Consider the following 288358-nt stretch of genomic DNA (forward strand, 5'->3'; position numbering starts at 1 on the left):
CATTTTTAAAATGATTTAAAAAACTAGTAACTTACTTTGTTTAACACTGATTTATTTAAATTGTTTTTTAAAGAGTGAAATAGAAAGAAGAAAATCTATTCATTTAGAGACATTTAGAAACACTCCAGTGCTTATTATCAACACCTCTCATGCAAAATATTTAAAACCTGATGATACAACTTTACAGTAATTGAAGTGTAGAAGATCTAGAGTCACAACAAATCAATACTACTATATAATATCATTGTGATACATTATCTTAACCTTAAATGGTTTATATTACCTGGTTATTTTTAGGTCATTCCTTATGAGGAGTTTTTATAACCATTTAGGGAGAAATAACAATAGAATTACATTTAAATATACGCGTTGTCTAAAATGGGAAGTAATGTTTTTAAAAAAATAGACATTAACTACTACTAGTATAAACTTAAATTTTCTACTTATTAATTTTTTTGTAGTTAATTATATAGATGATTACTTTATCTTCCGGGTTTCAGGATAACACTCTTAGCTAGACCAATATTTTACATCTTACAGTCGAAAATTCTCTCCAGTTATTTATTTGTAATTTTCTAGAAAATTAACTTTAAGAGTTTGTTAAGTTAATAAAGGCTGGTGATTTTCATTTACAAACAAACCTTTTGGTGTAAACCACTCTACTACTTTCTAGGGTATAGTGCATCTCTAGACTCTGAGGACTTTCAGATTTATCATAATGAATTTCTTTGCTATTTATTTTCTTTGATGATGGCTTCAGTTCCAATTATCCTGGATATGCTAAGTAATTTATCACTTGCTACCTGATTTGCAGTTTCCCTTGTCATTGCACTTGATATCCATAATTTTGTTAAATAAAAAATATTTTAAGGAGGCAAATAAAAATAAATTCTTTCTTTTGGATAACACTATATTTAGGCCTGTGTCAGGGAAAAATTGCATTGGATGGAGTTAAGAAGCAAGGAAAACTTCATTCAAAACTATTACAATGAGAGAGAGAACCTAAACCCACTGAAACAAAAGGGGGGAAGTTTTAAGCACTGAAGTGGGCTAGTAGACAAGGAATGGAGGACATTGAGAGGGTAAGGGGTGGCTGGTCAATGTGGTTAGGGCATCTGCATTTGCGGACTGGTACTTAGTGATGTCAAGCTTCTACCTTCCCATAGAGACTGGGAGACAGGGTCTTTATCCTCCTTGATAATTACACTTCAAAGGATGACTACCAGGTCTTTGAAAAAGGCATTTCTAGACTGTAAAACTGTCAAGACATTGGGAGAAGATTTATATCTTCAATGGGCAGAGAAAGAATCTTCTATTATAAGTTCTCTAAAGAAATTGCTGTAAGCAAAGGTAGCTTTAGGGTCTAGAGTCAATAAGAAGCCTGACCAAAGTTTAGTCAAGCTGAGGAAACTTTAAAGCCATAATGATCATTTGACAAATATACAGATTTTTAAAATACAGCCAGATTGTTTAACAACTGTGCAATGTAGCATTTATGGTACATATTTGTACATATACATTTTAAACACTATGTTATTGGGAGTGTAAAAGAGAATCAATGTGCTGCTGGAGAAACTGTCACCCTAGAGATCAGGAAAAATGTCACAGAGAAAGAGAAGGTGACACTTTCTATGATGCAAATTGCTTCAACATCAAGAAAGAACCTCTAGAGGTTTCTAGCTCTTCCTTGATTGATGGCTACATGGAACATTTCATTGCAGGAAATCCAATATAATGTGACTATTAGATTAACATATAATGACAAATGAGCTTGGTCTAATTTTGGGAAGTTTTATAAGAATTATTTTAAGTAGTATAATGATTTGCAGATTACTAATTACCATACATTTTATTTTAGACTGTCTGAAAGGATACTTTTATTAAATGCTTTAAATTATTCTATTATAAAAGAAAGTATATTTTTATTTGTAAATTTCCAGAGATTATGTATTTTAATTCTGTCTCAAATGTACTTAATACAAATTTTCAACAATTTACATGTAAAAATATATTACAATATAGGAGTGAGACATGTTGTAAAATAAAATGTCTTTACATTTTAATCAAATAAAACCAATGCAAATGTTTGTATTTTATATTTATCCTAATCTTTAAGGAAATGTTGTAGTAGGATTCACTTTTAATTTTCCAAGTTTAAGGTAATTATTTTAATTTTGAGTAAGGAAAGGCTATTCCTTTAGCCTAATGTTATTGCAAATGGAGTTAAAATTATCCTATATTAAAATAAGAAAGAAATGGCAAAAGTGGATGGAAGTTTTAAATTTTGTGTTTATTTTTAGAGCCAAGTGAATTTTCCATTGATATTTTAGAATATCTTTAGAATATTATTATATTTTTATTATTTATTATACAAAGTATATTTACTTTGTTTCTTTTATCTTTGAGGATTTTTTTGCCTTATGATGTGCTTGATTGGTATGTAGTATTTGTAAGATATAGGCAAGGAATGTTATAGAATAATTGTGAATATTACCTCTTTAAATATTATTGCATATTTAAATTCTCCTAGGCTATTTTTGTGGTTGGAGAAACTGAGCCTCAGATAACTAACATGTATATAATCACAAGACGGTTAGTGTGTGGGGCTATCCTTGTAAGAAATGTATTTTTCTCAAGCTTGGTAGAAAATAGAAATATCTCTCCCAAAACACTAACACACGGGAGAAAATGAGGCTAAAACAATGGACAAATTAAAATCTAAGAAATCAGAAATAATGTCCTGAAGCTATCAGGTTCAGACCAGAGGGTTATATAGAAACTACATAATGATTTCTCAAATCCCCAAGCAAAAACTCAAGTTACAACAAACACATAAATAAATACATAAATAAATTAGTAAACAAACAGCAGGAAGGTCAATAATGTGAGAATGAAAGTTTTTCTGGGTCATTATCAAGAACTTTTCCTATTTGTAATTTTCATTTATGTATTAGGCAAATAGTGGTTCTTGAAAAGACTCTTCAGGCTTACAAGGTCATGACTTAATCTTGGCATGCTCCATAAATTGTGACACTTGGCGATAGTGCCAAGGAGAATCAAGTACTTTACTCATCATGTAAAATGCTTCCCAGATGTTGAATTTCAGGATGTCATCTGGAGTGCAAAATGAATAGCATGTGCTAGTGGGTCACACAGCATGTAGAAGAAAAGATTTATGTATTTGGAAGTGGCTGACAGAGATATAAAGGCAAATGGTGTGGTTTCCATGAACCTGAATGTTCTGTATCGTACACTTCTTAAAATGCCTAGTTCTTTCAATTTACACTGTGAAACTCTTGCCACAAACTTGTTTAACGGCATAATTCATTGTAGCCATTTGAAAGCAGAAATGTTTTGTAGTATGTAACAAATACCCAATGTTTTATCAGGAATACATTGTTTATATATTTCATCTTATATTTGTTTACTCATTCATACTAAATCAATTTGAAAATTTACTCATTTATTAAGAAATATTTAAAATTTGTGGCTAGTGCTTGGTAGAATGATGAAGATAGGTAAAATTTCTGTTCTCAAGCCATTTATATTGCAGTGAAGAGGATATAAAACAAAATAAAAAGTAAGTGTACAGAATATCAGGTTAAAAGTTACGAATAAAAATAAAGCAAAGTAATGGTGTTGAGAATAATGTGATTGTGGGAAATATTTTAGAAATAGTTGACAGAGAAGACCTCTGCTATAAATTTCACTCAGGAATCTAACATTAGGTGAAATAGGGAGTCATGTGGTAAGTGTAAATAAGTGTAAAATTACCAGTAATTAAGGTCTTTGAAAACTATGAAAGAAAACTTACTTTAATAAATGTTTAGGAAATGTTTTTCAGAGTATATGAACCCAGTTTTAATGGGTAAAATCATTTTAGAAATATATATGGCTACCAACAAAGCCTTTTAGGAAGATGGACATACAAATACAGGTGATGAGATAAAGGAATGAATAGCAATATTAATTAGAACATCCATATAAAACATAACATTGCATCCACATTCACCCCTAGAAAATGAAGTGAAAAGTCAACAATAGGTTAACAACAGTTAAGTAGGTGGACCCAGCTATAACTTTTGAGACATAATCAGAAGAAGTCTTATACATCCTTATTGCCTGTCTTAGTACATCCATGCTGTTATAACAAAATACTATAAACTAAGTAGCTGTGATCCCTAGTCTTGATAAGCAACTCAGTAAAGTCTCAGGATACAAAACTTCAGTAAAGTCTCAGGATACAAAAAAGACAAAGGAAGTGAGAGATCTCTACAAGGAGAACTACAAAGAGAAAACACCCAAAGAAGAAATTGGACATGACACAAACAATGGAAAAACATCTCATGCTGATGATTTGGAAGAATCAATATCATTAAAATGACTATACTGCCCAAAGCAATCTGCAGAGTCAGTGCAATTCCTGCCAAATTACCAATGTCATTTTTCACAGAATTAGAAAATAAAATTTTAAAGTTCAGACGGAACCATTAAAAAATGGCCAAATAGCCAAAGCATTCCTAAGAAAAAAAAAAAAAATCTGGAGGCATCATTTTTTCTGACCTCAAATTATACTACAATTCTATAGTAACTAAAATAGCATGGCAGTGGTACAAATATAGAAACATAGATGAGTGGAAAGAATAGAGAACGCAGAAATAAAGCCACATACCTACAACCATGTGATCTGGGATGATGTCAACAAAAGTAAACCATAAGAAAAAGACAGCATTGTCAACAAATGGTGCTGGGAAAACTGGCCAGTGATATGCAGAAGAACGAAACTGGACCCCTATCTTTCACCATATGCAAAAATTAACTCAAGATGGATTAAAGACCTAAACATAAAATCTGAAACTATAAAAATTCCAGAAGACAACCTGGGAAACCTCTTCTGGACATCAGCCTAGGCGCAGAATTCATGACAAAGGTCCCACAAGCAAGCACAAGAAAAACAACAATAAACAAATGATACATAATTAAACTAAAAAGTTTTTGCACAGAAAAAGAAATAATCAACAGAGTAAACAGACAAACTACAGAATGGGACAAAATATTTGCAAATTGGCCTCTGATATACACCCTGAATCCACAATGAATTCAAACAATTCAACAAGAGAAAAACAAACAACCTCATTAAAAACTGGGCAGAAGATATGAACAGATATTTCTCAAGAGAAAAAAATGTAAGCAGCCAACAAACACATGAAAAAAATGCTCCACATCAGTAATTATCAAAGAAATAAATTGAAACCATACTGTGATATCATCTTACACCAATCAGAATAGCTATTATTAAAAAGTCAAATAAAAATAACAGATGTTGTCACAGATGCGGAGAAAAGGAAACACTCATACACTGTTAATGGAATGTAAATTAGTTCGACATCTATGGAAAATAGCGTCCATCCAGCAATCTCACTACTGGGTATCCATCCAAAGGAAAAAAAAGCATTATATAAAAAGACATAGCACTCAGCACTATTCACAATAGAAAAGACATAGAAATAATCTACGGGTCCACCAACAGCTGACTGCATGAAGAAAATCAGGTATATATACTACTTGAATACTAAGCAGTTGTAAAAAGAAATGAATGCAATTATGTCCTTTGCAGCAACATGGACAGAGCTGTAGGCCATTATCCCAAGTGAACTAACTCAGAAGCAGATCAGATAACACATATTCTCACTGTTACACAATTGGTACATAGAGTCATAATAATGAAGATAAAAGACACTAGGAACTCCAAAAAGGGGCATAGTGGGAGGGAAGTGAGTGTTGAAGAATTTCCTATTGGGTACAATGTTCAATATTTGCGTGATGGGTCCACTAGAAGCCCAATACCCACATTATGCATGTAATGCCCTAGCACACGTACCTCCTGAACCTAATTCAAAAAAAAATAAGAAAAATAAATAAGAGAAATTTATTTCTCACAGTTCTGGAGGCTGGAAAGTCCAAGATTAATGTGTCAGCAGATTTGGTGTTTAGTGAGGACCTGCTTTCTTATAGACTGTGCCTTTTAACTGTGTCCTCACATGGTGGAAGGGGTGACCTAGCTCTCTGGGGTCTCTTTTACAGGGGCACTTATCTCATTCTTGAAGAGAAAGCCCTCATGACCTAATCACCTCCCAAAGGCTCCACCTTCTAATTACCTTGGTGATTAGGTTTCAACATACGAATTTTGGGTGGACACAGACATTGAGACCATAGCATCATTTTAAAATTCATTATAATTTTAGAGGTGAGAAATCAAAGGCATGGATGCATAGGCAACTTTGTCAAGTTCAAATAACTAGTGAGTGATGTAAGAAAGCCTGGGTACTGGCCAGGTGCGGTGGCTCACGCCTGTAATCCCAGCACTTTGGGAGGCTGAGGTGGGCGGATCACGAGGTCAGGAGATTGAGACCATCCTGGCTAACACGGTGAAACCCTGTCTCTACTAAAAATACAAAAACAAAATTAGCCGGTCGTGGTTGCAGGTGCCTGTAGTCCCAGCTGGGAGGCTGAGGCGGGAGAATGGGGTGAAACCGGGAGGTGGAGCTTCCGGTGAGCCGAGATCGCGCCACTGCACTCCAGCCTGGGCGGGCGACAGAGCCAGACTCCTTCTCAAATAAACAAAAAACAAAAAAACAACAAAAAAAAGAGAGAAAGCCTGGGTACCTCTGGATGTCCAAAGATATCCACATGTTATCACCCACAAATTTTAAAATGCAGTTTGAAAAAAATGCTTTTCTGATAAAATATATCTCAATTCCAATAGGATGTTTGCTATAATGATTTTTTTTTAATTGTGGGCATGAGCAGATTTAAATTATATATAACATTATTTTAAAGAACATATCCTAAATAACAAAACTGGATTAAATACCATTGTCAGTCATTTCAGTAAACGGTTAAACCAAACTGGATTTGTGCAGGAGCCTATTGAAGTGAGAAGGAATGAAAGCCAGTAAAAGTTGTAATTACGTATAAAATTATTTGATGGACGTTTTTAGAAATCAGTTATATAAAACCATCCTTGACATTTAATTTCTGGTTCTCTTCATGAGGGACAAGTAACCTAAAAACCCTCTTGAGGTGCTGGCAACCCATTATTCAACTTAAAGTAAATATTTTGATTAAAAGCAGGCTGGCCTATTTTTTCTATATGTTATAATCTGTATTGAAATGAATTTCAGTGGATGAAATTGAAACAATCTAAGAAAAAAGTCAAGTCTGAAAGAAATCTAGAATTTTTACCAGTTTTATATTTCTCCTGAGAAAGATTCTTTTAAAGAATTTTAGTAGACATGGGAATACTATAGGCTTTTATGTTTAAACTATAGGTTTATTTTTCTTATAAATAATTAGAATATAAAATGCATAACCGTTTTTAATTAGTTATATGAAATAAAGAAATAGCAAATACAGGAACTGTCAAACAGGGAGACTTGGATTCTCTTAGATGCTTATGGGTCATTTTAAAAAATTATACTTCTGTTCTATTTGTATCTCTTTAGCCCCAATCTGTACAACTGCAGAAGCAATCCCTGATTCTTATTTTGTCATCCAAATAGCAAATACATTTTTCTCCACAAATTCACATATGTTCCACATTTATCATCCTCACTAAATACTTATCTGGGTGCTAGTCTTTTTCATACATTACTGATAAAATTTTTTCTCTGTCTTCAAATTATATGAATAAATTGTCAAATGAGCAGTTACATATGATTAGAATAAACAAAGACAATATTTTGGTAATGAATTAGGCAATAACTATGATGTGCAATAATAATAGTACATACTTGACAACTACTTATTCATCTTAGACCCTTAAAATGAATTTTTCAAATGCTAATGTAACTACTAAGTTCTAATTTCTAAACTATTAGGAATATTTTATATTTTTCTTTTTACTATTGATATATATGTTTGATTTATGTCATCATGTTTAATTAATTTATAAACTCATATTTTAGTAATTTACTTTTCTAAGAGGTGAAACTGCCTCCTTCCTTTTTAATAAACTTCACTATAGATTTTTCAGACGTTAACTGCACATCCAGGGACATTTCTATAATCACATTTTGTATGCACATATAGAAACTCACAGTTTGTAAAAAATTATGAATAATATGTGTACCACCACCAATTACAAGTATATCTATATTCCACATTGTTCCTAATTTGGTAAAGATCATGTGGTTATGATAATATTTTGATATTATACTTCATCAAAATTCTATCAACAAAAAAACTAACGATTGGATTTAACCTGAACTTAACTGAATTCATAATATCAGTCACAATGATGTCAAGTGTTTTAATTTATACAGAATGAACTTCCTAAGTTTTACTTAGGAAATTTGATGGACAAAGCAAATCATTACAAAATTTAATTTCTTTATTTTATATTCTCTTGAAATATCAAATGAGGCTTATATAAAAAGGACATCATTTAATTGAATGTGAAATTCCATTTCTGCTAATGGGACTGATATATTAGCAATCATTACTTCACTATTCATACATGTAAAAGAAAACTTGAAAGCAAAAATGAGCTAAATAAAATTAGAATGATCATTTGATCTAAATGAAAAGTCAGGCTTTAAAGAACAATATGTAAATATATCTTCTGCAGTTTCACAAGCTAAATTGTCAACTTCAGGTCATAAAAATCACTGCTATTTTGAAAGAGGATGCTGACATGGTCAGCGGTTACCAGTTCCTCATACTGAAATGGTAAATGTCAATAAACACTTTGTAAAAATTACACATTTATCTTCAAATTCCTTGAGAAACAGAATTCATTAGACATGAATTTTAGCTCAATGTGATGGGAAATTACTATTGTATAACACAAAAACAATTACCATAAAATAGTGTGTCTACAATAGTGTCTCTAAACAGTCTCTATAGTAAGTGACAAATCCATCACATCAAGGGTAATTAGCCTACTCTCTTTAAGTTCTATACTAGTACTGTTCATACTTAGTCTTATTGCAGGCACATATCTTGCATGTAATTCCCTCCCTATTTCCCACTGTACCTGCCTATTAGCACTCTGGAGGCTTCATGTATCTTAAAGACCGCAGCTCTCAAGGTATCCCAATTGTCTAGCATACTACTGTTCCAAAGGGTTATAGGTATATTTCTCCTATTAGCACCCAAGACTGGAAGAATTAGCAGTCTCTAGCTTCTCCCATCCAAACATACCTTAAATATTTGAGTGCCTGTGTGTTATCTATTGTATTAGTCCATTTTCACACTGCTGATAAAGACATACTTGAGACTGGGCAATTTACAAAAGAAAAAGGTTTAATTGGGCTCACAGTCCCACATGGCTGAGGAGGCCTCACAATTATGGCAGAAGGCAAGGAGAGGCAAGTCACATATTATGTGGATGGTGGCAGGCAAAGAGAGAGCTTGTGCAGAGAAACTCCCGTTTTTAAAACCATCAGATCTCTACCCATTCACTGTCATGAGAACAGCACGGGAAAGAACTGCCCCCATGATTCAATTATCTCCCACCGGGTCCCTCCCACAACACAGGGGAATTATGGGAGCTACGAGATGAGATTTGGGTTGGGATACAGAGCCAAACCATATCATTTATAGAAGATATGTCTATCCTTTTCAGCATCAGAAAAAGTGGAGTTATGAATGATTATCGTTCACATTAAATTATTTATTAAAGGGAGAACTATGTTGACAACAAACATACATCATACATTATCAGAAAAGATGTTAGAGAAACTATAAGTATAGAATGACCATCTACAAAATTCTGCCTGGTTTATTTTATACAATCAGTCATTATTAACCTTTATTTAAAAAAAAAAAATCTAGAGTCGTGTATGGTGGGCACTCACCTGTATTCCCAGCCACTTGGGAGGCTGCAGTGAGAGGATCCCTTGAGCCCAGGTGTTTGAGGCTGCAATGAGCTACGATCGCAGCACTGCATTCTAGCCTGGGCAACAGAGCTTGACCCTTTCTCTTAAAAGAAAAAAAAAATCTAGTAAAAAACTATGACAAACTAATACCAAAAAATAAACTTAACCACAATTATGAAGCCCATTAAAATTGTTTGGTTTGGTCCAAAATATTTGCATCTGCAGAACAGAACAGCATGTAACAAATCCTTAGAAGGGGTCTATATTATTTAAAACAAACCAACAAACAAAAGAACTTTAAAGCAGGGCATGGTGGCTCACGCCTGTAATCCCAGTACTTTGGGAGGCTGAGGTGGGCGGATCACCTGAGGTCAGGAGTTCAAGACCAGCCTAGCCAACAAGGTGAAACCTCATCTCTACTAAAAAATAGAAAAATTAGCCAGGCATGGTGGAAGGTGCCTGTAATCCCAGCTACTTAGGACACTGAGGCAGGGAGAATCACTTGAATCCAGGGGGAGGAGGTTGCAGCAGTGATATGAGATTGTGCCACTCCACTCCAGCCTAGGTGACAGAGCAAGACTCCGTCTCAAAAAAAAAAAAAAAAAAAAAAAAAAAAAACCACTTTGAAAATGACCAAGGATATTTCCTAGATAATTTAATCAGATTTTAATGCAAATCTTCTGTCATTTTTAGCAATTTAGCAGCTGCAGGGAATTTTGTAGGCAAAAGACATTTGTTGCTTGAATTGAGGGCACAGCAAAGGCCCAGGTCTGTGTACCTATTATGATGGTGTTAAATTTGTGAACTTCTTATTAATAATAAAGAAACCTGAATTCATGGCCTATCTGTTGACCTCTTAGCATCAATTATACCATTGGTTATAACCAAATAATACTTACTGCTTGAATAAATATAAGAGTAATATAAATACCCAGTAGATTTTGATTCATATTTGGTCCTTAAATATCGGTTTGTGAGTTACTATTGATGTTCACCTCAGAAGAAAAATTCATAACACTCTTTTTAGCATTATATTCTTAAATTGTTTTTCTATTTATTCTTGGTCTTCTAAATAGAATGTACTTTATTTTAGAAAGAGAATCTCTCTTTTGTCAATGATGGTTTTCCAGAACCTAAAATTAATGAGAGAAATAGTTTTGAAAGAATGAAATTGCCCGCCTTTCTGGCTCATTTAGAGCCTTCAAAACGAGTATGGGTTATATCATAATAAATAGTTTAATTTAAAAATAAATTTATTAGTGCACAAATATTCAAACATAAATGGCTATAAGGAAATTTTTTGACTCATTATTTCATAAAATAGAAGGTTTTAACCCCACTATCAGTGACAAAGGTGAAGTTGAATATTTGCCTGATGCTTTGTATTTTGAAAGGTATTTTTTACCTGAGTTAGCATAATCATTGTAGAAAGTTTAGAAAATATGCCTAACTGAAAAGAAAAAAATTAAAATTACCTGTGATCTCACTTTCAAAATTGATCACTGTTAATATTTCAGATAACATGTAGGATGTTCTTATGTGCAATATCCCATATTTAAAAAACACTAGTCTATAAGATTTTTTAGTAATAATAAATTATGATATGTCCATATCATTTTAAAAATAGGGGCAGATTATTCAGTTTGTAAAGATGAGAGGGGGAAACAGTAAATATTTCTGTTGGTTAAGTCATTTTAACACATTCACAGCCTTTTAAAGTTTGTCTTACTTCAAACATCTTATGTAACATACACTTGGCAGTAAAAGGAAAGGATCCAACTGAGCCAGAAAGGCAAAAGCCGATTTCATTCTACTAATAAGTTTCATATTTGGATAATTGCTGATGTTGTTTCACTTTATTGACAGAACCTGGTCATATCTGATATAAATTTTGATATAAATATATGTTTCTTAATTTTCTATTTATGTATTTAAAACTACTATCTGCATAGGTTTCTTTCATAGATGCTGGAGACAAGAGACTATCAGCCACATGTGATATGAAGTATATTATAATGTGGTGAAACACATTACAGACAGTGCTACAAGTAGTGAATTCTCCCTGAAACTAGAAGGACAATAACTCGGTAATTATTCTGACTCTGTTAACCAAATTTACTAGAAAGACTAATACATGTTCAAAACTGGGTCATGCTGACAGCACATACATGCAAACTCTTGCCTAGCTTTCGATTAACTGACTCATGAAGACACCGAAAAGCCAATCTCTTGCAATGGCAATGACTCCTAAAAAGATGAAGAAAACCATGTGAAAAGTGCTGCGGAAAGCTTCTGCAACTGAAGACTTACCCTAAACATTCTTTCATTTATTATTTAACAGAACTTGTAAGGACTGGAGGGGAAGTAGGGAATTTTGTTTTATCTAAAGAATTTGTTTGCATCTATGCAGGACAAAAAGGATTCTTAGGTTTGAGAAACAGCCTATCTTTACCCCACTTCATGAGGAATCTTTGAAATTTAAGGAAGTGTTTTCTCTTTTCTGTTTTCTAACCCTAGTTTTCATACATGATTTCAGAATCTATAACTCTCAGCATAATAACTACCAAATAAAAAAGGAAAAGCAGTATAGTCTCACATCCTGAGGTATGTAGTGGCCCCAAAGAACATCACTCCAGGCAGAGCTGGGGGTTATTTGAGCCCAAGAGAAATGTATTACGGTGATTTAATCTTTTTTCTAATTTACTTTATAAAAACAGAACCTGTATTCAGTGGCTTCACAGGTCACACTACATCCCAAAGATCAAGTGCATTGGAAATGGTTTAGAGTATAGTCTTCTCATGTTCATCAATTAATCGTTATTTTAGAGAAAATATCTTTAACATACTAATGATGTGTGGGGTGAAGAATACTCTAAACGTATACCTGATACAGAATATTGAAATTGATAGAATTTCTTATTTCAGAAAAATGAAACATAAATATAGAAGTAATGTCAAAAACACACTCTAGAATTTTTGGGGGAAATGTTATGATACAAAATAAATAAACAATGTCTCATCCTGATCTCTTGAAAATAGAGAGCCTGAGGTAAAGTTTAGATGTCGATGTTTTATTGGAGGAGTGGAATTTCAGCTAAGCAAAAAATGAGAAAATACATGAAGCAGAAAATCAGGGTGTTTTAAGGGACTGTACATACCTTCACAAGTAATCACAGCTGAGTGCCTCATTGTAGGGAAAGTCTTCAAATACGCTGTAGGGATACAAAAATATCTCAGATCAGGTGAAAATATTTCAGATCAGGCAATTGACTGGAAGATCGATGCTCACTTATCTGATGCCTCTTTCTCATCTGTTTTTACTTGGTCAATGTTTGCACCAGAAAATATCAACTCTTTAACAATTATTGATTTTGTTAACCACCCCTCATGGGCAGCTGCTGTGAAAAGCAGATGTTCCATGAGTCCGTTCCCATTGGGCTTAAACCTACTGAATCTTCTTCAGCCCCTACATCACATGACAAATACAATGGATAAGTGATCAGTACGCTTTAAAAATACAGGGCATGTAATAAATACTTTAGAATTTGTGAGTCATAAGTTTTCTTGCCATTAAAAAATAGATAATATAAAACTAACAGGTGTCACTACATTCAAATTAGACAGTATATAAAAATGCAGATTGTAAGCTGAATATAGGCCATGGATTTACCAAATCCTTCAATAGAGGATATGCCACGGTCTGCCCGTCTCTTGGAGACCAAAGTAATCAGTATTGTTAGAAGATAAGACACCATTGTCGGGCCGCTCCTAAGTGTGGGTTCCCTGAAGGGCCACAGTTCTCTCCTTTTCTGTTCTCTCCTTCTCGTCGCCCACAGCGTGGCTAGGGGCAGGGCATGTTTCAGCCCTGTTCATGTTACAGCTCTCTAAGTTCCACCATTCGGCAGATCCTGTGTTCTTGTTCTACATCCGGGAAGAATGAGGTAAACGGAAAACGGGAGGGTGAGCAAGGCAAAGAGGTGCTTTATTGAGCAACAGTACAGCTTTCAGGAGACCTGAAGTGGATAGCTCCTTTCCGCAGGCAGGTTCTCCCAACGTCTCTGCAGCCCTCAGCAGAGAGAATACCCAGAGTGTGTAGCTCCTACCTACAGTCAGGTCATCCCAATAAGTGTCCAGTTCTCAGCAGAGAGGAGACCCAGAGTGGGTAGCTCCCATTGGCAGGCAGGTCATCCTTTCTTCTGTGCAGACCTCAGCACCCCCTCGACCTCCCTCACATGCTCGTTGGCACCCAAATTCCAGAGAGGGATGAGGTGGCAGGGGGCTGGCATGTCAGCACCGCCATGAGTGCACACACACCCGAAGGGGTCGTGATAGCGCCCAGGCTCGGCCCCAGCTTTGCACCAAAATCAGAGCAGACACCAGGAACAGGGAGAGGCCAGGCAGCGGGAGCAGGCACTCCCATGCCTGCAGGGTCCGGGGGGTTTCCTGAGCCCTGAGAGCACAGGGATGCCCAGGTCCACAACTATGGCTGGGCACCCCACCAACTCAGAAGAGGGCAGGGCCCCTACCTGTTCTGGCTCCCAAGGGCTTCGTGTAGCGCTCAGCCCCAGCCAGGCCTCCCCTGCTGCATCTGGCGTCTTTGTGGCAGCCACTCAAGATGGGCTGCTGCTGCCATCACTATCAATTTAATAAATAAATAAAATAAATATTTCAAAAAGGCCTCCTGTCTTCTGTATGCTATTGCGTAAGAGGGACAGGCACACATCTTACATATATGATGTAGTTGTGAGAAAATTTTCAAGTAGAGAAGTGATGGTTTCCATAGTTTTTTGAAGTCTCATTATTCCAAAGCAGAGGCAATGCATAGATATTTTGTAAATATGATTATTCCAGCAGAAAATAGTATTCCTTGGCCAAGAGATAGCAAGCCCTGTTCCCACACTGTGTCACATATAGTTAGGTGACCCCAGTGAGTCACAATGTGTTTCCTGGATCAAAAGTATGAGTGTCACATGGGAACTTAGAAGAAATAAAAATTATAAGGCAACTCCCCAGATCTACTGAATCACAAACTCTGGTGGTGAGGTCAGCAATCTGCGTTTAACAAGCACTCAATATGATTCTAATTAAGGTTTGAGAAACAGTGGGTTGGCCTAAGAGGAGTGGGAGGTAAGACTCCGTTTTTCTAAGAAGTAATTAGGAGATATGTGGGCCCAGGAAAAGCTACGTGTGTGAGTAGTTTTGAGTGTCTGGCCAGGTCCCCCTGAGCCAGCTCTCTGCTCAGTTACTAAAATGGGGAAGAAATAAGACTGAAGTGCCACCAGATGCTGTGAAATAAAGCAGAATGACAATGATCCTTTATGCTAGGGTTTTAGAATTTTTTTTTGGTATAGATACCACCAGGTAAAACAGTTAAATTATTTCGATATATTTTTCAGATTGCATTTCCAAATTATTTGTGATTCATGTTTTAAAGATATTTAAAGTATGAAGCTATTACTTCTGGTTACATCTTTTCTTCTTTTAAACAATTTGTAACCATATTGCATGGAAACAGCTTTATTTTGATTTCAATTCTGTTTTGGATACAGCAATATAGTCCTAACACTCTTTAATACAAAGACATACAAGTTATTTTAAAAATCCTAATTAATTTACATTTTGTGCCAATATCTTGACAAGTGGCTTAAGGAAAATGTTTCTTCTCTCCTATCTCCTTTCTCTTTTTGTTTCCTTCCACTTTGAAGTGTCTTTCCTATCTTTAGTCCTTTCTTTCTCTTTCTTTCATCTCTAGGGTTACAAACAAAAATCTACTTATTCTTAATGCAAAAAAGACAACATATTGTAAAAAAATTTAATATGATGAACATGAATTTTTTAAGAAACAGAACATTACCAGTATCTGTAGAATCCCCAGCAGGCCCCCTTCCAGTCACTACCCCATACTATATATTTATATGAGTGTATAATTTTTTCTATTTTTCACTTGTATAATTGAAATCAAGCAATATGGTCTGCATCACTTTTAATTCTTTGTCACACAACTAAAGCTATGAAACCATAACAAGAAATGTAGAAGGCATTTGCAGATGATTTTTAAATTTATCATCATCAGTAAGTAATATATTAGCACATTAGAAATTAGTATTGATTTGGACCAAGTATATCAAAGTACTTGAACTATTGGAACCGATATTCCCTAAAATAAAATAGTTCTCTTGTTTTATGCAAGAACCTGCATTTTGCTTTTGTTTTGGGTTTCTTTGTTAATTCGACTCAATTTAATTTTAATAATTTAACCAATTATAATAATCAATTACATTTAATTATGTAGATTTAATTAATGGAAATCAAAATATTGATGAAACTAATAATTAAATCTTTTAAAACTCTTTTCTATCTCATATAGAATATTTCAAATGATGTTTATAATTTTACTCATATATATTCTTATAATACCGTAATTTTGCCTTTTTTATTTGCCTAAAGAATTGTACTACATAAATTATTCTATTTCTTAGATTTTCACTCAGCACTGTATTTTTATATCTAGTTTTTGATGTTTAATTGTGATATAGCATTATATTTTTCTAATCTATTGGAAAGTTTTATAAGGTTAGATGTGTTTATTTACTATTGAATGTTTGTAAATCCTTCTTACAAAAGAACTTGGTAATCCATATTAGTTATTTATTATGGGAAGGTATTAAAATATTGGCTCCAATTATAAAATGGTAAGACCATGCAAATTTTCTATTACTCTTGAGTCACTTCTGGTAATTTTTTAGTTTTGTTTTACTTCTTCATTATTGGTATATAATAGCTGTATAAATTGAAAGCCTTTCCACTTAGAATGTTCCCTTTCACCACTTTTATTCAACATAGTACTGGAAGTCCCAGCCTGAGCAATTAGGCAAGATGGAGAAATAAATGGAATACAACTTGAAAAGGAAGATGTCAAACTATTCTTTTTTGCAGATGGCATGATCTTATATTTAGGAAAACTTAAAGAATCCACTAAAAAACTCTTAGAACCTATAAACAAATTCAGTAAACTTACAGGATATAAAACCAACATACAAAAATCAATAGCGTTTCCATACACAAACAGCAATCAATATGACAAAAATAAAGTAATCCTATTTACAATAGCTACAAAACAATAAAATACCTATAAATAAATTTAGCAAAAGAAGTAAAAGAACTCTACAAGAAAAACTATAAAACAATGATACAAGAAATTGAAGAAGACAGAAAAAAATGGAAGGATATCCCATGCTCATGAATTGGAAGAAATGATATTGTTAAAATGTCTATATTACCAAATACTACAGATCCAATGTATACTATAGATTAAATGCAATGCAATCCTTATAAAAATACCAATCTGATTCTTCACAGAAATGTTTGTTTTATTTCTGTTAAAATACATCTATTTATAATATATATATGATATATTTAATTTCTGTTACATTCATATTTGATGACCTCTATTTCATTCCTAATATTGTTTTTATTTCAGTGTTATTTTTCCCTGATAAATCTTGTAATGTTTTATATTTCTTCTATTTTAAGTCTTTTTAAGAAAATTAATTTGAGATATTAAATATTGTCTGTAGGATACTTGTTTTCTACTTTATTGTTTTCTTCTCTTATCTTATTATTTTATTTCTTCTGCTTTCTTTGGCTTTATTTAGCTCTATTTTTATTCCAACTTATATTTTAGAATATTCTTTTCAAATATAAACATGTAAGCAACAGTGTTCTGGCAAAAAAAATAATAAAATGTATGAATTGTAGCATTTAACTGTAACTGTGGTGTCACAGTGATAATGGTGGAATGGATGCTTCCACCATTCAAGCTACCAATGTGATGTCAGGAAGGTCATAAAATTTCTAAAAATTTAACAATGGACACTCTCAAGTAAAAATGAGCCATTTCCAGTATAAGCCTTCATTTAGGCTATGTGTTATTCTGTGAAGACTGTCTTGGTTGTATTCCACAAAATTATAAATGTAGCATTTTGTTTTTATATAGTAGTAGTTGATATTTTCAACATTTATTTCAATTTATGATGCAATATTTTTGTAGAATTTTTTAATTTTCAAGTATACAAGCTTGTCTAGCTACCTATTCTGATGTCAACTTACTCAAACTTTTAATTATGAAATATGACCATTATGATATCTAATTGTGGAGATTGAAACTTGCTTCACGGCATAGCATTAGATTACATTTAATTTTTGTAAACGAACTTAGAAGAGTGCATATTCTCCAATTTGGAAATGCAATATTCAATGTACACTCTTAAGATTAATTTTGATAATTGGTTTCAAATACTCTAAATGAACTGTTATCTAACTTACCAATTACTCAAAGGAGAGTCTCCATATATCAATTTCACCATATATGCATATAGATGCACACATATATACATGTATTTTTTTTTCATGTCACATATCTAGGACTATACAATTTTTTAAAAAGCATAGCTTCCTGGTGAATTCAAATTTTAATCACTATGCCTTTACCCTTTCTGTTTCTAATAATGGTGTTTGGCCTTACAGTCTGTTTTGGCTGATATTTATAAAAGTCAGCTATTTTTATTTTGATTTATTTTATTTGCTTCCTTTTTCCTGCCATATTTTTGTTGGAATATAAATTATATTTTTAATCTCTAATATTTAATTTATAAATAATAGTGTTATGGCTGTTCTCTGCTATTTTTCATAGTAATCTAATTGATTTCTGTATTTTATTACTCCATTCTAAAACATCCATTATCTCAGGTTAAATATTCAGTCATCTTACGTCAACTTTTCTATTCATTTAATCCATTCTTTATTATGTATATTAACAATTATCTTCACATAATAAAATATTTATTGATTCATAAATGGCTTTAAGTTTTAGGATTTTCACCCTATCCTTATGATGATTTAATACTAAATATCATTTATAACCACAAAAAGTAAACTAGCATTTCATCTTTTGTTTCTGAAGACAATTCTACAGCTCTTTAAAAATACCCAAATTGAAATGAAGTAGTTGAACAGACAAAATAGAATTAATATTTTATTTAGCCTGTAAAAGTTTAATATTCTTTATCAAAATCCCCATATTAGTCAGATTTTCCAACATTTAGAGTTAAAGAATGAGAATGCTCCAATAGATGAAGATTTGGGATGGTGTAGCTGCCATTTTTCTCTGCCAAGGAAGATTTATATCATCACATTTCTCCTGAGTGCAGATGGTATCTGGTAATTCAATTTAGATTCAGTGAGTAGAAAAAAAAGAGAAATATATATATACAAATAATTCTCTAATGTGTTATGCATTAGTAAAATGGTATTCATTTGTGTGTAAATTTGCTTAATTGTATTAATAAATGTAAGAAATGATTCATAAACAAGTCAATCATATCTGAGGCAGAAAACATGAAACACCATTTTTATATTCAGATTTTTTTGAAAAACAGATGTTTAATTCATAGTAATTAATTTATAATAATCACATGCCATTAACAGAAGAATATTTGTTAACCTGAAGAATATAATTACAATGACTTGTTAGTGATTCTCTAACAAATCAATATAGATTATGTGTCTGATCTCTAATTTTACTGATATAAAGTTTAAAATAAAAAGGGGATTAATAACAAGGTAAATTTCTCACAGTAAATAATCAGAAAGATCATTTTTTAAAATAATGTGCTTTGCCATATTCAGAGCTTTAATTCATTCAATGTATTTCTGCTCATAATATGCTACATTTCTAAAAAGGGGCCTTAATCAGATCAATTATTTGATCCATATCACACCGAGCTACTGATTTAAGTGACCTTTGCTATTAATTTTATTATTTATTAAATCAAATTCCTTCTTAAAAATTATAGAAACAGAAATGTTTTATAATATATTTTTCTCTAATTGCCACTTTTAAGAAAACAAACGATGATAGTTGGCATAGGCTTAAATGATGAAATATCCCCCAAATTTAGAAAATACAACTTATCTTTATGATTGATAAACACAACACAAGGTTCATGATCTATAATGAAGCTACCATATGGAGATTTCCAAATGATTTGTTTGATAATAGCTTAAAATGCCATAGTTATATTTCTCCTTCTAATAATATATTTAAAATACATAAAAATGTTTAAAGCAATAGTCATAACATTATGCATATGATAATAATATATACAGGAAATTAGGAAAAATTAAAACTATATTGGAACAAAATTTCTATTTTTTAGCAGCATTAAGTTAATGTTATTCTGAGGAATATTGTGATAAATTAATGTAGACATTATTATCCCAGGAGTAACCACGAAAATAATAAATTTTTTAAAAGAAGTTCAACATCAAAGGCATTAAAGTGATGCACTAGAAAATAATAAACCCCTTTAATAAAAATTACAACAAACGAGAATAAATCTAAAAATACATGACATATAGAAAATAAGTAGCAAACTGTTAGATTCAAATACAATTATATCAACAATAATATTAAATATTGTGGATTAAACATCGTTTAAATAGGAGAGATTGTTAGACTGTATTTAAAAAGAAAAGATTTAGTCTGGGCACGGTGGCTCCTGCCTGTAATCCCAGCACTTTGGGAGGCTGAGGCATGCTGATCACAAGGTCAGGAGATCAAGACCATCCTGGCTAACACAGTGAAACCCCGTCTCTACTAAAAATACAAAAAATTAGCTGGGCGAGGTGGCAGGCGCCTGTAGTCCCGGCTGCTGGGGAGGCTGAGGCAGGAGAATGGCGTGAACACCAGGGGACGGAACCTGCAGTGAGCCGAGATCGCGCCACTGCACTCCAGCGTGGGCGACAGCGACACTCCGTCTCAAAAAAAAAAAAAAAAAAAAAAAAAAAAAAAATTCGCTGGGCGTGGTGTCAGGTGCCTGTAGTCCCAGCTACTTGGGAGGCTGAGGCAGGAGAATCGCTTGAACCTGGGAAGCGGAGGTTGCCGTGAGCTGAGATCGTGCCACTGCACTCCAATCTGAGTGACAGAGCAAGACTCCGTCTCAAAAAAAGAAAAGAAAAGAAAAGATTCAACAATACTCTACCTACAAAAGAAAGATAGAATTAGCCCTTGAATAACACGGGGCCTACGGGTACAAAGTCCCTGTACAGTTGAAAATATACATATAACTTTTGACTCCCCCAAAACCTAACTACTAATTGACTAATGTTGACCAAAGTCTTACAGATAACATAGTCACTTAACTCATATTTGGCATATTATAGGTATCATGTACTTCATTCTTACAATAAAGTAAGTTAGACAAAACAAAATGTTAAGAAAATTATTAGAAAATATACCTATTATTCATTAAGTGAAACTAAGAAGAGTGGGAGGAAGAGGAAAGGCTGGTCTTGCTGTTGTAGGGTTGGAAAAAGCAGAAGAAAATCAACCTGTAAGTGGACCTGCATAGTTCACATCCTTTTTGTTCAAGGATCAACTGTACTTTAAAGGTAAGACACAACTATGTTAAATGTGGAAGAATGTGAAGAGATATACAATTTTAAGATTAAACTTTTATATTGAGTTGCCATGCATCTATGTACATATATATACATGTGTTTAGTAATAGGACAGAGTTAACAATAATTTATCCTATATTTCAAAATAACTAAATGGTTAGAAATGAAATGTTCCTAACACAAATAAATAATCAGCACTTGAGTTAATGGATACCGCAATTATTCTGATTTGATCATTGAACATTGTACGCTTGTATCAAAATATCACAAGTACCTCATAAATATGAACTACTATTGTGTATACACAATAATTAAAAATTTAAAAATTCATAGGCTATAATGTCAGAAAAAATAAACTTTTAGACAAAAAATGTTAAGAGAGACAATTAAGGATATTGTATAATGATAAAGGGTCAATATGTGAGGAAGGTATAATAATTATAAATGCACATGCATATACAAGATATCACCAAAGCACATGAAGAAAAAGCTGACAGAATTAGAGACAGACATAGACTTTCAGCAACAATTGGTGAAGTTCATCGCTCTTCAAAATGGAAAGAACAACTAGAAAGAAAATTGGCAACAACATAGGTGATGTGAACAACATTATCAAGCAAACTATATTAGCTCACATCTATAGAACACCTCACAAAACACCAGCAGAATGCACATTTGTTTCACTGAAATTTTTTACAGAAAAATCATCCACAAATCTATAAAAGAAATCTTAATATTCATACAAATTTAAATCATATAGAATATGTTTTCTAACCACAATGAACTTAAATGAGAAATCAAAAACAGAAGAAAATATAAACAATTTGAAATATCTGAAAATCAAATGAACCACGCCTAAATAACAACTGGGTCAGACATGAATTACAAGAGAACTTAGAAAATATTTTGAGCTAAATAAATATAAAAATACAACATATCAAAATTTATTACATGCCACAACAGTAGTGTATAAAAGGAAATCTATTAATGCTAATGTTTACATTAGAAAATAAATGAAGCAAAAAGATGGACAACTATACCGAGCCAGAAAGAGCTTCTCCCACTGACAGACCAGACTATCAAGAAGACAGGCACACTCTAAGCAGATCTTCAGAAGGAATGCATTGAGATTGGATAGAGGGAGGCTGCAGACCCTAGGAGGGAGTGGGAGAAAGTCGGGAATTCTGCATGGGGTGGGTGAAAACAGAACTAATTCCTGGCTCTGTGGAGTTCTTGGGGAAGGGGTGAGATAAATAGGTGTGGAGTGTCCCAATCTGACCATGTACTTCTGGAATCCTAGCTGCAGGAGACCCCATGATCCCTAGAGACATTTGAGCTGGTAGGGGCAACTGCTTGTAGAATTGGCAGGGACAGGACTCCAACCTGTGCAAAGCCCAGAAGGGTTGGCATTTGAATGGCTGCAGTGAGGCACATTCAGAGAAACTCAAAGCCCAATGCTCACCATGCTCCTCTAGGTGACTCTGGCCTTTGTTGATTGTCAGACCTCAACAAAACAGGCCTTTCTTGGCGGTGGGATGGAGCCAGTCTGATCTGATTGTCCTCGTGTCTGCCAGCCTCTCCCAAGGTCTCTGCCTGGCTGAACTCACATATAGCACAGCCTCAGTTGTCCAACGGGGGCACTTTCCGGTGTCTACTCCCATAGTTCCTTTGCCAGTAGACCTTGCCTAACCATCAGAAAGCTTCTGCAGACAGGCAACTACTGGCATGCACCCACCCACAGCCTCCTGCCTCTGCTTTGCCAGTGTGCACTCATCCACAGTCCTCCCCAACTGATTTGATGAGTATGTGTGCAAACCTTGTAGCCCTGACACCAGCAGTGTGCATGTTAGTATGGAACACAATGCCCTGCTGCCCCAGTGAAGCACTTTTGCTGGTATCCCCCAAGAATGTTGTTGCCAGAAGACTAGGAACACATCAGTCCCTCTAGCACAGCAGGTGCTCCACATCGAGGAGCCAGAGAACAAAACCGTGCCAGGGTTAGAGCACACAGCCCTGGAGTGCTGAGCTAAGCCGTGGCCCCTTGAAATCATTCAGAAATGATGCCATTTGAATGAATCCAACTTATAGCACAGTTAAGTCTTCAAGGTTATCAAAGAATATGAGGCAAAAAGCCTCATTCAAAGGAAAACATCTTCAAAGATTAAGGGAATATCAGCTCACATAGATGAGAAAGAATCAGTGCAAGAACTCTGGAAACTCAAAAAATCAGAGTGCCTTTTTACCTCTAAATGACCACACAAGCTTCCCAGAAATGCTTCTTAACCTGACTGAAATGGCTGGAATGACAGACATAGAAGTAAGAATTTGGATGGCCATAAAGATCATCAAGATTCAGGATAAAGTTGAAACCCAATCCAAGGAATCTAAGGAAACCAGTAAAATGATACAATAGCTGAAAGACAAAATAGTCAATTTAAGAAAAAAAAAACTGATCAAATAGAGCTGAAAAACTCACTACAAGGATTTCATAATTCATTGAGGAGTATTACCAGAAGAATAGACCAAGTTAAGAAAAGAATCTCAAAGCTCAGACACCGGTTATTTGAATCAACTCAGCCAGACGAAAATAAAGAAAAAAGAATAAAAACAAATGAACAAAAGCTCAGAGAAATATGGGATTATGTAAAAAGACAAAAGCTACCACTCATTGGTGTCCCTGAAAGAGGAGAGAGAGCAAGGAATTTGGAAAAAATATTTGGGAATATTGTCCATGAAAATTTCCCCAACCTTGCTAGAGAGGTTGACATTCAAATTCAGGCAATTCAGAGAACTCCTGTGAGAGAGTAGAAAAGACAACCATCCCCAAAACACATAATCATCAGATTCATCAAGGTCCATGTGAACCAAAAAATATTAAAGCAGCTACAGAAAAGGGTTAGGTCACTTACAAAGGGAACCCCATCAGACTAACAGCAGACCTTTCAGCAGAAACTCTGCCACCCAGAAGAGATTAGGAACCTATATTTAGCATTTGTAAAGAAAAAAATCCAACCAAGGATTTCAGATCCTGCCAAACTAAGCTTCGAAAGTGAAGGGGAAATAAAATCCTTTTCAGATTTGCAAATGCCAAAGGAATTCATTACCATCAGACCAGCCTTGCAAGACGTCCTTAAGAAACCCATTATATCAACCACACTCTCAAACTACATCGCAATAAAATAGAAATTTATACCAAGAATCTCTTTCGAAACGATATAATTACATGCAAATTAAACAACCTGCTCCTGAATGACTTTGGGGAAAATTTAAATTAAGGCAGAAATAAAAAAAAATTATTTGAAACAAATGAAAACAAAGATACAACACACCAAAATCTTTGGGACACAGCTAAAGCTGTGTTAACTTGAAAGGTTATAGTGCAAAGCACCCATATGAAAAAGTTAGAGAGATCTGAAATTGACAACCTAAAATCACACCTAGAGAGACAAAAATAACCAGTAGCGTATTAAAAAGCTAATCCACCATGATAAAGTAGGCTTTATTCCTGGAATGCTAGGTTGTTTCAATATATACAAATTAATAAATGAAATTTATTACATAAATAGAAATAAAAATAAAAACTACATGATTATCTCAAAAGATACAAAAAAGGCTTTTGATAAAATTCAAAAACACTTAATATTAAATACCCTAAAAAAACTTGGCATTAAAGGAACATATCTCAAAATAATAAGAGCTATCTATGACAAATCCACAGTCAACCCCATACAGAATGGGCAAAAACTGGAAACTCTCCCCCTTGAGAACTGGAACCAGACAAGGATGTCCACTCTAACCACTCCTATTCAATATAGTACCAGAAATTCTAAACACAGCAATCAGGCAAAAGCAATAAATAAAAGATATCCAAATAGGAAAAGAAGAATTCAAACTCTCTTTGCTGATGGTATGATCTAATACAAAATGCTAAAGAATCTACCAAAAAGGTCCTAGAATTGATAATCAATGTAAGTAAAGTTTCAGGATACAAAATCGATGTGTAAAAATCAGTAGCATTTCCATACACCAACAACATCTAGGCTAAGATTGAAATCAAGAACACAATTCCACTTTCAATGGCCTCGAAGAAAATGAAATACCTAGGAATACAGCTAACCAAGGAGGTGAAAGATCTCTACAAGGAGAACTGCGAAACGCTGCTGAAAGAAATCAGAGGTAACACAAATAAATAGAAAAAACATTCCATGCTCATGGATTGGAAGAATCAATATCATAAAAATGGCCACACTGCCTAAAGCAATTTGCTTTGCTATTCCTATCAAACTACCAATGTCATTATACATGGAATTAGAAAAAAAAGATTCTAAAATTCATATGGCAATAGAAAAGAGCCCAAATAACCAAAACAATGCTAAGCCAAAAGAACAAAGCCAGAAGCATCACATTACTCGACCTCACACCATACTATAAAGCCACAGTAACCAAAATAGCTTTATGTTGGTACAAAAATAGACACACAAACGAATGGAACAGAATGGAAAAATCAGAAATAAAGCCACACACCTATAATCTTCTGATCTTCAACGAGGCTAACAAAAACAAGCAATGGGGAAAGGACTCCCTTCTCAATAAATGAGGCTGGGATAACTGGAATTCAATCATACACATGTTATGAAGGAGTTTAAAGTGTTACTGAAAATATGTAATAATTTAAATGAATTAAATTGTTCTCTATTTTTAAAGAGCTAAATCAGGTGATTTTAGTAAATGTGAATTTCCAGTTTGAAGACATTGCTTTAAACACAAACATTTGCATCTGTTTCTTCTGAGAGTTAGAAGGGGAAATAATAGCAAAAGTATTTCAAGCAAAGAAAAAACAGCCTAATGGTAACTGTCAATTGGCCATAATAAGTACAATCCTAAAGTGGCAGTACGGACAGCCGAGCAGCAAAGTGACGTGCACTGTGGAACTTTTGCAGGGTTCAGCAATTGGCAACATGAGGTAGGTTAGGAGAAAGGGTGAAAATTGGAAGATTGCTTGAAAGTTGGATTTTCTACTTCAAACAATCAGAAGAGGCTGTCTCTCATCATCTTAGAAAATTGAAATGTATTACCCATTGAGGTAGAAAAAGTATCTGGACCACAATGTTTCTGGCCAAAGTTCTACCACAATTGAGAGGAAGAATACCACACCAAAATAGGAAGTGGGGGCAGCTAAAGAGTGAAAGATTTATATCTTCAGAAACCTGATTATTCCCTCAAAAATGACCTGATACATTGACTCTGGGTATTTTCCAGTAAGATGGTCTAGCTAGGTCACCACATGTGCAATCCACAAACAGCGTGCATGTGTACAAATTCTCAAATAAGATTTAATGACTCCGTCTTAAACATGAGTCAAGATCACAGATACGAAAGGAATATTCTAATATTAAACAGACACTTAAAGAAAGCAACTTGGAAAAAACAGACTATGAAGGGAGGTAACTAAAAATAAAATAAAAACAGAAAAAAGCAAAAACTTTCATCACAATTTCAGAGATAAAAGAAATGCTATCACGTCTGTGAAACAAGATTATGGTACTACATAAATACTTAGAGAACAAAAGAATTTTTTAAATTAAATATATGAGCAGAGAAATGAAATTTAGTAGAAAGACTGAAAGATACTGTTGTGACACTCTAAGAACAAAAGTGAAACTTAAAATTGCAAACCAAACCAGAACTTTTGTAGACCATATATATGTATATAATATAGACAAATTATACATGATAAATAAATGTATATTGATATATGCTTATATATAACTATATATAAAATTTGTCTGTTAAAGGGTAAAGAAAAGCAAAATAACACTACACTTAATTTTAACAACCAGTGATTCACGAATAAGGCTGCTCTAAACCGAACGTGGCTGTGCTGAAGGAATGCCAGAGGAAGGCTTTTATACAGAGAACACGGAAGTAAAGTAATGACAATTTTTGACTCACTAAAGTCAAATATATTAACATTATTATCAATACAAAAATAGACCAATAAAGCCTTATTTGGTCTATCCTGCTGCAACATTCATAATTAAATAGCTATAATTAATTGATGGCTTTTGATTGGTTAGCCTTAAATATTAGTTTTCTTTAATATGGGTATGTAGGAGAGATAGCTCAAGTTAAATTATGTTTACAAACCAAGCAAGATTAATATAATATCACTAATGAGGCCTTAATAGCAGGAATAATATAATATCACTAATGAGGCCTTAATGGGTTTGTCTACTCAGGGATTCTCCAGTCTGGTCTCCATTTTAATTTACTCTAACTACATATATATACATACACACACACACACACGTATATACATGTTATATGTATATGTTTATGTATACATATGCATTGTATACATAAACATATATATGTATATATAGATATATGTTATACATCATAATTTTAATATAGATTAATAAAATATCTCTGATGTATATTATATAAAATATAATAATGTAATGCATAAAATATATGCATTGATAATAATGTTAATATATATTTTAATATATTATTGAATATATAGTTAATATATTGTAAATTTAATTTTATAATGTAATACTTAAAAAGAACACAGTTATAATCGAGAGTAGACAATTATTGAACAAATAATTTAAATTTCTAAGTTGCAAGACCCCATTGAGAGACAAAAAATGGATGAAAATAGATCAATTCTGGGGCAAATAAGCCTGAAATTTAAAATTATTTGGGAAAAAAAGAGAATATCCTAGGTGAATTCAAAGAGGAAAGGCTAATATAGTAATGATAAAAAGTTAAATTGACACTGGATTTCTCAACAGCATCTCTGGAAGCTGAGAGAGAATGATGCAATGACTTTAACTTCTGAAGCAAATTTGATTTCCAAACTTAAATTATATCCCACGCTAACAATTATTTGAAAGTTAAGTGTAGATTTCAGATGTACAAGGTCTCAGAAATCTTAACTCCTATGGACTTTTCTTTAGGAAACTACAGTAGAGCATACAACAAAACAAAGGAGATACCAAGAAAGGAAATGATATGCAATTCTGAAAAAAAGGTGATCCAACACCAAAGTAGGGAATGGGTAGAAGCCATGTGACACTGTCAAGATCCTCCTTCAGTACAGAATTATGTGTTACTCGCAGTGCTGGGAGGGCCACCTGCAACAGCCCTGAGCTGCCAGCCTTCTGAGAGTGCCTTAGCTGAAGGGAGCAGCTGGCCACTCACCCTACCTTGGGATAGCTGTGTACTTTTGTATATAATCCCTATATTTCTAAATGTCGTGCTTATACTCTCATTACTCCTTGGTTTTTCTGTTTTTGTCATTAAAACAGAGCTAGGGTTGGCTACTGTGTTTTTTGTAATAGATAAATTTGTAGATTATTTGATTCTTCAAAATGTATGTATGTTCAAAAAGCAAGCTTACAATGTAATGCATTATCATGATCAAATTGGAGTAACTGGGATATATATCACCTCAAGCATTTATAATTTCTTTTCATTAGAAACATTCCCATTTCATTCTTTTAGTTATTTTGAAACCTACAATAAACTATTATTAACTATAATCACCCTATTGTGCCAGAATGCTGGGTTGTATTGATTCTATCTAACTTTATTTTTTACCCGTTAACCAATACCTCCTCATCTTCTCCTCCCCACAACCCTTACAGCCTCTGGAAACCATTATTCTATTCTTTATTCAAGATTTTAACCTTCTTAGCTTTTACATATAGGTGAGAACATGCAATATTATAAAATTAAAATAAAAAAATTAAGTAACATATCAAATAAGTATAAAAAAAGGTGACCTAAATGAAATAAGTCATGAGGTAAAAGGCATTTTCATCCCTTTTGCATTACTAAAAAGGGTGGCTATTCTAACCATCACTAAGAGTAAAGACATTTCCTGATATAAAGATGTCTCCAGAGTTTAAGAAGTAGAAAAAAATTTATTGCTTTATACCTTCTTTACATATTTAGTTTTCATAATCATTAATCTGATATATCAGAAATGAGTTGCCTAAAAAAATTATAGTTTTGTTGAAACAGCAGCATAGCATACTATTTGTAGCATCTGTACAATGTGATAACAATTTTATTATTCCTTTACTCTTCTTGATGATACAAAAAACTTGGTGAGTATATGCTCCTCTAGAAAATCAAACACATATAACTATACAACTATGATAATATTTTCAGAGACTAAAATTTTTATTATAGGTGAAGAAAAACTCCTTAAATTATAAAGCTAGGTAACTGACAATGTTTTACAAACTAAAAAAAATACCTTTGAAGAACTTATTTAGTTTAATAATAAATTTACAATCCACTATTTAAGTATTAGAATTGTTGAAGTATTTAAATATTTACTACTGGGAAGTCACTTACTTACTTTCATTTTTGAAGGATAAAATTCATTACAAATATAATATACAGCCTGCATTTTCCAAATTCTATTTTGTTTTAAAAACGTAAAAAGAAGCCAACTGATCAGATAAAGACCTTACAGATATTTCCAAGATGAACTACCACAATGCTTTGATTTCTTCTGCTTTTAATGGCAAGTTGAGTTAACTTGAGCAAGGTCTTTTGTGTGCACGGGTTAAGGGCACGTTCCTAAAAAAAGTCTATAAGAAGTATCAAAAAGTATCAAATCCATGTTGTATAAGAGTGTGTGTGTGTGTATCTGTGTGTGTGTGTGTGTGTGTGTGTGTGTGTGTGTGTGTGTGTGTGTTTGTGTGCTTGGACCCAAATATGAAATGCAAATTTTGTGATAACTCTTTTTGTACCATCTGTCCCTGACCCACTGTACTTCCTAAGTTCTTATGTGGCTTATGCCCATACCTAATGCTATGTATCCTGAAAGATTTGTATACTGCCTGATGATATGTTCCACTTTTAATTATTTTATATGCAGTATCAATGAATTGGCCCATATTCTATTCAAACTCTGAATTTATAAAAGTGAGAAAAACACACCTCTATTAGCGGGCAACTTTCATTGTAGTACTGTTTGGATTTTATTCTTTATTTTAAGAAGCCAATGGATATCCCCGTTTTTAAATATTGCCTATCATAAATATGTTCTGTAAAATACAATAACATATCTAAAATTTCAGGAGTCTAATGGCATATAGATAGATAGATAGATAGATAGATAGATAGATAGATAGATAGACAGATATAGATATATACATCTAGCAACAGATTAATTACTGGGAGTTTTCTTCACTACAGAAGTAGCCCACTCATTCTCAAGATAAAGATGTTGAACAGAAGATGAGTACAACAGCTGATATAATTTTCATATTGTATAGCACACATTTATTTAATGTGTTTTTCCCTGAAGCTTTGTACTCATTTTTTTTGCATGTATCTTGATCCAAACAATTTATAAAAACCAATTAGTTGGGATTTTTATATATTGCCTGATTTAGAGCCATTAACCCATTTTAGTGTCTCAGGTTCACAATTTCTAAGACAAGGGTAAAAATAATCACACACTGAGTGATATTTAATGGCTAATAAAAGTACCATTTGAAAAGAGAATTAGTAGTATAACCTTTAAGCTCAGGCTCTCCTAGGTGTAATATATAGCCTTAGGAGAAATAGTTTTTAATTAATTGTGTAATTTCAAGTTTTGTCTTTTCATCACTGTGTTCCCTTTTCAGAGAGTCAGCTATGTAATTACAGACTCAGATGAACACAGATACTTGTGACAAGTAACTATAACCAATAAACTCCAGAAAACTGCTTTTATATCTTTTACTGATTTTTCTGTGTTTTGTCTTTCTCATTCTCCAAGAAAAGTGAGAATAATTTATTTGTCCTATCAAAGTATTTTATGTCATTATTATTTCAGACTATCATGACTAATAGGCTACAGGTTGAGAATTATGTTTGAATAAAGCTTGAAATGACATTATAATTTTAATTAAATAATATATTTGATAAAAATATGACTTAAAATGTGTTCCCTTGAAATGAGCATTTTTCATAAAAGAATACAAGAGCAACTCACATGTGTTTAAAATTCTATTAAAAGAGGAACAAACTTTTTTATTTGGTTATAATAAACATGCTAGATAATGTATTAATATGTTGTGATTTTAACTTTCCTTACTAATACTTTTAAATAATCTAAATATTTGCATCAAAAGCATACAACTGTGGACAATTGTATCAAAACAATATAGAAAAGTAGAGCTGAGCACTTTCAAATTATAAATAAAATTTTCTTACAAATGGAAACACATTTGAATAAAGATTATTATGACCATTGATCTCTCTATTAGTCAACATAATAAACCAAGGCCAATCACTGTTTACTGTTCATTCAGACCAGGTTACATATATGGCAAAGTTACTTGCCTATCTGAATATTAGGTACAAAGTTACAGTTAGACAGGAAGAATAACTTCTAGTGTTTTATTATACAGTAAGTGACAATAGCTGACAATAATGCTTTGTATGTTTCAGGATAACTAGAAGAGATTATCTTGAATTCTATCATCACAAGGAAATGGTAAATGTTTAATGTTAAGGATGAGTTAATCACACTGATTTAATCATTATACAATGTATACATTACTGAAACATGATACTTTAACTCATAAATATGTACAAATATGTGTCAATTATAAGTAAAATGAAACAACAAAACCCAAAACTGTCTCAGTTTGTTTAAAAGCAAAACAAAAAACCCACAAGATGAATATTATGAATATTACATATATTACAAATGATACAACCATTATTTTCAAGGGTAATACTTCTTCTCAGATTCTATTTATATGCTGATTATTTTCTCTAATTCCAGATTCATGTATCATTGTGTTTTAATTATGTTTTATAAATGTGTATTTTGTAGTTTATTTTTGTCTACATCATGAAAGTTCTTTTCAAAAGTCACCATCAAACAATTCAGAAAAAAGACTTGTTTTAACTGTAATGTTGGAAAAATTAGCTGATTTTATCTAGTGAATAGGCTGTTATGACTTTGAAGGAAAGAAATAGATACTAATAATACTTTAATAATAATAATAATGAAACGTGACAGACTCATTTAATAGCTGAAAACACTATACGCTATTTCTAATGAGCAAGTTGATTAGATATGATTGAAATAGATTTTACACTTACTAACAAAAAAATTATACTACTTAGAATACATTTTGGAATTTGGGGTCTTTGAATTGCTATTTGATTCTATAATCTCACCATACAGAATATTCTTGATTTATATTTTACATTTATTTTTAAAGTTCATAAGGTCAATAGGGTATACAGTGTTATAACAATAAAATATTTATCTTTATCTTATTTAAAGTTGCATATTCTTGTTTTTCTTAATGTTTTCTCCCTCCAGTCTTACTTTCTGCCAGAACTTCTGTTTCACTAACACTGACACTCATTTTATTGCATGAAAAAATGAAGCAAACATGCTATTAGCCATTCTTGGAAAATGTTACAAAAAAATTATCCAAAAATGTTACTCAAAGATGATTAAGAGGTTCTTAGTTTGATTTGGAAAGATGTAATCACCTTGTATTAAACTCTTACTGTATCTTAATACTTAATAATTGAAATTAATAATTTATATAAGCTACGATGCTACTCAATAAGCCTTTTTGATAAGCATCTGGGGCCAAGCTACATTTTGTAGCATCTTTCAGTGTTGTTGAATTTTGCAAATGAAAATATTTTAAGACAAATTGCTCTAAACTTCCAATGCCAGCCGAAACCATAGTGACCATTCTGCCAAAACTAAAACACCAGACAACATATGCGAAACAGTAGCTTTCAAGACATTCGCCACAGGTAGGTAAATATTTTCTTTCAGCTTGCTTGACTAAAAGAAGAAATCTACAGCTGAAATCTTTGAGCTTCCCATGGTCTTTCCAACTCCATCTATATCATTTCCCCTCAGAAGTATAAGAACCAGTCCACTGAATGTTCCTCATTAACCTAATTAATGGTACCTCACTTGTGTTTAATTCACCCTGCTTTGATGTAAGTAGCTGCTTCCTAGTCTTTCTGTAACACCTCAATTCCCGAGTTGGAAACTCCCTAATATTTACATCGCATGAGCATTTCCTTTTCGATTTTTTAGTATTATACTTTTCAGGATTTTCTTGGTCAAGAATAAATGCAGACAGTATATATTTTACCACTTTTTTCTCTATAATTACAAGTGGAATTTAAATTCTAGAAAATTAGTCTCGTAGGGAAAAATATGTTTATTTGTGTGTAACTAACCTTGTTGATTTACCCAGAAAGTATGACTTCCATGTGTCTCTTCCACATCATCAAAGTTCTATAATGCCAACTATTGTACCATCTCTTTATCAGTGTGCAAAGATCCACTCACAGAGGATTTTTCACTGAGTGAATTTGTTCATTTCTTGGGGGAGAATAGAACAAGTTGATGTTCTCCCATGGGACCTAATAAAACCTTATGAACCTCTCTGCGCTGAAACACTGCACTATTCCAAACCATCTTGGCAATGCTGATGATTTGTAAAAAGCCAGACCAGCTCTAATTCTTAATGAGAATTGTGAGAAAAATACGAATTAAAAGCTTGACTATATGCCACAGTTCAATTTAACATTCATTTCCTGAGTTTCTTAATTCTGGTAAGATTGTGCAGTTAACATAATACTTAACTTTGGATTCACATAATTTCTATTTTACCTTTAAATTTAAAATATCATGCTTCAGTTAAGTAGGACTCTAAAGTTACAAACTATTTCTTGATACATATCTAAAAATTGAAGATAAATCCACAATGGAAAGTTTTCCATAGCTTGAATATTTTTATATATTTCCAACTGAATTTTAAGTGTATCTTTCTTATATATAAAGATTATTTTATTACAATATTTTGCTTTATTTAGTTTTCTCTATTTCTTATACCTTGGATATGTATTAGACATAAACAGAGATATGCTTTTAGACATAAATTGATATTTTACATTTCTGATATTGATAGGGTCTTTTTAATCATTCTTGCTAGTATTTGTTACTGATTAGCTTCACATCTTTAGATATATTACTTTATGTTTTTATTTCTTTATCTCTAAAATAGAAATAATGATAGTATCTAACCACAAGATAGTCTACAAGATTCCTGCTTATCTTGCATATTCACTTTACTTTCCAATAAAACTTTCCTTCTCCTAATTTTGTTAAATATTCCACCTTCTCTAATTAACTACATGATTTCCTGAGAATTAAAAATAATGCTTTCAGGATAAGGTACTCTCTCAATCTGCATGACCTTGCACAATTATACCATCGGTTATAACCAAATAATACTCATTGCTTCAATCAATGTAATGGTAATATAAATATCCAGTAGATTTTGATTCATATACAGCCCTTAAGTATTGGTTGATGAGTTGCTATTGATGTTCATAGAAATTCAGAAGACAAATTCACAACACTCTTTTTAGCATGATATTCCTAAATAGTTTTTCTATGTATTCTTTGTCTTCTAAATAGAATGTACTTTATGGCAACGGACAAAGAGGAAGAGAGCTTGTGCAGGGGAACTCCTCTTTTTAAAACCATCAGATCTTGTGAAAATTATTCACTATGACGAGAACAACACAGGAAAGTCCTGCCCCCATGATTCATTTACCTCCCACCGGGTTCCTCCCACAACATACGGCAATTCAGGATGAGATTCGGGTGGAGTCACAGCCAAACCATATCATTCTGCCCCAACCCCTCCCAAATCACATGTACTTACATTTCAAAATCAATCATGCCTTCACAACAGTCCCTCAAAGTCTTAACTCATTTCAGAGTTAACTCAAAAGTCCACAGTCCAATGTGTAATCTGAGACAAGGCAAGTCCTTTTCACCTATGAGCCTGTAAAATCAAAAGCAGGTTAGTTACTTCCTAGATAAAGTTGGGGTAGAGGCATTGGGTAAATACAGCCATTCCAAATGGGAGAAATTAGCCAAAACAAATGGGCTACAGGCCCCATGCCAGTTCAAAATCCAGAAGGGCAGTCAAATCTTGAATTTGCAAAATGATCTCCTTTGACTCCACGTCTCACATCCAGGTCACGCTGATGCAAGAGGTGGGTTCCCATGGTCTTGGACAGCTCCGCCCCTGTGGCTTTGCAGGGTACAGCCTCCCTCCTAGCTCCTAGCTGCTTTTACAGGCTAGCATTGAGTGTCTGTGGCTTTTCTTGGTGCTTGGTGCAAGCTGTCCGTGGATCTACCATTCTGGGGTCTAGAGGACAGTGGCCCTCTTCTCACAGTTTCCACTAGATGGTGCCCCAGTAGGGACTCTGTGTGGGGGACTCTGACCCCACATTTCCTTTCTGCACTGCCCTAGCAGAGGTTGTCCATAAGAGCCTTGCCACTGCAGCAAACTTCTGCTTGGATGCCACTGCATCCAGACATTTTCATACATCCTCTGAAATCTAGGCAGAAGTTCCCAAACGTCAATTCTTGACTTCTGTGCACTCATAGGCTCAACACCACGTGGAAGCTGCCAAGGCTTTGGGCTTGCACCCTCTGAAGCCATGGCCTGAGCTCTACATTGGCCCCTTTCAGCCATGGTTGGAGCAACTGGGACCCAGGGCACCAAGTCCCTAGGCTGCACGTAGCACCGGGACTCTGGGCTCATCCTACAAAACCACTTTTTCCTCCTAGGTCTTTGGTCTGTGATGGGAGGGGCCACTGTGAAAACCTCTGAGATACCCTGAAGACATTTTCCCCATTGTTTTGGGGATTAACATTCAGCTCCTTGTCACTTATGCAAATTTCTGCAGCTGGCTTGAATTTCTCCTCAGAAAATGGGATTTTATTTTCTATCACATTTTCAGGCTGCAAGTTTTCTGAACTTTTATGCTCTGCTTCCTTTATAAAACTGAATGCCTTTAGCAGCACCCAAGTCACATCTTGAATGCTTTGCTGCTTAGCAATTTCTTCCACCAGATCCCATAAATCATCTCTCTCAAGTTCAAAGTTCCGCAAATCTCTAGGGCAGGGGCAAAATGCCACCAGTTTCTTTGCTAAAACATAACAAGAGTCACCTTTGCTCTAGTTCCCAACAAGTTCCCCATTTTCATCTGAGACCACCTTGGCCTGGACTTTATTGTACATGTCACTATCAGCATTTTGGGCAAAGCCATTCAGCAAGTCTCTAGGAGGTTCCAAACTTCCCACATTTTCCAATCTTCTTCTGAGCTCTCCAAACTGTTCCAACCCCTGCCTGTTGCCCAGTTTCAAAATCGCTTCCACATTTTTGGGTATCTTTTCTGCAGCACGACACTCTTGGGACCAATTTAGTGTATTGGTCACGCTGCTGATAGACGCATGCCCAGGACTGGGCAATTTACAAAAGAAAGAGATTTAACTGGACTTACAATTCCACATTGCTGTTGAAGCCTCACAATCATGGCAGAAGGCAGGGAGGAGCAAGTCACGTCATACCTGGATGGCAGCAGGCAAAAAGAGAGAAAGTTTGTGCAGGGGAACTCCTCTTTTTAAAAGCATCAGATCTCATGATACTTATTCACTATCATAAGTACAGCACAGGCAACACTTGCCCCCATGATTCAATTACCTCCCACCAGGTCCCTCCCACAACACATGGGATTTCAAGATGAGATTTGGGTGGGGACACAGTGAAACGATAACAAATGTGGTCAGCAAAAGTATCTTGTCTTGAAATTCAAGAATAAAGAAAAGTGTGCATGTGTTTGTGATATATGAAAATCATTAAAATAGTGAAATTAACCTGTCAATTGTAATATCCTGGAACTTGTGATTCACCAATAGAGTAAACAACAATTGTACATGCTCTAAATTTATCATCAATATCAAAGCTTTATTCTCTTCTAGTGGGCTTATGTAAGAAAATAATGTTTCTAAGCAAGTCATTAACAAATATAAAGCAAATCTATTGATGCATCTGAGTTGAATGAAGTGATTCTTCTTATTTATTTATTTGAGATGGAGTTTCACCCTTGTTGCCCAGGCTGGAGTGCAATGGTGTGATCTCGGCTCACCGCAACCTCTGCGGTTCAAGCAATTCTCCGAGGTTCAAGCAATTCTCCTGTCTCAGCCTGCAGAGTAGCTGGGATTACAGGCATGTGCCCCCAGGCCTGGCTAATTTTTTTTGCATTTTACTAGAGAGGGGGTTTCTCTGTGTTGGTCAGGCTGGTCTGGAACTCCCGACCTCAGGTGATCTGCCCACCTCGGCATCCCAAAATGCTGGGATTACAGGCATGAGCCACCATGCCCGGCCTGAAGTGATTATTTTTAAGGAAGGTGATAGGATAGTTAAAAACCACACAACTTTTTCATGTTCTCCACCCACCAGCCACTCTGCAATTATCGGTAGGTAGCAAAGCCCTGAACTTGGTCTTACATCTTATTTTACGTATAGCAACAGACTAAATTGTAATCATAATATCTGCCTCAGGAATCTGCTCCAATTTTGATACAATTGTATATTTTGTAGTATGGAGTAACTATCAGCTGAGCTTTGATTCTGTGATCTGGCTCCCTTTCAACTTGTGATCTTTGGAGGTGGAATAGATTATATATTTTCCAATTGCAAGAGGATTAATGAGATCTTCTTTTAAATCATTAATGTAAGGAAAGCTTGGAAAATAATGTGAGCCAAAATTTGGATTATTGTAAGAATCTATACTCTTTTTTGTTTTAGTTGCATCTTCCACAGCTCCTCTAAGCAAAAGCACCACATTGCATATTATTTCCTGTTGAGCAGGAAAGAAATATAGCATATGGTCATGCTAATGGGAATTGGGAGTAAAAGTTTTGTCCAGGTTTGGACCAGAGCTTATAACAGCAACAACAAAAATAAGAATAACAAGTATCAGGTTGAATTATGAGTTCTCTAATGGTGCCATATATATATATATGGTTTTGATTTGTTCATTTCTTTGAGCAAAGATAAGCAGTATTGTAAGAAATAAAATCAAGAAACCCAGCCATGAATATGGACTTAAGTGTTTTCCCTTTACTGTCATCCAACTCTTCAATGAGGCTTTGAAATTTAAAACCACACTTATTTTAATAGCCATTTGTATATATTTCCATTTATAATCCAATCATATTTTAAGTAAATAAACTTCCTTTATATTTCTTACTTCTTGTTCCCAAATGCATCTCTTCTACCACTAGAGTTATACTGACATAAATCATAAGTTACAGGAAGAGTTTATATTCTTACTATAGAACTAGAACAATCAGCTGTGCCTCTAGGTTGCTTGAGGCAGATGTCATTCCAACTGACTTGAAAAGGATAATGACCTTCTGGGACCTCAACATTAATTGTACAACCTGAATGAAATATGCCTCTTTGGAAAATTCTATACTTGTCCAATATTGGATAGTAACCTTCTTGTAAGAAAGTTAATGCCCAGATCCCCAAATGACTTGGCCTCCTCACTTCTGTGCAGCAGTGAAGTGCAAAACGGTAGCAGATAAAATGCTACCTTTGTTGTTTATAAAATACCCTAAAGTTTGAAAACCAGTTTTTCCTCAGCCCCAAAGGAATTTTATAAATGATAAAAAAGTGAGTTAAAATATTCAGTATCTAGTGAAGAGAGTTTATTTAAAAAAACATTAAAATTGTATATTTAAAATGGTTAAAATTATAGTAATAAGACTCAAGTTTCTCCTTTGCAAAACTCAAGTAGGAATTATTTTCATTGAAATTTATTATTTTAGTTTTAATGGAAATGTAGGATGGAAACCTTCTTCCAAAATTTTTAATATTATGTTATTAAACATATTAGTGAGAATAGTTGCTGTAATATTTTTCCTCTTAGAGTATTTTGATAGAAAAAGTTTTCTCCATTTCATACAGAGTATGCTGGATTATATGAAATAGTTACAAATTATTTATTATCCTTATGTTAAAAACCACACGTTAAATTCTTCCCATCCCACTGATTTAACTCACAATATTCCTTGCACATAAAATATTTTTTCATCTGATATGTGTCTTTTAAAATAATTGCTGTTATCAAATTCTAAACTTTTTACAAAGAACCCTTTGATTCTTCATCTTATACCAAAATAATCTCTTTTTTTCTCTGAAAGTATATCTATAGGCCAGGTGCAGTGGCTCATGCCTATAACTCCAGCGCTTCGGAAGCCCAAGGTGGGCAGATCACTTGAGGCTAAGAGTTTGAGACCAGCCCAGCTAACATGGTGAACCCCTTCTCTACCAAAAATACAAAAATTAGTCAGGCATGGTGGCTCATGCTTGTAATCCCAAATGCTCAGGAGGCTGAGGCAGCAGAATCGCTTGAACCCAGGCCTGGGAAGTTGCAGTGAGCTGAGATCGCACCACTGCACTCCAGTCTGGGCAACAGAGCAAGACTCTGTCTCCTAATAAATAAATAAATAAAATGAAAGCGTATTTATAATTTTGTACATATTTCTGCACTTAATACATTTTAATTTACATGATTTATACCACTGATGAAAATATAATTTCTGTGAAGACAGCATGATATTCCTGTTTCTATTTTCTAAATAATCTAACAGAATAAAATAGAGGAGTGTATAGGAAAGAATTTTATATTTCATTCATATTCTTCCTTCTTATTGTGAGTAATTAAAGAAACTAATCTCTTTGAATTTTTTCTCTTATTAATAAATCGATAATTTTAATGCGTGTCTCAAAGCATGTTTTTACTTATTAAATACAATAGCATTTCTGACACATAAAATTCAGTATTTAATTGTCTATTCCTTTCCCATAGAAATATATCCCTGATCTATATACTAAATAAATGGGTAATAATATTATTGTCCATATATAATATATCACTGTTCTTGATCAGGTACAAAGGTTGTTATGGAGAAAATATTTGAAATTTCAAGAATTTATCGAAAATTTGGAAGAGCAAGATGATTTTTATAAATTGAAGATTATAATATAAGGATGGCAGTTGTTTTCCACTTTCCCTTAAAATAAAATGAAGATAATGAGTTGATTAATTTTTTGGTAGTGTTACTAAAAATGTAAATGAAGTTGAGATTTCAAAATGAATTATGCATTAACAAAACTTTTGCAATTTAGCATTGGTTTTCCATTTTTTTAAATATCCACCCCTCCCACAATCAATGGGTTTTGTCAATCAAATTTTCTTCCACTCTCCTATTTAATACGTGATGTATAATTAAAGCCCATTAATTAGGCTTATTTCCTGGGAATCCCACTTTTAAGGAGACAGAACAAAAACTCTAGCTTGTTCTTTCTTGCATAAGAATTCAGAAAATGATGTTCAGTATACCTACAAACTCCCCACTATCTTTTCTAGGTTCTTTTCTTTGCATAATATTCCCTTGATTTGGAAAACCACAGTTTATTATTTCAAGCAATTTTTTTTTTACTTAAGTTAACCTCATTCCATGTTTGTTACTTGAAATAAAAAAACTTAAAGTAAGTAACAATGTAACTTTAAGGTATACTTTACAAAACACTTAGCAGTTTCTATTCAGATTTCCTGCAGATATTTCTAGGCTTGTTTAATAAATAGACTCAGTCCTTCCAGTTTAAAAACTAGCCTTCTCAAAAAATGTGTCACTCCCTCATGATAGAATTATATATTTTTAAAACTCCACTTATCACTGAAAAGTGTTTTTTAAGCATAGTTTTAATGTACTGCCATCACTGAAATACCTCGCATTCATTCTTCAGCACACTAGGTTGTGTGAGAATTCTGAAACAACTGGCCCAAAGTTGTCAGATTCAAAATTAAATATCAAGTGGCCAGTTGTTATACATATTATTAATGACTCTAACCTTCTGCAAAGCTGCCTGTTGTTCTAGACAAATACATAATTAAGGCATCACATCGTCTTTAAACTGCTATGTCCATTGCACAAATAAAATCATCTGTTTTGGGAGAGGTTGATTGAATGAATAAACTAATGAAAAGAGTGGTGAGTTGCATGCAGGTAGGTATTATACTAAATATACATGTGATTTTTTTCATTAAAGTACATAACATTTAATAGATATTTATTACAATTAATATTTCTGTAAACATCTAATATTTGATTCAGTTCAAAAACAACTCTATTTTCAATAATACTGTATATTATACATTGTTCAATTACTGATACATTTAATATGTTTTTAAAATACAAGATTTAAAAGAAAGATAAGTATATGATTAGTGATCATTTAAGTACTTTCTATTTTTTTATTTTTCTATATAGAGTTAGGCTGTCGACTGTATATAATTTCTTTTTTACTCAGACTAGACATGTGGGTTTCAACCATAAATTCTTGTTAAGAAAATAACAACTCAATAAAAACATGTCAGAAATTTCATGAAAATTGTTTATGAAGTTATAACACTTCAAGGGAACTTTTATGAGTATTAAAATTCTGTATATAATTTAAAAAACATTTCCAAAACAACATTTGTTGATCTCATGTAGTTGTATTGAGGTAAAAAAATCAAAGGAGTAACCAGATATTAGTGACTGTACTGCCTTCTCACTGTTACAGATTTGTATTCTCTATATAAGTCAAGACATTTCAATAAAGAGTATAAAAATTAGATGATCCTATGTTGTAAGTTGCTTACTTTTCTGTGATAGGCAATATTATTCCCAAGGTAAAATCATTTGTGTGATTTATGGTGACTTTCAACTTTATTAAAGTGTTCTTTATAAAAAAAACAGCCTGAAAAAAGAGGACAAATGAAAGAAAATTTAAATATAGAAGGAAAGGTTCAGTAAAGAGGGATGTCAGTTTATAGGTAAGCGGACTTTAGTTTCTAATAACTAAATCTGTCTCCAATGGTTTTTATTTAATCTAAAGACAGTTATTAGTTAAAGCTGTAAAATTATTCAATAAGCTGATTTAAAATTTAAAGAGAAGTATATTATTCTGCTGTGCCACATTTATCAAATCAATGCAACAATTTAAAAGAACAATATATATTTTATTTTTATATTTATAAATCCATTTGTTACTTAGCACTAAATATAATTTTTATGACTAGTCAACTTAATATTATCCTTGAAAGCGATCATATATAATATATTTTTAGTTTCAGAGACCAAATAATTTGTCACTGTGGACTAATGCACGTAACCTCAGTAGAAGACTCCCATTTCAAATGGCACATTTCAAATATTATCTGCTTTGTGTTGTAGATTTCTGAATAAAATCTGTTTTGAGAAATAATTATTTGCTAAAAATGTTTGAACAACTCATAGATGATAGGTTGATGATAGATAGATAGACAGATCTATCATATAGATTTATGGATTTATTATATTTTGAATTTAATCATTGTACTTTGATAGTAAACATATGTGCATATTTTGGGGAAGAAAATTTAATAAGCTTGATTTCAAAATAAATTGAATTTCAATGTAACTTGAAATAATCTTATGCAAATAGCTCATATCATTGCATTGTCTCACAAGGATCTACACACACATACACACATACTCATGTATACAGTCATGCATTACTTAACGAGGGGGATATATTCTAAGAAATGTGTCATTAGGCAATTTTATCATTGTGTGAACATCATAGAGTGCACTTACACAAACCTAGATAGTATCACCTACTACACACCTAGGTTACATTTTACAGTCTATTCCTTCTCAGCCACAAATTTATACAGCATGTCCCTATATTAAATACTGTAGCCTGTTATAACTCATTGGTAAGTATTTGTGTATCTAAGCATAGAAAAGATTCAATAAAAATACAGTCTTATAATCTTATGGGACTACTATTTTATAGGCAGTCCATCATTGACCAAAATGCTGTTATGTGGTGCATGACTGTATATAAACATACACTCTGTGCACATAGATATGTATACATCTATAAAACTAGGTTTTCTGAGAATACGCTAGCTTCATATTTCATGTTTCTTTATTAGTCGATTATTACATATCACTATTTTTCTGAGTAAATAGTAGGCCATGTTCTTTAAAGTTTGCCTTACATTAGCTCTGATGAGACTTAGGCTCATGACATGGAAAGAAATCTAGAAGATTTAAAGCAAATAAATAGTACACACTGAGTGATGGAACCCACAATTCCACATTCTGGAATTTTTTTTGATAACTTTTACTGTATATTTTGTTTCTGTTTTGGGATATTTTAATTTCCTTATTTATTCATTTTGTTAGTTAAATGATTATAAAATTAGCATATGTTATATGATAGACAGTTAAAACATATTTTATTTTAGAAAAAAAATGGCATGTAAAATACAAGCACACATACGTCTTGTGTAAAGTACTTTCTCAAGTTTTAGTTTATCTTTTATATTTCTGATATCTCAAATTCCATTAGAAGAATTATTCTTCTCCTCCACCTCTTTCTCCTTATCCTTTCTCTTCTCTCTTCCTTTTCCATTGCAACTCCTCCTCCTCTTCTTCTTTTGCTTGTTCACAAACATGTTGAAAATTCATGTTACATCAATAAAAAGGTCCTTATAAAACTAACTCCAGGATATAAATTTTATAGAGAATATCTCATTTAATCTTAACAACACATATGATTTTAACATTATTATTGTCCCATTATTTGGATTAAAGAAAAACAGCTTTGGAAAATAAATTTGTCAACTATTAAACTGATAGTATACAGCAGAGGCAGGATTGTAGGATAGGTAAATCTGACTTTAGAGACTATGTGTCTTATAGTGACACATAGAAACTGTTTCCACTGTTAATTCTATGGTAGGAAAAAAACCGATGCTATTACCTGCATATGAACATGATATATAGCTAATATAAAATTCAATTTATGGCCGTGAACATTTTCTAAATCTTATCTGTATATCACTAAATAGATTTCTCATGGAATTAATCAATGTCATGAAGAGTATGACTTCTTGAAAATCATTGCCTCACGATTTGATCACGATGACCAGATAGTAAAGTCCAAGGCAAGAAATTTTCTGATGATTATGTCCTGTGACAGCTATAAATGTCTTAAGCTACAAATTGGATTGATACATTAAGATCTATTTTCCCTTCTGGTATATTTATAATTTTTAATCAGTCCCGTAAAACACACAAAAATTATGTGGTAAACTATCTTGAAAAAAAATTCTATAACTTCTTATTAAGCCAATAGATATATATTTAGTAAATATTATGATTGTGTATGAATCTTTTCTCCCTGTTTGTCTTAAATAGTGTTTAAAACCATTGATTTTTTTCTTTCACACTGTACACCATCCATGCTAATAACCATTCTATTTGGGGAAACATTAAAATTTGGCAGATCCAAAAATTTTATGTCTATGTCCATTGTGGCAATTATTAAATTATTCTGCAAAGCCCTGATAATTTTACAATACATTTAAATAACTGATTTTCTGCCACTGGGCATAAATATCAATCAGGCAACAATTGGATCTTCTATGAAGCACACTCTTATGATGTGTAACTATCTTTGGTGCTTGCTCTTTATACTCCCAGAATACACATACCATGTAAGCCTACAGAAGATACTTAAAGTCAGGCATATTGGAGCTATGAACTAAAGTTTAATTAAGCTCATGTTTCCCTTCTTTCAATAATTATTGTCCTACATAGTCTATTGTTCAATGTCTGAAATCCTTTGCCTCATATAGTACTTTAAGTTTTATAATTTTTACAACAGAAATTGCCTCAATACTGGTTACTCCATCACAGTTAAACTTGTAGTATATTATATTTTTATGGAATTCAGCTAGAATATTTAGTATCCTCATATCATTAGATTATATTAAACAAGTACCTATATTTACATGGATATAAACATGCAACTAAATTAATATTGATTCATTGGTATGATTATCACCATGAGCCTGAGGGATGGCCAGGCCATATTGTACTTTGCATTCATTACAAATGGCAGCCCTTACACTATCATACACCTTGTGACAATGTCTTTGGCAAGTGGACAGGATGTCGGATTTTGTGTGTGTTTGTATACTACCATTAAGCTGTTGTGCCTGTGCCAGACAATTTGTATATTAACTTTTACGGGAATAATTCCACTGGCATGTTGAAGAAATCACTTGTTTTTATTTGGTATCCATCTTAGGAAGTTGCATTAGTATGTTTATAAGTAGTTACTGCTTTCTACTTCCAATTGGCTGATACAATAAGGCTTTATTGTAACCTTTTCCAAAGGTGTTCTCTGATACATTTTTCAACAAATCGTATTAACAAGGGAATTACATAAATTTTAATTTTGTCTGGAAGCTTACCCAGAGAAGTTTGTTAATGTTGGGTGACATGTAAATATCTAAATTTATTTATATCTACTTCAATTCCACAATTAGCAAATAAAGCTTTAAATATTATCTGTAGCAAAGTACATTTTCTGAAATAAAAATTTTTGTGATTTTACAAGTGTGAATCAAAAAAATGTGCAGAGTTAAGGTTTAGCTGGCTTAAATTTAACTCTCTGATGTTACTAGAGCTTTGGAAAGAAACGTAACAACTCCCCTTTTTAGAACATTTCAAATCAGATCCAGGAGATATTCTTTCTCTTTCACAAACTAGATAATGGCTTCAGGTTTTTTTGATATTATGGACTACTAGCCTCGAGTGTGAATAAGTTTTCCTTCTCCCTTTCCCCTATTTTTCTTAATTTTTCCCTAGTTATACCATCTGTTCTTTTATTTCAATATAATTCTTCTATTAGCTTTTAGTTCTACCACTTTAGACTACAACATGTACCCTTAATATTTTACGACTTCATGAAAAACCTTGGAGCACTATAATTGTCCTGTCCACAAATATTGATGGTAAAATATCTTTGAAACACAATGTGGATAAAAATATAGAAAGTTCTTTCCTTCTCAAAGGGGGTGATAAACTGTTTGCCTTGGAGGGCAAATGTAATCTGGAGTCATTTTATTAAGGCAGTGTTTAAAAACAAACACAAATTGAATGGGTTTAGCCCTAAGACAGAGCAAGCAATTTCCTATTTGTGACACCAATTCTTATTACTTTATTACACTCAGACTGATCATATATTCATATAACCTGCAGGCAGGCATCTGATTTTGTGACACCTTGCTTAAAATTAGTTCAGGAGCAAAAATAGATGCACTAAATCAAATTTGTGCTATCATTTCCTTTTCTTACATCCATAATAATCTTTTCTTATTTTTCACACTCTTTACACCCAGAGAGAGAAGTATTTCTGCTTCTCTTTCTCCTTTTCCTCCATGTCCTCATTTTCCTTCTCTTTTCTTTCTCCTTCTTTTCCTTTCCTTGAGCAAACATTTTCAAGATACTAGTTGAGACACTTGATCTATAACAGTGAAAGGGGGTTGCTTATACTGAAACATCATTGCTAGTGTGGTTCTTCTTGAGCCTACTAAACAATAAAAGCCATAATAATTACCCAAAATATTTATAGTTTATAAAGAAAATGCAAAGCTCATTTTAGATTCATATTAACATGGATTTAATAAATCCAAGCTGATTTTGTAGCATAATGTATTATTATCAAATGAACAATTGTATAAATTTTGAGAAAACTTTACTATTAAATAAGTATACCTATCACATTTATTTTTTGAAGGAAAGATATGTCCATTCACTTTTCTTTAAAAATTTTCTCATTTACAATCCACTAATAGCTAGAAGTCATGATTGGGTTATTTGATCCTTTTAGATAATCAATTTGCTCCATTAGACTTTTTTTCCTCACCTGATTTCACAACAAATCTTGGCACATAATAATAAATTGTAAGATTTTTCAGTTTAGGCATTATGGAAGAGAAAGTTTAAATAACATATTTGCCAGTGTATATAAAACTTGGCTACAGGCTCACGCTTGTAATTCCAGCACTTTGGGAGGCCAAGGCAGGTGGATCACTTGAGATCAGGAGTTCAAAACCAGCCTGGCAAAAATGGTGAAACCTTGACTTTACTAAAAATACCAAAAAAATTACCTGAACTTGGTGTTGGGGACCTGTAGTCCCCGATACTCGAGAGGCTGAGGCAGGAGAATCACTTGAACCCAAGAGGCAGAGATAGCAACCCCGCACTCCAGCAGGGGCAAGAGAGGGATACTCTGTTTCAAAACAACAACAACAACAAACAAACAAAAAAAAAACACTTGGTTAATATTATGATCATCAGTTACCTTCCATCTGAAATCAATATTATTTTATCTACTATTTTTCATCTGTCTCTTAATCTAAAATAGTATTTCTCCTTTTTTGTATGACCAAATGGTGTATATTAAGGAGATGCCAGAAATTTTAACACTTTGGGCTTGTAAAGTTTTGAACTACAGAAAGAAATTGGTTAGGTAAGATTAACTCAATTAAATTAACAAAATGCAGAAAGATTATATTGATAGAACAAAATAATAACTTTTAAAATATGTAAACAGCTTAAAGTATTTAAAATTTATTTTATATTAAAATTTAAAATTTATAATATTTAAAATTTACTGTCAATAATGTGTGTTGTTTTGGGATTTTTAAACTGCATCACATTTTATTTGGCATCCAAGATTTTTGCATTATTTAGCTATCATAGTCAAATATTTAAGAAGGTGTTATTTATAAAAAGGGAGTATCGTGAGAATCATCATCTATCATAATTAAGATAACAAACAGAAGTTGTACCTAATAGAAAGTGTATGTGAAAAAAAATTAACAAATTCAGACATAATGACTCTTTCTCAACATTGTCCTCTCAAACGTGGGTTAAGTGATGTCATTTCAAGATTCTCAAAAAGATTATGTAATCAATCATTATATGAATCACTAGAGATGTGTAAAATCTGCCAAAAAAAGGGAGAAAAATAGCAAAATTCCAAAGTTTACAAGCTTAAAAAATCTTTTGTTAATAATGTTCTGAAAAATCCCACTAATCTATTCAGTCTTTCCTTCTTTATACACTGCCAAAAACAGTTCAACCCATCACTGTATAGCCAAAACAGCAGCAGTGATTCCAAAAGAGTGATTCTTCACTCAATTTGAAATCCCATATAATCTATGATTAATTAGTTTTAGTATGAAAGTATATAAAACATAAAAGTGAAATTTAATATTTTGCTTAAAAAATGGCAATGAAATAACCTCCTAAATCAAGAAATAGTGCATTGCTCTCTGTGACCTAAGGGATACCATTTTCTATGCAAACCTTTCCTACTAGAATTTTGTGATAGCTATTTTCTCTGTATCTTTATTGTTTTCATAACTATATTTTTTTTCTTCCCTGGACAATATAATTTGCTCTTGCCTCTTGTGGTAGGCAAAATAATGGTCTCCCAAAGATGCCCATGTCCTAATCCCTGGAATCTGAAAATATGTGATCTTATATGGCAAGAAGGCTTTTCAAATGTCATTTAGTTAATGACCTGAAAATGGAAAGATTATCCTGGATTATCTAGCTGTACCAAGTTTAATCACACGGTTCTTTAAAATTAGAGGGATGTGAATATAGAAAAGTGACACAGAGGGAAGCAAAGTTTTGCCTTGAATATGGAAAAAAAAGAAACAGCAGTCAAGGAATGTCTGCAGTATCTTATAATTGAAAAAGTCAAGAAAAGAGATTTTATTCCTAGCCAGATTATAACACAGCCTTACAAATATCTTAATTTTAGTCCAAAGAAACCAGTGTTAAAGTAACCCTACAGAACAAAAAAAATAATAACTTTGTGAGTTTTTTTAACCACTAAATTTATGGCAATTTACTACAGCAGCAATAGAAAATTAATATATCTCTTGTATTAATTTATATAAATGAATCAAACTAAATTGAGTTTAATCTTGCTATTTTGCTCAAAATTAGTGTTTTCTTTAAAAATGTATTCATCTCAAATCTTACTGTTGTCACTCCTTCATTATCATTGTTGCTGTGTAATATTACATTATAAAATGTATGGCAATTTATTATCCATCATTTAATAAACACAATGAAATTTTAGTTGTTTCCTACCTGACAAAATTAGTCAAAATCCCATTACTGGGTATATACCCAAATGACTATAAATCATGCTGCTATAAAGACACATGCACACGTATGTTTATTGCGGCATTATTCACAATAGCAAAGACTTGGAACCAACCCAAATGTCCAACAATGATAGACTAGATTAAGAAAATGTGGCACATATACACCATGGAATACTATGCAGCCATAAAAAATGATGAGTTCATGTCCTTTGTAGGGACATGGATGAAATTGGAAATCATCATTCTCAGTAAACTATCACAAGAACAAAAAACCAAACACCGCATATTCTCACTCATAGGTGGGAATTGAACAATGAGATCACATGGACACAGGAAGGGGAATATCACACTCTGGGGACTGTTGTGGGGTGGGGGGAGGGGGGAGGGATAGCATTGGGAGATATACCTGATGCTAGATGACGAGTTAGTGGGTGCAGCGCACCAGCACGGCACATGTATACACATGTAACTAACCTGCACAATGTGCACATGTACCCTAAAACTTAAAGTATAATAAAAAAAAAAGAAAAAAAATTTGTAATGAATATTTTTGTGTATTTATCCAATGGGTTTTCTAAGATAAATATTTAGTTGTGCTGTGTCATAGGATATGTCTACCTTAAGATTTAGATAAATATTTAAATTTTTTTCTAATGAGGTTGTACCACACTCTCCAACCAGCAGAGTATGAAAGACCTTAATGAGTCTACATCTATTTAGTTTTAGCCAATACAATAAGTACATGATTGGGTAGCATTGTAGTTTTAATTTGTAATTTCTTGATCATCAATAAGAGTTAAGACTTTTTTATGTTTATTAACCACTTGGAGATAATATTTACGAATTATGAATTCTAAACCATTCTTTGATCTTTTTTTCAATTGGGTTATTTGTTGTTTTTTTCTTATTGACTTTATTTCCTTTGTGTCTTTCCAGCACTAGACCTTGGTGGTTATATGTATTGAATATATTTTCTTCCACTTGATGATTTGTATTTTTGTTCATTTTCCAGTGTCTTTTAATGAAGACAAATTCTTAATTTCAATGTAGTCAATTTATAAGTTTTAAGTTATATTTTTGTTTACTTAAAAATATTTCTCTAAATATACCATGAAGATATTCTTATATATTACCATTTAAAAATCATATTTCTTTGCTATCACATTTAATTTTTAATATTCCTAGAAATTACTTTTATAAGACTTGAGTAAGGGGGAAAATCATGTTTTCATAGAAGAATACACAGTTGTTTTGGCATTACTTTAAGAGAATATTGTATCCAAATCGTTCTACAGTGGAACATATCTTACAATAAAATGGTTATAAAATTAATTATTTTTATAAGACACTTCAATGTTTCTGGACTTCCTTGTTTCTGATGAACAATGGGCAATTAATCATATCATTTTTCCCTGTATGTGATGTTTGTTTTCTCACTGGTTCATTTTAAGATTTTCTTTCTCTGTGGCTTTTAGCATTTTGTCTATGATGTGGTTAGCATTTTTGTTGTGTTTAGTTTGAAGCTCCTTGGATCTCTAAGTCAATATTTTCGACAAAATTTGACAAGTTTTCAGTTGTTATTTCTTCAGATATTTTGTTTCTCTTTCTGTTTCTCTTTCTGGCGCTACAACTATAGACATGAACTTCTTGGCAAGGTATGTCAGTATATTTATGTACTGTTTATCTTTCTGTTACTTAGATTGATCTATTTTCATGGTCACTGGTTATTTTTTCTGTCATCTTCACTCCTTCATTGAGTCTTTCTTTTAATTTATTTGACATTTTAGCTCTAAAATTCCATCTTTTGTCCTTTCCTTGTCCTATCAGAATTCCGTTCTCTGTTCACTCATTACTGCCATTTTTCTTTAAACTTTGGACATATCCACTCATTCTTTGAATATTGCTTAATAAGCTTCTGTGAAATCTCTTTTTCTAAATCCAAAATTTGACATTACCTTGAATGTTTTTATTCATCATCTCTTTTTCTTTATTATAAGTTATCACTTTCCCATTTCTTTGCATTCATGAAAAATTATAAATAACATACTACTAGCACATATGGATTCTTATAATTATTATCTTACTTTTGTCTGCTAAATAGTAACCTTGTTTGGACTTGAAATGCTAGCTTTATTTTCCAAGCATTAGGCATCAGCTAAAGTGTCTGCTCAATTTTTGTGCCTTCAAGATGCTGTTTTTAGGCTGGACTCTTAGAGATCTCTGAGAAACAGGTTCACTTGGACTGGTCACCGACTTGTCTGAGTCCAGTAAGACAGAACACTCATGCATCTATAAGTAATATGAAATGTGTTTATTACATGCAAATAGGTGGGAAGAAAAAACAGAAGTCTAGGATTCATGTGAACCAGTCCCACAAGGCTCAGAAAAGCTGTCAGGAATGGATGGAATCTCATTTGCATGTCTCCCACTTCCACTGCAGCTGAGGGACCCTGGTAAGCAGCCTGAGCTCGGTTTTATACCCCTGGATTGTCCAAACTTTTAGGATGAAGTGGGGAAGGACATCCTGTTTTGGAGAGAGGGAGAGTGGGCAGGTTGAAACAGAGTCCAGGCTTTCCAGCCAGTCCCTCCCTATTTTAGGATATTACATTCCCAACATATTTTACAGTTATTCTTGAGAGCTACAAGTAAAAAATGGGGGGAGAACTGGGTTAGTCCAAGGCCACCTGGAGAATTGTCCTCCAGTATCCACTGTCTCTGCTTAATTTGTCTCTCAACATAAAAGAGACAGAGATTACCAGTTGACCCTCCTTATCTGTGGGTTTTGCATCATGGATTCAAACAACCATATATCAAAAACATCAAAAAAATCCATTTGTATTGAATATATACTGACTTCTTTTGTCCTTATTCCCTAAACAATACAGCAGATCAACCATTTACATAGCATTTATATTTTATTAGGTATTATAAGAGAACTAGAGATTATTTAAAGTCTACAAGAGAATGTGTAGAGGTTATATGTAAATATTGCACCATTTTATATTAGGGACTTAAGCATCCATGGGTTTTGGTATCCACAGGAGTCCTGGAAACAATCCCCCACAGATATAGAGAGATGACTGTACTCAAAATTTGAGGCAAAATCTTCCTGGCATTTCCTTGTTTCTGGGGATTTCTACTAATTTACAGCTGCTCCATAGATTTGGTTTCCATCCTCTGAATCTCCAAGTCATTAAGCTTCAGCTTTTTGCTGTCCAAGTTGAATATGGTTGAGGAATGCCATCAATTAATAAGAAAACAAGTACACAGAACTCACCTGAAAGAGCTTTATTTTATGAGAATAGATACTTTTGGTCTCTATGTTCTTTTAAATGGATATCTCTAATGCATATGTGTAGTTTATGTTAGTGACCATTCAGAAATTTAAGTTTGTGCTGAAATTATAGATCACACACTTTGTGTGATTCTTTCACTTCCAGAGTATCCCGTCTTAAATTATTTAATCTTGAACTTCTTTTCTACCATATTGAGCTGGTAAGCCTGCAATGCATCAGTGTGATTTTTCACATTGAAAACATTTTTTTCTCTGCTGTAGCAAAGTATATTGGAGGATATCTTCAGGAAACAAAATGCTAACATTCTTACCCCTTACTGTTGAAACTTTTCAAAAGTAAACTCTCCTCTGACTTCGGCTTGTTTTGTGTACTTACTCCTTCTTTTGAATCCTTTTTGAAATATTCATGCATTTTTTTCTACATGTTGTAATTTTTATCCCAAGAAAATTTTACATGACCATTTTACTCTCCCATCATTACCACAAGTAATGAATATTCATGTATTTTTTAAGAAAATATATACCGAGCAGCCACTTTATGCTCAGAACTATTTTAGGAACTTGAGATATATATCAGTGAATGAAATAGCCAAAAAGTATTGCCCTAATAAAGCTAAATTAAATTTGTGATAGAAACAGCATAATGCATAAACATAATATATAGTCACATTATATGTATTTGAATAGTGTACTTGATTCCTGAGGAAAATAATTCATAGCAAGTAAAGATGTAAAATATGGCGGTTAAAAGGGTATTAGTTTTAAATATTCTAATCATGGTAGGGATTATTGACAAGATAACATATCAGCAAATAATTGAGAAAGTTCAAATAATTAGCAGTATAAACCTGAAGAGCAAGGAATGTAAACAAAGGGAAGAATCAGTGCAAAGATCATCAAACAGTGTTATGCCTAGAAAGTTAGAAAGAAATCAAGGAGGCAAGTGTAACTGGATAAGGATGAGCAAGTTAGAGTGTAATTAGTAATTACATTGGGAAGACAATTAAAACTAAGTAAAATAGATCCTTAAAATTTATCAAAGTCTTTTAAAAAAGACTTTGGCTTTACTCTAGAGAAAATAATGATAATTGTTAAGAATTGACTGTGGAAACAAACAATGTGTCCAAGTTGAACAATTAAAACATTATTCCATGAATAAAAGAACAAGATCTTATTAGACTGGACTTTGACAGTAGCAGTAGAGATATGCAAAAGTAGCCATACTTGAATGTGCATTTATAATGGCACAAGATCATGTCCCAACTGAAATGTTTTTGCAGATGTATTTTTAGGTTTTGTGTGTTCTAACAGAAAGACAGGAAAGAAGGGTGATATGGTTAGGCTTTGTGTTCCCACCCAAATCTCATCTTGAATTATAATCCCTATAACCCCCATAATCCCTACCTGTCAAGGGAGAGACAAGGTGGAGGTAACTAAATCATGGGGGTGGTTCTCCCCATGCTGTTCTCAGGATAATGAGTGAGTTCTCATGAGATCTGATAGTTTTATAAAGGGCTTTTACCCTCTTTGCTTGGCATTTCTCCTTCCTGTTGCCTTGGTTAGAAGGTCACTTGCTTCACCTTTGCCTTCTGCCATGATTGTAAGTTTTCTGAGGCCTCCTCAGCCATGCTGAACTGTGAGTCAGTGAAATCTCTTTCCTTTACAAATAACCCAGTCTCAAGCAGTCCTTTACAGAAGTACAAAAATGGACTAATACAGTAAATTGGTACTTCAGAGGGTCGGGTGTTGCTAAAAAGATACCCAAAAATGTGGAAGCAACTTTGGAACTAGACAACAGGCAGAGGTTGGAACAGTTTGGAGGGCTCAGAAGATAGGCAGACGTGGGAAAGTTTGGAACTTCCTGGAGACTTGTTGAATGGCTTTGACCAAAATGCTGATAGTAATATGGACAATGAAGTCCAGGCTAAGGTGATCTCAGGTGGAGATGAGGAATGTGTTGGGAACTGAAATAAAGGTGACTCTTTCTATGCTTTAGCAAAGAAACTGGTATTTTCGCCTCTGTCTTAGAGATCTGTGGAAATTTGAACTTGAGAGAGATGATTTAGGGTACCTGGCAGGAGAAATTTCTGAACAGCAAAGTGTTCAAGAGGTAACTTGGGTGCTCTTAAAAGCATTCAGTTTTATGCATTCACAAAGAGATGGTTTGGCATTGGAGCTTATGTTTAAAAAAGAAACAGAGCATAAAAGTTCAAAAAAATCTGCAGCCTGACAAGTGATAGGAAAGAGAAACCCATTTTCTGAGGAGAAATTCAAGCTGGCTGCAGAAATTTACATAAGTAACAAGGAGCTACATGTTAATTGTCAAGACAGTGGGGAAAATTGCTCCAAGGTATGTCAGAGATCTTGGCGACAGCCTCTCCCATCACAGGCCTAGAGACCTTGGAGGAAAAAATGGTTTCCTGAACTGGGCCCAGGGCCTTGCTGCTTTGTGCAGCCTCAGAATATGGTGCCCTGCATTCGAGCCATGGCTAAAAGTGGCCAATGCACAGCTCAGGCCATTGATTCAGAGAGTGCAAGCTTCAAGCCTTGGCTGCTCACACATGCTGATGGACCTGCAGGTGAACAGGAGTCAAGAATTGAGGTATGGGAACAACTGCCTAGATTTCAGATGATGTGTAGACACATCTAGATGTCCAGGCAGATGTTTGTTGCAGGGGTAGAGCCTTCATGGAGAACACCTGCTAGAGCAGTGCAAAAGGGAAATTTGGATTCAGGGCCCCCACACAGATTCCCCACTGTGGTAATGCCTAGTGGAGTTGTGAGAAGAGGGTCAACATCCTCAAGACTCCAGAATGGTAAATCCACTGACAGCTTGAACTGTACTGGAAAAGCCACAGACACTCAATGCCAGCTCATGAAAGCAGCCAGGAGTGGGGCTGTACCTTGCAAAGCCATAGGGGCACAGCTGTCCTAGGGCATCTGAGCCCACCTCTTGCATCGGGAAGACCAGGATGTGAGACAGGAAGTGAAAGAAGATCATTTTGGAGCTTAAGATTTGATTATCCTGCTAGACTTCACACTTGCATTTGTTTTGGCCAATTTCTCCCACTGGGAACAGTGTATTTACCCAATGCCTGCAACCTCATTATAACTAGGAAGTAACTAAATTGCTTTTGATTGTACAGGCTCATAGGTAGAAGGGACTTGCCTTGTCTCAGATGAGACTTTGGACTGTGGACTTTTGGGTTAGTGTTGGAATGAGTTAAGACTTTGGGTGACTGTTAGGAAGGCATAATTGGTTTTGAAATGTGAAAGGGACGTGAGATTTGAGAGGGTCTAGGGGCAGAATGATATGGTTAGGCTTTCTGTCCCCACCCGAATTGTAATCCCCATAATCCCCATAATCCCTGCATGTCAAGGGAGAGAACAGGTGGAGGTAATTGAATCATGGGGCAGTTTCACTCATGCTGTTCTCATGATAGTGAGTAATTTCTAATGAGATTTTATGGTTTTATAAGGCGCTCTTCCCCGCTTCACTTGGCACTTCTCTTTTCTGCTGCCTTATTATGAAGATGACTTTCTTCCTCTTTGCCTTCTGCCATGATTGTAAGTTTCCTGAGGCCTCTCAGCCATGCTGAACTGTGAGTCAATGAGAGCTCTTTCCTTTATGAATTACCCAGTCTCATGTAGTGCTTTATAGTACTTTGAAAATGGAATAATACAGAGGTGGAAAAAGAGAAAGGAGAGATGTGAGAGGGAGATATCAACATGTTCTATAGATGTCTATAGAAAAATTCTTGCTATCCTCTATTCAATCAGGACTACAGGTTCTTATGCAAGAGCTCATCCATATTTATCACAGCTCTTATTAAAATCTAACATTTAATTTTTTATTTTCCTAAATTATTTAATGGCCTATATCAGCTGGTGTCATCTTGAAGGTATTGTAGACATTCAATAATGAATTGTTGATTAAGTGATTTATTGAATAAATAACAGTTCAACTGAATAGCTCATTAAATAATACTAATAACGACATGGTGGAGCATGCCTGTAGTCCCTGCTAATCAGGAGGATGAGGTGGGAGTACCGCTTGAGCCCTGGAGGTGGAGGTTGCAGAGAGCTGAGATTGCGCCAGTGCACTCCAGCCTGGGAGAGAGATGAGACTCCATCTCAAAAAATGAATGCATAAATACTGAGAAAATTGATCTCAAGTAAAAATAATGTTTACTAAAAACTGATTTGAAAATAACAACCCAAAAATATTTGCATGATCCTCTCTAATGATACACTGAAGTTTGGGAAAAGATCAAGTGAGGTAAGGATGGAGAAGTCATTGCATTTTTAAATGCCCACACCCAAGGAATATTACTAGGATACAACAATGAGTCAGCTCCCATGAAATTACAGCCATAAATCACACTAATGTTATGAAGATGAATTCTAGTCAAAAGGATTTGGGCCATTTGAAAACTTCTTAATCGAAATAGTTGCAGAAAATGCAATTGAATTTTGTATAAAAAATAAAAGTCTCCTTTTATTTTTTATACAATAAAAGGACTCCTCAGTGACTCTTCATTACAAGGATAAAACTCGTGATTTTTTAATGGTTCAGAACAACAGGATCAAGATAAGGAAAATAGATTATGAATGTTATGGTGGGAGTGCAGGCTTAGTTGGGTTCAATTCCCAGCTTTTCCACTTACTAGCAACATGACCAAAGACAATTTAATGTTGTGTATTTATATCTTTATGCTTAAAGTGGTGAAAATAATAGCACACACCTTATAGATTTAGTTTTTAAGTGAAATGAGTTAGATATTTTGGAAAACACATGCCAAGTGTTAAACCCTGCATGTGTTTAATATCTCACAACACTGACCCAAAATCACTATTGAGATACAGGGATTTAAAGACTCTTCTTTTTTTTTCTTTCTTCTTTTTTTTGTTTTATAAAATAACTGGGATTTTAGCAAATAGATTATCTTGAGAGAATCTCTACTTTTATATTTTACAATTACAATGTGACTCTGAATTTGCAAAAATAAAATTTTGCCTTGGAAAACATGTTAATAAGGAAGGAAGTTGGCAGGATAAAATTATAGTATAGTCTTTTTAAAATTTCTTTTGAGACTATGTGACAAATATGCTGTCATACATCTTGATATGTAGTAAGCTGCTGTATGGTCAATTTGGGTTACAACACAGAGCTCTGTTGAACTTACCATAGAAGAGTAAGGTTTTTGAACTGTTAGGGCCATTATTTTTTAAAACATATTATTTCAACTTTTGCTCTTAGACTTTTCACACCAAATTTCTACTTTGTTGAAGTTTAAAAGCTGTTTTTTGACATTTAAAAGGCAGATGCACTCCTGAGGGATTCACTGGTAAAAGCCATTAGTGAATTTGCTGATATAAAACTTGCATGATAGCATAAATCTTTTATAGAGTGTCTTTGGAAAATATATGTGTGTGTGTGTGTGTGTGTGTGCGTGTTTGAGAGAGAGAGAAACACAGAGAAAGAAGGAGAGAGAGAAAGAAAGAGAGAGGTTAGATGGTAATGGTAAATTACATTACATGAGTCTTCAGCATAAGCCTTCCACATAACACTTTTTGACGTTTAATAAAACAGAATCACAAAAACTGTGTCCTCAGAGGCCTTGTTGTGCTATCATATGAATGAATATCCATGCCATAGGTTTTGAGAAGCAATATATAAATGAGTTTGGGGAAATTTTATTTATAAAACTGATAAAGTGATTTTACTTTTCTTTTCTGGAAACTTTGGCTACCTATCAACTGTGGAGCCATAAGAATAACACTTCACATGAGTTCTATATATATCACAACTATAAAAGATTAAGGTAAAGGTATTATATCCCTATCTATATTTCCACTTTATTTTGATCATTTGATGTTTAGAAATAAAGCAGAGGGGAAGAGAAGTACACTGTTTGCAATAATAATTATAACTTCTCTAGTTAAATGTATAATGTAGTATTTTTAGCAGAAAAGATCTCTTTGCAGCTAATTTTGAAACTTTAAAAAGTCAAAATTAGACTTCTGACTTTGGGAAAAGTTGATGTAGATCTATTTTTCTGGCTTCTACTATTACCTCCCCACCCACTTCTTCCACAAAGTACACCTAAATATCCTGAACATAATTTAACAAATATAACCATGAAATGATTATGAATAGGTATTACAGAATGGAAACATGAAATAATTGAAATAAAAACCTTGCTAGATGAGTTCAATAGTACAATGGAGATGATGGCAGAGAACAGAATTAGTGAACTGGAAGACTTATCAATAGTGTTTGCTCGATCTTAACAACACAGAGAAATCGACTTTAAAAATACACGGAGTCTAAATGTTATGTAAAAGGGTAACAAAAGATTTAGCGTCCATATCATTGCGGTCCCAGAAGGAGAGGCAAAAATGAAAGGGCAGGACAAACATTTAAAGAAATAATATCTGAAAATACCCAAACTTGTTAAGACATGAACCCACATACTTAAGAAGCTGAGCAAACCCCAAAGATGATTAAAAACAAACAAATGAAACCTTTAACAAGACAGACAAGAATTATACTTATAAAAACTATAGAAAAAAAACATACGCTCACTTTCATCCCCTTTTCCAAATACATAATAATTTATATAGTTCTACTGGATAATTCAATATAGTTCTGTGCTTTGGCAAGGCAAAAATACTACAGTTTTTACTGTTTAAACAATATTTAAAAACTTAAAGAGTCAATTCATTGACGCCAGAGTTTAACATCCAGACACTAGTTTTATACAAATTATGTTGCTCTTCATAAGAGGAAAATCATGTGAATTAAGAGTCTGCCATAATTACCTAGGTTATACCTTCTAGTCCTTTTTTTTACTTATGGTGTTAATTTTATGTGCCATTCATGGTAGACTTTTCAGATCATCCAAAATCTAGGAAAAGTTTTTTCCAGACTCAAATTATTTACTTCAGCTAAAGAGAGGCATAGCATTACAGTAGTCAGAATTGAAATAGCATACACATAAGGTGTATAATAGTCAGAATAGTAGAATCTATCCATCCATCTCTACAATCTATATCTATATCTTCTATCTATAGATATAAATTATATCAATTTTTAAGTTACACATACACACAGAGCATATAATAATGCAAGCAGATTAGTCAAAGCAGGAAGATACCTATATGGCCATTTAGGTGGTGAGCAGGTAGGTAAATTAATTTTTTGACGGATATAGATAAGCAGAAAATTAGATCAACTCTTTTGAAGGCTAAAATAGAATGTTGTGAGTGAGTAAAAACACTCAAATCTGTTAGTTCTATCAAGTTAAAATTGAAAAGTTGATTGAATCCTTGCATTAAAATGACCTATGTTTGATTTTTCTCTTTTGGAGATACAGCCTTTGATAAATGAAAGTGTAAGACATCAATAGTGTTAAGAAGTAGGACAAAGGGTTCTGTGAACACTCAAAAGTACAAGATTGAGTCATGCCAGCAAATGTCATTTGGTCAGATAGCTCTTGCTTTCTTCACAAGATAAAGACTTTCAGTTAGTCCTGAAACCAAACTGTACACATTCGGGTCACACTGAGTGATTGCAGTACCACCAAGAGAAAACAAGCTGAGATTCATTGCAATCATATTGTGTGGCAGGGGCTGCCACAGGTCTTTTGGGACAGTTACGTCTCAGTTGGAAATTTTCTAAGAGCCTTAGCCAGGAAGAAAAAATCAAATTTTCCCTGAGTAAAGGTGAGAATTGCAGTCACTTATTTGAATTCTTTTTTTTTTTTCTTGAGGCAGTGTCTCACTCTGTCGCCCAGGCTGGAGTACAGTGGCTCGATCTCTGCTCACTGCAAGCTCCACCTCCCGGGTTCACGCCATTCTCCTGCCTCAGCCTCCCGAGTAGCTGGGACTACAGGCACCCGCCACCATGCCCCAGTAATTTTTTTGTATTTTTAGTAGAGATGAGGTTTCACCGTGTTAGCCAGGATGGTCTCGATCTCCTGACCTCGTGATCCGCCCACCTCGGCCTCCCAAAGTGTTGGGATTACAGGCGTGAGCCACCGCACCCGGCCACTTATTTGAATTCTTAGCCACTCTAATAAGTCTAACCAGATTATTTTTTCTCTCTCAGATGATTGAAGCCAGACAATCTGCATGGGAATAATGTGGGTGCTGATTTAAAAGGTCCATTAATGGACCCCACCAAAATCTCACTGTATCCAAATTTCTCCCTTCTAAATAAATTTATCTACTTGTAAATAAATATTGTGAGTAATATGTGTACGATCCCTTAAAGAATCACTGAACTAAACTATAAAAGTTATTGAGAAACCTCCTATGTTTACATTAACAGATAAATGAAATGTATGACTGAAGATCTTGGAAATAATCTAAGATACTTTGAGTTACTTTGCTCATCATGACATTCCTCAGATTCCTCACTATAATTCAAATAAGCTTTCAAAGGTTCTTTTTATATGGTGTTACTTGTGCTGTATCTGGAGTTCTTGCAATCTCTATCAGATCTTCTTGGTCCAGGAATGGGTGCCTGACCCAAAGAGAGTGGACTATATTTGTCCAATGGCCTAAGAACTGGCCCTAAGATCTTATAGTCCTTTAGAAATATTGCATGCTAGATGTCTAAGTTGTGAAAGTGGATCCTCATTCAAGGCATTCAAACTCAAGATATGGAATGCCAATTAGTAGGAAATGTCAGAGCAAAAGAAGAACACACAGAGAAAAAATGGTGCAACACTGGAATCATGTAACTCAGACATCTATGCATAAATCTCTTCAATCACTGGGGCAGCTGTTGAGTCATAAAGAATTTTGTTATATTCCCATTAACTTTGAGAATATTGACATAACTGCTAATATAGATGCTTGCATTTTTGATACCAGCTTTCATCCAGATTATATTTTGTCCCTTTAAAGTTGAGTCTAAATTACACTGGTAAGCATATAAGGAAGACATGGGAAAAATTTCTTTTAATGTAAACAATAACAATTTTTACATAAATAATTCATATTGTTAAGGGTACATTTTAATTGCTAATGCAGATAATTATTTACTGTTTATTATGATATTGTAATGTATGCTAAAGAAATGAGAAGTTATATTTAATAACTTTTCAGTCATTCTCTACTCTAATTGTCTTTATGTGAATATGTATTTTGTGGAATGTGTACCATCCATGGGAAACACCTGCAGTACTTGGAATTTCTCATGAGTTTTGGTGAGTGACAGTCCAAAGTTCATGAGATTAACACCAATATGTTGGAAATTTAATAATCAGAGAATACCAGAATCTTCACCTGACTACCTGGCCCTGGAAGCAGTACGCATAATCATCTTTTTTTTGCATCAGGTATTTGCAACCACCTTACTCTGTATTGATTTATTTGGCAGAATTATTAATCATTTCATCATCCTACAGAACATCGGACTGGCAAAAACTTAAGTATAGAAAAAAAATCAGGTACTACGTATAATATGACTTAATAGGATCTATGAATGATACAGTGCAAGAAATAAATCTCAAAGGAAAATAGGAACCTGTTTATTTAACAAAACTACTGAAGTTCTGGTAGTCTATGACTTTAGTTCTCTCCCTTTTAGAATGAAATTCACATTGCTTCCTTTTTGCATGCTACACTAAATAAAGGGGGCACTCATTTGTGGATTTATTGAAATTTTATAAAGCATGTGTCTAACGTGTATACCTCAGACACATTTACCAGGTGACACAGGATAGATGAAACTCTTGCAACTGTCCAAGCTATTATCCAAGAATTTCTGTCAATTGGACTTTATGAACTAGAGAAATCATTTGTTCTGTCTGCATTTGTGAAATATAATGTTATATGCAATCTGTTCCAAACCACGAAAGAAAATCACTATAAACATCAGTAGGATTTTGAAATAAATCCTTGCTTTTTGGTAAGTAGTTTGTGAGAAACAACTCTTGACTTGCTAATCGGCTCTAATATACCCTGAATGTCTGGATATGAGCATAATAGTCAATCCAAAGTGCCCATTAAAAACTCTAAAATACCTCTTCAACTTTGTTATATCTGCTGTGCCCAGAGTAACTTATTCCATTAATAAATGTAGGTATCACTAATGTGACTTGGCTTGAGGAGGTTCTGAATGCATTGTAATTTACATAAGAAAGTTTCAACTTCTCGGCATGCCATCACTTGGCTGCATTGCCAGCTCTCCCACATTCACACTCATGACATCATCAGAATTCCCCAATGACCTGTTGACTGACAAGAAATACATTTGATCCTGTTAAATACTGGTGCTACAAAGTATGGTAGTTATTAACTGGAAATAGACAGTTGTGATGGTAATTCTTATATTTCAACTAATTTATTTTTCCTCCCTCTCCCTTTAAAATATGCATCATTTTAAGTTTTCCAAAGCAGATGCCGTTACAGAATTAGAAATTTTCAAGATTTATTAGGGGAAATTCTGAAAAGAATGAAGTGGGAGACAGCAACAGTAGGCAGGGAGAGCATTCACATTGTAATACAGGTCTGACAGCTGTGAAAGTGAGAGGAGAAAATGTCTAGGAAGAACTTCAGAGTGCAGATCAGCCAAAACTGTGTGGTTTCTTGAGACAAGTTTTCCTGTAGGAGGAGTTCCCTGTTAAGCAGAAATGGTCTGAACCTAGTACTCCCACCATGTTCAGGATGTGAACCATGTTCATGTGTGAATGTGTTGCAGGAACCAAAGCAGTTAGGTTTGTCAGTCAACTCTCCTCACTGCAGTAGGTTCCACTGAAGGAGATCTGCGCTGCACACTTCCATAAGCACCATACGTAAGCTCGTTTCAGAAGGGTGAAGTTGGTTACTAATGCGAGCCAACGTGGCTTGCCTGCTTTAAACTTCAGTGTTTTTAAGCACATTATCCAAGATCTTCTCTTCACAAGTATCAGTACATCACTATTTTCTTATCTGAGTTGTGGCCATAGAGTAGGTACTTGCCAAGGCTGTAACTAATTTTCTTTGTAACACTATTAACTCTCACCATTAGATAACCTCTGCGATTTTCAGCATTTTGTGTTCTTTTTGGACAAAATTAAGAGATCTTCAAATGCTGCCATGATGACATTCTGACTTTCATATTCTGCCCTGAGCTGATAGTTGGCTACCCTGTTATGTTTACTTTCTAGGTTTCTATAATTTACAGTAGTAAACTTACTCCACAATACTTCATTGTCCCTCATATCTCTCAATTGTTAGAACTATTGCATAAGTCAGTGAATCCTAATTTAGCTGGAGCTTATCCCTATTAATTACAAGTAGGAGTCTCCACAGTTGTGAAGATGCATCATGCGGAGTTATCAATACTCCAAATTTCTACCTGCAATTATTTACTACTTTATCAGTTGTTTTGTTGATAAGTTATCTAATTCCAGAATATTTTACAGAATCCTTGTCTACGTTTTTAGATTGCCTCTGATACAAAATAGACCATCCCTTTTTGTTTAGCTTCCCACAGAAACAGGACCTGAGACAAAAATTCAATTGCAAGTGGGTTATTTGGGAAGTGATGCCAGGAAATACTGGTAGGAGTGGAAAAGTGAAAGAAGAGAGATGTGTGCATTATCAAGCTAGTTACCCATATGGGCAACTAGAGCTTGATATTCCTAGAGAGTTAGGGGGCAGTGTAGAATAAGGGCTTTCTAGTTATTCCACCACAGAAGTGAGGAAGCTGTGGTATTATTTACCAACTCTCTGTCTATAATTGTTCATTTGTAGGCACTACCATTGTCTATACCACTTCAGCATTTTTGCCACTCATGTGCTTAAAAAAAATGGTTCTGTGACCAGAAAAACTACTTCAGGAAAAACATTACAAGAGTTCCTATCATAAAGCTTCTGGTGTGCAAAAGTGAACGCTGATGAAAATGTGCTGAGTACCAATAGAATTGTCAACAGATTATGATAAAACCAATTTTAAAGTAATGTCTGTAATACAGAAAAGAGAGCCAAAATAGCAAAAACTGAAATGCATGTATGCTTCATCTATTCCAAGCCTTGGAAACATTATCCTAAATAAAATAAGCCAGACACAAAGGATAAATATCATACGATTCTGTTTACATGAAATACCTAGAATAGGCAAATTCATAGAAGCAGAATGTAGATTTGAAGGTAACCAGAGGAAGGAATTGGGAGTAATTGCTTAAGGGGTAGAAAGTTTCTATTTTAGATTATTAAAAAAGCTGAAATAGATAGTGGTGATGGAAACACAATATTGTGGACTTATTTAATGGCACTAAATGATACACATAGAAAGGCTAAGCTAGCATTTTTTAACGTTGTATATAAGAAAAAGTCAATATAAAGTTCATGACCAGCCTGGCCAATATGGTGAAACCCTGTCTCTACTAAAAATACAAAAATTAGCTGAGCATGGTGGTGGGAGCCTGTAGTCCCAGATACTCAGGAGGCTGAGGCAGGAGAATCACTTGAACCCAGGATGCAGAGGTTGCAGTGAGCCAAGATCGCGCCACTGCACTCCAGCCTGGCTGACAGAGCGAGACTCTGTCTCAAAATAAATAATTAATTAAAATAAATAAATAAATAAAAATAAAATAAAATAAAAATTTAAAAAAGAAAAAATGATAAAGGTCATCAGTACAATTCAAAGGACAGGAAAACACAAATGGCAAAGATATTTATAAAAACGTCAAAGTTGTTAGCACCCAGGACATTTCAATTTCTTAAAAAAATAAGATATGTAAAAATAAGTATAACCTTACTTGGTAAAATTTAATTAACATAAAATTTAAGAATATTTCATGTACTTAAAATATTAACATTTAAAAAGTCATAGAGTACATGTTGTGAATGAGGAAAAACAATTGGGATTTTCAATATTTTGGGTGGTTATAAAATAATAGTGTGACATTTTATAAAAAGAAATAGACATCTCTAATAAAGGAAAACCTCAAATCTCATTTCCAAGTTTATATACAAGAAACTTATGCAAAGAGATATGCAAGGAGAAACTTGGAACCATGCTCTTTGCAAATTTGTTTTTGATAGTGCAGACTGAAAACAACCTAAATATACGATAATATGGGACTGAATATTTTATTTTTGGTTCATTCAAACCATGGAATTGTTTAAATATGTTGAAGTGCATACGCTTTGTGAATAAACCTCAGGAATATTATTAAGTAAAAATAGCTAGAATGATGAAAATCATATTACAGTTCTGGGAAAAATTAAATATTTTGAAAAATCTTGTATATAATTGATAAATAGGGTTATATATGTCAAATTTTTTAAAAAGTGACCAAAAATTAATTCTGACTTCAAAATAGAAATACAAAGATTCAAAGGGGCTCCTTTATACTGCAAATGTTCATTTTTAAAATAAAGAATTTAAAACAAATAGGATTACATATTAACATTCATTTAATGATGATGTTGGTTAATGCATGTTCATTATACTTTAAAGTTACTTTTTTCTGAGTGCTTGTCTTATAAAATAGATCATTACATTATTTATAGCCTGTACTTTTAATCAGAATTAGTAACCCCCCTTTTCAATGAGTTTATTATGACTTCAATTGCATTGCCTGTACATAATTTTAACTTTTCTGTTTCATTATCTTTTAATTAATAACTAACATATGGGGTTGTAAAATTACCATCTCAAAGTCTTTCAACATAATTTAAACAGATTTTTTACCTCAAACCCTATATATTTGTTTTTACTTTCATCTTATGTATCTTATTAGTTTGTTAACATTTTTTCCACATTTCTTCTGTTAATGAAACTGTCTTTTATTTACCTGTGATAGGCAAAGAAGACGTGCATGTCTTCATGTCTTCTTGAGATTTGTGCCATTTGTAGGGCTCAGAAATTGTCACTGCTTCTGACAGCATGATGAGAGAGACATATGCTATATAATCTGTGCCTAACATGGGTATGTTTCTAATACTTGTGGTACTTTTTCTTTTCTTTTCTTTTCTTTCCTTTCTTTTCTTCTTTTATTTTTCCCTTTTCCTCTTTTTCTTTTATTTTTCTCTTCTTTCTTTTCTTTTAGTTTTTTTTTTTTTTTTTTTTTTTTTTTTGGTAGACATGGGGTTTCACCATGCTGCCCAGGCTGGTCTTAAACTCCTGAGCTCAAGGGATCCACCCGCCTCGGCCTCCCAAAGTGCTAGGATTACAGGTGTGAGCTACTGTGCCCAGCGTTGCCTGTGATACTTTTAAAATTTGTTTCAGTTAACAAGGAATACATTCTGATTTAACTTACAATATTGTTTACGATTAATGTTTAAGGATTTTTATCTCAACTATGAATAAGTAAAAGTGTCCACTTCTGTAGTTGACCCTTAAGCTGGTATTCATCTTTATCATCTCTTTCCCACACCATTCACTGTAGATTTTGCTTATTCTCACACAGCCATTTATGTAAATTAATTCACCTACAAGGTTGGATAATACAGCCCTTTGCCCTTGTTTCCAATGGTCTCTTCAATGGCCCCATAACTTTTAACATTCAAATAGAAGTGTCAAGAGACACCCCAGAGAATAACAGGTTTCAAACATACTCCTCCCTATGTACATTGTTATCATGAGTGCGAACTCCCCATAATTACCAGGCCTGACTCCTCCCATTGGTAAATAACTCTTTTTTATCCCTCCTTGAGCAGCAGCCTGAGGAGTCCATGTGGCAGTTATTGCTTCACCACATTCTGCCCCCACTGGAAGTACCACTGACTTCCCCATGAATCAGGCTTTCCAATTCACCAGAGTATAAAACTGTGAAAATATAAAACATAGTTGCAATACTGCTAAGAAAAGCCATTTGTACTTTCTTCCACCCCTTCACTTTAGACTTACGTATTTAACTCTGTGGGACACAACACCATGTAGTGGCCACTGATTTAATGCAGAATGCTGCCTCTGAGGTGATGCCTTAGCTGAGCAATCCATAGGCCATTCCAATATTCTATCAGAACAGCTCCTTCCAGTCATAGAGTATTTAATACTTTAAGTGATCTTCCACTCACTAAGCAACTAATTGGCTGTGAAAAAATATTACTCTGAGGCAATACATGTAGGGTCCCATGTTATGAATTATTCATTAGATTAGTAGGGGTTGTGTTAGAAAAATGCAAAACTCTCAGATATAGATACTGGCAAGGAACATATTAGGGAAATAAACTCATATCCAGATTATGCATAATTTCTGATAAGAATAAATAACTCATCCCTCCAGGGTAGAAGGTATTGATTGTAATCAATGTACCAGTGAGTGACGGGCATATCATCTTGAGATCTGTGCCATTTATAGGGTTGAGAATTGGTCACAGCTCCTGACAGGATGATGAGAGGAATATGCTATGTGATCTGTGCCTAACATCCCTCAACATTAGCATTACTGCACTCTTCACGAGCCTGGAAGATAAGTCTAAAGTGGCAGAGGATAGAAACTAGTTGACATCATTGGCTATGTTCCTAACAAGTGTTGAGTACCTCCTCTGACGCAGGTACTTTCTGGGATCCATTGATGTGAGACACAAAGTTTCACACATTTTGTGCTCACTTCCATGTGTCCATCCACAAGCCTCTTCCCCAGACTTCAATATATCTGATTTTCTAATGCTCTTTTCACGACTCTTATCAACAAGCCAAGCCATTTAATCCTTTACAGCAGTCTGCATATCTGGGCCAGATTTCTTGGGTCACTTTACACCTTTACACTCTTATCAAGTGGACAACAAAGAGTAATGCTTGTTAAATTACTTGCTGAGAGGATTCACTTCATTAATGTATTTCAGAACCACATCCTCTGACTTGTGCAATATTACAATTGCAGTCTATTTTCATCTCATTCCAACATATCAAGTTGACCCATACGTAAACTAGGACCAATTATATTTCCTCTTCTATGAGATGATTTTAAGAAACTTTCCCTCACCCATAAGGTTATAGACATGAGCTGAGAGAAATGGTCAATGCAAAAATAGGCAACGCATGCAGGGTCCCACGTTATGAATTATTCATTAGGTTACTAAGGGTTGTGTTAGAAAAGTGCAATGTGCATTCTTAACCCTGATAGCAAATTGTCATTTTAGTTATTTGATAGATAGCTACTGCGCCTGATATGTTTAGCCAATTTAATAATGCTAAGGGGTAATTCCAGTCACATCATCACTTAATTTCTATAGGTACTGAATTGCTGTTAGTATCATGTAGTTAATAGAATTCTAAGATAACCTCCCCGATTCTTGTCTCCAACCCTGTACACACTCTGTACATCTTCTCCCCTTGATTGTAGGAATTTTCTGTGAAAATGATGGAATTTCATTTCTGTGAAAAGGCAACATTATATGGAAAGGTGAAAAGATTTTGCATACGCAATTAAAGTCCCAAATCAGTTTATTTTTAGTGAATTGTAAGGAAGACTATTCTGGGTGGGTAAGAATCAGTTTGGTGCAAGACATTAAAAGAGGGGCTGAGATCATTGCTGATCTGAGAATGGTTATCCTGCTGGCTTTAAAGAGAAGTTTCTATATTGTGAGGAGGATAGATGGATAGGAATTGAAAATGTCCTTCAGGCATTGTGAACAACCTCCATGGATGGCCAGTTAAGAAAATGGAGACCTCAGTTCTACAATCGAAAGAACTAAATTATACCAACAGCCTAATGAGCTCACAAGAGGGCTATGAACTCCACATAACAATGCAGCCTGGCTAACACCTTAATTTCTACTTTGTGAGACCCTGACCAGAGAATCTAATGGTAGTTTGTCTGGACTTCTGACCTACAGAAATTGAAGCAATAAATAGGCATTGCTTTATCCTGAAAATTTGGAGAAAGTGTGTCTTGCAGCATGTAAAACTAATATAGATCATTGGCACACTAGAAGCTTCTTTTCTAATATCACGGAGTCTGTTCACTACTGAAGCAGATATTGCCCAGGGGATGAAGTTTTCACTTAAAAAATTCTCATTATCACATCTTCTCACTGTCACATTGCTTTTGCCCAATTCTCTGTCATCTTCCTTCCTTCCTTTTGTTCTATATTACTCTTACACTTTACTTTGTATTTCATTTTCCCTTGTTTGAGATAAACTTTTTGATTTATCTTTCAGCTCACTAGTTGTATTGTTTCTCAATTCATATATCTGAAGCTACTTACCAGATACCAGAGATTACACGGATGTGAGACTTTTATTTAAAGTGAATCACGTGGTGTAGCAATAGAAAGAGAATGAAGGCAAGCATTGGAGATCCAATTGGTAACTGCAGCGTAAGCCTTCACTTGGGCCAGTCTTACAAGCTGCGCTGTATTGAGACTAGCTTGAATGATCAAGATTTATGTAAAGAATCTTGGATTTGAGAGAACACATCTAAAAAGCTCTCTGGTTCACTCCGTGGTCAAACAGGCTTATTAAACTGAATAGGGTAATTACAAAGCAACAGTAAAGAGACTAACTAGGTGTCACAAGAAAAATTTCAGACATTGAAAAGTATACCATAAATGCCACTGCCCTTATCTTAGCCAAGAATAAAACCAACAAACCAAAAATCAAAGAAAGGTATCTAGGCATCCCCAGAGAAAGAGACAGAGCTTTTGTCAGCCAGCCTGAAATTAGTTCTGCTTCTATATTAATCCTCCCACCTAACAGATTACTCTGCTCAGTCTTCTACTAAACTCATCTCATAGTTGTATTTTGCACTACTTACTATTGATATTTTTAACTGCAAATTTTTTGTCAAAACTTTCCAAATTATTTCCCTTTTGGTATATCTTCTCTATTATCTTGAACACATTAGTAACAGTAATTTAAAATTCTTTCAATTCTCAACAATCCAATTTCCTGCAGATGTGCTTTAATTAACTATTGTTGCTCTTCAGTTTTGGACAGTAGAATATATCTTTTAGCATGGCTCATAATTTTTTATTGCATAATTGGCAGTGAAGATGAAAAATTGTATAGAATTGGGAAAGCAATGTTTCCAAAAAAGACACTCTATGTTTTAAAGAAGATAGCAGCCTATCTTCCCAATTTTGTACAAAGTGGGCATTTGGGTTTGTAAGATCTGTTATTATTTTATTCTCATTATTTTTCCTTTTGCTTTATTTTTTCTTTACATTTGTAATCGTACATCTTTCAAACTCTTGGTCAGCAAACTACTGTAGGTCAATTTTTTTTTCCTCCTGCTTCTGATGCCTTTGTTACTTTTATACAAATGTTAGGCACTGAGTTTAGAAACATGACAGGAAATTTTGAGGGACTTAATGATGTTAATTTACTCTAGTAACAAACTTTTGCTTTAAGAAAATTGTTGTTGTAAAGGTGTTGTATCCACCTGAATCTGTGATTAATCTCACTGTGAAGACTGGATATTTCAAGTATACCTTTTACAAGATTACTCCTGCTGAGGCCCAAATGAAAGCCAAAAATGCTAGTTAGGTCTCTTGTTTCTTAGTGGAGATTGAAGTCCAACTTTTTCACCCTTGCCAGCCTCATGTGAATACCGAGAGCTATGCTGTCTATTTCAGCAACTCTCATGCTATTGTCAAATAGTCACATATTTGTTGGGGAAAAAAGACAAAAAAAAATGTGACCACTTCTTTAAGCTTATTTCTTTGCTTTTACCTTCATCATAAACCCTTGCTGCTTCATTTGATTACCAATCTCTTTAAACAAATTTAAAATTATTTTGTATACATATTCTATTTACCTTGAATGAGTGCTGGTGTAAAACAAACTATACTTTCATTTATAATTCATTTCATTTAAAAAAATGAATAGACTATTAATGACCTTCAAGAAAACGTTATCTATTATACATGTACTTAAAAGCCCAAAAAACAGAAAAAAAAAGAAAATGAGCAGAAAAACATTTGAAAATATAGTGGCCAAAAATTTCCAAAATATGTTGTAAAATATAAACTTACAAATTAAATGAATACACAGAAAACTCCTAAAGCCCTCCAAATGACTGAACACAAAACATGAAAAAGGCATTTTAGGAGCAGTCAAATTTTTTAAATGACATTTTACATAGAAGATAAAAACAAAAATTATGTTTGACTTCTCATTAGAAACAGTGGAGGTTGGAAGAAAATGAAATAATATATTTTTTTTAACTCTGTAAAGTAATAAAATACATTACCCACTCAGAATTTCATGTCAACATAAAATCCCTTTAGATAATCAATATAAAATGATGTCAATTTTATTAATTAAATTTGAGATAATTTACTAACTGTAAACCTATACTATTGGACATAATAAAGGAAAATTATCATGCTGAAGGGAATCGACATAAACGAAAACTTGAATTGACCGGAGAAAAAGAACATATTAAGTAGTAATGTGTCAGTATATATAAAAGATATACAGATAGAAAGATAGGTAGATAGATAGATAGATAGATAGATGCATAGATACATAGATAGACAGATAGGTGATAGATAGATAGATAATCTTTCTGTTAGTTCAAAATCAAGACATAAATTAAAAACATACATCATTGACTTCTGGTTCCAAAATGGTAGCAGAGAAGCAGGTTGGCTTCACTCCCTCCCACAGAAAACCAAAGGCAAATATACATCACAGACACTGTCACCAGTAATATATCAGAAGCCAAATATGGTTCCTGGGGCTACAGAGAAGTTAAAAACCAACCAACCAAACTAACAAACAAAGAAAACAAAACAAAACTCTGAGCAGATGGTAAGAGAGAACGAAACTTCCAGATCTGCAATGATGCTTCCCTGACTCTTCTTTACACAAAGTGTGCAAAAATTTTCCATCAGTTTATGGTTTCTACATGAATAAAACAAACAAAAATACTAATAGGCAAAAATATTTGAAGGTATAAAACACACTGGTAAAATTAAGTACATGGACAAACCCAGAATAGTCTAATACCATAATTATGATGTGCAATCCATTTATAACTGTAGTATGAAGTGCAAAAGACAAATCTATTACAAATAATAATATTTAATATTAACCTATTCAGAGATAGACAATATAAAATATGTAAATTGAGGCAAAATAAAGTCAAAATGTGAGGGGAATGAAGATAATGTTTAGAGGGTATTTTTATTGTTTTTGTATTCTTATCTGTGTTATCTCAGAAAAGATGTCATCTCTTTAGAAACTTTAAAAACATATTTATAGCTTTGTGGGTACAAGTGTTTTTTGGTTACATAGATGAATTGTATAGTGATGAAGTCTGAGATTTTAGTGCACCCTGAGAAGTGCACATTGTACACAATATATAGTTTTTTAATCCCTTACCCCACTTCACCCTCTCCCTTCTGAGTTTCCAAAGTTCATTATATCACTCTGTGTGCCTTTGTATACCCATAGCTTAGCCCCCATTATAAGTGAGAACATACAATATTTGATTTTCCATTACTCAATTACTTCACTTAGAAAATGGTCCCCAGCTACATCCCAGTTGCTACAAAAGAAATTATTTTGTTATTTTCCATGGTTGAGTAGTATGCCACAGTGTATATATACCATATTTCCTTTATCCACTTATTGGCCAATAGGCACTTAGGTTGGTTTCATGTCTTTACAATTATGAATTTTGTCAAAAATTACATGTGCATGTGCAGATGTCTTTTTCATATAACTTTCCCTTTTGGTAGATACCCAGTAGTGAGATTGCTGGACCAAATGATAGATCTACTTTTAGTTCTTTAGGACATCTCAGTACTGTTTTCCATAGAGGTTGTACTAATTTACTTTCTCACCAGCAGTGTATAAGTGTTTCCTTTTCACCACTTCCATGCCAACATCTATTGTTTTTTGACTTTTTAATAATGGCCATTCTTGCAAAGGTAAGGTAGTATCTTACTGCAGTTTTAATTTGCATTTCCCAGATGATTACTGATTTTGAGCACTCTTTCATATGTTTGGTGGCCATTTGTATTTCTTTTTTGGAGAAATGTCTATTCATGGCATTTGCCTACTTTTTGATGGAATTACTTGTTTTTGTTCTTGCTAATTGTTTGAGTTGCTTGTAGTTTCTGGATATTAGTCCTTTGTCAGATGCATAGTTTCCAAATATTTTCTCTCATTCTGTGGGGTGTCTGTGTACTCTGATGATTATTTCTTTTGCTGAACAGAAGCTTATTAGTTTAATTAGGTCTCATTTATTTATTTTTGATACATTCGCTTTTGGGGTTTTAGTCATAAATTTTTTACCTTGGCCAATTCCCAGGAGAACTTTTTCTAGGTTTTCTTCTAGAATTGTTATGATTTCAGGTCTTAGATTTAAGTCTCTGATCCATCTTGAGTTGATTTTTGTATAACGTGAGAGATAAAGATATAGTTTCATTTTTCTACATGTCACTATCTGATTTCCCCAGCACAATTTATTAAATAGGGTGTCCTTTCTCTAATTTATGTTTCTGTATATTTGTCAAAAATCAGTTGGATGCATTTGGCATTGTTTCTGGGTTCTCTATTCTGTTCCACTGGTAGATATGTCTACTTTTATACCAGTATCATGCTTTTTTGGTTACTATAGCCTTTGAGTATAATTTGATGTTGGATAATGTGATGTCTTCAGATTTTTTTTTCCTTAGGATGGCTTTGAATATTCAGAATTGTTTTTGGTTCCATACAAATTTTAGAAATATTTTTTCTAATTCTGTGAAAAATGATGTTGGTATTTTGATAGGAATTGCATTGAATCTGTGAATTGCTTTGAGAAATATGATCATTTTTGAGATATTGATTCTTCCAATCCATAAGCCTGGGATGTGCTTTCATTTTTTCATGTCATCTATGATTTCCTTCCTCTGCAGTGTTTTGCAGGTATCCTTGTAGAGACCTTTTACCTCTTTAAGTATATTCCAAAGTATTTCATTTTTTTTTTTTTTTTTTTTTTTTTTTTTGCAGATATTGTAAAAGAGATTCTGTTCTTGTTTGATTCTCAGCTTGGTCATTGTTGGTGAATAGCAGAACTAGTAATAATATTGGTGAACAGTGATATTTCGTCTTCCTCTTTTTCAATTTAAATGCCCTTTGTTTCTTTCTCTTACTTGATTGATACGGCTAAGACTTCCAGTACTAGGTTGAACAAAAGTGATGAAAGTGGGCATCCTTGAATTGTTCCTGTTTTAAGGGGGAATGCATTCAACTTTTCCTCGTTCGGTACAATGTTGGTTGTGGGTTTGTCATATATAGCTTATATTATTATTATTGTTATTATTATTATTATTATTGAGACGGAGTCTCGCTTTGTCGCCCAGGCTGGAGTGCAGTGGCGTGATCTCCGGTCACTGAAAGCTCCGCTTCCCGTGTTCAGGCCATTCTCCTGCCTCAGCCTGCGGAGTAGCTGGGACTACAGGCGCCCACTACCACTCCCGGCTAATTTTTTGTATTTTTAGTAGAGACGGAGTTTCACTGTGTTAGCCAGGATGGTCTCGGTCTTCTGACCTCATGATCCGCCCACCTCGGCCTCCCAAAGTGCTGGGATTACAGGTGTGAGCCACCGCGCCCGGCCTAGCTTATATTATTTTGAGGTATGTCCCTTGTATGCCTAATTTGTTGAGGGTTTTTATCACAAAGGGATGCTGAATTTAATTAAATGCTTTTTCTACATCTATTGATATGATCATATAGATTTTGTTTTAAATTCAGTTTATGTCATGTATCATATTTATTGACTTGTGTGTATAAAGCCTTCTCTGTATCCCAGAGACAAAACCCAATTGAACATGATGTATTATCTGTTTGATCCGCTGTTGGATTCTGTTAGCCAGAGTTTTGTTGAGGATTTTTGCGTCTATATTCATCAAAGATATTGGTCTGCAGCTTTTTCTTGTTGTTGTTATATCCTTTCCTGATTTTGGTATCAGGGTCATACCTGGCTTCATAGAATGAGTTAGGGAGGACTTCCTTTCTCAATCTTCTGGAATAGTTTCAGTTGAATTGGTACCAATTCTTCTTTCAGTGTGTGCTGAAATTCAGCTGTGAATTTATCCGGCCCTGGGCTTTTTGTGATGTTGGCATTTTTTATTTTTTTTACTACTGATTCAATTTCACTGCTTGTTATTGGTCTGTTCATGGTTTCTATTTCTTCCTGATTTAATCTAGGAGGGTTGTATGTTTCCCGAAATTTATTTATTTCCTCTAAGTTTTCCAGTTTGTCTGCAAAGAGATGCTCATAGTAGTCCCAAATTATCTTTTGTATTTCTGTGGTGCCAGTTGTAAGGTCTTCATTTTCATTTCTAAGTGAGTTTATTTGAATCTTCTCTCTTATTTTCTTGATAGATCTAGCTAATTATCTATCAATTTTTGTTTATCTTTTCAAAAAATCAACTTTTTGTTTTATTTTTCTTTTGTATTTTTTGTTAACTTTTCAATTTCATTTCATTCTGCTTTGATCTTTGTTATTTCTTTTCTTATGCTAGCTTTGAGTTTTGTTTGATCTTTTTTCTTTAGTTGTTTGAGGTGTGATGTTAATTTGTCAATTTGTAATCTTTCAGTTTTTGATGCAGGCATTTAGCACTATAAGCTCTCTTCTTAGTACTGCTTCTGCTGTATCCCAGAAGTTTTGATAATTTTTGTCACTATTATCATTTATTTCAAGATAATTTTAAATTTCTATCTTGATTTAATTGCTTACCCCAAAATCATTCAGGAACAGAGTGTTTAATTTATTTGTGTTTGAAGTTTTGATAGTTTCTTTTGCAGTTGATTTCTAGTTTTATTCCACTGTGGTCTGAGAAGATACTTGATATGATTTCAATTATTAAAAATTCATTAAGGTGCATTTCATGACCTATCATATGGTCTATCTTAGAGAATGTTCCACGTGCTGATGAGAAAAATGTATATTCTGCAGTACTTGGGTGGAATATTCTGTTTATATCTGTTAGGCTCATTTGTTCTATAGTGTAGTTTACATCCATTGTTTCTTCATTGACTTTCTGTCTTGAGAATCTGTCTAAAGCCATCAGGTAGTGGTGAAATTCCCCACTATTATTGTGTTCCTGTCTATATCATTTCATAGGTCGAGTGGTATTTGTTTTATCAATCTGAAAGATCCAGTGTTAGGTGCATATACATTTAGGATTATAGTATAGTCTTGTTTGATTGATCATTTTATTGTGATATAAAGACCTTTTTCTTTAAAAAAAAACTTGCTGTTTTAAAGTCTGTTTTAGCTCATTTAAGAATAGCTACTTCTACATGCTCTTGATTTCCATTTGCATGAAATAGCTTTTTTTCACCCTATTACCTTGAGTTAATATGAATCCTTACATTTTAGGTGAGTCTCATGAGGACAGAAGATATTTGGTTTGTGATGTTTTTTATCCATTCTGCCATTCTGTATCTTCTAAATGGAGCATTCAAGCCACTTGTGTTCAATGTTAATATTGAAATATGAGGCCCTGTTTCAATCATCATGTTAATTGTTACCTAGACACTTTGCTTGCTTCATTGTGTTATTGTTTTATAAGCACTGTTTTATGCTTTCAAGAGGTTCTCTGCTGGTGCATACCATCCTTTGTTTCAAGATTTAGAACTCCTTTTAGTATTTCTTATAAGGCTGGTCTTGTAGTAACAAACTCCCTCAGCATTTGTTTGTCCAAAACTAAGTATATTTCTCTATCATTTATGAAAGTTAATTTTGCTGGATGAAAATTTTTGGCTAATAGTTATACTGTTTAAGGAGGCTACACATAATCCCTTCTGGCTTGTAAAGTTTCTTCTGAGAAGTCTGGTGTTAGTCTGATAGATTTGTCCTTTATAGATTACCTGATACTTTTGTCCCACAGCTCTTAGAATTATTTCCTTCATGTTGACTTTAGATAGCCTGATGACTACAGGGCTTGGTGATGTTCTTTTTGCAATAAATCTCCCAGGAGTTCTTTCTGCTTCTTGTATGTGGGTATCTAAATCTCTAGCAAGGCCAGGGACGTTTCATCCATTATTCTCTTAGATAAGTTTTCCAAATTTTTGCTTTCTCTTTTTCCTCAGGAAATCCAATTATTCTTAGGTTTGGCCATTTTACATAATCCCATATTTCTTGGAGACATTTTTTTTCATTTCTTTTGATTTTATTTTCTTTATTTTTGTCTGATTGGGTTATTTTAAAAGCCTTGTCTTTGAGTTCTGAAATTCTTTGTTCTACTTGGTCTAGACTATTGTTAAAACTTTCCACTACATTTTTAAATTCCATAAATGTGTCTTTCAATTCCAGAAGTTCTAATTGATTTTTCTTTAAAATAGCCAGCTCTTTAGAAAATTTTATTCATATCTTGAATCATTTTTATATATCTTTAAGTTTATTTTTATCTTTCTCTGGTATCTCCTTGAGTAGGTTAATAATTATCCTTTTGAATTCATTATCTTGTATTTCAAATATTTTATTTTCATTTGGATCTATTGTTGGAGAGCTATTGTGATATTTTGGAGATGTTATAGAATCCTGTTTTGTCATATTGCCAGAGTTATTTTCCTGTTTTTTTTTCTCATTTGAGTAGACTATTCTAATTATTCTTGAATTTATTTTTTTATTTAACTGTGTTTTATTTTTAAACTTCTTTTCTTTCTTCCTTAAGGATGTGACTAATATTTATAGATTATTGTAACCTATATCAACTCTTGGTGCTTTCAGGGGTGAAGCATCTGCATGGATTCCTTTGTTATATAGAGTCTTTGTATGATGGCTTTCTCAAGTGCTGGTTGTAGTAGCATTGTGTTTGGTGTGTGAACAAGTTCACTCTCTTCTATGGGGTTGGAATGGAAGAGATCTCTTGAAGCATATATCATTCCCCTATGGTGTGTACTTTTTTATATGTATTTTTTTCCGTATTTTATTTTACTGTGTTGAATAGTTCAGGATTCAGGTCTGAAGGGAAAGTGTCCCTGGGTAGAAGCTAGTGTGGCTAAAATAGGTGGGTAAATGCAATACCTCATGTTGTGTAGAGGTCCCAGCCTTGACAGAAGTTGCTAGAGGAACACTCAATGAAATGCACTGAGGTCTTGTTAGGGGGAAGGGTAGGAGCCACCTAGCTCCTATGCCAGGCCAGCATGAAAGTGATTCACCTCCCAGACACACTCCTAACCAAGTGTCCTGGCTATTCAGATCAAACAGGCACCTCCTTTCATCTGCAAGAATGTTGATATTCAAAGTAGAGAGGAATTGTGACTCTACCCCTCTGAAAAGTTGAACCTGGAGGGCACTCCTCCTGTGGGGATGTAGTCACCCTGAAATGTTCCAGAAAGGCTGCCTATAATTGCACCCACACCAAGCTCCCATGGGAGAAGCCCAAGCTGTGCCTGCAGTGATGGAAAAGGGGGAAAAGTACTTCCCTCCCCCAAGACCCTTCATGAGCCCTAGGGCTGCCTGATGATTGGGGAAGAACTGCAGACTCTCTCTACTGAGCCCAGCATAGCACTTGTGACTCTTCTGAAGGAAACTTCCCACCAGAAGAAAGTCCTTGAACTCAAGGCCTGCCGTCCAGATCTTTGTCTCATGGGGCAGTCCTTTGATGCAGTGCACTCCCCCTTCCTCTAGGAGTAAGAGTGCCTGAGAGTCAGATTACTGTGAATGCTGCCGCTCCTCTGACTCCCACTGGCAACTACCAGTGGAACTGCCACACTCCAGGCTGGTGCTAGGGAATGCCTGCAAGAGATCCAGTGATGTGACCTGTCCTCAAGACTCCCAGCAGCAGATGCCAGTTCTGATGTGGGTGGCAGGAGAGTGATGTAGATTTTGAGAAATTCCTTGGTAGTAAACAACCTTATTGTGTTGGCTTTGTCAAATGTTGGTTTTAGTAGTAGTAAACTGGTCTTGTGGATAGACTGAGGACCTCCTTGTTAGCCAGGATGCTACAGGCAATAGTGATGGCTGAGGTCACAAACAAGTTTTCTCCTTCTTGGGTGCAGTGTTATTCTACCTGGAGATGCTATAACGGACTGTGTCTGTTGGCCTCCAGCCAGGAAGTAGCACTAGCAAAAAAAGTGCCAGCTGTGGTAGTAGTGGTGGGATTAGTGCTTGCCTTATGCTACCTAGGGAGGTACTTTCCTTTCTCAGACAATTGGGTGTGGCCATACAGCTTCCAAAATATTCTCTCCATTGTCTTAAGCTACTAGGGCAAGTGGAGGGGCAAAATCAAGTGGGGGCTGTGTCAGGTAGGTCCACACTCTGTCTCTCCACATGTGGGGCAAGCAGCAGCACATGTGAGGTTTGGGGAGTGGTTTTTTGCCCACTGAGGTAATGTTACATGGAGGAACACAGCTGCCTCTGCCACACAGAAGAGTTTGCAAAGGAAGTGGGTAGTAACAGACAGCAGGAAGACCCACCCGACTTCCACACACTTGGCAAGGCTGGTCCCACACATGCAGTGTCTCATAAGCTGTAGCTCAGTATATTCCAGGCAGTCTGGGCTCAGAACTCAAATCTGCCCCAGGCCATAAGACTTCCTGATGGAGACAACAATGTGGCTTTCCTCTCAGTCTGCCCACAAAACCAGGGTGCCTAGCTCTTACACTTGTGGCTACAGCAGACTTCCCACTTGACCGTGGTTCTGGACAAGATAATTTTTCCCCACTTGAACTATATTACATATTTCAGTTGGAAGCTTCACTCATCCTGAAACCACTGCCTGAGTTAGCTGGCAGACTTCTATGAGTTTCCCTGTAATGCAAAATCAGAAACAGCTTCCCTAGGTTCGTGCTAGATACTGGGGATGATGGCAAGGCTCTTCCCAGTGCCGCTCCTTTTATAAGCCCACTGCTCTGTAAATCTCTTCCTGCACTGGGTATGGTTAGACCTCTTGTGACCTGGATTGCCATATTATCCAGTGGAGTGTATATTCTAGGGGCAATTTCTCCCTTTCTCACACTCTGGGGACTTAAAAGTTTCTGCCTGGCTCATAGTGTAGGCAGAAGCCTGATGCTTTTTTCTAAGGGTCTGTGGTTTCCTGTTAAGTTTCTGCATTGCTTCTTGGAAAAGAGCTTGCAATATGGACCTTTACACATTATTTTGTCTTTCCAAGTAGGAGATGCATGCTAACACTTCCAGTCTTCATCTTAGATGGCATCTGTTTAAAATAATATGTTATATCTAAAATTATTTTCTACAAGCCTCATGATAACCACAATTCAATAACCCATAATAGATTCATTAAAAATAAAAGCAATAAATTAAAACATACTACCAAGGAAATTTGTTTAACCACAAAGGAAGACAGGAAGAAAAAAATAAGTAAGGGAAGAGTTACAAAACATTCAGAAAACACACAATAAAATATTAGTAGTAAGTTCTTACTTATCAATATTAACACAGAATGTTAGTAAACTCAATTCTCTAATTAAAAGTCATAGAATTCTGAGTGGATAAAGAAACAACACCCAATTATATGCTGCCTACAAGAAAACTACTTCTCCTACGAAGACATATACATACTAAAAGTAAAAGGGTGAAAAATAATATACCATGCAAGTAGAAACCAAAAAAGAGGAAGGATAGCTTTACTGATATCAGATAAAATAGAATACAAGTCAAAGACTATTCAAAGAGACAAAGAATGTCACTATATAATAATAAAAAGGTCGATTCAGCAAGAGAATATAACAATTATAAATATTTATCCATCTACCACAGGAGCACCCATGTATATAAAGCCAACAGTAATAGATCTAAAATGAGAGATACATATCAATACAGTTATAGTAGGGGACTTCAACACAGCACTGTCATTAATAGACAGATAATCCAGACAGTTAATTAATTAAGAAACATTGGATTTAAACTACACAGTAGACCAAATAGGTCTAATGAATGTTTATAGGACATTTCATACGGCTGCTGTGGAATGCATATTATTCCAATTACCAAAGGGAACATTGTCTAGAATAGACCACATTTTAGACCACAAGAGATGTCTCAACAAATTTTCAAAAAACTGAAAATGATATTCAGTACCTTTTCTGATCACAAGGGAATAAAACTAGATATCAATAAAAAAATGAAAACTCAGAAGATATACAAAACACAATAAAATTAAACAATGTAATTCTGAAAGACCAGTGGGTCAATGAAGAAATTAAAAAGGAAACTAAAAAATTTCTAGAAACAGATGAAAATGGAACTACAACACACTAATATCTGGTACAGAGCAAAATCAATATTAAAAGGAAAAAAATTAGGAAGAGTTCAAATAAAATTCCAAACAACATAATCAAGAAACTAGAAAACCAAAAACAAATCAATTACAAGATTTGCATAAGGAAAGAAATAATAAAATCAAAGTATAAGTAAATGAAATTGAGACTAAAGTAGTTATAGACTATTAACAAACAAAAAGTTGGGTTTTGAAAAGATAAATAAAAATCCATAAAGTGTCATCTAAACTAAGGAAAAAAGAAAGTGGACTCAACTAAACATAATCAGAGACAAAACAGAAGACATAACAAATGAGACCACAGAAATACAAAGAATCATTAGAGACTATTGTGAGCAACTATCTCTAACAAATTGGAAAACCTAGAAGAAATGGATAAATTTCTGGACTCACACAGCCTACCAAGATTGAACCACGAAGAAATAGAAAACCTTAACAAACCAAAAAACAAGTAATGAGATCAGAGCTCTAATAAGACTCCCATCTAAGAAAAGCCTAGGAACTGGTGGCTTCACTGCTGAATTCTACCAAACACTTAAAGAACTAATACTAATCCCACTAGAGTTATTCCAAAAAATTGAAGTCGAGATAATACTTCCAAAATCGTTGTATGAGGCCACCATTACACTGATACAAAAATAAGAGGACACAACCAAAAAAAAGAAAGAAAACTACCAGCCAGCCAGTATCAGTGATGAACATAGATACAAAAATCCTCAACAAAATGCTAGCAAACTGAATTCAACACCACATTTAAAAGGTCATGAACAAGTGGGATCTATCCAGGGATGCCAGACTTATTCAGCGTATGCAAATCAATAAACACGATACATCACATCAGCAGAATCAAAAACAAAAGCTATATAATCAATTCAAAAAATGCTGAAAATGTATGAAATAAAATTTAATATTACTTTATAATAAAAACAACAAATTGGTTATAGAAGAGCATAGCTCAGGATAAAAAAGGCAATATATGACAAACCCATTGTTAACTTCATAAGGAAAGCGGAAAACATGAAATGCTTTTCTCTAAGATCTGTAACAAGGCAAGGATATCCACTTTCCCCACTTTTATTCAACATAATGCTGAGAGTCTTGGCTCGAGCAATTAGGCAATAGAACAAAGAAATAAAGGACATCCAAACTGGAAAGGAAATAGTCAAATCAGCCTACTTCTCAGATGAGATGACATAATCACATACTTAGAAAACCTGACCACTCCACCAAAAAGCTGTTAGAGCCAGTAAGCAAATTCAGTAAAGCTTCAGAAAACAAGATCGACATACAAAAATCAGTAGCATTTCTATATGCCAAAGGTGAACAATCTGAAAGAGAAATCAATAAATCATCCATGCATAATATTACAAAGAATATAAAATACCTAGGAATCATTTTAACCTAAGAAGCGAAGGATCTCTAGAAGGAAAACTATAAAACACTGATAAATTGAAGGGGACACACCAAAAAATGGAAATATATTCCAGGCTCAAGGACTGGAATAATTAATATTGTTTAAATGACAATGTTACCCAAAGCAATTTACAGACACAATGCAACCCCTATCAAAACACGAATGGCATTCCTCTTATGAATGGAAAAATCTCCTAAAATTTATACAGAACTACGAAAGATCTTAAATAGCAAAAGCAATCCTGAACAAAAGGAACACAGTTGGAAGCATCACACTAGCTGACATCAAACTATACTACAATGTTATTGTAAACAAATCAACATGATACTGACATAAAAAAATTCCATATAGACCAATGGAATAGAATACAAAACCCAAATATAAATTCACACATCTAGAGCCAATTCTTTTTCAACAAAACACTAAGTATATTCAATAAGGGAAAGATAGTACCTCCAAAAAAATGGTGCTGAGAAAGCTGGATATTTATATGCCAAAGAATGAAACTAGGCCCCTATTTCTCACCAAATGCAAAAATCAAATAAAAGTACATTAAAGACTAAAATATAATGCCTGAAACTATAAAACTACTAAAATAAAACATTGTAGATCTGCTTCAGGACATTGGTCTGAGCAAATATTTTTTTGTGAAAAACTTTAAAAGCACTAGTAACCAAAGCAAAAATAAACAAGTGGAATTGCATAAAGATAAAAGCTTCTGCATAGCAAAGAAAACAACATAGTGAAAATACAACCAACAAAATGAAACAAAATATTTACAAAGTATCTGTCTGACCAGAGATTAATAACCAGAATATATAAAGCCCTCAAACAACTCAATAGCAAAAAATAAGCCAGTCATAGAATGACACATATTGCATGCTCTTACTCATACATAGGAGCTAAATTTAAAAAATAAACTTATGGAATCGATTCAGGGAAAATGGCAGACAAGAAGCAGGACTAACTTGCAGCATCCACTGGGATGGACAAACCAGTGTGTGGAAACCCATATCTTGAACAAATTTTGCTCCAAGAACTACTGCAGAAACATACCAGGAAAGTCAAGAGAATCCACAGACCCTCAGAAGGAGGTGGGTTGCTGTCGGTTCTGTGGTTCTGTGGGACAGGTGAGGAACTGTGAGTCTGCTTGCTTTCTCAGCTGGGGAAAGTTCTCAACCCTGCTCACCAGCTTCCTGGAAGTAAACTCGGTGCTGTTTTGGGAACACAGTGGGAGTGAGACCAGCCTACTGGGCTGTGGGCTGCATGGGAGCTAGGTGAGGACTGTGAGGACTGTGGCTGCCAGCTTTTCCCCACTTCCCTGGGGACCTGTGTGGTGCAGCAGAGACAGCCATAATCCCGCTGGGAATATAACTCCCTTGGTCTGGGAACCACACCCCATCCCCCACGGCAGCCACAGCAAGCCCCATGGAAGGAGAGTCTTGAACACAGACATGCCTAACCCTGACCCCACCTGATGGTCTTTCTCTACCCATCCTGGTAGCAGAAGAAAAAAAAAAAACAATCTCTTGGGCGCTCTATGACCCTGCCCACCACCTGATTCCCCCAATCTACCATAGCGGATGTGCTCTTGAAAGCACAGCCTCCTGCTTCAAAATGCAAAAAACACAAAACTAGTGCACTTAACAAAAATGCAACAAAAGACCCTCACAGAATCCACTTCACTCCTCTGCTACCTCCACCAGAGCAGGTGCTGGTATCCACAGCTGAGAGACCTGAAGACAGGTCACTTCACAGAACTCTTTGCAGACATTCCCCAGTACCAAACCCGAGTGTGGTAACTCTGCTGAGCAGCTAGATCCAGAAGGGAAATAACAACCACTGTAGTTGAGCCCTCAGGAAGGCCCATCCTTAGGGGAAAGAGGAGAGTACCATATCAAAGGAGCACCCTGTGGGTCAAAAGAATTTGAACAGCAGCCCTTGAGTCCCAGAACATCTCTCTGACATAGTCTACCCAAATAAGAGTGAACCAGAAAAACAATTCTGGTAATATGACAAAACAAAATTCTTCAACACCCCCTAAAAGATCATACTAGCTCACCAGCAATGAATTCAAACCAAGAAGAAATGTCTGAATTGCCAGAGAAAATAATTCAGAAGGTCAGCTATTAAGCTAATCAAGGAGGCACCATAGAAAAGTGGAGTCCAATGTTAAGAAATCAATAAAAAAGATACAAAATATGAATGGAAAATTCTGCAGTAAAATAGATAGCATAAATAGAAAACCATCACAACTACCAGAAATGAAGGACACACTTAGAGAATTGCAGAATGTACTGGAAACTCTCAGCAATAGAAGAGAACAAGTAGAAGAAAGCATTTCAGAGCTTGAAGACAAGGATCTTTAATTAACTCAATCCTACAAAGATTAAAAAAAAAACAAAGACTCAAAGAAGTTTTGGATAAGGTCAAACAACCAAACCTAAGAATAATTGGTATTCCTAAGAAAGAAAAAATCTGTAAGTTTGGAAAATATATTTGAGGGAATAATTGAGGAAAACTTCCTTAACCTTGCCAGAGATCTAGACATCCAAATACAAGAAGGTAAAAGAACACCAGGTCAATTCATCACAAAAAAGGTCATCACCAAAGCACATAGTCATCAAGTTATCTAAAGTTAAGAAAAATTTTGAAAATCTTAAGAGTTGTGAGGCAAAAACCTCAGGTAAACTATAAAGGAAAATCTATCAGATTAACAGCAGATTACCTGGCAGAAACCCTACAAGCTAGAAAGGATTGGAGTCCTATGTTAACCTTCTTAAACAGAACAATTACCAGCCAAGAATTTTGTATCCAGCAAAACTAACCATTATAAATTAAGAAAAGATACAGTTTTTTTTCAGACAAACAAATGTTGAGCAAATTTGCCACTACCAAACCAGAACTACAAGAACTTCTAAAAGGAGCTCTAAATCTTGAAACAATTTCTCAAAATACATCTAAATAGAACTCATTAAATTAAAAATCTCACAGGACTTATAAAAAACACAATGATAAAAACCTAAGGTTTTCAGACAACAAATAGCATAATGAATAGAATAGTACCTCACATCTCAATACTAATGTTGAATGTAAATGGCTAAAATGCTCCACTTAAAAGATACAGAACAGCAGAATGGATAAGAATTCACCAACCAAATATCTGCTATCTTCAAGAGACTCACCTCACACATAAGGACTCACATAAACTTAAGGTGAAGGGGTGAAAAAGATATTCAATGTAAATGGAAACCAAAAAACAAACAGGAGTAGCTTTCTTATGTCAGACAAAGACAGACTTTAAAACAGCAGCAGTCAAAAAAGACAAAGAGGAACTGTGATGATAAAAGGACTAGTTCAACAGAAAGATATCACAATACTAAATATATATGCATCTAACACTGGAGCTTCCATATTTTTAAAACAACTACTACTAGACCTAAGAAATAACACAGACAGCAACACTATAATAGTGGGGCTCTTCAATATTTCACTGACAGTATTAGACAGGTCACCAAGACAGAAAGTCAACAAATGAATGGTGGACATAAACTATGCCCTAGAACAAATGTACTTAATAGTTATTTACAGAACATTCTACTCAACAACTGCAGAGTACATGTTCTTTTTTTTTTTTTTTTTCCAAGTCTCACTGTATTGCCCAGGCTGGAGTGCAATGATGCAATGACATGATCTGAGCTCACTGCAACCTCCACCTCCTGGGTTCTAGTGATTCTGCTGGCTCTGCCACCCAAGTAGCTAGGATTACAGGTGTGTGCCAGCACGACCATCTACTTTTTGTACTTTTAGTAGAGATGGGGTTTCATGATGTTGGCCAGGCTGGTCTTGAACTCCTGATCTCAGGTGATCAGCCCACCTCAGCCTCCCAAAGTGCTGGGATTATAGGCGTGAGCCGCAAACACCTGGCTTGACATTCTTTTCATCAGCATATTGAATATTCTCCAAGAAAGATCATATGATAGGCCACAAAAGAGTCTCAACTAATTTAAGAAAATTGAATTTATAACAACTACTCTCTCAGACTACAGTGGAATAAAATTGGAAATCAAATTCAAAAACAACTCTTAAAATCATACAAATACATGAAAATTAAATAACTTGCTTCTTATTGATTTTTGGGTGAACAATAAATTCAAGGTGGAAATTAAAAGTTATTTGAACTGAAAGATGATAGTGATACAACCTATCAAAACCTCTGGGATACAGCAAATGTGGTGCTAAGCGAAAAGTTTATAGCATTAAATACCTACATCAAAAAGTCTGACAGAGCAAAAATAGACAATCTAAGGTCACATCTCAAGGATCTAGAGAAACAAGAACAAACCAAAACGAAACCCAACAGAAGAAAAGAAATAACCAAGATCAGAGCAGAAATATATAAAATTAAAACAAAAAAATACAAAAGATAAATGAAATGAAAAGTTAGTTTTTTGAAAAGATAAATAAAATTGGTAGACCATTAGCAAGATTAACCAAGAAGAGAGAAGATCCAAATAAACTCAATTAGAAATAAAACAGGAGATATTATAAGTGATACCACAGAAATACAAAAGAGCATTCAAGCCTACCATAAACACCTTTATGTGCATAAACTAGAAAACCTAGAGGAGATAGATAAATTCCTGGAAATATACAACCCTTCTAGATTAAACCAGAGAAAAACAAGAGAAAAACCAGAGAAAAACAAAACAAGAAAAATACAGACCAATATCTCTGATGAACATAGATGTAAAAATTTTAACAAAATACTAGTTAACCAAATTTAACAGCATAATAAAATGCTAAGCCACCATGCTCAGGTGGGTTTCATATCAGGGATGCAAGGATGGATTCATATCTGCAAGTCAATAAATGTGATATGCCACAAAAACAGAATTAAAAACAAAAATTATGTGATCATCTCAATAGATGCAGAAAAAGCGTTTGACAAAATACAGCATTCCTTTCTATTAAAACCCTCAGCAATATTGGCATAGAAGGGACATAGCTTAAGGTAATAAAAATGTTCTATGACAAACCCACAGCCAACATTATACTGAATAGGAAAAAAGTTATAATCATTCCCCCTGAGAACTGGAAAAAGACAAGTATGCCCACTTTCACCACTTCTATTCAACATAATACTGGAAGTCCTATCCATAGCAATCAGACAAGATAAAGAAACATAGGACATCCAAATTGGTAAAGAAGAAGTCAAAATTTCACTGTTTGCTGATGTCATAATTGCATACCTAGGAAACCCAAAAGGACTATTCAAAAAGCTACTAGAACTGATAAATGAATTCAGCAAATTTCAGGATACAAAATTAATGTGCACAAATTAGTAGCTCTGCTACACACCAACAGTGACCAAGTGGAGAATCAAATAATTTATAGAATTCAGATAGAACCCAAAAAGAGTGTGCATAGCCAAAACAAGACTAAATAAATAAATAAAAAATCTGGAGGCATCACGTTGTTCAACTGCAAACTATATTACAAGGCCATAGTCACCAAAACAATATGGTTCTGATACAAAAACACTCATATAGGCCAATGGAACAGAAAAGAGAATGCAGAAATAAGACCAAATACTTTCAGTCACCTGATCTTCAACAAAGCAAACAAAAACATAAAGTGGGGAAAGGACACCCTATTCAACAAATTGTGCTGGGATATTTGGCAAGCCACACATAGAGGAATAAAACTGGATCCTCATCTGTACCTTATGCAAAAATCACCTCAAAGTGGATCAAAGACTTAAATCTAAGACCTTAAACCAAAAAAATTCTAGAAGATAACAATGGAAAAATCCTTCTAGACATTGGCTTACGCCAAGACTTTATAACCAAGAAACAAAAAAAAAAAAATGCAACCAAAAACAAAGATAAATAGACAGGTCCTAATTAAACTAAAAAGCTTCTGTGCAATAATGAAATTATCAGCAGAGTAAACAGACCACCTGCAGAGTGGGAGAATATCTTCTTAATCTATACATCCAACAAAGAACCAATATTCAGAATCTACAAGCAACTCAAACAAATCAGCAAGTAAAAAACAAATAATTCCATCAAAAAACAAATTAAGACACAGACAATTCTTAAAAGAAGATACACAAATGGCCAACAAACATGAAAAAATGCTCAACATTATCAGTACTAGGAAAATGCAAATCAAAACCACAATGAAATACCACCTTATTCCTGTAAGAATGGCCATAATTCTTTTGGAGGCTGAGGCGGGCAGATCACAAGGTCAGGAGTTCAAGACCAGCCTGGCCAACATGGTGAAACCCTGTCTCTACTAAAAATACTAAAAATAGCTGGGCATGGTGATGGATGCCTGTAATTCCAGCTACTCAGGAGGCTGAGGCAGGAGAATTGCTTGAACCCAGGAGGCGGAGGTTGCAGTGAGCTGAGATTGTGCCACTGCCCTCCAGCCTGGGTGACAGAGCAAGACTCCATCTTGGAAAAAAAATAAAAATAAGAAAATAAAAAAATAAATAGATGTTGGCATGGATGTGGTAAAAAGGGAACACCTTTACACTCTTGATGGGAATGCAAACTAGTACATCCACTATGGAATACAGTATAAAGTTTCATTAAAGAAATAAAAGTAGATCTACCACTTGATCCAGCAATCCCCCTACAGGGTAACTACCTGGAGAAAATGAAGTCATTCTATGAAAAATATACCTGCACATGCATGTTTATAGCAGCACAATTCACAATTGCAAAATTATGGAACCAGCCTCAATCCCCATCAATCAAAGAGTGATTTATTATGGTATATATACCAGGGAATACTACTCAGCCATAAAAAATAATGAAATAATGGCATTTGCAGTAACCTGGATGGAATTGGAGACCATTATTCTAAATGAAGTAACTTGGGAATGGAAAAACAAACATCATATGTCCTCACTCATAACTGGAAGGTATACTATGAGGACACAAATATTTAATACAATGGACTTTGGGGACTTGGGGAAATGACTGAGAGTGGGGTGAAGAATCAAAGGCCACACTTTGGGTCCAGTTTACACGGCTCAGGTGATTGGTGCTCCCAAATTTCAGAAGTTACCACTGAAAAACTTATTCATGTAACCGAATACCACCTGTTCCCTAGAAATCAACTGAAATAAAAAAAATGAACTTATACAGTTTAAAGATAGAATGATAGATTCCCCAGGTTGAGAATGGTTTGTGTGTACGAGGGGGAATTAAAGAAAGATTCATTATTGAGTGCAAACATACAGTTAAGTAGAAAAAGTAAATTCTAATGTTCAATAGGAGACTAAAGTGACTATATATAGTTAGCAACAATATATTATGTATTTCACAGAAACTAGAAGAGAGGATTTGAAATATTCAATCAATATTCAAAGACAAATATTATTTTTTCTCATATGTGAAAGCTAAAAAAAAAATTGATCTCTCAAAGATAGACTAGATAGGTGGTTATCAGAGGCCAGGAATGCAAGGGGGCAGAAGATGAAGAAAGGCTGATTAATGGAAATAGATATTCAGTTTGACAGAAGAAATAATAACTAGTGTTTGGTAGACCAGCAGGGTAAATATAGTTACCAATAAATTATTGTATATTTCAAAATAGCTAGAAGAGGAAAATTCAAGTGTTTCCAGCATAAAGAAAATATAAACATTTAAGATGATGAATGTTCCAATTACACTGATTTGATCTTGCAAATTTTGTGATTGCGTTAAATTATCATATGTACCTCAAATATTGCACATCTATTATGTATTATTTAAAAATTTAAAATTTAAAATATATATTGGATTGAGCCAAGAAATAATAGAAAATTTAGACAAGATGATCTTTTCAAAAACAAATGAGTCAAATAAAAACAACTAAGAAAATATTAGAAACAATAGAACATTAACATTTTCTTATGTACAAATGGATTAACCTTTGAAATTGAAAACTAGAGATTGTTAGACTTGGGAAAAATGCTGAGAGGCAAGTATATCCTTTCTATAAGAGGCGTACTTTAAATATAGATATGTAGAGACTAAATGCAAGATAAGCCTTCCAATGCATACAGTATGCAAATGAAATATAGTGTGATGATATTTATTCAAGCAACAAAGAAGTCAAGAAAATGAATATTACCAAAATAATGAGATATTTTGCAATGATGACAATCAAATTACTTCAATTAGCATAACATTAAAATGAGTATGCTTCAAATACTTATTTTGAATGCAAAGCTTCAAAATACAGAGAGATAGCTAACAGTACTATTGGGAGAAAAATACGAATCCACAGTGACATTTACATATGTTAAAACTCCCCATTTTAGAATATAGTTTTAAAAATAACTGAATCCAGAAAAGTATAAATTATCTATATGTACTTAAACATTTTAATTTTATTAATATCTTGGACCCTGTATTAGTTCATTATTACACTGCTATAAATACATACTTGGGACTGGCTAATTTATGAAGAAAAGAGGTTTAATTGACTCCCAGTTCCCCAGGCCATACAGGAAGCATGGCTGAGGAGGCCTTAGGAAACTTACAATCATCGAGGAAGGTGAAAGGGAAGCAAGCCCATCTTCACATGGACAGCAGGAGAGAGAGAGAAAGAGATAGAAGTGGGAAGTGCTAAACACTTTCAGACAAGTAGATCTCATGTGAACTCACTCACTATCATAAGAACACCAAGGGAGAAGTCCACCCCCATGATTCAATCATCTCTTACAAGGTCCCTCCCTCAACAATGGAGATTACAATTCAACTTGAGATTTGGGTAGGCACACAATGCCAAACCATATTATTTTGCCCTGGACCCTCCCAAATCTCATGTTCTTCTTACATTTCAAAACATGATTATGCCTTCTTAATAGTCTCTTGAATTCTTAACTTATTACAGCATTAACTCAAAAGTCAAAGTCTAAGGCCTCATTTGTGAAAAGGCAAGTCATTTCCATCTGTGAGCCTTGAGACTGTAAATTAAAAAAAAAAGTTTCTTATTTTCAAGGTATAATTGGGGTACAGTCATTGGGCATGACTTTCCATGCAAAAAGAGTGAAATTGACAAAAACAAAGGGGCTACAGGCCCCATGCAACTCCAAAACCAAGCAGTGCAGTCATTAAATCTTAAAGCTCCAAAAAAATCTTCCTTGATTCCATGTCTCACATCCAGGCCAAGCTGACACCAGGGGTGGGCTCACAAGGCCTTGGGCAGCTGTGCCCCTGTGGCTGCTTTCATGGGTTGGCATTGATTACGTGTAGCTTTGTCCAGGCACACTGTGAAAACTGTTGGTGGATTTACCATTCTGGGGTCTGAAAGTCAGTGGCCTTCTTCTCACAGCTCCATTAGGTAGTGCCTCTGTGTGAGGGCTCCAAACCCACATTTCCCCTTCACAATGTCCTAGTAAAGGTTCTCCAAAAGGGCTCCATCCCTGGAGATGACTTCTGCCTGGACATTCAGGTGTTTCCACACATCCTCTGAAATCTAGGAAGAGGCTCCCAAACCTCAAATCTGTGCACCCATAGGGTTAATGCCATGTGGAAGCCTTGGTTGCCTCAAACTTGCACCCTCTGGAGCAGTGGCCTGAGCTGTATCTTGGCCGCTTTTAGTGACAGCTGGAGCTGGAGTGGCTGGGATGCAGGCACCATAACCCAAGGATGCACAGAACAGTGAGGCCCTGGGCCTGGCACACAAAACCATTTTTGCCTCCTAGGCCTCCAGGCCTGTGATGGGAATGGCTGTCATGAAGGTATTTAAAATGCCTTTGAGGCATCTTCCCTATTGTCTTGGGTATTAATATTTGGTGACTCTCTGCTTTTGCAAATTTCTGCAGTCTGCTTGAATTCCTTCACAGAGAATAAGTTTTTCTTTTCTACCACTTGGCCATGCTTTAAATTTTCCAAACTTTTAAGCTTTGCTTTACTTTTAAGTTCCTGTTTCAGATAATCTCTTTGCTCTTGAATGTGAGTGTATGCTGCTAGAAGCAGCCAGACCATGCCTTGAATGCTTTGCTGCTTAAAATTTCTTCCACTAAGTATCCTAAACTATCTCTCAAGTTCAGAGTTCCACAGATCTCTAGGACAGGGGGATAATGCTGCCAGTATTTTTGCTAAAGCTCAGCAAGAGTAACCTTTTTACTCCAGTTCCCAATAAGTTCCTCATCTCCCTCTGAGACCATCTCAGCCTGGACTTCATTGTCCATAACACTATCAGTATTTTGGTCACAACAATTTAAAAAGTCTCTAGGAAGATCCAAACTTTCCCTCATCTTCCTATTTTCTTCTGAGCCTTCCAAAGTGTTCCAACCTCTGCCCATTAACCAGTTCCAAAATCACTTCCACGTTTTCAGGTATCTTTATAGCAATGCCCACTTTTCTGGTACCAATTTTCTGTATTAGTCTGTTCCCACACTTCTATAAAGACATGGCTAATTTATGGAGAAAAGAGATTTAATTGACTAACAGTTCCACAGGCTGTACAGAAAGCATGGCCAAGAAGGCCTTAGGAAACTTACAATCATGATGGAAGGCACAGGCAAAAAGGGGTCATTTTCACATGACTGGAGGAAGAGACAGAACAAAGGGGGAAGTACTACACACTTTCAAACAACTAGATCTCATGAGAACTTACTATCATGAGAACAGCAAGGGGGAGATCCACTTCCATGATCCAATCATCTCCCAACAGGTCCCTCCCCTAACACTGGAGATTGCAATTCAACATGAGATCCGGGTGAGGACAGAGCCAAACCATATCAGACCCTAAATCTAAGAACTATAAAATAAACATCTTTTAATGTCCATGTGATATACTAAGTTAGATCACATACTGTGTAAAAAATATGTAAAATTATCTCAACAGATTAAAATCTTATAGAGTATGTTGTCTATTTCTAATAAAATTAAATTTGAAATCAATAATAAAAAGACTTTAAAATATCCTCACTTGATTTTAAATGAAATGACACTTATAAATAATACCTGGTGAAAGCAAATAATCACAAGGGAAATTAGAAAGTGTGTCACACTAGAAAATAATAAAATCACAAAATAAAATTTTTGCGATATGCTTTCAACACAGTGCTTAGGAAGAAATTTATAAATATAAATGTACTCATTGGATTATGTCAATTTTCTCATTTTATGTCTCCTAAACTTACACTTTATAATTTGTTGCGAGTTCTATTTGTTAAAATTCTTACAGTGATAATGCAAATTTGAATTCTTGAATTTTGTTTTAAACTACCACAATGTACAACTTTTTGTTACTAAACTTTAAAAATATAAAGTTTTCCAGTTTATACTTTATATTGTTGATGTGCAGAAGAGATAAAGGAAGGGTCTCTAATAAGTACAGGATGAAAAAACTTAATGTTCCTCCTGGTTTTGCTGACTGTGTGCTCCTCTGGTTCCTTAATATCATATTCTCCAGATCAGGGATTCTGGGGCAAGAAATTTGTTCAGCACAATTATGTCTAGTAGATAGAGCTACTTAAATGTGTTGGCCTGTGTTGCAATAAATAATAAATAATAGACCAAACCTCAATACAGCTGAACAGCTGTCACCACAGCTAACAGTGGAGCCAATCATGAAGTCAGACAAGAACTGTAACTGGGGAGGATAGATAGACCCAGCTGCCAGAGCTAACAGCACATATATCTTAATATCTGGGTGGCTGTAGCTGCCAAACCTTTTCCACAAGCAGCTTTGTGTATTGATTTCAAGCCTGATAGAAAGATGAAGAAAAAAAATTGCATGTTCAACAATGCTAGAAATAGAAAGAAGAATGTGTCAAATAATGGTGTAAATGTTTGATGTATGGTGAATATTACTTTAAAAGAAGAAATATGTTTTTAAAATGTGTAGTTCTTTTGGTCAAGGACTATGTCTAATTATTTTTGACAATTTTCATTGAGATTATTACTTATTTTATTTAGTTCTCAAGATTCTCATTGTGCTTAAGTGTTCAATTCTATTTCCACATGGAGGCTAAACTGTTTCCATAATAGATACATATTACTGAAAATTATTTACTTAATTGAGATACTAAAATACTTTTGTCTATACTTTATCAAATCTGTGTTCTAACTGAAAAACACTAACATTTATCATATTATTTGTCATTGTTGCCTTAATGTTTACATTATATTGCTAAGTAAAATGATAACTCAGGGATTGGCACCATGGTAAATATTGCATAGAAACACAGACCCAGGTGAAAGCTAAAATATCTTAAACTACTTGATGTTGCCCACAGTGCAGGTCATAGTGGCATAACTTTATCTGGAGTATTATCTGAACTTCATGTCTCCACAAATATGAACAAGATGCAAAAGAGATGCTATGATTAGAATGACTGCCCTGTGAGGTACTTTGAGGAATTTCTACCCTCTGACTTTAAGTAACGTATAAACTGTTGACCACAGATGACAATTTGGGACAGTTGTTTTATGACAGTCTTTCCATGTACAAGTAGAATAACTGGGAAAAATTGCGCACTTCTGAGCGTTTGCTGAGAGCCAGGGTGTATTGAAAATCAAATGGCCAGGCCTCAAACAGTGTGAGATTTTGGTCCTGAAATTCTTTTTCATGAGAAGATACACTCAGTACTATATTCATATCTTTAATAAAAAAATACATTTAAAAAAATTCTAAAGAATCAAAAGCTACTTCAAGTGTTTTAATAAAGTGTTATTAAAATTCATATTCCTAATATATGCTTTGCAAATTTATTATCTATTTTAATAAACAATTTAATCATACGACTGTTGTGTTCTGATCAAGTAGTCTCAGTTTATGATATGGGTCTTCATGTAAATTGGCCTAAGCAAAGAATGAGGTTGTCTTTCCTGATTTTTTTGCTCTTTGTGAAAATTGTATTTTTCAATAAAAATGGTATACTAGCATTTTGTTTAATATATTAGTTGCTTGTGAATTGTTTAGAAACAGTTGTCTTTCTTGTGTCCTCTAAATTGAGAGACTGAAAACTCTGGGTATATTTCTATGTATGTTTAAATATCAGGTATAACAAAAGTCAAACTAAAAGATATTTATTTTTTCACCCATCTTGCCATCAATTGACAATTCCATCATGTTGCAGAATCCTTTCTCTGTATAATGCCTAATTTTAGTGGATCAATTTCAGTGGATTAATATACTTAAGTAGTTTGGCAACTTTGGATGATAAAATAAATTAATGTGCTGAAAAAGATACAAATTAGAAAAGAGTACCTACTAGAACAATCCATAAACGGTATAAGTATACATAAGTATTAGAAAGATAAATGTAAGGAGAAATATTTATTAAAAGTATAAACATCTAAGGAATGTGATATTTAAATGCTGTTCTGGAACTGTTTTATCACCATCCACTACTTACAGACCTCTGAGAAAGGTATCTATTTTGTATTTGTATTGTTCACTGCTGAAATCTTTTAGTAATTCATTTTTTATTCATTTTAGCCATTCAGGTGTATATACTATTATTTTTATATTTTTCACATTTTGAGGAAATGCCTTTTATGCAATTTCTGAAAAGTTCTTTGCCTATTTTTCTACTGAATTGACTCTGTGTGTGTGTATACAATATCACAGTATGAGTTCTATGTTATATATATACATATATGCGATGGAATTAGTGCTATATCATTATATCTGAATTGTACTCTCTCTCACTTGCTTTTTCATTACTTTCTTAATTGTATTTGTTTAGGACAGGTTTTTTAAATTTTATGATAGTTAATTTATACTGTTTTCTTTTTTTTTATTTTTAAACATTTCACCTATATTGAGGTATGGAAAATAATATTCTCTTTTTCTCTAGAAGTTTTGTGGTTTATTTCCCAGTTTAGATCTCTAATCTATATAAAATGATTTTTTCTTTATGGTGTTATGTAGAGCTAAGGATAAAATTTTCAAAATATATATCCTATTATGATTTTTAACTTGGAAGAAACAGAGAAAGAGAGAGAGTAATTTAGCTTTAAGTGACAAACTTGTGTTTATATCATAATGGCCCATATTTCTAAGTGGTACTTCAAGTGTAAGTGCAAATAAGAAGACATACCTACTGAGAGAGCAAAATTAAAACTTGATTAGATCAATCACAGAACGGGTAGAAACGATCTGCTTAAAATCTGCCAAGCTTAAAGTTAAGTAAATGCTTTCTTAAAAAAAATTTATTTTCGTTTTAGAGGTACAAATGCAGGTTTGTTGCATAGGCAAATTTGTGTCATGGAGATTGTTGTACAGATTATTTCATCACCTGAATATTAAGCCTGGTACCCATTAGTTAATTTTTCAGATCCTCTTCCTCCTGTCACCCTCCACCCTCTGAAACACCCCAGTGTCTGCTGTTCCCCTTTATGTGTGCATGTGTTCTCATCATTTAGCTCCCACTTATAAGTAAGAACATGTGGTGTTTGGTTTTCTGTTCCTGGGTTAGTTTGCTAAGGATAATCTCCTCCAGCTCTATCCATGTCCCTGCAAAGAACATGTTCTTGTTCTTTTTCATGGCTGTATAGTATTCTGTTGTATATATGTACAACATTTTCTTTATCCAGTCTGTCATTGATGGGTATTTAGGTTGATTCCATGTCTTTGCTGTTGTGAATAATGCTGCAATGAACATATCTGTGCATGTGTCTTTATAATAGAATTATTTATATTCCTCTGGGTGTATACACAGTAATGACATTGCTGGGTTAAATGGTGTTTCTGTCTTTAGGTGTCTGAGGAATCACCACACTGCCTTCCACAATGGCTGATATAGTTTGCACTCCTACCAACAGTGTATACACATTTGGTTTTCTCCACAATCTCACCATCTGTTATTTTTTGACTTTGTAATAATAACCCTTCTCACTGGTGTTACATGGTATCTCATCATAATTTTGATTTGCGTTTCTTGAATCATCAGTGTTTTTGAGCTTTTTTTCATATGTTTGTTGGCTGTATGTATGCCTTCCTTAGGAAAATGTCTGTTAATGTCTTTTGCCCACTGTTTTATGGGGTGTTTGTTTATGGAAGTGCTTGATATTCAATGAAAGCCTCAAAGTATTTCTCCTATTATTCATATTTAGTAAATGACACTCATAAATATTATAAGGCATACCAGGAGACGTGGGCAATTAATGAAAAGCCAAGAGGCAAAAAAGAAATTCATCAGCAGATTATCTAGATTTTGGAAAGATTGAGCACAAATATTAAAATAATTGTGATTAATATATGTCACAATATAGATGAATGAACAAATAATATTGCCATAAAACTGAATCTATAAAAATAATAAATTATTTGTAGATTTAAAATACGATGTTTTAGTCTGTTTTTTGTTGTCATAAAGGAATATCTGAGCCTGAGTAATCTATAAAGATAAGAGGTTTATTTGGCTCATAGTTCCACAGGCAGTTCAAGAAGCATGGTGCTGGTGACATCTGCTTCTGTTGAGAGTCTCAGGCTGCTTCCACTTATGGTGAAAGGCAAAGGGAAGTCAGCAGGTGATGTGTACAGAAATCATATGAGAGAGGAAGCAAGAGAGAGCAAGAATGTACCAAGTCCTTTTAAACAATCAGCTTTTATGGAAACTAATAGAGGGAGAATTCACTCACTCCAGAGGGAGGGAATTAATGTACTCATGTTGGATTTACCCCCATTACTCAAACATCTCCCATCAGGCCCCACTTGTAGCATTGGGGTTCAAATTTCAACATTTGGTTTGGGGTGACAAATATCCAAACCATAATATCCAATAATATAAAATTCCCAAAATATAATCACATTAAGAACCAAATAGAAGGCTAAAGTGTTGTTTAAAACATCATAGCAGAATAATAGTGAACTGAGTTACATATAAATAGAAAATACTGGACCGGGCACGGTGGCTCACGCCTGTAATTTCAGCACTTTGGGAGACCGAGGTGGGTGGGAGTTCGAGACCAGCCTGGCCAATATGGTGAAAGCCCATCTATGCTAAAAATACAAAAATTGGCCAGGCATAGTGGCGGGCTCCTGTAGTCCCAGCTACATGGGAGGCTGAGTCAGGAGAATCACTTGAACCCAGAAGGCGGAGGTTGCAGTAAGCCAAGATCATGCCACTGCACCCCAGCCTGGGTGACAGAGTAAGATTCCATCTCCAAAAAAACACAAAAAAAAAGAAAGAAAAGAAAATACCCCTCTTGATGTCCAGAGACAAAAAAGAAGGGAAAACTTTATAAAAATACATGATAGGATGGCTATGGTCTAAATGTTTATGTCTCTCCAAAATTCATATGTTGATATCTTCCATGATTTGACTATGTCCCCCATAAAGCATGCATTAGAAACTTAATACCAAATACAACAGTGTTGGGAGGTGAGGCCTAATAGGAGGTGATATGGTTGGCTTTGTATCCTCTTGAGTAGCTGGGACTACAGGCGCATGCCATGATGCCTGGCTAATTTTTGCATTTTTAGTAGAGACGGGGTTTCGCCATGATGGCCAGGCTGGTCTTGAACTGTTGACCTCAGGTGATCCGCCCACCTTGGCCTCCCAGAGTGCTGGGATTACCGCAGCCAGCCTAAATGGATTCTTAATAAGATTTCTTACCAGAAACCATGGAGAGCAGAAGGAATTAGGATGACTAAAGTTCTGAAAGAGAAAAAAACAGTCTACTAAGAATTCTGTCTGTGACAAAACTAAACTGCAAAAATGAAGACATTCCGAGATATTCAAAAGCTGGGGCAGTTTATCAGTGGTAGACATGACTTACAAGAAATGTTAATGGGAGTCTTTCAGGCTGAAATTAAGTCACTAAACAATAACTCAAAGCCACATATAAATATACAATAAATATATATATACACATATAAATATACAATACACACATATATAAAATGAAGAATTCAACAAAAGTAACTTCATAGGTAAGTATAAAAGTATTAAAGTATTTTTGGATGTAACTTCTTTTTTGTTTCCTATATGATTTAAAAACAAAAACTGTAAATAAAGGTTGAATGACACCCAACGTATAAACATGTAATGTATAATAGGAGCATTCTAAAAGTGATGACAGCTGTATAGGAGCAGAGATTTAACATATTATTGAAACTAAATTCAAAGTCAGTTGTTAGAAACGTAGGATATTAATTATAATTCACATACCACTGAGAAGTTGTTCAAACACAAGAGAAGGCAGTATTAAAAGAACTTTGGAACTATATTATGTGTGTATACATATTTTTATATTTGTGCATGTGCATATATATGTCAATGTATATAAATGTATGAATGGGTGTGCATATATATAAATATATATAAATATAGGCCATATAGAAAGTAAATTGGAAAATGGCACAAATGTCTTAGTTTGTTTGTGCTGCTATTTAAAAAATGCCAGAGAATGGGTAATTTATAAAGAACAGAAATTTATTTTATCTGGTTCTGGAGGCTGGGAAATCCCAGATGAATCGCTGGCGATAAAGCGCTGGCATATTCAGTATCTAGTGAAGGCTCGTCCCTCATAGATAGCACTATCTACATGTCCTCACATTGTGGAAAGAATAGAAGGTCAAACAAGGTGTCCTTACATGGGGGAAGGGACAGAAGTATAAACAAGAATGCACATTTTTGGCTATACAATATGTTACACTAGAAAAGAAGTCTTAATTCAAAAAGACTGAGATTATACAAATTATTTTTTCTGACCACTATAAAATAAAGCTACAAATAAAAACTGAAAAATTTATAAATGCATGGAAATTGAACAACATACTATTAAGTAAGCAATGGGTCAAAGACGAATTCACATGGGCAATTATAAAATAATTTGAGATGAATTTAAACAAAAATACAACATATCTAAATTTAAAGGATGCAACAAAAGCAATGCTCTGAGGAAAATGTATAGCCGTAAATGAGTACATTAAAAAAAAAAGTCAGTAAATACCCTAACTTTACCAAGGAACTGGAAAAAGAACAACAAACTGAAGCCGAAGCTAGCAGAAGGAAGGAAATAACAAAGATTACAGCTTCAGTAAATAACATAGAAAATGGAAAAACAGGGAAAATCAACACAACCAAAACTTCATACTTGGTAAAAATAAAAAAAAAGACACACAGTTATTCAGACAAACAAAGAAACAAAGAGAGGGGATACAAAAACTAAAATCAGAAATAAAAGCAGAGAGAGTACTATTTTATTTGTCAATGAAGAACATGGACATGTTTCTTGAACCTAAACAGAAAGGTACAGGGCCTGGACACAACCAAGAACCTTTACAGGGATGGATCTGATAATAAACTAATATTTACCCCTTCTCTATCTATTATTTTAAATATTCATTAAAAATAATATCTTACATTAGATCATAGATTTTCTAATGCACTTGTGACCAAATTGTTTATATATACGGGGTCCTGTCTGCAAAATAAACAAAGAAACAGAAAACGTTTTGCTTGAGGTTCTGCAAACCTATGGACAGGCCTGAAAATGACTCTTCTCTTAGGTCTGCTCTGGACTTTGAGTTTAGCATCACTGTCACAGTTCATCCACCTTAAGAAACCTTAGTATGTATTATCAGGAGAAAAGTTTGTTCATTCTTCCTTGTATATTAGCTTAGCAGTTTTCTAAGTCTTTTTCACTGTTAAGTTATTTACCATGATTTTTTTTCTAGATGAGGGTTTAGCCAAATACCCTAGCCAGCCCTTAACAGAAATAGTATGTCCTATATTTCAATTTTTAATTTTAAACTTTATGCTGCTATGCTTAAAGTTTGTGTATGTCTCCTAGTATACATATGCAAAAAATTTATCTGGGGTATATACCTAAGAGTAGAACTAATGTGTCACCAGCTATTCATATTCTCTACTTAGGTAGATATTGTCGAGTAATTCCCCAAATATATTAGCACCATATACACTACTTCTAGAATTTTTCTATTGCCTTATGTAACAAATTTCATATTTTCAGAATTAAAAATAAAAGCCAATCAGATAAGTAGGTTGACATTACATATATATTTGAAATCATATCAAGTTTTGATCAGTTTGAATCTCTTTCCTTAATAGCCAATTGAGTTTGTTGTTTGTTTTCATAACACACTTGCTCATTTCATTAGTCTATTTCTCAGTTAGATTTTTGGGGCTTTGTTGATTTGCATACTAATATTTTAGAAGTGTTACAAATACCATCATCCAATATGAAACTTGTCTGACATTTTTATGATCTCATCAATAAAAAACTATTGTAATTTTGAGTACTTAAGATCATCCATTGTTTCATTTGTGATTTATGCTTTTTATGTTTTATTATTCTAGGTCATAAAGATGTTTTATGATTATTTTTGGAGGGAAAAAATATCTGAGAAAGAAACAGAGTGAATCTGAACAAAATAAATTATATATAAAGAAGTAAAATGTAGAGGTGTTAATTTTCTTCATAAAAATAAATATTAAAAAGGAGCTTACTGTTTCCCCCTAAAGTTTACCAAACATTTCAGATTGTTGTACTTAGTATTTCAATGTCTATTTGATTATGGAATTGTTTAGCTGATGGTTTCATATATGAAATATGTATGACTTTAGATAGCTAAAATGCATGGCTGAATTACTACAGAATAATGGGACATGTACCTGGTAGTTCAAGTTCAAACTATGACATTTGCTTTGATGTAACATATATGAATGCTAAGTAATTGATTGTTTTTGAATCCTATGAATTTTGCTTCAATTAATTTTTTTCAAAGAATTCTATTAATATAATCATAAATGAGATCTCCCTTTTCATGTTGTCTGGGTTCAATTCCCTTTGGCTGTCAAATAAATAGTCCTTTTATTTTGTCCTTTGCTACTTTATATATATAAATTTCACAAGGGGAAATTCCTTATGAAACATTTTACAAAACAGTGTTTCCTTTAAGCTATGAGCTTCATTATGGAGATTTAAAAATAGACATACCACAAGTTTCAAAAGCTCTTATTTTTTATTACTTTATTTACCAATCTTCCTACCATTCCCATTCTTTGCAACTTTCAAAGCTGTAGAGATATAGAATTACAGTGCAATTTGAGGAATAGAAAAAAGATAAATTTAAATAAGGCTTGTCCTTTACATCTTTTATTAAAATAAATTTGTTGTATATCTATTTTCAAAAAAGGAAACGAAATTAATACAGATTATTATGTGCCAGCCATTGTTCCAAAAATAGTATAAAACATTATCAATTGGCCAGGAGCAGTGGCTCACGCCTGTAATCCCAGCACTTTGGGAGGTCGAGGCGGGCGGATCACGAGGTCAGGAGATCGAGACCATCTGGCTAATATGGTGAAACCCCGTGTCTAATAAACATACAAAAAATTAGCTGGTCTTGGTGGCGGGCGCCTGTAGTCCTAGCTACTCCGGAGGCTGAGGCAGGAGAATGGCGTGAACCCGGGAGGCGGGGCTTGCAGTGAGCGGAGATCGTGCCACTGCACTCCAGCCTGGGTGACAGACTGTGTCTCCAAAAAAAAAAAAACTATCAATTAAATAATAAAAATATCGATTTATTTTAGTCAAAGAGTTGTAACTATTTTGAAACCATAAACTATCTTCTTTTACTCTTTATATTGAGGTATAATGGACAAATAAAATGTGTATATTCAAGACATACAATGTGTCATTTTTTATATGTGCACATTGTGAAATCATTACCACAATCAAGCTAAATATATCCATTAACTGCCATAGTTACTCTGTGTGTGTGTGTGTGTGTGTGTGTGTGTGTGTGTGTGTGTGTGTGTGTTAAGAATATTTAAGATCTATTCTCTTAGCAAATTTCAAGTATGCAATACATTATTATTAACTATAGTCATCATGGTACATATTAGGTCTCCAGAGCTTATTCATCTTAAATTGGAAGTCTGTATCCTTTGACCAGTATCTCAATATTTCCCCAACCTCCAACCCCTGATTGCCACCTATAAATTAAATTTTTTTGGAGTCCACATATAATTAAGATTATGCAGTATTTTTGTTCCTATGTCTGGCTTATTTCACTTTACATAATTTCATCCAGTTTCATCTTTATTGTTGCAAGATTTCCTAGAAAAAAAAATACCTAAGTCCTGGAAACAACTAAGTTTGTTTGTCTATGGACAAATAAGTTGAATTTTTAAAACGTGGTTATGGATATTTAATGGAATGCCATTCAGTTTTTCTTTATTAAAGATAAAATAAATTAAAAAGACAAAATTTGCATGTAAAACCCAGATATTCCTCATTGCTTACAAAATATTAAGTAATTGTTTAAAAATGTTTAATGTGCTGCTGACTTTTTAAATTTCTGCATAAAACATAAATATTATATTTGAAGGTAATATAACACATAGAAGTGAATATTTATAAATGCATATAGTTAGACCCATGTGATAAAACATATCTATAAATGTAAAAATAGGCATCAATATATATACAAATACACATAAGGATAGTAACTTTCTTTGTTGCTCTCATTTTTTTGTTGTTGTTAATAAAGAGCTATTGGTGCTAGGCTTAGAGGTTCATGCCTATAATCCCAACACTTTGGAAAGCTGAGGGGGAGGATTGCTTGAGCCCAGGATTTCAAGATTGGCCTGGGCAACATGCCAAGACCCAGTCTCTACAAAAAATAAAAAGTTGAAACATTAGCCAGGTATGATGGCATGAGGCTGTAGCCCCAGCTACTCAGGAGGCTGAGGCAGGAGAATTGCTGGCACTCAAGGAGGTTGTGGCTGCAGTGAGCCATGTTTGCACCAGTGCACTCCAGCATGAGCAACAGAACAAGACCTTATCTCAAAAACAAATAAATACATACATATAAATAGCCATTGAAAAATGTTTCCAAAATACTGATTTATGTATTGAAAAAATTAAAGATGACTCTTTATTTTGAGTTTTAAAAAGTAAAATGATAAAATCTATGTTGACTTTATCAAATAACCCAATGATTTTGAAAGCACCTGTTAAAATACTGTGTTATATAAACAATAAGCATTTTAATTGAATGAATTTCCAAACATGGCCTTAATATACAAAATATTTTTTAGAAGTTGTGACTGCATCTAAATAATATGCATTATATATAAAATTATTTTTAAGATACCCAGAGAGAAAAAGACAGGAAATGAGTGGAAGATAGAAAGGATAAGATAAATATATGAGAAATGAGAAGGAAAAAAAAAGTGGAAAGGGAAAATATAGAAAATTTTCAAGCTAAAGATATTGAGTCAAAATCTAGACCAGCAGTCTCATTTCAGAGTGTGAACAAACAGCTAACAAGTGGCATCAGTAACACAGCTGTTAGTACTTGACGAATCTACTGAATAACTTCTAGTGTGACAAATTAGAATTAAAGAAAACTGTCTAGTTTTAACTGAAAAATCAACACTGTAACAATATAAGAGCAGGAACTTTTAAAAAATCTGCTATGTCTTTAACAAAAAATGACAAAATAATCATAATTAGCATTAGTATAAACAAAAACAAAACAAAACAGGATTTTAGAGCAGCAGTCCACTTTCATAGGAAACAATAACAATAGGATTAACATAGTGTTGATGTTGTTTCAAAAAATTCACTATATGTAAAAGAAAATCTCTAAACATCTGGGTGATATCCCTCATCTTAAATTCTGTAGTTTAATTAAGACTCTTGGAGGGCCCTTACCTTATCTCTTCAAAAATAAGTGATATTATTTTAGATAACTAATGAAGTTCATAGCAGACATTATACATTCTTTGCTGGTAGTGATTAGTTTGAAGAATGCTTGAAATGTGTATCTAAGAAATGTACTAGAATGGAAGGTAGGAGAGTTTTTGTAGGACTTCAAGTTTGATTTCAAATATTCCACAATCTCTTAACACTTTTGATTTAGTACCTCATCTCATTAGGCATAGTCAGAATTCAAATTCCTGTGTGCCCCACAACTCCCATTCTAAATATTCTCAGGCAAGCATGATCCAAGGGTGCAGTTTCCAGTTTCAAGGTGACCAGCATTGCAGGGCCTTTGTGTTTTGTTCCACTAGAAGACTACCAAAAGAGTGCTATATGTGTCCCCAATATCTTACTGAGCTTTGGTGAAATACTCCTCATAATGTTGAGTTATTGTCCTTCTGCTCTCAATTTTCTTCTACACTCTTCTAACAATCACTAAACCATGAAATACATTTGAGTGATTAAAAGGCAGGATCCTGGCAGGAAAGAGAATTCATCACAAAGACTTGCAACAGCAGAAGTTAATAACACCCAAAAGGGACAACAGGAGGAAAACAAGGACCAAATATTCCAGTCCTCTATACTCTTCTTCCCCTTTATGTTCTTCTGATGCCTCCTTTTTGTCAAACTTAACTTGAAGTCTGCTGAAAACTAAGCCTGAGAGATGCAATCTGCAGAGATTAGCATCTGGACAGAAGGCTGGAGCATGTATATGAGAGGCAGAGAAAGAAACAGAAGCAGAAAATCACTATTTTTTTCTGACAATGAAGAATTTTTGCTTTATCTAACTCATTACCCAAAGTAGAGTTCTTTTCCAGGAAGCTATTTAATTACACATGTCAATAGTCCTCTTTGCCAGACATAATCCAAAACATGCAAACTAAAGTAGAAGTACAATATGCAAGGTATAACAAAACAACAAAAATACCAAATGAAAATAACTATGACTGAGTCGATGATTACAGAGAAATAAGAAAATATCACTTTAAGGAGTCAAGGGAAATTCATAAAGTATTGGAATCTTGAAGGATTACAGAGTTAGATAAAGTATCACAAAGAGGGAGAGTATAAGAAAGGATAATAATCTAAAAGATATAGATGGGTTTTAATAAGATTTAAATGTTGGTTACATGGAAGAAACTATGAAGAAAATGATAGCTCAATTAAGCAAAAGGAAAGTCATGGAGAACCATTTACGCTGAGATAAGAAATTTTAATTTTAGTTTACAGAAATTGAAATAATTGAATCAGGAGAGTGGCATGGTTAGCTTTCTATGACAGAAAGACTGCTCTGTAAGAAATACAGACTTTTGTTTGGAAAGAGGCCAACGGGACAACTGGAGGCTAAAAGCAGCCTAGGCATTAACAATCTGGGAGAGCGATGTATGTATAAACCACAGATGTGAAAGTGAGCATGAAAAAGGGGGCCATATTTTATGTGGGACAAAGTTGAATCTGTACCTATTATTTCTCAGAGTAACTACTTTTACTTCTATTGACTAACATCTATAGAACACTTTGTTTTCAAAACATGTTGGTGAGTCCCTAAATAGATGTACACAAATGTTGGCAGTGCTCATGTGAATTTAGGGTGAGGATTCACTGGTGAGAGTATTTTTATTTGTGAGCATTTTTATTTATTGTTTTCAGTGACAACTTTTGTGAATTGTTTACTGGGACAAAAATTATCTGAACTGTAAAAAAAATAGAGATTTTGTCTAACATCCATCAGGGTTGTTACCAAGTGTATGTAAACTGTGGAAGCCCTTATCTTGGTGAATAGCTTAAAATAGGCACTTGATAAATGTTTCCTTCCACTGCACTTTCTTCCATTACTCTGAGTGGAACCTGCAAATGCCTAAGTCTGCTGAGTTATGCTGAAAGAAAATAATACTTGAATTGCAAAAAAAAAAAAGTTCTGTATAAGTTAGAAAGCTATTTTGTTTAGTTTTCTGTATACACTCATATATTTACATAATCAGTGTTTACCAACTTCCATCATGTTTTGTGATGTGTGGATATTAGATAAAAATATAGGTATATATATATGTGCATATAGGTATACATATATTTACACACACATATATAGAGATAGGAGCGAGCAATAATTTTCAGCTTTTATGTAAAGATTACAAGACAGTGTTATTTTAGTTGAATAAACTGAGGCATTTATATCTTCCTGTTTATCAAAATAATACTCTATTGCCATATTGGCTTAGCACAAAACATAAAAATGTAAGATATCTTTTTCTGCCAACCTATTTCACAGAAGCTCATTTATCCATCTATTCATTCACAGATTGAAATATTGAGAGACTTTATGCTAAACCTACAAAAAAGCTTTTCTTTAGAAAAATATATTTCAGCAATTGCTTAGTAATGTAGATCAAGCTGTAAACATAACATGCTCACTAGAACTATTTTGTTTAAGGGGAAAACAAATATTGCATACCTTTTTGGGTTGTTCATTCAAAAAACCAAAGTAGTGTCTGTTTAGGGAGGGATAAGTGGATTTTCTATTAAAGGGACTTTTCAACAAAAACAGTAGAAAGGAGACCTTTCACTTGAAGAAGTCTTTATAACAAACAACACTTTGTTCTCTTAGTAAGAAAGACTATTTTCTTCTCGGGAACCAATACCTAACAACTAAAAACAGAAGATAAAGATGTATTGTTCAGAGCAATTACACCGGAAAGAAACATGAATAAAGACAGTGGCTCTGTGTCATTTTCAAACACATCTCTTGAGCAAGAAACCAGAAACACTGTAGTTATAAGGCTTCAAAAATTGAAAGTAGGACATTTAAAAAATATGTAAATCTACTCTTCTGTTCCACTTTTATCTTGAACCAAAAGATTAAGAATAAATAAAGCAACTTAAAATTATAAGTTCAATACCCAAAATAAATATTTTCATTTTAAAATAGTCAAAAAGCATGAAGTGAAATAATTACATAATAAAATTTTTTCTAATATGTATGTTTCTCTAATTGCATAAAATAATTCGACTATTCAATTTTATTTTTAAATTTTTCCATAACACTTGTTTCTTTCTATTATACTACATGAGATATTTGTTTCTTACATATGCTGTTGATTTTCTCTGTATCTCGACATCTCTATTCATTATCCACCTAATCTTCATTTAGGCAGACGTATTTTGTCTGCTTTTTTCTGACAATATTAGATGCTATGTTAGTAGAACCTGGTGATTGATTCTGTGTTAGGCTTATGGTAATTAGAAGGAATCAGTGGTGACATCTTAGCTTCTGGTGGTGTGTGCTGTCATTTAGCATAACTTAGAATGCCAAAGAAGGAGTAAGGTTTCTTGGCAAGACAATGACTTGAGCTTTGGAAGCTTGTATCTGTTGCTCTCGTGGCTCATCTAATTATAAATGTCTAATACACGGTTTAAAAAAAGTTTTCTGGGTCTCAGAAAAAAAAAACCCAAAGTCTGAGCTGGGCAGTATTGGATGAAGTAAAATAAGTTCAGGTATTGAGATTTGTGTGAAAATAAATTAGTATATTTTAAAATAAAGTGTACTGATACATCAAAATATTTGCCTAGGCTTCATTAGTCTAAATATTTGATCCATACCATGAAGGAATTGATTGTGTCTTGTTTACAATTGTTTCTCTGTTTTTGTATATAGGAACAAAATTGATAAATGCATGTTGAATAAATAAATGTGTTAGGAAATGAGTATCAATGCTTCGGAGTTATTTTGTTACCACTCAATCTTTAAACATATTTTGTTTTTCTAGATAGAAGACCTAACTCAGGTTAGCACATTCTCATATTCATTCGTTGGGCATTTTATATTAAAGCAATCTTTTTTTTTTTTTTTTTTGAGATGGAGTCTCGCTGTGTTGCACAGGCTGGAGTGCAATGGCTGGCACGATCTCAGCCAACTGCAACCTCTGCTCCCCCCGGGGTTCACACCATTCTCCTGCCTCAGCCTCCTGAGTAGCTGGGACTACAGGTGTCCGCCACCATGCCCAGCTAGTTTTTTGTATTTTTTTTTTTTTTTTTTTTTTTGAGACGGAGTCTTGCTTTGTCGCCCAGGCTGGAGTGCAGTGGCGCGATCTCGGCTCACTGCAAGCTCCACCTCCCGGGTTCACGCCATTCTCCTGCCTCAGCCTCCCGAGTAGCTGGGACTACAGGCGCCCACTACCACGCCCGGCTAATTTTTTGTATTTTTAGTAGAGACGGGGTTTCACCATGTTAGCCAGAATGGTCTCGATCGCCTGACCTCGTGATCCGCCTGCCTCGGCCTCCCAAAGTGTTGGGATTACAGGCGTGAGCCACCGCGCCCGGCTGTTAAAGCAATCTTTACAAGTTCTGATAATTTATACAAGTTCTGATATATGGCTACCCAATGCTAGTCCAACCCAGGGCCAGAATTCACTGGCTGCTGCTGCATGTACTTGCTGAAACCAGATAAACTGCCTTTTTATTGAAAGTATTATAGAAATCAATTTGGGTTTATTATCACATATTTGAGGCTTTTTATCTGTGCTATAACAACAACAACAAAAAAAAACGGGGAAGGAAGCATGGACAAATGGTAAATTCAAAGATTAAGCGAAGGTATTTGTTTTATTTTATTATGAAGTCTTTCTGGGGACCTCAAATTAAAATAAAATTTAATGTAAAACATTTGTTATCATATTAGAGTTCCCAGGTATGGAAACATTGATATACATACAAATCACGAACTAACTCAGAGATTACTCACTTAACTTTTATTGCATATATTATACAGCAAGGACTTCTCATGATCTTAGCCAAAAGGCCGAGAAGCAATAAAGCAAGGACTTAAAGTAATAAATGCATAGTTAATTTTATATCTACTATCTGTATTTCTTCAGCCAAGAATGCTAAGAAGGTAGTCATGTCAATTGTGAAATCTACTGTGTGATTTGGCAATTTTCTCTTTAAGAATTGGACTTTAACAATCAATTCATTTCAAAGAGGCCAGTAAAGATCCAGAGGTTCTAAACACAGAATATTGCACATACTAATTAAAATTTTCAAAGATCACCTAATGCAATTGTCTTAAATCTTGGTGAAGAGAACAACAGTTTCCTTTGATTCAATTATCACCTGAAATTATTGGTAGTGCTTTTCAGAATTGTTATCACTCTCTTCCTGACACAGGAGGGCACATTTATTCATTTGAGGTATCTCTATGTAGGCCATTACAAGAGAAATAGAATTCAAATGGTTGCCTTAAATTCTTTACAAAGAGACAAAATCAAATTGAATTAGGATAAGTGCACTTGAATCAAGATAAGGTATAAATAAAATACCTAAAATAATAATACCTAGACTCAAAATTTAAATCATGGCATCATGAGTAGGTAATACAGTTCTATGTTTAGCACATCAGTAAGTTATTACCATATTTAGGAGCTCAGATGGGTGGAAAGATGTAATGTAACACTGTGCTTAACTATCAATCTAGAATTCAAAGTTACACGTAATTAACTACATCCTTTGACTTTGGTAGCATTATTAAATTTCATAAACCATTTCTTAATATTTTTTAAATTGTATTAGTATCATATTAATATGTAAACATGTAATACCCATCAATTTGTAGGTACCCTTCTAGCACTTAATTTCATATGTTGAAATCTTGTAAACTTGGTTGTAATGACTGCAGTGCAAAAGTAATTAAGTGTACCAGACAGCGACATCTAACAGGTAGTCAAAGCATTTCCCATTGTATAATGAGATGAAGCAGAAAGGGTGTATCTTAAGACAGTGTGCAGAGCAGCCCCAAATGCAGAGGAAGCAGTGAGGCGAAATTTTCTTCTTTAGAGAAGTCCCAGGAAATGGAAATTTAGCAAGCTTCAGCCTACTATGTAGTGCATTTTCCATAAATGGAGACTAAAACCTTATTGCTTTAACATGCTTCAAGCCCCAGTGGAGACAATGAAGTAAAATGATACAAGTTTTGCAGCAGATTTCAGGGTCCCAGGGAAGTGGAGTTGACTGTCAGGGACAAAGCTGTTTTATTTAAGTAGGAAAAATGAATCATTATCACCTTTGACTAGAAAAATAACATTATCACCCTCACACATGGAGCACTGAAAACCACCATTTCACAATTCCACTTGTAAGGGATTTACTAAATGTCTTTTGTGTCATATGAAGCACACAGGTTTTAATTAACTCCTTGTTGTAGAAGGTACTATCACAGGTATTTGTTTTTTTGGACACACTCATGGAATGTTTCTTTCTGTAGCTACAGAAAGCCTTCAGTTATCCCATTTTCCAGCAAGATGAGGCCTTGCCTCACTTTCACCATGCAGTCCAGAGATTTCTAATGAACACATTTTTAAATATAGATGGGACACTATTCAAAAGATTGACCTACCTTTGAAACAATGGCTTCCAGATCTCCCAGATATGTGACTATTTATGAAGATGTGTCAAGAACCTCCACGTGTTTTCCCACTTCTTCCTTGCAGCTCAGAGACATTTTATTCTCTATCCACTAGTTTAATTATGCATATCTTAATTACCTTGTAGGCATTTTGTGAAATGAATAAAATCACTCCTAATTTTGTTAATCAAATCACTGTTTGTCTTTAGACAAAAGTTGTGTCCCAAAGAAGACATTTTATGCAGCTACCAAGTACTGTACGCTGGAGGCTGAGTTCAAAGTATAAAAACTCTCATTCTCTAATCTTGAGGAGCTAATGATCTTGTATCTAGGCATGGGTGAGTTACTAAAAGAACGAACAAAATTCTGAAAAATTGAGTAATGAAGTATATACATCATGGACCCGAAGAAAGCACTAGTTTGATCTGCTTGATAGGATTGAGAAAGTTTTAATGTATAAGGTAGAATTTTAGCTGCAGTTTGGAAGATTAGTAAAATTTAATAACAAAAGAAGAGGTAAATGGTAATTTAATAGAATAGGATGAGCCAGATTTGTCTGTTGTTTTGGTATGCATAGATACGGCTTAAAATCGCATGAAAACCATGCTGGTATAATGAAACTTTTTCTGTAGGCAATGTAAGATTATGTAGAAACATTTATTAGCTTTCTCATTCAATGCTAACGGACTAGGGGTGACAAAGGAAAACACAAACCAAAAGAGACAAAGGGGATTGTTATTCTCAAGCAAAGTTCTTGTAATTGTAATTTTTGTACTTCTAACAATGTTTTCATGTCCTTTAAATTAAGAAACCTATTGTGTTGTACAACTGCTACAAATTGTATTCATTAGGAAAACCTACAATTCGTTGTGGTTTAATGTGTTTTATTTTATAATTGTTGCTAAAATAAAATAACTTTTTATATATAAAATAAATTTTTTATATTAATAAATATCTGTCTAGTCATATTAGGAAGAATAACAAAATGAAAGATAGATTTTGGTTCAGGAAAACTGGGCACACCTGGGTTTCAATACCAACTATTATTTCCACTTGCCATGTGATCATGTTCAAATTATTTAGGTGTTTTAAGTCTTCTTTTTCTTAAGTCCAAAACTGGTTTAAAATTTTTATCTCAGATGTTGTTAAAACTTAAATGAGATAATGTATGTAAAGTGTTTGGAAAAAATACTACTTATTAAACTTTGTTGCAATTCATGAGCTCATGAAAATATCTTTAATATGGAGGGTGACTATCATTCTCGTATTTAGCATTATATATATTGCAATTTTATTTCCCAGCTTTAGGAGAAACTAAAGCATACTAATATATATTGAATTTCATATATATATGTGGAATACACAGATAGATTGATTGATTTCCATATATGTGTGTATATATATAGAGAAAGAGACAGAGAGAGAGCAAGAGAGAAAATGACAGAGAGACAGAAAAACAAAAAAGTCTATGACCTGAATTCTGCTATAATTGGTATAGAATACAAAAGACTTAAGCAATTGTACATTACTGTTTCCTTCTCCTCACAAGAAAAATTAAATTAAAAAATTATACTCACTTTAAGATCTTATAGTTCAATTTTAACAATTTTTTCCTTTACTTGAAGTTATCATCTTTGAAATTCAATATTGGGGCCCCTGTTGTCATATTTAAAACTTTGGCAACAGGCCCACAGACTATTTCTCAACCTTAATTTATTTTATAATCTTTGTTGAAACTTCTAGTGAATGATGCATCCAATTACATACCTCTGTTCTTGAACCTCTTGTTTCTAATAACTATTCCTCACCATCATTTCAGATACCTATTCCAGGGGCATATCTTTTTTATACCTATCATTATTTTAGCTGGAAAATCAATCATGCAAATATTCAATTCCTTAACTCCTTTACTTTCCACCTTACAGCTTATTTGTTCAAATACTCCTACTCTGATTTTATCAGAAGCCTTAATTTATTAAACCATAGGTTATCCCCAATTTCAAAAATCCTCTTCTTATTATGATTCTTTTTTCAGCTTATATTCCATGGCTCATAATTCAATAAGACTTTTTACATTATTCTAAAGGCCCATGCTTTATTTCTTTCCATTATACTAATCTGAAGAAAAAGCTATCTGATTTCTGTCTACATAAAATATCAGGACACATTATTCCTACTACAAAATGATCATCCTAAAATTGAAATAATCCCTCATCACTTCAATTCTAGGCAAGATATCTGGTCAACTAATCTTCATTCTATTTCAACTCTTTCGAAGATTGTTCATACACTTCAAAATCCATTTCTATCTTTTCTATTAGACATGTAGTCATTTTCTCTGAATATCAAATTTATATACATACTTTTACATTTGGATGCAATCTGTCCTGTTATAATAAAGTAGCTGTTTCTTCTGCTATCTAATCTTTGTATTGAATTACATATTTTCTTGTCTCTCAAGAAAATTATTCTATCAATTCTCTCATCTCTCTCTGTCCTTCTTTTCACCCTATTTATTTTCTTCCTTTGAAGCTTCCTGAGACATACAATCCTGTTTTACCTTCTATTTCCCAGCATATAATAATGCTTATCAATTACAGGTAATATACACTTTTAATTAGTAATAAATGCCAATATAAATAATTTCAAAGAAGATACTACACTACTATAAAGTAGGAAAGTTTAATTGAATGTTAATTCTGCCTTTCAAGAGACTCATGTGTGTGTTCATAAAGCATCAGTTATTGTGAACATTGCACAGATTTATGATTTCTTTAAGAATTCTATTTTAAAATTGTTATTGTGGTTAAATAAGTATAAAATAAAATTTTCTATTTTACCTTCTTCTCAATGTATAATTCAGAAGCATGAGTTGCATTCACAATATTGTGAAACCATAATCATTACCTATTGTTAAAACTTTTTCATCACTCAAATAGAACTTCATAACAAGCAGTAACTTTCCATTCTCTCCTCCCTTAGCCTCTGGGAACCTTTAATCTCTTTCTTCTTCTATAATTTTATTTGTTCTATATATTTTATACAAGTGTGTCAGAAAATATTTGTCCTTTTATGTCTGGCTTTTTTCATTTGGTATAATGTTTTCTAGGTTATACCTGTTATGGCAATACATCAGAACTTCATTCCATTTTCTGGCTGAATAATATTCTACTATATGTATACATCACCTTTTGTCCATTCATTCATTTCTTGATGAACACCTGGATTGTTTTCATCTTTTGGCTCTGTGAATAATGCCACAATGAGCAGTGACATACAAATATGTGAAACTTTGTTTCCATTTTTTGGGGGGTATATAACAGTCTAAAATTGTTTGGGTTATATGGTAATTCTATGTGTAGCTTTCTGAGAGACCATAAAACTGTTTTCAACAGTGACTGCACCATCTTACATTCCTGCCAGCAAGGTTCAATTGTTCTAATTTTTCCACATCCTTGCCAACACACATTATTTTCTTTTATTTTATTATAGCTATCCTAGTAGGTATAAAGTAGCATCTTATGGTTTAGATTTCCCTAAAGACTAATAATACTGAACATGTTTGCATGTGCTTATTTGTATATCTTCTTTGTATAGATGTTTATCATGTCCTTGGGTCATTTTATAAATTGGGTCATATGTTATTTTGTGGAGTTTTAGGAGTTCTTTCTATCTTAGATATTTAGTTTCCATAAGATATGTGTTTTAGAGACATTTTATCCCAATCTGTAGCTTTACTTTTTCACTTTCTTGATAATATCCTTTAATAAATAAAATATTTTCATTTTGTAAAGTCAAATATATATATTTCACTTTCAAATTTATATACATACTTCTACATTTGGATTCAATCTGTCCTGTTATACATTGCTTTTGTTTTATACATTGCTGCTGTATTATACATGCTTGTGTATTATACATTGAGAAGAAGGTAAAATAGAAAATTTTATTTTATGCATATTTAACCACAATAACAATTTAAAAAATAGAATTCTTAAAGAAATCCTAAATCTGTGTAATGTTCACAATAATTGATGCTTAATGAACAGGGACATGAGTCACTTGAAAGTCAAATATACATATATATTTAATTATATATACATATATACATATTTATATAGTTACTCATGCTTTGGTGTCATATGTAAGAATCCATTGACAAACCTAAGGCCCAGAATATTTATGCCTACGTCTTCTTCTAAAAGTTTTATGATGTTAACTCTTACATTTATGCCATTGATTCATTCTGAGTTAATGTTTTATATGGTGTGAAGTAGGGGACCAGCTTCATTCTTCTCAACGTGGAAGTCCAGTTGGCCCAACACCTTTTGATGAAGATGCTGCTTTTCTATTATAGACTTGTCACCCTTTTCAGAAATCGGCTGCTAATAGACACATAAATTTATTTCTGACTCTCAAATATATTGAATTGATCTATATAACTATCCTTATACCAATCTCGAATGGTTTTTATCAGCGCTTCTTTGTAATAATTTTTAAAATTTAGAAATTGTGAGTCCTCTAAATTTGTTCTTTCTCAAAATTGTTTTGACTATTTGGATCCCCTTGCAATTTCACATAACTTAAGGATCAGCTTTTTGTATTTCTGCAAAAAAAAAAAAAAAGGCTGTTGCAGTTTTGATATGGATTGGTTTGAATTTGTAGATAACTCTATGTGGTACTGATGTCTTAAAATATTAATTCTCCGACCCCATGAACATGGGCTGCCTTTCCATTTAAATAAGTGTTTAATTTTTTTCAGCAATGCTTTATATTTTTCAGTGTATATTAAAATGTTTATTAATCTATTTAACTTTCTTGGTTAAATTTGCTCTAAAGTATTTCAATGTTTTGAATGATATTATAATTGAATTACTATTTACATTTCCTTTGCAAATTGTTCATTGCAAATATGTAGAAATACATTCAATTTTTGTGTGTTGATTTTGCACCTGGCAATTGGGCTGAATTTGTTTCTTAGTAACTATCTTGTGGATTTTGAGAGATTTTTCTGCATATAAGAACATGTCATATGTGAATAGATATATCTTTATTTTTTCCTTTTAAATTGGGGAACCTTCTATTTATTGTCCTTGCCTACTTGCTCTGTCTAGAACTTCCAATAGAATGTTGAATAGCAATGATGAAAGTGGGCATCTTTGTCTTAATTCTATCTTAGTGGGAGACTTTCATTTTGACTTTGGGTACAATTTAAGGAGGGGAAAAAAAAGGAAAAACTGTGCTTCTTAAAATCTCTTAAATTTGCTAAATGTTTTATTACTGATTATGTTTAAATGATGTTTTATAACCTAAAAATTCAGGAACCACGTATTAAAATATTTAAAATGTTAAAATATTAGAACAGTTGCCTAGGACCAAATTTACCCAACATCAAAAGCTTATAAAAGCTCTTCATTTTATAACTTTCAGGAGGATCTCATGTATCTGAGTGGAAACACTTACATTAATTGTAATACAACATCAGTTGTAAGTATTTTCAAGTTCTTAGCAATTTTTGCTGATAATAGATCTTAACAGATATTTCAGTATTTTTTGTTTTGTTGCTCAGCGAATAATCATGTATAAAGTTATCCTCACTTCATTGTTAAAGATTAAAATAACTGAAATATTATCTAGGCTTTTATAAAGCACATTAAGATTGCATGCAATGCACTAAATTAACAAATATTATTTTTAAGCTATAAAAATAGGTAAAATGATGTAATAAGGGTATCTTAGAGAGTCAGTTGCTTTTATACAAACAATAATGAGCATAGCTGAATGTGCTGATTCTCTGAATCCATGATAAAAATAATAGATTTTTATCTTATCCATGGATAACAATCCATGATTCTCTGAATTCACGATGAAAAAACATTTTATTAACCTTTAAACTACAAAATACATAAGAAAAAAGTGAAAACTTTAGAGATATTAGATAATTAAAATAATTGAAGGCTCTCAAATTCACTAAGCAGTCTTAGGCATTAAAAAAACAATGGCATGATGCTTTCGATTAGATCAACAAAAGTAAACAAAAAAATAACGTGGTTTGGGGATTCACTTGTGGTTGTAATGGATAAATTAAAATATCAAAGCTAGTTTCTTCTCATTCAGAGTTGCAAACATTAAAAAACCAAAACATTATAATAACTAATATGTTAATTAAATATATCTGTGATTATATAAAACATGTTTCTGTTTGAAAATATTGCTGAAAGTGCACGAATTATTTGTCAACAATTTATTTCCCAAATTGGAATAGTTGTATTACATTCTGAACAATTTATATGCTTTAAATGTAAAAAATCGAATTGTGGTTTAATTTTCAAAATTGCCTCTATGTAAAATTCCAAAGTTGCTTATTTTCTCCTTCAATAAAATGATGTAAAGTATTGGTTCACTTAATATTATGAAAGTAAAGAGCATTGCTCACAAGTTGATTGTAGAAGAAAAACATATAGGCAGCTCTCCATATCTTTGGTCAATATCATATTTTTTTAAAAGATCAGAGTCTGGAAGTATAGATGTAAAGTTGATTTCAATACATCTTGTCTTAAAATCCAGGTTATCTTAGTCACCCACTGGAACTTTCCACCTGGGACATGTATATAAATGGATCAGAGTTCCCTTGGCTGATGTAATTTAATCAAATTCTGCACATTTACAACTGACTTTATACTAAGCTGTTTGATTTGTCCCTCTTGAATATATTATAGATTATTAAATCTATTTAACATCTAATGTTAATAAGTTTTACAAATAATTCTGTATCACTTTACTCATCTAATCTAAATGTTTCTCCCATTACAAACTTAAATAAAAATACTCCAGTGTACAGCTTTACTAGAAACTTCATCAAATATCTGACCTTCACAGATAAAAAGCTGCATTGGGAACAACATACGTTTTATTCCTTATAACAGATATAAGATCCTTTAGAATAAAAATTTTATAAGAGAATAATTTAACATATCTCATATTATTACCATAACAAGGCAACCCCTTATTAAGGTTTAAAGAATGTCAAAGGAAGTGGGATTCTTTCATTTACATTATATTGCTTAATAATTCTACAAAATAAGAGAATATTGTATGGTCGCAGAGGTACAGTAAGAGATTTGAATATACACTTAGACAAACCTTCTAGATATAGGTAAATTTATTTAATTCTCATAAAATTACCAACGAAGAACTAATCCATTACATAACTCACTTAAATCTTTATAAATTAACATTTTTGGTATGTGTTATTTCATATACCAAAAAATATCCTTTACAATTAATGGCATTGTTTAATACAGTAATTTCAAAAATTGATTCTCACTTATTACAATTATATTAACACTCATGGTAATTCTATGATCATAATCATGGTAAAATACTTATTGAGAACTGTAAGTTCTAGGCACCATATTACATACTTTACAAATTTTCTCATATGATTCTTAAAAAAACTTAAGTGGTAGCTATTATTATGAGCATGTTTTACATATAATCATATAGGCTAAGGTTGTTAAGTATACTTTTTAAGGTAACAAAGCTACTAAGTGTTGGAGCAGAGATTCAAATATCAGTCTGACCCAATAAATTGCATAATAAATACAAGTGACAAGGAACTAATATCAATATGTTTTTCAGTATGCAAGCCACAATCTATTAATAGTTCATGAACTCAACTAAGGCTCATCATCAGTATTCTTTAAAACAATAAAATTTAATAAGTTATAAATATTAGACCATATGATAATAGTAAGGATATAATTGATTCACGAATTTATTTTCAGATGTATTCTATTGATGAATTAACACAAAACCAGAGCTAAACATTTTTACAATGCTGAGTTCTGTTGACTCCATGAAAGAGTACATGCACCATTTAAAAAATTACCAAGTCATCTGCAGAAGGCAAAAAGTCAGTTTTTAAGTGCTAGAAAGTGAGAGTTCATGAATGTTGTGCTTATTAAGCATTAAAAATTAGTATCCTGGAGAGGACAGAAATCAATTGACCTGCATATAGTTGGATAAAATGAATTTCAGTCTTCATTGATCAGGAAAAAGTCTTCACTTTGTGTCCAGTAAGGGTTAGTAATCTTGGGGATATTCAATAGTCATGGTCCTTTACAAGCTTTGATTGATTAATTACAGCAGTGATAAACACAATAATCATTTTTGATATTTCATAGGGAATTGCCACTATAGGTTGTATGTTCAAAGTAAGCAACAATTTTCTTATGGTCCTTTCCTTAATCTCTGTTGTAGAGTAATGATACAAGGAACGATATATGGTCAGATTTTTTGGGTCAATACTTACATCTTGGGTTTAGATTTTTAGTGGATATGTTTTGTTTATCTGTATACCTTCAATTTCACTTTAATGCACGATCCATAAAATAGTTACTCTACTAAAACTGTTAATACCCTGATCACAGCAACAATTAATCATATTCTTTCATTTGTACATGGCTGAATCATTAAAAAAGATCCTGCGGGCAGGTGTGTCATATTTTGGAAAACCAATTGGCTTCCTTATTAATTTTACATAGAGTCTTCTTAACCTACAATCAAGGATTTCAAAGGGTTAAATAATCTATTTACAAGTTAACAAGTTAGCTTGTCACAATTTAATGGACAATGGGAGAAGATAAAATATTTCTAGGTGAGAGACAAAGGAAATTATTACTGATAATGCTGCAAAAGCAGTAAAAGCATATGTGCATTCCTGTCACTTTCCCTTGCTCCAGAGCCCAGTGGGGAGATACATATGGGTTACTTTCCCTTGCCCCAGAGTCCAATGGGGAGAAACATATGGGCTCAGGTAGAAGCCAGCACACACAGTGAGTTGTGTTCAGAGAGAAGAAGCTGAGCTTTAGGGAATGTGGATCTCTTATAATGGGTAGGAAGCATATCTACCCTTCACTCTGGAAGGAGACATCCCTTCTATTTTCTAAGGCTCTTAATATGAGACAAACAGCAACATGTGATATACATGAAAAATTTTCTCTCAACACTTACCTTGGAGCATTTATCCAAACAAAAACAGGAGACTAGATAGTATAGAAAATATTGTGATAAGTAAATTATGTTTTGGAATTGTGAATAAAGTGATTCTGTTGTTCAGTATTCTTGCAAGAAAAATGTGCAAGAAATTTTGTTGAACCTGTATCGCAGGGACAACATATGGCTTCCTTTGCTATGATTGCTTCTGTCATAGAGCTTCTATGCAGTATTCAAATATAGGAGTATCAAGGCCAATAAAGAAAACTTCTCAGGAATCAGCGGATACAAATATCTCTGATACAGCCTGAAAGTTTTATACTTCAACAGACATGTACATAGATCATGTGAAATGCTACCATTATAGACTTACCAAAATTTCAACAGAGCATATAAACTCTTTTAAGATAGCAGACTTATTTATCTCCACAATCAATATTGTGGTACAATATATCTTGGTGCGTACATATGCAAGTCTTAAAGAGCACAATCTATAGTTTTTGTAGTTATCTGAGGAAATTGAGAGTTGTTTTAACCAAATAATTCTAAATTCACAGCAGGACAAGTATAACTTGTTCAAACAGTTCAAGGACATTTTTTTCTTAATTAGTTGAGTGCAAATATGTTGTTAGTGATTTCCTGTGATATAGAGCCATTGTCAATATTTTAAGCTATCTGGCTTTATAGAAAGAATATTATATTTCAGAACTATGATATTCATGTCATATAAGAAATAAGGTAATAACAGTCATATGCCATAAAATGATGCCTATTTTAACTAAAGACATTTTTAGCTAAAAAAAAATTGGTTGCTGAAAAGTTTGAGCCTGGAAGAAGTAATTACCAATGTTACTAATGTTGGGCTGATGAGAAAATAAACTTCTCTGGATGAACCTTATGAAAACTGTAGTTGTAATAATTTTAGCAGAATATTACAATAATAGAAAAAGTATGACAAACTCAACAGCTTAACTTGTGTAGCAAATTATACCTGCCTTGAATCAAACAAATCATTTGTTTTTTTAAACACCTTTATTGAGGTGTAACTGATATACAAAAGCCTTCACATATTCAGTGTGTACAATTTGATGAGTTTGAAAATATGCATACACCTGTGAAACCATCAGCACAACCAAAGTAATCTCTGAGAGGTAGCTGCTCTCCCATGTATACTACAGCATTATTTACAATAGTCAAAATATAGAAACAACCTAAATGTCCATTGACAAAAAAGAAGATAAAGAAGTTGTGATATGTCACCAAACAATGGAATATTGTTCAGGATTTAAAAAGATGAAAATGTTATCTTTTGTGAAAACGTGGATGCAAGTAGAGGACATCATGAAAAGCGAAATAAGCCAGTCAGAGAAAGACATATGTTGCATGATTCCACCTATACAGAATATCTAAAATAGTCAAACTCATAGAAGCAGAGAGTAGAATGGGGGTTGCCAGGGAACGGGTGAATAGGGAAATGGAGACTTGTTGCTCAGTTGATATAAAGTTTTGGTTACCCAAGATGAAAAAGTTTTAGAGATCTGCTGTACAACATTGTATTTATAGTTAACAATATAACATTTAGCACTCCAAAGTTTAAGAAGTTAGATTTCATTTTACATGCTTTCACCATGCCCACACACACACTCAGACTTGTGAGCATGCAGCGTGCAAACACAAAAGACGGTAATTCATCAAAATGTATATATTAAAATGTGCAGTTATAAAAATAAAATCAATTATATCTCAATAAAGACTTAAAAAGAACAAGATAACATATTAGATACTAGACATTTTAAGAAAAAATGTCTTTTTTACAATATTTCTTTAGCCTCATCCAATTTGCAGCAAATTTGAAGTGACAATTATTCGATAAAAAATCATTTTTTAAGACTTACTTTGATTAGTTACATTTATAGAAATTTAATATATTTTTACAAATATAGAACAATTTTTAGTCACTGAATGACTTGCATTTTTTATTGTCTGTTAACTAAGAGATATGCAACCAAAGTGTTAACCTTTAATGCAGCTAAAGTTTCCTTTAAAAAAAAAAAGATATCGTTCCCATAATTAAAGACACAACCAGGCAGTTATCCTTAGAAGAAGCCAGCTAGACATTTTAAGCATTAGTAATTAATTTCAAAAAATCCTTGTGAACTTTGTACCATTTTAAAATTATGTATTTATAAGTTTCAATAAACCAGTTAGCATTAGAGTTACCATGAAATTTAAGAGACCTTATAATCAGTTTCATTTTTTTTTTTCTACTTAGTTTTATGTAGACCTGGGCTAGATATTCCTGGACAATGCATATATGATGACAGACTTTAAAGCAATTTAAAAGGCCGACTGTTGTCAAATTAAAAAATCCCCACAGGAGAGTGAGGGTACAGGGTAATAACGATTTGACACTGTAGTTCCTATGTTAACCACATAACAGACCGAAATGTTATCTGTGACAGCTACAAGATAGACTTAGGAAAGCACCAGAAAAGAGAGCAACTGATTCTCTTTTCCCAAGCAATCACCGAAAAATAAGAAACAAAATAAGACTGAAAGTTCAGTGACAGACAACTGATGGTCAAAATCATATTGGCCAGGCATGGTGGCTCAGGCCTGTAATCTCAGCACTTTGGGAGGCCAAGACAGGCAGATCACAAGATCAGGAGATGGAGACCATCCTGGCCAACATGGTGAAACTCTGTCTCTACTAAAATACAAAAAATTAGCCAGGTGTGGTGGTGGGCGCCTGTAGTCCCAGCCACTCGGGAGGCTGAGGCAGGGGAATCGTTTGAACCCGGGAGGCGGAGGTTGCAGTGAGCTGAGATCGCACCACTGCACTCCAGCCTGGCAACAGAGCAAGACTCTGACTCAAAAAAAAACAAAAAAAAAAATCATATATAAGTCATGAACTATGGTAACTCAGAGCTACACTTCCTCAAATCGTCCCGGTAAATGTAATAAATTTAAGGGAGTCTCTAAGAAGAATCAAATCTTAGTCACCACTGCAATTGTACCTGAAGACCAAAACAAAAGATAATGTTCCCATAATTAAAGACACAACCAGGCAGTTATTCTTAGAAGAAGCCAGCTAGACATTTTAAGCATTAGTAATTAATTTTTAAAAAATCCTTGTGAACAAAAAGGCACAGGTAAGAATGTGTTTCTGGTCTTAAGGCTGGCAACACCAGCACCAAGTGAGGCCGACAAGGCAATTTTGGTGGATCTCCTAAAATGTCTGATAAAATAAGGCCAGGGCTAAGTACTACTATGACTATGAATATGACTACGACTACGACTATGACTATGACTATGACTACAACTAATCATACTACTTACCTGTAATAATAATTACAAAGCTGCTGAGTCTATTAACTTGCCAGACAAGGGAACACTCAACAGTTAAGAAATTTACTAAGTCTCTGCAGTGTATAATCAGGGTTCATTAAGCGATTAAAAGAAGGGAATTCACAATAGTTATGCTAATTAAGAGCCAAAACTAGAATACCAAATTAAGTGAAATGAGTTTATACTTCTGCCCTGTCCATTCATCAGGAAAGACTCCTTAATTTGTTGAATAAATAAATGTTCATTCAGCTCACTCAAATTCATGACATCTTATCAGCTTTAGCTGGTTAGAGCCAGTTATTATGAAATGAAACAATCGGTTTTGCTATATTCTAGGGAAGTGCTATTGTAGATATGTTTATGTGTGAACTAGATTGGTATGTAAACTGCATTTCTTAGTATGAGTTTCTGCCAAAAAAATTGAGTACCACTAGTTTAGATGTTAGGCAACATTAATTATTTATCATATATATTTTGACTCTTCTCTAGATCCTAAATGCTCAGAAAGTTAGTTATTTTAAAATCACAGTTTTTTAAAGATAAAATAAAAAATGCTGATACTCTTTATGGGGAGTTTTTGGCTAAAATTAGGTTAGAATAAATGCCGTGTTTCCTTTCTTTTGCTGATTTGTTTGTAGTAAAGAGATATAAGAAAATGAACTTCTCATAATTTTTTTAAATGCACCAAATAAAGGAGAATGGACAAAAGCTATCAGTGTTACACATTGTTAAGAGAAGCTTTACTAACCTTGGCATAGAAAAGATGTCCAAGGTGTTTATCAGCAAACTGAATTACAAATGCAAAGTCAAATAAAAGTTTTACAATGCAAAGCTGAAATCAGGATTAGATCATTTTGAGGCATCTGGGTTGCTTTTTCATGGGTATATACTTTAGCTTGATTAGACAGGAGTAAAATGGAAATCATGAATTTATAGGCAGGGGTACATACATTTAAAATAGTGAAATTGGTCTGTATGGAGTAGCTTAGCTGGCAGATTGTCACAGCATGATCTCTCGTTAGGATATTTCCTTGAAGCTTAAGATTGTTAGCGTAAACAAGGCAGAAATATCCAGATGATAGTGGCTAGACACAGGTATTCTTCTTCAAACTTAACTGTTCTTTGAAGAATTATATGGTCCACAGAAATCCTGATAGGTATACTGCGAATATCAATCACAATAAGTATTATCACAAACTTTAAATAAGCACAGTGTGCTCCAGCTTACTTAAACTGAGAGTTTATGAGACTAATTGTCTTCCGTTATATGCAGATATTTGAATAAGCCATGTCTAAAGTATATTTTCCTTCTGAAATTTATTTTTGCTTAAATTGGAGCTAATGTCTGGCTTTGCAGTTAAGAGATATTCATATAAATATCCAGTGTCATATTTAAACCCAGATTTCAAAATTCTTTATGGTTTTGACTATTTCAGCTTCTTTATATGTTTTGGAAATACAATAGAATTCAAAAACTCAGATTTTTTTGGTTGCAAAATTGCATTTCCTAATATCAGGACTCAAATATGTCATATGAAATCTAGAGAAAGTTTTTGCACCTCCCATCAATTTTTCAAGAATTTGAGTTTGTTTTATGCATCAATATGTTTGAAAATGTTTACATTTTGATGAATTAAAATCTCATGTTAAATAATATAGTTTACCTCTATTGATGTAAATCCTTTATCTCTTCCTTTATACACATTTTAGAATTTACATGCTCTAAAAGTTACATGCTATTGTCTCTAGCAAACTTCAAGTGGGCTGTTCACTGTTCAAAGTCTTTTGAAATATAATTTTTCCTTCATAAAATATTTTATTAAATAAAATATTTAGGTCAAACCCATATTTATGCCTTCATAAAGGTATATTTGCAGAATGCATGATGATGAAAGAGCTACTTTTCCTTTTTTAGATTTTGAATAAAAGACTGTGCTTCGGGAAAGAAAATAAGGATGTAAAAGTGAGCAAGATTAGCTATGGTAGCTATAAATGAGTGTCTTTCAGTAGCAGTCCAACTTCTAGTCTAAATACTAGTGAGATAAGAGCCTAGGCAGTGTTTCTATTCAATTAATCATGGCTACCTTTCCTATACAATTCTTATTTTATCATTAATTTTTAAAATATTCTTTTACTCTTTAATTTTAAGAATAAAAATTATAAATCTTTTGTGAGTACAAATAACAACAGCATGTATACAACCAATAATACTTAGTAAATGGATAATATCAACCTGTCAGTAATTCAATAAATGCAATATTACGTATACCATTGAAGGTCCTTTATGCTCATCATAGAGGCAATACCCCTGCCGCCCTTTTAGAGCTAACCACTGAGCTAACTTGTGTGTTTCTACTGCTTTTCATTATAATGAAAATACACACAAATACACACACACATATTCTTATGTATGTTCTTATATTATAATTTAATACATATTAATCTGTCAGCTGTAAATATTCTCAAAAATTATTTTCTAGTTGTACCAGTAAATAATGCAAAAACATTTATCACAGTTTGATGTATCAGTTAATTTGAACTAATCATTATTTTCTGCCTCTCACTTACAATTTGTCATTATTTGCTGTTGTATGTCCTACATTATAAACTCCAGGAAAGCACAGATATGTTTTGGCTATCTTGTTTTGTTGAGGGAATGAAGGACTGGAGAGACCACAGGGTGAGACAGTAGAATTTTATTGAGTGCAGTCAGGCCCAGCAGCTTAACATCCAAAAACTGAGCCAAGAACAAAGACAGGTCTCGGCTTTTATACACACTTCAAAAAGGGGGCTGGCTAGTTTGAAGCAAGCTTACAGTGGTGTGAAGCGTAGTGGCACAAAAGCAAGTGTGCAGAAAGAAGCAGAACAAAGACAGTTAATCAAATTGTGACAGGTGCATAACTCAGGATTACGTATGACATCTTGCTATGTGGCTCAGATGGCTGTTACCTAGGTTTTACTCAAGTGCCTTGCATGGGCTTATAACATTCGCTATGGTGCCCAGGTGACCGTAGTTCAGGCCTGCTCAGGCTTCTCATGACCTTCACTGTGCTACCTAGAATACTTGAAGGTACTAGTTACAGATAATAGAAATCCATAAACTCCTAGGTTTACTTATATCATAAGAGAAAGGAAAATTTGTTTTTTCTTCTCCTTATATTGAGGGAGTGCTGGGAGAGTCTCCAGAGCACATTCCTTTGAGCCCTGGTTTCTTAGATAACATTATTGGAACTTTTGCCTGTGTCTGGGTTTTGCCTGTCATTGCCTTTGGGATGAGTCAGCCTAATACAGAAAGCTTATTTCTTTCTCTTTTTAATTTTATTTTTCTTTCTTTTTCTAATTTCTGCCTCAGTTTAATGCTCAAATTCCCCAAATTAGCATATATCGTTACTAAAAAACAAAATGCTCACAACCCCTTTCTCTTTTTTCATTTACAGCAATATTTATGCAAAACATAAAGTTTCTCTGCATCTAATTTTTCATAGATAACTTCATTGAATCCACTCCCACCATTTTTTTGCTTCTACTGCCCCACAGAAACTGCTCTTATCCTGGTCTCCAATTATCTTCATGTTTCTACCTTCAGATTTTCCTTCTGCTTTGTTTCTAATTCTACTCCTCTCTATAACATCTTAAAAAGTGCCCCAAGTTTCTAACTCTTCTATTTATAGTCACTTTGGTGATGTTACTCCATGTTTCTTTTTTTTTATACTTTTGAGTAAAATCTGTACACTTAGTACTCCCAAATTTATAAATTCGGCTTTGCAATCTCCTTTGAGTTACAGACTCTCAGGCATAGGTGCCTATTCAATGTCACTTCTCAGATGCCTACTAGGCATACAAAATGCCAGTATGATTCTTCTATTCACCCCTAAAATGTCTGCTTCTTATACTCTTTCTCATTTCAGTTAGTGACACAGCCATTCTGTTACTTAGGCCAAACTCTTTGAGTCATCCATAGTGTTTAACATCTTCTCACATTACACTTTAATTCCTAATTCCTCAAAAAAAAAAAAAAAAGTGGGTTCTTTCTAACAACATAGCTGAAATTTGACCACTTCTCTCTATCTCTGCTGTTTTCATCATGATAAACTCCGTATTGTTCCTTTCCTGAATTATTGTGAGTTTCTCCTAATTGATTTTTTTTGTATCACACTTGACTCCAAGAACATACTCTCAATTCAAGGGCTAAAGTGTCTTTCAAGTTATGTTACATCGTGTTACTACTATGTCCAACACTTTCTGATGACTTCCCAACTCATGTGAAATTCAAAATCATCACAATGGCTTACCATGCCTATGAGATGCACTCTTACCACATCCTCATTATTTATCTAATCACATTTCTTGTTTCTCATTCATTCACAGACCTAGTTATTTGAAGCTAATAGTCAACTTGTGATTATTCTGTTGTGTTCTACCTGTTGTGTTGCTGAATTAAAACGCTCTTCCTCACAATATGAAAATGGCTCATTTCCTCAACACATTCCATTTTTTAGTCAGTAGCATTTTTATGAAGGTATTTCATTACCACCCTATTTAAAATTGAAGTCCTTAACACTCCTGATTATCTTTTCTTGTTTTTTGTTCCTCACAAAAAACATGACACATACTTTTAAAATGTCAATTGTTTCTCTTTCAATGTGAAATGTATGCACTATGAGGTTAGGGAAATATTGTTTATTTTGCCTTCCCAAGCAAGACATGGTGTTTAATAAGCATTTGTTGAATAAATATACAAATATTTGTTGAACAAATAAATGACTGACTGATTTGACTGCTCCCAACCACCAGGACCATCTGGATCAATGGAAGATATGAAAAACATCAGAAAGGGAAGAATGTTGTCAAGTGTTGCCAGAGCACTGTAAAAGTCAAACACCACACCATATTCTGCCCCCAAGTAGAATTAACACAAAATAATTTTGTAGAAAGGAGAGATACCTTAACTAACAATGTTAAATTTGAAATTGGTGAAAAAAAGAAAAGCACATACATGTATGATCTAGATACAGAACCCGTGTTTTACAAGGGAGAATAAAAACAGTTACTTTTATTGTATGCCTGAGTTTCATGGTTTCACTGTATCCTATTGGCTGCATATGGGGCTAATTTCTGATTACAGAAAAGTCTTATGCCATTTGCATAGAGATTTGAAAACCCAAGGCTAAAACTAAAGGGTCATCATCCTAAATGCATGTCTGTAAATGTTTTCTAGAATTGTGACCCCTTGGTGATACTGCTGGGCAGAGAAGTTACTTCCAGAATTTATTGCTTTTTTATGAAACATAGATTCTGGTAACACTAGCTCTAAATGTCTAGTTACTCTAAACTGTTTTAAATTTTATGTCAAGATAGGTTGCAAAAGGAGATAAAGGAATAGAATACCATTTTTGGAGTGTATTGATGAGCCTAAATTTGAGGCTCAATAGAACATCTATAAACAGAGGCACATTTCTAGTTATTAAAAGGCCAAATTTTGAATTAGGTCTTTTTTTGAATTTGAACTTTTATCCCAAATGAGCAGTATCAAGGCAAATATTTCACTAGACAAAGTTAACAGCAGGGAATACTTTATCCAAGGGTATTGAAATTATGGACAGAGGCCAGCATTCAATCTGAGCTCTACTCTACACAAAGAACTGAAGCATTTTTAAGATATAAGGTAAGAGGATGATAGGCCACATGTGTTTGCTAATCGGCTTTACTGAAAGGAAAAATAGACATTTTAATATTTTTATGACAGGAAGTAGTTTCACAACTTGGCTCAAGGCACCAGTACTAATGTAGGTTTTATCCTCCCATAGAAACTGGTAGATAGGGGTACTCAACTCGATGATTACATTTGAAAGGGATGGGGCTCAGGTCCTTGAGAAAATATCCCTGGGTTGTTAAACTGGTAAGAGGCTGCAAAAATATTTACATCTCAAAGGGACAGAGAAAGAATTTACAGTTTCAAGTGTTCTAAATCAAATGGTATATAAAAAGGAAGGTCAGTGGCCTAGAGTAGGAACAAGCCTGTATAAAGTTTTGTGAAGCTGAGGGGAATGAATACTAAGGCCCTCTTGGTCATGACTGCTATGTACATTAGCATCAGATCATCCCTAAAGGCAGATCAACACTGCCAGCCTTGCAAACCAGCATGCCTTTATCATCTTGTGGTTTGTAATTGACTGAGAACCATATGCTATAAATATTTTATTTTGTTTTTTCACAGCACCGACATCTCAAGATGACAACTTTTAGATTCTCAACATTTGTAGATAGTCTTTGTTGATTTTTTCCCACATGACACACTTTTTAGTAACTCTGTGTAATATGAAACTAATAACTGAATTGCAATGGTGATAACCCCAACCTATTAACTTCAGCCTTCAGTAACAGCGGGGATATGCAAGGATATAGAAAAGAAAAATATAATTGTCCTCAGTATTTTTTCTTCTCACTAAGCGTAGTCCTTGTTGGACAGGACATAGTCAAAATAATCTTTATAATTGATTTTAAGAAATTTTATGTGGTAGCTCTACGTTTTATTAGCATGAGCCTTTGTTATAAAAATATTATTGTATATATATATAAGATGTAAATAATGATGATTTTGATATACATATAGATAGTAAAAAGGATATTTTTTAGATAAAACCCTGAAGACAGTATAACATTATTGAGTTTTCTACAGAATTGTTTTTGCATTTCTGCTTTCTAATTATACTTTTAGTTGACATGTAATAATTACACATATGTATGGGGTACATAACAATATTTTGATACATGTATACAAGGACCTTAGTATTTTTCATTCTCACTAATTATAATCTTTAATGGGGGGATGTCATTAAGAGTATCTTCATAATTTATTTCAAGAAATTGTCTCCAGTAGTTCTACATTTTATTAGTTTGAACCTATTTTATAACTAGACAGCTTTCCTCAGTGTATGGTCCAGAATTCCACAAGGTGGCTCTGTGCCTCATTGTCAGAGCTGATAGTAATTCCAATCACCATCTAAGTTTGTCATTTGTTTGCAGCATTTATTTCTCACAGGAGAATAAAGCCAAAATTTTTTAATCAAGTTAGAAGACATCATTTGATAATTACATTGCTTTTTAATGTGTATGAGTCTTAGCACCTTGAGTTAGGAAAGATTGTCAATGATTGAATTAAACTGATAATACCTAAAAAAAAAAATCCTGACAATTTCATAGTACTTATTATATATTATATATTAATTAACTCATTTATTCCTCACAATATTACTAAAGACAATATAAATATTATTGTTATTTTCAAAATAAGAAAACTGTGGCACAATATGTTAAGTAATTTGCCTAAAATCATAAATTAGTACTTGATGAGTTTTGATCCCAAGCTGTCTGAATTTAATTTTATAATCAAACATTCATAAATTGTTCTGCATCTCCTAAAATAAAACTTCTAAGATAACCATATATAAAATTTAATTTTAAATATAACTTGAAACATGTCATTTTCCTGAGTGTCTGTCTTATCTAATACATAATATCAGAATCAAATGTTGATACTTCTTAATAATTTTATGTAAGAAAATATAAAAAAGACTATTAGCACAGATTGTGTGCATTTCATCATGCCAATATTATATCATTAACATGTTAATTTCACTTATAATGCAATTAGACATTGTGTAAGTTTTGTTTCAAATACAATTATGCAAAAATTATATCTAACATAAATTCATTTTAATTTTACATGTTTTCTCTCAGCTGATTTAATTTTGGGGAGGGGACCAATATTTTACAAACAATGAAACAGAAATGCCTAACACCAGTTAATACTCTAAATCCACATTTGAAAATACCAATATTTTATTTTAAAAATATTCTAAGATCTCTATCTCTGTCTATCTATCTAGCTAGCTATCTATCTGTCTATCTATCTATCCTACTTAGCTTGTGGTAATCCCTCCACAATGTATACCTATATAAATCCTCAAATTTTCAGCCTTAAATATGTACAGTTTTATTTTTCAATTCTACCTCAATAAAGCTGAAAAATGTATATATATTTGCAGAACCAAAAAGAAAAAGCATACAAAAAGGCATTTGTACGAATATATTTTACTTTAAAAATCAAAGAGGAAACCACATTTGAAAGGTGTATAATTTATGAAGATAATTTTTCTATTCTTTAATTGAGTTGACATATACCCATGCATCTTTGAAAATATAATTCTACAGGCTGGGCACGGTGGCTCACGCCTGTAATCCCAGCACTTTGGGAGGGCGAGGCGGGCAGATCACGAGGTCAGGAGATCGAGACCATGGTGAAACCCCGTCTCTACTAAAAATACAAAAAATTAGCTGGGTGTGGTGGTGGGCACCTGTAGTCCCAGCTACTCGGGAGGCTGAGGCAGGAGAATGGCGTGAATCTGAGAGGCGGAGCTTGCAGTGAGCTGAGATCCTGCCACTACACTCCAGCCTGGGCAACAGAGCGAGACGCCGTCTCAAAAAACAAACAAACAAAAAAACATAATTCTACATATTGTAAAACAATATTTTATTTTAACAATATAATAAATATATTTATTTTATTTAAAAATATAATAAATATATTTTATTTTATTTTTATTTTAAAAATATAAAAATAAAACATTTTATTTTAAAAAGCAGCATGTGCTTTGCTTTTTTTTTCCCCCTAGTTATTTTGCATCTGATGCACAATACTAGATGCTCCACTTATTGGCATATCCTGTGTATGCATCTGCATGTATAAAGGTGGCACATTTCTTCTTTATTTTAGGACTTCTGGATTAATGGGAAACCAACTAGACTTAAATTTAAGGGTCAGAGTTTTCTGGTGTCTTTCTTAACATTGCCTAGGGGGATTCTTCTCACTGCAGAAATTTCACATTCAATCACAGTATACCCTGGGGGCATTTGTCATGGTCTTGGCAGGTTAGATAAATAGTTACATAAAATCAGGGGTGAAGGTCAATAAGGACAAGTCTGAGGTAGCTAAATTAAAAGCAAAATACCAGTTATAATGTTACTTGTAGTGGAATGACTAGTTAAGTTCAAATAGAGCAGAATCACAACTGTCAGGTTATAGATTTACAAAAGCATATTTTGACTCTATGGTAATAGGCAATTTAAATCAAAAATCTATTTTTGTACAAGGTTATTCTCAGGACCTGTGAGAACTTGTTATATTCCTATCACATATATGATTTGTTGATCACAATTGATTAAAAAAATGAATTAAATCAGAATAAAAACCAAAATGGGAAGGAAAATTAGAGGAGTGCATGATAAATGAAAACTATGAGTCAATTCAAAGTGACTTTTTATTAATTTATGAGTACAGAAGTGTTAGTTCCTTTAGTCCTGACTATAAATTGTTAGCAACAAGTAGAATCTAATTAATCATTCATTTTGCATTATTAGATATGTATTAACCACTGTGCTAAAATTATGTCATAGTTCCTACAGTCGCAAAGTATAATCTACTTAAGTCATTCAGTAATTGGAAAAAAAAATCATTGTTTTCTTATAAATATTTATCATAGGGAAAACTGGGAGACCAACTTTTAATAAATATACAAATAAATGAATACATTTATTAATATAGTGTTACATAATTTTAAAGAAAATTTAAATATAGAGATATTACTTATGGGGTCTGGTGGGATGGGCAGCATTGTATATAGTGCTTAGAGAAGGTCTTTCTGAAGAGCTAATATTATTTATGAGATTTAAATGGTGAGAAAGAGACAGATGTTAGAAGACAAGAGATTCGGACAGAAAGATGATCTAGGGCAGAGGCTCTACGGCAAGGATGAATGACAAGAATGTTTAAAGGGAAGATCAAAGAGCAATGTAGAAATGATAGTGTACAAGTTATCAGCAAAGGTGTTAAGTACTCTACAGAGCCTCAGTTGCTTGTACCTAAGTAGAAGACAGGCAAAACTTTTCTACTCAAGAACACTTCAGTTGATAATTTATGACAGTCAATGACAAAGCACGGTGCAAATTATTTTGGTAAAATATCAGATAGTAAAAGTTTTAGGCTTCATTGGCCAAAAGGCAAAATTGAAGATATCATATGTCTGCTTATACATCAAACAAGAAGCCACATTTCCATATTTTTATTGACTAAAATAAAAACCTAAGAATAATTAAGTAGACATAATATGAATCTGCTGATAAAAACAATTGAATTATTTACTGGGAAATAGCATTTTGCTTAATTGAGATTCAAGGTTTATTTTACCTATCATCAAAATTGATTGCAAATGCTCATCTGTTAATACTCATCTATAATGAAATTTTACATATTTTATCTTTGGTTTTTTTTTTTGTTTTTTTTTTGACATGGAGTCTCACTCTGTTGCCCAGGCTAGAGTACCATGGTACAATTTCAGCTCACTACAGCCTCCGCCTCCCGCATTCCAGTAATTCTCCTGCCTCAGCCTCTAGAGCAGCTGAGATTACAGGCGTGCACCACCACGCCCAGGTAACTTTTGTATTTTTAGTAGAGACAGGGCTACACCATGCTGGCCAGGCTGGTCTCGAACTCCTGACCTCAGGTGATCTGCCTGCCTTGGCCTACCAAAGTGCTAGGATTACAGGAATGAGCCACTGTGCCCGGCCTGATATCGTTTTTAACACACAGATACTGCCAAATATTGATATCAGTTCATAAGCATATTCTTTTAATTGAGCACATAAAACATTTGAAAGGTATTCTACTAGATTCTTTCTCTTGATATTTGCCTTTTGGCATATCATTATATTATTATATTGCAGAGTTGTCACTTCCAGTTAAAGGTTAGGTAGGAGTTTCTCAGTTGTATAATTACATTCATTTTGAAATATTAAACTTTCTTTTATAGCTACATCAATTTTCAAATACCAGTCCTGAAATTGTAGTTTGAACTCAGAGAAAATACATCTTACTGCAAATTTGCATGGGAATGAAGAACAACCTTTTTGTTATAACTCATGAAAGCACAGAATGTACAGCAGATTGGCATTTTGTTAAACGATTTATTGTTTAGTTGTTGAAACTGCATTATAGCAGTCAACAATTTTCATATAGCACTATTTTGCTTTGTAATTTTTGAATTAATTTTGATAAATATCTACAAATGTTTACACTAAAAGCTAATTTCAAAGCCTTTCAACGAAGCGATTGGGGTGACTCTTCTTTAGAAAAATTTCCATCATGTCGATCTGTCCAAATAATTAGTATAAAATGTTACCAATGCTGAATGATCTAATTATTATGCAGGTAGGTTAGGATTCTTCCATTTTCCATAAAAATATTTCTATAATTGACAATGGTTACATAGACAAGAATGAATGAAGTTCACATGACAGATTCAAACATTTTCTTCAACTATATGCTGGTAATAAGGAATGACAAAAGATTTTATAAACCTTGTGTTTTCACATACTATAAATTTTTCTAATTATGTACTTTTTGATGCACATACATTTTTACCACCAATATTTGTAAACCATCTTAGCAAATTCCATTTCTGGATGTACGAAATTAGTTTTAACTTGACATATTTGAAAAAATTCAAGTGAGAATATTTTCACTTGAATTTTTTCCTTGCAGACTACAAAGAGAAATTAATTCTTCAAATACTTCAAACTGGTCATTAACCTATTGAAAAATCGGTCATAGTTGAAGAGTGTTAATAATACCTCTCAACTCATCAAGTACCATGGACCGCCACCCAAAGTCATATCCTTTACTTTTATTTAAAACAATTATATAACATTCTGCTCTAAATTTCATCTTGAATGAATTTGATAGCTATTCTTGTATACTTGGCATATGTCATGCTCCTTTGTTTTTCAACATTGAAATTTCATTTGTATCTGGAAAATAAGACTTACCTATGAGGTTAAGGGACTTATATATTGTTAGTTAAGAAAGTCATTTTCAGAAAACTTCCGACGGGCTTGGTGGCTCATGCCTGTAATCCCAGCACTTTGGGAGGCAGAGGCGGGTGGATCATGAGGTCAGGAGTTCAAGACCACTGTGGCCAAAATGGTGAAACCCCATCTCTTCTAAAAATACAAAAATTAGCCGGGCATGGTGGCAGGCACCTGTAATCCCAGCTACTTGAGAGGCTGAGGCAGAGAACTGTTTGAACCCAGGAGGCGGAGGTTGCAGTGAGCCAAGATTGTGCCACTGCATTCCAGCCTGGGTGACAGAGTGAAACTCCATCTCAAAAAAAAAAAAAAAAAAAAAAATCCACATTCTTAAAATCTAGGGCAAGCTCCTGTGCCTTAAATTTGGCCATTTGATTCTTTCATACGGGACTTTGTAGATGGGGCAAGTGATTCAATGGTTTAGAAATAGTTTGAATTTTATTAATGACTATAGACATTGTATATAGGATATTTTTATTTTTTTATTTTTTTGGTAGAGTCTTGCTCTGTCACCCAGGCTGGAGTGTAGTTGCGCCATTTCGGTTCACTGAAACCTCCTCCTCCCGGGTTCAAGCGATTCTCCTGCCTCTGCCTCCCAAGTAGCTTGGACTACAGGGGCGCGCCACCACTCCCAGCTAATTTTTTTGTATTTTTAGTGGAGACAGGGTTTCACCATGTTGGACAGGATGGTCTCCATCTCCTGACCTCATGATCTGCCCACCTCGGCCTCCCAAAGTGCTGGGATTACAGGAGTGAGCCACTGCGCCTGGCCTGTATATCAGATTTTTGAAGGAATCTCTATTCTTTTTTAGATCTTTTTGAGAAACAGCCCTTGGTACTAATGTAAGTATCATGGAACCCATGTAACCAGAATATTTATTTCTCTCAGTCAATATGACATTTTCTGATCCACAAAGTATAAAGACAGGCATTACTAGTAGCCATTCATCATCAAGTCCACTTAGAGAACCCTAACATAGTCTCTTAAAATTGACAATGATTGTTTTAAAGGAAAGAAAAAAGTTCTAGCAGGGCTTCTGTTTCGCTCTGCAGAGTGTGTTTATTCCAAAAAGGGATGTTACTAAAGTAGGATAAGAATATAAATGTTTCCGATGGAGAGATTTTGTTTAGAACATCTTCACTGATCACTTTGCTATATAGGAGTGATGTCACAAGATTAGGACCTATACCAGTAAATAAACAATGGCAAATAAACACACTGGATTCATGTGACATTCACAGATAATAGCCTAAGATGCATATTTGTCTTCTGTAAAATAACCCTAATTATCATAAAGAAAACCATCTTCCAGCTTAAAAAAATGTGTCTCTCAGGGCCATTGTAGCCAAGAATACTAGGACACATAGTTATACCAATATTCGTATATAAATGTATATAACGTATATAAATGAAACGTCCTGGATAAGCATTTTGAGAATACTCTTTTAAATATACCTAATTGACTGGCATGTACTATTTTTCCCAGGTCTAGAAAACAGGTGCAATATTTAAGTTGAAGAGCCTTTCTAAGACTATGAAGCAACAAATCACGTCAAATGGTGGTTGAATATAATTTTATGGAGAGTGTAAGGGCTTTATACTCATGGAACTGTTCTAAATATACTGGCATACTTTCACTTAAGAAAAATAAAATGTCAAATTTATTTAAACCATGTTTTGTTTAGATTTAATTTTACTTACAGCTCTTTTATCATATGGATAGTAGGATAGATCTGACTAAATATGACACATAGAATAATTTGGATTTATTTTCTTCACCCTTTTTTTTTTTTTTTTGAGATGGAGTGTCACTCTGTCGCCAGGCTGGAGTGCAGTGGCATGATATCGGCTCACTGCAACCTCTGACTCCCTGGTTCATGTGATTCTCCTGCCTCAGCATCCCAAGTATCTGGGATTACAGGCATGTGCCACCACACCCAGCTAATTTTTGTATTTTTAGTAGAGATGGGGATTCACCATGATGGCCAGGATGGTCTCAATCTCCTGACCTTGTGATCCACCCACCTCAGCCTCGCAAAGTGCTAGGATTACAGGTGTGAGCCACCGTACCCAGCTTTCTTCACCCTTTTGCTTTCTGCCATGGCATTATGCATCAAGAAGGCCCTTGAAAGTTTTACCAGCCCTTTCACCTTGGAATTCCTGGTCTCTAGAATGGTGAGAAATAAATTTATGTGCTTTATAATTTACATAGTCTCAGGTATTCCATTATAGCAGCACAAAATGAATACATGCATAGACAATGATAAATAATAGCAAATGTTTTGAAAGCTGTTTCTTTATTTTTTGGAGGGGGATCAGCTACTCTACCTATGACATCACACAAAAAATCACAGATTGATTACAAAACAGTTGTGGAACATTACTTCAGAGGTCATAAACCTTAGAATTGTATGGGTAATCAAAACTAGTCTGGTTTTCCAAATTAGGATTTTTAATGGCTTTTAGTATATTACATTAACTTTTGAGAAGGCTATGTTTTAATATTATATAAAAAGATTACAATTTGAAAAACGCTAAACAGGATAAAATGCTACCATGTTTTTCAAATAATTATCTGTTTCTTTCCAGGGCCATATAGCTTCATCATTGTAATCCCCAGCCCAAAATAAGTAGCCAGTGAGTCACTAAGAAAAACTGGAGTACTAAGGCTGCCTATTGGGGAATGATCAATATATCAACAAGAACTTCTTATCTTGTTTAAAGTCATTGACATTTAATGAGATATGACATAATGATATTCCACCAAATACGTAAAATTTGACAGATTAATCTGGGGAATTTGACACCTTAGTAATGATGATTTTTTTCACCCCATCTGTTATAATTAATTACCATATATTGTGTAACACAAATTTATACGTACTGCTTTAGCTGCCTTTCACAAGTGTCAAGAAGTAATATTTACATACTGAGTCCTAAGGAATTTTATTTGTATTATTATTTTTGTATGCGCTCGTTAAATTTTTATGTCCATAAGGTCTTTTATGTTATTTTACTGTTGTTACTAATGTTTATAGTGATAACAATATGGTCAAAAAATAAGGCTTATGATACTAATTTTTCAATAAGATATGACCAGCACATGACTACTTATCCAAATATATCATGGGTTTTTGAAACCGTGTATATGCTTTAGTTTGGAAGAGCTGTGATATGGTTTGGTTCTGTGTCCCCACCCAAATCTCATCTCGAGTTTTATCCCCATGTGTTGAGGGAGGGACCTAGTGCGAGGTGATTGGACAATGGGGGGAGATTTGCCTTTTGCTGTTCTCCTGATAGTGAGTGAGTTCTCAGGAGATCTGATGGTTTAAAAGTGTGGCACTTCTCCCTTCACTCTTTCTCTTTCTCCTGCCTCTGTGGGAAGATGTGCCTTGCTTCCCCTTCGCCTTCCACCACGATCGTAGGTTTCCTGAGGCCTCCCCAGCCATGCTAAACTGTGAGTCAATTAAACCTCTTTTCTTCATAAATTATCCAATCTCAGATAGTTCTTAGTAGTACTGTGAAAACAGACTAATACAGGCTGCATTCTATGCATTTTATTCAGCTTAAACTTACTAATTTTGTTGCTTAAATTTTTATATGTATATAGAACTATATATGCATTTAGTCTATCATTGACTTATAGCTATCCTTGTTCTATCATTTTTGCTTTGTATAATTTAAGCTCTTTTATTACTGTAAATTTAAAACAAATATATCTAAAATGTACTAAAACTTTTTGAGTCTGTATTGGTCTTGGTCTTGAGTTACAGGTTTTGTTTTGGTTTGTTCTTATTATTGTTTTGCCTTAAAGTTTATTCTACTGGTAATAGCCTACGCAGAATAAGATTCTTGTGATTAGTACTCACCTGAGATATTTCTGTTATTTTACTTTTGACCATCTGTAAGCATTAGAAAGCTTTTTTTAAAAAATAGCATAAATTTGGATTTTATTTTTTTATTTAGTCTGAGAATTTTTTTGTTTATTTTAGAGACAGGGTCTTGCTAGGTTGCCCAGGTTGGGCATAACCTCCTGGGCTCAGGCAATTCTCTTACCTTAGCCTGTCTCATAGTCTTCAGCCATGAAACTGTCTTTAGGCATGAAACTCAACTGGTAATTTTTTTTTTTCTTAGAGGGAATTTTTAAGGCATTTTACCATTAATATTTTTAAAATATTTAATATTTTCATCTATTTCAATAATTTTATGTTGTGCTTTCTTTTACATCAATTTTCATATTGTTTATTTTTTAAATTTTGACTTATTTTAGAGTAATAGTTATAGGTTGGTTTTTAATTTATTTGGCCCCTGCCCCAAATCTGAGGATTGGCGTTTTTTGAACAATTCTGAGAAACAATCATTCTGATGTGGGCCACGACTTCATTTACATGGGATGTACACCAAGTAACCAATGGGAAACCTCTAGAGGGTTTCCCCAGAAACTCTGTAATCGGGCTCTTGAGCACCTTTTCTCAGGCCAGCTCCCACCCTGTGGAGTGTACTTTGATTTTCAGTAAATCTCTGCTTTTGCTGCTTCATTCTTTCCTTGCTTTGTTTGTGCATTTTGTCCGGTTCTTTGTTCAAAACGCCAAGGATCCGGACACCCTCCACCGGTAACTATTAGATTGTGTCTCTAGAAACTTAGTGGAGACTTTTAGCTTTTATTTTTGATTTCTACTCAATGTTATTGTCAATATGGGCAAATACATGATCTTTTGTAATAAGGCGGGCATTTTTGTGCACTCGGGAGATTATTCCCTGTGGGGTCTCGTCTCTAAACTAACCTTTCACCCTTTATAGGTTCCAGGTTTGGTAGTTTATCTCTCGATTTGTGCAAAAAAAAGAAAAGAAAAGAAAAGAAAAAAACATATATATATATATATATATCTCCCCTAAGATTCAGTTCTAGGCCAAAAGTATTCAACAGACGTTCTCAGTGTTAATACCAGTTACAGTACTATCTTACTTCTCTGCATTTGTGTTTTTTTATTATTATTGTGATTTATGGCCTTTATTTTTATCTATTCAGCTAAGAGTTTTGATTTTCTTAAGCCATCCTATGTCTCTAATATTTGTTTAGTCTTTAAATATGTCTTTTTTTGCGTATAGAAATTCAAAACCAAATTCATATGACAAGTTCTTGTTTTGTAAGCTAGATATTTACCATGTTTTTTTGTATGTTTGTTTTGAATTTTCGTGTTATTCTTCTCCTATGTATGCAATGCCTATATCCACAAACATAGGAGGGCCAATATAATAATGCATTGTTAACATTTTAACAAACCTTCCCTAGAAATTTTTTTCCCATAATACTTATTGAGATGAAAGCATAAAAACTAGTTTAAGATTAAACAGTTATTAAGTGGAAGAAACTGCATGCTGAACTCTTTGTGCATAAACAAATAGTGGACTCATCCAACTACACCATAAAAAGACATGTCAAAATATTATAAAATTGTAAAGAGCTATATACTGGGAAATACTCTAAAGAAGGAGGTAATAAGTGTGAACTGGGTATATTGAGATCTCATTTATAATTTTGAGGAAATGGCTTCGTATTACAATGACAAAATTTTGTTAATTACCCAATATAAATGTTGTCAAATAAACTGAATACCTGTTTTAAAATTTATCAATTTATTTATAATTATTTATAATTTATCAATTATTATTTAAATTTACACTTTAGGGACTAATTGTACTAAAAATAAATTATAAATTGTTTCCACAATTTCAGGATTCAAAATTATGTTTTTATATTACAACCATTATATTTGTTTTGGGAAACCAGTAGTTTGATATACATTTTATATGTACTTCATTTATATCAAGAGGCAATCTTCTCGAAACATTCTATGGAAATCAAGCTTTATATATCAAACAGTATTAATCTAGGCATATATTTGAAAAAAGGAGATAACAAATTTTTCTTTTATGAAGTAACAAATTGTTTCATTTATGTATCAAAAATTTCTGCAAATAAAATGAAATCACACATATTAAAAAATAAAAGTCTCCTTAGTGTTGAATAAAATCTAAACATTAGATGTTTTATTTATAATTTTAAGTTTTCTCTTCTTGTACATCATCCATCTTTATAAAGCTGAAATACCGTTTTGACTTGAAAGTTATGGTATTCTTCTGTGTGTTTTATATAATCCGATCTCAGATTCAATGCGATATAGAGTAAATTTAATGACAAAGTTATACCTTGTTTACAGATCCTGCCACTTAATAGCTTGAAGGCACTGAAACTTAAAATTCACTATATGTTTTTATTAATAATAAAATAATGTCACATCTAATTTACATAACTGTATAAAGCTTTGGAATATTTAAACTTATGCAATCGTACATTATATGTGGTGGCACAAAGTGTTAAACATTATTGCATGAATCATTTTAATTATATTTATTAAAACTTTTCATCTCCCAATAATTTTTTATTTTGACACTTCAATAAAATATTAAAATGATAAAAATGATATTTTGATGTTATAATTCAAAATTTCCATTGTCTTGAATATATGAGATTGACTAAAAGGAATATTAGCACATCTGCTACAGTATAGAATTTGCTAATTTTTAAATATATCAAAAATACCTAACTATTTGTCATTCATCATGTTTTATTCCTGATTTAAAACTGAAAACATAATGTATGAAAATATATATTTTTAATTTTTGGGTCATGTACTAATGAAAGACATACAATCATAAGAAATTTATTTATCCAACCTGCCTGAAATAATATTCACATTGTCTTGATTTTTTCAAGAGTTTATTCACTTTTTACATAATCATAAGTTTAATTTTTAATAAGATAGTAGTATGTAATTAAAATTTATAAGTGCATTATTAATTCCAATTAATTTTCAGATTATTTTATAGATGATTGTGTCATTTTAAAAGACATTGCTTCCAAATGTAAATAAAGTGAGCATTCCAGATATATTGTAAAGATTATATTCATAATTGGATTATCTATCTTCAAGGATAAGGAAAAAGTTTTAAACACAAAACATTAAATATAAGGTGAGGGTGTAATATTGACTTATTTGTAATTAGAAAACTAGATCAAAACATTCTCTTAGCAAAAATAGGTGAACCATTCTGGAGCAAATTACTAATATAAATTATTTGGAGGTAAATGTCAGTTTTGCACTTAATGCACACTTATTCATATTCTTTTATAATAAATGATTACTAGAAATTCATATACTATACATAAGTAAGCATTTCCATAGGCTGTCAACCTAATATATGCTTATGCAAAATATTAGGACTTTATACACTTATCATTTTAAAATAAGAGTTGTCTTCCATAAATTTTGAGATTTTATTACAGAAGGTAAAAATGCTTTATTGTTTCTGGTTTTATACAAATAACATTTATCAGTTCACACCATTTATAACTGATAATCTATCTGTACTTAAAGTTTTCAAGCTTCCTTGTTAATTTAAATATTGTTATTCTTCCATGAAGAAATCTATTATTGTATGATTTTAGAGATAATCTTGGTAAACTTTCTAAAATTTTTTACTTCGGAAGAATTTTCTTTAGGTTTTCACATCATCCACTGTAATAGGTAATAACTGGTGCCTGCATTTTTTTCTCAAGCATTGGGAAATGAACATAGTTAATGACTCACATAAAAATATTTATCCTGTATCTTATATTTTAAGTTGACAGTGTTAAATATGACAATTAATGTCAATATCTGAGTCTAATGTACTTGCAGAAAATGTGTAAGCTATATAAACACAACACTAAAAAATGACAAAGGAAGTTTCCTATTATGTTAAAATTGAAACGTAATTCACTTTCAAGTCCCCAATTTTTTTGCACTGTATTTATTACTTTTTTTTAAAAAACAAACTCTTTTATTTAAAGGTGAATATTTAACTTGGTTAAGATGTGCAAATGTGTTTATCTAATTGAGATAAAAGTTAAACAATTAATTGTCTCAAATCTATTTTACTTTTTTTCCATGTGAGTATATATCTATTTTTGAGCCAGTGTTTCCTTAACGTTAAATGCAATGCATATGTCCTCAGAATAAAACACTCATGTCCAGTATTTCTCCGTATTTATTAAAAATAGTTATCTAGACAATATATAATTTTACTACTAAATTGGAAAATGCATTTACTTAGGAAAATGTGCCTTACTCTTCCTGTGAAGCTTGACATAATTTTCTTCTTTACCTCACCCATTTCTCTTTTCAAAAGATCTCAGAGAAGTCCTTCCGGATAATTCCATCTAAAGTATCCCTATCCCAACCCCACTTCCCCAACACATATTATCTTTTACTCTTAGAAGTTTCTTCCATGCTTATTTGTTTCTAGATAGTTATTTTCGTGCTGATAAGAGTGCCAACTCTGTAAGGACTCTGTATCATTTCTGCACCTTATATTCCTACTAAGATAATTACCTGCCACATAAAAAATAAATTAATATATGTACAGTTGAAATACATGGAGAAACCACCAAAATACTTCCTTATAAAATTCTCCTAATCCAATATCAGTAGATTTAACAGCTCAACATTTTTATTAACATTTTCTTAGAAGAAATTGATGAACTGAATTTTAGGCATGTTAAACATCAGCGTCCTGTGCAACATCTGATTGTCAATATCTATTATTGTTTGGGTGTGTACGAATAAAAAGATGCCATCTGTGCTAGTAAGGAAGATTTAGGAGTTACTATTAATATAATAGTGGGGTCAATTTAATTAAAGTTGATACAATTGCCCAGTGAAGTATAAAATATAGAAGAAAAGAGAATATAGCCAAACACTGAAGAAAACTAATGTTTATGGTGTGGACAGAGGAAAGGAAATGGAAGAAGCTGGTCCAGACTGTCCAACAGATTTTGTGTAGGGTGGGAGCTCATTACATTTTTTTCTACCAGCAACCAAGAAACCAAACAATTAAAGTACTCTGCCTTTTTTTTTCTTTTTTTTCTGTCTCATCCACTATCAAATCCAGAGTTTCAATGGCTCCTTCTGCCAATGAAAAGTAATAACAAAGGAGAAAAGCTAGTGGAGATCAGTATTATGGAAATCAAGAAGAGAGCAATTTTCAAGAAGAATAGGTTATCAGATATCAAAGAGAAATCAGAAAAGTCAGAAAAGTATCTATTAATTTGTTAAATATTAATTTTTTAAAAACTTAAGGCACAGATCAATTTTCATTTACTTCAATTTTCCCCGAGGTTTGCTCTACTGAAAAGATTTTATCTGCTGTGTACTTCTTTTTTGCCTATCTTCTCTGAAGGACTCTCCTTAACAAGGAGCTTCCTGATACGTGTCCTGCTGATCACACTAAGACTTCATGACTCTTTTGTGCTCTAATTTTTATGACAATTTCAGTCATTAGGATTTGAGAGGTTTAGATATCTTACCAAAATTTTGAGGGATGCCACGAGATGTTGCATTAAGTACAGTCCAGAGTATCTCTATTTTTCTAATTCAGTTTCACTAAAACTTTTAAATTCGTTCCTTTTTATACTCTCAATGTAACAAAGCCTGTGAGCCTGCCATCATAAGACTTTTTCCTTTGTAGATACGAAGTTCGAATCTCCTTCTGCCCTGTGAGTATATTCTGGCTACGAAATTCCAACTGCTTCACTGTTGTATACACTGAACAGATCAACCCCTTTCCCCCACGCTCCTTTAGTCTATTCTGTTGAATAAAGAGCGTATTTTCATTTGATATTATCTAATGCTTCTTTGAGAGTACAACTTTGTTGGATTTTTGAAGGACATGATGTGGATGCAACAGAAATGACTGAATCTACACCATATTATCTAGAATACAGTGGCATTTGATTAATGTTTGTTGAGTTCTTAAAAACATATTTTTTCTCTTAACGGTACTGGCACAATTTCAATATTTAAAAAGTATGTGTGTATTTTACAGCAGATTTGTCCTCCTCATTCTCTAAATGAAATATAAAGTGTCTGTCAACTTCAGCATTTCCATATCTCCTCTTTCTCATTCCCCATGCCAGGAGGAATGCCTCTAATAGTTTTATACACTTGAGCTTAAGTATATCTAGAGCAAGTAGGTCTTTCTAAAATGAATAAAATGAAAATGGATTATGTGGCAGACTACTGTGTGATGATACATCTCATTAATATATGTAACAGTAACTTGTGCAACACCAGTGTAATCCACAGGAAAAAAAAGATAAATAATCTTTACATGGGGATCAGTTGTAGAGTATCATTGAGAAGAACAGAGCATGTTAACTGCTACTTCAGATATCAGGTAGAATAGAGAGCTACTAATCATTTGTAGTAGCAGAAGATGCAAAGGGTTGGTGAAAAGAGTGTCCTAGTTATCAGTCCTCAGAACATGTTTAGTCTTCTACAAGGGCCCACCAAAACAAACAAACAAACATGTGGGGAATGTTCTTTGGGTACTCTTAGTGCTATCAGTGTGGAATTTAGGTAAGGCTGAATTTTCACAGAAATAGATCGGAGTCTAACAAATACTTTTTTGTAGTTGTTTTTAGTTGCCTATTTTTACTCCAAGAATGGCATAGCCAATAAAACAAACAAAACAAACAAACAAAAAAAAACGCTGGATGCCGTGGCTCACGCCTGTAATCCTAGCACTTTGGGAGTCTGAGTCGAGCAGATCACGAGATCAGGAGATTGAGACCATCTGGCTAACACGGTGAAACCCCGTCTCTACTAAAAATATAAAAAATTAGCCAGGCGTGGTGGCGGGCGCCTGTCGTCCCAGCTACTCGGGAGGGTGAGTCAGGAGAATCGCTTGAACCCAGGAGGTGGAGATTCAGTGAGTCAAGATCGTGCCACAGCACTCCAGCCTGGGCAACAGAGCGACACTTCATCTCAAAAAAAAAAAAAAAAAAACCTAAAAAACAAAAACAAAAACAGACAAACAAACAAAAAGCAAAGAAACTCCCCCCCCCCAAAAAAAAAACCCTATTTTACATTTATATCAACTAATAACTAGATGAGTTGGGATTAGGGCCAGTTTAATTCAAAGGTGAAAACAATCATTTACATGAGTTGCTTACATACACACACACGGAAATTATCTTCTTTTTAAAGTTTACTGCTTTCACAACATTATGAGTCTTCTGCTTGCCTTGGGAAAAAACACTGTAAGCTGTTTTTTGTTTTTTGTTTTTTGTTTTTTTTAATTTCTGTTGTCTAAGTTACCATAACATTTTGTGTAAATAAAATATTTAGAGGAAAGAATGAAATACTGTCTACCTACTTAAGTGAATATAGATGTAAGAATATAAATATATACATAAATGAAAGGTATTACCCTGGGACAGAGCGAAGTAAATCTTGTGAGGTTCTCTGAGAGCATTTGGACATACTGTGTACCTGAAGATATATAAGGGGTACATTGTTGTATAATTTCCAGTTCTTAAGCAAGCTACCATGTTCACAACACTTGCAAATGTTAAATCTGAATGCTGAGCCAAAGGAATATATTCCATTTATAACTGTTGCAGTTATATGTGCTTATTATAGTTGATATTTTGGCCAACAAAATATTTGCATAGGAACATAAATATTAATTGTATGTTCCATGAGAAGCATGCCTAACTTTGGTCAACAAATATTTAACATTAGAGATGTTAAAATTTTTTCCTATATTACAAAAAATGAAGAATTGAAAAGCTTCTTTATTTTTTCTGATATATAAAGAGCTAAGAACTGTGTTTGGCACCATGCAAATATGAAAAAATAGTATCTACAATTAAAAGTTTTCCAAAAATATTATTAATTATTTTATGTGTTTCATTCATTCATATTGAGTAATGACAGTATGCAATTTCTCCTACTAAGAACAAGCAATAAATTGGTAAATAAAGCTTTTATAGTGTACTTCCAGAGATACATATTTAACAAGGCATTTGCCGGCTGGGAATATAGATGCAATGGAAGAAGTGGGTATTGCTATTATACTGTATAGAAAGGACACTTAACATAATTTTGGAGCAAAGGGATTTATTCCCAGCGTAATTAGTATCTACTTTGAAATGTGTATCATAATTTGCCAGGTGATGATTGGGTGAAGTTTTGCAGGAACCAACTGCATACAAAAAGAAAAAATACTGGCAGCAAAAGAGCATAATTAGTGGCCAGTAGGTGACACCAAGAAAAAAAAATTCTTAATTTGCTGTGGTTTCACAATGGCAATGTGGTAATCATAAAAACAAATCCTTCTTCAGAGATGATTAGTGAGCTATTTACAGTATTACAGCATTACAGTTATTTATGATCTTCAAAGTAAACATTAAAAGACTACAGGGTAAAATGAAACAGTATTGGCAAAATGTTGAGAACATTGCAAGTAAGGCATAGGCACATGAGTTTTAGTAAACTTCTCTCTAACTTGGTGTGTATGAAACATCTCCATAATAAAAATTAGAAGAAAAAATTAGAAGTAAAAATTAGAAGAAAAACCCCACAGAGAATGAAAGAGAATTTATAATCTGGGAAAGTTATTTGAATTCTAAAAACAAAAAATTGCAATAATATATACGTAAGTGTTAATTATTCCTAAGAAAACTATAGATAACTTCAAAATTATAGGCAATAGATTTTCATAGAAAAGTAATTAGGAATGACTTATAAAAATATAATTAGTAATAATGAAAATGCAAATTAGAACCAAAATGAGATGTTTCATATCAAATTGACAACAATTAAGAAGCTTACTAATATGAAGCATTAGTAAGAATTTTCATCAGTAGTTTTATTGCTCTTATTAGATTTTTAAATTGATACAAGTACATTAATAATGTGACAGCCATATAAAGTTAAATATCCATAAACTCCAAAAAGCAGTAATTTCACTGTTAGAGTCATATATCTTTGGGAACTCTTGTACTTCACCACCAATATTTCCATAAGAATATGACTGTAGTTAAGTGGGAGAGAAAAAACGGTTCAGAGGACTGAATGGCTGTATATAATGTAATATATTTGCCAGTGAAATACCATAGATCAGAGAAAATACGGTTACAGAACACACCTGAGAAATAAAATATATTAATGAAAAAGAAAGCTGTAAGACTATTTATAGCATAACTTTTATTGTCAGCAAAATTATAAAAAAACATAAATACTTGCAGATGAATATACCTATATGCATATATATACATATTATGCATTTTAGGAACTTTACATTTGTGATTAAACATTTTTAAATCTAAAAAAATTCTGCATATATATATGTATATATTCAGATTATTGGTTAACCTGGGATAGAGGAAAACTTTAGGATACAGTAAAAAGAAACAAAAATTCATATAGCAATACCATTGGCCTTCTGCTTGATGAGTTTAGTAGTTAATTCCCGAGGGTTTTTTTTTTTTAATTATTGTGCTTTTAGGTTTACATGTGTGTTGCATAGATTTTTTTCATGTATCACATATTATATAATAAAACAGTTAAAATGGATTAGTATGAGGGCATTCATATAGAGCAAAGGTTATTCATTACCAAAGCCAGGATGTGTGTATTATGTAATTATAAACGGAATAATTCATTCTTAATTTATAACAATCTAAACTGAACATACCAAAGGATATTGTATTGAATTAGCTGAAGTTAATACTCATAAAATAAGAACTTTAAAAGCATAAATCAGAGTTAAAATATTTGATGTATCTACTTTCATATGTGACCATATAAACAATTTGACAAAGACAAAATATGTCAATTAGCAATGATGTAATGGATTTCAGTAAAATTATCAGCAGGATTAAAACTATGTATATACACATAAATCTTTGTATACTGCAGAGAAATTATATGTTTTTAATACAAATAAAGAAAACAAGTGCATTTAATAAAAACAGTTGCAAGGCATACAATTTTAGAGAATAATAATCCAATAATAAAGTATTGAGAAGTAAAATGTAAGGTGACTATTATTTCTATATACACTTATGAAAATTATGAAATATTTAAAAATAATCAGTATCAAAAAACCTAAAATTAAATTCATCTGGAAATATATTAATTTAAAAAATTAAATAGGACAAGTAAACAAAAATCTTAGATATATGACAAAAAATAAAGTTATCATTTACAATACTAATAAAAGAAAAATAGCTTTTTCACACAAAATGATGAATGCTCTTATGATAAAGAAAATGAGCAATAATTGTGCTGTTTATTTCAAATTCATTATTGCAAAATAAAGGCTTTATAGCTATAACCTGTATTTTTCATTCATTATCTAGGTATTATTTGAATATAGCAACATTTTCATAAATTATAATATAAAATTTTAATAATACCTCATTTTCTCTAATTACTTCACATTTGATGATGAATAAGAGTTAAATGAATATCTAATCTGAGGATGTTAATCTTATAATTGCATCTAAGAATCTTTTCAATTTTACTGCACTGATTACTACGGCTTAGTCTTTTTCAAACTTGATAACTTTAGGAAAGCTGGATTTGGTACTTGTTGGTTGGCTTCTGATATGGTTTGGCTCTGCGTCCCCACCCAAATCTCATGGTGAATTGTAATCTCCTCATGTTGAAGGAGGGGGCTGGTGGAATGTGATTGAATCATGCAGGAGGGCTTCCCCTTACTGTTCTCATGATGGAGTTCTCAAGAGATCTGTTTAAAAGTGGTAGCACTTTACCCTTCCCTCTCTCTCCTGCTATGCCACGGTGTGATGTGCTTCCTTCCCCTTTGCCTTCCTCCATAATTGTAAGTTTCCTGAGGTTCCTCAGCCTTCCTGTACAGCCTGTAGAAGTGTGAGGCAATTAAACCTCTTTTCTTCATAAATTACTCAGTCTGAGGTAGTTCCTTATAGCAATGTGATAAAGGACTAACATAGATTCCCTATGAGTGAGTGTTCCTAGAAAGTTAGAACATGGAAACTGCCAGTGGAAGGCCAGATGTCTGATACTGACAAATACCACTTTCATTGTATTTCATTGGTCAAAGCAGTAAAGAACTTAACTGTGTTTAAGAGCCCTAAAATGAGATACTTGTGAAAACAGGGTTAAACATTATTGACATTATTTTTTAAAAGAGTTGCATAGTTGCCAGGTTGATGAGGCCACTGGTGCCCTATTATATACATATATATATATACACACACACACACACACACATATATTATTATATATGTGTGTAACATTATATATGTAACTTTTATACATATACCATTATATCTATACATTCTATACATTATATGTATAAAAGTTATACCTCAGAAAAGGCTCATAATGATAAGAATTCAGTGCATTAAAGAAGAGAAAACAGTGACACTTCTAGAAGAAAAAAGAAAGAGATCTACATTCAAAACTCCCACAGAATTCTCTACAGTAACTGTAGAATATAGAAGAAAATATTTAACACAACTGTTATAAATTAGAGAAGGTGAAGAGACATAAAAAGAAGTAAGATTTCTGTATCTCACTTGATCCAGTAAAATGAATAGTAGTAGACTGTAATAACCTACATAAATATGACTAAAAGGAAAACCTATAGAAATAAATACATACTCTCATAAACACTACAAATAAATCAAAATTAAAATTTAACAGATGTTTAAATAACCCAGAACTAGATAGGTAAATGAAATCAGAAGAAAACCACGGAGCAAACAGCAACACAAACAAAAAGGCAAAAGTAAGCTCTAACATATAAATAACTATATGTAAATGTTCTAAATACACCAATTAGAAGTGACTGGCAGAGTAAATTTAAACACATAACCCAACTACATGCCCCTGAGAAAACCATTTCAAATATGGAAATACAGGAAGGTTGAAAGTAAAATGATAAAACATATATCATGCAAATAATAAGTTTTTAAAACAGGAGTGGATATATTTGTATCAGAAAAAGTAGTCTTCATAGCAAATAAAATTACCAGAGGTATTGAGGGATATTATATTAATATAAATGGGACAGTCTTTCAAAAAACATAGCTATCCTAAATGTTTATGCACCAAGTAATAGAGCTGCAAAATATGAAACAACTTGAAAGAGAGAGAAGTGGGTGGAGGAATAGAGAGGTAGTGTAAACTGGCTGCTGAATATAAATATATATGTGTACATATATGTTATATATTTTACATATTACTGATTATATCATAAATATTCAAGTATTATGTAGTCTTTTTTTCTGGTGCCTTTGCTATAATAGTGTTTTTATTTTGTTCTGTATACTTAAATTTTATGAAAAATGAAGCAAAGCAATATTTTTAAAGCTCTTTACTGTTAAGCTGTCACCTGATTTATAGTAGTTGCAAAATTCATGGACATTGAGAAAACCTTTTCATTAAAAGTCCCAACTTCAAAAAATGATGTAAAATAAGTGCTTTTAAGAGCTGAAAGCTGTGGCCACTTGGAACAAAAGAATAAATGGTAAGAGTTCTGTGTGATGTTCTGTGGCCACTTGGAACAAAAGAATAAATGGTAAGAGTTCTGTGTGATGTTCATATTGAAGTTTCATGCTTTTATAGCTCAACAGATCAAATGTGATGAACCACTTGTTCCATAAAAGGTTATGGGGCTTTCACTTTCACAAAACTAAAGAATCAAATTGCTCTTCTTTTAGAAATACCCCAAGCGATTAAAGATTTGGATTAAAAAAAAAAAAGCAACATCCTACCTTCTGCTACCAATTGTGAGTTGTGGGCTATTAGTGTCATGGATAGAATATACTTCTTTTAAAAACACCTAAAGGTGCTATATTATGGTAACATCTTATTTTGTCATCAAAAACTATGAGATGAAGTTCCCTTACATAAAATATGAATGAGAATACATGAATTTTTCCATTTTCTATTGGTTCTGAATTTATTTGTAAACTGAACAAGACACACTGCACCTTCCATTATTATTATTGTGAAATTAATTTTCCTTAATTGTAATAATTTACTCTTTTGGGTTTGAATTATAAAATCTAGAGACCACAGTCTCTACATGATTCTTTGTGAAACATATGACAAACATTATCAAATATGAAATATATTTGTAAAATATCAACATTTTTGCCCTTCTCATCTACTCCTCTGTTCCTCCCTCACTGCCCTATACCCTCCCTGGCCTTCTTACTGATCCTTGAACATGTCAAATTAGCTGTGTCATGGGGCTTTGCACAGGTTTTTTTCCTTTGCTTAAATGCCCCTTACCAAGAGAAACATGTGACCAAAATCATCTTCAATCTCTTAATAAAATATCTTCTTACGGTTAAAATATCACTCTGCCTCCCAATCCTCTTTATAATTGTAACTTTCCTCTCTATGATTTCTAAACTCACTTTCCTTGTGTCATTTCCCCCAAAATACTTAGCATTCTCAGCATAATATGTAATTTATTGTATCTATTTGATTATCATTTATTGCATATTTTCCATTAGCAGAAGTTAAGTTTCATGACGACAGTGATATTTTTATGTTTTGTTCACAGATCCCGTCCAAATTCCTTATACAGTTAAAGATATGTGATGGGTACTCCAATATTTGTTGAATGAATGCTGCTGTACAATATAATACATTTATTTGTATGTATTATAGGAAAAGGTTTCACATATGAGAGGACTTCAGAAAGTTCACCAAGAAATGAAACTTAAAAATAAAAATATAAGTATGAACTTTATTTCTCACTATGAGCTCCGTCAAGGCTAAGATGCTTTTGTAAGCAATGACAGCAGCCATTTAGTCCATCTCTAAATAAATGATGGTCCTAAGAATTTAATCATGTCAAGGTAGTCTTTTTTACATTATTAATTAAAGAAAATACATGTCCTTTACAGATGTTTTTCATATTAGGAAAAAAACAAAGTCAGAAGAAGCCAAATCAGATCCCTAAGTGGCATGCCTAATGATTTTCCATTAAAACTCTCACAAAATTGCCCTTGTTAATGAGAGTAATGAGCAGAAGCATTGTTATGGTGGAGAGGGACTCTCTGATGAAGTTTGCTGGGTGTTTTTTGTTAAAGCATTGACTAACTTTCTCAAACACTCATAATAAGCAGGATTTATAGTTTTTGAACTTCTAGAGAATAAGCAAAAAGCCACGAGCATCCCAAAAAATGATGCCATGACTTTGCTCTTGATCAATCCACTTTTTCTTTGACTGGACCACTCCCAACTCTTGATAGCCATTACTTTATTTGTGCTTTGTCTTCAGGATAATATTGGTATAGTTATGATTTATCTCCTGTTACAATTCTCTTAAGAAAGACTTCAGGATCTTGATCTCACTTCTTTAAAATTTTCGTTGAATGTTATGCTCTTGTCTGCAGCTGACCCAGGCACAACAGTTTTGGGATCTATTAAATGGAAAGTTGGCATAACTTTAATTTTTTAGTAGTCAGAATTGTGTAAGCTTAACCAGTTCAGATGTCTGTGATGTTGTCTATTGTTTCTGCTGTTAATTGTTCGTCTTCTTGAATTAGGGCATGAACAAGATTATTTTATTTCTAGCAAATTGATATAGATGGCCTGACGCTGTGGGCTTTAACATAGTCTTGTCCCTTCTTAAAACAAGTCAACCATTTGTACACTGCTAATTTCTCTTGGTTATTGTCCTCCTAAACTTTTCAGAAAGCATCAGTGACTCATCATTTTTCTACCCAAGCTTCACCATAAATTTGATATTGGTTCTTGCTTCAATTTGCATAGAATACATGTTACTTTTCTAGGGGCTCTTTTCAAACTGATGCCTTTTTCTTCTTAATGCCTCAAACTAGATACTGTTCATACATGTTATAAAAAGTTAGTACGAGTTTATTATTGTGCAATAGTTTTGAAATTTATGAGTAGTTTTTCATAGTATGCATTTTTCCATTATCATTTTAAAGACCCTTCACCCAGTCTTAAATCTTATTTTGCTTAACTTGCATCTTCTATAAAATAATGTTTAATGTCTTTTCTCCATTTACTTGATTTAAATATTTTGCCACTTATCTTAACAAAAGACTATGCAAAGTAAATGAAGGCTAACATAGCTTTCTTTAATATAAGTAATATTAATATGTAAGACCAAGTCATTTACAATTTCTATCATGTCTACTGCAAAGTATGTATGCAAATATGGTGATTTTGATTAATATATTTATTAAAAATCTTAAAAGGAAAGCTATTTAATCTGTAGCATGGATGAATATTTATTTGACAAAAAAATTAATAAGTATGCATTCTTTCAAAAACTCAGCATATATGTTTTGAGTACGTAAAGAATGCCAAGTATCGGATGATGTTATAAGAATATATAAGAACACAAGACAATAAAGATGGCTGCATTTAGGAACTTATATTTGGATGGATTAAAATAATCAACATTTAGGAATAAATGGAAATTTCATTACGATTAAATATAAAATAAATAATCACTAGTTATAAAAATCATTTTTTAAACTAGAAAATAGCTAACATTTTATTTAGATGTACCCAAGGAAAAATGCTATTAATAGATACATTTCTGAAGAATAATATAAATGTATATGCACATTTTATCAGAAAGTGGCACAATATTTTAGATCTTTACAAATAGTCCATGGTTGTTCAATCATTCAGTTTAATATTTGTTTATCCATGAAGGGTTATTCCAGTACCAATTATTCATCATGGCCATAAGTAGAAGTCTCCATGCTTTTCAAAATATAATATAGTTTTATGTGATATTGTCTTTGTAAAATGAATATGTTCACTAGTTTTAAAACAACAGAATAGATATGAGGAAACCATGTGATTCCAAAATATTAAAGTCACATAAAATGGATATTGTTTTCTAGGAAAGTCATCTGACAAAGGACAGATTCCAAGTAATAAAAACCATTCGAGAAATTATTGAAATTCTACAGACAAGCAATGATTAGGACATGAAATGGAACAGTAGTTGTAGGAATGAAAAGTAATAGAATGTTTAATATTGTAATATGAAAATGTAGTTTTTTTTATTTCCAGTGTATTTAAGCATTTCCAAATATACAAAACTACAGTGACTCTGAGATGCCTAGAACAGGAACTGTGTTGTCATAAGACTATTTATTTTAATATAGACCATCGAATTTTTAAACCCAACTCATCACAGGGACAGTTCTAAAATCCCCTTGGGCTTCAAAACTGTTAAAAATGTTTCCCCTGTCCTGATTCTATTTCATGAATCTATATATTGCAGTTTCTTTTTACAGCCTAATTAGAGAAGTAAGATTTACAAAGGCCCAGAAGTCAAATCAATGCAAAGAGAACACTGTAATTTGTTTCACTGGGTCATATGAGTGAGTCGTGATCAAGAGTGAAAAAATTACGGTTGAAACTGTTTCCAGTGATAGATTAGCACCCAGAGGATGGAGACTTTAGATAAGACACTATACTAAAGTAAGCAAGTAAGCAGGTTATTGAACAGTATATAATTAAGGTTGGGGACTACAGGTGTTGACAAATGAAGACATGAGCCAAGTAGTTTCCTAGAAATTACAGATTAGGGCTCATGACATTTATTTCTCTCCAGATAATATTATGATGCTCAATTTGTAGGAGGCATGCAATGTGTTGTTGCTGACTATAAAATTAATGCTCTTCCCTCTTCTAAAAAAATTCCAAAAGCTTCAATGAGGTATGAGAGTCATATTATTTAAAAGTTCCACATTTTCCTAATAGTTTTTTTGACTCACCAAATACTCATGTAACAAGTACTAAGTTAGGTGGATTATATTTGGGATCACTCAAAACTTGTTCCTATCACTGTTTCACACCCATTCTTAGTCACAATTCTCCTTTCACATGGTAAGGCTATGTGTTCATTGGAGTGATTACCCACCTTTGAACAGCTATCAAGCCTGGAAGTAACTTGGTGCCATATGCTACTTGTGGATCTATGGTCATTGGCTGATTCCTGTACGTGTTTTAATAGAAAGTGGATTTCCTGTGTTTATGCAAGATTATGTATAATCTGATGCCAACATATTAAACATGTTTTCAGATATACCAAAGCTGTGCAGGCAGTAAATATACAAATTTATCCAGATAGATATCTATTGCTTGAGAATAATCCACTGGTCCTTACCACCAAGCTGCTGTTGGCTCCCTCAATGGATCATGCCACTGGTTCCTCTTCCTGGCAGATGGATCACTGGTCTCTAGAAGCTGCCAGACTAACACTGGTCATGTGAGTACAGGCTGTTTATCTCAGGCATCTCCTTCATTGCTACCACAATGGCCACTTTATTCATGTGCCTATCAGGCTAGACCTGTGGTTGCCAATTACAAAGGCCTGCTAAGATTCCCTTGCTGAGTCCTTTTGACTTCTTTGTGAATTGATCCATTTTCAGAAGTGAATGAATTTTTTGATATGTGACATATTTACACATCATATGCTTATAACCCAGATTTTAAGCAAAACATACAGTATTTTTCATCCAGGCTACTCAATACTAATCACGAGCCTATGTTTACTGCCTCTTTGGGAAAATTCTCTGTCCACACAAAGTGGATGATTAGGGTCATTGTCTGAATTTCTACCTATTGGGAAGACTTTCCTTTGTCACTTTTTTCAAGGCTAATAGCATAGGGAGTTATAGTGCAGTTTTCATTGATATTGACTTGCATGCTAATGCCAGGACAAATTATTGATAAACAAAATTGAGATGTGTTCTTGTCTTTCATCTGATCATAAGATGTTCTCATAGACATAGGCCAAGGGAGGGATACTGGTGCAACAATATTGGGTATCATGGGCATCTAGGCTTCCCTCACATGCTTCTGGCTGTGCACTCTGTCACTGATGTAATGCATTCCAGGTGTACTGCTTCATTCATCTGTCCAGGGTTTTATATCAGAGATGGTTTGTACAATATTCACATAGTCCATATCTCTTCTGACTAAATGATGCCAGAGGTGGAAGTGTTAACGTAGCTTTGAGACAAAATTGTGACTATAAGGTGTTGTTTATTCCATGCGAATGTGAACTGTTTTAATCCCTTTCTTATCATAATAGAAAACTATATTTTCCAAATCAATGGTCTCTGAGGCTATACTAATTATTTTTAGCAAAAGTTTCACATCCTCATGGGATTTGGGATTTGGTCTACAACAAGGTTGATCCTATAGTATTCTACGGTCATTCTCCAGCATCCATCTATTTCTATAGGAGTCACATAGGTGAATTAAAATAGATATAATAAGAACTACTAATCCACTAATCTGGCCCTTTTTAGACTATTGAGGGTGATATTAGATTTTTTAAGCCACCTGGGATGTAATATTGTTTTTGAATTTCTTGTTTTACAAGGAAAATTATACCATGATAGTTTTTCCTCTATGGACTAAAGAAAGGTGCATTGTGATCGGATGTGATTAGAAAGCATGAGAATAGACTAATACATCTACTTTTAGACTAATACATCTACTTTTAGCCTTGGTATCAATCCACAGTTACCAGAGGAAATTAACATGAATCTCTTTAGTGAAGCACTAGGATATACATTTTGTGTAGGTTACTCTCTATGGTTTTGCACAGTCCTTTCCCCTGGGGATTTCACTGCTTCTTCAGGTGATGCATTCTAACTGCAAAACTGGCTTAACTCCAGAAACTGGGCAATCGATACTTTTAAATGGATCAATTGTCTTCAGTACACAGATATTTCACCCTTTATTTTTTCTGTTGGCACAAACTGAATAGTAACTTTGTTGGCTACCCACAGCCAACTTTGTTGGCTGCATTCCCCTAGAAATTTTGTGTTCTATTGACCATTTTTATAAACCTGTGCTGTTTGTTACCCTTTGGCTGCCACTCAAAACTTGCCAGTTATTAGTATGGTTATGATCACTTCTCTTCCAGTGGTTAAACACCACTGCCCTGCCTCCATTGTCTTGCAATAATTAAACGAAATTTGTAGAAGCTTCTCCTAATGATATGGTTTAGCTGTGTCCCCACCCAAATCTCATCTTGCATCACAGCTCCCATAATTCCCACATGTCATGGGAGGGACCCAGTGGGAGGTAATTGAATTATGAGGGTGAGTGTTTCCCATGTTGTTTGCATGATAGTGAATGAGTCTCACGAGATCTCATGGTTTTATAAAGGGGAGTTCCCCTGCACAAGCTCTCTCTTGCCTGCTGCCATGTAAGACATACCTTTGCTTTTCCTTTGTCTTTCTGTCATGATTGTGAGGCCTCCCCAGCCATGTGGAACCGCGAGTCCATTAAACATCTTTCTTTTATAAATTACCCAGTCTCAGAAATATCTTTATTAGCAGCATGAGAATAGACTAATACATATACTTCTAGCCTTGGTATCAGAAAGAGTGATTCTTTTACTTGTGCACTGCTTAGTGTTGTTACCTTCCTACAGTACACTAACGTCTGTGAGCCTTCTGACTGCATGTCCAGTTCAGCATGGTTTCTCTTTCACCATCTGAGAGGCAACTCTGGCATCTCATATTTATTCAACATGGACAGTCACTTTTCCATGGTTCTAGCGAGCATTATGGAAGTGAGTTTACCACCTTCCAGGGTCCTTTTTCAGAGTGTTATATCTTGTAATTTGGGATAATGCCACAAATTCAATTTTATATCCCAAATCACTTTATCAGCACCCTCAGAATTTAGTCTCATGACTAACTGGAGAGCTTCTGCCTGTAAAGGACAGCTAGATTTTTTTTTACTTTCTTTGGCATGTAGTGACATTGAGATATTGACAACTAATATATCCTCAAATGAAGTATGTTATAAATTAACCCTATTTAGACCTACTGTTCAAGAAAGAAGATGGAGCATATCTTAAGGTAAAATGTGATTTTTTACTCCAGGAAGGTATCTAAAAAGAAATCTCTTCTTGTCTTAAAGTAATTGTTATTATTATTTTTTAATTTTTTGATTTAAAAAAATATACTGGGGTAAGAACATTTAACATTAGATCTACTTGCTTACCAAAATTTTAAGAACACAATGGAGCATTGTTAATTATAGGCACAATGTTGTATAGCAGTTCTGTTAATCTTATTCCTCTTGCATTATTAAAAGTTTATGCTCATTGAATAACATCTCCCCATTTTCCCCTCTCCCCTGCCCCTGGCAGCCGCCATCTACTTTCTACTTCAATGAGATTGAGCATTTTAGATATATCATATAAGTGGATTTACACAGTATTGGTAGTTCTGTGACTGACTTATTTCTCTTAGCATAATGTCTTCATGGTTCATCCATTTTGTTGCATATTAGAAAATTTCCTCCTTTTTAAAAGCTGAATGATATTTTATTGTATTTATATATTACATGTTCTTTATCCACTAATCAACTGATGGGCATTTAGGTTGTTTCCATATCTTATCTACTGTAAATAATGTTCCAGTTAACATAAGGGTGCACATAACTGTTCAAGATCATAATTTTTTCTTTTGGATTAATTACCCAGAAGTAGGATTTCTATATCTTGTGGTAGTCTATTTGCATTTTTTCAGGAAACTTCATACTTGTTATTCATAGCAGCTGCACCATTATACATTTTCATCAACATATATTAATACTGCAATTTCTCACATACTTGCTAACACTTCTTACATTTAGTTTTATTCATTTTTTATAATAATCATTATAACAGGTATGAAGTGCTATCTCATTGTAGTTTTGATTTGCATTTCTCTTATGATTTGTGATGTTGAGAATATTTTCATATACCTGTTGGCCATTTTTATGTTTTTCTAGAGATAAATGTCCATTTAAGTTATTTGGCAAGTTCTTTTAAATCGGGATTTTTTTTTTTTTAGTATGAGTTGAAGGACTTAATCATGTATTTTCCATATTAACCTTTAACAATTGCCTTCCTATTATTATTTCCTTCCATTAACTAACCCAGAACAATATATTTTCTGTTGGCTGAATTGATATTTATTTTATTGAATACTTAGGGGACAAAGAGATGAACTATGTGCAACTTTAAGATTCTTTTGTATCATATTTTCAAGAATAAAAGAGACATACAAATTTTGGAAATGGCAGAGAAAAACTAAAATTTTCGGAGTTAATGTAAACATATTTTTTAAAAAGAGAAATAATTTTTTTCTGTTGAAATTTCAGGATTGAAATAAAATAGCAATTTTATTATAGTATCATTTAAATACTCCATATGCTTATTTAGTTGATTTTATTTAAATGTGGTTATTTATGTATATTATCACTGTCTAATTTGGCTGTCTACCTTATTATTAGTTTTAAAAAATTGCAAAGTTTTCATAGAAATTTAGCAAATTGCCAAAAGCCATCTTTTCCCTAGAGAGCTTGCCTTAACACAGCGTATCAGTTGAAAACACAACCATTCTAATCTAATACACAAATCCCTCTACAACTGCACTTCCTGAGCCATGCTTGCTACAGATTGTTAGCAGAAGAGAAGAAGAACTTAGAGAACTGTAAAAGTATACCATTTGGCCTAGGGCATATCATTCAGTTTGTTGTAATATTTAAAAATACATTCAGTCATAATTATGAAATATATTTCTGTAATTGAAATTAACTGGGAACTTAAAATGTTTTCAGTAAACAGTATTTTTACACTGGAGATATTTTCTATTAGTTTGGTTTAAGAATTTATACATGAACTTTTAATTCTTTTTTTACTTAATGTTTATTTTTTAAAAATATACTTTCTATTCTACATGTCTGTTGGCCTTATGAAAAAGAATATGCAAATTACAAAATTAGAAACATAAATTGGTTCATATTGCCTTACAGACATTTTAACTTTTCAAGTAAGTGATAAAATTTCTAATTTAGTCTAAGTAGTATTTAGAAGTGGTTTTAAAAATCTTTTATATATCTATGCTATAAAATAAGCAATGTGTGTATGGTTGAACTGTTTTTCAGATAATTGCCATACATCTAAAAGATTTATTTGTATTATTGATTTATATTAAATTGAACATATATTAAACTTTTTAAAACTATTTTTCTACTGATGGGAATTCACATTGTTTCCATTTTTATATTTAAAATATTTTGTAATTGGATATTGGGAATATGGTAGAGTAGAAAGAACCAGAAATCTGACTCCACATCTGGAAAAGAATTACACAGACAGAATCTGTCTGATGATTTTGGAACTCTGGAGTCTATGGATACTTTGCAACTTCCAGGGAAAAGCTAGCACACTACATTGCAGATAATTTTGGTCCAATTCAGCTCTTAGTTCAGCAGTGGCTCCCCAGCTTTCATTCCCATCGCAGAAAACCACACATGTTCCTGATACAAGCTGGCAAGTAGGTTGTGGGAAGCAAGGTGGATGTTTAAAATCCTGTTCTTTGAATATTGGAAATCTATGTTCTGATCACTGATTGCTTCTTCTGATCACAGAGGTGCAGACACAGATGCATGTAACCATTATGGTTGCAACTGCTCACATTTTTGCAAGTTTCTCCCCCCCTGGCAGAAGTGATTTTCTGGGGAATTAAAGAGTCAGGAATTTTCTCCTTTTCTCCTTTTGAGAGTTAGACATTAAAGACTATAATATTCAAAATTAACTGTTTATATGGCAGAGGGAGGAGATGTTGTGGAAAAGGTTAGAAAATCATGGTGCTTGCCCAGAGAAAGATGTAGGCCCCAAAAGACCTAAAATGAAAATACTAAGTTTACACCACAGACTGATACTCAGGATAGAGACTGTCTACAGCAATAAAAACAAAACAGAACAAAATAAAACCACAACCTAAGAAAAAGAGGAAATGTGATTTCTAGAGTTACAAAATTGTTAAATTCAAATGTCCAGTTGTCAACAAAAAAATTATAGAAAAGTCTCATTCACAGGAAAAAAAATAAATGAACAGAAACTGTATATGAGAAAAGCCCAATGGCAGATCTACCAGAAAAAGACTGTATGACAACTGTCTTAAAGATATGCATATTGCCAGAGGACTATGTGGAAAAAGTGAAGAATATGATATATAAAACAATATGATTATATCAATAAGAAAATATAAAATATGAAAAATTGATTTAGTAAGAAATTCTGCTATGGAACAATATAACTTTAAAAAAAATGCTACAGAAATTCAAAGGCAGATTTCAGCAGGCAGAAAAAAGAATCAGTGAAATTGTAGATAGGACAATTGAAATTATTGTGTCTGAGGAATACAAAGAAAAATTATTACAGACATCTGAACAGAGACTAAGGAACCTATGTAATACCACCGCGCAGGTCAACAGATGATTATGTGACTCATATAAGGAGAAGAAAGAGAGAAAGGGGTATAGAGAATACTTAAAGGAATAATGGCCCAAAATGTCCAATTTGATAAAAGACTTAAATATAAACATCCAAGCAGTTTAATGAAGTCTAAATATAATAGAGACTTGCACCAAGAAACATTATAGTCAAACTATTAAAAGACAAAAAGAACATTTTGAAAGCAGCAAGAGGGAAGTAACATATCACATACAAGGAATTCTTCATAAGATTATCAGCAGATTTTTTATCAGAAAATTTGGAGGCCAGAAGGAAACAAGTGGATATATCTAATGTGCTAAAACTAAAAACAAAAACAAAACTGTCAGCCAAGAGTCCTGTATGTGTCAAAATGACCATTTAAAAGTGAGGGAGAAACTAAGTCAGTTTCAGATAAATACAAGCTGAGAAAGATCATTACCAGTAGCCCTGCCCTGCAAGAAATGCTACAAGGAATATTGCAGGTTAAAATGGAAGGACAATAGACAATAACTCAAATCTGTGTGAAGAAATAAATATTGCAGTAAAAGTAAACTCATGAGCAATTACAAAAGCTGGTATTATTGTAACAGATTTGCAATCATATTTTGTTTTCTACATAATTTAAGAAACTAATGATTTTTAAAAATCTTTAGCTAAAAATATTAAACAATTACTAGGTTATGGTTTTGGACATGATGAATGAAGATGGAATTTTGTGACATCAAGAACGAAAATGATTGGAGACAGTGCTGTAAAGTTTTGCATGTCATCAAAGTTTGAGTATTATAACTGTAGGATGTTGATTATAATCCCCATGGTCACCAAAGAAAGAGTATAGAATTTAAAAAAAGGAAATGAGAAATAAAATATTTCAGTACAAAACAAGAACTATACACAAAAGAAGACAGCAATACAGAAAATTAGGAACAAAAAAGCTACAAGTCATATAGAAAACAAATAGCAAAATGATAGAAGTATGTCCCTCTTGTCAAAATTACTTTAGATATAAAAGGTTGAAACTTTCCAATCAAAATGCAGAGATTGGCAGAATAGTTAAGAAACAATAATCCAACTACATGCTGTCTACCAGCTACTCACTTCAGATCAAAAGTCAAAAATAAATGGAAAGCAACACAATGGAAAAAGACATTTCCTACAAGTAGTAACTAAAAGAGATAAGATTGATTGCCTATAATAAGATAAAATAGACTTTAAACAGAAAAAAAATTATATGAGACAAAAGGATATTATATGTTAATAAGAGGTGAAATACAGCAAGAAGATATAATAATGATAAACATTTATGCGCCTAATATTAATTAGTCAAAATATATGAAACAAAATTCACAGAAATGAATGCAAAAATAGGCGTTTCTACAACAACAGTTGAACATGTCAATATCCCACTCTCAATAACAAATAGAAAAAACAGAAGATTAACAAGGAAATAGAGGACTTGAAAAACATAATAAACCAATTAAATCTAAAAGATATATACAACATACTCTACCCAACAACAGCAGAATAAACAGTCTTCTAAAATATACATGGAGGGCTTTTGTTTTGTTTTGTTTGTTTTGTTTTGTTTTTCTTTTTTCTGAGATGGAGTCTCGCTCTGTCACCCAGACTGGAGTGTGGTGGCACGATCTTGGCTCACCACAACCTCCATCTCCCAGGTTTCAGTGATTCTCCCACCTCAGCCTCCTGAGTAGCCAGGATTACAGGGGAGCACCACCACTGCCAGGCATTTTTTTTTTTTTTTTTTTTTGTATTTTTAGTAGAGACAGAGTTTCACCATGTTGCCCAGCCTGGTATTGAACTCCTGACCTCAAATGATCCACCTGTCTCGACCTCCCAAAATGCTAGGATTACAGGCATGAGCCACTGCGCCTGGCCACATGACAGGTTTTATAGAATAAACCATATGTTAGTCCACAAGTTGTCTCAATTGATTTTAAAATTCTGATATTATACAAATTACCTTTTCCTGATCACAGTGGGATGAAGTTAGAAATCAATAACAAAGGAAAACAGGAAAATTCACAAATCTGTAGAAAACAAACATTCTTATTTAATGAATCAAAGAATAAATCACAAGGAAAATTAGAAAATAAAGATAAATGAAAATGAAAACATATTAAGACTTACGGAATGCAACCAAAGGACTGTCAGTGGAGAAATTTATAGGTGTAATTGCTTATATTAAAAAAGAAGAAAAATCTCCAATCAAAAACTTATCTTTGCAGCTTTAAAATTTGAAAAAAGAAAACAACCTAAACAAAAAGCAACCTAGCAGAACTAAGGAAATGATAGACATTAAAGCAGAGATAAAATGGAAAAGAGAAAAACAATAGAAGAAAAAATCAATGAAATCAAAAGTTAGTTCTTCAAAGTGCCAACAAAACTGACAAACTTAATCTAGATTGACTAAGGAAAATAAGAGAGAAAGAGAGAAGATTCAAGTTACCAAAATTAGAAATCAAAGTGGGGATATTACAGATACAGATACAGATTGACAGAAATAAAAGTGATTATAAGATAGTACTATGAACAATTGAATGCCAATAAATTATCCTTGATGAAATGAACAAATTTCTAGAAATACATAAACTACTGAAAAAAACCCTGGAGCACCCACACTTCTTTATTTCAAAATGTACTGAAATATGCTGTAATCAAAATACTGTGATACTAACATGAAGGGAGACATATGGACCAATGGAATGGAGAGCCCCCAAATAAACCTTCTCTTATATGGTCAAATGATTTTTGTCAGGATGCCAAGGCCAATGCATAGGGAAAAAAATTATTTCAATAAGTGGTACTGGAGAAAACTGGATACTCACATGCAAAAGAATGAAGTTGGGCCATTACATAACATCATATACAAAAATTAACTCAACGCGAATTTAAGACCTAAACATAAGACCTAAAGCTACAAAACTCTTAAAAGCTAACATAGAGTGAAATCTTCACAACATTATATTTGACAATAATTTTTTGAATATGACACCAAAAGCACATGTCACAAAAGAAACAGTAGGCAAATTGTACTTCATAACAATTTTAAACTTTTGTGCATCAAAAGATATTATCAACAAAGCAAGAGGGCAACTCACATATTGGAATAAAGTATTTGCAAATAATTTATCTGATAAGGATTACTATCCTGGATATGAAGAATACTCCTAAAAATCAACAACTCTAACAATGTAAATGACCAAATTCAAAAATGGGCAACAATTTTGAATAGTCATTTTTCCGAAGAAGATATACAAATGGCCAATAAGCACATGAAAACATAATCAACATCACTAATCATTAGGTAAATGAAAATCAAAACCACAATGAGATACCACCTCAAATCCATTAGGAGAGCTACTGTCAAATAGGAAGAAAATAAAAAGCATCGGTGCAGATGTGAGGAAATGAGAACCCGTACTGCACTGTTGGTGGGACTATAAAATGGTACAACTGTTATAGAAAACAGCACAATTGTTCATCAAAATTTAAAAGTTGAATTAACATATGATCCAGGGATTTGATTTTTCCACAAATACCCAAATAAATTGAAAGCAGGGTCTTGAAGAGATTTTGTAGACCCATGCTCACAGAAGCATTATATAGCTACAATGTTGAAACAACCCAGGTATCCATGGACAGATGAATAGGTAAGCAAAACGTGGTATATACATACAATAGAATATGACTCAGCCTTAAAAAGAAAAGAAATCCTGATATATGCTACAACATGGATGGACCTTAAGGATACTATGTTAAGTGAAATAAACTAATTACAAAAAAAAATACTATATGATACTGTATGAAAGTACAATGGTGGTTGCCCGGTGTTGGTAGCAAGGGAAAATGGAGAATTTTTTGTTTAATGAGTATACAGTTTCAATTTTGCAAAAGGAAAAACTTCCTAGAAATGAATGGTGGTGAGGTTTAGCAACAACCATATGAATGTACTTAATACCACTGAACCATATGCTTAAAGATGGCTAAGATGGTAAATTTTAGGTTATATTTTACCAAAATTTTTAAAAATTGAAGGATTAAAAAGATAAGTAGGGAAATTTGGATATAACTGGCTAATATATGGCATCATCATCAGTAAAAAAAAATTACTTTTGTTAGAAGTACTTATGATATTATGGTTATGGTGAAAAATATTTTTATTTTTAGACATGGATACTGAAGTATAGATGCTCCTGGACTTAACGATGGCAATACATACCACAATTCCATTGTAAATTTAAAATATCCTAAGCTGAAAATGCACTTAATACACCTAACCTACTAAACTTCCTGAAAATCATAGGTTCCCAATTCCCAGGCCACAGACTTAACAGGGTGGCCTGTTAAGAACTGGGCCTCACAGCAGGAATTGAGTAGCAGGCGAGTGAGCATTACTGCCTGAGCTCCGCCTCCTGTCAGATCAGCAGCGGCATTAGATTCTCATAGGAGAGCAATCCCTTCTGTGAACTGTGCATGTAAGGAATCTAGGTTGCGTGTTTCTTACCAGAATCTAACCAATGCCTGATGATCTAAGGTGGAACAGTTTCATCCTGAAACTATATCTCCCTGCCCATCCCTGTCTGTAGAAAAATTGCCCTCCATGAAACAGGTCACTGGTGCCAAAAAGGTTGGGAACTGCTGCTGAAAATCGTAGCTTAGCCTAACTTACCTTAAATGCGCCCAGAACACTTACATTAGCCTACAGTTGAGCAAAATCATCTGGCAACCTAGTACGCTGTAGAGTATCAGTTGTTTACCTTGGTGATTGCATAGCTGACTGGGAACAGTTGCTTACTAAGATTGCCCAGCAAGGCAAGACAGTATGCTACTGCTTTCTACAAATGCATATCACTTTCACACCATCGTAAAGTCGAAAATGAAAGTTAAACCATCATAAGTTAAGGACTATCTGTGTTTAGTGGTGAAATATCTTGATGTCTGTAATTTAATGTGTGTACTCCAACAACAATAAAATAGATAGAGAAGTGTGGCAAAACGTTAACAGCTGTTAAATCAAGGTGATGTGTATATGGTATTTATTTTACTATTCTCTTTCTCTTTGTTTAAACATTTCCATAATAATTTTAAAATTCTATTATTTGTTGAACTCATATGCTCTGTAACTTTGTCCTTTTTAAAAATATAGTATTTGTTCATAAAGGTAATATGCTCAGAAATAAAAATAGAGGAAAGTAAATACTATTGACCTATCACTCATAGAGAACTCTGGTCAATAGCATTTATCTTTACAGACTTTTTTCTGTGCTTATTTGTTTTATTTTTTTGTGAACAAATCATAACAATTTTTGTGATACACTCCCTGTCAATATCATTAATATGTTCTATTAAACCCCTTTATAAATGTTCTGGAACATGAACAGAGAAATTTTCAGGAGTAGGATTGTTGGCTCAAATTGTATATGTATTTATAATTGTAATTGATGCTGCTAGATATATTTCTAGGAATGTTATAATGTTACCTATACCCATTACTGATCTTTAAGGAGGAAAATATTTTACCCAGGCCTAATGTAACTTTTTAGTTGTAAGGAAATTCAGTACTGTAAATGCTTTAGGCTTCTCTCTGATCTCTTGCTGAATCCCCCCAAGGAAAAAAGGAATGATATAATCTTATTGCTGAGATGGGATAGAAAGACTGGACATTTAGATTTGAGTCCCTTTCTCTTCCTTTTCATTTTTAATTTGGCTTATCTGAAGGGAACATGTATTTCTATTTTGCCATCATACACTAAGACAGCTTACTTCCATGAGAGAAGCCTGTAATTGTTAGATTTCCTATGAGGTGGTAAATAAAATTGCCTATAATGTAAGACACATTAACAGATACCAGCTTTTATCTTTAAGACAAATTATTTTTTATTCTCTATGTACCTATTTCCATGTAAACAGTCACAGTTCCTTCCTAACTCTGTACTGTAAAAGACAGTGCTATTTATCTGGTTTCTGGAAAACCCCCAATTTCATGTGCATGGGCAATAACATTGATATACAGAGAAAAAGTGGAATTTTAGGAGGCAAGCATGAAAAGATGGTGGCTTTTCTCAGAGGCAGAGAAAGTGACTTCAATTATTACTAATTGTCAACTGGATACCCAATGACATAGGGTTTTCAAATTTTGGGGTGACTCAAATCTTTGTACAGGATAGTGGCTGATTGATGTAAATAGAAATGTAGGTGCTGACCTTAAGTAAAAACTACGGAGCTCCATGAAATAGTCCAGCATAAGGATCGGTGTGAGGAGCTCAGAATTTTTGCCAGACTTGAGCAGAGATTAACTTTGTATGTGCATTTGTGTGTTTACATGTGTAATTTGAAAATAGCATAAGTAAACTATTTTTGCTGCAGGGGGTACATAGTACAGTTATATGAACTTTAATATGCACTGTCCTCTGTATATACAGAGGATTGGTTCCAGGACCTCCATATACCAAAATCCATGAACACAAGTCCCCCAGTTGGCCCTGTAAAAACTGAACATACAAAAAGTCATCCCTCTGTAAAGGCAGTTTTGCATCCCTCCAATACCTTTCTGTGCCTGGCTTATTTCACTTAAATAATGTCCTCCGTTATGTATTCTGAATACTTAGTCATGTGATTTGCAGTAAAAAACAAGTCTCTACTGTTAAGACTCTACCACTAAGACACAGATGCTCTTGTTGCACTGTTCAGCTGACATTTACCAGACTGGGACACTGGTTTCCTGGCAGTAGTAGCTATTGGCTGACTCATGTCTGCCCTCTTCTCTGGAGGATTGCACTTGACTGATGAGAGCCATCTTATGTTGAGATGATTGGGAGATTAGACTCCTTAGCAAAGCTCCATGGGTCCTGTACTGAAGCCAGTGGCCAACCCATGGGGTCATAGCAGCACAAACCACTACTTTATAAGTATAATGGCTTTGTGCCATGATCTACACAGCAGAATTTCTCAGGGAAATACGTGAGGACAGACATCTCCTAAAATCACACTTTTGTTTAGTTCAAGGGTGGGTAAATTTTTCTGTATGGGGACAGATAGTAAATATTTTAGGGTCTGCAAAGCCATATGGTCTTTATTGCAACAACTCAACAATGCTGGTGTAGGGACAAAGGAGACAGTAATTAGCAGAGTAGGGTACTAGCATAAAGACAGATAAATAGAGCAGAATAGAGCCCAGAATATAACCCATCAATAGAATATCAAGTGATCTTCTACAAGGGTGCCAAGAAATACAAAATGGAAAGGATAGTCTCTTCAACCAATGTTATTTGGAAAACTGAATATTCACATACAGAAGGTATTTGGAAAACTGAATATTCACCTACAGAAGAATGAAGTTGACCCTTATATCATGCACAAAAACCAACTCAAGATGGATTAAAGATTTAAATAGAGCACCTTTAACTCTAAAACTCCGAATAAAACGTAGGTGAAAATCTTCACGACATTGTTATCGGCAATGATTTTTTGAATAGGACACCAAAATCATGGATAACAAAAGCAAAAATAGATGAGTGGGACCATAAAAAATAAAAAAACAAAAGTTTTGCACAGCAAAGGAAATAACAGAATGTAAAAGCAATCTATGTAATAGAAAATATTTGCAAATCATACATCTGATAAAAGGTTAATATACAAAATATATGATAAACTTCTTCAATTCATATTGAAACACCAAATAACTTAATTAGTAAAGGGGTAAAGGACTTGAATAAATTTCTTTCTTGAGAAGACATACAAATGGCCAACAGGAATATGAAAAAAAATGTTTAATATCACTAGCCATCAAGGAAATGTAAATCAAACCCACAATGAGATATAACCTCACATCTGCTAGGATGTCCATAATAAAAACAAACAGAGATAATTAGTGTTGGTGAGGATGTAGAGAAATGAGAATCCTGATACACTGTTCGGAATGTAGGATGATACAGTCACTGCGAAAAACAATATGAAAGTTTCTAAAAAAATTTTAAAGAGAACTACCATGTGATCCAACAATCTTACTTCTGGATATTTGTTTGAGGAAACTGAAATCGGGATTTTAAATGATTTTCTGATTTTAAAGAAGTAGATGCATTCCCATATTCACTGGCATGTTTCTCTTGAAATCACTCCCTCAATAACTCATTTGTACAAGAATCTCCATCTCACCTCTGTTTCTGGAAATGCTTACCTATGGACTCCATGTGTCCCAAAATATATGACATTTTAATTTTGCAATTTAGAAGCTGGAGATTAAAAGAAAAAGAACCCTTTATTACCTCTTCAGGCAAACTATTTACTGATTATATATTATTAAATGTTGTATATGTCAATACATAGCTAATGTTATTGTTTTAATCAGCATTTAATCTCTCCACTTTTTGGCATATGCATCAATTGATGATTATATGTCTTTATTAACAGCACATATATAATGTCTCTTTTTAAAAGAAAAATATTTGTAATTATAATAAAAATAAAAAAAGTTCATTATATTATTTTAACTTAGGTGAAAAATGATGGTATTGATGTGGTTCAGGACATGCTACCCCAAAATATGGTACTTTGGCATTTGAGAAAACAGTAGAAATAGAAAGCTCTCTCTGACCTTCCCCTCATTCTTCTCTGAAGCAGGTCATAAAACCTAGGAAGAATTGTTTTACTTCTCTTAAAGCAAGTCATAAGATCCTTAATTAAGAGGTTCCCTCTGTATACCCAGAGGAAAGGAGCCTAAGACCCAGAGACTTGACCAAGGAGAATCTGAACAAATGGGCCTTGCTAAATTCTTCCATAGTTTACACAGTGGATCATTCCCACTTTGTCCAATTATATTTTCCCATGACTGTCCATTCTTAAACCTAAGCATAAAAATTCACAAGTTTCCTTTTCTTTGGGTCTGAATTTCCTTCTGAAGGCTCTCATGTCATTTAAAACTTGTATTACATACATTTGTTAACGTTTTTCTCTTCCTAATTGGTCCTTTGTTGTAGGCAGCTCAGCCATTAACCTATGATGAATAAAGAAAAGATATTTCTTTTTTCTCCTACAGTATATATCTATTATGTGCATATATGTGCATATGTGTTTATTTATATAAATGTATTCACATATGCATACAAACAACTTATGTACTGCACATGTTTTTCAATAGTGAAAAAGAGTTGACAGTTTTAACATGTGGAGAAAAATATTTCTACATATATTTTACTTGTAAATCTCTCTGGTCTGAGTAATCACTTTTATATGTAAATTGTCACATGTTCAAAGGAGTAAAAATTAGTTATTTGGATGCCCTGGATTAGAATCTTCGTAATATGTGTCCATGCATGAGTATGTATGTGTTTTTCTATTAAAGGGGCATGTAATGAGATGAGAAGAAAAATACACTAGGGTCGGTGGCAACTTCCTCACCCTGTCTATAAATGGACACAATATAGAAATGCACACACAGACCCATTCAGTGAAATGTCATACCATATATTTTGCCTATTCTCTATGCATATCATATTTTTGAGACCACTTTAGCTCAGCCAAACAGCTCTTTTTCCTTTTAAAAAAGATTAAACGAAGCTGCTCAAATAAATTAATGTTCTTCATTAGTGATAAGGTTTTGGCAGTAAATAGCTGACCATTGGACTTACAGTGGCTCACTCGTTCAAGATATTCCATTATCTCACATGGCAATATAGCTAGAGAAAGGAAGTTTGTCTTACATTCAAAACAGGTTTGTGGCAGTTCCAAGCATCATATCACACACTTCTGTCCCAAAGCACAGTGTAGAAAAAAAATGCTTTTTTTTTTTTATTTTACATAGGACTAGTCTCCTTTTTTATGTGTTTTTATCTTGAAAAAGATGTGTTCAGAATTCTTCCATAGAATTGTATATTAGGAATAATCCGACTTGGTTGCATACTCTGTCATTTGAGACTGCAATATGTCCAAAGATAAATGGCCTAATATGATGGGTACACCCTAATAATGTTTCCTTCTCTTTTGGAAGAAAAGGTTAACGTGTTGTTTTAAATATTAAATTGAAAGTAAAGAGAATAGAGTAAAATAGCGGGAAGCATTTTATAGTTGATAAATTATGCATCCAGAGACTTAATCATTTTTCTCACCTTCCTCTCACGTAGACTTTAATCCTAGTGGCAGGTAAATATAAATAGTTAATTAGACACCTAAAACTTTCAGAAATATTCTGCTTAATATCAGTTCTGTTAGGATAAAAGATTTTGATGTCGCTTTATTTCTACATTGGTAGCATATTGAATTGCTAAGTACAGAGTTAAGCAGATTGACAATAGTCTTCAATTTAAACATTAATGAAAATTAGAGAATGAAGCATTAACTCTAATTCCTTATCCTAATCCTATATAATTCATGAATAAATAAAGATCAATGATGGTTTTTGGAAGTACACACCAGTTTGTTAAAATATTCTTTTATAAAATTGTATCTGCGCCAAATCACATATCTGGGATTAGTTTTATTTAAAGAAACTTTGCAAAGAGTTATTTGCTTTTCTTCACTATACATATATATATATATATATATATATATTTTTTTTTTTTTTTTTTTTCTAAGAGGCATTACTGGGCCACATTTTACATTAGGGAGAGACCAAGTCAGAGAATTTTTTCAGTAACTTAATCAAACCCACAAAGTATATCATGAGTAGGGCTGATATTAAAATCTTGGCATGATTCCTTCCTTCTTTTCTAATTTTAAATAAGAATCTTCAGTTTTCATCACTATGTTAACAATCACTTTTTATTTTTCTTCTAATTTGAAAGAAAAAAAGCCAAGTAATATTTATTATTTTGTCTACTCAATCACCACTTCTTCTCTAACACTTCCTCAGCATCTTCAAAGAGTGCATGGAGTTTTAGAACAATGGTTTTAAAAGTTTGTTCCTCAGACTTTTGCAGACTTTTGCCTCAGCACAAACTGTAAGCATATTTGGACTGCAGGTTCATGGACCCCCCACCTTGACATACTGAGCCAGCATATCTGAGGGGTTAGTCAGGGAATTCTTTAAGGAAAGACTGAGAACTACCATTTTAGACTATAATTTTTAAAGTAAAATTTATACTGAAATTCACTTTTTAAAAGCTAATTTCAATTTTGTTTTTTTTTAGTGCAATTTGTGAACATTAGTTTGGGTTTCATTCTCAGCGTAACTTTAACATCGGGTGAAATCTATTCTCTACCTTGAAAAAATTAAAAGCTGTTTATTATTTCTACTATATTTTACAGAATGGAATAAAAGATACAAGACCATCAAGAAATTCAATAGAGAACTATTTTTGGAGTTTGCATATATAATGAAAAATAAGAAAGTTACTATTAATATAATAATTATACAGGCATATGTGTGTGCATATGTAATATATATGTGTGCATGTATTATATATAGTATATATGTATACTATTTATATATATAAAATTCTTAATTATATATAAAAAATCATGATTTCTCTGGCTTATGTTGAATTTTATTTTTGCAAATGGTTATGCATTAATTACAATATACTTAAGAACACCATTTTACCTTTCACAGCCTTTATAATCTGGTTAGCTAAAAGTTGGTATTTCTTACACAGTAACTTTATTATAAGATACGTAAAATTAATGTTCTCTTATATGTATTCTAACAAAATTATTTGTATGTGATATAATGAATACCACAACATGAGGAAACAGAAAAATCTACTCCGCCTTCATAATTTACAGATAAGGTAAACAATTTTAGTGAATTTGAGTTGTTTTCCCACATACCTTGAAAAGTGTTATCGCATTGAATGTACCTTGAGTTTCCTCTTATAAGAGAAGTTGTTTCACCCCAGCTCCACTGGAGCACAAGTGTCTTTAATGAAAAAAAATGGGTCTGTGTATTGTCTATAACCAGCACATAGATGATGGGAATGGGATTGGTTATCAAGTATCACTATTAGTGGCATAATTCCAGAAAATTTGCAAGGTGGCAACTCTGGACTAATCTTTGATTTATGAATTAGTTTGGTGAAAAATGCTGTGTTACATTAGTTAAAAAAATTAAAAGGCCACTTTTTTTCAAGAGCATATGCTAAGAAATATGAAAAGCATCTGATTGAAGGAGAGAGAGAGAGCAAGAGAGACAGAGAGAGCAGAAAGACAGAGTAGTGTATATACATTAATAGAAGAACTAAAGATCAGATTTAAGAATTTCACCATGGTTCCTTGAGCATAGAACTGGCCTAGATGTTAGAATGACCTTCCAATTTAAATGTTAATAAGAATTGTCTGTAGGAAAATTCTTGCAGTTCAAATGAAGTTCTTTTTCCCCTTATTGCTATAAGCACACTTAGACAATACCACCATTACTTTATCAAGGCTTTGTAGTTCTGTGTTTTTTAATAAAAGGATTCTAAAATGCCTGTCATACATGCTATAGTAGAAATGAGTCACAAATCCATCACCATTATATTAATAGTTATTCTAAACACAGATGTGATTAATTTGGTGTCCATTGCAGGTCTTCAAAAAAGCCCATTAACAGACAAAGTGTTTATATATACAGATGGCCATTTTTTTCTGGGGGAGAAAAGCCATATATTTTACTAATATGATAGATTCAACAATGACTAATACAAAAGTATGTTATCTGAAGACTATTTATCCAATTTTATGCCAACATGTTTTAAATTTTGTTCCATGAATGTCCAGCCTCAGAATCCCCTGGACTGCTTGCTTATAATGTAGATTTATGGCCTAATCTCCCATTTAATGGGTGATAATCTTGACATATGAGGCTAGAATCCATAGCTTAATAAACTATTCAAATATTTTCATGAATTAAAAATGTTGAATACTACATGAAAGTAAAGTGAGTTTTCCTATACTTTGCATCAATTTCTACCCTCTGACAACAGAATATTTTAAAATGGGACTAGCTTCTATTCCACATGAATTTGAGCTAAATGTGATATTCATTTGGTGCTAACCTGTCTATGTCAAGCAACCAGAGTTAGACAAAAGTCGCTAACACTTTCTTATATGTTTGATAAGTGGAAATGCAGTCAAACCTATGCAAAGTTCCATAAAATTTGTATTCATACTTACTGTGGGGATAAATTATCCTTTAAAAAATCGGTAATTTAAGAGACAGAGCTCCGCAATGCTAATCTTTCGTTCACAAAATTAATAATACTTCTAAGGACATACTAGGACATATTTTGCTTAGGTACTTCATACAATAAATTTCTTAAAGAGGTCACAGTGGATACGAAATGTGACTGCCTGGCTGGGCGCTGTGGCTCACGCCTGTAATCCCAGCACTTTGGGAGGCCGAGGCGGGCAGATCACGAGGTCAAGGGATGGAGACCATCCTGGCCAACATGGTGAAAACCTGTCTCTACTAAAAATACAAAAAAATATAGCTGGGCACGGTGGCGCACGCCTGTAGTCCCAGCTGCTCAGGAGGCTGAGGCAGGAGAATCGCTTGAACGCAGGAGGCGGAGGTTGCAGTGAGCTGAGATCGTGCCACTGCACTCTATCCAGCTTGGCGACAGAGAGAGACTCCGTCACAAAAAACAAAAACAAAAACAAACAAACAAATAGAAAAGAAAAAGAAAATGTGACTGGCACAAGGCCTGCTAGAATATAGGTGGAAAAATGTTTTTTGTAATATTTATTGAAAACAAGCAGACTGGTTCTAAGGGAATAAGTTGGTAACTAAAAATATAATGATCTGTAAACAAGAGTATGGTTGTAGAAGTGGATTGGAGATTGTTTCATGTACACATAGGAAAGACAAGTGGCTTCATTCAAAATTGTTTCCCCTGTGTTGCACCTATTATTATTGCTGTATATTTGAAACTATCCTAGAAACATTTGTTAGCTGATTATTTTTAGACCAAATGAATGTTTGTTCTCTTTTGTTTTAATGTGCTTGTGTCTCTTGGAACACTATCTAATTATTGTTTTAAAATTAAGAAAATCAACTAGAAAAAATCATTTTTATTTGCAATACCTTGTATTATATTTTGTCCCTAGATTTATTCAATATTAAATTAATCACACTGAAGAATATTTTATTTATAGATGGACATATAAATTCATTAAAAAAATTTTATTCCATACCACTCTACACTCATGTGTAATTTATTTGTAAAACAGGTACTGTAAATTGCCAGTTCTGATACGTAAAGGGACTGAAATCTTTATTGTATGACTTTTAAGGTAACAATTCTCTCCATCACCTAAAATTCCTCTCACTATGGTCTAAATGCCTGAAGTTTACAATTACAAGTCTTATTTAACAAAAATTTGACACACTCTCAAGAGGAAATACGTAACATCAAAAATAAACATTTACTTAAATATTTGAAGAATTTTAGGAGAGTAGTTTTTGAGCTCATATTATATTAACAAAGAGAAAAATAACAATATCCTGGAAAGCTAAATGGGACGAGGTCTGAAATAAAAGTAGCTAAGAGTTCGGCTTTCTTTAAAAACTTAACATCAATTTCCCCAAATATTAAATGTGAGTCAGAATAGAACCTGTTGAAATTATTTATCAAATTTAAGCATAAATGAGTTATTGATTCCAAGTAGCTGTTCAAATTTACAACTTCTAGCAGCATCATCTATATCAAGGGTTGTCAAACTTTTTCTGAAAAAGGACCAGATAATTGTTTTAGTTTTTGTGAGTGTTTCAGTCACTGTCACAACATCTCTCACAGCTGCTAAACACTGACATTGTAACATAAAATCAGATGTAGATAATATGTAATTGAATGAATTTGGCTCTGTTCCGATAAAATTTTATTTACAAAATGGTAGTGGGCAAGATTTGACCTGTGGCCTGTAGTTTGCTGATCTCTGAACTAGATGATATCTTGAAGATAACTAGATGATAACTTGTTGGTGAATTAGCACGTATAAAAATGAATATAAAGGAGTTAGCATTAACATTTAAAGAGATCTCTATTAGCTCTTGCACACCTCTGTTTTTGGATCTGTCTCACTCAATCATTTCCGTCATAAATTGCATTTCCTCACTTCTGGAATAGTCCGAAAACACACACACATATATATAGGAATGAGCAACAAATAGTTGAAATATATATATATATATACTTCTTTTCATAAAATAGAAATTGTTGAATATAATAATGAGAATAATCTTAAGTTCAGTAAGCTAGAATAATAGAACACATTTATTGTGGCTAAGCAATATAGTGATAATATCAAATCTAATAAGTGGTTAATACACCTAATTGTCCAGGTTACATAAAAAGAAGGCATGACTTAAAACAACATTTGTTATTTATATATATATATAACATATATATATAAAACAGATATATAACATATTATACATATGTTGTATATATTATATACATGTTTTATATATTATATGTTATATATATTATAACATTATATATATAGGCCAGGCTGGTGTTAAACTCCTGGGGTCAAGCAATCTGCCTTTCTCCACCTTGCAAAATGCTGGGGTTACAGGCATGTGAGCCGCCGCACCCAGCCAGTCCGCACTAGAAAATTTTAAAAGCATAAGAAAACTTTGAAATTGTGCTTAAAACCTACTCAATTTTGCTCTCATTACTTATATTATTTTTGTTTTTCAGATTATTAATCTTTCTTTAAAAGGCCGTAAACTATTTTTCTAACACAAATAATTGACTTAAGTAACATACCTATGTACTTGAAATTGTATTGTGAGGAATAAACAAATAGATTCCCAAATTCAAGAATCTGTAAAATTCAGAGGTTATCAATGTTGGTATTACACTTTGATTGCTGATTCATTTATTGCATTACTTTAATCTGAATAGATACTCTGAAATTTTTGCCAACTCAGTTGTTACTATCTTAGTAATAACTTCTGCTAAAATCATTTCCTTTTTGAGAGTAAATTACCCTTTTCAGAATAACGGTCAGTTAGGGATATAAAATTTAAAATATATTTTTAAAATATAGTAGAACTGCTAAAAGTAGATAATGAATGACATGCACTTATAATAATAAATTGACTTTTATTAAAGATGAATTTTTTCACAAAACATACATTACAAATAAGAATGATGGAGAGACATAAATAAATAAATGATTACTATGTCTTATTTCTAGGAAAGAGACGATCAAATATTTTGCACTTTTAGGGTTGAAATTATTTAAGATTATACTTTTCAAATCCAGTTTACTTCTATCGAAGCTTAAGGAGATGAAAAATATTGGTGTTCTTTTTTTCTGAAAAGTGCTTTAAAATAATATATCCTGTAAAATTACAAATATATGTATAATTAGTATTAGAAATGTAATTAAATATACTATTGGATAGTATCTTGATAATTTTTGTGAGATCAGTAGTATTATTGGACTTTCATTTCTTAGATTATTCTTTATTTCCTTTATTCAGATAAACATCTATTTAATAGCTTTACTCTATATTTGAAGGGGAAACTTCTTAACCAAGTATCTCCTGTTGAAAATGTTGGTCTTTGAAAGCATTAATTTAGTTCTTTCCTACCTCCTAGTCTATATATCCCCACTCAGAGGAACACCACACACACACATACACACATACGAACACACAGACACACATTATCTCTCTATCTCATACACACACACCTCCTACTGTCTTTTCGCTTTTTCATCCCTCAATACCAACATTTAACTTTCTGGCTCTCCAGTGCCTTGTGCTTGCTTTATTATTCCTCCTGGGAATACCATGCTCCAGCTTCTTACCAGTGTTCTTCTCATCCTAGTCGCACTTGAAGAACAATATGTTCTCCAAGTGATGTTACAATTCAATGTAGCTAGTGAATTTGTCACCAGAAGGAAAAACAAGAAAACAAATATTTATTATTCCCCCCACAAAACATGCATGGAGGTGCCATTGAAAAATCCACTAATTTTTACCACCTTTCTTTAGCCAGGTCAACTTCCTTCCTGGATTATTAAAATGCCCTACTAGCTGACTGTCTTGCTTCTAACATTGCTCCCTGTTGTAGGTTGAAGTGTATCCCCCAAATAGCATGTTCAAGTCCTAACCCTTGATGTGGGTACATGTGAATGTGACCTTATTTACAAATAGTATCTTTGTAGATGTAATCAAGTTAAAATGAAGTTATACTGGAATAGAGCGGGCCTTAATGCAGTGATTGTTGTCCTCATGTGACACAGGAAATTGGGACACAGACACAAAGAGAAAACAATGTCATGTGAAGACAGAGGCAAAGAGTGGAGTGACAGATGTACAAGCGAAGAACCTCAAGAGCGCCGGCAGTTACCAGAAGCTTAGAGTTAGGGAAGGATCATCATCTGAAGATCAGAGAAAGCAAGTCCTGGCCTGTCAACATGTTGATTTCAGACTACTAGACTCCAGAAAAGTAAGATAAAAAATCTTTAATATTTGAAGGTGCCCAATTTGTGGTAATTTGTTCCTGCAGCCTGAGCAAACTAACAAGCTCACTTTCAGTTCAATTTCATGGAAGAATAGAACAATCTTTTGGTCCCATAACACAACTCCTCAGTGGAGAACTCTGAGTGATTTTAAAAAGACATACCAAATATTGTCCTTTTTATGCTCAAAATGATCCAGTATTTCTATGTCATTCTCAAAATAAAAACTAATATAATGTCTACAGGCTTATATTTGATCTGGTCCTCCTTAAGTCTCTTGTCTTGATTTCATATTTCCTGTCGTGCTAACTGTTTTAAGCAACTAGCCCTCTTGTTCCTAAAATAGAACTGAAATTTTATTTTCAGGCATTAAAACTGTGCATTCCTTTGGTCTGGATTTTCTTCCTCAGATATTCACATGTGTGACTCCCTTAGTTCCATCATTGTGCAGATTTCACTGTTTCTTTCTATCCTATTTTGATCAAATTTATGACACTCAAAAATTTCATAAACTTTAATAATTTGTTTTTGTTCATTATTTATTATCTCTTCTTGCTGGAACATGTTTTTAAAGTCACTTCAATTTTCCTTCTCTGTTTCAGGACTGATCCATTTAATACAGTAGCCACTAGTCACATGTGGCTATGGAACTGTTGGATACACATTTATTATGTGCTTGGCATGTAAAATATGCACCTTGTTTCAAAATATTCATGTGAAAATGATGTTAAATATGTCATTAATATTTATGTATTGATTACATATGAAATAATATTTTGTATAATAGGGTTATATATAAATAATTTTAACTGTATTTAACTTTTTAAAATGTGCCTTCTGGAAAATTTTAAACTATGTATAGTATTTCATAATTCTCGCCTGCATTAAATTTTCATTGGAAGAGTGGTGATCTAAATAAGGCTGATAATAACAGGTAAGAGAGAGAGATTAATGCTAAATGGTTGCTAATATGCTCATGCTTTCTGGGAAACACATACGCTTTATGAAGGAGTTTCTGAATGTACATTTTTAAGTTAAAAAGTGCACTATTTCATAATGATTTCAGTAACAAAGTCAATTAGAAAGCACATCTTTGGCCAGGTGGGTGGCTCACGCCTGTAATCCCAGCACTTTGGGAGGCTGAGGCAGGCAGATCACGAGGTCAGGGGATTGAGATCATCCTGGCTAACACGGTGAAACTCCATCTCTACTAAAAATACAAAAAATTAGCCGGGCGTGGTGGCAGGTGCCTGTAGTCCCAGCTGCTTGGGAGGCTGAGGTAGGAGAATGGCTTGAACCTGGGAGGCGGAACTTGCGATGAGTCGAGATCACGACACTGCACTCCCGCCTGGGTGACAGAGTGAGACTCCGTCTCAAAAAAAAGTAGAAAGCACATCTTCATTAGAAATTGCTTATTTTGTGATTCCAGTTAAGTGAATTGAAGTAGAGTGAGTATGCAAAAACTAAATATATGAAAAAAGTATGTTACCTAAAACAAAATAGTTAAACAATTTCATCTTAATTTCAAAAGTAATGCTTTTATGTATTATTCACATTTATGCAATCTTGTATTAGGTCACAAATGTAGTTTTAAAGTGTGTGTAGTATTTGAGCTAAGCTTTGTATTACCTGATAAATTAGAATATTACTACGTCTTAAAAGGCAAGAAAAAAATGGTTAGTTTATTATATGAATGAAAAGAGAAATAAATATCTTGAGTTATTTATTTTTATTTTATTGTAAGAACATAACATGAGATCTACTGTCTTGATTTTTAAGTTAACACAGTATTATTAACTATAGGCAACATGTTGTATAGCAGATCTCTAGAACTTATTGACTTTGCATTACTGAAATGTCACACTTATGGAAGAGCAACTTTCCATTCTCCTCTTAATATGGTTTGAATTTGTATCCCAACCCAAATCTCATGTGGAATCTCTAATTCCCAGTGTTGGAGGACAAGCCTGCTGGGAGGTGATTGGATCATGGGGACAGATTTTCCCCTTGCTGCTCTTGTGATAGTGCATGAGTTCTTATGAGTTCTTGTTGTTTAAAACTGTTAGGCAGCTCCCCCTTCTCTCTCTCTCCCTCTCCTGCCACAGCCATGTAGAACATGCCTACTTCCCTTTCACCATTCACCATGAATGTAAGTTTCCTGGGGCCTCCTCAGCCATGCTTCCTGTACAGCCTGCAGAACAGTAAGCCTGTTAAACCTTTTTTATATATATTACCCAGTCTCAGGTATTTCTATATAGCAATGTGAGAATTGACTAATACAAAAAATTGGTACCTAGGAGTGAAGCATTGCTATAAAAATAGCTGAAAATATGGAAGCCACTTTGGAACTGGGTAATGGACAGAGGATAGAATAGTTTGGTAGACTTGGAGGAAGACAGGAAGATGAGGAAAAGTTTTGGACTTCCTAGAGACTTGTTGATTGGTTGTGACCAAAATATTCATAGTGAAATGGAAATATTGATAGTGAAGTCCAGGCTGAGGAGATCTCAGACAGCGATGAAGAACATATTGGGGACTGCAGTAAAAGTCACTCTTGCTACGCTTTAGAAAAGAGACTGGTGGCATTGTGCCCCTGCTCTAGGGATCTATGGAACTTTGAACTTGAGAGAGATGATTTAGGGCATCTGGTAGAAGAAATTTCTAAGCAGGAAGGCATTCAAGATGTGGTCTGGCTGCTTGTAACAGCATATGCTCATATGCATGAGCAAAGAGATTATCTGAAACTGATACTTATATTTAAAATGCAAAGACATCATAAAAGTTTGGAAAATGTGCATCCTGACCATGTGAGAAAAAAAAAAAATCTGCGGAGGAATTCAAGCAGGCCTGCAAAAATTTGTGTAAGTAAAGAGGAGTCAAATGTTAATAGCTAAGACAATGGGAAAAATGCCTCAAAGGTATTTCAGACATCTTTACAGCAACTACTCCTATCACAGTCCCAGAGGCCTAGGAGGGAAGAATGATTTCCTGGGCTCGGCCCAGGGCCTGCTGCCCTTCACAACACTGGGACACTTCTGCTTGTGTTCCAGCTGTTCCAATTGCAGCCACTACTAAAAGGGCTCCAGATATGTCTCAGGCTGCTGGTCCAAAGGGTGCAAGCTGTAAGCCTTGACAGTTTCCATGTAGTGTTAAGCCTGCAGGTGTGCAGAGGGTAAGAATTGAGGCTTGGGTGCCTCTGCTTAGATTTCAAAGGATGTATGGAAAGGTCTGGATGTTGAGCAAGATGTCTGCTGCAGGAGTGGAGCTCTCATGGAGAACCTCTACTAGGACAGTGCAGAAGGGAAATGTGGGGTTGGAGCCCAGACACAGAGTCTCCTCTGGGGCGCTGTCTAGTGGAGCTATGAAAAGAGGGCCACCATTTTCCAGACCCTAGAATGGTAGATCCACTGACAGCTTACACCTGGAAAAGCCACAGGTGCTCAATACCAGACTGTGAAAGCAGCTGTGGGGCTGTTCCCTGCAGAGCCACAGGGATAGAGCTTCTCAAGGTCTTGGAAGCCCACCCCTTGCATCAGTGTTGCTTGAATGTGAGATATAAAGTCAAAGGAGACTATTTTGGTGCTTTAAGATTTAATGACTACCCTCCTGGGTTTTGGACTTGAATAGGGCCTGTAGACACTGTCTTTTGGCCAGTTAATACCTCTTCAAAAGGGAGTATTTACACATTACCTATATCCCTATAGTATCTTAGAAGTAACTAACTTGTTTTAGATTTTACAGGCTACTAAGCAAAAGAGAATTACCTTGTCTCAAATGAGTTTTTGGACAGTGGACTTTTTTGTTAATGCTGAAATGAATTAAGTCATGGGGGACTGTTGAGAAGGGGTGATTGTATTTTGCAATGTGAGAAGGATATAAGATTTGGGAGGGGTGGTAGGGGAATTATACCGTTTGGAATGATATGAGATTTGGGAGGAGTGGTGGAGAAATTGTATGGTTTAGATTTGTGTCCCTGCCCAAATCTTATGTTGAATTGTAATTCCCAGTGCTGGAGGAGGGGCCTGGTGGGACGTGGTTGGATCATGGGGGCAGATTTCCTTCTTGCTGTTCTTGGAAGATCTGGTTGTTTAAAAGTGTATAGTACCTCCCCCTTCTCTCTCTTACCCTTGCTCTGGTTGTTTAAAAGTGTATAGTACCTCCCCCTTCTCTTTCTTACTCTTGCTCTGGCCGTGTCAGATGTGCTTCCCCAGCAATGCTTTCTGTACAGCTTGAGGAACCACTAGCTAATTAAACCTTTTTTCTTTATAAATTACCCAGTCTCTGGTATTTCTTTATAGCAGTGTAAGAACAGACTACACCCTCCTCTGTGGCCCTGGCAACTGCTATTCTAATCTCTGTGTCTATGAGCTTGACTATATTAGATACTTCTATACATTAATAATACAGTATTTGTTCTTCTGTGACTGACTTATTTCACTTAGCCTAATGTCCTTGAGTTTCATCCATGTTGCCCAATATTGCAGAATATTCTTTTTTTTAAAATTGGATATTCCATTCCAAAGAAGACGAACAAATGGCCAAGAGGTATGTGAAAAGATAATCAGTGTCATTAATCATCAGGCATATACAAATAGAAACCACAATGAGATAATACCTCAAACTTGTTGGGATGGCTATTATTAAGAAAAAATAAAGTTAAGTGTTGGAGGGAATGGGGAGCAACTGGGACCCCTGTACTGTTAATGGAAATGGTGCAGCTTTATAGAAAACAGCATGGAGATTCCTCAAAAACTAAAAAGCAAAACTACCTTATGATCCAGCAATCCTACTTCTGGATATTTATCCAAAAGAACTGAAATCACAATCTTGAAGAGATTTTAGCACTCCTATGTTCATTGCAACATTATTTACAACAGCTAAGATGTGAAAACAAACTAAATGTTCATTAACTGACAAAAAGATAAAGAGTTATATTTGGAACAATAGGAATTAAACGTTTTTTATCTTTACATTTCCTAAACTAAGGCACTGAGATAAAGAGTGCTTTAGTTTTGGTGATATCAAGCTACATGGAGCCATACTACAACATGTACCTTAACACAAGACTGACTACCGTCAGAGGTGAAGACTGTTGTCCTTTACCAAAATTTATTTCTCCCATATTCTATTGTTAGAGAATTATAACTGGAGCTATAGCCATCTAATACGGCTGTTTCCCAGCCTGTTTACTGTATGATGTGGGCACATGACTAATTTGTTGATGATAAAGTGAGCAAAATTATATATGAACATTTTGGGTCCGACCCTGAAAACATGAGTTACTCTTTCTCCCATATTGTGCTTGCCTTTTCACAGCCATGAAAGTGGACAATGGGAATTCCAGCTTTGTGACATCAGACAAGGCTTGTTTTCACTAAACTAACTGGACACTTGTCATTCGTAAATTGACAATATATGTATAGGACTATTTCTAGACAATGTGTTTTGTTTTATTGATCTCTATGTTAATTCTTACACCAATTTCACATTGTCTTTATTAGAGTTCCTTGATAGAAAGTCTCAATATCAGGTATGAGTCCTTAATATTTGTTGTTTTTTATCATTGTAATGGATATTTGCATTTTTTAATTTTCCCATTTAAATGTTGAAATCAGATTGTCAATTTCTGGCAAAATCATCAACTGGAAATGTGGTTTAAAATATTTAAAATCCATAAATCAACTTGGGACCATATAAAATGTTAACATAATAAAATTTTTGATTCATAAATGCAACAAATATCTTCATATATTTAGTTTTTTCTCAATTTTATCATCAATTTGTATAGATTTTAGTATACACATTTTTCTTATAATCTGTTATACTTATGCCTAAGCATTTCATATTTTATTCTATTGTGAATTATGTCATTTTTAACTTTTATTTTTCTGTTGCTCATAACTTTCCTCAAATGTAAATTATTTTGCATATTGGCATGTAAACTTTTGATACTCTAAACTCATTTATTTTTAGTAATCCGTTGGTACGGTCTGTAATTTTCTAGTCATTATGCTATTCACATATAAAATACACAAATATAATACAATTATGTGTCTGTTTTTTCAAACTCTGTACTTTTTATTCCCTTTCCTTGTTTTACTGTATTTCCCAACATATCCAAAAATGTTCAATAAAAGAGATGATTTTACACCCTTGCCTTGATCAATCCAGTGAGAATGCATTCGGTTTTTTGCAATTATGTAAGATGTTAGGTATAAGTTTCTCATATATAGACTTTATCAGATTGAATAAATTTTATATTCTTCGCTGGTTTAGAATTTGCAGTTAAATTTTGGATGTAATTTGGTAATACTTTGACCAAGGAATTTTGGTTACGTTCTTCTAAATGTATGGTGTTTTTTTCCTTAATTTTTAAGTCTGGTTTTGATCTCTGTACAATTTTAATTTCAGAATTTAAGTTAGAAAGGGTCCCTGACTTTGATGTTTTAAAAATTATTGTGTAGAATTTCCATTATTTGTTTATAATTATTTGTTAATCTTATATTTATTCATTTATTTTTTCAATGTTTTATCAAAATTGATATATATACAAATAATATTTATAATGTATCTATAAATATATATTATATACACACACAGGTGGAGAGGGAAAGAGAGTACGAGAGAAATACTGCAAGGTTGATTGCATTTTATATAAATGTTGCAATGCAATGTCATTAATGTTTTAAAAATTTTTCCAAATAGTTTAAGAAAAATACTATTATTTGCTCTGTTACTTAAGCTTATCTACTTAATGCTTTTTATTTTTTTAAGATTTAAAAAACAGAAAACTATATGAAATTATACATATGATAAACAATATTTGCTGAAAGATTTGTCATCTGTGGATGTAGTAGCAGAAAAGAAATATATTTCAATTGGGTTGGTGTTTGGCATAATATAACTTCTTATTTTGGAAATATCGTACTAAAATTAAATTGGGAAAAGCTTTAAAAAATAAATGAACACATTTTTGATTGAAAAATTTAGTGAAGGCACTTAATATTTTATATACCGAGAAAAAAATTACTTAAATTTTGTCTGCATTTTCTGTTAGTTTTCTATTCCTGCTCTAATAAATTATCACCAAGTAACTTGGAACAACACAAATTTATAATCTTGCATTTCAGGATGTCAGATGTCATACATGGGTCTTTCTGTGCAGAAATCAAGATGTCAGTAGGACTGAGTTAATTTCCTGTGGACATGTGAGAGAATCCACTTTCTTGCCTTTTCCAACTTCTAGAAACCACTTTGTTGTTGTTTTGGGTTTTTTTTGTTTTGTTTTGGCTCATGGGTGCCTTCCACCATCTTCAGAGCCAGTAACATGGGGCCAAGTCCTTCTGATAATGCCAGTTTCTAACCGTGTCGTCCTATTCCCTGATTTGCTTTCAAAGATGTGTGTAATTACATTGGGCCCAGCCAGATAATCCAGAATAATCCCCCTATTTTAAGGTCAGCAAATTAAGAATCTTAATTCTATCTGTAACTTCAATTCCCCTTTGCCATATATAAAAATACACACGTTTTAGGAATTAAGATGTAGATAACTTGGGAGCTCATTTTTTCTTCTTACCACAAGATTAAATCATAAAAGGATAAATAATTCTAAAATTAAAGTGATCAGAGAAATAATAGGAAAAAAGCTAAATAAAAGCTCAAAAGAGTTTAAAAAAAAAGGAGTACTGCAATGATAAAATAAGTGGAAGAGGAATAGAGAAGATGATTCTCTAGAGCAGGGTAACAGAAAAGAGGAGTAGACTTCACTCTAAATATTATGATAGACTGAGAAACACTTCAAAATATGTCACAATGTATCCTCTGATGATTTAATACATATTAATGTATCTATATTACTACCTTTGATAGTAATAATGATAACTGAGAAGTAAATGATAACTTAAATAATAGTGATAGATGACTTAATTGACTCATATGTAAATTACTTTATTCTTATTGAATTTATAATTATCACATTTTTTCTATTATATTTCTATTCATAAGATTCTGCAGATGTGCACTATATTAGAACGGTGACTTTCATGTTTCATACTTTCTTTACTTCGTCCTTCACAAATTACATGGAAACATGAAAATAAAAGCATATTCTCAAATTTATTTTTATATGTCTAAAAGAAGTAACAATACCTCAGAATGTATCCTTAAAACTGACTTTCTCCAAATTATCGAACTTGTACAAATCACTTAGCCTTTTCCAGCCCCTGCTATTGTATCTGTGAACATAGGAATAGCATAGTAAATTATCCCTCAATCAGTGACATCCCAGCAAGAAACATAGAACATACTCAAACTCTGTAATTGAAAGAGAATTTAAGAAATTTTTGTAGAGTATAGCAAACTCAAAAGTTTCTATGACAAGTCATTGGGGGTGGAGGGATGAGTAGATAAGGGAATATTTATTCATACCGCTATGCCTGAAGGGACCAGATTATTCAGCTAACTTGGCCCTGAAAAAATCTTTGAGTGGAGAGGGCCACCTGATAGGAATTCAGGAATTGTAACTTTGAGTACAGGGTCACAGTCAGCTATTAATAGGTGAGGAAACATAAGAGCCTGACCTCACTCTCCACCTTCTCTTCAGTTGCCACAGGTGCCCGTTGCCTCCAATACTTAATAGTGATGTGATCTTAACAATTTACTGAACTTCTTTGTGATCTTAATTTCTTTAATAGTATGTTTGTTTTGAGCTTTAAATGTACTCATATCTGCAACTTTATTAAAACTGTGATTGGTCCTGAATAAAACTCAGGAATTGCTGATTGCAATTATTATTAGAAACATTATCATCACATGTCTCTTGGTTGTAGGGAATTGATTCAGAACACAACACTGGCATGTTTAGGGCATTAGAATGGAGAAAAGAGGGATAAATAAATAGAAATAAAATAGTTTATTCAATATTGAGTAGTTAATATATGTCAGGAATTTTGTAGGCATTATAAATAGTTCATGACACTGGGTACACTGGTAAATTAAAATTCAAGATGGTATATGGCAGAGTTGAATTGTGAACAAAGGCAGTTAAACTGGAATATAAAATAATCAATTTTGTATTTTTCTAAGATAGCTGCAGAAGCAGCTTATATGATGAATATAATGAAGGACAGAGTGACTTGGAAAATCGGTTAGCAAAATATATGACAGGCAAATCACATTCCTCTATCACAAGAGGACAAATCATTGGCTATCACCAATCTGAGAGCCAGCATCTGAAAGAAGGCATTAGAAAAAAATTAATCAAAGCACAAGTGTCATACATTTTTAAAGTATAGTTCTTCCTTCAGAACTATTAAAGCTCTTCTTTTGCCTTGAGAATTTCACACAAAATGAATTCATAAGAAGAATAAGATATAATCCTTGGTTTCTTTTGTGAGCTATATTGATAGGGAGGATTCATTTATACTGCCAATGCATTATTTCACAAATCTCTCATTTGAACATTTCAAGTAGAATAGACAGTTTAAATTAACTATATTGAATTTGATTAATATGTGCTATCTTTAGAGTCCTAAAGGATCTGTATGGTTTTATACAAGAAAGACGGTCCTTGAGACCAAAAAAAAAAAAAAAAAGTAATCAAGTAGAGGGTGAAATTCTTCCTGCCTCGCTCTTCACTTGGTTTCTGCATTTTGTGTGCGAAAACCAGCTCACATACAAACATGTAACACAGGACTTATAAAAGAGTACATAATGTAAAGAATCCTATTTCTTGGAAGGTTGTATGTGGTTGTATGTCAAAAGTTATAATGCCATTAAAGAGAAACACATTGTATAGCACAATACAAATTATTACTATGCAGTGTGGAAGAGTGAAAAAAGAGGTAGCTTGGATATAATCAACCTGGGTTTTAGTCTTTCCTGAGGCTTCAGGGATTTAACATAGTGGTTTACTTATGGGGATCCTAAAGCTAGACTGTGGAATTTGAATCATGGTTCCAGAACACACGCCTATACGTGACCAACATGAGCAAGTTATTTTTCCTGATTTTATCTCAGTTTTCTCATCAATAAAATTGTCACGATGAGCATTTAATATAAAACACAAGTAAGACTTCTTTTTAAAAATATTTAGTAAGTGTCTGTCATGATTGCTATTATCGTAATTATTAATATAAATATTTTACTACCCTACTTAGAAGTCTAAGTTATGGAGGCCTCCTCCCCTCCACAGATGCTCTTTGTCTCCATCACTGACTGCCTTTGTTTTCTTAGACAAGTCACATAACCCTTAAGCAATGTGTCTTCATTGTGAAGTGAATATAAAAGGATTCCTAATATTTAATATCTTTCCAACTGTCAAATTATCTAGTGATTAGAACAGAAAATAAAACACAACTTCTTTGCTATCAGTGTTGCTGATATTTCAAGAGGAACTTGTGAAGAAGCTGTAATGCTCCCTGAAGTTGGCAAATCTGCTGGGACTTGACTTTCTGCTCAAAGTAAATTCTGAGGCTCTGGTTGTCTGTAGCGTGTTATTCATCGGCTGATGGATGACTCAATGTTTAAATGGTAAGGCCACTGTACACACACATACATGCACACATGCACATACACACTGTAGAGCCACAATTATTTTGTTTTACAGACTTGGGGTATTTTGTAGAATTTTTTTAATAATGAAGCTGTGGTATTAAAACTGAAAAGTTAAAGGTAAAATGTAACAGTTTGTCACAATTACATGTCATATTGGCAGGTGTTCTGAACTTTCTGTTTGAAAACTAGACATATAAATTTCAGTTCTTAAAGCTTTGCAGCCAATTTAAGGACTCATTTATTTCACTGACAGCAAGATGTATGTGCAGCCTCACATACTGGATGTCTGGGGCCAAAATCGGCACTTTGTGGCTTGCTTGTCTCACAGGGAGTAAATAGTAGCAATTTTTCAGCATAGGCATGCTAGCACAAGGTGTTTAGCAAATAAATGAGCATAAGATGACCTGTGGTGTCCTGAAATTACTAAAATTCATGAATAATAAAATGATCTATAGATTGTTAGCAGAGGGCTACAGCACAGGCTAATTTGCAGCCAGTGAAGCTTTACAGGATAATTTACAACTTTTGAAAATTTAATGACTTCATCAATTTTTACCTATTTTTTACCAATATAATCTCCTGAATACCACTTTCAGCTATGATTTCCTTATAAGAAAATATCTAAGTCACCTACATGTTTAGGTTATTAAAATTAAGGTTGCTTTATTTAGATTTGATTGTTTTATATAATTCAGACAATAATAAGGAAAAAAACTTTAGTGGGTTCTGTGTGTTTTGTTTTAATAACAAAATTTGTACAGAAAAAATAATGATTCTATGAAAAGAACTTTGCTATGACATACTACTTAGGTAGTTTGTTACTATTATTTTGGAGCATATTATTTCACTTTTGACAATTAAATTTTTTACAATAAATTCGAGTTCCAACACCAATTCGTTTTTTCTTTGCAAACTTCATGGAAAAAATATTCCTTAAAAAACAGAAATATATATGCACTCTTATACTAAACACTACTTGGAAAATTTTTTTAGTTCTTTTAAAACAATTAATAGATAATACTTGAGTTTTAGCTTTATGTTCACCTACTAAAGACATATGATTTCTTTAAATTCCAGAATGTGCCAGTATGTGTGTTTTGTTTCACAATATATTTACATTTTATAGCTAAGTGTCTTAGATCAGTTATTAGATTGCATTTAGATTATGGCTTTATGAGTCTATTCATTTTTTTATTTTCTGAATTTTCTGGTGGCTAAAACTTTTATATTTATATCACTGTCACATACATGAATAATACAGTTTTTATAGACAGAATTTTGTATAGACTTTTCTCAGTAATGTAGAATTTATTGACTGAAGATAAATCTGGTTATGATGTGGAACAAAGAGTATTTTTCTACACTGTCTAAACAGGTTAGACAACACATAAGGTGATATAGGCATTGTCAAAATGGAATATGTATGTAAAGCAATGAAACTATTCTAATCTGTAATACATAAAAAAGTTGAATGTAATTCAAAATGTTTGCAGTTGTATTTAGTGATACTACATAACTGTGGTATATTGGTGTGTGGACCTACATTTTATACTGTACATATTTTTAATGACAAGCATTTGTTTTTCTGAATCGCTCCAACCTTTTCTACTAGCATTTAATATAATGGAAGGAACACAAGAAATAAAGTAGTCCAGGCCGGGCGCGGTGGCTCACGCCTGTAATCCCAGCACTTTGGCAGGCCAAGGCGGGCGGATCACGAGGTCAGGAGATCGAGACCATCCTGGCTAATACGGTGAAACCCCGTCTCTACTAAAAATACAAAAAATTAGCTGCACGTGGTGGTGGGCGCCTGTAGTCCCAGCTACTCGGGAGGCTGAGGCAGGAGAATGGCGTGAACCCGGGAGGCGGAGCTTGCAGTGAGCCGAGATCGCCCCACTGGGCGACAGAGTGATATTCTGTCAAAGGAAGGGAGGAAGGGAGGGAGGGAGTCCAAATGTCTTGTTTATTTTCTTGCTATTGAATTCCCTGGACCTCAGTTTTATTATCCATAAACATGACACACTAATAAAAGTCATCATGACAATCTTGGCTTCTGTGAGTACCATATATGCATGTGATAGCCCTAAAGTACTCCAATTATAATTCCCATAAAAGGAAGAGACTACTGGCTAAGTGAAGAATTCAAAAATAATTATGTTGCAAATATGTCAACAAATTGTGAAAAAGGAGAGGAAGAGAGAGAAATGTTTAACCTGTTTAGGGATAGAGCAATCTATTTTAAAGTGAATTATCCTAGGTTATGTTTAATAACTTATTTTTCCATTTGCCAAAAGTTATTCAGTGTAAATATGACTTGTCAGAAAGAGATTTTACAGCCAAGAGGATCAGAGTGAATTATTGACAGTCAAAAACTGAGTGTGGATATTTACTTGCCTTTAGCTTATTTTTTCATAGACAAACTGAGCTATTTTAAGGTTGTGAGTTGAGATGGACAAATAAATTAGATATGTAATCGAACAAGTAATACATATTGAGAAATGTATTCTACAGGAGAAATGAACTTGCCAGTATAATAAAATAAAAAATGTTTGGTGAAAAACAAATACTATCACCATCAATTTGACCAGTTTAACATAAATTAAACATAGTTTGGTATGTGGGAACCCTTACTTAAATCCTCACCTGTTTTTCCTATGGGCAATTTTTCATTTTCTTTCTTTTATTGTCTCATTAATTTCCATTATTATTTTAAATATTGCTGTGAATAGTGAAAAATAGATATTAAAAATGTCTCAAATTGAGAGTCAGAAAGGGAAGAGCAACTAGAAACAGAGAATTGAGTCAATCAGCTCTCATTCCATTTATTGCCTCTCAGTTTTTTTATCTTGTCTTTATTAATTATTTTTTATGGCTAAGTGTACCTTTCCATTATCAACCCTTAGCTTCACTACCAAAAAGAGGACTGTGTTTATTTCTTTTATTTCAAATCTTAGGGGAAATTTTGGTTTGTTTGGCTTGGATGATATATTTGCCCTGTGGCTAGTGGTCAGGGTACTGTAGTTGTAGGATACTAGTCCTTAATTAGCAGCAAATGATACAGAGTCAAAGGGAAGACTGACACAGGTTTCGTTGTTTACCCAATCTGTCCAACTCATCCGCTTTCTATCAGGAGGAATAATTATCTAGGATCTTTCAGGCCTTCTCCTGGAATGTAAAATGTATTTATTTTAGAAATTATCGTGTATTTCACAGTCCAAATCTCCTTGAACTAGAGGTTTTCTAGAATGTTGAAGATTAGACATCCTTTTGACATAGTTGAGGTTTTTCTGTAATCACACTACAAGAGATTTTTATGTCATGAAATTTTTTGGTAGAAGGCCTGTGCTAAATAGCCTGTTTAGTCATTATCTATAAAACTAAAATCTCTGCATATAAAGGCTCTCACATCTGAACCACTAGGTAGAATAGATCTATTTAGCTATCCCAAGGCAGAGGCTAGTCCTGTAGACCTTGGCAATGACTTCCAAGAAGTAGATAACTAAAGGCCAGAGTGCTGGCATGGCTCACCTGCCTGGGAAGTTGCCGTTTTCTTCCATGTTGTGTCTCATTTGAGGACAAATTCTTATTGGGCAAGTATGCAGAGTAATTGGAGATGGGAAAGCCTGTCTATAGTTCTTAAATGTTACAATATTTTCATTCTGATTTGTATAACATATTTAATTTTTAACATATACCCTGAATTTCAACTGGGGGTAATTTAGTAAAAAAAAATTATATATAATATAATTATATATATATTATATATAATTTTTTACTTAGTTCTTAGTAGGAAATATATATCATATATAAATATATATCATCTTTATATATATAATATATATTTATATATAAGTGGAAATCATATATATAAATATATATCATATATATTTCTTACTAAGTTTAGTGTGTGTTTATATATATATATATATATAATATAAACATAAATGCTTGGCCATCTAGAATAGGTGAATATAGACATGTTTATAAAACTGCATGTCTTTGTTGATATTGTAAACTCTCTTGTTTTTCTTACAGTAAGTTTAAAAAGTGAGAATATTAATGTTCTCATATTTTGAATTCCCTAAATATCCAATGTTGATGGGCATGAGGTCAAAATAACAAGGGATCAAAACATGGTCAAAGTCCCAAAAGATAATACTAATATCGTAATTTTCCAAAACCTGAAGTTTGCTGATTCTTAGTGCCCTTATCTTATGCTGGCCCAAAATTCCACATTTTAGGTTTAGTAATTATTACTAAATAACATTTAGCAATTTACCATGACATTTTCAGTTATTAACTTCTGTTTTAATTATGCTTAGTTTATCTTAAAAGTGGAAATCATAATACAAAATCTATGTGCAAATCCAGTAGAAAAGGGAAAAATTGTAGTCAGGCGTTGTTGAAAACAGGGAACAGGAATTCTACATGCCCCAGAGCCTCACTATCTTTCTGTGAAAGATTTAAGGTTTACCTTCACCTTTGCCACTGGAGAAAAAAGTGCCATTATTTTCTTGGTTTCAATTTGAGGACTATCTAAAATAGGATGCTTCTTTAGTACCCATTTAACTTCTGACATAATTGTGTCCTTGTAGACTCTTGGTGTTGTTATATTTATTTTTATACAAAATTGCCTTTTAGAGTCTCAAAATGTCGTGCCTCAGAAATAATGTGTTTATTAATTGCTTATTATTAATTCTAGTATTAGATTTGCACTAAATTACCACTGTAAACAGAAGATGAGGATGTGATATGTTAACATGGAAATTGGGGTAATTCATTAAGAATTTACTACTTAAAAACAAAAGAAACTTGTTGGTTATATGTTTTATGCTTTCATATACATTGCTTTTTAAGTTAAGGTATGTGTCTTTCCTCTCATGATCTCTGAGTTCCCACCGTCCTGATCTCTTTTATTTTAAAAAGTATTTTTATTAGCTAGTTGAACACATAATTTTTAAAGAGTTCACATTCTAATTTTATGAATATTCAATAAAATATATTATATTTCCAAATGCTACTAATCGTTTTAGCAAATTACTTTAAGCTTATTTATACATTTTTAACTGAGAGCAATTTAATAAGCTAATGTTCACATAAACATAAGTTAATGTGCATATGTAAAATTATAAAAGTTGCAACATAACTTTCTTTGCTATTTTAAAAAATAGTTATCTATGTATTTTACAACTCATGTATTTTCATCACCTGATAAAGGCTTATATTATAACAACATCTGAAGATATATAAAAAATAGTGCTAAAATAAAGAACAATTTTGGGGTCCCATTTTGAGGCATTCAAGTTAACATCTCTTTGGAAACCATCAATTATAAATCATGTAAAGATAGTCATGAATTACCTTGAGTTTCCCTATCTGCAGGATTAGCTATTTTTGGCCTCCCCTCAAAATAATTATTTAATTTAAAACTCCAGAGATTGCCAACTTCTGTTACTCTTTAAATAGGTTACTTATGTGCCAAGGTACTAATCTCCTTAGCTTTCCCATCTCTGCAGGCCCTGGGCTGGTTCCTTGATGTGCGTAAGAAAGTATTTCAGTTTCCCACAGCCCGGTATATAAACATTATTATTTTCTATGTATAATCTGCTTCTTACCTCACTCCCTGCTCAGAAAAAAAGATGTTGAGGATTACCTCCTTAAGCTATGTCTGAAATGAATGACACTGAAGAACAATTTTGCTAAGCTGACAAAAATGGTGTCACAGGATTGACAAGAAGGGAGAATTCATCAATCTGTCTGAAGATTATGGTGCCTTTTTCTATATCTATGTGTTTATTTCTAAGAGAAGGTATTTATAATCAGCTGCAGAGTTAAAGCAGGTTAAATTTAATGGCTTTTACATTTTGACTGACACTTATTTTGTACACAACAAATATTCTTATCCTTACCCTGCCATTTTAAGTAAAATATGTTGTACTTGCTTCGGAAGGTTTGGTGGTTTCTTTGAGGATGGGCAGTATCTTGGTGCACTTAGTGGTGGAAGAAAGGCCAGTAAAAATTACCATACATAAGTGCCATTTAAATTCTCTCTCCTCTAAAAGTTGAGCGGAGATAATGAATTATTTATTCACCAGGTTAAATCTAAGATTTGCAACATGGTACTTTCTCTAAATGAGGCTGAATCCCATTTTTTTGCCCTTTAAAGACATCTTGGGTATATTTACAGGGCTTTTATTTCTAATCTAGGAAAATTTGAAATTTAAAACTTTCACCAATTTTCTGGCTGATTGATGAATTTTTGGGTTATTTCCCTTTGACAAGCTGCATTGATTACTTCACCTGTGAAAAGAATATTCATAAATGCTGGATAACCATGATAATTGAAGTAAACTAATGAATTACACTCAGAAAATTTAGCAATGTTCTTAGAATTCTTCTTAGGAACATTCAGTTGTTTTCATGCTGGTCAGCCATACGAGCGACATGTAAATACCAAAAAGTACTTTTTAACAGTTTTTATCTTGTTTGAAAGTAAGTAAATTATAAAGATACAAAGTGAGTATGCGTGATCAATTTTTTCAGTCACAGGATTCAGTGATTTGCCCCACAAAAAATATGGTGTTTAGATTCCTTTGTCCCCCAGTTAATCCTCTTGAGTGAAATTAATTTATGCATGTCTCTAAACTGACTCCTTGCATTTGAATTATACCTGGTGTTTGGAAGACAGAAGTTTGTCCTACCTTTTTGTTTTTCTTGTTGAGACAGTCTTGCCCTGTCAACCAGGATGGAGGGCAGTGGTGCAATCTCAGCTCATTGCAACCTCCACCTTCTAGGCTCAAGGGATCCTCCCACCTCAGCCTCCCCAGCATCTAGGACTACAGGGGTGCATCACCAACCCCAGATAATTTTTGATATTTTTTCTTTGTAGAGATGGAATTTCACCATGTTGTCCAGGCTTGTCTCAAATTTCTGGACTCATGGGATCTGCCCGCTTCAGCCTCCCAAAGTGCTGGGATTACAGGCATGAGCCACCACACTCAGCCTTGTCCTAACTTTGACAACTTGTCATTTGCTATCTATTCAACTACCTTCCTTTGCTCTGGCATAGGGCCAAAAGCTCCAAGCATAAACGTTCCTCTTTATTCATCCTAACAGAGGAGTTATCCTTATATTTGTAAATCCTGATATTCTCATACCTGAAGTCTCCATGTGTTTTTTCTCACCAGGCTGGGAATGAAGCAGTGGCATCATCTCACACTTCTCTTGAAGGGGAGTGAACACTATAGTCATGACTTTTTAACTTAAGTGCACTTTTTTCAAATCATCAACACCATCTTTCTATAGCCAAGAGAAAGATGATGACGTAGGTGAACATGTCAGTTTCCTACTATACCCTGAAGCTTATAGCACCTTCCTTTTGAATTAGTTACCTTGGTACTTTGTACCTGTTTGTTTTTTTCAATGCTTTGGCCTTAGTGAAAGTTAGAATGAAATTGTTACACATGTAAAATGATAAATTATACCACATGCCTTAATATGCTATTAATATCTTAAAGGTCATTGTAATTAATTACATGTAGTTTTATAAAACTCACAATTCCCTCCTTTCTTAAATTTCTCATTTCTCAAGCATCAAATAAAAGATTTTGACCTTGAGATTACTGCACTATATGTTAAAGAAATAAAAGGAGCTTTTACAGTGTAGCTGTAGCTTGTTCCTGGAGAAACCTGTGTCCAATGACTCCTTAACACAGGGGTAAAAGAGCCTGGCCTCCATGTTTCAATTCAAAATAGCTGTAAAAAATCATTCCAGCTGCAGAACATAGAGGCAAGTTGAGGGATTTTCTGAGACCTTTTCACAGTTCACATCCAATCTCTGGCCAATCCTGATTCTTTCTTTTGCTGTCCTCAGAGAGAGAAATCCTAAGTTGACTCTCTAATAAACCTCCTGTATGTTACCCCTCTCACTTGCTTCTTGGAGAGCCCAAACAGTGACATACAGTCAGTGATCACAAAATACAAACCTTACAATACTAGCAGGTGAGGTCAAAGACAATCTTTAAATGATTTGAGAAGGACTCCTTGAGAGTATTAATCAGAATGGGTACTAAGGGAAAGCAAATCACTGTACCATCTATGTTAAAAGTTTAAAATGTATCGTTTTCTTTAAAAAGTATACTGAAAACAAGCATGAACACTTAATATGTGAAATGTTACAATAGACTATACGGTCCTAAATTTCACCAGTTATTTAAATGCAATATAAGTGAGAATATATTCTCTGTCATGAAGATATTTAAAGTAGTAACACTTACAGCTTTGGAAGTCAAAATTGACTGTATTTACATAAAAAGTACTCAAAAACTTAACATGTTACAAGTGAATACATGATGGTTTTAATGTATAAAAACACAGAATAACATCCCTAACTTGGATCATCCAAAGTGAAAGGATTTCAGAAAAAAAAACACTGTTGTCTATAAATTTTTTCCTTGCTTCTTTTCTTGAAATATGTTTACAGTTTTAGGTTTATATATTTCATGAATAGATCAATAGAGGTACATCCTTTAAAAAAAATAGCTCTTGGGCCAGGTGCGGTGGCTCATGCCCATAATCCTAGCAGTTCGGGAGGCCGAGACGTGTAGACAACTTGAGGTCAGGAGTTTGAGACCAGTCTTGCCAACATGGTGAAACTCCATCTCTACTAAAAATAGAAAAATTAGCAGGTCGTGGTGGCACAGACCTGTAATCCCAGCTACTCAGAGGCTGAGGCAGGAGAATAACTTGAATCCGGGAGGCAGAGGTCTCAGTGAACTGAGTGCACCACTGCACTCCAGCCTAGGTGAAGAGCAAGACTCCATCTCAAAAAAATAAAAATAAAAATAAAAATAAAACAGCTTCTACTTTTGCTCATTAATGTTATGAGCCCAATTTTTAAGAGATAAATATATAAAAATTAAAATTAATACAATTGTTTAAACTTCACCTGTTTACCAAGCTTAAGTTACCTGTGGTGCCCTTTTTGGAACTGACAAAATGTGCTGACAATAGAGGAGGCAAATTTTTGCCTATTTCACTCCCCGCCCCTAGTCCTTCTCATTGATACCTTCAATAAAGCAACTCCAATGAAAGCCAATCTACCAAGAGAGCTTGCAAAAATGATATAAATGAAACAGACTGTAGATACATATACACATTTAAATGCATCTAATTTATAAAATAGAATGAACAAACTTAGCTAATAGAAGTTTCTCAGAATAAATAAAATAACATGTAAATGGTATAGCATAAAGTAACTTATTTAAATTGGTGCCTTCTATTACTGTATTAGTCTACGGTAGTACAGTAATACTCCACCCCTCCTGGTAGATAGTTTAAGCACTACTACCCACCAGGTGACCAACACGAACAAATATCTGCTTCACTCTCATCTTGCTTTTTCTGTACTTTTCGTATTTCAGTTAATTTCCAAAAGACTTAGTCCTTATTATCTTAGAAAAATTGATAATTATTTCAGCTGACCTTGAATATTCCAGCCTCTATGTTTAAAGTCCTTGACTCATCCAAATTGTGAGCTAACACTTTTCAGTTAGTTCCTACTCTGTGGACCTAAATGAAACGTTAAGGTGTTGAAATACAAACCCACATGATAGGAATTATTATAAGTTTACTTTAGACACAATGCAATGAAAAGATCATTAGAAATAAATGGGATTTCCTGGGAAGCAACTTCATTTTTAAAGTGACCGTAGAAAAACTTTTCCACCTTTCTGACTTAAAAAATCCTTTTTGCATGAGATAATACACTAACAGTTATCTGTACTTCATAGGAATACTGTAATAATTGAATGAAACATTGGAAGCTCCATTAGTCAAGTTTCTCCAGAGAGACAGAACCAACAAGATAAATAAATAGATTAAGGATAGAAAGATAGATAGATGTAGATATAGATGATATAGATATAGATATATGAGAGAGAATTAATTATGAAATTTTTCTCATGCAATTATGGAAGCTGAGAAGTCTCATGGCAGGCTGTCTGCAAGCTGGAAACCCTGAAATGCCAGTAGTGTGGTACAGTCCAAATCCAAAAGCCTTAGAACCAGGGAAACCCACGGTGTAACTCTCAATACATTGCTCAAGGTCTGAGAACCAACCAAGAGTTGGAGGAGGAGGCACTGGTGTGAGTTCCAGGGTCCAAAGGCCAGAAAGCCTGGAGTTCTGATGTTTAAGGGTAAGAGAAGAAGGGTTTCCCAGCTCCAAAAGAGACAGAGATAAAAATTCCCCTTTCCTCTTCTTTTTTGTTCTATCTGGGCCCCTAGGAATTGGCTGGTGCCTACCCACATTCAGGGTGAATCTCCCCAACTCAGTCCACCAATTCACATATGAATTTCCTCTGTGAACACCCTCACAGCTGTGTGGCCACGGGACTCAGCACACCCCGCTGGTACCGTAACGGCCGCTCGCTCTCCCAGACCCCAACCCCCGCGTTCGGGGCGCCCGCTGGCTCGCAGACACCTGGAAATAATGCTCTACTAGTTTTCTAGGTATTCCTTAATCCAGTCAAGTTGACACTTAAAATTAACCATCAGAGAGACCAAGGGGCTTAAGTACTATACATTATTTGCCAATTCAGTATATGGTCATGACTACCGATGCTCAGAATTATTTAAATATATCTGACAGGAAACTCTGGGAAACATTTTATTAACATTAGCAAGGCTTGATTAATTCTATAGGAGTCAGGAGGCTTTACAACCTTCCTTTCAACCTGCTCTCCTCCCACCAAAGAGAAATAAATACACAGGATAGCATAGCTCTAGCAATATGGGTTTCTGTTTGCTATGTTTGAAATTTTTAATTAATTTAAGCTTGCTGAAATTTAATTTACAGAAATAATACATCTCTTTTCCATTACATGTTCTCCTCTTAAAAATGTTTGTTGGCCATGTGTGGTGGCTCAAGCTTGTAATCCCAGCACTTTAGGAGGTCAAGGTGAGAGGACTGCTTGAGTCCAGGAGTTTGAGATCAGCCTGGGCAACATAGTGAGACCCCGTCTCAAAAAAAACAAATTAGCTGGGCATGGTGCACAGGTGCATGTTCTGGTCCCAGCTACTTGGGAAGCTACAGTGCCAGGATTGCTTGAGCCTGGGAGGTTGAGGCTGCCATGAGCCATGATTGCACCACTGCACTCCAGCCTGGGTAACAGAATGAAATGAGACCCTGTCTCAAACAATAGCAACAGCAATAGCATAACCAAAAATATTTGTCAAAAAAGAGAAAAATTACTTGTAGAATCAATGATTTAACATCATAGAAATTTGTATCTAAGAGAATGATGCATTTTATGAGCTCAGTTGATCAATTTATTTTTTTCTTTCAATTTTTAAATCAATAAAATTAGAGTGTATTATAAATAGAAGTAAAATTTGATAGTATTCTTGTATTTTGTGATATGTAAGAATTCACAAATGTAAATTACAAATAATTTTGGAAATAAAGTTAAATAGCAAACATCTGCACACTAAATTTTGCTTTGAGGTAACATACATAATATAAAAAGAAAAAAGAAATATACAGATAAGAAAAAATATGAAGAAAAAGCATTATTTCTAACAACTACTGTAATACATTGAGATCTGAAAAGTGCATGAGAAACATTTTAAAAAGAAAGAGTTTATGGTAAAACAGAAAACAGAGAGGCAAAACTTGTTCTGGTCCTGCCAAGTATATACATGTTCATACTATTCTTAATTTATTATTTTTCAGTAGGAACTTTGACTTTGCCTGATACTTCCTCATACTCAGATTCGGGTTTTTCATTTTAGGTAAGTACATTAGGTTGTGGTGGTGTCTTCAGGTTTCTTCATTGTAAAGTTAGTTTTTCCTTTGTAATTAGTAAGTAGTAGAAAATACTAGAGAATATGTAACTATCTTGGTATTCTTTTTTTATTTAATCAATGGTTTTAGTATCCATTGATGGGAATCAATCAATAAGTCATTTTATGAAAGTTGCAAAATAGTGATTTTCTAACACCAGTATTGCCTTAATTTTTGTTGGCATGTTACTCTAAAGAAGTACTAATGTCATTATTTTAATTAAAGAGTCTTTGTATTATGTGTTAAGATTTCAGAGGCTAGTCAGCCCTCGTAGCTTTTCTGTTTAGTGTATGCCAGTTTAAGTTCATTTGGAGCTCAAAAGAGTTCTGCTGGAATTTTATCGCAATTTTCTACTTACAAGTGATTTGAGGTCTGTGATATTTATGTTCTTTTATTTATGAATGATCATGTAGCTTTTATATGGATTTAATAGTTCTTTTTTTTAATGTAGCTATTTTGGAAAATGCATGGAATGATTTTGGTTTGTGACCACTACTTTCCACAGGTTATAAAAAATAAAAATATTTTAAAATACTATTAAAATCATGGTTTGCAAATGACTCTATCTTATTTCTGATAAATTTATATGAATATATGGAGTAAACATTGAAAGCAACCTAAAAAATAAATTACATAGACAGTGTTGTTTAAAATTTAAAAAAGCAGGAAGTGAAATTGAATTTTATCAAATATTCTGAGCAATCATCAAAATAATTATATATTTAATATGCTAATGTAATGGATTATATTGCAATGTTTTTTAAAATTGAATCTTACTTGGATTACTCAGCAAAATTTTATTTGAGATTTTTATTTTTTTTCTCTAAGTGCCTGGAATTTCTCCTTATTCACATTGTATTTGCCAGAATTTAGTATGGCAGTTTACTTTTATATTTTAAAACTAATTGCAATTTTAAGTCTTTTCCTTGCCCTTGAAAAAAACAGATAATATCTAAATGGTTCTTCCTAATTGTTGGAAAAAAAGCAGCAGCTCACTTGTGAAACTGCACTCACCCATTTAGCTTTGTGTTTGTTTCCTTTGCTTAATTGTCTAACTTTCTTTCATCAATATTTCATGTGCAAATTATCATTTCTTATTGATTAAAATTTGGCTGTTTTTACTTTTTTAACATATGTTCAATTTCATTAAAGTTATCAAATGTATTAGCTGAGGATATTCACAGAATTTGACTTTTTGTCAATCTTCATTTTATTTTATTCTATTTCTAATTAATTATGCTATAAAGTGGTTGTTTTCCCCTTTCTTTTGTCAGCATCCTTGTTAATATCAAATGCGGGAGAAAGAAAGAAAAACAATCTTAAAGGTATTCATGTTTTGTACTTTTAAAATATATTTTTTTCATAATTTCATTTTTATGTTATACTTTTTTCTAGTTTATTAAGGGATATCCTAAATCAATATATTAATGGTAAATTATCAAATAATATAATTTTTTGTGTTCAAGCTTGCTGCATCAGAAACCCTTCCACAACTTTTCTCTCAAATTTTGAATTATTATATTTACATTTTTATTTCTTTATTAGAGAGTAAGTTCAAGTTTTTCCCAACACTTTATAGGAATCAAATACTCTTTGATTTTCAATATAAAATTTTTAGTCAATGAATACATAGATAAGTCAAATGGCTTTTTTATTCTCTAAGATCCCAGAGCCAATAGCATGAATGATAGTGAAGACAGAGGCAGCCTCAATAAAGATATATCTCTATGTGAGTGTTTTCTTTTGAGGCGATTGCCTATAACTTTTATGGCTGTAAGCTGCTTTTTAAAATAATATAGCTAGATTTACAAGCAAGATATTGTAGTGCCAATAGCCTTTTTGACAAATGACACTGGTACAACTGGATATCCCTATGCAAAAGAATAAATTTGAAACCTACCTCATGCCATCGGTGACTTAAATATACAAGCTGAAACTATGAAACTTTTAGAATACAAAATAATTATAAATCTTTGTGATCTTTGATTAAGAAATAGTTTTTCAGATATGGCTCCAAAGCACAACTAACAAAAGAAAAAAGATAAATTGGATTCAAAATTAAAACCCTTCTGTGTTTCAAAGGACACTATCAAAAAAGTGTGAAGATGATCCACATAATGGGTCAAATCATATCTGACAAGCTTCTAGTATCCAGAATATATAATATTATCTTACAACTCAATCATAAAAACAAATTGCAGAATTTTTTAGGTTAGGCAAAATATTTGAATAGACATATTGGCACGGATGATATACCCAATAACATTGAAAGCATCTGAAAATATAGTTCATATTAACATTTGTATATGGCTCTTCATAGCAGCATTATTCCTAATAGCTAATATTAGCCAAGGGCTGAGAGAAGGGAGAATGGAGAACAAATGCTAATAGGTAAAACACTTCTTTTCAGTGTGAAAATATTCTAAAATAGACAATGGTGATGGTTGCACAATCTGTGAATAAACCAAAAGTTCTAAAAATGTTGAAACTCACTAAAATGTGTACTTTAAAGGGTAAAATTCTTTTCTTTTCTTTTTTTTTTTTTTTTTTTTTTGAGATGGAGTCTCGCTTTGTCACCCAGGCTGGATTGTAGTGGCGCGATCGTGGCTCACTACAACCTCCACCTCCCAAGTTCAAGTGATTCTCCTGCCTCAGCCTCCCGAGTAGCTGGGACTACAGGAGTGTGCCACCACGCCCGGCTAATTTTTTGTACTTTTTAGTAGAGACAGGGTTTCACCGTGTTAGCCAGGATGGTCTTGACCTCCTGGCTTCTTGATCCGCCCATCTCGGCCTCCCAAAGTCCTGGGATTACAGGCGTGATTATATATGAATTTAAAATGTGGGAAAATATATAATAGTGTGTGTGTGTGCACGCGTGTGCACGGACACGCGTGCACATGTATGTGTATGACTTAAAACATCTGCAGCCTAGAAATCTGATAACTAACATTTGGAATCACTTTACCTGCAGATGTTTGTTGAAGTTGTGGAAACTGAGATTTCAAAGTGACGTATAAAGAAAATATGTAGAGATTCTAGGTACAGACTTTGGAAAACATCCACACTTAATAGGGAAAAGAAGGAAAAAAGAAGCAAGAAAACTTTCTGTGAGAAACCCTACATGACGTTTCACCATAGACACATATGTGTGTAACCCTCACTGAGCACTAGTCAGTATGAAAGGTGCACTTCTTTGTAATCCAAATGGTCATCTCTAGCTCCTCAATGTGACCTTCTAAACAGTACATATTTAGGTTAATCATTTATTCATCTTATGATTCTCTTAATTTGTCAAAATAAATCTGCAGTCCATTTTCTATGTGTGTTCTAAGTAGTGTTCTATGCACTAAAAATACAGGATACGAAGAAAAAAAATCTCTCCCTTTCATGGAGGTTACATAGCAGTGAGGGTGGCAAGCCATATATTAAGTGTATATAAAAACATCTACAGTGTTTCAGATGGTCATAAATGTTATGAAGAAAAATAAAGAAGCGAAATGGATAAGGATACCGGGGTCATGATGGGAGACTAAGGTTTTCATTCACTTTTGAATTTACCTTCAAAAAAAGAGTGTAATTTTAAATACAGAAGTCAAAGGAGGTCTAACTGGAGTGATACATTTGAGTATAGACCTGAAGCTCATCATGGTGCAAGATCAATGAGTTTCTTGGGGAAAGACTTTTTTTTTCAGGCACAGGAACAGAGAGGTATAAATGCCTTGAGGCAGAAACATGCATCTAACAAATTACAACTTGGAATAAAAACACATTCTACTTTGTGTAATCTAATGTCAATATGCTCAATTAATTAATCTTCAAAGTACTATATTATCATACTTTATTTGTACTTGGGTGAATCTATGGTTTGTGGTTCATGTATCATCAGATAATAGCTTTTTCAGGGGCAGTTTTCAGATTACCAAATGAAAGTATACATGGATTCCGTGTGTTGTATACTGCTGTATACTCACATATTCAATTTCTCTAAGACTTAATGATTATTGAAAGTCTAGGTACTTTTCGTAGGTTCTCTCACAAGTTTAATTTTTTTCTCCCTCTGGAGGAGTAATAGGTATTTGTGATATGAGCCTTGCTGCATAATCCTTATTTACAACAATGGTTTTAAGATTTTGGGGCATTCTTTGTCATCAATAAGATTACACAATATGATTTAAAAATGAATTTCATTTATACATTTAGATTGAAATATAAGCAATTGATAATATATGAATTAAGCATATTGGATTAGTATTTTTATTAGTCTGAACAACATATTACCTGTCTTTGCATTCTTCATGACTTAATGTAATTCAATATAACATTATCAAGAATGTAAGGATAATGCTCTTTTCACAAATTATTTCTCCTCTAGTGTTCAGTAATAGCCACACTAACTTTTCACAGTGGTGACAGCTATATAAGGAAGTGGGAAACTTATCCATAGCAAACTGCAAAGGTAAAAATAGTAATTTGCTACCACTGAATGGTTTTTAAGTCATTTTCTTTTGTATGTAAAATTAATTAAACAAGCAAGATTGAAAGTTGACACACTGTGGATTTTATTTCTTTTGCCTAATATAGCATATTATTTCCATCTAAAAATAATACTCTGTTGTAATTTCCTTTTATTTTCTCCTTTTAAAATATCTGAAAGTTTAGTTAACTATATCTGGCATTAAGTGATTTTCCCCCAGCAATACGTTTTGTATACAGATCAGATACTTTCATATATTATATAAAACTCAATTTGTCATAACTAAACCAGAAATATTTTTCTATAATAAAAATGCTATGTACAGTTTGAATTTTTGCAGACATTAAAAAGAATAAAAATGAAGCTACTTGTAAGACATAAATGGCTTGCATAAGAAACTTGAAGGTGCTATTGATGCAGAGAAAGAAAAATAATTTTCTATGGCAGGTGTTCCACCGATATTTGCATTGGTTAAACGTAATTTATTCATATATCATTCTTTCATCATACTTCATGATAATAAACACAATTAGGATAGAATGCCATAAACAATTATACATTTTAAAGGAAACTGAATTTAGTGCTTTGTATTATGGCAGCAACATTTCATCTGCTTAAATATTGTTTTGTAAAAAGTACAAGGCTTTTGCTAATAAAAGCCCTAATGATTAGTTGTTGAATCACTGAAGATTGTCGAGGTTGTGGTAGATATCCTAAAAATGTTTTGTTAGCTCATATGAAAGATGAATGCGTCCATAAGAACTATCGTGTTATCTTCTAAATTTGTATGGTTTTGTTTCTGATGCTTTATAAATATCCTTAGGACTATTAAAGTTCCAGCCACTGAATAAATGGTATTTAATAGCGGTGTGGAGAAAAACATATGCTTAATTAGTAGAAAAATAAGCAAAAAAGTTTACTATTAGGAGATAATAACTCAGTTCTATATTGCTTGGACAGCTCTTCAAAAATAAGAAAATAACTTATTTTACCAGAAAACAAAATGCTGTAGAAATCCAAAATTTATTTTTTTGAGTTATTAACATAGTGGGTTATTCCCATAGTGAGTAAGTACATTTAGTTGGATAGCATTGAATATCCACTTTTACTCAAAGGTTTTCCAAGTAAACTTTTAAAAAGCCTTTATGTAAATCATTTAATATCATTTTAGTAATGCTAATAATTTTACTTTTAAACTTGCTTTACATTGCCACTAGGTGGAACCAGTAAGCCTTATTATTTCTACTAATACATTTTTGTCCTATATGTATATACTGATAAACTCTTCAGCTAAAAATTCTAGAAATCTTTCAATACTCAAATCCCTGAACTCTGTGATAGGCGTCAAAGATTAATTATTAATCTAACAATACTGAGAGCAAATACTAGAGCAAAAACAAACAACAAATATCACCAACACAAAAAAAATGAGTAATTTAAAGATATCAAGAAAGAATATGCAGTTTTTGAACAATGAAGAGAAAAAATAAATCAAAATTAGAAACTGTACTGACATATTTATTTATCAATATTAAATTATGTCTGGGTAGAAATATGTTAAATGTACCAAAATAGGTATATACCAATTTTTGAGTTACTAATATTTATTGGGAATCATTAAATCTTAGATCAAACATATTTTGAATGTTTCCATATAAACATTATTGCTGGTGACCAACATAATCAGCTAGTTTATAATTTCCATTTGTGTTGGCACTTTATTTCTCATATTAATCTTTTTATCTGGACCTTTATAAAAGACTAAATGAAGAAGGGATCAGCAAATAGAGAATGCATGGTGGTCACATAAAAAACTTTCTCTGCCTTCATTTAGAGACTTAATTTTTTTCAATACATCTAACCCCCAGAATTAGAAAACGCTAGTTGATAGTATGTTCTATAAAAGAAAGAAACAAGTAAGAGAAGTGACAGCATAGTTAGAAAGTAGCATTCTTGAATGTTTCTATAACTTCAACTTGGAAGGTCTGGAAATTGAGGCTTAAAAAGTTTGGTAGTTTTCACCAAAACAACTACCTTTTAGAGCTGGTTTCTTATATAAGATACCATGGTCTTAATCCCTATGCAAAAGAAAAGCATGACTGGAATGTAGCATATAAGGGACAAGTGAAAAGCAATGAACCATAAAATAAAAACTTAGATCATTAAAGGCCTTGAATGGCATGTAAAATTTTTTCCGGTATTGATGATAATTGTAACCACTGTAATTGATAAGGTAATGTGGGGAATATGAAGACTAAGAATAGAAGAAAGAAAAGGGCAAATAACAAAAAAGCAGCATCTATATTAATTTGCTAAAGCTGCCTTAACAGAGGACCACAAACTGGGTATCTTAAAACAACAGAAAATTGCGTCTTACGTGCCTGGAAACTGTAAGTTTCAAATCAGGGTTGGCAGGACCATAGTCCTATCGAGACTTTGAATAGATCCTTCCTTATGTTTTCCTACCTTTTGGTGGTGGCCAGAAATCCTTGCCATTTTCCTTTCCTTGCAAATGCATTGGTCTTGTCTCTACTTCTAAGGTTATACTGATAGTGGCAGGAGGCAGACAAATGCCTAGGCAGATAGGGGTGGGTCCTTGGTGAAACCCACCTCCAAGCCGAAGACAGTTTAAAGCCTGAAAGCCAAGCTACAGATCTGTGGACTGGATTGAAAACCTGTCTTTTCATTTGGTGTCCTTTCCTCTGATTGATCTCCACCCTTCACTTATTTTACATATACCTACCCTTTCCTATTTGGTTTTCTACACTGCCATGCCCACTTTTGAGTGGTGCCTTTGCTTTAGCCTTTCTTTGCATATTCACAAACCAATCAGCACACATTCCCCAATTCTGAGCCCATAAAAGCACTACCCCCACATCCTCTCTCCAGTGAGAGCTGTTCCATTGCTCAATAACATTATTCTCTGCTTTCCTCACTCTTACATTTTCAGCATATTCTCATTCTTCTTGGCGGTGGGGAGGGCAACTGCCTCATGTGACAGAAAGGGCAGTGCAATCCGAGCCAGTCCCAGGGCCACAGGCCGAGTCAGGGCAAGGGCATTGCCAGCCAGGTGTCTCCAGCTGGCAAAAGTGACAGAGAAATATCCTGCATCAACATAACTTTCTTCCCATTGTCTTACCTCTGCGCTTGTCTGTGTCTGTGTCTAAATCACCCCCCCTTTTATTAGGGCGCTTGTCTTATTTGATTGGGACCCATTCTAACAACCTCAAGTTGATTAATTGCAAAGATCTTATTTTAAAATAAATTATGTTCACAGTTTCTAGGTGTTAAGAATTCTACATATTTTGGGGGAGATATAATTCAAATTATAAAACCATTGTCATTGTGCTTCTACAGCAAAATACCTGAGACTGGGTAATTTATAAGGAGTAGAAATTTATTTTCTCACAGTTCTGTACATTGGGAAGTCCAAGATCAAGGCACCAGGCTGTTCAGTGTCTGGTAAAAGCCTGTTCCTTATAGACGACAATGTCTAGATGTCCTCACATGGTGGAAATGATAAAAGTACAAAAAGGAGAAAGATGTCCTCTCATGGTGAAAGAGTGAGCAGAAGGGACAAAGAAAGAGAGAGACAGCTCCCAGGAATTTCCATTATAAATGCTAATCCCATTCATGAAGTCTCTGTACTCATGACTTAATCACCTTCTAAAGGTTCCCACCTGTTTCACACTGATGATTAAGTTTAAACATATGAATTTTGGAGAACGTATTCAGATCACAGAAACCATCTTTAAACAAAGTACTCAGGAAATATTACGTATATATCTAATGGAAGAGTCTACTAAAAATGCAGATTTGATCAAGTTGGTTAATGGTTAATGCCACAGATTTTTAAGAGTAGGACTGAAGAAATTCTGTTAAATCTAGCAGCAAATACGTTGGTAATGTTAGCAAAAGTTGTTTTAAGAAACATAGTAGATCTAGTAGAACAAATTTTAGTGAGATGATTATGAATTATTAAAATATGGATATTTTATCAGGAATCTTAATTTTGAAAGGAAGATAATATTGTTTTTGCTTAAGATGGGAAAGTCATGTGCAAATTTAAACTGTTACAGGAAAACAAAACAAGTAAAGATGGAATGTATATGTATATGCTGTATTTAAAGGGGGAAAAACAACTTACTGAGGATGGTGAGGTGGCATTAAGAAATTTGAATGACTGCATAAATGTCTTCTTTTGAGAAGTGTCTGTTCATGTCCTTCGCCCACTTTTTGATGGGGTTGTTTGTTTTTTTCTTGTAAATTTGTTTGAGTTCATTGTAGATTCTGGATATTAGCCCTTTGTCAGATGAGTAGGTTGCGAAAATTTTCTCCCATGTTGTAGGTTGCCTGTTCACTCTGATGGTAGTTTCTTTTGCTGTGCAGAAGCTCTTTAGTTTAATTAGATCCCATTTGTCAATTTTGGCTTTTGTTGCCATTGCTTTTGGTGTTTTGGACATGAAGTCCTTGCCCACGCCTATGTCCTGAATGGTAATGCCTAGGTTTTCTTCTAGGGTTTTTATGGTTTTAGGTCTAAGGTTTAAATCTTTAATCCATCTTGAATTGATTTTTGTATAAGGTGTAAGGAAGGGATCCAGTTTCAGCTTTCTACATATGGCTAGCCAGTTTTCCCAGCACCATAAAAAATGCTCATCATCACTGGCCATCAGAGAAATGCAAATCAAAACCACTATGAGATATCATCTCACACCAGTTAGAATGGCAATCATTAAAAAGTCAGGAAACAACAGGTGCTGGAGAGGATGTGGAGAAATAGGAACACTTTTACACTGTTGGTGGGACTGTAAACTAGTTCAACCATTGTGGAAGTCAGTGTGGCGATTCCGCAGGGATCTAGAACTAGAAATACCATTTGACCCAGCCATCCCATTACTGGGTATATACCCAAAGGACTATAAATCATGCTGCTATAAAGACACATGCACACGTATGTTTATTGCGGCATTATTCACAATAGCAAAGACTTGGAACCAACCCAAATGTCCAACAATGATAGACTGGATTAAGAAAATGTGGCACATATACACCATGGAATACTATGCAGCCATAAAAAATGATGAGTTCATGTCCTTTGTAGGGACATGGATGAAATTGGAAACCATCATTCTCAGTAAACTATCGCAAGAACAAACAACCAAACACCGCATATTCTCACTCATAGGTGGGAATTGAACAATGAGATCACATGGACACAGGAAGGGGAATATCACACTCTGGGGACTGTTGTGGGGTGGGGGGAGGGGGGAGGGATAGCATTGGGAGATATACCACCAGCATGGCACATGTATACATATGTAACTAACCTGCACAATGTGCACATGTACCCTAAAACTTAAAGTATAATAAAAAAAAAAAAAAAAAAAAAAAGAACTTTGCATGCGCTGGACAATAAAAAAAAAAAAAAAAAAAAAAGAAATTTGAATGAAACAGAATTGGATTGATTGGTCTTTCATAGAGTCTTTAAAGAACATGAGAATAATGTTGGCCCATTCCAGTGTTTTGAAGCTATGGTGAACTTCAGTAAAATATCTAATAATTTTTTAGAAATAAATGGTGAAATCAACTTTGAATATAATTTGATTTTGGTAAGAACATGATTGACGAAAATTTTGAAGGTTTGAATTATCACTATGCAGAATGAATGAGATAGCTGAGTAAAAATATAAACATCCAGCAGTAGGTGCCCATTTATTTACAAAGATTGCAGTTGTACACAGTAACCCAAGTACGGAAAGGGAAAGTCACAAAATTAGAATGATGGAGCTTTGGGCTGAAGTGTAGTTATGTAGCTGGTAAGCTTAATATAGGATGGAAACTCTGTGGTGACAGGTATAAATAAGAAGTGAAAATAGAAGGAAAAAACACGTACTCTCTAATTTAATAATATTAGCCCATTTTACCCTCCGAACATTTCAAAAATTACCTTGAACATATATATGATTTCAATATTTTTTATATAAAAAATGTAGATCTATCAATGTGAACTTTTGATGTTGTCTTAAAGTACCCAAATAATTGAATCAATTATTGACTTACAGATTTAGGTCCGCAAAAATTTACTTAATTTTGAGTTAAATAAAGAAAATAAACAAATTGAGGTTCAGGACTTGTACCTATATTAAACATATTGATAAATATAGAAAATGTGTCTTTCTTTATAAAATGTTAACATATCAGGAAAATATCCAAAAAATTATTGAATAACTCTGTTTCAATCAGTATTTACAGTCACATGGCCACATACAGATACGTATCATTTTTCTAGGACTCTCAGAGTATGTAAAATATACATCATAGTCATAATAGCAAATGGGTCCTGTGGGCAAAAACCAAAAATGTTAATGGGCTCTTGATGCAGAATATTGTTGATGAGTCACTGTGTCTCCATTTAAGCTGAGAGGGTTTTTTTGTTGTTGTTCATTTCTTTTTAATGAAAATGTCAGCAAGCTAGAAGTTCTTAGCTCACAAAAGCTTTTCACTGAAGGTGAAACTACAAATATCCCAGTTAAATTTGTCATTATGTTTAAGTGTCCAGAGACAAGAACACATGTAGAATAAGGGGCAAACTCATCATTATTGCTTGTGACCTACCCTCACAATAAATACTTGTAGAATTAATTGTGAAATAAAGATACCATTCTCACACCAGGTTGTTGACAGGTCAAGGAAAAAATACAGAGCAGTTGACTGTAAATGATGAAAAAAATAAAAATTAAATAAATGGAAATGTAAGAAAGAGATAGCTAAATAGGTTTCATTAACTTCAAGTAGCAGGAAAGCTGAAGGTGGCTGGGTGTGGTGGCTTATGCCTGCAGTCCCATCACTTTGGGAGGCTGAGGCAGGAGGATCACTTGAGGCCAGGAGTTCGAGAACAGCCTGGCCAACACTGTGAAAACCTGTTTCTACTAAAAATACAAAAATAAGCTGGGTGTGATGGTGGGCACCTGTAATCCCTGCTACTCAGGGGGCTGAGGCAGGAGAATCGCTTGAACCCAGGAGGCAGAGGTTGCAGTGAGACAAGATTGTACCACTGCACTCCAGCCTGGGCTGCAGAGCAAGACTCTGTCTCAAAAAAATTAATTAATTAATTAAAATAAAAAAGAAAAGAAAAGAAAAGAAAGAAAGAAAAGCTAAAGCTAATGTTTTTTGGTATGGTGTTTTTCAGAACCAGACACAAAATTTAAAACACATGACCTTTCCACAAGGTAGTATTTCAGTAAGGTGTGCAGAACTCAAAGGAAAATAAAACTTATATTTTAAAAATACTCAGTTCATGAAATATAAATCCTCCTAGATTAAATCAATTCATTTTAAAGTATATTCTATAAAACTGTTGGAAATATACAGTTAAGGCAGAGTTACTTCTCTTTGTAGCAGTTATGACTCCTAGTTTAATAAATTACAAGAAATATAACATAACCCAGATCAAATAAAAAGAGTTATTACAACCTACTTTGAAGCTGTAGAAGTATGGCTGGCTATAATCACAAATGGGACTAGGGTCTGAGTCAATGTTTCTGGGTTCTCTTGATGAATGGTAACAAAAGGCTGAGGAGTTCTGGGTCTCATTTCTGTAGGCCACTCTACCCTAAACAGATAGAGGCTACTCTTTACAACACAAATCTTATTCTTGGTTCTGACTGAATCATTCTGGGCCTGTCACTATGGTAATGGCTGCTGCAATCAGTCCAGTTTTCCTAAACAAGAATAGTTCTCACTCCTAGAGGTAGGGGTAAATTTCATTTCACTTTGGCTCTATTGTGTCCCAAAATAGTAACAAGAGGCAAATTGTTGCGGGGCTATGAGACCAGAGATCAGAAATATTGTGAAGTTTTTATTGACTATTCAAAGAAGTGGGGAGTTGGCAGTGGTGTATCCAGAAGTGTGGAGAGGGGAAGATCTACCTGAGGAGCAGGTTTAAAAAAAGTACATTGGCTAGAATTTTAAAACAAAACAAAACAAAAAATAAAGTCAAGTAAAAGTTGCTCTACTCCTTATTATAACCATGTGCTCACAATTCTAAACAATGTCTCTGATAAATTACCCACCCCTAAAATTTCTTCTTTGGTTTATCTAAATTTTATTTTAATATATGTATAATTTCTTTGCAGTAAAATGCATATATTCAGGTGTACCGCATGATTAATTTTGACATATACTTTGACATATACACCTACATAATCACTAACTCTCTCATCAACTTATGGACTATTTCCATCAACTCTGAGAGTTCTCTTGGACTTCTTTTCTACTCATTCCCTACCAAACTCCCAGAAACAAATACAGATAGGAGTCAGCACAGAGAAATGTTGCCTGTTATTCAAATTCATGTTAATGGGATCACACAGTGTGTCTTCTTTTGTGTCTGGTTTCTTGTGCTGCATATAATAATGTTCAGTATTAGTATTTATTCTCTTGATTGCTGAGTAATACCCCACTGCATGAATACAGCATAATATGTTCACCCATCTTCTCTTCATGGAAATTTGCTTTCAACCCCAGTTTTTTTTTCTATTATGAATAAAGCTGTTATGAGCCTTTTTGTAGATATTCTTTCAGTTTTTTTGAGCAAGAAAAAATAGATAGTAGAATTGCTTGGCCATAAGGTAGGTTTATTTTCAATGTATAAAAAAATTGTCCAGAGTTTTTCAAAGTAATTTTATAGTCAACTTCCTTGAACATTATATGAGAGTTCCAGTTGATCCACATCTTTGTTGGTACTTGTTATTCTCAATCTGTTAAATGGAGTCATTCTCCTGGTGTGTATAGCTATTTTATTTTAGTATAAATATGCATTTTTTAAATGATAAATGATGCTGAGGACAATTTGGATCAATCATTTGGATATCCTCACTTATGTAGAGAGCCTGTTCTCATGTAATAACTCCTCAATTCTATAACTAAGATTTGCATACATTTATCATATTTAAAAAATAAGAAGGAGAGAAAGAAGAAAGGAAGGAAGGAAGAGAGAGAGAAAGAAAGAAAGGAAAGAAAGAAAGAAAGAAAGAAAGAAAAGAAAGAAAGAGAAAGAAAGAAAGAGAAAAAATGAATATTACCCACATTTCTCAAGAATTTTTTCTTATTAGGACCTTGACTTCACTACTTCTGGTTGCTTGAGCAACTTTCTAAAACTGTTAATCAAATATCTTTATTGTTTGCATTTATATGTTTACTCGTTAATCTTAGTTTGTCAGGGATGGTAGTAGGGCTGGCGAGAATTTTTCTGCTGTGTTCTTCCTTTCCTGAGGTGTTTTCTCATTCTCATTCACTAATGGTTATATCGAAAAGTATTTTTAACTACAGAATTTTGTGTTTGTTACTTGGATCTCCTTTATTTGAACCATCTTTATATGTGTGTGTCCCTTCCACCAGTTCTATTTGACTACATATGCTCTCTCTCTATTTACTTCTGTTCCAATATCACTTTATTAGATAGGATTTCTTAAGTATTCTGTTAAAAATAGCAAAATAGTATAATTTTAGACCCCATATACTACAGTTTTTAAAATCTGAACACTTCGTATTCCCAGATAGAATATGTTTATATTTTTATTTCTCTTTTTTTCTGTCATTCTTGATCCTCTGCTCTTCCCTCCACTAAATTGCAAGGCTCCTGAAATCTGAGATTCCATCCTATTTCTTCTATGCTGTGTCCCATCCCAGCCCATAGTATAGAAGCTCAATACATATTTTTGGAATGTAAACAATGCATTCATAATGTAATACATTCTTGTTCAGTCAGTTTTTCTTTCCAAAATGACAGTAGCCTCTACACTTCATGGTGCTGCACTGTGATATCTTGGAGGCCTTCAGTCCTTTGCCATGAGATTATCTAAGAGGCAAGAAGATCCAGATATTCCTTACAGCTTTGTATACATATCAGGTAGGGATGGTGATAAAGGCCTGGCACATTTGCATTTGGGTCAGTGAAAATATCCTAATGAGCAAGACCTTCCCAGGTTCTGTGGCTTTCCAGTTGTATAGACTGAATTTGTCTCCCCGAAATTCATATGTTGAAGCCCTAAACCCCAAGTGACTCTATTTGTAGACAGAGCCTTTAAGGAGGTAATTAAAAGTAAATGAGATCATAAACACAGGGCCCTAATCTGATAGCACCCTTATCCTTGTAAGAAGAGGAAGAGACACAGCGACCTTTCTCTCTTCAGGAGCACATAGAGGAAAGACATGTGAGGACACAGCAAGAAGGGAGCCATCTAGAAGACAGGAAGAGAAGCCTCACTAGAAAATGTGATTGCACATTGATCTTGGACTTCCAGCCTCCAGAACCATAAGAAAATAAATTTCTGTTGTTAAATCCACCTAATATATAATATCTTGTTCTGGCATCCCTGGTAGATGAATACACCAGTCCTTTCTTGCTATCTCTGGTGCAGTTTTCTAGAGAGATCTCTCTAACTCAATCATTAGAGACTCTCACACCGTTCTTCCATTCATTGAATAAATCCCCACACAGCCCCAGGCCTCAGACTTAGGTTCCATAAGCCTAAGCATTCTTTCCGCTCAGAAAATACTTGGTATTTTAAGTAAAGGAGAAGTGAACCATGCTCATTTGGATTGTTTCCAGAATCTGCTGTTAGCTTTCAATTTTTTATTAAAATCTCCATCCTTACCTAAAATAGCATATTCTGTGACAAAGTCTGATGTCCTTATCTGCAACTATCGCATAGATAGGACAATCCTACCAAGTGATATTTATGATATTTTAATCAGAACATTTCAAACACTGTAAATCCTAACAAAGACAATTCTATACATAGAACAATACTTTTTGTTGTTGTTGAGACAGGGTCTTGCTCTGTCGCCCAGCCTGTAGAGCAGTGGTGCGCCATTTTAACTCACTGCAATCTCCATCTCCTGGACTCAAGCAATCCTCCCACCTCAGCCTTCCAAGTAGCTGAGACCACTGGCATGCACCACCACACACAGCTAATTTTTTGTATTTTTTGGTAGAGATGGGGTTTTGCCATGTTGTCCAGGCTGGTCTCGAACTCCTGAGCTCAAGCAATCCACCCACCTCTGCCTCCTAATGTGCTTGGATTACAGACATGAGCCACCATGGCCTGCCTCTTTACTTAAAGCAATACTTGATGTTCTGAGACTAAGCTGCTTATCCACTACCATATATTCCTATCTGAATTATAAAAATTCTAATTTTATATGCTTTGCACTTATCTATCTAGAGAATACATTTATTGCATTTAGTGACTATATATGATTCATCTTTAAATTTACTAGATAATGTTTATTAAATTGGCATTCAATAAATAAATTAAATGTAATACAGGAGAAAAGGCTCACAGTGTTCCTGTTATCAAATTATTATCAAATACCCCTAATTTCAAAGTCCTGATTAGCAAGACAAGAACAACCAAAGTCTAGCTTGTTGGATATAATTTAATTACAAAAATTTAATTAGCAAGCTTGTCATTTATTTCCATTTCATATGCCCAGCATTCAGCACAGTGGTTAATAATATATTATTTTGATAAAAGAGTGAATTATCATGCAGAGGGTAACTTCAACAATGTGTAGGACTCAAGACCCCAATTACTAATGCCTTTTAGGTATCCAGTTAGGGATTTTAAAATTTTTAAAATTGAGTCTCTTTCTATATAGCTTAAGAAAGTTATCACTATAAAGACCTAAAAATATGAGACATCAGGTATACATTTGCTAGTGATATTTTAACAACCTTTCAAACTGTCATTATGTGGAAGATGCATTAATTAAAAAAATAAAAGGAAAAAAACAGAATCTCTGGAACCCACACCTAATAAAGCAAGCTAATTCTGATCCTATTACAAATTATTTCATCTTTATTGCAGTTTACCATGAAAGGATCTGAACAGACTTATTGGCACATTAAAAAAACAATATAAGAGAGAAGACAAAATATTTTCTTTAACAAAGTCAGAAGACTTTTAAATTTTACAGTAAATGTGTTACATAAATTTAAATTATTGTTATATTTTATTGTTCTACTTCAACTCCATCCTACTTCCAGAGTAAAGTAACAAAAGTTAAAAAGAATAATTTAGATTTTAATAAATTGTTATTCTAATTAGTTGAACAGTCATTTTCATTATTTTGTAATTTAAGTTTTTATAGTCCATTTGCTTGATATCATAGTGCTACATATGTTTGCTTGTTTATTTGATGTTTTAACTTGGGATTAATTTTAAAATTATATTGTCCAAAGAAATGTAATAATATTGATATTAACTAATTATCATCAGTAATTGATGAATTCATTTAATACTACTTTTAATTCTTAGATGTTCATAAAACTCATATTTCTACTAATAAAACAAGGAGTTGTTTTGAAATTCTGATGACTTGGAAAGCAATATGTGGATAATTATATAAAGACTAAATCATCATTTATAACGATTTTATGATAATGAGATATAAGAATATATTTCCCAAATAAGATCATTTCAATTTGAACCATATTATACGTTCTTATTTTCAATATCAATGCACCCAAAATCTATCATTTTATCTATATAAAGAACTAAACAGGAACAATCTCATATACATCTCACTAGCATTTCTTCATAGTGCTCTTATAAGATCATATTTAATGCTGAAAACACAGAATAAGTATCATTTGCATTTTCAAGCTGATTTCTATCATTTTGTATTGAAATATATATTGCTGATACCTTTGAAATGTAGAAATTATTTTCCTCAAAAGCAAATTTATTGCTCTGTAATTGCATTTACAATATAATTTTCTAAAATGTTTTGAATAGTATATTTTTAAAAAATTAGAAATTGATCACAATTATGAATGCATTACCTTAGAAATAATTTTGACTTTGTTGTTGAACTTACTGATATACCCTGAACAAAGATGTATCTTTAAAAATTTTTAGTTATAATTTCACATTTAAATGTAATAAAACACAACTGTGAATCTATAATTAACCATTACCACAAACAATTTCACTAGAAAAAAAATACAAGCAAGTACACACTGCAGTCAAAATTGAAATGAAGGATTCAAGAAAGGTGAGATCTAAGTTTAACTACATATTTTTATTTATCTAAACTTAGGTTTGGGCTTCCTTAAAAATCAATGATGTTAACATGTCTGAATTAAGCCAATGCATATAGTAAAACACAAGATGTGTAAAACAATGGCTGAAGACCTTAGCTAATCAAGTGTGTCTCCATATCATTGGAAATGTTTATTATTACTCTAAGCCCAAGTTATTTTAAAAGCCATACCTTTATCACAGACGTGAACTATAGTTAATTTTACCCTTTTCAAGCCTGTGATATAACTCTTTGTAATACAAACAGCACTATTAAACTTCATTTATTTACCAAAAATCATGATATAGAATATCATTTTCAAAATGTATAATTCTGATTACAATTGAGCATTCAAAAACATTTTAACAAAGCATGAGTTAAAATCCATTATAAAATTTTTCCCAGGAAAAATTTAAGTGTATTATATACATAAAGCTTTTAAATCTATTATAAATGTTAAACTGTTAAGAAAAAAATATTGAATTTTACAAAAACAGAACATGTTATTTCAAATGTACTTTATGCCACATTCCAGAAATAAGTTCTATTTATGTACGTAGTCTATTCAGAAATAACACTATTTTTAAAATATATGATAGGGTAAAATTATTCATGAAATTAAGTTGAAAATGTAGAAGAAAAAGAAATATAACAGCAAGTGAGTCAAAATTTTAAAAACAAAACCATCTTTAAAATTTTATCATTTCATATTAGACAAATATTTATAAATAACCTTGAATTGAGTCATTATTTGCTGTCATTTATGTAAGTATCTCTGCATAGCAATTTGCTGATATTTGTTAGGCAACATCCTTATCCATACTAATTAACTATAAAAGTGAAACTATTTGAATTATTTTAGAATTTAATTATAATTAAAATGCTCTATATTGGATGTTTTCAAATTCTCCTTTTATCATAATAATATTGAGAGACACGTATTGCTAGTCTACTTTGTAAAATCACACTTAGCATTTATAAAAATATTTCCTAAATGATAAAATAAGAGCTAGGATTTAAATCCATGGCTTTGAATAACAAAATGTATGCTCCTTCCAATAGATTATGTTGGTTTTCACTAAAATTATATTCAAGAAAATCTTCTTTGAAAATAAAACATAAAATGAACCAGACATACACATAAAAATTTTTTAAATATAACAATTCAGAATATATTAGAAACTCCTATAAATCAATGTTTAAAAAAACATGAAACCCAATTTAAAGTTAGGTAAACGACTTGAGCAGTCATCTTGTTGGAGAAAACTATGCATGGCAAATCTATATATTTTGTATCAGCTTTTGTTCTGGATTATCATTTCTAGTGTATTTGGTTAGTAAATGTTTGGGATTTTTGCCTATTTTAATTTAAATTAGTATAATAGAATAGTTAATAAACTAATACTCTCTTGTGACATGCTCCTTTACTCAACATAATATATGTGAGTCATTATATTTTGCTCATAGCTATAGTTTACTCATTTGCATACATGTATAACATTCTGTATATATTCTATCCTACTTTATGCATTATACTTTTGAAGGACAATTGAAATACTGTCTCTGTATAGGTAAAGAAGGCAGGTTTGTTTTGTGGACAAAATAGTAAAGACAATGCTCTTTTTTTCTTTCAAATAAAATTATGGCAGCTGGCTGGCAGCACCCTATAAAAGTTTTGAGTTCCTCTGCTGTGATATAAAACCACTTTGGACTTGGCATCTATCTAGGCCCTGCTCTACATACCTTCGAAGGGACTTGAGGGGCAAAAGCAACCAAAGCAAACATGGAGCTCATGCTGTCAAATGTGTTGTGAATAATAAAGTCATTTTTACCTTACCCAGGAGTTCTGTGTCTTCTTCCAGCATCTACGAAACTGTATGAGGCTAACTTGTTAACTTATATATAGAGGAAAATTTCAAATGCTTCACAGGCCTAGGAACACTTCACTTAAAAAATAAATAAATAAAAAATAAAATAGACTACATACCTATGGAATGGTGGACAAAATTACCATTCAGTATCAGTAAAATTTATGTTAAAATCATAATGCAATCCCAGTACACATATATCAAATTAGCACGTTTAAAAGTTTGATAACATCAATTTTGCACAAGTTTTTGGAACAATAGGAATTCAAATACATCACCGACGATTGTGCAATTTAGTATAATCGTCTTGAATAAAAATTTGGGCATTACCTAGCCAAGTTGGAGATATATAAAAATAATTCTACTCCTAATTACATAACGTAGAAAATTCCTACAGGTATACCCTAGGAAAAATGCACTATGCTTTTTATAAGGGCACTGTTTTGAGTAAAGAAAATCTGTAAAAATTAATTGTTCTTCAAAAATAAAATGCGTTAAAGGGTAGCATGATTGTTCAATAGCATACTATACATGTATTCAAATGAAAAAAAACTACAGCTATCCATACAATGTGATGAACCACACACAATTTTGAGTAAAGAATGCAAGAATATTTGTTGATTATTCTACTAATTTTAAGTTAAAACACACAAAAAACTAAAACTTCCCATGATACATGCATATGTTTTAACCAATTAAGAAAAAAAAAGACTTGAGTTATCTGAAGAATGTAATTACCATCATGTGACATTTGAAAAAATGCAGGTAGAATAGTTTGTGAAGACCAGTGGTCAGTTTTATAATATTAAGTTGTACATGTCTTATATATCCAAGTAGTGATGTTTACTATTCACTCAAATATGGTTTTGTTCTTTAGTGTGGAAGAAAAATCAAGGTTTGATGTATAATTTTGAGGTTGTCAGTACAGATGTAGCATTTAAAGCCATGAGTCAGAATGGACATTTCAAAGACAGGATATACATACTGATGACCGAAGATTGAGATTGCAGGTTTTTCAACAATAATTATCAGAGGTAAAAAGGAGAACCATCAAATAATACTGATAAGCAGTGACCAGTGAGGTATAACAAAAACAACAAAAAACATGTAGTGTTCTAGAGGACAAGTAAAACATTTTATCAAGAGTGACAGTCTGCATCCAATATTGCTGAGTAGTCAAGTAAGATAGGAACTAAGTATATAATATGCCTGTGTATCTAAAATATGTAAACTATACATATTGTAAATAGTAATACTGTGTTGAAATGACCAGAAAAATGCTTTTTTGGTGGTGTATTGAGAATCAATGTCTGATTTAGAGAAGATAAGAGGTGAATGATTGACAAGATCAAGGAAGGAAAGTAATTTTGAGAAGCTTTAACAAAGAATTTGGAGAATAGGATTCAAGAAAATCACTTCAAAGGAATTTATCTCATAGAATGGGAGAATATCTGCATGTATTTACACTGAAGAAAGTGATGGAGTAGAGAGCAAAGAAACGAAATGTAGTGATCGTAGTAAAATCATAAAACATTTGGAATAAGAACCTTTAAAAAACTTTCCCATAAAAGAAAAATATAGACTTATGAAAATCATTAGAATCAAATTTTTCAGAACACTAAAAACTGACCCATAGCATGTAACCATCCAGGAATCATTTACTTAAGAAAACTGGCTGAATTGTAATAAAAATACTGAGGATTATAGCCTTTTGATTTGTCTACTCTCATTTCCCCTTTCTATTTATATGGTAGCCAGGAAAGAAACAGCACTTACTGTTTTTTTCCAGAACTAGCACTGGAGTTTACAGAATGAGGTTGAAATTCTTTTAAAGTTATTTATAGAGAATTATTATTTTACCTATCTGATAATTCCTCATTTACAAAGTTGTCTGTATTTGATATGACTTGAAGTTTGCTGAGTACAAAAAGCTCATGCCTCAGGGAATTTGTCAAAAACAACTACAGGTGCTTATCTAACATTGCAGCTGCCTAGATGGTGGATAACAATTGGAACAAACAATAGATGAATCAAAAAGATTATAAAAGGAAATACTGGAAATCACATGTCTATAGGCAATTTGAAAAGCTACAACATTGAAGGCCATGTGCATGTAGGCCATATGTGTGTGTGTATAGCCAAGGATGTGCTCTCACTTCTGGTTGGCCTTGAAGCTTTGAGAAAGCAAAACCTGTAGGATAAGGCAAGGGTGTTAGCTGTCTGGCTGAGTGTCAAAATTTATGTTCCAACATTGATACAGGGCACCTTGGCAAAATGTAAGAGACTTATTGGCTCTATTTAGTAAAAGAGCTTTCCTTACACCATTAGCTGAACACCAAATTAATTGAGTACAGCAGACACTTCAGTGGTCATGTAAGATTAAAAAAAAAAAAGCAGATCAAACACATTTTACTAAAGCAGCTCAAAAATATAACAGGACAAAGAAACAAAACAAATAACTCAAACAGCAACCAATAACCCTGGAAAGAAAAACAGGTGTGATTTCTAAAGATACCACATCATACTATGTAAATTGTCTAGGTTTTCACCAAAAATAAAAGGCATTCAAAGAAATAAGACGGCATAATTCATACACAGAAAACAAAGCAATCAAGAAAACTAGCTCTGAGAAACCCCAAATTTGGACTTACTAGAGAAAAACTTTAAATCAGCAACTTTAAATATTTTCGATCAACTAAAATAAGTCACACATAAAAAATAAGAAGTACGAGAATGACACCTTATGATATATAGAATATCAATTAAAATAAAGAATAAAATATTTTAAGGATAAATTTTGAAGATCATGAGTACAATGATTGAAATGAAAAATTCAAGAGGGGCTTCATAGTGTATCTAAACAGGTGGAAGAAAAAATTATCAAACTCAAATATAGGCTAATTTTGATTATTGATATGGTTAGACTTTGTGTCCCCACCCAAATCTCGTCTTGAATTGTAATCCCCAGGTGTTGAGGGAGAGACTTGGTGTGAGGTGATTGGATCATGGAGGAGGTTTCCCCTATGCTGTTCTCGGGATAGTGAGTGAGTACTCGTGAGATCTAATGGTTTTATAAGTGTTTGGCAACTTTCTCCTTCACTCACCCTTCTCTTGCCTGCCACCATGTAAAATATGCCTGCTTCCACTTCCACCATGATTGTAAGTTTCCTGAGGTCTCCCCAGTCATGCAGAACTGTGAGTCAATTAAACTCATTCTTTATAAATTACCCAGTCTCAATTATGTCTTTATAACAGTGTGAAAATGGACTAATACAATTATCTAGCCTGAAGAACAGAAAGCAAAAGAATAAATGGAGATGAAGAAAGCCTCAAAGACCTGGATGACATCATCAAGCCTACCAAAAAACACATGATGAGAGAGCAAGGTGGAGAAGAGAGATAGAAAGGAGTAAGCACGATTTGAAGAAATAAAGGCCAAAAATTTAACAAATTTGATTTACAAGGTTAATCTATACAAAAAAAAAAGAAGCTTGGCAAATTCCAAACATGATAAACTTAGAATTTAGTGCCTAGACTAACAGCCAAAAGTCAAAGAAAAAGAGAAAATCTTATAAGCAGCAAGAGAGAAGTGACTCATTATATATAAATAATCTCCAATAAGATTAAGAGATAATTTCTCACCAGAAACCATACTTCCAGAAGGCAGTAGGATGACCTACTCAAAGCTCTGGGTGAAGAGAAAAATAACAGAACAAACAACCCATGTTAACCAATAATTCTATATCCAGCAAAACGGTACTTTGTAAACAAAGAAGAAATTAAGACATTCCAAGACAAACACATCCAGAGACAATATTTTACTAGGAGACCTACCCTTTAAAAATTAACATAGATAATACTTGAAACTAAAATTAAAGGACACTAAAGTGGCCTAAACCCACATAAAGAAATGAAAAGGAACCACTATAGACAACTCCACAGGTAAATATAAAAGACAATATAAATGTATTTTCATTTAAAATTATTTTTTCTCCTATATGACAAAAATAGCCACAACTTAAATGAAAATATGAAGTAAATGTTATAAATGTATTGATGGGTACACTTCATCAATATTTAATCTTTATGATAATAACAGCAAAAACGAGGGAGGAAGAAACAGCTACATAAGCACAAAGATTACTGTCAACACTTGAAATAAGTTGGTATTAATTTGAACCAGTTATTATAAGTTACAATGTTATTTTTTATCCTCAGGAAAACCACTAAGAAAAAAATAGTAAATTAAAGAACTGGAGAATGTAAATGGTAAACTAGTACATATATGTATGTATATATATTTGTGTGTGTCTGTATGTGTGTGTGTGTGTGTGTAATGCAAAAGAAGTCCACACAGGAATATAGAAAAAAAATAAGACATATAGAAACCAAATAGCAAAATGCCAAATATACAAATAATCGTATCAAATTTAAATTGGCTAAACACACCAATTAAATGTAGAAATTGGAAAAATTGATAAGAAAACACACTCCATACATATGTAACAAACCTGTACATTGTGCACATGTACCCTAGAACTTAAAGTAAAATAATAATTAAAAAAAAAAAAAAAGAAAACACACTCCAACTATATGCTGTGTACAGGATACACACTTGAGATTTAAAGACAAAAATAGGTTGAAAGTAAAAGAAGAATACAGATCTATTACACAAAAATAATGAAAAAAACTACAGTGACCATATAAATATGATACCAATAGCCTTAAATATATCTGTTTTAACTAGAGACAAAAAGGACATTTTACAATGACAAAAGTACCAATCCATCAATAAGATATAATAATTATAAACATATATGCATATGTATTAGTCTGTTCTTGCACTGCTATAAAGAAACACCTGAGACTGGGTAATTTATAAAGAAAAAATATTTAATTGGCTAATAGTTCTGCAGGTTATACAGGATGCATGATGCTGGCATCTGTGCAGCTTCTGGGGAATCCTCAGGAAACTTAGAATCATGGCAGAAGGCAAAAAGGAAGCAGGCACAAATTATGTGGCCAGAGCTGGAGGAACAGAGAGCAAGGGTAGGTGTCACACTCTTTTAAACAATCAGATCTCATGGGAACGCTATCAAGCAGAGCACTAAGAGGACAGAGCTAAACCATTAGAAACTGCCCCCATGATCCAATCACTTCCTGCCAGGCCTCACCTCCAGCACTGGGGATTACATTTTGAAGTGTGATTTGGGCATGGATGCAGATGCAAACTATATAAGTATCTAACAAGAGAACCCCAAAATATGTGAAGCAAGAGCTAACAGAAATGAAAAGAATATAACTCAACAATAACAGTTGGTGAGTTCAATACTACACTTTGAATAACACGAATAACTAGGCAAAAGAACAACAAAGAACAACAAAGAACAAAAGCCACGAACAGCATTATAAAACAACTGGACTTAATAGACATCTAAATATTACTCTAGCTAATGAATGCAGAGTACCTATTCCTTGTCAAATGTGGATAAAAGATTTTAAATATTGGACTGCATTTTATAACATAAAATGACCCTCAAAAATTTAAAAATCATTAAAATAATAGATATTGCATTCCTCAACCAGAATGGAATAAAATTAAAAATCAATAACAAATGGATATTGGTGAAATATACAAATATCTAGATTTTTTAAAAATTCACAATAACCAATGAATTAATGAAGAAATTAGAATTGAAATTATAAAATACTTTAAATTGCATTAAGGAATGAAAATGAAAATATAACATGCTAAAACTTACAGAATGAAATAAAAGCAGGCTTAGAGGGAAAATCAAAGTTGTAAACAACTATATATAAAAAAGAAAGGAAGGAGTGAAGGAAGGAAGAAAGGAAGGAAGGGAGGGAGGGAGGAGGGAGGAAGGAAGGATGATTTGTCTCAAATTAAAAACCTAACATTTCATCTTAACACATGTGAGAAAGAAAAGCAAACTAAACCTAAAGCAAAAGAGGGAAGAGAATAATAAAGACTAGAGTAGAAATCAATAAAATACAGAATAAAAATACAACAGATAAAATTAACCAGTCCAAAAATTGTTTTTTTGAAAAAAAAAAAATCAACGAATTTTAGCAAATTTAGGATACGAAGAAAAAAAAAGACTGAAATGAGTAAAATCAAGACTGGAGAGGGGAAATAATGAATTTACAGAAAAAAAAGGATTATAAGGAAATACTACAAAAATTGTATACCAGAAACAGATATCTTAGATAAAATGGACAAATTTCTTAAAAGAAACAAGTTATCAAAACTGACTGGAGAAGAAAATCTCAATAAACTTACAACAAGTATAAGATTTAATTAGTAAGAAAACATTCCCATATAGAAAAGCCCAAGTCCAACTGGTTACACCGGTGAATTCTAACAAATGTTTTAAAAAGAACAAATGTTATAAATAGCAGCAACCCTTCACAAAATCTTTCAAAACACTGAAGAGTAGAGAACACTTCCTAATTCATTCTATGATGTCAGTATTCACAGATACCAAATCAATGGAACACACCACAAGAAAAAAAAAAAAAACTACAGAAAATTATCCTTTATACACATAGTTGCAAAATGGCAAAATTCTAGCAAACAGATTCTAGTAACACATGAAAAGCATTATATATCTTCACCATATGGGATGTATCTTGAGAATGTGAAGCTGGTTTAATATCAGAACATCAATAAATATAATAGACCATATTAATAGAAATAAGTAACAAAATCTAAATAATTATTGCAATTTATGTAGAAAGGGAACTTGACAAAATCCAACAACCTTTCATGATAAATATTAAGCAAACTAAAAGTGAAATGGCACTTTTAAAAACCAATAAATGTAATATCTGAAACATCATAGCTAATATCGTATTTAATGTTGGAACCTTGAAAGTACTTCCCCTAAGATCAGGAGCAAGACAAGCATGTCCACTCTAGCAATTCCGTTGAACATTGTGCTAGAAGTTCTAATCAGGGCAATTAAGCAAGAAAAAAATTAAAAGAAAATATAGATAGGAAAGGAGGAAGTAAAACCATTGATATATTTAGATGACATTATCTTATATGTACAAAATCCTGAAGAATCCACAAATAATTGAATTTCATAAACAATTTCACAAAGATTGCAGTATACAAGATCAATATATGAAAATGTGTTGTATTTTTATGTACTACCAATGAACAATCTCAAAATGAAATGCAGAAAATTACTCATGTATAATAACATAAAACAGTAACAAATAATTAGGAATAATTTAACAAAGAAGTATGAGACTTACGCACTGAAAACAACAAAGTATTGCTAAAATAAATTACAATAAGATCTCAACTGAAAAACACTCTTTATTCATTGGATTTGTAATATTAATAGGATAGCTCTACATGCCAGATTGAACTACAGATTTATGTAATTCCTGCCAAAATTCCAGCCTCTTTTTGGCAAAAAATTGACAATCCCAAATTTTATCCAAATATGTATTCCAAAATTTATTCCAAAAGTTATCAAAAAATCATATGGAAATGCACGTTAAAGAGGATAGTTGAAATCTATGTAAAAAGAAAGATAAATCTGGGGGACTCCCACTTCCCAATTTCAACACTTCCTATAAAGTTATGATAAAGAAAAATATGTAATACTGGAATACAAGTAGATATATAGATCAATGAAATAGAATTGAAAGTACAGATATAAACTCAGATATCTATGGTAAATTGATTTTCAGCAGGAATGACAAGACCAGTTAATGAGGTAAGAAGAATCTTTTCACCTAATGGTGTTGGCACGACTAGATAGATTCAAGAAAATAAAAGGCTTTGGAGCTCTACTTCATGCCATTTACAAAAATTAACTCTAAATGGATCAGAAATCTAAATGTAAAAGCTACAAAAATCTAATTGTAAAAACTACAAAACTTTTAGTTGAAGTCACAGGCTTAACTCTTTCTCTCTCTCTTTCTTAATCTTGGATTGGGAATTTGTTTTGTAGATACACAGCTAAAGCACAAGCAACAGAAGAAAAATGAGAAATTAGAGTTTGTCATAATTAAAATATTTTGTGCTCCATAGGTCACTATTCAAAAGTAAAACACAATGAAAGATTTTCAAAACATGTACTGGATAAGGGTTTATAATCAAGAATATATAAAGAGTTCTTACAACTCAAAAATTTGAAAAACAACAAGCTGAATTAAAAAGTAAGCAAAATACTTGATTAGATATTTTCCCAAATAAGTATATATGAAAGCAATAAACAAATTAAAATATGCTCGATATCATTAGCCATTAGTGAAGAGCTAACTCAAACCACAATGATATACCCTTTCATATCTCTAGGATAGTTATCATCAAAATTATGGACAACTATTGAAAAGAATGTGCAGAACCCGGAAACTTTATCAATTGTTGGTGAGATTGTAAAATGTAGCTACTTTGGAAAATAGCCTGGGAGTCCAACAAAATAATTGTAGGGTTTCCATATGACCCAACAATTTATATCCTAGATATACATCTACTCAATTAAAATTATTTTTACACAAAAATGTGTACATGACTATTAATAGAAGCATTGTTTATAATAGTCAAAGATAGAAGCCACCTGTATTAGTCAGTTCTCATAGTGCTATAAGAAATACACAACACAGGGTAATTTATAAAATAAAGAGGCTTAATTGACTCACATTTCCACATGGCTGTGGAGGCCTCAGGAAGCTTACAATCAAGGTGGAAGGTGAAGGAGAAGCAAGCACCTTCTTTACAAGACAGCTGGAGAGAGAAGTATGAAGGAGGCACTTCCAAACACTTATAAAACCATCATATCTGATGAGAACTCACTCGCTATCATGAGAACAGCATAAAGGAAACCAACCCCATGATCCAATTACCTCCCTCCCTGGATACATGGAGATTATAGGTCCCTCCCTCAACATGTAGGGATTACAATTTGACAAGTGATTTGGGGGGGGACACACAGCCAAACTATGATTCTGACCCTGGCTCCTCCCAAATCTCATGTCCTCACATTTCAAAACCAATCATGCCTTCCCAGCAGTCCCTCAAAGTCTTAACTCATTTCAGCATAACTCAAAAGTCCACAGTCCAAAGTCTCATCTGAGACAAGGCAAGTCTCTTCTGCCTGTAAGCCTGTAAAATCAAAAGCAAGTAAGTTATGTCCTAGATACAATTAGGGCACAGACATTGGGTAAATGCTGACATTCCAAACGGGAGAAATTGGCCAAAACGAAAGGGCTGTGGGCCTCATGCAAGTCCAAAATCCAGCAGGGCTGTCTTTAAATCTTAAAGCTCCAAAATGATCTCCGTTGACTTCATGTCTCACATCCAGGTCACTCTGATACAAGAGGTGGGCTCCTATGGTCTTGGGAAGCTCCACCCTAATGGCCTTGCATAGTACAGCCCCCTTCCTTGCTGTTTTTATGGGCTGGCATTGACTGTCTGCAGCTTTTCCAGGTTTATGGTACAGGCTGTCAGTGGTTCTACCATTCTGGGGTCTGGAGGATGGTGGCCCTCTTCTCACAGCTCCACTAGGCAGTGCTCCAGTGGTGACTCTGTGTGGGGACTCCAACCCCCCATTTCCCTTCTGTACTGGCCTAGCAGAGGCTCTCCATGAGGTCTCTGCCCCTGCAGCAGACTTCTGCCTGGACATCTGGGCATTTCCATACATCCCCTGAAATCCAGGCAGAGGTTCCCAAACTTCAAATCTTGACCTCTATGCACCCACAGGCCCAAAATAAAATGGAAGCCACCAAGGCTTAAGGCTTGCACCCTCTGCAGCCATAGTCTGAGCTATACTTTGGCCTCTTTTAGTGCCAGCTGGAGCTGGAGCAGCTGGGACACAGGGTACCTAGTCTTGAGGCTGCACAAAGCATTGAGGCCCTGGATCCAGCCTAGAAAATCATTTTTCCCTTTTAGATCTCTGTGTCTTTGATAAGACGGGCTGCCATGAAGTTCTCTGACATGCCCTGGAGACATTTTCCCCATTATCTTGGCAATTAACATTTGACTCCTCATTACTTATGCAAACTTCTGCAGCTGGCTTGAATTCCTCCCCAGAAAATAAATTTTTCTTTTCTACCATATCATTAGTGTGTAAATTTTCCAAACTTTTATGGTTTCCTTCCCTTTCAAACATAAATTCCAGTAACAGATCATTTCTCTCAGGTTAAAAGTTCCACAGATCTCTAGGGCAGGGGCAAAATGCTACCAGTCTCTTTGCTAAAGCATAGCCAGGGTGACCTTTGCTCTGGTTCCCAACAAGTTCCTCATCTTCACCTGAGACCACTTCAGCCTGAACTTCATTGTCCACATCATTATCAGTATTTTGGTCAAAACTACTCAACATGTCTCTAGGAAGTTCAAACTTCCCCACATTTTCCTATCTTCTTCTGAGCCCTCCAAACTGTTCCAACCTCTGCCTGTTACTCAGTTCCAAAGTCATTTCCACATTTTCAGGTTATCTTTATAGCAGTACCCTACTCTCTGTGGTATCAATTATTGCATTAGTCCATTCTCACACTGCTATAAAGAAATAACCAAAACTTAGTAGTTTATAAAGCAAAGAGGTTTAATTGACTCACAGTTCCACATGGCTGGGGAGGCCTCAGGAAATTTACAATCATGGCAGAAGATAAAGGGGAAGCAGGCACCTCACAAGGTGGCAGAAGAGAGAAGTGCGATGGAGGAACGTCCAAACACAAAAAACTATCAGATCTCATGAGAACTCACTCACTATCATGAGAACAGCATGGAGGAAACTGCCCTCATGATCCAATTACCTCCATCCCTGGACACTTGGGGATTACGGGTCCCTCCCTTGACACTTAGGAATTACAATTCAAGATGAGATTTGCATGGGGACACAGAGCCAAACCATATCACTGTCTAAATATGTATCAATCAGTGAAAGTATGAACCAAATATGGAACATCCATATAATGGAATATTATTGAGTCATGAACAGATTGAAGTACAGGTACATGATGCAGCACTGATGAAACTGGAAAGCATTATGCTAAGAGAAAGAAAAGGGGAAGAGAAAAGAGGAAGTGACTGCTAATGGCTGCAGGCTTTCCTTTTGGAGTAATAAAAGTATACTGGATTTAGATAGTGGTGATGGTCGCACAACTTGTGAATATACTATGAAACCTTGAATTCTACATTTAAAAAATGTGAATTTAGTGTTATGTAATTTATATTATGTTATGTAATTTACATCTGAGTTTAACAAAAACTAGTGGTGCAAGGGAGAATGGAACTAATTTTTTGTGCAGTATTCATAGTCATAAAGATACGAGGCCTGAAGATATTTGCTTTATGTAGTTTAACCAAGTGTAAGATGCAAATGCAAAATATGTGGGTGTAGGTGCAGGCCAAGTGGTCGATGTAGTAGTATAAGTCCATAAGTATTCTTTTCTGATTGCTTCAATTTGCTCAGTCAATTAGAAATGAGGTTATTAGTTACAGTGAAGATAGGAAAGAGGGGTTGGAGTTCAGGTAAAAGGAAGGTGTAAAAGCTGGGTGTGGTGGCCCATACATGTAATCCTAGCATTTTGGGAGGGTGAAAAGGGAGGATTGCTAGAGGCTAGGATTTCGAGACCAGCCTGGGTAATATAGCAAGACCCTATCTCTAAAAATAAAATAAGGTTAAAATATTTCTCTAAGAGAGCAAGAGAATCAGTGTGATAGGAAAATAATATGATTGCCAACAAGCATTAAGGGCTCATTTGAGCATCATGGATGAAAATTAAATGCCAGAATTGTCAGCTTTTGTTGCTGTGCTTTCCCCAGAGACACTCATTAGAAACAACGTGGGTGTACAAGAGTTGTGAGATGTATTTCGATAGGGTTGCTCTGTTTCCAAGTGGGTCTTGTGGGAAAAAAAAAGTCAAGGTAAAAGAGGCTACATGAAAGGGAATAATTTTAATGATTGTTTATACAATCAAAACTGCATGAGGAAAGACATAAAAACATTAAATGTAGGTGGGTACAACACATTGAATGTCTCCTTGGGATGCAAGCACTGTTGTAGTTTAGATACTGGAAGGAATAAGTTGAAAATGCTGAAAGTAATAATCAGGAATGAGATTCCTATTATTTCAACTATGGAATGATAGTCATTAGGGTTAATGACTGGTTATATGGTAAGATGATGAAAATGAATAGGTTAGGGTGGAGGACAAGGACATACACAAATAAAGGAAATGAGATATCAGTAAATGAATCATCTTGTGTATGAGAGCATCGCAAATTAAGGCAGTAATAATGTTGGAGACTGGGACATTGAGTCAGTCGTTGTAATGATTGCTGCATGAAACAGAATGTCCCAGTAGAAGGAATGACCCAGGATTGTTAGATAATAAAAGCAATAAATTTTATCACACATGATTTAGAATGCTTAATCCCTACTTGTCAGTTATAAACTAATTGACCGACTTCTGGCTTTTGCTCTTCCTCTAGTGGCATTAATTGTCATTTGTAGATAGAGTGAAAGTGTCCACAACAGACCTGGAGTAACAATTCATAGGTCCTGTTTATCAACTGATGGTATATTCACTATGTCATACTTCTCTTATTGCAGAATAGTCTGTGTAAATATTTTGTAAGTTTTCTTTAATAAATACTATCTTCAATTACCACCTATAATCATATATAAAATGTCATTAAGGTAAATATTCTTAAATAGCCTTAGGTGCTAGTCTATAATCAACTTTGGAGAAAATTCTCAGGTGAGAAATATCTGCTTTAAATTTCCATCCTCTTTTTCCTGATATATCCATTTTACTTTTTCCACAAATTAGCAATATTAGAGTGTCCAATGATTTCATAAAACATTCTCTACTTACCTTTCCACTAACAACACATACACTCATAAGTTTGAATTTTAACCAAAGCTTTGCACTTAATTATATGTATACAGTTGATTATTGATAAGATAATAATGTTTTAATCATAGAAGCAAAATAATGTTGACCAAAGTGATTTTCTCTTATCCTAGATGATTTCCTGCTGCCTAGAATTGTGCCCTATATACCTTATGCATTAAAAATGTTACCTTTCTAAGATTATAGTTTTTAATATAGGTAAATGCATTGTGATAGATTACAAAAATGGCCCAAATATTTTATTCCTTCTTTTTTTCATCATATAATTTTTGCGGCATATTTTTAATCTGAATCTGGTTCAGCCATGTGCTCTTTTTTAGCCAGTGAAATGTTAGACGACAGGACATAAACAGAGGACTAAAAGACATATACCTGATCAGGCTTACTCTCACTCCTCTTTGTCTAGCACTGTATGTGAATATCACCAGGCTAGCCTGATGGAGTAGAAAAAGTATCCAGAGAATAGCTATGTGGACCAGGGTTTTCCAACCAAAGCCACCATGATATGAGCACAGTAGTTGCTACTTTTTTGTGATACTGGACTTTGTAATTGTATTATTGAATTATTATATGTATATATGTGTGTGCATATGTGTTTTATATATAATATATACATATATGTGTGTTTTATATATAAATGTATATAATATGTATATTTATATATATATATCCTATATCACAGATAAACTAAATTAATACTTGTTGAAACACACAATGTTCTCTATGGAAAAATATTACTGTACAATGACTACTATAGAAAAGTATCTATCTATCTAACTATCTATCTATCTATCTGTCTAGTAGACAGAATGATGCCCCCACCCCACCCCAAAGATATTTTTTATCTAAGCCTTGGAATTCGTGAATATGTTAGGCTACATGGAAAAGGGGAATTAAGATTGGATTGAATTAAGGTTGCTAATTTATTGACCTTAAAATAGGGAGATAGACCAGGTTATCCAGGTGGGCCCAATGAAATCACAAGAGTCTGTATAAATAGAGAGACAGTGTCAGAGTGACGTGATGTTAAGAAAAACTCGACCTTCCATTGCTGGCTGAGAAGATGTAAGGGGGCCAAAACCCAAGAAATATAGGTGGACTCTAAAAGTTGGAAAAGGTGAGAAATTGAATCACCTTCCAAAGCTTCCAGAAAGGAATACCACTCTGCCAACCCAGTGATTATAGCTCAATGAAACCTATTTTGAACTTCTAACCAAGAGAATTGTAAAATAATAAATCATGGTATTTTAAGCCACTAAGGTTGTAGTAATTTGTATAGCAGCAATAGGAAATAAATACATATATGAATATTATTTATGGAGTGTATGATGTAATAATATGTGTGTTACTATTGTAACAATTCAGTTATGGGACAATTAGCCTCACTTAATTAATGAAGAGATGTAGATGTAAACTTTAAAAATAATACAGCCATACTTTAAATTAAGATTGTTTGAATCCAATCCTAGGATTTCAACAACACATTAAAATTCTTATATTATTTATTCATATATTGGTTATTTTCTTTATTGTAATACTAAGCTATTTAATGTTTCATATTTTAAAATGTTATTTCAAATATGCCATTAAAATTAATATCTTTCAAAAGAAATAATTTCTAAATTTAAAGATGTAGCTTTCAAGCAACTAATGTTCACCTGAAATTATATTAACTTAGTATTATTTATCCAGGAACTATTTTTTTAATAGTTCACGTGTAACATGACATGATTATCACAATTGTTTGATTTTGGCTGATATAGTGTAATTGATACGTGCTGAAACAAAATTATGTTTTCTTGATTCTATAGTAAAAATAATCTCCAGATCATATTTGCATTATCTCAATGAAATTTTCAAAAATTGATGGGATTTTGTCCATAACATTTTGAGAATGTCAAAGAAAATACATAATAAAAATAAAAATACACAGAAGCATTTTAATAAAAGATTGTTTTAATATGATTTTATTTTACATAATAAACATTATGCTAAATCCAAAGTATGCTATAATTGAAAATTGACAATGTTTATTCTGCTTCATCATCAATTTAAGAACATATAGATATACCCACTTTAGGCATCATTATGAAATTATATATCATGTTCTTCATAGAAAAAGTTTCACATATATAATGCTGATTTTGTTGTCAGATGTACAAAGCACTTGGGTAAAATGCAGGTGACTAATAAGCTAAAATTTTTAGAGAGTCCTACTTATTTTAAAACAGATCTACATTAACATATTTGCAGATTTTTGGGGGGACATTACATTTGTTTAGATAGCAGTAGACTACTCAGGGTTGAGTTCAAAATGAAAGCTTAACAAATGAGACTATTTTTGGGAAACTGAACGTTGGGTCCTAAGTTGGAAAGAAAGTGACTGATGTAACTAATTGTTTCAAGTAAGGTCCATTTCCAGTGATGGATCTGTCTCAAGCACTTAATAATACCTATCAGTTAAACTATGCTTTATTTATTGAGTGATTGATTCATTTTTGTTATCATTCTCACCAGATTCCGTGTTATATTTATAATAAAAAAACTATTTTTACCTTCTGCAAAAACTATGAGTTTAAAAACAAGAAATTAGAAGATAATTATTCTGGGACAAGCCAATCCTTTGAAGAAAAATAAACAAATATACTAACGTTAAGTATTAAGTTGTAAACCACTGAATTAAGACACTTCCTTGCTAATCTAATGCACTATTGAACCCCCTTGAAAGATAATCAGAAACAATTTATATACCATATCCATTTTAGCCTTTTTGTTATCTTTGCACACTTTGGATTTTAAAATTTTTGCAGAATATTTTAAGATAACAAAACATTTGTAAATAGAGTAGAACAGTGAAGAACAATATTAAAAACAAACTTTACATGTATAATCACTATGCCAGTATGATTTTCATGGATTTTATTAAAGCATTCATGGTTATAACACTCTTTGTTTAAATCCACTTTAGCCTTGTGCAATTATGTTTCAGAGTTTTGTACTGCTTAGTCTGTACTGTCTGATAAATGCCCAGATAAAATTTTTTATGTCATAAATAATAAATATTACTCAATTGATCCCATCCATGAGCTTTATAGTTTTATTATATTTTTATAACCTTATACAATTTGATCAGTTAAATACTATACCTGATGTACCTATGACAGTATGTATTCTTAGTTGTAGTCAAAACAAACAGAAAACAAAGATATATCTGTAAACACACAATCACACAAACTCACACATATTTGCATCTGAGTTTCTTAATATATAATGCATGCATTAAAATAAACTCCTTGTAAGGGTACACTAAGTATTAGGCCAGGCGCAGTGGCTCACACCTGTAATCCCAAGTCTTTTAAAGGTTGAGGCGGGCGGATCACTTGAGGTCAGGAGTTCAAGAGCATCCTGGACAACATGGTGAAACCCCATCTCTACCAAAAAATACAAAAATTAGCCAGGCGTGGTAGCACACACCTGTAGTCCCAGCTACACGGAAGGCTGAGGTGGGAGAATTGCTTGAACCCAGGAGGCGGAGGTTGCAGTTACCTGAGATCGCACCACTGCACTCCAGACTGGGCAACAGAATGAGACCACGTCTCAAAAAAAAATAAAAGAAAGTATATTAAATATCAGTAGGAACACATATATTAGGCATATAGAATCATCGATTAATGCATAGGAGATAATACATTCTAAATAAGTGTAACAACATTTATTAAGATTGCTGTTATTGCCGTTATTTACATATGAAAAGAAAATGATAAACTTATCCAGGTTTGCATTTATTGAGTAGTCTTACTTAGTGTTTGATAATTTGAATTTCTTTTAATGGAACTATCTTCACCCTGTACATTGTTTTCTACTCCAACAGAAAAAGAGGTGTTCAAATTAAAAATAAGATTTGACATATCTATACTGAAGCAATTGTCACTCGTGAAAAATAAATGACTAATTATATGGACCAGCTTAGTAGATAAAACTGGGTAAGTAAAAGTAAATTAAAATATGGACTCAGTTCAGATAAAGCTGGATTCGCAATATGACACCAAAGGTTACAACAATATTACTTTGTGCCTATTTGTATTTCATGATTCTAATTATTCTCTTTCATAACATAAAGATAATAAGAAAACCCACTGCACATAATTATGATAAGAATTTAATGAGAAAATACATGTGAAGTTCATATTACAAGGCTCATAATTTAATTAAGAACAAGTACATATTAGCTGTAATAAGTATTATAATCATTTCTATTTTATCCATGGCCACTATTTTAAATGCTGACCTATTATATTCTGTATATATAGTAATAATTTTTTTCTCCTATTATACAAAAGTTTTACACTCTTTTTCAATTTTAAATATTGTCATATTGCCAGGTTGACAAAACTGACAAGATCACAATAAAGAAATTCCAAATTTATGATTTATCACACTAAAAAGAAACCTCAGTTTTAGATCCTGGATAGAATCTCACCAAAATTATTGAATTTAAAAATTCACAGCTTGGAGAATAGTATACGTCATAGAACAGTTCTTAAAAGTTAAATTAAGGATACATAAACATTTTGTAAATGTGTTTCTTGAATTTACAGCAATTAACAGCTTCACTGCAATCTGTGACTTTTACACGATATTGCTGATGCACTAAGTAAATGGTGATTTCTAACGAGAGCATTCTTGTGAGATAAAGAAAAAAAATTTGTTGACTCAATTAATTATGGTCGCCTCTAAACTGCAGAACATAAACACAAAGATTGTAGTAATAGCAATATTGATTCCTTTTCTTCAGGTCTCATTTTACCACTTGAATTTACTTTTAATCCCACTTTTATTCATATTTTTAATTTTAGTCATGAAGACATTGCAATAAAAACATAAGGATATATCAATCAATAGCTTGAGATATGAAAAGAGTTTCTATAGACGAAAATATGCACATATATGAAAATGTGTTTGAGTCAATCAACAACAAATTGGAGAGTACCAGATTAATGAGAAAGACTAGGTGAAGCTGGTCTCTCCTAAAACACACACATACACACACAATATATTTTAAATGACAGTAAAGTTAAACACAAAGAATAAAAATAGGATATCCTACAATTCTATAATAAGAATTCTAACAGGTGTGAAGAGAGGAAGTATTCTGTGCATCCATCATTCATTCATTCATATCCCCATTTGTTTATCAATTCATTTACCATCCAACAATATTTATGTACCTCCAGAAACTTCTTTCATATTTAGAGATAAGAGTGATAAATTTGAGAAAAATAAATAAGTCTATTCTTTAAAAGTTCATACAGTGTCTAAAATGTGGGGAGTGATTTGAAAGTAAATACACAACACAATATAAAACAAAATACATAATATGGTAGTAAGTGATAAGTAAGAGTGACCTTGTGAATATCGAATAGGGAGTGTTCCAGAAAAATAGCAAAAGTAAATGTGAAAACCCTAAGGCAAGAATGTGTTTGCAGTCTCTGTGGAACAAGTCAAAGGTGATAGAGGGTGAGACATAGGGAAGTTATTAGAAGAGGCAACCAAACATTAATAGTAGAAATAAAGGAATATGGACAATATATTTTTAAAGTCATCTATCTGAAGAAATATCTTAGTGCAGAAGTCAAATGAGTTAATGATAACAAATAACACCGATGAAAATGAATTTGTAAGTAGATACATGTTGGTCCTTTAAAAAATCAAGAATGAAGAAGAAACTCTACAGTCCAGTAGACAGAAATGAAGAAATAATGAGGTTGACGTTAAGCTGTTCTGCAATGCCAAATGTCAGAAAACAAGGGCTCATTATCTGCATTATATTAAAAAAAAGTTGTGCCCTCTGTGACAAAATCTGTCAGGCTGTCTTTCACATGGGAGGTGAGAGAAGGACATTCACTGACTGCAAGGAGTCAGAAAGTGGGCAATTGTCATAATCTCTTTAGGAAAAATAGTAGAGATAACAAGGTATTAATTGACAGCAATGGAGAAAATATCTGTAAAATAAACAGAATACCAAATACTTTAGTAACAATTACAGAAACTCTAAATAAAGTAGTGCTAACATGATTATGAAACAATACAATGTTGAAAATTGTTAAAATATGAAGTATTATAAAATTGCAGTAAAATCTGGGGAAAATACCCTTTTGTTTTGTGAAAATTAATAAATGATGAACGTTGGATAAGAGTAAATACATATGGAAGAGTTGGGGAAATGATATTAGTGCACAACAACAATAATAACAGGAATTGAATACTTAATGGCAAGGTCTGCTTTAAAAACATTTTATTTAGGGACATATTTAAACCTCTTAAGCCTGTAACATATTTTCTAGTATTACCTACAATCAAAATTATATTTTTAAGCAAAATTGACTTGTAAGGAAGGCAAATGATTTTCAAAGGAGTGAAAGAAAAAAAAACCCTCAGTTTCAGAGCAGTCCATTTATTCACCTGAATAGCAACAGTTTTTCATATACAAAAGTTGTCCTGGGCATAGTTAGAGAGAAAAGATAATTTGAAGTCTGAGGGGGAGATGGAAAGATGGGAAGGAATGAAAAACAAAGGTCTAGAATTCCAGTGAGTGGGTGAAGCTCTGGAGAGGGTAACTTGATCAGGGAGTAATTAGTATAATCAATATCAGGGTGTCCAAAAAGTACTTCCAGTGTTAAGGAAAACACATATGCATTTCAACTTCGACTGTGACAGGCAGTAGAATGCAACTTTTCATGTCATAATCATTCAAAAAATTACAGTTCTTTTGTACATAGCAGGCCTCAATTCCTGACGTCTTTGGAATCTGTGTGTAAATATGATAGAGGAATAGTTGATAAGAGCAGTGAAGTGAATTCACAGGCAGCAGAAACTTCGGACCAGAAATGACTTGACACCTTGGCTGGAGTACTGGACTTTCAGCAATATAGGAAGTGAAAGCTTAGGTCAAATATATTTGGATATTAAACTGATAGGGAAAAAAGCATCATGTTGTAGATAACTATTATTATAAGTGTAATATTTAAAATTATTTCCAACAAACAACTGCCTATGAAGATGGTCACCATGGCACTATTTATAATAGGAAACTTTTCTAAATATAACTTTTATTCCTAAATAAGGGATTAGATAAGTTAAGCAATATATACGTTAAAATACACACATAAAATACATACATATGTACATATCATCCATTCACTTTACATTACAGAACATTATGATAATGCTGATTTTTTCAGGACAGTTTAAAGAAAAAAAATAAAGATAAGTGCTAGCAGCTGTAGTGTGATACCGACCACCTCTTCTGAATCTATGTGGTTTAGGTGTGTTTCTTTTGTTTGTTTTTTAACTTTCACTTTAGGTTCAGGAGGATGTGTGCAGGTTTGTTTTATAGATAAATTGCATGTCACAAGGTTCGATATACAGATTATTTCATCAGCCAGGTGATATGGTTTGGATTTGTGTCCCCACCAAATCCCATGTTCATTTTTTTTTTTTTTTGACAGTCTCACTCTGTTGCCCTGGCTGGAGTGCAGTGGCACAATCTGGCTCACTGAAGCCTCAGCCTCCCAGGTTCAAGCAATTCTCCCGCCTCAGCTTGCCGAGTAGCTGGGGACACAGGCATGTGTCACCACGCCCAGCTGATTTTTCTATTTATGGTAGCGATGGGGTTTCACCGTGTTGCCCAGGTTGGTCTCGAACTCCAGACCTCAAGTGATCCACCCGCCTCGGCCTCCCAAAGGGCTGGGATTACAGACATGAGCCAACTGCGCCTGGCCTCGTGTTCAATTTTAATCCCCAGTATTGGAAGTGGGGCCTGGTGAGAGGCGTTTGGATCATGGGGGTGGATCCTTTATGAATGGTTTAGCACCATCTCTTTGTTGCTGTTCTCCTGATAACGTTCTCATAAGATGTGGTTGTTTAAAAATATGTAGCACCTCCCCGACTCTCTCTTCTGCAGGCTCCAGCCACATAATTCATGTCCACTTCACCATTGCCTTCCACCATGATTGTAAATTTCCTGAAGCCTCTCCAGAAGCAGAAGTCACCATGTTTCCTGTACAACCTGAAGAACTATGAGCCAATTAAACCTCTTTTCTTTATAAATTACCCAGTCTTGGGTATTTCTTTACAGTAGCACAGGAATGGACAATACACCAGGTAATAAATATAGTACCCTATAGGTAGTTTTTCGACGCTCACCTTTCTCCCACCCTCCACCCTCATGTAGGCTCCCATGTCTGTTTTTCCTTCTTTGTGTCTGTGTGTACTCAATGTTTAGCTCTCACTTATAAGTGAGAATGTGTGGTATTTGATTTTCTGTTCTTGCCTTAGTTCCCTTAGAATAATGGCCTCCAGCTCCATCCATGTTGGTGCAAAGGACATGATCCCTTTCTTTTTATGACTGCATAGTATTCCATGGTGTATATGGACCACATTTTCTTTATCCAGTCTACTGTTGATGGGCATTTAGATGATTCCAGGTCTTTGCTACTGTGAATAGTGCTGCAGCAAACATATACAGGCATGTGTCCTTATGGTAGAATGATTTATATTCCTCTGGTTATATACCCAGTAATGGAATTGCTGGGGCTAATGGTTATTCTGTTTTAAGTTATTCGAGAAAACACCAAACTGCTTTTCACAATGGCTGAACTAATTTACATTTCCACAAACAGTACAGTATAAGCATTCCCTTTTCTCTGCAACCTTGCCAGAATTTGTTATATTTTTGAGTTTTTAATAGTATCCATGTTGACTGCTGTGAAATTGTATCTCACTGTGGTTTTTACTTTCATTTAATAATTACAGGTATTGAGCAATTTTTCATATGCATCTTGGCTGCAGGTATGTCTTCTTTTGAGAAGTGTCTGTTCATGTTCTTTGCCCAATGTGGTTGTTCGTTTTTGGTTATTAGTTTGTTTAAATTCCTTACAGTTTCTGGCTATTAGATCTTTGTCAGATGCAAACTTTGAAAATATTTTCTCCCATACTATAGGTTATCTGTTTATCTTGTTGATAGTTTCTTTTGTGGTGAAGAAGCTCTTTAGTTTAATTAGGTCCTATTTGTCAATTTTGCTTTTTGTTGCATTTACTTTTGGTGACTTCATCATAAAATCTTTGCTAGGGCTTATGTCCAGAGTGGTATTTCCTAGGTTATCGTCTAAGGTTGTTATAATTTTAGGTCCTACATTAAGTCTTTAATCCATCTTGAGTTGTTTTTTGTATATGGGTATACAAAACTGGAACTGGAACTGGAAGGGGTCTAGTTTGAATCTTGGTTTAGGTGTATTTCTATCAAGTTTAATATTAGGAATTCAATTATTCACAATGTCTGGTACTCCTTGCCTTGTGGATACATAAGAAAGTGTATTTCTCAGCCCCTTTTCAGTTAGGTGGGCTGCATGAAAATTTTTGGCCAATTGGTTACGATTATAAACAACTTTGAGGCAAAACAGCTAATTTCATATGTGAGACTTTCTAGGGTTTTATTTTTCTCCTGGAATAATCATGTAAAATTCCCCTTAACAAGAGGATAGACCCATAGGCCTGTATGCTTGAAATGCATTCAAATGTTGCTTGAAGTTACGAACAACTTTGCATGTTAAAAATAAAGCTTCCTTATAATAAGTAATTGCTATGTAGATTTTTGTTGTTTTGTTTTGGTTTGGTTTGGGTTTAAACTTAAGCATAACCTTATAGCTATTCAGAATAATAAATAGTGGGCACCAACAACAGTTTGCACGTCCTTCTTAAAATTGTAGAAATTAACTTAAAAAAATTTATGATATTTACACCTTTAAGATCAATTTTAAAGATAAAACATATTATATTCCTCCTAGATTCACTTGTTCTTTATTTACATTATTTCTTTTTTTCTTTCCCCAACATGAACACCTATTATTCAGTGGTTGTTATGTAGGCTTAAAGAGATTATTATCACAATATTTCCTATCCAAATTGCTTTAATTTTAATACTTAGGTGATTATCTTTTTCCATTGCAGTATTTCATTTAGACACAAACTTACCAAAGACTAACAAAACTGGTTTTATTATAAAATAGAATAAAATTGATCCAAAGTAAAATAAAATTTCTACATACTTTGAAGAAATCAGTATCATTCCCTTTGGAAACATCCCCAAATTTCTATGAACATTTTCTGTATAAATTTTGTGTGTTTTGGCTTACCCAGATACAAATAGAAGTAAACAAATAAGAAAAGTATTATTTCTTAAAGTTTCAGCATTATGCATATCTATTTATATCCAAGGACTAAATTAAAATAAAAAATTTAAAAAACTCTTGGTGATGCAAAGGTACATAGTGAATTACAATAAATCATTTTGTAATGCTTACTAATCTTTCATAAATTCTATTTATCTACATTGTTTGATACTGTCTCTGGAATGTTAAAATGCATCTCTTTTTGTAAATTCTGGAATATGTTTAACAGTCCCTACAGCATTTTTTATTGAATCTAATTATTCCAACAATTTTTTTAATAGTAAAACACTTTGTTTCTCAGTATTTAGAAAACAGCCCTTTTGACAGCAAATTATTATAATTATTATTGGAAAATATTAGACAACTTGACATGTGTAGATTTTACTTTCAAACTACTAAGTTTTTCTGTCCTTTTGAAAGGCAAATGTGTTTCAGACCAAATATATATATCATATATATATGTATATATAAATTTTGCCATGACTATGAACCTTGTATTCTAATCAGGATTTTATTTAATAGAATTTATTATATTAAATATTACAAACTATAACATAAGGCACATGACATATGAATTAATAAAAACTAATAAACAAAACCTTTTATTCTTCGTTATGTTCCGTGATATCCCAGTTCAACACTAATTACAGCTCTTAAAATCCCAAATTATTTGCAATTCTCTTCAACCTCATTATTTTTAGTTACACTCTAGTTTCCATCAAGGACAATTCTTGAAACATTCTTCAGTAATTGAGACTCTTTTTCTAGCCCTGGGGAAAGAATGGTTTATTTCTTGTTCTAATTTTCCCTAAATCATCTTTCAATGTCACTCTGACACAATGCCTTAATCTCTCATTCTCTCTATCTTACATATTCAAAATTTTCCTATTCTAGTGTAATATTCTCACAAACATATAAATATGACATAGTATAGCCTTTCTAGCTAGCACACCAAAAATTTGTTTGACTACACCCCACTATTCCCTCAGCTCACTTTACTTTTAAACTGACTCAGGCTTGGACTAGTTCCTGTCATTTGACTCACAATGTTATTATTATGCTTCCATTTAACCAAATAATTTCCTTGATACCATCTTATTTTTGTTTTTTGTCTCTCTAGCTGCTATTTTCTCTTTTAGTTTTTTAGTTTCTTCTCCTCTAATTCCTTTGAAACAACTTTGGAGGTGAAACTTTTCACCTCAGTTTTCTAAGCATTTTCTAGATCATTCTCAAGCTTTTAATTTGTATTATTACGCTAGTTATTCATTGATTGAAATCCAATCTAGAAATCTTTTCTGAGCCCAGACACTCGTATAATACTGCCTATTTGAAATCTGAACTTAATCAAGTTTAGGTATTGTAAATGCAACATTTTCAAAATTGTACTTTTGTCCATCCCATTAACCTTCGTCCTCACTTCACCTTTTTCATTTAGCCCACCTACTGCTCAAGATAGAACTCTTCAAGTCATTTTAATATCATCTTGTCATACATTCCATATCCTAGTTAATAAATTGTGATAACTGTATTTCCAAACATATCTTGAGCCTAGATACATCTGTTCTATACCACCGTTATCATCACCTCAGTCCAAGTCACCATCTCCTACTAGAGAAGAGGTTAATGCAACAACTTCCTCACTTGTCTTTTTTGCTTCAACCTGTGTTTTCTATTTTCTCCACATGGCAACCAAAAGTATCTCTCTAAACTTTCAAATACCAAATATGCACTTACTGATTACAGTCCTGAGTTATTTCTTCTTTATCTTTGCCCTGCTTAAATATTACATTAAAAAAAGTTATCCTACTCCCCTCATATGAAAATGTCCTTTCCTTTTAATACCTCACCTACACTATCCTTGTTTATTACTATATGTGTATGTATTTATTGCTTTACTCAGTTTCCCTTTCATAAAGCAGAACTCATATGTATTTTATTCACTTGAAAACCTAGTTCAATGTGTGTTGTGTCCAAATTATGTATTTTGAATGAATGATAAAACATTATCTTTTCTTCTGCAAGTCACATCATGTTCTTATAGCATTCATTCATTATATACATTTTATTTGACTGAACTTCGTAATTTATTTTCAAATAATTAGTTGATTGATGTCAGTACTTGACTCTTAGCTATGTGCATTCTCTATCATCTTAATTATTTTTATTCAATATGGTTTAACTTCACTTCCTACTTTATATCTTTCTGCTATTTCTCTCTTTTCTTTGTGTTTGTACCCTATGATGTACTAACTCAACATTGCTATATTTTCAAAATCATCTGAACACTGATTTTGAGCATTTATGTACTTTGAATGAGTGATAAAACATGATTTCTTCTTCTGCAGGTTGCATCATGTTCCTGTGGCATTCATTTATCATGCACATATTCTTTGACTGAACTCCATAATTTATTTTCAAATAATTAGTTGATTGATGTCAGTACTTGACTCTTATCTGTGTGCATTCTCTATCATCTTAATTCTTTATTTTTATTCAATATGCTTTAACTTCGTATCCTATTTTATATCTTTCTGACGTTGCTGTCTGTGCCCTATTATGTACTAATTCAACACTGCTATTTTTTCAAAATCACCTGAACACTGATTTTGAGCATTCATTAATTTTTACCATGTAATGAGCCTACTCCAGTTCCCACAATTATCTAAAGATGCTAAATTAAGTCCTAGAAGTATACTGGTTATAATTTCAGTGAGTTCATGACATTGTAGCCTCAATTACACTCCCAATAGTGGTTTGTGACCAAGACTAACTTATGTTAACTCTTCAAAATTTATTTAATTTCAAATACTTCATTATGATGTCCAGTTTAATAAGCTATCTAGATAGTAAATTGTGACAAGACCTCCCATAAACCTTTAATTTGAGTTGGTATGTAATCACAGTGAAAAGTTAAAGTGGTCAACATTAAACACTACACTGCAATAATTAGGTCCCAAGAATAATTTGCGATAGCTATTTTGCATTGTTTATCCCAGTATCTTAATATCTGAAAAAATAAATCAAAGCACACAAGAATGATTATTGTCACATTTTTGCAAAGTTTAAAAACAAGAAAAACAGTATTTGGGTGATAAAACTGTATGTAGATTTTGTATGTTTGTGTGTGTGCGTGTTTGTGTGTGTGCCTGTAAAGAAATAACTAATACACAATTTTCCTTTATGGCCAATTAAGATGAAGCACAAGGATGAAAACACGGCCATTCATGGAAAAATGATGATTAGATACTATAAAACAAAGATTAGGTATAGTCAACTCTTTAATTTAGATAACTAAATAAGAGGGGGAGAAGAATGACAACTGTGATAGAGCATCATGCTACCTTTTTTTAGAAACCAGGAAGATAGGATTTTTTTCAGATGGAAAAATGTGGATTTATAAAAATTAGTTGGACTTATGTGTTGAAAATATATTCTCCCACAAGTACTATTTCATTTGCTTTTATGTGCCTTTTAATACTGAGTTCTTGATTCTAAAATACTCATATTTATCAACACACTCTTTAGTACCTTTTAAATATGTAAAGATTTAGGCAGGGCACTGTGGCTCACAGTTGTAATCCCAGCACTTTGGGAGGCTGAGATGGGCAGATCCCTTGAGCTCAGAAGTTTAAGACAAGTGGGGCAACCTGACAAAACCATGCCTCTACAAAACAATACAAACAACAAACAAACAAAAATTAGCCAGGCATGGTGGCACAGGCCTGTAGTCCCAGCTACTCAGGGCCTGAGGCAGGAGGATCCCTTGAGCCCGGGAGGCTGAGATTGCAGTGAGCTGAGATCACACCACTGCACTCTAGCCTGGGCAACAAACTGAGACCCTGTCTCATAAAACAAACAAACAAAAAATATATAATAAATAAATATATATATATTTATGGATTTGATATATATATTATAGATTTGATATATACATGTATGAAATTGATTTTCTAAAAGATATAAACATCTGCTTTGTCATTTAAGATTTTAATCCATATTCATTTCAGGCACAAACTAGGCAAATATCCTTCTCATAAGGTAGGGAACCAAAATTATCTTTTAAATTTTTTGAAGGTAGCGTATCTTATTACTTCATTGAACTGACATGCCAGCTTTTTAAAATATCAAAGTTACATATATACATGGTCATTTTTGAACTCTTGATCTTATTATTTAATTTTTCTATTCCTGTTGCAATAATATATTGTCTAACTTCTTATTGCTTTACATCTTTGTATTGGGCAAAGCAAATATTCTTCATTAGCACAATAAAGCTCTGCCAAAAAATCATAACACAGCATTAAAAAACATATGGAATAGGAGTTGCATTGAATTGACCAATCAATATGTTGAGAAATGACATATTTCTCAAATGTCATGTTTGTATGCCTTTAATACATCTACATTTAGTCTTATAATTTCCTTTGTATAAGTATTCCACATCTTTTTTAAAAAAATTTACTAGGTACTATATGGCATCTTTTGTATTGTAATATGAATTTTAAATTATGTTTACTAATTTTTTTCTGTGTCCTTAGAAAAATTCTTTTCTATTTGCCTAGATTTTTGTGTAGTAATCCATTTCCAGCACTTTAACATTTTATCATTTATAATAATTTTTATAGATGATTGGCTTTTCTCTGTAATCATTTATTTTCTCCTAATAATGGCCATTTTAGTACCCCCTATCATTTCATGTAATTTAGTTATTATATAGGTCGGATTGTCATAGTGAGGACTTTCAGCACAATAATAATTAGGGGTGGTGATGGCAGAGGCATCTCTGTTTTATTATTGCTCAAAAGAGAGACAAACACAAGAGATTATTTGAAGTCATGCCCAATGGCTGCAAAGTTTATGGATATAAATTTCCCAATTATATGGTAGCTAATTAGCCATGGTGAACAAAGGACATGAGCTTACCTCTCATATAAAGGTATAGAAGATGAAAAGATTGAACAAGTGGTCAGAATGTGCTCAGTCAACCTCTGGTGAAGGATTATGAAGGATATATCTGTTGACATTGTTTTTGGCTCAGGATTGGTAAACAGAATTTTTGTTAACATCAAACATTAGTTCCGTATAATGTTCTTCCAATGAGGGATAGAGAGAAAAATTATTTTTTAAAAGCCCTAAAAAAAGTTAGGGACAATCTGGGGCTATGTTTGTGGTCCTGAAATTGTAGCTTGACTATGAGTTGAAAAATGAGACTTGAGAAAATATTCTGTGGTTGAAATCCCTTACCAGATTTTTCAGTTGATGTGCATATATATAAAAAAGAAGGCTTTGCCCCTTTTGTTCTCAAATTAGGTGTTGGTCAAATATTTCCCTCACCCAGTTTTGATAAAGCATGCTAGATGGGAATCTTTGGAACTGTTCAATCCCTCTTCTGTAGTGCTATAGAGAAACGTAAATAATACAGAATTCCAGGAAAGCAACAACAGATTGCTTTCTATAACAGAAAGGGTTAACTCAGAGAAGTCCAAGCTGACACATTAGACACTTCACTTCTAAAATTATGAGAATAGTTGAAAGATGGATAATGATATTCACTAATTCAATTTTAAATATTCCCATATGGCAAATATATAAAACAGGTGGTTTAGTGGACTGACTGTAGACTGTTAGGATTTCGACAAGGTAGTTCTCCTGATATCCTCAATGGTACAAGATATAATTAAAATATTTAAAAGAAGTAGAAAATATCAAAGGTGATGGTATGTTGTAATATATTTACAAACACTTTCTTTACCTATATTGGAGAATAGTCAAGGTAAGCACACCTGATTTAGTCGAAATGGCCTTCAGAACGTACAAAGGATATTTAAATTGACCAGAAAACTATTAAAATACAGGAGAGCAACACTAATCCATTAAGAGTGAGCATTCTTATTAGGAGTAATTTGGTGCACAACATTAATGATATAATCATTGCCTGTTCAGAAGACAACTTATGTGATGGCCAAATAAACACTGGCCTGATAAACAAATAAAACCTTTGAAGTTTTAAAAACTGGACTTGAACGGCGGGCATTTAGTCCAAATGTCCTTCCTAGAGACTCCTCATCAAGATGAAAAACACTTGCTGTCTCAAGAAAAAAAAATGCTTTTCCAGAAAATTGGCAACAGTTAGCAGTAGTCCATTTAGAAAGATAATGAAGTGATTTGTTAGTAGAAGAGGCACATTTCTGATTAGATGAAACTTTTTTTATATCAAACAACAGTGGAAAGAAAATTACATTAGCTGAGAAAAAAATAACAACTATAGATATGGGATAAAATACTATGTATTGGCCACAGAATTCACCATATATAATTCATCCATGTAAGCAAGAACCACTTGTACCCACAAAGCTATTACAATTTTTAAATATTTTACATATACATATGAGATATATATATATGATATATATTTATATATATGATAAGGCATACTAAATGGAAATCTTTGGAATTGTTCAATCCCTCTTCTGCAGAACTACAGAGAAACATAAATAATATAGAATTCCAGGAAAGCAATAGCAGATTGTTTTTTATAACAGTAAGGATTAATTCAGAGAAGTCCAAGCTGACACATTAGGACACCTCACTTCTAAAATTATGAGAATAGTTGAAGGAGTGATAATGTGTAATGTCTGTGTGTGTATACATATAAATGTGTGTGTATACATATAAATGTGTGTGTGTATATATACACACACACATACACATATACACACATATTTATGTGTATATGTATCTATATGTGTGTATATACATACACGCACACATATACATGTATATACATACACTCACAAATATATATATGAACAAATGAGTAATTGAACAGCAGGGAAGCCCCAGCTAGGGACAGGGTACTTATAAAATCATTATGATATTAATAAATCTAAATGATGAAAGCTCATCTATGGATAGTGTGGTCTTCATGTGGATAATTTTATAAATTGAGTATTTTAGCTTTAAAATCGTAATTTCTCAGTAAATTAATTTTTGGGAAAATAATTATAAAAGTTATGTAATCTCAATCAGAGATAGTGTTAATGGTATGTAAAGAAGCCTGTAAGCACATGTTAAGAAATTATACTGTGATAATAACATAAGGTGTGCCACAAACAACTTGGAATATGTAATTTATTAAGCAATGGTCTTCAGTAACTAACCCAGGATATGCAAATATAGGAAACAATTATTTCTTTTGAGAAAAAATGGAAAGTGAAACTATAATTTTTAAACAGCTAAACAAACCCATCAAGAATAGTACTGGACAAAGCTAAGAGAAAGACCTTGATTTCTGCCTGTGGAGTATGGTGATCACCTCTGCTTTCAGTTCTACATAGATATCCCTGATATTAAAAGTGAACAGCAGCCTTATGTACTATTGAGAATGGTTTAGTTGAGATTTCATCAGTGACCAAAGCCTAGTTATTCAGAGGAATCTCAGTAAAATGAGCCAATGTATTTTCTTTGAGAGCTGGAGCAGGGGATCACGTTTTGTCCTAAGGAAGGGCTGCCACTTTTTCACATAAAGTCAAGATACTAGTGGGACCAGATTCCCTGCGTTCTTTTCCAATTGGCATTTCCATTTGGAAGTGAAGCTGGCTTGGCTCTTCTCATCTTTTTCATAATGAAATCTGATTTGACACCACCTTAACTTAGGAATATGAGGCCCAAGAGTCAAAAGGCATACATAGTTTGTATGTTTAGTTTAGACATGAACACAATATAAAGCTTGTCACTTCTTTTCCAAAACAGTGTATCTGGCAGCAGCAGCAGCAGCAGCATCAGGGAAGCAATTAACCGTGAATTCTAAGGAGCGATCGAAGTACATAAATCCCCTTTGCCAAACTTCAGTTGGCAAAATATTCAGTCGCAGGAACTTCTGGTTTAAAGGTGTCATTTGGGTAGTTAGGCTGAAAAGGACACTTTTACAACATGGCCTGTTGGCTTAGTCCCCACTCAAAAAATACTGATTTGTGGACTAAGGGGAATGCTCAAGTGAAACATTTAACAGTGCAAAGCTATGCTTTTACACCTCCAGTTGATAGCATGCAAACATATTATTCTTCAAGAACACTGAAAAAATGTTAAATGGTATGTAATCTATGTTAAATATTCCCTTGTTAAAACAAAAAGAGAAGAACTAGTATAAAATGACAATAGTAAAAATATTAAAATATCTCATTATTCTATGTCCACTTAATTGCCAACTGTTGCATTGTTAACACATAATATTCAATACATAGTTTTATGTAGTTGTCTTGGGCTATAGTAGATTCTATCATTGTTTTCCACCCATACTTGCAACTTTTCCACTTCCATACTGGAGAAAGAAGGCAAATGCCCCTTTACAATGTTTTAAACTTTTATTTTCTTGAAATGTGAATAATTTGCCATGTATTCTGTGCCTTAACTATCTCTTCTTCCCTGGCATGATATCTTAGTCAGTTCAGGCTACTATACAAAAAACCCATAAACTGAATGGCTTATAAAAACTAAAGATAAATTTCTTGTAGTTTTGGAAGCTGAAAGTCTGGTATCAGGGTGCCAGCATGGTTGGGGGCTGGTGATGGCTCCCTTCTAGGTTGCAGACTGCCAACTTGTTATCGTAGCCTCTCATGGTAGAAAGAGGGTGAGAAAGCTCTTGGGGTTCCTTTAATAAAAGCTCTAATCCCTTTCAAGAGCACTATACTCCCATGACCTAATTATTCCCAAAAGTCTCGTCTTCTAATACCATCATAGTGGGTGTTAGGATTTCAACACAGAAATTTGGAAGGTTCATAAACATTCAAGTTCATTTCACATGCCCAGTATTTTTACCTTGCATATAATAGGCTCTCCAAAATGTTTACTGAATTCAATCATCACAAGAGGGATAATAGAAAGCAACTTTTATTTATTCACAATATTTGTGTCCTTTTATATTTTTGACACTTTTCTTAACAAATGTCAACAGCAAAGTATCTTTTCATCCATCTAATAAAGACATCAGAAGTAGAAATAATTAGCAAATGGGACTCCCAGTTTTGACATGAAAACTGAGGAGCTGTGTAAAGTTTGCAAGACACTAGTTTCTTTTCGTGTTTCTTTACAGCAAAGTGAACCAGTTGAGGCAATAACACATTTAATTAATCTCCAGAATAAGGAAATTTTACACAAAGATAGATTTTACGCAAAATAGCTTAGAATCAGTAATAACTACCCAATAGTCAAAGCCTGCTCTACCATATCAGTCATGGGGCCACTAAGATTTAAAAAAGGAGCAATTTCACTGGGCTATGGAGATATGCTGCAAAATATTTTAAAACATGTATTTATTTGTGCATTTTAAATACAGAAATGATCATTTCTGAGATTTGGATCAATAAATGTTTCCTATTCTCTAACTTGCACTACTATATTGAGTTTGCAAATGATCTTCCACCAGTAGTGTCCCACATGCATTTATGCTTTTGGCAATCTATATAAAAGGAGCCTTGATAGAGGGTATGCTTCTGCACTGCACATCCCTGAGTGACAGTATGCCTAAGTGGGTTGCCATGAATATCAAACTGAGGATTGTTGCCACTTAGAAAAGCAAGAAGGGAAGTGGCTCGTAATTAGATACAGGTGGGAAGAGAAGAGTGGGTAAGGGCCAAAGAGAAAGTTTATTCCAATTGCTCTATTTACTTTACATTTCTTTAAAGTCAAAACCTTGCATGGCATTGAAACCAACTTTATTTCTCTATCTTTCATATATTTAAATTGAAAGTGTCTAAAACAGGATGTAAATTTTAAACAAAATCTTTGACCGGGTGTGATGGCTTACACTTGTAAACCCAGAACTTTGGGAGGCTAACGCGAGAGAATTGCTTGAGGTGTGGAGCTCAAGACCAGCCTGTACAACATAGTGAGATTGTCTGTACAGATTTTTTTTTTATACTAGCGTTGCGTGGTGGCATGCCTGTAGTCCTAGCTACTTGGGAAGCTGAGGTGGGAGGATCCCTTGAGCACAGGAGTTCAAGGCTACAGTGATCTATGATCACACTACTGCCCTCCAGCCTGGGCAAGAGAGAGAGAGACCCTTTCTCAAAAGAAAAAAATTTTTGGAGCAACGTTAACTGCCATTTTGAGTAAATTAAAAATCATATCATCTAGACACTTTACATAACTTATTAAGGTCCTTATTTTTTTTAAGACATGTGCGTCTCACTTTGTCACCCAGGCTTGAGTGCGGTGGCAAAATCATAGCTCAGTGCTGCCTTGAACTCCAGAGCTCAAGGGATCCTCCTGTCTCAGCCCACCAAGGAGCTAGGACTACAGTCACACCAACACACTGGCCTAATGTTTTTTTAATTTTGTAGAGGTGGAGTCTCACCATTTTGCCCAGGCTGGTCTCTAACTCCTGGGCTCAAGCAATCTTCCCCACTTGGCCTTCCAAAGCACTGGCATTACAGGCATGAGCCACCTCACCTGGTCTACATATTTTATTTCTATTTATCACAGCCATCTTGTAAGGATAATGAATTGAAGGTTAAATAATTAAAATAATTTTATAGTAAACCATAGTTCTGGGTATCAAACCTAGTTCTACCTTTTATTAAAGTTTATGCTATTTCAGTTATATGACATTAATTTCCAAACAACCTACATATACTTTATCCAAAATAGGTATATTAGTATAAATATTCTGGATAATATTTTCTTTTATTATATTGCTATGGTATAACAAAATCTATCAAAAGTTATTTATAGGCATGCCCCTTAATAATACTATTAATTAATCATCTAATAACCACATCTTATTCATTCCTAATTATTTACCTTTTCCTGTCTTGTTTCTTTTGTTTGCTTTTTATCAAATATGAAGGCCTATACTCACCCTTAATTGTCCAGCAGCACTGATATCCTTTTCGTCTTAAAAATGGGAAAGCTTAGTCTAGCTTATAAAGCTGCTTAGCCCAGCCTTGTTGAGTATTACATTCAAAATGCTGCATAAACACAGTTGTGGGAAGAAAAAATACCTCATTGTCAAATAGAAAATTACCCTGATCCTTCATGATTTCTCCATGCTCAATACTTTTTGTCTATACTCACACATATAGCCTTCAGGGCTTTATTCATTCATAAATTTAACAAGCAAACTTTGAGCAATTCTCATACGTCAGATCTGTTCTAGACAGTGATATTTAGCACTTAAAAAAAAAGAAAAAGAAAATACCACCTCCGTGAAGCAATCATTCTAGTGGGGAAAAAAGAAGATATACAAATATAGAATATACCATATATACAGGGTGTATAGAAAAATTAAGTAACAAAGGAAGAAATGGGATAGGATAATGATCATAGCACTCACTACACTATATCAAAATTTTAAGTCAAGTATCTCTTTAGTTTTCAAACTGAAATTTCCTAAAAAGCATCTACTATGTCTTTTTTCTCTCTGATTAGCTGTGATTGCATTTCTTCCTTATTACTGTTTTAAGAAATTACCACAAATATAGTGACTTAATGCACCGCTGTTATTGTAGTATGATTCTGAAGATCAGAGTTTCAAATTGATTGGCAGGCCATGTTCCTTCTGCAGGTTTAAGGGTAGAAACTATTTCCTTGTTTTTCCAGCTTCTAGATGCTGATAGCATTCCTTAGTTTTCAATCTCCTCATCCGTCTTCAAAGCCAAAAGTGTAGCATCTTTGACTCTTTTCCTCTCTTTCTGTCTCTCTCTCTCCTATTCCCCCTCCCTTTCCACTTTCTATCCCTCTCTGATTCTGGCCTTCTTGTCTGTGTTTTATAAAGACCCTCTGATTGCATTAGAACCACCTGGGTAATCTAAGATGATAGCCAGGTTTCAAATTCCTTTCAAAATTAAAAGGCAGTTTTGCCATGTAAGGTTACATATTCACAGGTTCTGGGTATTAGGACATGAACATCTTTGAGGTGCAATTGTTTTGCCTATCACAGACTTATAATTTAAGTATCAATAGGACATGTGTGGTGTGTTTATGTGTAGCATATGTAAAATTTACAAATGAGTCTTTTATAAATATTTATATGACACATAGTGCAAGAACATAATGTGTGCACACATACAATATAATATGATAAAATATAATATATAAGGTACATATGTGAATATGTGGGTGACTCCTTTTTAAAAATAGAGAGTAAGCTTTAAGAAGATAGGGACGTTTTTTCTGAAAGAACAAATAAAGAGATGCTACATGGGTTCAAAAGGCCTGAACCTAAACCCTTGAAGTGTGTGACTTTGTCAAACTTTTATCTTTTCTGTAAATGCCTACTTCAAAAACTTGTTATGAATCTCAACTAAATAGCATATACAAAAGGCATTTTATGTGCTTAAATATGCTTTCCCTTCCATCCACTGACCTCTATAATTACAGCTACACTAAAAAAGTGACATAGCAAGTTAATAACAGAACATCATTCAGAGGCAAAATTGACATTAGAGTAGTTGAAAGAATATTAGCTGTGGAGACGGAAGAGGAGTTTCTCTGTGGAACCATACAGATCTGTGTATGCATTACAAACCCATCAATTTTACTGTGAGAACCTGAGCAAGCTGTTTCAATACATTGTACCATAGATTTCTTATCTCTCTCTCTCTCTTTCTCCCTCTCCTCTCTTCCTTCCTTCTTTCCTTCCTCCCTCCCTCCTTCTCTTTCTTACTTCCTTTCTTTCTTCCTCTCTCTGTCACTCCCTCCCTCCTTTCCTTTTCTTTCTCTATGCTTTGCTATTTACCTATCTTTACTGGGGAGAATAATAAAGCCTAAAATTTTTGCAATAATTAATTAGCATAATTCTAGAATTTCTGATGCATTGTGATGATCAATGCCAATAGCTAATGCTTACTTTATGTATAGTAATTTGAGCATTTTACATATTAGCTTATTTAGTTATCCAAACAACTCTATCAAGTAAGAAACATTTATTCAATATAAATAAGGGTAACTGAGGCACAAATAAGGGATCTTGGCTAAGATCACACAGTTAATAAGTGACAAGATAGGGTATGAGCATATGAAATCAGACTCCCAAACCTGTGTTCTAACCACCATACTATACATCTTAGATCTCTTTTTCTTTCCCTCTCAACTAACAAGTAATTTGACATTCAACTAGTAGTTCTCATTTGTAAATCTAAAACATTTTTCCGCTTTGCTTAACAAATTTATTGTTAAAATAAATGTGGGGTAAAAGTAAAACTAATGAGCCCCACCATGTACTGGGAACCATATATATGTGTGTGTGTGTGTGTGAGTGTGTGTGTATGTATTTTTTTTTACAAATTAGGAAGTAAAATTTGGAGGACTGATGAGTTATCCAAGTCAAACATTTATTAAGAGACATATCTGATTTTAATGTCCAAACCATTTCCACCTAAGTACCTGTCACCCAAGGAAATAAGGCAACACATTCTATAACATGAACTATAAGCATGGCACATTTTTAAAGACATAATGAGGAAAAGTAAACCCAAAGGTCTTAGAAAGTGATAAATACCAGTTGTTAGCATTGTGTTCATTGTGATCCCTGTAGAAATGAAACTTTGGAGCAGTTTGAACAACAAGATTGTTTGCATTTCACGTATTATACAGCAGCAAGATTCTCCTGAATGACTATTCTCTGAGATTATTTGTTTATGTCAGGGCTTAGCACACTATACTTCTAAAGGGCCAAATAGTAAATATTTTAGGCTCTGTGTGCTAAATAGTCTCTGTTGCAGCTTTTTAGTTCTATTTTAGTATAAAGGCAAAGGCAGTCATAGACAATACACAAATGAATGGGTTCAGGCTGCATTCCAATAAAACTTCACTTCCCAAGACAGGCAGTGGGCCAGATTTTGCCCACAGTTGGCTGGCTTAGTAACTAGTTAAAATTTCAAATGTGTTCAAAAAGATAATATTATATGTTTAAAAAAATCAGAGAAAAAAATGTTCTCTGCCTCTAAAAGGAATACTTATTAAATATAGTTGATAGCTAAATTTTGCATTGCACATATGATGGTGCTAGGGACTCATAGAAGTCATATAAACATTTTATTTAGGTAAATTTTACAAGCAAAACGTTAAGATTTTCAGGGACACACATCTAATCAGTAATACAGCCGAGGTCTGAACCCAGTCCACCTGTCACATGATTCCTCTGTTTTCACCACCACACTTCATCCTCTCTTTATCTAGATCCACTGACTGTTTACTTCTACAGGTAAGATTGGCTAAACTTTAACCTCAGCACCACAGACATTGTTGAGGTTAAACAACTAGATTTCAATCTTGAAACCAGTTCCTCATTTTAATAAAAAATAATTTACCATGAATATTTAAATATTGCTTTCCATATGGGAGAATCACCATAAGTCAATAAAACATCATAGAATACTGATCACTTTATCTGGAACCATATTTGAGAATATTTAAAAAAGTAAAACCAATCTTAATTGATATTATGAAATTATAGATGTGCTAAACATTTATAACCTTAAATTATTAACTTTAAATTACTAAGTTCAAGTCTGTAAGATTTTGGATGTTGTTCAGATTTTGTAGGGCCAATACTGTACAGTGTTCATTCAGTACTGTTCTGTGCAATGGTCTTATCACAGATCAAATTTACCTATAGAATAGAATTTAACTAATCACTAAAATTTTGCAAATTTTTTTTCGTCTTTAAGGAAAGATTGATTTGTAGCAGTTAATATTTAAAATAAGGCATGTTAATATTACTAGTTATTATGGTTAGTAAGAACAATAAAGTGTTATATGTTAATAAAATATTTTGTGTGAAAATAGATGCTTGAAATGTATTGAATTTAGTATGCTTTTTAATATTATAAGCTATATATCAACATATGTCATAATTTTTCTTTGCTAGAAACTAGAACATTTCAGCTTATGTAAAATTTTTAATAAGCCATATCCACATTTTTAAGCTGTCTTAAGAAAACTAAATACAAATATTTTAAAATAAAAACATTAACTAAATAAATTAAATATCGAATTTAATTGGGAGCTCCTTTAAAAGTACAACTATATTGAGTATATATATTGTGAAACAATATTTTAAGTCTGATTACAAAATAACAGTAACTATCATAAAATGATATTGAATTATCATTTAATATCAACAAATTCTGTGATATATAATTTAAAAAACATTTGTTTTCTCACATTACCCAGTATTTTTTAAATATATGTTAATTATACTGTTATACTAAGATGCTCAACACATTATGCTGGCATGGCTTTGGGGGAAAAAAAATCCAATAAACTGACTTCAGTCTAAATCACCATCAAGGGAACTGAAGCAAGTGTGTGTCAGTATGTTCAGTATTATAGCCCAGGGGGACATAACACTTGCTAGGTTTGGGGAAAACAGCAGGACATTTCAGTAGAAAGGAGACAGAAGGAAAACTTGTGATCACAAAACAGAAAAGCATATTGCTGATAAGACATAAGTGTTAGAGGTTTTCTGCAACCTCAAGCTGTGCTTCTCCCAACAAAAATCTCATACTAATTTACACAAGGCAATTTTAGTTGCACAGCTAGAAAGAACTGTGAAAAATGAAATTAGTTGTTCTTTTACTAGAGATGATTCATTGCAAACTTCTGAAATGCTTTTCTTTTTTGAACTCTATTGAAATAGCAGACTTTGGAATTAAAGAAAACAGGGGAATAGTCATTTTAATACACTTGGACATAGTCTTACTCCTTTCCATAATAAATGATCTTCATAAAACTTGTATGCCTGCACAAAAGGAAGATCTAACCAGACTTCTGACTGTTGCCTAGAGCCTATAGCTTTGCCCTAAGTAAAAATGCACCACCAACCATAGATAAAGAATTCTCCATTGTTTATTGTGTAAATGGAGTGTAAATTAAAAGTAAATATTTCCCTTCAAAATTATCTTATACCTTGGCTTCTTGTATTTGTGTTGTTTCATGGCCCAAAATATATAGATTTGTTGCACTAACATCTAAACAGAAGGGTGTAGCTCTCCTTATCAAAGTGTATGATGATTATAATATCATGAATTTAAAATACAAGGAAAAGTAATTAAATCAATCCCATTGAGGTAACTGTACAATGTAAATGATCTATATATGTACTATTTTCTATAAGTGATTTGTGTTTGGCTTATGGAGGCCTGACATGGGGTTCCTTGTGAGTCATGAATAATTCCAGCTGGGCTCATACTTTCCCAGGACCAGAGAAACCTAACAGAACTCCAGTTTCAGGTGGAAATGAAAAAAAATAAGTTTCCCAGGAATGAGTTCACAAAAGAAATTGAAGAGATTCTGACTTTCACTTACTAATTTTACTCATGTAAAGTTATATTTGTTATATTTCTATAATTAAAGAGATATAATCACACAGGATTTTAGAAGTAAAGTTATTGTTTTTGAAACTAATGTATCCTTTATTTCTGTTAACCAACCAGTCATTACCCATGTTGGGAATACTATGAATGTCTGATATTGTTTGGCTTTGTGTCTACACCCAAATCTCGAATTGTACTCCCATCATTCCTATGCATTGTGGGAGGGATACGGTGGGAGATAATTGAATCATGGGAGCAGTTTCCCCCATACTGTTCTTGTGGTAATGAGTAAGTCTCATGAAATCTGATGTTTTTTTCAGGGGTTTCCACTTTCGCGTCTTCCTCATTCTCTCTTAGCCTGCTTCATTCCATGTAAGGTGTGATTTGTTCTTCCTTGGCTTCCACCATGATTGTGAGTCTTCTGTAAGTCAAATTAAACCTCTTTCTTTTGTAAATTTCCCAGTCTCAGGTATGTCTTTATCAGCAGCATGAAAATAGCCTAATACAGAAAAGTGGTACTAGTGGGGTGCTGCTGAAAAGATACCTGAAAATGTGGAAGTGACTATGGAACTGGGTAACAGGCAGAGGTTGGAACAGTTTGGAGGGTTCAGAAGAAGACAGGAAAATGTGGGAAAGTTTGGAACTTCCTAGAGACTTGTTGAATGGCTTTGCCCAAAATGCTGATAGCAATATGGACAATAAGGTCCAGGCTGAGGTGATCTCAGATGGAGATGAGGAACTTGTTGGGAACTGGAGCAAAAGTGACCCTTGTTATGTTTTAGCAAAGAGACAGGCAGCATTTTTCCCCTGCCCTAAAGATTTGTGGAACTTTGAACTTGAGAGATGATTTAGGGAATCTGGCCAAAGAAATTTCTAAGCAGCAAAGCATTCAAGAGGTGACTTGAGTACTGTGACAAGTATTCAGTTTTAAAAGGGAAACAAAGAATAAAAGTTTGAAAAATTTGCAGTTTGACAATGCGATAGAAAAAAAAAATCCCATTTTCTGAGGAGAAATTCAAGCTGGGTGAAAAAAAAATTGCATAAGGAACAAGGAGCCAAATGTTAATCCCCAAGACAATGGGGAAAATGTCTCCAGGGTATGTCAGAAGTCTTCATGGCAGCCCCTCTCATCAGAGGCCTGGAGGCCTAAGAGGAAAAAGTGGTTTTGTGGACCCAGCCCAGGGTCCCCGAGCTGTGTGCAGCCTAGGAAACTGGTGCCCTGTGTCCCAGCCGCTCCAGCAATGGCCGAAAGGGGCCAACATAAAGCTCTGGCTGTGGCTTCAGATGGTGCAAGCCCCAAGCTTTGGCACCTTTCATGTGGTGTTGAGCCTGCAGGTGCACAGAAGTCAAGAATTGAGGTTTGGGAACCTCTACTTAAATTTCAGAAGTTTGCTGCATTGGCGGTGCTCTCATGGAGAACCTCCGCTAGGGCAGTGCGGAAGGGAAATGTGGGGTTGGAGACCCCACAGAGAGTCCCTAATGGGGCACCACCTAGTGGAGTTGTGAGAAAAGGGCCACTGTCCTCCAGACCCCAGAATGGTAGATCCACCAACAGCTTGCACCGTGCGCCTGGAAAAGCTGCAGACACCAAACACCAGCCCATGAAAGCAGCCAGGAGGGAGGCTGTAGTCTGCAAAGTCATAAGGGCAGAGCTGCTCAAGACCATGGGAGCCCACCTTTTGCATCAGTGCAACCTGGATATGAGACATGGAGCCATAGGAGATCATTTTGGAACTTTAAGTTTTAACTGCCTCACTGGATTTCAGACTTGCATGGGCCCCATAACCCCTTTGTTTTGGCCAATGTATCTCATTTGGAACAGTTGTATTTACCCAGTGTCTGTAGCCCTATTGCATCTAGGAAATAAATAGCTTGCTTTTGATTTTCCAGGCTCATAGGCCAAAGGGACTTGCCTTGTCTCAGATGAGACTTTGGACTGTGGACTTCTGAGGTAATGCTGAAATGAGTTAAGACTTTGGTGGACTGTTGGGAAGGCATGATTAGTTTTGTGATGTGAGGACACGAGATTTGGCAGGGGCCAGAATTGGAATGATGTGATTTGGCTCTGTTTCTCCACCCAAATCTCATCTTGAATGGTACTCCCATCATTCTCATGTGTTGTGGTGGGGAGTTGGTGGGAGACAATTGAATCATGGGGGCGGTTCCCCCATACTGTTCTCATGGTAGTGAATAAGTCTCAAGAGATCTGATGGTTTTCTCAGGTGTTTTCAGTTTTGCACCTTCCTCATTCTCTCTTTGCCTGCTGTCACCCATGTAAGATGTGACTTGTTCTTCCTTGGCTTCCTCCATGATTGTGAGGCTTCCCCAGCCACTTGGAACTGTAAGTCAAATTAAACCTCTTTCTTTTGTAAATTTCCCAGTCTTGGTATGTTTTTATCAGCAGTGTGAAAATGGACTAATACAAGGTCCCTTCAACTAATAATAGTAATATCTAACTTTCATTGTATATTATATGCCAGGCATTTAGCTCTGCCTCTGTACATTTTATCATATTCTATTTTATTATTTAAAACTTTTATGCCTTAGCTTCAACTGTGGCCCATTTACAGATGAAGTCATTGAGGCTTAGGCATGTTACCAAAACTGTTTGAATATCTCAGAGATAGCAGTTATTCCAGAACTCAAATCCTATTCTTATTGAACTTTAAATTCATTTCTTAAAACTGAATTTGTGCACATACTGTCTGTCATCTCCATAGCTGCTAGCTGATTGTGCTCCCATTTATGTATTTATTTCTATATACTTTTATTAACTGCTGGTCAACAGGCTAAGTGCACTGTTCACAAACGTAGCCATCAACTAAATACTCAATGCTCAAACATGCAGACATGTTAAATCATCACCTTATTTTTCTTCTGGAGACACAATAAAGTGACTCTAGTGAACCTAGCTCTCAGGAACTGCATGAAACTTATGGTCATTTAAACAACATGCAAATGGGGTAATAAAAATGTTTTCTTATTTCTTTGAACATGTACTAGTAATGCAACAATAATTTGGATATATTTATTCAAGTCTAGGATCTTTCCTTGCTGACTGAAGTGTTTTCATTGATGACAATATATTGATGAAAGGATGAAGGAAAGATGAAAAGTAGCACAGTAGCAAGGAAAGAAGGAGAAATATTTCTAAAGATTAAAAAATTATTTGAACATTATTAGATGAGAATCAACACTTTATATTGCTCAGTGAGCAATGTAATAATGATATTATGTATAATACATACTCATAAATGTATAGTTTCTTAGGGAAAAAATATTTATATTGTTAAATCTATAAAGCCTATTATTTTTAAATATTTTCTATACTGCTTGCTCAATATCTCTAAAAGGTCCTTGTTAACTCTACTACCTCTGCTAGTTTTTTGATTATTCTTATTATCTCTGTATCATAATTTGGTAGGATCTCTTTGTTACCATTGGTGATTTTGATATCTTAGCTCTTGATCTGACAGGGTGACATATCTATGTATAGGTCTGAGAGGCACCTACTAGTCAATAGTCCAAATGGAGAACAGATTTTCTCTTTCTTTTCCTTCCTCCCTCCCTTTCTTCCTTCCTTCCTTCCACCTTGCCTTTCTATTTCTTTCTCTCTTTCTCTTTCTTTCTTTCTCTCCCTCCCTCCCTCTCTCTTTCTTTTTCTCTTTTCTCATGTTTTTATTTCTGAAGCCCATGTCACACTTGTTTTAGTTGAAGTGATCTACTAGGATTTGTTCATTCTAAGCAGATTGTTTTAGGCTGAAGAAGTCCATAAGTAAAAAAGCTACCTGTACAACATTGTGCATATAGTTAACTGTGCTGTATTGCATATGTAAAAATGTGTTAAGGGGGTGGATCTCAATTTGTGTTCTTATCACAATGAGAGAGAGAGAGAGAGAGAGTGAGAGAGAGAGAGAGATTGAGAAGTTAGCCACTTGCCTGTTGGAGGTAACAGGGAAGGTGAGGTGGGGAAGCTGCAGCACATGTCCAGATCAGTTCTTTTTTTTTTTTTTTTTTTACTATACTTTAAGTTTTAGGGTACATGTGCACAACGTACAGGTTAGCTACATGTGTATACATGTGCCATGTTGGTGTGCTGCACCCATTAAATCGTCATTTAACATTAGGTATATCTCCAAATGCTATCCCTCCCCCCTCCCCCGACCCCACAACAGACACCGGTGTGTGATATCCCCCTTCCTGTGTCCATGTGTTCTCATTGTTCAATTCCCACCTATGAGTGAGAACATGCGGTGCTTGGTTTTCTGTCCTTGTGATAGTTTGCTGAGAATGATGGTTTCCAGCTTCATCCATGTCCCTACAAAGGACAGGAACTCATCATTTTTTATGGATGCATAGTATTCCACGGTGTATATGTGCCACATTTTCTTAATCCAGTCTATCCTTGCTGGATATTTGGGTTGGCTCCAAGTCTTTGCTATTGTGAATAGTGCCTCAATAAACATACGTGTGCATGTGTCTTTATAGCAGCATGATTTATAATCCTTGGGTATATAACCAGTAATGGGATTGCTGGGTCAAATGGTATTTCTCAAACCACTGCTCAGTGAAATAAAAGAGGATACAAACAAATGGAAGAACATTCCCTGCTCATGGGTAGGAAGAATCAATATCATGATTGCCCAAGGTAATTTACAGATTCAACGCCATTCCCATGAAGCTACCAATGACTTTCTTCACAGAATTGGGAAAAAACTACTTTAAAGTTCATATGGAACCAAAAAAGAGCCCGCATTGCCAAGTCAATCCTAAGCCAATAGAACAAAGCTGGAGGAATCATGCTGACTTCAAACTATACTACAAGACTACACTAACCAAATCAGCACGGTACTGGTACCAAAACAGAGATATAGACCAATGGAACAGAACAGAGCCCTCAGAAATAATGCTGCATATCTACAACTATCTGATCTTTGACAAACCTGACAAAAAGAAGAAATGGGGAAAGGATTCCCTATTTAATAAATGGTGCTGGGAAAACTGGCTAACCATATGCAGAAAGCTGAAACTGGATCCCTTCCTTACACCTTATACAAAAATTAATTCAAGATGGATTAAAGACTTAAATGTTAGAACTAAAACCATAAAAACCCTAGAAGAAAACCTAGGCAATACCATTCAGGACATAGGCATGAGCAAGGACTTCATGTCTAAAACACCAAAAGCAATGGCAACAAAAGACAAAATTGACAAACAAGATCTAATTAAACTAAAGAGCTTCTGCACAGCAAAAGAAACTACCATCAGAGTGAACAGGCAACCTGCAGAATGGGAGAAAATTTTCACAACCTACTCATCTGACAAAGGGCTAATATCCAGAATCTACAATGAACTCAAACAAATTTACAAGAAAAAAACAAACAACCCCATCAAAAAGTGGGTGAAGGATATGAACAGACACTTCTCAAAAGAAGACATTTATGCAACCAAAAGACACATGAAAAAATGCTCATCATCACTGGCCATCAGAGAAATGCAAGTCAAAACCACAATGAGATACCATCTCAGACCAGTTAGAATGGCGATCATTAAAAAGTCAGGAAACAACAGGTGCTGGAGAGGATGTGGAGAAATAGGAACACTTTTACACTGTTGGTTGGACTGTAAACTAGTTCAACCATTGTGGAAGTCAGTGTGGCAATTCCTCAGGGATCCAGATCAGTTCTAAGCTTATGGTTTAAATTGGGAGGAAGGTGATTAAATCATGGAGGTGGTTTCACCTATGCTGTTCTCATGATAGTGAATTAATTCTCATGAGATATGATAGTTTTGTCAGTGTTTGCAAGTTCTTTCTTTGTTTTCTCTCTCCTGCCACCTTCTGAAGAAGGTGCCTGCTTCCCCTTCTGCCATGATTGTAAGTTTCCTGAGGCCTTCTAGCCATGTGGAACTGTGAGTCAATTAAACCTCTTTTCATTATAAATTACCCAGTCTCATGCAGTTGTTTATAGCATTGTGAAAATGGACTAATACAAACTCCTAACACAGTGTCTTGCACATAGCAGACACTCAATAAATTTCTGCCAAATAAAAATATAGAATATAAGTTGTAAAGTTTTCCATTAAAATGTCTGTACTCAATCCTTACAAAGCTAAATGCAAAATTCTAGGCCCACAGCAACAATAGGGGCAAACTTTGAAAATCAATGCTAAAACTTGTAACTTACTCTTCTGCTTTAACATTTAAGTTGATTTGCTTTGCAGCCCTCTTTATGAATATCTAATGATGTTTCATATCTATGAGTTAATTGAATTGTGATCTCCAGTAGTAACTAAATGATGGTGATAAGATTAGTTATGCCTTTATTAAAATGGCCTGATACCATAGTCCTTGACCAATAAAATTGAGTTTAATTTATATCCCTAAAAAGGAAAGATATTCTTTTTATTTCCATAAATGTTTTTTAACAAGACACTTCAGTTAAATTCCAAATGTCAGCAAAGAGTAGCAAAGGCTCATAGCTATATACTTTACAAAATAAGGCACTGCCATTGTCTGTAGTTTTGTATGTTTTACTGAAGAGCATTAGTACTTTCTTTGATTCTGCCTCAGTCGTCAAGTGGTATAATACTCAAGAACAGCTAGAAAATAACAGGGTTTTGGTTAGTAAATAAAGAAGGTGAGTCTGCATAGAACAAAGACGTAATACAGACTGTGTTTGAGTTGTGCTTGTGCATATTATAGACCTATTTCAACTCATGTGCCAAAAATGCATGTTATATTTAACTTTCGACCATATAAACACATAGACACACACACTCAATCTCTCTCTCCTTTCCTCAGTGTTTAAAACAATGCCTACCACATTTAAGTACCTCAAAATATTAACTGAATGTATAAATATTTGTTTACGTATACAACGATTTGTTTAGAAGCAACTTTGTGAAAAATCTTTTCTCATGCATTTTTAAGTGGGACAGAAATCTATGTATTTTTAAGTTATGACACTAAAAAACTCCTGTATGGTACAGAAATCAAATTACTATTTACTTAAATATTTATTTTGATTTATTTCAATAATTAGATTATTATGTCACCTTCTTCATAGAGTATAATTGTCTTTGTGCCAAACATTTACAAATTAAAAATAAAAGCAATGCATAAATAAAAATATAACATTAATTTTACTTACATCTGATAAATAATTCTGGTTGTTATTCACAAAATAAACATATGTGGTTTGTTATTAACCTATTTTTTTAACAATCAGTTTTTAAAGTCTGAATTTATTGGTATTAATTTTACTAGGTTTTTTACAAAGGCCATTATCTCTTTTCCATGCATTATCCTCTCTCTCTCTCTCCATATATATGTGTGTGTGTGTGTATATATGTCTCTCTATATATGTATATAAATCTGTGCTAATTTTGTCTTTGCTAGCTAAGCAGCATATGTGATATTTAAAAGAAGGAAAGATAATTAAAGAAGCTCTCACTATTTAGTAATTTACATTTTAATTATTTTTAAAAAAATTAGATCTTGCTCTTTGTTTTGATTACAAATAGATTACCAGGGTGCCTACACTGTACATTTTTAGTCACAGTTCACCAAATAGAAACTCATTACCTCTGCCCATATGATGTTTATGAGGTTAGCAAAATAATACATGGTTTAACAATAGTTCATGATTCTCTTCAAAAGTTGATCTAATATTAAATGTTATCATCTTTAATAAGTATAGTATATCTACAAATCATATATGATATAAACAAATTCCAAACATTAATTTTTGGTATCACACTATGAACTTATTGTTATAGGTGTGCTATATTAAAATAAATATAAACAAACCTTTGATTATATTTACTTTGATTATAAATTTACAAAAGATGATATAAGTAATGGAAGTTAGAATTGTGTGGATTAAAAAAGGTTACAAATTCTTTTTTGATTCTTCCATCGTTTGGTAGATTTACTTCCCTTGAATCTGAACTGTCCCTGTGAATAACAGTAATCAATAAAACAAAGTGAAATAATGGTGGGTGATTTCTGAGTCTCAGTGTCAAGAGAACTTTCCAGTTTTAACTCTTGTTCTTTTGGTAACCTGAGACCATTATGCTATTATGAAGCACACAATGAAGACCCACATGGAGAATAAGGCCCAGTCATCCCCGCCCCACCCCCAAGATTCAAAACACATGAGTAAAACCATCTCAGGCAACTAGCTCCAGCCAACCAGCAAGCTGGCCACAGCCATAGGAATGAGCACAGACTAGGTCACCAGAGCATCATGCAGCCAATTCACAAAATGATGGGGAATACTCAATTGTTATCATTTAAGTCACTAGATTTTGAGGCTGTTTGTAAAACAGCAGTAGGCACTATTTATATATGTATGCATGCACGTATATAAACATATATGTATGATTTATGTGTATCATATATAATTTTATATTATTTTGGAAGAAACAAAAAGGAAAAAGTGATTGGTTTCATAATCATTATTTTACACACGTTTATTTGGAAAAAAAGTATTTTTTCCATAATATGGTAATTTGTTCTGTATCTGGCACATAAAGATATATTATCTCTTTTATTAAGAAGTCTCTTTAACCATTTTAACAGAGTACAGGATGCTGTTAAAATTCATTGTATAATAAGAATATGAGTAACATAATTTATATGATTATAAATTGAGATTATAAGGCAATGAGAAACATCTAAAAGGAAGTAATAAAGAGAAAAAAACAACATTTGATAAACTGGACGTGGAAAATGTTTCTATTATTACTCAATTAATATATTTTAGTTAGAAAATTTAATTCTTAAATTTTTTAAAGAATGCCAAATAGGCTGGACGTGGTGGCTCATGCCTGTAATCCCAGCGATTTGAGAGGCCAATAACGAAGGATTGCATAAAGTTAGGAGTTCCAGACCAGGCTGGGCAACATAGCAAGACCCTATCTCTACAATTTTTTTAAAAAACAACTGGGCATGGTGGTGTGCACCTGTAATCCTCACTACATGAGAGGCTGTGGTGGGAGGATTCCTTGATCCCTGGAGTAGAAGGCTGCAGTGAACTATGATCAAGCCATTGCACTCCAGCCTGGGTGACAAAGCAAGACCCTGTCTCTTGAAAAAAAAAGGAAGAATGTCAAATAATAATTAGGAAAAGATAATAACAGCACAGTTTCTTAATATGAGCATAATCAGTGTACAAGAAGTTTAAAGAATTAAAGTAGAGGGTAAAGAGTCAGTAATGTGAATCAATTTATAATTAAATGTTTCATCTATTTAAAGCTTCTCTGCTTAACTATGTATTCTTTAAAAGTTCTTTTTGAAATGTTTCTTCTTCTCAATATATTTTGCTTAGTTAAGTTTTCTGCTGTCAGGTTTTTTCACTTTATCACACCACTCTATGAACATAAAGATGTCTTTGATGTCAAGAAAAGCAATACTCATGTATTCATGTATGTTGAAACTGGCAGGTGACCCAGTAGTTTTTTAGATTTCTTTGTATTTCTAGGTGTTTAGTAATTATCTTGAAATTCCTTCTAATAAGATTAAGTATTCTCCTTATTGAGTTCTTATACAGAGCATAAAACTGAATCTATTCATAAGTCTAACAAAGGGATAAACCTTTTGACAGACTATATTATTTCTGAAACACACATTCAATTATATATGTTGGAAGATACTGGTTACTTAAAAATTAAACTTTGAAACAAAAATATTTTTATTTGGAGAATGTAATAAATGTTTGCTATAATGTATTTAAATATATTCACATACTATTTATACAGAACAATATATATTATACTAGTTACAATAACTTTAAATAATTTTTTGAAGATTTTCACATTTTTGGTCACAAGTAATAGCATCCAATAGAGTTTGATTAACTAACACAAGAGAGAAATAATGTTCTGGTTATTTTGGTATTTTTTTCCATAGAAGTCGTAAAGAAGTGTTCTAACAAAAAATGTCAAATTTGGGAGCCAAGTATAGATCTTTAGGAATTTTGTATTTCATTTACTTTCAACAATAATATCAATAGAAATTATGACAACACTATGGCAAATGGAAAAGACGGTGATGAGTCTATCTGAATTCTCTCTTTCCATATCCTTAGGAAATCATATAAATTATCTGTTACTTATATTCTTATTATACAATGAAATGTTAACAGCATCCTGTACTCTGTTAAAATGGTTAAAGAGACTTTAACTTCTTATTCTTACAAAAAATAGAAATATTATCTTTTCAAATCTAAAAAAAGTAATTATAAAATATTATTTCTGTGTAAATTATTAGTTGTAGTGAAAAGAAAAAGCAGGATTTTTGAGACAAGAAAATGGACAGAACAAGAAACAAACAAAAATCTGTTACAGGTCACATGATCTGACAGAAAGGAGTCGTGATTCAGACCCCAAGAGAGGGTTCTTGGATATCGCAAAAAAAAAATAAATTCAGGGTGAATCCATACAGTAAATTGAAAGCAAGTTTATTAAGAAAGCAAAGGAATAAAGAATAGCTACTCCATAGTTAGAGCAGCAGCATGGGCTGCTCCACTGATTATACTTACACTTATTTCTTGAGTATACACTAAAGAAGTGGTGGATTATTCATCAGTTTCCCAGGAAAGTGGTGGGCAATTTCCGGAACTGAGAGTTCCTCCCTTTTTTTAGACATATAAAGTAACTTCCTGAGGTTGCCATGACATTTGTAAATAGTCATGTGCTGGTGGGAGTGTCTTTTAGCATGCTAATGCATTATAGTTAGTGCATAATGAGCAATGGGGCAACTAGTAGTCACTTTCATCTCCATCTTGGTTTTAGTGAGTTTTGGCTGGCTTCTTTGCTGCAATCTGTTTTATCAGCAAGGTCTTTGTGACCTCTTTCTTGTGCTGACCTCCTGTCTCATTCTGTTACAAAGAATGCCTCACCTATTGGGAATGCAGTCCAGCAAGTCTCAGCCTTATTTTACCCAGTCCCTATTCAAGATGGAGTTGCTCTGGTTCAAACACCTCTGACAATGATATTACATATAACATCAGGGTAAAATGAAAGACATTAAACAACTTCCAGGCATACAAATAAATGATTGAAATAAAGATCTTTTCTGACTTTTATAAGGTCAATATATTCTAGAAAACAATGCAACAATACTGCAAATTTCTACGTGAGTTAATTTTTCAACCAAGAATACTACACTTCTAAAAACAACAACAAAAAAGTAATAAAATTATTCCCATGTATTAATTCAATATATATTTAGGTAATTTTCAGAGCATATGATTTAGTAAAACAAAAATATTAACCACAAACAAGAAGGGATTGGAAGTCATGGGATCTGGGAGTCAACAGGCCCAGTAAGAATTAAGGATGATAGCACAGGGAAGTATTTGAATGTCTTGTGTGCACTTATTTTTTTAAAAATCAGCTCAGATAGCAGCAGCAGAAAGAAGGATAGTGTGTTTCGATCTCCGGGGGTGAAAGGCAGAAACGTGAAGCATTTCTGATCAATTTGAGCTTTGAGGAATACATTAGGAAAAATGAACATGAAAAAATTCCCCTAGAGGGTTTTTTAAGAATGTAAAATGGAATGTAGGCCCCATTCTATTTCTGACTATCTTAATCAGCTCTGGCAGCTATAACAAAGTTTCATAAATTAGGTGTCTTACACAAAATAGAAATGAATTTCTCACAGTTCTGGAGGCTAACAGTCTGAGATCACTGTGCTAGCACTGTTAGGTTCTGCCCTGTTCCAGGTTCCCTACTGTTGACTAGGGTCCCTTTTATAGAGGCACTGGTGCCATTTATGAGGGGAGGGCCTTCATTACCAAATTACCTCCTGTAGATCCTACCTTCTAATATCATTACATTTGGAGTTAATATTTCACATATAAATTTGGGGGTAAACAAAGATTCACCCCTTATCAATGACCCAATAAATCTTAGTGAAGGCCAGATAATTTGTATATTAAACAAATTCTAAGGCTATGCTGATGCTGCTTGTTGGTCTAGAGACCCCACGTTGAAACACCATATTAGATTTTTGGAACAACTGGAAATAAAAGAACTATAACTTTTACACTTATGCAAATAAAAAATAAGCATTAACTATAAATAGTAAAATAATGCATAATAAAGTAATCATAGTAATGAATAATATTTATATAACCCATAGTGATCTTAAAATTCTATTAATTTAATTAAAATTTAGTATTTGGAGTTACATGGTATAGAAAGTAAGGGAATTGCAATGTAACAGAACTAATTATTAGCAACTAAAAGACAAACTAGCTATATAAACTACTTAGCAAATAAAAAATAAAAATTTGCCAAAATTTTTATCCCGATAATAGGATAATGTTTGGGATTGGGAAAGTGTAGAGGTCTATCTTTTGTCATAAAAAGGAAGTTAAATCTTAAATGTTTAGTTCTGTACATTTATTACTATGGTTAAGTTTTTTAAAATATAGTCACTGAAATTTAAATAATATAATAATTTAAAGAAAAACTCTCTAAGCGAGCTAAGGGAGTAGTGTAGACACAACACAAAAGATAGGAATTGGAAGGTATAACTGAAAAATATACTAAAATGTATTATAAATTATAAATAGACCAACAGGATGAAATAAAAAACATGATGGAGGAAAAATGACAATGCCAGTTGATATTTAAGACATTTCAGATGGATAAAATTGACAAAATATGGAAAAGGAAACATTGAAAGATTTCACTGGGAATCTTAAAACACAAGTTTCCTTTGAACCTTCATCTCGCAGAAGTAGCCCCAATCTTAATTGTGTGTGTGTGTGTGTGTGTGTGTGTGTGTGTGACATGGAGTCTCACTCTGCCTCCACGGCTGGAGTGCAGTGGCGTGATCTTGGCTCACTGCAACCTCTCCCTCCCGGGTTCAAGCGATTCTCCTGCCTCAGCCTCCCCAGTAGCTGGGACTACAGGAATGCACCACCGCACCCGGCTAATTTTTTTGTGTATTTTTAGTAGAGACGGGTTTTTTCCATGTTGGCTAGGCTGGTCTTGAATGCCTAACCTCAGGTGATCCGCCTGCCTCGGCCTCCCAGAGTGCTGGGATAAAGGCATGAACCACCACTCCCGGCCCCAGTATTACTTTTAATGGCAAAAACCGCAATTACTTTTGCACCAACCTAACAGAAGAGCGCAGTCTTCCCTCACTTGAGTTCCTGCAAGGTTCTTACCAGAGGTAGGTGTCTCTCAGAATTTTACTTGTCCTTTTAAAGATGATGCCCTGTCATGACTCAAGCTTATAATTCAGGGCTGAGAAGAGACCAAGCAAGGATGTACAGTCTCTGCTCAAAGAAGAAAGTCCTAGATACTAACTGAATTGTAAATTGTGCAAAACACATACCAGTAGGAATCTAGGAAGAACTTTTGAGAGTGGATCTTATAATCTTAAGGCTGTCTGACTAGACAGAAGAGTGCAGAATAGAAGGCTAGAGAAGCGAGAACTTCTTGACAGGGGAAAATGATCAATGAGTCAGCATTCAATATTCTGGCAAGAAAATCTGAGGCTGAAAGTTATTTATGCTGGAGTGGCTCTTTGATGCTTGGCCATGAGGACAGCATTTAGTAAAAGGAGAAGATGCTAGAACTTTCTTAAAATAGTATTAAGGAAGGGATCAAAGGCTCAGGGAGGTACTAATGTTAGAAAGAATTTATTTTGTACTGAAAGTTACCACTTGGCTCTGTTATCCAATCCTCATTAAGATAATAGAGAAGCCCTACAGGGGCTGTTTTGTAGGAAATGCTAAAACGGAAATTGGCTCTGAAATATCAGTGAGGATAATGGTTTTCAGAATGGCAGACCAGGTGACAGCCCTTAACCATAAGAGGCTAAATGGATGTAATTACTGAAATTGTCGAAAAACTGAAGTGGCCATCAGAGTGGCTTGACCCAAAAGAATGTGTAACGATGGCCAATACTTTACAAAATTCATGGGATAAAGATTAATAACCGACAGGATATTACTGACACAATTTTTGAGGCTGGCTATCCGAAGACTGATGTCTGCTCCCACAGTGGAAAATCACTGCCTCTCTCACGACTGTCTAACATTTATTAATTTACAGACACAGAATGCACACAGAGCATGAGCTTTATCTCACCAAAGCTGGTCTAATTTTTGCCAATGTGGAATTTTCCAGCCTGCCTGCCGCAAATGCCATCAAAATGACTCAGTTCCCCAAGATCTACTGGATGCCAGGTTGATTACATCAAACCTATTCCTTCCTTGAGGAGCAAGGATAAATTGCTGTCAAATTTCTAATCTTTTGCTGCTCTTTTGTTATAAAGTATTGGTTTATTGGAATCTTAATTATTACTTTATAAATTACTACTAAAAAGCATCTTCCCATGTAAATAATTCCCATTTATATTACTCTTTTCTGAGATTTCTGTTCATGTCTTTTCTTCATTTCTCTACTGTGTTTTCGTGACTATCTCATTTACTTGTATGCATTATTATACATTTTGATAAAATTGTCATTTTTCAGTTATATATTTTGCAAATATCTTTTTCAGTTGATAGTTTCTCTCTTTTTTTTTTTCCTTTCTGGTGTCCTTTGATAAATGGCTATGTAATTTCAATGTAGACACATGTATCTCTTTTCTTTTGGAGGATAGTACACTTAGGCTTTAAAAAATAAATTATTCTCGGCCGGGAGCATTGGCTCACGCCTGTAATCCCAGCACTTTGGGAGGCCGAGGCGGGCGGATCACCTGAGGTCAGGAGTTCGAGACCAGCCTAGACAACATGGTGAAACCCCGTCTCTACTAAAAATACAAAAATTAGCCGGACATGGTGGCAGGCACCTGTAATCCAAGCTACTGGGGAGGCTGAGGCAGGAGAATCCCTTGAACCCGGGAGGCAGAGTTTGCAGTGAGCCAAAATCATGGCCATTGCACTCCAGCCTGGAGGACAAGAGCAAGACTTGGTCTTAAAAAAAAAAAAAAAAAATTCCATTCTCATCTTTTATTTTACTAATATCATCTCCAGTACCGTTTTATAACACTTTGCAAGCTTTGTTTTCCATACTAAGTATGGACTTTCTTTTGAATGTGGTGTGGTAGAGATGTGGTTCATTTCACCCTAGTGAGCTCAACACTATTTGTTAAACAATGCACACTTCCCAATCTGATTTGTTCTTCTATGTTCAGGTAATGAATTTTTGTATGTTCATGAGACCCTTCCTGTCTTTTCTGAATGGTTTTATTGGTTAATATAATGAGTTCTCTCTCAAATGAACTGTCTTAATTACAATTTTTGTGTGTTTGTTTGTTTGTTTGTTTTTGCTATACCAATTGTACTAGCTTTATAATAGTTCTTGGTCTCAGGTAAAGCAGTTCATTCCAATATCAATATTTCTCTTCAGGAGAGACTTGGAAATCCTTGGCCCCTTGTACTTCTACAAATATGTAGAATTGTCTTGTCAATTTGTACAAAAAAATAAAAAATGTGATTGGCATAGCAATAAAACTATGGATATAATTGGGTAAATTAAAATTTTTAATTATTGATTATTTTAATTTGGCATATTATTCTATTTAATTTGTTTTGAAATGTCTTTCAATAAGTTATATTTTTGCTTCATCAAAGAACTGTGCATTTTTATGAGATTTAATTATCCAATTTTAAAAACTATAATTTTACCTTTTAAATGTAATTTTTGCAAATTTATTTTTATTCACCTTTTATCCCATCACCCTTGATAATTTTTTTCTAAACTTTAATATTTTCTCAGTAGATTACTTTGGCTTTTACTATGTAGATAGTCACACCATCTTTAAGGAATGACAGATTTGCCCCTTCATTTCCAAAATCTCACATTTAAAATCTTGTTTTATTTTATTTGCTAGGGCTTTCCATGAAAATTGAGTAAATGCATTATCAGTAGGCATTCTAACATTGTCCATAAATATAAACAGATTTTGCTTGTGACATATTATAAATGTTAAAATTTTAAAATATACTTGTTTATTAGGTTAAGGAATTTTTTTTATTTCTACTTTGCTAAGGACCTTTAAAAAATTGAGTCAGTGGTTTTCTACATGTGTAAAGATGATTTTATATATTATTCCTTTGAACAGTTAGTATGATAAATTATATTTCTATGTTTGCAGATGTTAAAGCTGACACAATTAAAACAGTGCATGACCTGACAGTTATGCTTCTCATTTTAATTTTTAGCTTGTTTTATTGTTTTTATTTTTATTCTTGAAGTGTTCACTCATTTTCTCAACAGAAAATCATTCTTTAAAAAGTATGGTTTTTTTTCCTATGGTAATATGTTCATAATTATGTTGCAGTTGAGCAGAAAATTTTTTAGAATATTTTGTCAACCATACTGCCAAAATTAGAAGTGCATCTGTATTAGAATTTGTTGAATTATCTTTGGAATTTTAACTTATTACTATCAATCTACTCCCCAAGCAATAACCAGACTATATTTGAAAGATAATTAAAGAAATCTGCTTATTAAAACATGTTTGCCATGTTAAAAGAAAGAAATAAGTGAGAACCTAGTTTTCATAAAAAGAAAACTGAAAGTGACTCTCCTAGAAAGTAAAAAATGCAATATCTAAAAACCCACTGGACATATTTTGAAACTCAGAAGACAGAATTAGTTTACCGGAAGATAGATCAGGAATTATCCAGAATGAAGCATATATAGATTAAGATAAAAGAAAATTTGAAAGAGAGTAATAATGTAAAAAAAATTGAAAGCATCAAAAACATAGCTGGTCTCAGGAGAAAAACAGGAGTTGGAGCAAATCCAGTCTATGAACATTGAAGACACTTCTTTATTTTCTATAATTAGAAAAACCTAGCAATTCATAGGTTTAGGAATCCAATAAATTCAAATAGAACAAATTTTTAAAAATCTACACCAAAAAGAGAAACTTCACTGCAGAAAAGCAAAAGAGAAAATCCTACAGTCAAGGATGAGGTGAGGGTGGAGGCGTAGATTACATTTAAATGAACGGTAGTGAGATTGGTAAGCCAGAAGGAAATGGAATGTTGCACTATCTTAACTCATATATATATATGAGTATGTATATATATATGAGTATATATATGAATATGTATATGAGTATATATGAGTATATATATATGAGTATATATGTGATTGTGTATACCATATACAATATGAGATTGTATGTGATATATATATATACACAATACAATCACATGTGGTTTATATATATGGTAACCTTAAAACTTCATTGGGTTTACAAAGTGTAAAATAGAATATATATAAACTGAATTAAATAAAAATTTATGTTTTGTGATTTAAAAAATTAAATTTCAAATAAAATAATGTATATGCAATACTTAAATTCTTCCAGAGAATACACATATAGAAAAAATTTGCAAAAAAGACATTTTACATCATGGGTTAGTAAACACAAGAATATAAATGTGCCATTTTTCCTGCAATTTATTTATAGTTTCACTTCAGTCTCAGTTAAAATCCCAAAGTTTTGAGTAGAAATTGATAAACTGATGCAAACCATGAAAATGCAGGATGTCAGAGAATACCTCCCCAAATAAACCTATGCATATATGGACACTTCATTTATGGCAGCGATGGTACAGGATAGCAATAATCATTTGTTGGTCATTTCAATAAAATTTACTGGCAATATCAGATTTCTATATGGAAACAATGAAATTTGACTCCTACCTTGAACCATAAACACAAGGAAATTCCACGTGGATTCAATACCTAAATGAAAAGTAAATTTATGAAGCATTTAGAATGTAGAAGAATATATGTTTACTTAATATTTATGAAATTATATGTTTTTATGCACTCCTCTGTAATATAATACAATAAAAGTTTTAGTAATCTGTTTTTTGCAATGTAATTTCACTTTGTTAAGAAAAATAGATACACATACATAAAAATGACTTACAATTAAAATGTTATTTAGACATGCTTTTTTAAATCTTAATCTTGTTTCCCATGTGTATTTTGTAGATCTACTTTCAGATATTTGAATATTCCTCTCACTACAGATGATAGCAAATAGGTAAACATTTGATTATATTTTTGCTAAGCATTTTTTACACAATTAAATTACTTTTAGTTACATTCCTTATGTAAGAACTGCAATAGATATTTTCAGTCTAAAGGGTCACCTGATTCTCTGAAGAGTCAGTTCAATCTTAATCTAGATTGTAATTTTTTTCTAAGTACATTTATTTTACTGTGCTTGGAAATTACCATTAAAATTGGATAATTCAGGTCTCACAATAATATAGAAATAAAAATAAGTTCAAATACTTAATAATTTTAACATCAGATCAAAAGTAAATAATTTCTGGAATATGAATTTATTTCACATATGAGAAATATTACCCACTATAATTTCTGTAGTGTTCTGCATCTGACTGTCCGGCAGCATGTAAAAAGAAAAGGGTCTATCTTTGTTTTTTCTGCTGATGCTAGTAAGTTATATCTTTTGAATCCCATGTGTTTTGATTTTGCCTTTTGTTTCCCCATCCCTCAGAATTGTGGAGAAAAGATCTTAAGTGTTGCAAAAATGGTTCCATTTAAAATGATATAAAGAAAAGCAATCACTAGTGTCCTCTGATGACTACGTAATCCTACTGCCAGATTGCAAAGGGAAGACAAATTTTACTGCAGACAATCCAAGTTATGAAGATATATTTCCTCCAGATTACATAATTTTTAAAAATAAGAGACCTACTGGGAAAGGTAAGTAAGCATGTGGGATAAGAAGGACTTGCATTATATAAAGGCACTACTTAAATGGTAAATTATCCATCTGGGAATGTACAATAAAATACTTCCTTCCCTAGCCATAAAGACTTAAAAGATATGTAAGATTCTGAACAACTTTAAACTGAAATGGAATTCGGATAACATATCATAATGGATCTTGTAACAATAAATCTAAAAGGTTTTTATTACAATAAACCCCCTTGAAGAAAAATTTTCCCCCTGAATATGACACATAAAAAGAGTAGACTTCACACAATTGTGTGTTAGAAAATAAAAAAGTGAACTCCTCTAGACTAGAAGAGTAAAAAGTAATTGCGACATTTTAGTACTTCCAAAGAAAATTGCTGGCTGAAATAGACTTTGTACATTGACTCTGTCTGTATACACTGCAATTTCACCAGGTGTTGGATAGATAACTTTAATATGACTTGCCCCACATCCAGTCACTCACAGTCAGTTCAAGGAGAAAGTGTTTGGAATATTCCCAAGTGCTTATCTCTTATATTGTTCAATGTTTCATGGTATAGTTAATACTATAAAACAATAGACTAGATTTTGGGCTGAGACGATGGGATTTTCTAGATATATAATCATGTCATCTGCAAACAGGGACAATTTGACTTCCTCTTTTCCTAATTGTTTCCTTAAGCTGATAAGCAACTTCAGCAAAGTTTCAGGATATAAAATCAATGTGCAAAAATCACAGGCATTCTTATACACCAATAACAGACAAACAAAGAGACAAATCATGAGTGAACTCACATTCACAATTGCTTCAAAGAGAATAAAATACCTAGGAATCCAACTTACAAGGGATGTGAAGGACCTCTTCAAGGAGAACTACAAACCACTGCTCAATGAAATAAAAGAGGATACAAACAAATGGAAGAACATTCCCTGCTCATGGGTAGGAAGAATCAAAATCGTGAAAATGGCCATATTGCCCAAGGTAATTTATAGATTCAATGCCATCCCCATCAAGCTACCAATGACTTTCTTCACAGAATTGGAAAAAACTACTTTAAAGTTCATATGGAACCAAAAAAGAGCCCGCATTGCCAAGTCAATCCTAAGCCAAAAGAACAAAGCTGGAGGCATCACGCTACCTGAGTTCAAACTATACTACAAGGCTACAGTAACCAAAACAGCATGGTACTGGTACCAAAACAGAGATATAGACCAATGGAACAGAACAGAGCCCTCAGAAATAATGCTGCATATCTACAACTATCTGATCTTTGACAAACCTGACAAAAAGAAGAAATGGGGAAAGGATTCCCTATTTAATAAATGGTGCTGGGAAAACTGGCTAGCCATATGTAGAAAGCTGAAACTGGATCCCTTCCTTACACCTTATACAAAAATTAATTCAAGATGGATTAAAGACTTACATGTCAGACCTAAAACCATAAAAACCCTAGAAGAAAACCTAGGCAATACCATTCAGGACATAGGCATGGGCATGGATTTCATGTCTAAAACACCAAAAGCAATGGCAACAAAAGACAAAATTGACAAATGGGATCTAATGAAACTAAAGAGCTTCTGCACAGCAAAAGAAATTACCATCAGAGTGAACAGGCAACCTGCAGAATGGGAGAAAATTTTTGCAACCTACTCATCTGACAAAGGGCTAATATCCAGAATCTACAATGAACTCAAACAAATTTACAAGAAAAAGCAAACAACCCCATCAAAAAGTGGGTGAAGGATATGAACAGACACTTCTCAAAAGAAGACATATATGCAGCCAAAAAACACATGAAAAAATGCTCATCATCACTGGCCATCAGAGAAATGCAAATCAAAACCACAATGAGATACCATCTCACACCAGTTAGAATGGCAATCATTAAAAAGTCAGGAAACAACAGGTGCTGGAGAGGATGTGGAGAAATAGGAACACTTTTACATTGTTGGTGGGACTGTAAACTAGTTCAATCATTGTGGAAGTCAGTGTGGCAATTCCTCAGGGATCTAGAACTAGAAATACTATTTGACCCAGCCATCCCATTACTGGGTATATGCCCAAAAGATTATAAATCATGCTGCTATAAAGACACAAGCACATGTATGTTTATTGCGGCACTATTCACAATAGCAAAGACTTGGAACCAACCCAAATGCCCATCAGTGATAGACTGGATTAAGAAAATGTGGCACATATACACCATGGAATACTATGCATCCATAAAAAATGATGAGTTCATGTCCTTTGTAGGGACATGGACGAAACTGGAAACCATCATTCTCAGCAAACTATCGCAAGGACAAAAAACCAAGCACCGCATGTTCTCACTCATAGGTGGGAATTGAACAATGAGAACACATGGACACAGGAAGGGGGATATCACACACCGGGGTCTGTTGTGGTGTCGGGGGAGGGGGGAGGGATAGCATTAGGAGATACACCTAATGCTAAATGACCAGTTAATGGGTGCAGCACACCAACATGGCACATGTATACATATGTAACAAACCTGCATGTTGTGCACATGTACCCTAAAACTTAAAGTATGATAATAAAAATATATATATTATGATTTTCTACAAACTTCATTGTAACTGGCAATCTTCATGATATAGCACTGCAGGATACACTATTCCCTCCTCTTTTCACAAGGACCACATCACAGTTAGTGAGAAACGCTCCAAAATCATGATGAGGTACTACAGCAGGTGGCTCTGTGCCAACTCAGCAGAAGTGCTGCTTGAGACTCTCCAATAGTGAATTCTAATTGGGTGGATTATTTGTTCTGCGTATTTGGTTTCCCTGAGACCATGATGGGAGAACTGTCGAGCAATTTTTAAAAGTGGAATTGGCTGCTGCTGCTACAGAGCCTTTTTGAGTTTCTTACATGCCAGGAAAGTCCCACAAAAAGCATTAATGCTTAATAGACTCAGTTAAAGTCTTGAAGTTAGAGGAAGAGCCCATGTTTTCTATTTGATAAGCCATTATTATCACATAAGGGGAGTAGAATCACAGCAATAATTTTAATCTCAAAAATACTTAATTCTTCTCTCAGTGCCAGGAATATAAGTATTTTCTCATAAGCTATGCACTCAAAATTTGAATTTTCAGCAGCATTCCCTTTTATTTTGGAGTGCACATACCTCTAGAATAGTTTTCACATTAGGAATGCAAATTTCTGGCAATACTCCTACTTAAATTATTTAATTTCAAAATTTAGTCTACTATGGAATTCTGCTAGTAGAAATCACAGTGCATATGACATGCAGGGTTATCTTTAATCAACAGATAGTAGAATTTCATAAGTTCTTTAGAATTTCAATATTAAACCATGTTACCTCTGTACTAACTTTTTAAAGTGTTATCACTCATCTTTATATTAGAGATTGAAAAGCTATGGTGCAGAGACAATATGAAATTTTTTCAACGTTACAAACATTAAAAAATATGTTCAATATTGAAATATAGAGGGTCTGGTGCCAGAATCCATGCATTTAATCATTATGCTACAGTGCTTCACCACTGTGGCTCTTAGTTTGTGTTTTTATTAATATTAATGTAGTTGATGATTAAGTTACCTATGACATAACTATTCTTATATGTTAGATGGAAGCATATTAGTAAAAGCATCGTGGAAGATAGTTGCTATTAAAATAAAATCTGATGTCAAAGAAAAAGGTCACCTGTTAAAATGATGTTTATCAGGGATGTTCCTGTTTGAGTGGGTCTCTTTTTATTTGAACATACTCAAAGAATAGATTGTATAATTAAAATAGCCTGAGCCTAAGTTAAAATCATAAACACATTGATTTTCAATTAAATCAAAGAAAATTGAAGAAAATGGTAAAGTAAAACAAAACATAAAGATATTAAGTAAATTGAAAATAAAGATTTAAATATTTATATAAAACAAAATTATTTCTTATTTTTCTTCTTCAGGTGATTGTGTCACAATAAAATGTAATTTTTTTAACTTTCTCATGAAGAAATACTATTTTTTCCAGCTTTCAATTCATGAAAAACCTTATTGGGAGGAGGAAAATGTACAAAATATTTGAACAGATAACTCACCGAAGATGATATATGGATGGCAAATAAACATACGAAAAGATACTCTCTATCATATGCCATTAGGGAACTGCACATTAAAAGAACCAAAAGACAACATGACAAACCTATTAGAATTGCTAAAATGCTGGTGAGGATATGAAGCAACAGAAATTCTTATTTATTGCTGGTGGAAATGCAAATATACAGCTACTTTGCAAAGTAATTTGGCAGTTTCTTACAAAACTAAGCATACGCTTACCATATTATGCAGCATTCATGCTCTTTTGTATTTATCTAAATAAGCTGAAAATTTATGTTCACACAAAAACCTGCAGATGAAATTTTATAGCAGATTTATACAACTGTCAAAACATGGAAGCAAACAAGATATCTTTCAATAGGTAAATAGATAAACAAATGGTGGTAGATTGAGGAAACTAAATCTTAGTTCCAAAAAAACGTCTATCAAGCCATGAAAAGATATGGAATAAATTTAAATGCATATTGCATATATATATATTATATATATTACATGCACACATATATGAGATATATATATAAATATAAATATATACATATATTAAAATATAAATATATACATATATAATATATAACTTTGTCTCCAGTTCCTTGTACAGAAGGCCTAAAATTCTTGCAATTACCTGTGGAAATAGGGTTGCTAAGAGAATCTTTTGCTCTAACATTTGGTCTTTGATCCTGGTTCCTGACACAGAACTTCTAATCACTTGGATTTTCTTGAGTAATAGGAATGTCTTTTGCTCTCATGAGGTGACCTTGGTAGGCCCCTGGATGGGAATTGGTAACCAAAAGACCAAGTTATGATTAGAAGCTTAAAATGTTTAGCCTCACTTTTCATCCTCCAGGAAGGGAAAGAGGAGCTGGCTATGGAGTTAATCACCTGTCTGTCATGCCTACACAATGAAGCCTCTGTAAAAATCCCTGAACTACAGGGTTTAGGGACCTCTGCATATGTGCAGAGTACATGTAAGGTGTCATGCCACAGAGGGCATGAAACTTTCATAAAATAAAATATTAAACATAAACTCAACTATATCAATAACAATATTAATATTTAATGTGAATGGGTTAAATAATCCAACAAAATGCAGAAAACTTTAGCTAAAAAATAAAAAAAGCCAAAAACCATGATTTGCCTATGTGTATATATAGAAGGCACACATTAGTTTCAAGATAGAAACACATTCGATGCAAACAGATGGAAAAAATGTATATTACGTAAACAGCAACCACAAGAAAGCTGGAGTGGTTATATTAACATATAAATAAACTTTTTTTTTTTTTTTTTTTTTTTTTTTTGAGACAGAGTCTCGTTCTGTTGCCAGGCCGGAGTGCAGTGGCGCACAATCTCAGCTCACTGCAACCTCCACGTCCCGGGTTCAAGTGATTCTTTTGCCTCAGTCTCCTGAGTAGCTGGGACTACAGGTGCGTGCCACCACGCCCAGCTAATTTTTGTATTTTTAGTAGAGCAGGGTTTCATCACATTGGCCAGGATGGTCTGGATCTCGTGGCCTCGTGATCTGCCCACTTTGGCCTCCCAGAGTGCTGGGATTACAGGCGTAAGCCACCACGCCCAGCCCAAATTAACTTTAAAACAGACAAAAATATTGTGAGAAATAAATATGAACATTTCCTAATGACCAAAACGCTAATCCACAAAGAAGATATATCAATTATAGACATGTATACATCTAATAAGAGAACACCAGAATATATAACATAAACTAACACAAATGAAGAAATAGACAATTCAAAAATAATAGTTGGAGATTTCAATAATCTACTCAATAATGGAAACAACAAGACAAAAGATCAACAGATAAATAGGACACTTAAAACGAAAAGCCAACTAAATCTAATAGTACAGAATGCTAAGGCTAACAATGACGGAATATACATTCTTCTCAAGCATAAATAGATCATTCTCCGGCCCATAAGCTAGATTATAAAACAAACTTCAATATGTTAAAATATAGTGCTCTGACAACAATGGAATAAAATAAAATAAAATAAAACAAAATAAAATAAAATAAATTAAAATAAAATAAAACAAAATAAAAACAGTAACAGAAGTTTTTGGAAACTTACCAATATGTGAAAATTAAGTGAAACACTTTTAAACAATTGGTCAAATAAAAAATCAAAGATAATTTAAAAATATTTTCAGAAGAATGAAAAGGAAGACACAAATATCAATACATTTGGGAATCAGCTAAGGTAGCACTTAAAAGGAAATTTACGCTTATAATAACTACATTATGAAAGAGGAAAAATCTCAAACTATTAATCTAGTCATCTACCTTAAGACACTAGAAAAGAAAAGCAAACTAAACCTAAATTAATGAAATTAAAAATAGAAAAGTTGTAGCAAAAAATCAATAAAATGAAAGCCTGGTTCATTTAAAAGATCAGCAAAATTGATAAACCGTAACTAGAATAACCAAGAAAAAAATTGTAAATTTAGAAATGAAAGAGGGGATATTACTATTGCCCTTACAGAAATAAAAGGATTATAAAGGAATGATAGAAATAATTTTACAACAACAAATTGGAAAGGTTAAATAGACAGGTTCTGAAAAAAAAAAAAAAACGCGAGCTACAAGAGACTGAAGAAGAAACAGCCATCTGAATATACCTGTAAAAAATGAAGAGTTAGAATGAATAATCAAAACCTATCCAAATAGGAGCCCTGGCCCAGTGGTTTCACACTAAATTCTACTACACATTTAACAAATAATTAATTCAAATTCCTCACAACGTCTTTCGAAGATACAGAAAAAATGCATGCCAACTTATTTTATTAGCTTAGTATTACTCTGATAAAAAAGATCCCCAAGAAAGAAAATTACAAACCAAATCTCTTATGTATATAGATGCATTCATCCTCAACAAAATCATCAAACCAAATCTGACAACATAAAAAGAAAATGATGCTCCCTGATGAAGTGGAATGTACCTCAGGACTACAAAGATGGATCAAGATGAGGAAATCAATCAGTATGATGCATCATATTAATAGAATAAAATACAAGAATTATATCATCATATCAACAAGTGCAGAAAAACAATTTGACAGCATCTAAATCCCTTTGATGATTAAAAAACACTCACAGAGTAGAATATTAATGAATACACAGCTGACATCGTAACATTGC

Source organism: Gorilla gorilla, chromosome 14 (genome assembly GCF_029281585.2).
Source record: "Gorilla gorilla gorilla isolate KB3781 chromosome 14, NHGRI_mGorGor1-v2.1_pri, whole genome shotgun sequence".
Classification (NCBI taxonomy): Eukaryota; Metazoa; Chordata; class Mammalia; order Primates; family Hominidae; genus Gorilla; species Gorilla gorilla.